This window comes from Prionailurus viverrinus, chromosome C2, assembly GCF_022837055.1.
Source record: "Prionailurus viverrinus isolate Anna chromosome C2, UM_Priviv_1.0, whole genome shotgun sequence".
In the NCBI taxonomy this organism is placed as follows: domain Eukaryota; kingdom Metazoa; phylum Chordata; class Mammalia; order Carnivora; family Felidae; genus Prionailurus; species Prionailurus viverrinus.
The window spans coordinates 101,539,428-101,792,026 of NC_062569.1; the positions used below are offsets into that span (position 1 = coordinate 101,539,428).

At 40.4% G+C, this 252,599-nt stretch overlaps 1 long non-coding RNA gene across 1 annotated transcript; it reads right to left on the bottom strand.

The window, feature by feature from the left end:
* Nucleotides 1-38,031: 38,031 nt before the first annotated feature.
* LOC125175360 (uncharacterized) lies at nt 38,032-215,715 on the bottom strand. The gene is made up of 4 exons (XR_007155762.1): nt 215,607-215,715; nt 56,398-56,465; nt 38,541-38,759; nt 38,032-38,191 (listed from the first exon to the last, which is right to left on the bottom strand). It is a non-coding gene; the product is annotated as an uncharacterized LOC125175360 (long non-coding RNA).
* Between the last annotated feature and the right edge of the window lie 36,884 nt (nt 215,716-252,599).

Here is a 252,599-nt window from a genome sequence, read left to right on the forward strand (position 1 = left end):
TCATCTATTCTGATACATGAACAACCCTGAAAATTCAAGGTAGTTAGCGCACCACGGGGCAACATGTGACCAATGAGGAGCCGGATCCTGCTGGTGCCTAAATCCCTCCTCTTCTCATGTTCAGGTGAGTGATTCTAGGGTGTGTTATGCATGGCCCCTCAGAGGGTGCCCAGAGGGACCCAGACACATCTGTCCACAATATAAGCTGCTTAATAATGTGCTCTTGGACTGGCTTGCCTTCCTTTCCTGCTTTACTCATTCCAGTCCCTCATTTCTGTTCCAGAGAATAATACCCCAAAGTAGCTGTAAACAGGCTCTTACCTCAGGCTGTGCCCTTGAGGGGGAATGCATGCGAAGGCTCTCTTCTTATTTACTGCTCTATCTCCAGCCCCCAGAATGGTTCTGGCCACAAAATAGATACTATCTGAGTATTTTTTGGTCAGATTCTCTTTACTGAGTAATACCATTTCCCATCAGTGGGAACAATATAGCATACTTATCTCACAGTGTCCATGAAATTGAAATAAGCTAGTCAGATAGTCTTAAAAATAATATATATCCTTTATTCTGATGCGTTTCTTAACAAATATTGGGCTCCAACTACATGTTAGGCACTAGGACTGATCTACAGAGGTAAAGATAAAGAACCTTTCCTCTTCTCTGACATCATTTCAGCATTATCAAGGAGAGGGGTGACCACTGTAAGGGCGAACAGTTAAGGGACTCCCATTGGGTCCCCCACAAATTATGACCTTTAGGTCCACTGTAAAGAATACAAGACTAGGGAAATTAGCAGCTCATAAAAGAGCAGACGGTATATACCCTGACAAAGTCAATATACATTTAAAGACATTTCGTGGCTGACTTGTCAAATGCTCAAATGAACTGTAGAAAATAGAGAAAGAAAGGCTTGTCCCATGAGCCATGGAATCCAATGGCAGTACTTCAGACAGAAGTGACAAACTTACCTCTTCCCATGGCAAGGTTCTTTTCTCTGATACCCACACAGCCAAAAGGTGTAACCATAACCATGAGGAGATGAGTATGATAAAATCTAGGCCTCTTATACAAAGGCAGGTAATCTTTAAAAATATCAGAGAAGACACAATGCAACTTCTGTCAGCACTAGAGGCCTAGCATTCGCTGAAGTTAGTGCTCTCTGGGAACTGCATTCCTCCAGAGCTGGTAAGCCAGTCTCATCCCAGCAGAAGACAAAAGGCATACCCCAAAGAGATAATTGAGTAGAGTTTAATATAGGGTTTATACATAAGGCATGGTAGGGTGTAGGGGAAACAAGAAGCGATGGCATAGTTCTCAGGGCTAGCAACACTGGGGATCCATTTCCTTTCCCGAGACTGAGGAGGATTGGAGAGGGGCACCAGAGAGAGTAACTGTAGGGAGAGGGCCTCTTGACAGGAATCGCGGCCTTCAGTATAGAAGTGCAAGCAAGCCGTGGACACCCTTCAGATAGGGAGCTGGGGACATAAACATCCCAAGCTCACCTCCCACAGAGGGAGGAAGGAGAGTGAGGTCGAGACATTCATGTGTACTCATTTGCAGAACCGAAGGTCAAGAGAACTCATTTACACAGTCCACACAGCCTAGCCTCCTGGACTGGTAAACATGGTGGATCTGGAGGGACAAAAAGGTAATTTCCAGCATACCAGCTATGTGGTCCTCAGTTATTGTAACAGAAAAGGCTGCAGGCTTTCTTTGCTGGTTCACCTGCACCATGGTCGAGTCCACTGTTGAGTACCCAGCCTCACAGGAGTCACCAATCAGAGAATTTGCAGCAGGGTGATAGAGGAGAACCAGTTGGAGGATCTTTTTCCTTCTGTAAGAAGGGCTTAAAAAGATGTCACTTCCTTCAGTCCTGTGCAATAGGAGGGAAGTCCTATCATGAGAAAGAGCTCCCCTATTGGCAATGCCTGCAAGAGGATCTCAGATCTCCTGGAAGGAAAACGGTTGAAATCAGAAGGATGTGCCATTATGTTCAACTTCAGTTCCATCACGTCTTGTCACTTCCTTGTATGTTAAAAGCATTCCAGGAGACCAAGTGTTGCTATAACAGACCTCCTCTTTTCATTTGGTCCCAACGTTCCAGGTAAGACCAAGGTTCCCTGACAGGAAGAGCATGGGCACAGGTGTCAACTTGAAATCTTTATCTAGGAAAACTCTTGGATGTTTCCAATGAATCTTCTACTTTTATAATGTGGAAAAGAAGCTTGATATAGGGCATGAAATACTGCAGATCAAGAAAATACCCCATGGTCTATTAGAAGGGGGAAATGAAGACTTGAGAATAAGCAAACCAGAAATGTAGAGTTCAAAGTGGGTAGCAGGACCCAGCCATAGACTATGAACTGAAACCCCTTTCTCATGAATATCTATCAAGACATTGTGCACCACCACCATGTGATGCCCATGGAGTCCTGGATCCTGACACGTTGTTGTCATGGTTTGCACTAAATCCACTGGACAGAGATATTAGAGATTATGGATTTTAAATATATAATTTCCTATGTAGGGATTAAATGGTGTAACATACCATATGTGTTCTCTAAGGGCTACTGTAACAAATTACCACAAACTTAGTGGTCAAAAACAACAGAAATTTATTCTCTCACAACTCTAGGAACAGGAAGTCCAGAATCAGGTGTCAGTAGGGTTACTCTCCCTACTGAAAGCGCTAGAAGACAATCTGTTCATTCCTTCTTCTGCTTCCAGGGACTGTTAGCATCACTCCAGTCTGTTTCAGTCTTCACATGGCCTTCTCCCCCTCACCCTGTGTCATCTACTCTTCTGTTTCTTATAAAGACATTAGTCATTGGATTTGGGGCCCACCCTGTTAATCCAGGATGATCTCATCTTGAGATTTTTAACTTAATTACGTCTGCCAGAGACTCTTTTTTTTTCAAATTAGGTCACATTTATAGGTTTAGAACCTGCACATTTCTTTTGGGAGGCCACCTTTCAAACCACTAAAGATACTGTGAAGCAAAATCATCTCAGATAATCAAGCATGCTCTGAGCACTGAGAAAACTGGCATCTTATAGATACTGTGGTGTACTGACAAACTCCCCCATTCAGGACTGAATCGTGCATTTCCCCTGCCTGCTCATGGCTCATAGCTGAGTCACTTTCCAAGAATTTTCATCATCTGAAGAGGGCTGCCTCTGCCAAGTGTATGCTTCCTTCCTGGGAAAAACCCAGACGTAATGAGAGGATAATGAGGGTCAGGTACAAAGGCCTGGTCTTTGCCTCAATTTTGGACACCTTAAAAGGGCCCCCTGTAGGATGGGCTGAGTTCTCTGCTACAACTTTATCACATCCAACTTCTCCTTCTGCCCCATCTTGCTTCCTCACTCCCTGGTAGATGTTGTTCCCAAGAGCAGCCCCCATTACACCTCCTGTGGGCAAAATCTCACTACAATATGTTTCCCAAAGACCTTGACCCAAGACGCACCCTGACATGAGATAAACCATAGATACTCTAAGTAGCTTAGAAGGAGTCTTTTTGGAGAACCATCTGCTTAATGGGCTGGGAGAGCCATTTGGATTATCAAAGGAGAGCCCGGGTAAAAGAAGTCCTTACCCTCCATTGTGTGAGCTCCCTGCTGTATTATCCCTGTGATCAAAAACATGAAGAAGTTAAACACACGAAGGCAAGGACACATTTTTTTTTAAATATAAGGAGCATTCTTCAAAAATTATAGGGCTAAGATGATTAGCAGGTACTGAATATTAGTAAGAGAAATCAAACCAAAAATCTTAACACATTAATAAAGATAATGTGTTATCTTGGCTAGATGGATAAAGACATCCAGGCATGGCCTCCAGAAACTTAATGTCTACACTCCCAGTGGAAGTATTTGGCAGAAATGTGTCAAGAACCTTTCAACTGCAGATTGCTTCACCATGTTAGAGTCCCACGCCATGTGTGAAAACCACACCCAAACCTGTACACAAATATAAAGAAAAAGATCTGTATTCATTTGGAGCATGAGCTGCATGGTTAGATCGGCTTCAGTTTTTGGCTTTGCCATTTACTGTCATTACCACCTTAAACAAATGCTTAACGTTTCTGAGCCGCTGTGTCCTGCCATCAGTAAAATAGGGTGAGTGTGAATATTTATGTAAAGCACCAGACACCAAAGGAAACCCACTACAAAATTAGCTATTATTAACATGAAATGCCGAGTACTATTTTATTGTTTTTATAATGACAATAACTTTTTCCAAAATGTTAGTTTGCATTTATTGCCTAATTCTTTCCTTGATGAAAACAATTTGAATTTATTTTTCTCAATGTGTGCCAGCTACAATTTCAAAGGAGCTAAAGAGGTACGCCTGGGAGGCTCAGTTGGTTGAGTATCTGACTTCATCTCGGGTCATGATTTCATGGTTTGTGGGTTCAAGCCCTGGGTCAGGCTCCGTGCTGACAGCTCAGAGCCTAAAGTCTGCTTTGGATTCTGTGTCTCCCTCTCTCTCTGCCCTTTCCCCAGTCATGCTCTCTCTGTCTCAAAAATAAATAAACATTAAAAAGGTTTTTTGTTTTTTTCAAAGGAGCTAGAGAAAATGATCTGTGCCCTGGTTAGTGCCATTCTTCATTAACTAAAGTTTCCAGCTATGTTTTGAATCCTTAACACAGACAGTAACATGTGAAGCAAAGATTGGGTCAAAAGGAATGATTTTCAGACAAGGATTTGAGCCCAGGGGATGAGAAAATTAGAAAATCACATTTTGCCTTAAGAGAGGCAGTATAGGGTATGGTGTGGAATTTAGGGTTTGCATTAAAATGAACTTTGGTTTTAAAATATTGGATTCACTAGCTATTAGTTCAACGACCTTGGTCAAGTAACAACTTCTTTGAGCCTTAGTTTTCTTACATAGGAGGATAGTGACAATACCTAGCCACCAGAGTTGCTGTGAGAAAGCAGTCAGTGAGACTGTATATGTCAAAGTACTTGGAACAGAGTCTGGCCAATAGTGTAGCTAATGAGGCCACAGTAATGATAATAAAAATAAGATGCAAAGGAAGGGAGTCAAGGAAGACTTTCTAACTATAGGTCTTCCTCAACTCAGTGATGTTAGACAGATAAGTCATTTAACTTTTCTGGGTTTGCGTTTCCTCATTACTAAAACAGTAAACTGCTAAAGATTATAGAAATGGAAATGGCCTTCTAGTTCACTGACTCAAGACGAGTCTAATGGTCATCATTAAATGACTTTTAGAGATCTCAACATTATAGCAGTCTGCTAGGCCTGCTATTAAGCTACAAAACATAAGATATCCATGAAATATACAAAAGATGATAGACCATATAAAACATAGAAAATTACGGTAAATTATATGGATGAATATCTTAGTTCTGGCAGATGCAGCCTATAATCTCTTAATGTTTTTTCCCCTCTGAGTAAGGGGCTTTTTCTCTAATTCTTAAAAATCAATGCTATAGTAAATTAATCATAACCTGCTGTAGTAATTGGATTAACGGAAAGATCTTGCTAGGGTTTGCATGAAAGCCTAAAGTAAACAGCCACCCAATATACAGATATACTGGTTAGGGTATAGAGACACTATAAAATCCAGTTAAAATTGAATAAACCTATCTACCTAAAAAAAAAAAAAACACCTTCGGGGAGCCTGGGTGGTTCACTTGGTTAAATGTCCGACTGTCGATTTCAGCACAGGTCATGATCTCACAGTCTGTGAGTTGGAGCCCTGTGTCTGGCTCTGCACTGACAGTGTGGAGCCTGCTTGGGATTCTTTCTTTCCCCCTCTCTCTGCCCCTCCCCCCACTTTCTCTCTCCCTCTCTCTCTCTCTCTCAAAATAAATACGTAAACATTTAAAAAAAAGAAAACTTCTAAAGTGGAAGAGATTGGGACCTCAGATTCTTAATCTTTTTGCCTCTCTAACTATTTTGCTCAAATAAAATTTAAGTTTTATTAAAATCATAGATTCCATGAAAGTCTCAGGCAAGTTAGTCAACACATCTGCCCCAGGTGCTTCCTGGTGTGGTCCTGGTTCTAGGCTATTTAATCTAGACCAGATGAATATCTTCATCTCCATCAAATTCATTTGTGAATTTAAGTTAGCCCCAGATCATTCAACAACTGAGTGTTTTTAAGCTGACCCTGAGAAAGTCTTTTAAGTTTCTTCAGCAGAAGACAGCTGTAACACTGTGGTAGGAGAAGATAGCTAGGATGTTCAGTCTCCACGAATCCACATGGCTCAAAATGTTTGGCATAAAGGTTCAGGGCATGCATGATGAGTCGATATGTACTCAGAAGTGGCCATAATGTTCTGATTTATCATGTTTCACTTTTCCCACAAAGCAGGTGACAAAATGGGAATAAAACAAAATGAATCTATTCTTATTAGATTGGGGCCACAATCTCATATTGAGTTTAGATATTGGATTTCCTGACAGCTTCCTGTGTTGTCGGCTTATTGCTTTCAAGGGAGCCAGCAATGGCCTGGGATAACAGAGTGTCTAGGATGTGAGACATCTTAAATGGATGACACATTTCCCTGGGCTCTGCTGCCAGCGGAGTTCCCTAAGCAAGTTAGAGTTTATGTGTTGGTGATGTTTGGGGGCTCAGTGGAAACCAGACAGGAACGATCCTTGTCTAGAGTAATGATACCATAAAAGAAAGTGGGAACACAAAGATGAATACTCTTACTGATGGTATTTACTCAGGTGCAGTATTGTCTGCGTGAGGAGTTTTGTTTCTTTGGGCCGACGAAGACTTGAGGGTTCTTTCTGCACTGGTCTCCGCTCCTTTCAGGGTGTTTCTGAGTACCCTTGCCTCTGACCCAGTCATGGCTGTTCCTCTCTTTCTCGTATCAAATGTGACACATGCCCCCAACTCCATATGTTGTCGTGTTGGTCCTTTAATATTTTCTGACATAAACTCGATCTGTCTGGCTCGGGGCCTCAGTGTGACAAAACAATAAAGCACTCTCTTCTCTTTGAGTTATACGGGAGCTTTAGCCTGGCTTTGCTTCTTATAAATGTAAGTTTGGTGATAGGTCCTGGTGTTTGCTGATAGGTCAAAGATCAAGAATATTTTCCATTAATTCAAAGAAAAAAAAAAGACATCACCTGAAATAAGCACCGAGAAAAGAGCAGACAAATTTAAATGAAAACGAAACTGGGAAATTTATAATGCTTTGTTAAAGCAGAAGTACTTGGGGCTAGAAGCTGCGGCTGGATGGGTGGGTGGGGAGAGATGAGGGGAGACCGCACCACCCAACTAGAAGATTCCTTCATCCTCTAGCAGCTCCATCTTGGATTGCGGGACTCCCTGGTATCAGCAGCTGACTGATCCCTCTGCCTAGCAGTGCGTAGCAGGAGGGCCAAGGTCAGCCCCATACCTGCTGCATTAGGACTCCACTGCTCTGTCCCAGCAACTTGCCCATGAATAGACCGTGTTACGAGTCCACCTGGATGGAATGGGACACTGGTTCTTTCCTATCATGATTCCCCTGGCTCAGAGAGTGGGACTGCTGGGAAACTTGTCTGGTTTCCGTAGGCAAGACCAGGGCAGTGCTCTTCCACTCCTACCCCCCCACCCCCCCACCCTATGCACTGTTCCGTGGCCAACCCTCCTCCATCTTTTTGAAGCCATTCAAACTTCCACTCCATAAGATGAGTCCTCCTATAATACGAGTCTGTTTTCCTTCTTCTTTTCCTCTCTGTCTACCCTCTCTGCTGTGTTTCTCACCAGGAGTTCAAGTAGGTGGTGGCAGAGTAATAGTGTATGCAGATGCTGAGGTTCGTGTTGGGAAAGCAGAAAGAATAGAGGATTCTTTTAGGGGAAAAAAAGGCGAGTGTGAAGTAGCAGGAGTGGGGAGCGGTTAAGTTAGCAGGAATTATCCTATTTTTAGGATAGGATTTTTGGGAGTACATTGATTTTAGGCTGAGGGGAAGTAGACAGTAAAGAGACTAATAATTTAAGAAAAAGGGGGAAAGTCACAGGAAAGTGTCTGGGAAAGGATGAGGAGGGCTGAGATCACAACACAGTTGGAGTGACCACACTGCAAAGGGAGAGCAAAGTGTTTCCATTCTTCTGGGGAGAAGGAAAAATATAGTGGACTCGGTATGTAGAGAGCAAGAAAATTGGACGAGTTCAGATCTGAGCCCTCAGCCTTGGATGTAAATAGAAGAGCAGGTGGACAGCTTGCAGAAAATCGGTGATCGGGGAGCCCTGAGGAAAGTGGAGTAGGGAGTTTTGGACTACAGACCTGGAGGATGGTGACAGGAGGGCAAGAGATATGAAGAAAAGGGTTTCTGAGCAGAGGTGAGACTGCGCTTGAGGATGATGGGCCGACTTTGGACTGAAATCAAACAATGCTTGATGTCAGGGAGCAGGACAGACAGTTGCGGCTCAGCAAGGCGGTAATGCCAGGTGCAACGATAAGACAGAGGACAACTAAATCTGCTGGCTATGGGGTATCTGAGGAGAGATGGAAACTGAAAAGGTGGCTGAAGAATGGGGAGAAGAGGAGCGTTGGAGGGGATAAAGGAGGTAACGAAGAGAGAGATCAACTCTCCCTCCATGCTTACAGATGGTTCTCTGTTCCTGCTGGTTTATAATTTTGACCCAATTTCACTAGCAAATTTTTTAAAGAAGGACTTGTGTGGCTAATATCCAATTTAAAATGTAACTACTCCTTATCCCAACAGCTCATTGTTGTACCAGCTCACACCAATATATGTGGAAAAACGGCCTTTGTTACAAGGAGACTATAGGCTATACCCTTTCTGAGTGAGCTAAAGAGAAAAAGGCTAGTGTCTGAAGCTGAAATTGGGAACCACAGACCTTGGACTTGGGAGTGGGGCAAGGGCGTGAGGCGTGATCCTGAGCACAATGCTGAAGAATAAGCTTTGCTTCCTCCATTCTTGCTGTGCTGTGTCTCAGGCATATCTGGCATTAAATGAGAGGAAGAAATGGTTATGAAATTCTGTCCAACTCTGACCCAGGATCATGCTAGTGCTCAATTAGGAACCAAACACCCGGATTGTGTGGAGATGTGGGAGGGAAATCACCTGATTAGATCAAGACAGTTCTCCACATCCAAATACAAATGGTGCCAGCCCTCGACTGTCTGATTATCTTTGGGCAGTTGCCAACTTTCATCCCAGGAGGTCTTTATTTTCTTTCAAGAGACCCAAAATCAATCACTTAATTCTTGGTGAGGTTAAGGTGGAAGATTAGAGTGGATTAGAGTCAATTATAAATACAGTCCCTTCTGCCATGCTTCCTGGGGACCAACAGAAGCTCGCCAGACCACTCATTAAAGCAATTACTCTCACAAGCCAGTGATACTGTATCTCTTTTACCTATTGGCTATACCTGGGTCTATATTGAAACCAGACGAGAAAAATTAAGGGAATTAATAGGAAATAAGTAGGAATAAAATAGGAAACAAGAAATAAAATACCTGAAAAACTGCACAGCCTCAGACTGGAAAGACCTGCCTTACAATCTAGATAGATAGATAGATAGATAGATAGATAGATAGATAGATAGTTTGGGGCGCCTGGGTGGCTCAGTCGGTTAAGCGTCCAACTTCGGCTCAGGTCATGATCTTGCGGTCTGTGAGTTCAAGCCCCGCGTCAGGCTCTGTGCTGACCGCTCAGAGCCTGGAGCCTGTTTCAGATTCTGTGTCTCCCTCTCTCTCTGACCCTCCCCCGTTCATGCTCTGTCTCTGTCTCAAAAATAAATAAACTTTAAAAAAAATTTAAAAAAAAAGATAGATAGATAGATAGATAGATAGATAGATAGATGTTTATCTCAGATCAAGACTGGTGAGGACCATTCACTTCTGGAATTGACCAATGTAGATATTAATATTAGTGCAACATTTTCTAAGCTAGAAGAAACTGAAATGGTGGTAGTGGTGGGAGATGAGAGGAAATTGAACACTAAGTAAATGAGAGAATGTTAGGGGCCAAGGAGACAGCTGAGCCCAGAAAACACTCCTGGTGCTCCCCCATACCACTTGGACTTGTTGTGGTAAAAGGCATGTCTGCTCAGCTGGCTTCTCTGCCAGAGTAGATTCCATATGAAGCATTTCTATTACGCAGAAGAATGGCTAAATGGCTCACAGATGTGCTGTTTAAAAATCTGCCAGCTGCCAAGTACGAACTGGGGTTTGACAACATAAAGTCTCTACTATGTGACCTCAGAGTCATTTCAAGCTGTTTCCTCATTTTTTATGAATATTAATTGAGGCAATAACACCTTTATGTATTTCTTTTTAATATATCACGTCTCTATAATAATGCTTCATTTTTCAAGAATGTTTACAAAATGGGAAAGAATTCTGGTTAAAATTAATGCAGTCTCAAAATCAGCACTTTAACCATACAGAAAGGCAGAAAATGTAAAGTTGCGACTCTCGGTTCTACTACAATCCAGTGTCCTAGCAGTACTTAAAACTTCTCATTAGCAGGTATGGTATTAATTCCTTCTTCTGCTAGTACAATGGGCTCAGCTATGTCTGCCTTGGGATTTTAAACTTGAGGTTTTTACTGGAATTTGCATGATTAAAAACACAGCATTAATTTTGCCTTAATACTTAACTATGCTTTATTTTTAGTTCTCCTTTTTGAGGAAGGAGAGTGAGTGAGAACAGAAAGGGGACAGAGACATTTATTCGGTTAGCCCAGAGACTGAGTGTACTGTAAGCCTTATGGGGGACCTTGAAGGGAAGCATGAAGTGAAGGCAAATAGCAGTGCTCTCACAGGTTATTATCCACAGTCATTCCCTACCCAAGTGAACCAGCCAGTTAATTTATACACAAGGACCTCTTCCACCTGCAGGATTATAACAGAATTTGAGCCATCAACAGCACTGGATTTAGGATCACAAAACCTTAACTTGAGCCCTGCTTCTGTCATTCACTAGCTCTGTGAACTTAGACAAGTTATTTTACCCTCTGAGTCTGCTTTGTTTTCTAACATGAGAATTTTCCAGGATCTTCCAACTAGAACAGGAATTCTCCTAGATTTTTAAAGGGATTAGATGAACTCACAAAAGAAGCACCCCAGACAATGCCTGGTGCATGATAGTTACCGGATAAATCCTAGGTTATTGTCCTCTTTCCCATTTTAATGAATAAAGGATGGGTTTTGAGAAATTGTTTCTAGGAATCACATTTCTACCTACTTAGAACATTAGCAGAGACAACATCTGTGTAAGTTATTTCATAGCCATTTTCAAAGGTTGTCAAACGTATACTACCGCAGTCAAAAGGGCCTGACCTTAACAATCTTCTAGTCCAATTCCCTCATTTTATAGACAAGGAAATTGACCCAGAGACCTTAAATGAAACACCCAAGGTCACACAGGTACATAGTGGCACAGTCGAGACTTGCAGCCGGCTCTCTTGCCTGGACTCCTGAGCTACCCATTACCATGTGGATACCACTGGAGCTAGGAAAAAGAAGTGCATGTGTCCATGAAGTCTGAAGGTTCAGGGATGCTTGCAAGTTGTCAGTCAACTCACTGGTCTCAGAAAGTGGCTGAACCTGGCACGTACTCAAATCACAACAGAAAAAGGAACATTCAATCTGGCTGACAGGTAAGTACTTCCAGAAATTTATGTAAGGGCTAAGACTAACCTTGAAAGTAACCACCTAGAGCTGGCCTCATACACATATCATCATAGCCCACAGTGGTCTGGCTATGTTCTAAGGAGTTCTACCCAATGGTGGCAAATGAGAGTCTAGACATAACGAATGGCATTGAAAAATACTTGGGGGACTTCCACATTTAACATATACCATATTTCCCCCAGGTACCTCTTCCGCAGATTGGGTTTATAGCCGAATCTTTCAAAGGAGGTAACGTCATGTGGCACACTTCAGGGAATACTCACCCAGCCCCACCACTAGACTGGGATTTTGGTTGAGGCCATTTGGGGAGAACTTTTAGAGCAATGGTTTTCAAGAACCGGTGTGAAAACTTGGGCCAAGCTGGCTAGCTCTACCACTAGGGAATCTTCTGGAGAGAAAGCTTGAAGAAATAGAGATCCTCCCCTGGAGATCCTCTTTCAGGTCAGTCTGTGGTGGGGCTTGGACATCTGTGTTTTTCAGAAGTTCCAGAAGTGTTCTGATATGCAGCCATCACACTAACTCAGGGTGGGGGCATTTGGGGGAAGATAGTAGGAACTTTTACAAATGACAGATATGACAGCTTCTAAGCCAAGTGTCTCCCCTCATGGCACAGATGTGGTAATGTGCAAGGTAGTGGCTAAGTGTCTCTCACTCTATTCTGCACTACCATTAGCTATTCCTCTCTCCATAGTCAAACTTGCCCATCTACCAGAATCCAGGCATATACTTTGAATACATCTTTCTGCCCTGTCTTAGTAATTCTCTCTGCCCTGTCTGCTCCCCCAGGAGTCAGTGACCTCCTTGAGATAAGAATGGAGACTACGTGTATCTTTCAATGATCTCTGTACCAAGTGCTGGGGCTGGCACATGACAGGAACACAATAAACATTGGAAACAAGAATTAAATACAGCCTCCTTGTTATCAGAGGATGTCATCATTTCTGCCGTGGCTTTAGAAGAAAAGCATATTGACATCCTTGGGAAAAATCTTATGTCATTCAGAATTCTGAGATTTACTTTTCCAGGGAACTGATAGACACAATCTTTGAGCTCAATTTCCATGAGAGAAATCCTAACCTGACAAATGATATAAACACCCATAGTGTCACTTCAAGAGATGAGCCATGTGGTCCCTGGGCCTTCCACATGGCTTCCGTGATTCTCAGAGTGATTCAGCCAATGGCTGTTAAACAAACACAGATGCTGATCTGGGAAGCAAAATGAGGTTAAAAGCTGGTGAGCCCACAAGTCTACAATAAATCAGCCCTTGAATCAACTGGGATACTTTGGGAAGCATGTAGTCTTCTGAAGCAGATTCATCTTCTGCTGCACTGAATTAATTTGGGGGTTATAAAACTGGAGTATAGGAATGAGGAAACAATGAAAGTGTCAGTTTGTGCTGGCACTCAAAGAACTCAACCGCATGAGCAAAGTTACTTATCATGACCCAAGGAGCAATTCTGTTTCTTATTTGAAAGAGAGGATAGTGGGGGTTCCAGCTGAGCCTAAACTCTTTTTAGTTGTGGTCAAGCCAAGGCTGGCCAACTCTGGCTAAGTCAAGAGTAAATCTACCAGAAGTTTATAGGACTAAGAGTAACCCTGATGAGAATTCATCTCATCAAGGGGAGGAGAGAGACAGGCTTCATTTTGTAGTAAAGCCTCAGCTTCAAGAGGCAGCAGGAACTCTGTATACATCTTGGTGTCTCTCCTTTGCATTTGTCTCCTGACCTCGTCCTTATGAACTCATATCTTAGTCTATGGAGGGGAGAGGCATAGGGAGTGGATAGGGAAGTGGGCAGCACATAACTACAGAAATAACTGCAATTTAAGACTTCTTTATCTTTCCAGGATCATGTGAGTAGAGAAACTTAGTCCACAGCCACTCTCATGAAAACCTCCTGTCCCCTCCAAATTCTTGAGCATCTCCAGATTCCTGGAAGCCTCTCATCGTTGCTTCCTAAAAGAATTCTCCCATCTGCATAGTCTTGTCCTCACCATCCTGATCTATCAAGCTCCCCATCCTTTGTACAGAGCATTCACAACACGCATATGACCTGGGCTCTCCCTCTACCGTATGCTCCCTTTCACTGGGCTTTTACTTCTTTTTCCTTGATTGCTTTTCTCAAACTTTGATTTTGTCCTTTCTCTATTCAGAAAGGAGGGAAGCAAAGAAGCTGTGAACATCTATGTGTTAGGTTCATCTCCTCACAGCTGTTTCGATAAAAACTCTGTCAAGTTTGGAACCGAACAGCCCTTTTTAATATGCCATTAAGAGAAACAACACAAGTAGAGAGAAGAGATCTTTACAGTTCTCCCCAGAGCCCCATATAGCCTTGGCCAGGGTTCCCTGAGGGTTCATATGCAAGAACAGCCCCGACGCAGGCAATGGTAGTCAGAGTAAGTGGCAGAGGTGCATCAAGACATTAGTGGTATAGAGGTACAGGGAGAGGCAGTGGCAATGCCCAGTGGCAACATCAGGGCCCTGTGGAGGTGATGGGGAGACCCATGAGAGCAGCTATACCCTGTAAGAGAGAACCACTATGGCTTCTACCAGCTGATGCAGGGCACCTTCACATGGGTCCCCATGCACTGGAGGCCTTGGAAGCAGGCATCCCTGAATGAGTCTGGAGCAGAAGAATAAGAAAAGGGCTCATGACTTTTGGTCACGAAAAGAATTATTTGAAGCGTATGTGGGGTACCATTTAAAAACTAAGGGGTTGATATGGGAGCTAGTGATACTATAATAGCGGGTGGCAGAAAGAGCCAGTGAAAAGTTAGCTAATGTCACTCTAATTCCTGTGTTTTATGCTCTTCTAGAGAGTATCACAAGTCCAGGAGTGAGGATGTTTGCCTTGAAGACACATAGATCACTTACGACAAAAATGATATCAGTATGTAATTCAACTTTGATACACTGATATCCGGGTTTTCATAGCAAAATATAAGTACAAAGTTCCTCTATTTAATATGAATTGTTTGGTGAAGTCCCCAGGAATCATTGATCAGAAGTCTTATATGTACGCCCACTATCTGATTCAGTGTTCTCTTAAATGTAGGGTCTGGAATATATGACCTTCATATACATCTTAAAGACATGCTTCTGGTCTTCAGACTTTGAGTGCTTGAGAATTGGGTGAACTTATTACACAATTGCTACCGTAAAAAATATAATCAGAAATAGGCTTCTAGGGGCACGTGGGTGGCTCAATTGGTTGAGCGTCTGACATTGGCTCAGGTCATGATCTCACAGTGTGTGGGTTTGAGCCCCACATCAGGTTCTGTACTGACAGCTGAGAGCCTGGATTCTGCTTCAGATTCTGTGTCTCCCGCTCTCTCTGCCCCTCCCCTGCTAGCACTCTGTGTCTCTCCACCAAAAATAAATAAACATTAAAAAAAAAAGAAAGAAAAAAGAAATAGGCTTCTACTATTAACCTACATTTCATTGGCTAAGGATGGGTAGATGGATGAAGAGCTGGATGGAAGGATGACTGAATGGGAACGAATCTGTTTTAATACTCCATAGGATATTTAAAGTAGTTAACAACATCCTCCAGTTTAGTTAGCCATTAGAAATATTTTTCCACACTCATCATTCTTTAAACATCACTGACATTATCAAACAAAAAAAGTTAGAATATTGGATTAGAAATCAATAGATCTATGTCTGCCAATCACCATGAGTCCTCAGACGTGTTTCTTTACTTCTCCCCAACTCAGTTTTCTCATCCATATCATCAGAGAATTGAACTAAATTGTCTCTGAGATCTCTTTTTGCTCTATATTTCTATGATTCTGCTTTTCTTTGGTTGTTCTAAATTGGGTAATGATTTTCCAACTTTTTAAACCAGTGGTGTCCTTAATCCATATGGTATATAAATTAGTCTTAACACATAAAACAAATAAAGGCAGAAGTTTTGTAGATGAATTATAGGTGGGAGATAGATTTTACAATTTCTTTGTACTCCTCTCAAACCTCCTCTGGCCCCGAGTGTTCCAAAGATACCAAATTATAAACCACTATGCTGTGGAGGCAGGGGCTAAAGCACTAGAAACTAAGTAGGTACATTTGAAGTGATGAAGTAGAAGCTAAATCTTGGAAACAGCTAGAAATTGGGTTGCCAGTGGTTCTAGTTAGTTCTGGAGTCAACTAGGAAAAGCATCAAAGTTTCAGAGAGATGCCTCATAAAACAGAGGACTGATTCCACAAAACACCAATTTTCTTTCCTCTATGACTTCAAGACCAAACTGCAGAAGTTTTGTGTCAACTTCACATTCCTTGAAAAATGAAGACACAAAGAGGGGGAGCATCCCTGGAGGAGTTTTGGGCAGACAACCTTAAATCAAGTTCAAGGAAAGAAAAATGCATTTTGAATTGTATCAAGTAGCATGATGCAATGACATATCAGTAACAAGTGCCTGTGGCCACATTTTTAAATGATGGCTTGAAATTTATCCCCATTGCCCTCCTACCTCCCTTTTAAACTAAATGGCAAATAAGGTTGAGTGAGAAATGTCATCTATGCTTTTCCCATTCTTCTTCCATCCAATTCAGAAATGAAAATGATGTTGATGGTTTATTTTGGTCATCTTTTGTTAGAATTCTCACTGCAATCCATCATGTTCTCTAAAAACATTAGCAATTCCTTTTGACCTAGTAGAAGACAGTGAGCTTCAAATTGACTTGTTGACGGGGGTAAGTGATAGACAATGGTACCTTTCAGCTATTTTAGGTAAAGCCCGTTCTTGCCATAACTCTGATGGATGGTAGTAAAACACACAATGGGCAAGAAGAAAAAGGAGGCAATGAAAAAAAGTGGCCAGGATATTTCCCCCACCTTTCTCTCTCATCTACCTCTCCCCAAGAGAATGGTATATCAGAGAGACCTTCACTATGAAATTTATAATTGTTCCTTTATTTAGCACAGCTCAAGGCTGTAACTTACTGTATCACTGGGGACTCTGCGGGAAAACTTGAAATAGTCATTGAAGGTGAAGGATAAAGAGTAGAAAAAAACAAAACTCCTGAGTGATGCCATTTCCTCAAACAAGAATTATCTTGCCTTTATTCCTTATCTACTCTTAATTTATCCCATCTCATCTTTGGCTTTGTTCAAATAGAATAAGACTGTACTGGTTTAGGTTTTAGGCATAAATTTCTTCTTAGTGAAAAATAAAAATCAAATATTTCCTTGTATAATTTGTCACAGTATTTTTTTCTTCCATTTACTTATCTAAACATTAAGAATTTATGGGGTTCCTATATGCTAACTGCTATTAATTGCTGGAAAGAAAAAAAAAATGAGTAAGACATGATTCTTCCCCTCAGGAAATTCACGGTTTGATTTTTCCACATTGAAATCATAGCCTTAATAGAGAAGTCTCTAAGCAGAATGTATTGCCCTTAATAGGAAGCTTAAAATGAGACCAGAATAAATTGGGATTACTAACAGGAATATAGGGAGAGAAAGATCGGTTAATTCTTCATTTTCTACTATAGCTTAGTTATTTATGATGATATTCTCTCCTTCTCTCCTATCTTATCCAGTTGGAGGTACAATGCTGTTGTACGAGGCCATAGCCTCCCATCTCATACAAAGGACAGACATAAGCAGCAACTTGAGTAGAAGCAGCCCTTTGGTCTTTCCTCTTTCAACCTAAAGGTGTGTAAGATCTAACTATTAAATTTGAAGGGAAAACAAATTCTAAAAAGAAGACAGGGACTTTTAAGTCCCTTAAGGGGTGCCTGGGTGGCTCAGTCGATTGGGCGGCTGACTTCAGCTCAGGTCATGGTCTCATGCTCCATGGGTTCGAGCCCTACGTCGGGCTCTGTGCTGACTGCTCAGAGCCTGGAGCCTGCTTCAGATTCTATCTCTCCCTCTCTCTGCCCCTCCCATGCTCATGCTCTGTCTCTGTCTGTCTCTCAATAATAAAAAAAAAATGTTAAGTACCTTGCAATTTTCTCTCTATTCCACTTTTACATAAGATTAGGTAGGGGGAATTATTTTTACATCTATCTCATTTAATCCTGTCAAGGTTACTGTGAGGGAGACATTATTAATATGGAAACTCAAAAATTTGGGTACTTAAACAATATTTGTAACTCTGAAAAATCCTTTTGTTTTGAACAGTGCTTTGAACTTTGTTTTATTTTACTGTGTCAAGAAGACATAACATGAGAGCTACCCTCTTCACAAATTTTTAACTGTACAATACAGTAGAGTTGACTACAGGTACCATGTTGTATGGGCAGATCTCTAGAAGTTGCTGCCTAATTGAACTTTTACATCTGTTGGTTAATAATTCCCTTTTCTCCTCTCCCCTTAGCCCTTGGCAATCACCATTCTACTCTTGATTCTATGAATTGCATCATTTTAGACACCTCAAATAAATTGAATCATGTAGTATTTTCTTTCTGTGACTGGCTTATTTCACCTAGCAAAATGTCCTCAAGATTCTACCATGTTGTCACACATTGCAGAATCTTCTTCTTTTTCTAAGGCTGAATAATATGCCATTGTATATATAGGCCACATTTTTATCCATTCATTTGTGAATGGACAATTAGGTTGTTTCCACACATTAGCTATTACTAATAAGTGCTGAAATGAACATAGGAATGCTAATATCACTTGGAGATAATGACTTCAATTCTTTTGGATAAACATCCAGAAGTGGGATAGCTGGATAATATGGTAGTCTATTTTTTATTTTTTGAGTAACCCTCATACTGTTTTCCATAGCAGCCGCACCATTTTGCATTCCCACCAACGGTGCACAAAGATTCTCTTTTTTCCACATCCTCACCAACCCTATCTCTTATCTTTGTGAGGACAGCCATCCTAACAGATACAAGAGGATATCTCATTGTAATTTTGATTTGCATTTTCCTGATGACTAGTCACACTGAATATTTTTCACATGTCTATTTGCCATTAATATGTGTTCTTTGGAAAAATGCCTATTCAAGTCTTTAGCACATATTAGTTTTCTTCTTTGGCCCTCTTAACTAATTTCTTTCATCCCCCACACCTCTCCTCTGGCAACTACCAATCTGTTTTCTGAAACTATGAACTTGTTTTTGTTTTTATTGTTGTTAGTTTTGTTTTATTTTAGATCCCACACATAAGAGAGATCATACGGTGTTTTTCTCTTTCTGACTTATTTCACTTAGAAAAATGCCCCCAAGTCCCCTCCATTTGTTGCAAATGGCTACATTTCATTCTTTTTTATGGCTGAGCAGTATTCCATTGTGTATACATATCACAACACATCTCTATAATATTCATCTGTTGATGGACACTTAAGTTGTTTCCATATCTTAATTGTAAATAATTCCACAATGAACATGGGAGTACAAATATCTTTTCAAGTTAGTGTTTTGATTTTTATTTAGACAAATACCCAGAAGTGGAATTGCTAGATCATATGGTAGTTACATTTTTTAATCTTCTGAGGATCTCCATACTGTTTTCCATAGCAGCCACACCAGTTTACATTCCCACAAATGGTGTGCAAGGGTTTTCTTTTCTTTTCTTTTCTTTTCTTTTCTTTTCTTTTCTTTTCTTTCTTTTCTTTACACGCTTACCAACACTTATTATTTCTTGTCTTTTTGTTAATAGCTATTCTAACAGGTGTGAAGTGACATCTCATTGTGGCTCTGATTTGCATATCTCTGATGATTAATGCTACTGAGAACCTTTTCATGTACCTGTTGGTCACCTGTACATATTCTTTGGAAAATGTGTACTTGGATCTTCTGTCCATGGTTTAATTGGACTTGTGGGGTTTTTGTTTTGTTTTGTTTTGTTTTGTTTTGTTCCTGTTTTGTTTTTGGTTTTGTTTTTGTTTTTGTCGTTGGGTTGTACAAGTTCTTTATATATTTTGAATATTAGTTCTTTACCAGGTATATGATTTGTAAATACTTTCTTCCATCTAATAAGTTGCCTTTTCATTTGTTTTCATTTCAAACAAATTTCATTTGTTTTGATGGTTTCCTTTGCTGTGAAGAAGCTTTTTGGTATGATGTAATCCCATTTATTCATTTTTGCTCTGGTTGCTTTTGCTTTTGGTGTCGTATTTTAAAAATTATCACCAAGACCTATGTTAAGGCATTTACCAGCTGTGTTCTCTTCTAGAAGTTTTATGGTTTCAAGTCTTAAGTCTTCATGTTAACTTAACTTTTGTGTATGGTATAAGACACCCGTCTAGTTTCATTCTTTTGCATGTGGCTATCCAGTTTTTCCAACACCATTTATTGAAGAGACTGTCCTTTCCCCCATTGTATCCTCTGGGCACCTTTGTCATAAATTAATTGCACATATATGCATTGGTTTCTTTCTGGGCTCTCTTATCTATTCCATTGACCCATGTGTCTATTTTTATGTCAATACTGTAGTGTTTTAATTAATATAGTTCTGTAGTTTGGCTTGAAATCAGGAAGTCACGAAGAAAATCACAAAGAAAAAGTCACAAAGAAAATCTACACTTTTACTGCAAAAAGACATGATCCAGCCTTGTTATTCTTTTTCAAAATTGCTTTGGCTATTCGAGGTTTTTTTGGTTCCATACAAATTTTAGGGTTATTTGTTCCATTTCTTTGAAAACAGCCATTGTAATTTTGATAGGGCTTGCACTGAATATGTAGATTTATCTGGGTAGTATTGACATTTTAACAACGTTGGCTGGTCCAATCCATGAGCATGGAATATCTATTTATGTGTGTCTTCTTCAATATCAAAATTTCTTCAGTTAATCAAGTTATTAGTTTTTATGCTATTGAGTTGTAGGAGTCCCTCTTATATTTTGGAGATTAACTCCTTATCAGATACGTGCTTTGTGAATATTTTCTCCCATTCTCTAGGTTGCCTTTCGCTCTATTAATTTTTTCCTTTGCTATGCAGAATCTTTTCAGCTTGATGTAGTCCCATTTGTTTATTTTTTGTTTCATTGCCTATGCTTTTGGTTGTCATATCTATGAAATCACTGCCATAACTAATAACCAATGTCAAAAAGGTTTTCCCTTGTTTTCTTCAAGGGGTTTTGCAGTTTCAAGTTTAATGTTTAAGTATTTGATCCATATTGAGTTGATTTTATGTATGGTGTAAGATAAGATTTCACTTTCGATCTTTTGCATGTAGATAATCAGTTTTCACAGAACCTTTTGGAAGAAATCATCCTTTCTCTATTGTGTATTCTTAACACCCTTATTGAAGGTTGATTTCCTGCATATGCTAGGGTTCATTTCTGGGCTTTCTATTATGTTCCATTGGTTTGCATGTCAGTCTTTATGCCAGTACCATTGTGCTTTCATTATTGTAGTTTTGAAATATATTTTGAAACCAGAAAGTTTAATGCCTCCAACTTCATTATTCTTCTCAAGACTTATTTGGCTATTCATGGTTCCATATGAATTTTGGAATTTTTCCCCCCATTTCTGTAAAAAGTGGCATTGGAATTTTTATAGGGATTGGAATTAATCTGTAGATAGCTTTGGGTAGTAGGAACATTTTACAATATTAACTCTTCCAATCCATGAACACTGGAAATCTTTCCATTTGCTTGTGTCTTCTTCAATTTCTTCATCAGTGTTTTTGTAGTTTTCAGTATACAAGTATTTCATCTTCTTTGATAAGCTGATTCCCAAGCATTTTATTCTTTTTGATGCTATGGTAAGTGAGATTATTTTCCTAATTTCATTTTCAGGTAGTTTATTTTTAGTGTATAGAAATGTGACTGATTTTTGTATGTTAAAAGGATCATACACCACCACCAAACGGGATTTATCCCTGGGATGCACAGATGATTCAACATACAAAAATCAATTAATGTGATGTACCACATTAACAAAATAAATGATAAAAAAAAAACATATGATCATCTCAATAGATACATAAAAAGACTTTGACAAGATTCCATACCTTTTAATGATAAAAAGTCTCAACAAATTAAGAATAAAAGGGAAGTGTCTCAACATAATAAAGAAGGCCATATATGAAAAGCCCACAGCTAGCATACTCAATGATGAAAAAATGAAAGCCTTTCCTCTAAGATTAGGAACAAGGCAAGAATGCTAACTTCTATTTAACTGAGAGTGTTAGCCAGAGCAATTAGGCAGAAAGAAAAAAAACTAAAAAACATCTAAACTGGAAGGGAAATAAAATTAGCCCTGTTTTCAGATGAAAAAAAAAAATCTTACGTATAGAAAACTTTAAAGACTCCATAAAAAAAACCCAAAAAACAAACAAAACAAAACAAAACAAAACACCCAAAACCAAACCTGTTAGAACTAACAAGCTAAGAGTTGTAAGGTATAACTGGGTAATTTACCCAAACATAGAGTTGAATGTGTGCCAATTCTAACAGGAAATCCAAAATTTTGTTTTTTGATAATCTTATCTGTGTTCATTTGTTAGAAATGTTTTAATCTTAAGATGTTTAAGAAAGGAATTTCCATTATATCAGTGTACCTCACAAAATATATTGTCCTAATCTATAGTCACAAATAACTATATATATTTAATTGTATAGGATGAGTGTTTAAGAGAGTCAAGAATGAATGGTAGGGTTAGTGGAGATGGAACAGAGTAAATTATTACAGAATTACTATAATTCATCCATATGACATCATGCAGATCAGAAACTGTTGATCATATTCCTCAGCAATATCTGAGGTGGATGATTGCAGAGAATCTTCCTCCTCTATTCAAGGAAGCTCAAATGTGTCAATTATTTATCATGGCTATATTCATCATATAGAATCCATTGCAACATCTGAATTAAAATTAGTTTTCATTACAGATGAACACAAACACAGTAGAAACACAAGGTCCCCTTTGCAATAACTATACTACTTCATGGGTAATGCAGTTACCTTATAACAGAATATTCCTGATTTCTCCCTCCTGTCCCCTGTTACATTACTGCCACTTATTTCATTTATCAATAAGTTCTACTCAGCCAGTATACTGTTGTTATTATATTTTTGACAAAACCGTTATTTGGTAAATCAATTACGACTAATAGAAATATAATAGTTTATTTTACCTTAATTTATTCTTTCTCTAAAGTCCTTTTGTTTATGCAGATCTGGGTTTCTGACCTATTTCATTTTCCTTCCCTCTGAAGAATTTCTTTTAACATTTCCTCTAAGGCAGGTCTACTAATGACAAGTTCTCTCAGTTTTCAGTTGCCTGACAAAGTCTTCATGTATCCTTAAATTTGAAAGACGTATTCATTGAATACGAGATCACTGACTGTTACTGCAGCCTTGTCTGGTCTACTGATAAGGCCATCAAAGGTATTCTTCATTTCTGTAACAGTATGATTCTAGCATTTCCTTTTGATTCTTTCTTAGTCCTTTCCCCAGATTAGACTCCGGTAGAACCCAAGTAAACTAAGCTCCAGTAAAATAGTTTCCCTTGAGGGCAGGCCATTGTTAAGGAGAACAGAGAACCCTGGACTTATTCCAAAATGGCTGCTTACTCCATCCTCCTGCCAAAAACATGTGGGGATTTTTCTTTGATCTTCAACCTGAGAACCTAGTGGTTCTCGGCATCCAGAAGTTTTTATTTCTCATGTTAGTCCATGCTCAGTCTCCAGCTATTAGTCAATTATCCTTTGATTGTTCTTAACAAGCTCCAGCCGTGGCTGCTGATGCCACTAAGCTGTGATTTCCTGTATTCTGACTCCAGTTTTCAGGGCACTAGTTTGCCTTGTGAAGTCAGTTCTGATGAATCTAAGAAGAGTAATTGTTTTTCAGTTTGTTTAGCTTTTTCCTTATTGTAGCACAGGATGACAACTTCCAAACTGTACACGTCAGACCAGAGATCGGAAGTCTACAAATTTTCAATCCATATAGTTGGTACTTTTTTTTCTGGTATGACTTCTGTCACATAATTTTGAGATTCACCCATGTTGTTGCATGTATCAATAGTCTTGTTATTTTTTATTACAGGGCAGCAGTCCATTGTTCAGATATACCATAATTTGTTTACTCATCTGCTGATCAAAATTTGGGCTGTTCCATTGTTTAGATATACCATAATTTGTTTACTCATCTGCTGATCAAAACTTGGGATGCTTACAGTTATTGACTATTGCAAATAAAGCTGCTATAAACAAAAGCATGTAAGACTTTGAATGAACAGATTTTTTTTTTCCTTTGAGCGAATTCCTAGGAGAGGAATGGCCAGGTATTTTGCTACGTGTGTATTTAATTCTTCTTAAACTGCCAAAAAAATTCCCTAAATTGTTTTACTATTTTACACTGTCACCAGCAGTGTATGAGAGTTCTACTTCACATCCTCACCAACTCTTGATCTGGTTAAGTTTTGTTAATTTTAGTCATTCTAAAGGGTGTTTAGTAGAATCTCATGCTTTTAATTTACATTTTCATGACTAATGATGATCATCTTTTCATGTCCTTATCTACTTTTGGTATATCATTTGTGGTGTTCATTCAAATCTTTTGCCCATTTGGTTCTGGTGGTAGGGGGTGATGATGAAGGTCTTTTTTGTTTCTGTTATTAACTTGTATTTTTTTTTATGTATTTTAGATACAAGTCCTTTGTCTGATATATGTATTCTAAGTATGTCTTCTCATAATATGGCTTGTCTTTTTCCCCCCTCTTAATTATAATTTTCAAAGTGCAAAGGCTTTTAACTGTGGAGCTGTCCCAATTATTTTTTTATGGTTTTGCTGAATTGTAAGCAATTTCTCTTGTGTTTTCTTATAAAGCTTTTTTGTTTGTTGTTTTCTATTTTTTAAATATTTATTTTGAGAGAGAGAGAGTGCACGCAAGTAGGGGAGGGGCAGAGAGAGAGAGGGAGAGAGAGAATCCCAAGAAGGCTCTGCACTATCAGTAGAGAGTCCAACGCAGGGCTTGAACTCATGAACCACAGGATCATGATATGAACTGAGATCAAGAGTCAGATGCCTAACTGACTGATCCCCCCAGGTGCCCCTCTTCTAAAGTTTTATAATTTTAATTTTTATGTTTAGGTCTATAATCCCTTTTTAGTTATTTTTACATGTGGCAAGAAGTAAAAGTCAATAGAATGCATCATTTTTTAGCTGCTTTCAAAACTGCTTATATGTCTTTATATTCCTTGTTTTTTTCAGTACTTTGATTATGCTGTGTCTAGGCATGCTATTTTTCCTTTTGTTTTTATATCCCATTGGGGGTTAAATGAGCTTCTTTCCATTGTTTTCAAGTGCATTTTCCATGGTCTTATGGAGAAGAGTTATAATAGCTGCTTTAAAATCTTTTTTTCATATTTTAAACTCCAAGTCACTTTATGATTAGCATTTGTTGTCTTCTCTCCCGAAAATTGCTCACATTTACTAGGCAATTTATGATTGTATTTTATAAATTATGGCATGTTACTTGTGTAGACCCTGAAACATGTTATAATCTTCAGGCGAATGTAATGATTTTTATCCATATACGTACAGACCCAAGTACTGTTTCACTTTCCCAAGGTTATGGCTCACATGTAAGTTGGGTTCTTTAAGGCACTGCTATGCTGGTTTGGGTTTGTCCCACACATGCATAATTCAGGAGTGAGCCTAAGATCTGCAGCTTTTTATGCATAATTTGGGATTCCTTTCTGATCTGGGATTTTCCTTCCTCATACTCCAGCTTCCAGGGTGTCTTTTCCCTGTTTCCTCTGGCCAGAAAAATAGGGCTACTATTGGTGGTTTGGTGCTCTGCCCTCATCACCCCACAGCTCTGCAACAGAGGTCTGCACTCAGAGCAAAGCCCATTAGGAGACAGAAAGCAAACTGAGAAACTCACGTATGTGGTCCCTTAAATTTTGATTTTCCCCCACAATCAGCTTGCTGTTGTTTAATTTTAGAGGCCAGACGTGGTGTGTTTTTGTGTTTTATCTAGGGGTTTTAATTGTAATTAGCTGGAAAGGTAGACCCAGTGAACTTAGGCCACCATGATAGATCTGGAACCAAGTTGCATATTTCTTTTAAAGGTTACTCTTAAGTATTTCATCTTTTAATAGTGAATACAAAATGTCTTCTCTTCCATTATAAAATTATATCTTTTAACTGGTTATTGCTTATATACGTGAAGGCCATGTATTTGCATATATTAACTTTTTATCTTTCTACATTATTGTTATTATTTGTGTTTTATCATTTATTCCTTTGAGTTATTTAATCATAGTCTCTCAAAAAAAGATATAGATTTGCTTCTTTTTCCAATTTCATGTTGGTAATCATTTTCTCTTCTCTAAATATATAGGCTAATACCTGGAATATGTTGTTAGTGAAAGAGAGTGGACATCTTTAACTCTATTCTGACCCTAGTGGAACTACCTCTAAAGTTGTACTGTTAAGTCAAATATGGCTTTAGAAATGAGTTCTACATATTTAGTGTTAAAGCAGAAGCAATACTTTTTCATTGAGTTTATTATTTTCTTTTAATCGGCAACGGGTGCTGAATTTTGTCAAAGGTCTTTTTAGGATCTATAAGAAATCAGCATTTATTATTTCTCCTTAGCTAGTAAAGGTAATGAACTGTCTTAACAGATTTCCTCATATTAAATCACTTGGGAATAAATCACCTGATCATGGGTATTTTTATAAATATACCATTGGAATTTGTTTGCTGGTGTTTAACTTTGAATTTTGGCATTATTATTAAAAAATGAGACTGGTTCTTAAGTTTTCTTTGTATATTTTATTGATTTGGCCATCAATGTCATACTTGCTTCATTAAAGAAATTTGGAAGTTTCCCTTCTTTTTCTGTGCTCAGGAGCAAGGATGATGGAGTATCTTTGAGAAAAATATCTGAATCTGGTGCTTCTTGTGGGATAATTCTTTCACATCTCACTGGTTTTTCCTGTCAAAAATTATTTGCTTGAAACTTTTATCTCTGTTGAGGTCAATTTTGGCACATTGTATTTTTGTAGGAAGCTATCCGTTTCATTTTAATTTTCATATATTTGCATTGAGCTGTGCAAAACAATCTGTTATGACTTTTATAATTTTCTCTTTTTCAAAAGTTATTTCCCTCACACCATTTATTTTATGAATATACCCTTTCTCCTCTTTTTCTGGGTTCGATTAGCTAGTAGTTTGTCTATTTTGGTGATTTTTCACCAAAATTCAATGTTTTGATTTATTTAGTTAGTTTTACCATTTTTCTACTTCCTATTCCATTCATTTGTACTTCTTTATTTTAAAATTTTCTTTTAAGAGAAACCCTTTTGCACTGCTAGTGGGAATATAAACTGGTATAGCCACTCTCGAAAACAGTATGAAGGGTACTCAAAAAATTAAAAATAGAATTACCCTATGACCCAACAATTGTACTACTAGGTATTTATCCAAAGGATACAAAAATGCTGGTTCGAAGGGGCTCACCCCCAGTGTTTTTAACAGCACTATCAACAATAGCCAAAGTATGGAAAGAGTCTAAATGTCCATTGACTGATGAATGGATAAAGATGTGGTGTGTATACACACACACACACACACACACACACACACACACACAATGGAACATTACTTGGCAATCAAAAAGAATGAAATCTCACCATTTGCAACAACTTGGATGGAACTAGAGTATATTATGTGAATAACTGAAATAAGTGAAATAAGTCCGTCAGAGGAAGACAAATATATGATTTAACTCATATGTTAAGACAAATATATGATTTAACTCATAAGTGTTAAGTTAAGAACCAAAACAGATGAACATAGGGGAAAGGAAGCAAAAATAAGATAAAAACAGAGAGGGAGGCAAACCATAAGAGACTCTTAAATACACAGAACAAACTGAGGGTTGCTGGTGGGGTGTTGGGTGGAGGGATGGGCTAAATGGGTGATGGGCATTAAGGAGGGCACTTGTTGGGATGAGAACTGGGTGTTAAAATGATGAATCACTCAGTTCTACTCCTGAAATCATTATTACACTATATGTTAACTAACTTGGATATAAATTTTTTAAAAATTAAAAAAAATAAAATAAAATTTTTTCTTCTTTTTCCCTCCTATCCTTCTGAGTTGGGGATTTAATTGGTTTCTGTTTTTAATTTTTATCTACCTAAGTATCACAAGTGTGTAGTGCTATGCATTTTCCTCTAATCACAACTTTAATTGTATCTCACAAATTTTTTAGGAAGGGTTCATGTGTAGAGTATTTACTGAGTTTTGTCTGCATCAGACTTTTTCTATAGGACTTATATTTAAAAGACAGCTTGCCCATATAAAATCATTGGTTTACAGTTTCTTCAGTTTTTGAAAGTTGTTATTCCATTATTTTCTTAATTTATGATCTTATTTTCTTTGTGACTTGGCTTTTTCGTGTGGATGCACAGAAGATTGCTTTTATATATTTGATGTCTAATAGGTTTATTAGATTATGTTGTAGAGTTGACCATTCTAGGCCATTTTTTCCCAAGTACACAATGGGTTCTTTTAATTCATGGACCCAAGTTTTCTCTTATTTATGAAATTTTTCTTGGATTACAGTTTAAATATTAGTTCTCTTGTCCACGGTTCTGTTTTTCTTTTTTAGAAATTTGATTATGTATACAGTTGACCCTTGGACCACATGAGGGTTAGGGGTACTGACCCTCCTTGCAGCTGAAAGTCCATGTATAAGCTTAGACTGCCCCAAATTTCACTATTAATAGCCTACTATTGACTGAAAGCCTTTCTGGGAACATAAATAGTCAATTATCACATATTTTGTATGTTATATGAATTATATACTATATTCTTACAATAAAGTAAGCTAGAAAAAAAGTTAAGAAAATCAAAAGGAAGAGAATATACATTTATAGAACTGTACTGTATGTATAAAAAAAAAAATCTGTGTATAAGTGGCTTCTTTCTTTCCTTTTATCTTCAAGCATCCAAAGAATGCCTCTCCTTTCCAAGTTGGCTCTTCTCCCATAGAAATTATATCTCTCCAAGACTGCCAAAATTTCTTCTTCATCCTTCAAGCTATTTCCTTTTGATCCTTTAGTAGTTATGTTCTGATCCATTTGGCCTTAGACCTGTTCTAAGTATTGTCCACATTTGGAATGGACTCTCTTTTATGGGAGTGATTTTATCTGTGTACTGCCATGTTGGTTTCTCACTTGGATAATGGTTTCCTGTGTACTGTCTGTTATGGCATGGCTCTAGAGCTGGCTTTGGAATATTTTGGAATATTTGTTCCTCATATACACATGTAATTTCACATATTACATCCTGCCTTCTAGTTTTGCTATAAAAACCAGTGGTGAATCGTTCTTGTTTAATTTTCTTTCACGTTTATTTTATTTTTGAGAGACAGAAGGAATGGGGTAGGGTCAGAGAGAGAAGGAGACACAGAATCCAAAGCAGGCTCCAGGTTCCACACTGTCAGCACAGAGCCCGACATGGGGCTTGAACTCACGAACCGTGAGATCGTGACTGAGCTGAAGTCAGATACTTAACTGACTGAGCCACCCAGGAGCCCCAAGTGGTGAGTGGTTTTATTTACTCTTCATATGGATCTGCATGCTTTTTTTGACAATGTATGGAGAGATTTGAATTAGAAAACTGCAATTGACCTACAGGAACCCAAAAATCTATAATTGTACTCTTGGTGTCCTCCTCAATCCAGTGGTTTTACAGATTTTTTTTTCCATTTCCACTTGGAAGGAAGTGTCTCTTTAAATTTTTATTTCTTGTCATAAGATATTTATTAAATAAATTAATAGATGAACATTTGGTATCAAATTTACATATATACACACATTTATACATATTTTATATATTTATATACATTTTATATATAAAATTGTATATATGTACATTTTACACACACACACACACATATATACATATATATTTATAAATTGGTTTCAGTGTTAATGACAATCTTCTTATATGATTTTTTCCCCTATTCCTTAATTCTTTATTTCATTTACCTCAGTTGGCTAAAATATCTTGAAACAGATTGTTCAAATGTAATAGGTAGATGGTATACTTTCTGAGCCACTGAATATCTAAAAGATTGTTTTTCTCTTGCCTTCACACCTAAGTGACCACATTTTGTGACTCACATTCTTGGGTCATGACATTTTCCACTATTTTGTGGTTGCCTGGTGTTCAATGTCAAAAAAGTTTAAGGTTCATCTGGTTGTCTTCCTTTATAAATAACTTTCTTGTTTTCATTTTGTTGCCTGGGGTTTAGCTATCAATGTTATACTCACTTGGTAAAAGAATTTAGTAGATGTCTATTTTATTCTACCTCAGTGAACATTTTAAACAATTCTGAAGTTATCCTCTCCTTAGTAGAATTCCCTTGTGATACCATTTGGGGACTGATGCTTTTTTATTTATATATATATATATATATATATATATATATATTTATTTATTTATTTAATCTCTTTGACATCTTTCTCTGTTTCCTGCATGGTATTTGATCTGTTCATATTTTGTCTTTGGTCAATGTTTGGTATTTATAATTTCCTAGAAAATCAACCATTTCATCTAAATCCTAGAACATATTCTCTTAAGCTGATAAAATCATCCTTGTAATTATTATAATTAGTTTGTAAATTTGTGCTATCCTCATTTCTAATTTAGTTTTTTATCAATTTATCTGTCTCTATTTTATTATCATTGTTTTCATTTTTATCAAAGAATCACCTCTCAGATTTATGATATCCATTTGTGATTTTTAACTAATTAATTCCTAGTCATTTACTTAGGGTTATTATTATTTGCAATTACCTTTTTCTGATTTATTAATTAGGTTCTTAATTTCTACATAATCTGGGCTTATAAACTCCATCTTCTGCTCTGTGATTGTTATCCTCATATTTGCATTAGTTTCAGATTTATAGCTAAATGAATCAAATGTTCATGCCAGACCTTTTTCTAGAAGGTCTGCATTTAAATCTCAGTCGAGTAAAGTTTTCTTTAGTGTCTTCAAGTGTCTTTAAGACAAGCTCAAGGAAACTTAGACTTGGCATGTTTCACACTATTTATCTGTCAGCTCTATACCTTAATCGTGGATTAGCTAGGTATAAAATATTTGGATCACATTTTCTTCCCTTGAGAATTTTATAACACTTTTAGATTGGAAGTTGCTATGGAAAAGTCTGAAATTAATCTTATTTTTTTTTCCCCATAACAGATGACTAGCTTTCACTGGTCAGTCTTATTTTCTTATCTTTGAAACTGATCATTTTGCCAGAATATTATTTCTTTTTTTTCCCTACAGTTTTTTTATTTTTAGACAGGCAGAGAGGGTGCCAGCCGGGAGGGGCAGAGACAGAGGGAAAATCTCAAGCAGGCTCCCTGCTGGCAGCACAGAGCCCATGTGGGGCTTGAACTCACAAAAACCGTAAGAGATCATGACCTGAACAGAATCAGGAGTCCGATGCTTAACAGACTGAGCCACGCAGGTGCCCCCAGAATATTATTTCTTAGTGCTGATGATTATGTAAACATTTTTCCATGGCATGGTGTGCCCTTACAGTCTACAGATGAAAGGGCTTTTTAAAAACATTTTTGGCAACATTACAAATATCTTTATATGTTTTCTGTCACATTATGTCAGATCTCTTTTTTATGGTAGGTACAGAGGGAGATACATATTATACTTATGCTGCATTTCCCATATCTGTTTTCCACATGGATAATCTTCTTTCTAGTACCTTTCATTTTACTAATTTTAATTTCATTTTGATCCTTTTCCTCAAGCCTATCATTTGCCTCATTTATTTGAAAATGTTTTGTGCAGTTTTCTGCTTTTGATGTATCTTTTACTTCTGTTATGGTTTTAAACATTTTTTGTTTACTTCTTACCTGGTAAAAGATCAGATTTTATCTCCTTCTGTTGCCTTGTCATATCTTCCCTCTTATTTTATTTATTTGTTTTATTTTATAGAGTGAGAGAGAGAGAGACCATGAGTGGGAAGAGGGGCAGAGGAAGAGAGAGAGAGAGAGAGAGAGTAAGAGAGTAAGAGAGAATAAGAGAGAGAGAATCTTAAGCAGGCTACATGCTCAGGGAGGAGCCCAATGTGGGGCTTGATCCCAAGACCCTGAGATCACAACTTGGGCTGAAATCAAGAGCCTGCCACTCAACCTACTCAGACACCCAGGCACCCCTCTTTCCTTTTATTTTAGAGACAACTTCTTTAAAAGCAATTTAGAGACAATTAAGCTTCTGATTTTTAATTTTTATGGGGGTCCACTTGCCCACAATTGGTATTTGCTCCAACAAAACTTTTTAGAATGAGTGTATTTTATCTGTAAGTTCTTTCCAAATTCCTCTCCTCTGTTTATCTGTAATATCTTTGTAACGATCTTGTGTTACTTCTTTTGATTTTATTACTTCTTTTGAATTCATATAATTCATATTATAAATTCCTAGACTTTGAAGTTTCCTATGGATTAAGGACTAAGACTATGTTTCAAGTTTGTAGAAATTCTCTTTATGACATGTGTATGTGTAACTTCTTTTTGCCTCTACTTTCCTTAACCTACTGGAATCAACCTGCTGGGTAACTTACCATATGCAAATTCTCTCATCCCCTGCCTTACCAGTAGCCATCTTCCAGCAAATATGGCTTTTCTGTGTGATCTCTTATTTACCCTTGATTTCCTTGCTGCTTAAAATACTGTGGTGAAATAATCCAGAGAAGTGATGGCTACCAGACAACATTCTCATCCTTCTTATTCCAAATGAGAGCTCATTGGTTAGGGTGCCAATTACTTTGGAGATTTGTGCTTTGACAGCTTTGTGTGATATTTACAGATATGAGTACATGTCCTCGGTTTCTTCCATAATGCTATTAGACCTTAACTATGTTCTTTCTTAGAAATTTGTTGAAAATGAAGATGAGTACTTTTGTTTCTCATTCTCTGAGTTTTGTGTGATATCTAAAAGTGGAAAGGAGAAACCACTTTTTTTTACAGCCATTTTAAAACTGAAAATACTCTTCTATCACAGCATTCTGAGAATACAAAGTAGAGGCTTCTGAAACTTTCATTGGCTTATTATAGAAAATCATATTAAGAGTTTTCTCCTTGTGAATCTTCACAACAATGTTCTCTTTAGTGTGACTTTTTTTTTTTTATGGGCTCAGTGTGGGTCTTTTTAAGCTTTTCTGTCAGGGGAGACACAAATGAAGTGTTAGGATTTGCTATCAGAAAGGATTGGTAGTATGTTCTAGGTCCATCACTATCTCCTGGGGGTCTGGAGAATTGTTTCCTTAAAATATAACCGTTAAAGGGCACCTGGATGGCTCAGTCACTTAAGCGCCCAACTTCAGTTCAGGTCATGATCTCGCGGTTTGTGGATTCGAGCCCCACATCGGGGTCTGTGCTGACAGCTTGCTCAGAGCCCGGACCCTGCTTCAGATTCTGTGTTTCCCTCTCTCTCTGTCCCTCCCCCATTCATGCTCTGTCTCTGTCTCTCTCAAAAATAAATACACATTAAAAATTTTAAACATAAACGTTAAGTTTTGTCTTACTCATTTTATTATTGTTAGAAGGCAGGAATCCAGTCCAAGTTTCCTGGATCTTCTCTTGTTCTGTCAGATTCTCTCACTAAACTAGGGGGTATGATGTAATTTGTATTTTGAAGAGTGGAATTACATGAAAGACCGTCGCTCCCAGCCTGCAGTTCTAACATTCTTCTTATCTCTGCCCAGGTTCAGGGGACAGACCATATTCTGTTTTATCAAGTTTCTTCTCATCCCTATGTCCTTCCTTCTGTGCTGTGTTCTGGGAATTGCCATTTTGAAATGATGGCAATAAAAAGAATGTCATAGGGAATACATGTGGAGGGGATAAGACCTTGGCTCTATGTGGCTACAAAATTAACTCCTCTGGAGTTGGAGAATGGCCACCTGTTTTTCTGAGTCAGTCCATCTTCACTGTTGCAGAATTAACTTCTTACAGAGAAGGTGAATCAAAGCCTTTTCTAACCTTACTAGGTCCATCTGGCCTGTTTTGGTTCAGAGATTAAAGCATGTGTTGTGCAGTTCAAAAATGTACTTCTTGAATTTATCCCCACAGCTGATGCAATTAGTTGAAATTCCACCCGGATCTGGCATATGGTCTTCTCTTGTCTTGAGTTTACAGTGATTTTGCCAGCTTTTAACAAAACTTTTCATATTTTCATGGATATTTTAATGGTAAGTGGGAGAGCTGACATAAACAGCTCAAGCCTCCACCATCTTAACTTCCATATTTTCACAATGAAGCCACACCTTAAATGCCTCGAGAGCAGGGACTCCTGTGTCATCTGCAGGGCTCTTTATTTAATTAGTGCCCAGTAAACATGATTGATTTAGAACTGAATAAAATAAAAATTAAGTTGTCCTTGGTTCTTACTTTACTATGCTAATTTTGAACTTTATATTATCCTAGTTCTGAATATTATGAGTACATTAAAGTGATAAAATTCTCATGTAAAAAATACATCTAAACTTCAGATTTTTGTTTACCTGTACAAATCTTACTCTAGTTGAAATTCTCTATTACTTTTTAAAAAAATTTTTTAACGTTTATTTATTGTTGAAAGACAGAGAGACACAGAGCATGAGCAGGGGAGGGGCTGAGAGACGGAGAGACACAGAATCTCTCCACAGAGAGCCGAAGTCGGTCGCTCAACCGACTGAGCCACTCAGGCGCCCCTCTATTATTTTTTTTAAAGAAAGCTCAACGTGTAAATAAATGGAATTTTGAAAAGTCTTGGAAATTGTGCACTTGTAAAGTACAAATCATTATTTTCTTTAGTTCACTCTACCAAATTGCTCACAATATATAGTGAAGCATTCAGCTTGGTCATATTAGAGGCAGCAATTTACAAAATTTCCATTATTGTCAAGAGACATATGGGAGTTAATGAGCTCTCAAATCATGGCTTACTCCAGGTGTTATTTACTTTACCCATCAGTATCTTTTCTTTTTAGAGTCACAAAGACAACTAGTATCAGAAGATCTCTTTTAGACCATCACACACATTCTGCCATATCATGAAAGATGCCATAGCTACTGACCTAGATTTTAAGTCCCCCTTCACTTGTATCATAACCACCTAAGGCAGCGGCTGTCTTTTAATTTTTCCTTTTGCAATGACCTCTAGGCACGGAGAATGGTTGTAAGGCCCAATCTAGAACCATACTTTAAAGGATAAATTATAGAATTTAGAGTCAAAGGACTTGAGTTTCTAGCTCTGCCATTTATGATCTATATGACTTCGGACATGCCATTTATTCTCTCTCAAATGTTCAGAGGGCTGTGTAAATAAATATATTTGAATAAGTTTGATAAACTATAAATATGCTATAGAACACTGCACTTACTGTGGATTGCTCTTCAGATGGATGATATTCAGTGGTGATCAGAGCCAGGTCAACTGGCAACCGACTAGAGCAGTAACACGTTACACAGAATGTAAAAGGAGGAAGAAAACCTTATTTATCAGAACACTTCAATGGGATGAAATGCGGAATGGGTGTGCATGTGTTTGGGAGGACGATTTTGATAACTTAGGCTGAAGGAGAAGACTCTCAAGGGATATGTATCAACAGATGATGCCTAAACTGCTTTCCAGGAAGGACCAGACAAATTAACTACAGCCTTCTGTTTTGATAAGCAAAATACAGAATCTGGGTTTACCAATGGGATCCTCTTCCCCTTTCCTTCCCTCACATACCTGAGCAATCGTTCTCAATAAGTTCTAAACCACGAGTTAGAAAAATATCTGTTATAATGGCTACCACCTTAACAGCCTGTTTGGGACATGCATGGGAAGCAATTGAGTCTTCAATTGTATACTTAATGGAATATTCAAATTGTACTATAAATTGTACTATAATGGATATTCAAATTGTACTATATAGTAATATGCAATTGTACAGTAACATCGATGTGGTGTTAAACAAGAGGCATGTCTTTTCAAGATTAAGTTCTCTAAATTCTCCGACTCTTGGCATTATTTGCTCTGACTTAGGTCTTTGTGGTTCAGCTTTTAACATACTGATTAAACTCTGCTTTTCGGGTTTCTTATGAAGTTATAGCTCTTGAAATGACCGATGGTGGCTTCCTGCTTTATTCATGATTAATGAGGTTTTTCACAACCTCTCTGTGTCTATGCTTGTTGTCCTGGCTAATCTCCTAGAAATTAGCCATCTTTCTGCTTTTCAGGGATTGGTTGTCTAGGATGCTGATTATTTTGCCTTATGGGTCACCCCTGGTACTTGTAAGTAGAAGCGAAGGACACAGTAGATGCCACTGTTTGGGTCTAAGCATTGCTTTTTTATTATTACAATCCAAGAGATAATTTATAAAGGCTGACAGCCTTATTTTAGTTTCCCTGAAAGTTGTTTTGATTCTCTGGGCCCCAGAGCAAGCCCTTTTTAGAACAGAAACTATTTGTTTATACAGTCAGACTTTGAGGATGATTTATTATATATTCATATGAGAAAACTACAACTCAGGCAATTCAGGACTTTCAACTTATTTTAAAAAAAAACTTTCAACAGCAATGGGATGTTTCCAGATAAAAGCAATGTCACTTGATGAACAGCCTACTTGTTATCTATCTTTCTGATTTTGGGAAACCAAGAGAGGTCAGCCAAGGACATCTCCAAAAAGGTACTATTATTAATGGAAATTAAATTCATTAAATGGTATACAATACACAATATGTTTTCTGCAATTGTATTCTAAAATGAAATGGAAAATAGTTCCATAACTCTGGAGCTGATATCTGATTTAAAATATGTTTTTGCACATAATTTAATTTAATCTTTGTTTTGTATGAAATTTATAAATCATCAAGAAGATATAAACAGGGATGCTGGAATTAATTTGCTTGATGAAAGATGATCCTGTTGGCTGTGCTTATGGTTTGAGAATCCCCTCAGGACTTTGACCATTTTGTTTATGTCTTTAAGTCTGTTGGGAGTATATACATGGTACATACAAGTGTGAAGGCATAAAATGTAATATAAACACCATAAATGTGATTCTATTACTCTTTTGCTGAAAATCACTTTAAGTCTCATTCAAGTCTTCACGTCTTTAAGATGTAAATTTCTTTTCTTTTTTTTTTTTTATATTTATTTTTGGGACAGAGAGAGACAGAGCAATGAACGGGGGAGGGGCAGAGAGAGAGGGAGACACAGAATCGGAAACAGGCTCCAGGCTCCGAGCCATCAGCCCAGAGCCCGACGCGGGGCTCAAACTCACCGACCGCGAGATCGTGACCTGGCTGAAGTCGGACGCTTAACGGACTGTGCCACCCAGGCGCCCCTAAGATGTAAATTTCTTAATATTACATACAGACCCTCCATGACGAGACAGACCCTCGACCATGTTCTTCACTGGATCCCTGACCACTGCTTCTGAACTTCCCCTCCAAGCTACACATACATGCACACATGTGAGCATACAAACCTCCCTAACTGTGGCTGTAGGTTTACTACATAATTCTGTCTGGATTTGTCTGATGTTATCCCTATCTGATATAACTTACACTAAGCCAAAGCAACCCAGCCCGTGCATGGTCCTGCCACTAAACTTGCAAAATTAAGAGATACGAGGCAGCCCCTGTCTTGACATTTTTAGAGGAAAGACAGTTAATTTACGTTGAAAAAGCATTTGCTGTTGAGTGATATATGATTGGAGAGTATAAAAAGGGTGGCTAATGTATAGCCTATTGATAATTAGAGGTAGCTTGAATTTGGGTTATAATTCAAGCATTTATGAGACATGTGATCTTCTTAGTCAAGGAAACTTCTCTCAGCTTCAGTTTCCTTGTCTAAAAAGTGGGCCCAGCTAGAATACTAGGCAATCAGGAAATCGGGTTTATTTCTCACCCACTGGATGGGTAAAGAAGAGAATTACCTGGGTGAGGGATAGGAAGAATGGGGGCACTTGGCTGGTGGTAAAAAGTGGAAAGTACTGGATGAGTCGCCTCAAGTATTTGGAGGACTTGGAGTCCGGCTGTGCACCCATGAGCATTTTGAAAAGTTCAAAGAGCAAAGGCAGACCAGAAAATGGGAGTCAGAGGCAAGGGTCAGAGACAAGTCAGGCCTTAATGGAGGGAACAATAGGGTCAGGATCACATGAAGTGGTGATGGCTAGGAACAAAGTGGAGGGGACTGTGACTTGTCCCAGATCAGCCCAGACAATAAAAATGCATTAACTCCCAGGGTGATTGTGAGCATAGGCTATTAAAAGTCATGTAATTTGAAGCATTTAAAAAACTGTAAAGCTTTAACAGAGATTACTATTTTTATCTTATGGTATCATAAAGATGAAACAACTGCCAAAAAGCTTGTCAAGATTAACTCCATCAGGGAGCAACCTAACAGCTGTCCTCCCTTCTACCCAGGGGAACGTGCACTTGGCATTCACAGAAAACTTGCCTTTGCTTCTCCTCATGCGTCCGACGCTCTCTCAGACTCGGGGCATTCACCTTCTGCTTTGATCCCTCGGTGCTTCTGGTGAATCGTCCAATTCCCAACCATAAAGGCTAATGCAATAGCAGGACTTCAGGCATTTTGCATCAGGAAATCTCTCCACTCTTGCTACCTAAAGTTAAAAAATGTATTTCTGAAGGGCAAAGTTATTTTTTCCCCTACTTTGTTATTTGTTGAGTCCTCTGTCCTAGTGAGCCGATGTGCTTACATTCCATTACCATAAATTCAATTGTTGGAGAATTTGTTTTCAATCTTTTTTTCCCCCCCTCTGGATATACAGCTACATTTAGGATAGGTTGTCATTAGAAAGTTGCTTGCTTTCCTTTCGTTGAAGAGTTCTCTGAACTTCTCACTGCCTGTTTGATTCTATTATTCCTTTTCAATAGCTTTTCATTTTCTCAAATAGTACTGGTCACTCTACTGTCCAGTGAATATTTTCCTACCAACAGATAGACATTTACCTGCCAGTCATAAAGGAACTGGTATACTGGAGATCTTTCCTTTGTGCATCAATTCACAAAATCAGTTTGTCATGGTCTTTCTTATTCAATGATCTATCCTCATTGGTCCTTGTTTCTTTCCCCTCATTCTTCAAAGCTGCACAGATTCCTGAGCAGGCAGATTATGCTGCCCCTTTCTGATAATATTAATCTGACATTCAGGGTGCTCCATTAATGTGCCTGTGGTCAGAAACACAAAGTGAAATGCTCATCTCAACCTCCTTTTTAAGAGAAGTTACTGGGGCGCCTGGGTGGCTCAGTCGGTTAAGCGGCCGACTTCGGCTCAGGTCATGATCTCGCGGTCCGTGAGTTCGAGCCCCGCGTCAGGCTCTGTGCAGATAGCTCAGAGCCTGGAGCCTGTTTCAGATTCTGTGTCTCCCTCTCTCTGACCCTCCCCCGTTCATGCTCTGTCTCTCTCTGTTTCAAAAATAAATAAACATTAAGAGAAGTTACTGCCCTGCACACTGTAATCACAGAACAGTGACGAGGCAGTCAGCCAAATGCATCTCCTCTGTCGAGAATGTTAAATTCTAGAATTTAATGTGGCTACAACCTACATGTTGAAGAGACCCTGGATTAGAAATGAGGCAACTTAAGTCATAATTTCTGTTCTGTATCGAAAAGTCTTTATTCATTGATCTTCTTACCACTCCTATATTTCCCTGATCTTTTACCCTGTAAAATTAGAAGCTTGATTAATTGACCTTTAAGGTTCCTGACAACTTTAGAACTCCATTTTCACAATTTCTTTTCTTCCTATACAAATACAGTCTCCCCACAGTAGGGGAAAAAAAAAAAAAAAACCCAGAGTGATTGGGGAAGTCAACAGAACAGACGTTTTAGCTGAGCTTGAAAGACAGAGTTCAACACTTCCAGATAGATGAAGGAAGAAAAGTGTTCTAAATAGCAAGTGCCAAGTCACAGAGGTAAATTAGCATGGAGTATGTGAACTTTGGGTAAATAACCAGTTTGGCAGCTCTAGCCTAGTGAGGTTTGTACTATCATATTACATGACTAACTTTGAATTAACATGGAATTTCTCAGTTGAAAAAAAAAATGACATTAAATCACATTTACACAGAGGATAACAAGGGCCAGTGGGTTTTCCCGGCTCTCAGGAAGGAGCTTCGCAGTAGACGCTCTAATTCTAGGGCCAGTAATTACCTTCAGGAGGCCAGACCAGTGAAGGGTTTCTGCAGCCTGCATGGAGTCAAGTATTAGGGGAGATGCCTCCTTAGTCTGACTGTCCATAGTGCAGCCAGAATGAAGAGCCCAAACTCAGTCCAGTTGCTGCACAAAGAGACAGAATCTAGATATGAAGCTCTGGAAAGGCAGATGGAAGGTTGGAAGTACAGCCCGAGGATAACAAAGATGATACCTTCTGCATGCCCAGAAATTTATGGTAATTAAATTGTCTAAGGCAGTTAAAGGGTTTAACATACTTTCTGACCCGTATCATTGAATAAATGGAAGGGTGTTTATTGTTGTTGCTTAAGGCACTGAAATTTAAACACTGAAGGCCTTAGTTGAGGTTTGGTTGGCTTCTAATGTAAAGGGGTGAGACTACACAACAATAAAAACAACAAAGAAATAAAACAAGCAAAGAACAAAAAATAGTAGAATGTTCCTCAAGCCCCAGGCATTTTCCTATTCTTCCCCTGCCCTCCTCTCCAAGGGACCTCCCAGGGAGCCCTCACTAGTGCTTTTGCACTCATTCATTATGAGATCCAGATCCTACTCCACCCCCTGCCCTACAGTGTTTCTGGTTACAATACACTGAGTTTTACATGGTGCTGCCATGACTTTGAACTAGAAGTTCTTCTCTTCTCACCTCTCACTTAGAGGATCAAGAGGTAGTTTGGTGAACTACAGTTGGATAGCACCAGCATGAAATCAGGATACCTGAGTTGTTTTTTGGGGTTTGTTGGTGTTGGTGGTGGTGGTTTTGTGTTTTTTGTTTTTTTGTTTTTTCTGAAGCTCTGTCATTAATGAGCTGGGTGTCCTGAGCAAGTAACTCAATCTGCCTATGCCAGAGTTTCTTATCTGAAAAAAGAGATGAGTTAGATGACATACAAGGACTTCTCCAAATACAGAAGTATGAAACAGTGGCAGCACCTAGGGAATCTGCCCTCATTACTAAAGTTGCCAAAACGTCTCATCCCATCATCTTGGGCCTCAAACTAGCATCAGCTGCATAATACCAGATAATGAGCTCTAGCTGGAAGGAAAATGACAAAGAGGGAAGTAATACCCACAATGTTCCAAAGTCATTATTTTAGCCAACAGGAAGCTGTTCCCAATAGCCATGAGTTTGGATAAAGGACATCCAAGGAGCTAATGGCCATTTTTGGATATTCAGTAATCGGTAACTGTAGGCTATTTAATTCTCCTTGTTACAAGTCAACTTGAGCACCACACCTTTACTGGATGCCTCCCTCCTGCATGTAGGTGTCCTAGGCATGTCTTCTCTGTACTAGATATGCTAATGCTTACAACTAGATGTGCTAATGCTTACCAAATATCCACTTTCTTTAAAACATATTCTATAACTTGGCCGATTCTAAAGTGAAAAAAATCTCCTTATTTCCACGCTAAATTTGGATTAACATGTAAATTAACATCAGGATCTATTAGTTTACACATTCCTGGTGAGAGAAATTTAACTTAGGTTAAGGTTAGATTTTCATGACAATTGCATTCTATCATTATCCACAGATACTAAGTCTTTGCCAAGAACTCCTTATGCTGATGTGGTTTCAAGAAGAACTTTGCAATGGTGCTTTTCCCCGGTAGAGTCTTAATTGTCATTGTTCCATGAAGTTAATGTTGCCATGCGGCAGAGCAATAATCTGCAAAGCTATGAAAAATAAAAATCTAGGTATTTTTGCTACATTTCATGTAAGTTTTATTGACAGAAGTCTGTCTAAATGAAGTGGCATTCATGCTTAACATTTTAAGACAAAAGTATTAGCATAAGAGAAGAGTCTCTTGTGAAAAACAAAGCTCCAGTGAAGAAGGGAAAAGAGGACTTGCTTGAAAAAGATGGGTTAATGAGGTAGGTATGAATCAGATTTTTTTTTTTTGTCAGTCTTAAAAAGAAGATTCTCCCCAATCATATCTACAATTGAAGAATGTTCCATTGAGATAAGAAGATTCACAAAAAAGAGTATATCTATTTTATTTTATCCTTTTTCTCAAGGGAAAGAGCATAAAATGCAGCCTGAGAGATTCAAGCTAAACCTTGGGAGAAATATCATGATAGTTAACAATGATGAACACGGAAAGGGGTATGGAGGAGAGGGTTCCACTACACTTTTGTGGAGGTTTTCAAAGTAGGAGAAACCATCTGTCTGAGTGGAGTTGGACAAGTTCTCAACTTTGTTTCACATTTATAAAATAAGGGAATGTCTGAGGCTCTTCCTAACTTTGGAACCTGGTACTTCAGTCATACCAAGTGTATCTTTGGCTGCAGTTGGTGCTATTGGAATGGGGGAATTTCGGTGTTCTTGGCTACTTCAAAGGATCTCTGTCACCATAGCCCCTTTCATGGCCTATCTACCATATCTCTCCTTGGGCTGTTCACCAAGTCAATAAAACTGGAAACAGTAACGGCAAATATGATCTTTTATATCCTTATGATTAGGCCATTCGTATTTTCCAGTTCTCCAATGAAGTTGATGCCATCCCACTAATCCCTTCACTGTATTTGTGTACCTTTTATTTTCTGGTGTCTCTGGCTAAATGCACTTTCTAAAGGCATTGTGGGTTAAGGGAGAGCTATATTCTCTGGAAATCCTTAGGCTACTTGGGTGTGTAAAGAAGACCCTGAGATCCATCCATCCTTACTTGGAGCTCTGGTCCTGCCATTAGTAAATAGCACTTCAGTATTTGAAATGACACCCAAGGAGCTCTGAATCAGAGCTTCAGTGATTTACCTGAATCAATGTCTAGGTAAAACTTATTAAGAGAATCAAAAGAGATGGCACATAAGAAGGCATTTTGTGATAGCATAAAACCTGGTTATATAATTAACATTATTGTGAGGACCTACCTTTCTTTCTTCTTCTCTCTGTTTTGCTGGTTTCCATGGAGCTAAAGATATTGTGAATGATGAGGCAGAATGGAAACTTGACCAGTGTGGCCCATTCAGACTATTCAGGAAATGAGATTATCAGAAATTTCTTTCAATAATGTAAAAGCAGGAGTGTTGAAACAAAGGTTTTGATAAATTCATTTTATAAGGCCAGACTGGTTCTCCATGTCCAAACATAAGCATGAATTAGTTCTGTGCCCAACATTTTTTTACTGTAGTATATGTCTTCTTTCTGTCTCCTAGTAATATATAGGCCATTAAAATTAAGGAACATGACAATAAAACTACTGATTTTTGACCATTACCAAAGCAACTTGTCATTAAAGAGAATATATTGAAGCAGTAAATCAAATGAACATTGCATCATGGAGACTATAAGGTTATTAAGAAAGAGGTTTTTTTCCTAACTTTTCAATATTAGGATATTGTGCTGTGAGGTATTTCAATGTGGGGGTTAGCGAAGGAAATTGAACTTATCTAGGAAGGTTGCAATAATATTTTTTGAAAAGAAATGAATTAAACAATGAAACATTTTTAAAAATGTAATCTCCTGAAAATGCAATCTCTACTGTAGTCTTTTTCCACATTGACAATCTACTTTCTGTCCCTTCTGCATTCATAAGACCAGAGAAGTGGCAATAAATTGTGTCTGCCCCTGGTCGTGCCTGGATTCTGTGTAGAGTATTTTAGACACACCTACTTTCTTCCTGATCACAGCAAAGGGTTTAAATCCATCAGCAATGTGATTCCCAGAACATATGGCTCATAGGGGAGAATAGCTTGCATTTAGCTCTGGCCAGCTGTCCAGAGCTCAACAATGTTGGTAACATATTTCAGGCCATATAAACTAGGAAATATATTTAGAAAGTGCAAGCTAAGAAATGTACACTAATCTCTACTATATTCGAAAACACAAATTGCCATTGCATTATTGCTTAGAGCAGAATTTAATTAAATTATTCCTGGTCACTAAAGATCTGACTGAACAGGAATAATATTCACCTTTTCAGACCTTGTGTAGATGGCATTCATCTGGCTAAAACCATAAAAATAAGCTTTCTGATAACTGGCAAGTTCTTCAATTGCATGTCAGATATGATTTCTGACACTGTAAAAGTTAAATGATCAAGGGAAGATCCATATGCATAAGATGGACCATCTGCATATTTGCCTCAGCTTTCAGACACTTAAGTGAAAATAAGGCTTATTTTAAGTTTCTGAGTTCATGAATAAAAAATAAGTCCGTTAACAAGGCTCCTTGGAGATGTGGCTAATTCTTGGGCTGGGGCAGGGAAAAGAAAGATGAACCTGGAGTATCTTGTAGTGCCAGAAAGAACGGGATTTAAAAATAAAAGAACAAAAGAAAAAGGAAAGGAAAAAAGATGGACATATGTCAAAAGGACACAGGAACCAACCCAACAGAGCTCCCAATGGCCAAAACTGCAACAATCTGAGCAACAAAATAAAGAACTATAGCATTGGATTAACACTCGAAGAATTAAACAAATATCCATGTGCCCATACTAAGGGAAATAAATGACTGAATAAGAAATAAATACCGGAGAAGAGACAAATCTTCCATAGACAAGAATTCTAAGAGATATATATATATATATATATATATATATATATATATATATAGTTCTTCCCTTCTTCAGGAGGCAGAGCATAATTCTCCCCTGCTTGAGTGTTCATTGAACTTAGTGACTCACTTCCAAAGAATAGAATATGAAAGGAAAAATAATAACTTCAGAGTAGAGAGCCATGACAAATACCACCTTAACCAAGAGATCAATGGTACCATCATCAGTGATAAATCATGTTAATAATATGTATCCAACATGGTATGATATAATGAAACGGTCCCTCACCTCCTCAGCATGTCTCCCCCAAGTCCATAATTCCAGTCTAATCATAAGGAAACATCAAACCAAACCAGAATCAAGGGGCCTTCTACAAAATATCTGACCACTATTCTTCAAAATTCTCAATAAATAAGGAACAAGGAAAGACTGAGGAACTGTCACAGATTAGAGGACAGTAAGGTAGCATTTTGGCTACATGTAATACAGTTGAAACAGAAAAAGAACATAAGTGGAAAAAACAGGTGAAATACAAATCAAGTCTGTAGTTTAATTAACAGTATTGTAACAAGATTAATTTTTTAGCTTTGACAAATGTACTCAAGTTATATAAGATGCTAACATTAGGGGAAGCTGGATGAAGGTAACATATCAAGTTTAGATTTTTAAAAATAACATATTTAAACTCAGTTTTTAACTTCACACATTTAAAAGAGAGTTAAACCCGCATTTAATGGTGTTAAAATAAATCTAACTTCACTTTCTAAGGAGAGCATTGGTTCTTTCCACAGTATTTTTTTGCTGACAGCCTCTGAGAGAGATGGGATCTCCATCTATCCATGCATTTGTCCTTGTTAAAACCTTAAATTTTTATAAAAGGGTATTCATTTTCCCACTACTTTATTAAAGGAAACATGTCTATGTATTAACTAATATCATCAGATTATTCCATTCTCAAGGCTTTCCAGGAGAGATAATAACAAATTAATTATTGCTTATTTAAAATTTTGAATGGGGGGGAGGGGCCAAGATGGTGGAAAAGCATGAAAGTTTTTTTTTGCGTCTCTCATTGCTGAAATACAGCCAAATCAACACTAAACCATCTTGCACATCTAGAAAACTGATTTGAGGATTAACACAACAATCTTCACAACCTGAACCAGAGAACTTGGCAGGTATGCAGCATGAACTGGGGGAGAGAGAAGACATGGAGGGCAGGGAGCTGTTTTTGCTTGTGGAAAGAGGACAGAGACATGGGGGGAGAGTACAGGAAAAGCACCTCCCCCAAAAGCAGCTGGAGAGAAGGTGAAAAAGTGGAATCAGCTGCAGGGACTGAACAAAAAAGGGAGAAAGGATAAAGGAGAGTGTTTAAATTCCATTAAGACTCTATAAATAGGGGGAACACAGAGTCTGAGGCTCCGTAGCTTGGTACCTGGTGGTGCTCTGGTGGGAAGGGCGAATCCCCAGGAGCAGAGAGTGAGGTCCAAGGGGTCCTCGGGCCACATGGGGAGAGGCGGTTCTCCTGCTGGGAGGACATCTGGTAGAGGCTGTGCAGCCACCACACAGGCAAAGGTCCCAATGGACTCTGGAGAACAACCATATTCGCTGGTGTTGGAACAAGGATGTTAAGGGTGAAGCCTGGTGCCAGATGTGTGTTGTGATTTTCCATAAACCCTGAAACACTGCTGCTACAAGATCACGTGAACTTTTCCTGGGGTGGGCTACCACCCAGCCCATTGGCATCAGTGTGGGAATTGGCATCAGTGTGGTCTTGTAAACGTTCCTGGGGGTGGGCGGGCACCCGGCCATTGCTCAATGAGACTCTCCCCTAGAGGACCTGAGCAGATCAAAACCACAGTCCTTCAGAAGTGAGGGGGTGAGAAACGCAGCCCCATTTGAGATAAAACTCAGGAGGGAGGTGCCACCTGGCACCTGATGGCTTGGTCACAGACAAGAAGCAGGGGTGGAAAGAAGCCAGAGACAAAGGAGGGATGCCTGATTGCTGGTTGTGGAAAGCACAGAGTTCCCATACTTGAGACTGGGTAGCTGGGTGACACCATTTTCACCCCTCCCACGCATGCACATACATGCCTAGACACGCCACAGCAATCCACCCCAGTAAGCTAAGCAGTGCCTCTAAGTGGAGAACGGAGCCGTTACACTAAACCCCACCCAACTGGGCAAATTGCACTCTTGACAAACACAAGTCTCTCCACCTGCTTAGTTTACAGACTATAAAGTGCTTTATAGCTTGACTTCTATGGGAAACCAGATGTAATTTCAATCATACTTCATTCTGTTCGCTGGTCCTTTTATTCATTTTTTTCCATTTTCTTTTCTTATTCTTGAATACAAAAGAGAAAAAAATATTTTTATTTTCCATTTTTATTAAAAAGATTTTTGGGGCGCCTGGGTGGTGCAGTTGGTTAAGCGTCCGACTTCAGCCAGGTCACGATCTCGTGGTCCGTGAGTTCAAGCCCCGCGTCAGGCTCTGGGCTGATGGCTCAGAGCCTGGAGCCTGTTTGCGATTCTGTGTCTCCCTCTCTCTCTGCCCCTCCCCCGTTCATGCTCTGTCTCTCTCTGTCCCAAAAATAAATAAACGTTGAAAAAAAAATTAAAAAAAAATAATAAAAAAGATTTTCAATTTTTTTCTACTGTATTTTTTACTTTTTTGTAGATATTTTCAATTCTATTTTACTTTTATCATTTCATTTTATTCTATTTTATTGTATCCATTTTTTCAAATTTTCGAATGTTTTCCTTTCCCCACTTTTTTTCTTTTGTCTATTTTTTCTCTTCTTATCTTTCCCTTTTTTATCTAATCTATCAAACTTCTTTCAACAACCAGACCAAAAAACACCTAGGCTCTAGCATCCTTAATTTGATTTCTTTATGTTATTTTTAACTTTTTAATTTTAAGGGTTTTTTTTTACTTTATTAATTCTGTTTCTTCCTTCAAAATGACGAAACTAAGGAATTCACCAAAAAAGAGCTGGAAGAAATGGCAACCAGAGAATTAATCAACACAGATACAAGCAAGATGTCTGAACCAGAATTTAGAATCACGATAATAAGAATACTAGCTGGGGTTGAAAAAAGATTAGAATCCCTTTCTGCAGAGATAAAAGAAGTAAAAGCTAGTCACGATGAAATAAAAAATGTTGTAACTGAGCTGCAATCTCTAATAGATGCCATGACAGCAAGGATGGATGAGGCAGAGCAGCAAATCAGCGATATAGAGGACAAACCTATGGGGAATAATAAAGCAGAAAAAAAAGAGGGAGACTAAGGCAAAAGATCCTGAAATAAAAATAAGAGAAACTTAGTGATGCATTAAAAAGGAATAACATCAGAATAACAGGGGTCCCAGAAAATGAAGAGAGAGAAATAGGGGTAGAAGGGTTATGTGAGCAAATCATAGCAGAAAACTTTCCTAACCTGGGGAAAGACACAGACATCAAAATCCAGGAAGCACAGAGGACCCCCATTAGATTCAACAAAAACTGACCATCAACAAGGCATATCATAGTCAAATTCACAAAATACTCAGGCAAGGAGAGAATCATGAAAGCAGCAAGGAGGAAAAAGTCCCTAACCTACAAGGGAAGACAGATCAGGTTTGCAGCAGACATATCCACAGAAACTTGGCAGGCCAGAAAGGAGTGGCAGGATATATTCAATGTGCTGAATCAGAAAAATATGCAGCCAAGAATTCTTCATCCAGCAAGGCTGTCATTCAAAATAGAAGGAGAGATAAAAAGTTTCCCAGAAAAACAAAAATTAAAGGAGTTTGGGACCACTAAACCAGCCCTACAAGAAATTTTAAGGGGGACTCTCTGAGGGGAGAAAAGATGAATATATATACATACATATATCAAAAGCAACAAAGATTAGAAAGGACCAGAGAACACCACCAGAAACTCCAACTCTACAAGCATCATAATGGCAATAAATTCATATCTTTCAGTATTCACTCTAAACATCAGTGGACTCAATGTTCCAATCAAAAGACATAGGGTAACAGAATGGATAAGAAAACAAGATCCATCTATATGCTGTTTACAAGAGACCCACTTTAGACCTAAAGACACCTTCAGATTGAGAATAAGGGGATGGAAAACCCTCTATCATTCTAATGGTCAACAAAAGAAAGCCAGAGTAGCCATACTTATATCAGACAATCTAGACTTTAAAATAAAGACTGTATCAAGAGATGCAGAAGGGCATTACATCATAATTGAGGGGTCTATCCACCAAGAAGACCTAACAATTGTAAACATTTATGTGCCAAATGTGGCAGAACCCAAATATGTAAATAAATTCATCATAAACATAAAGAAACTCATTGATAGTAATACCATAATAGTAGGAGACTTCAACACCCCACTCATAGCAATGGACAGATCATCTAATCAAAACATCAACAAGGAAACAATGGCTTTGAATGACACACTGGACCAGATGGACTTACGAGATATATTTAGAACATTTCATCCTAAAGCAGTGGAATATACATTCTTCTCTAGTGCACATGGAACGTTCTCCAGAATAGAACATATACTGGGACACAAATCAGTTCTAAGTAAGTACAAAAAGATCGAGATCATACCGTGCATATTTTCAGACCACAATGCTATGAAACTCAAAATTAACCACAAGAAAAAATTTGGAAAGGTAACAAATATTTGGAGACTGAAGAACATCCTAGTAAAGAATGAATGGGCTAACCAAGAAGTCAAAGAGGAAATTAAAAAGTATATTGAAGCCAATGAAAATGATAACACCACAGCCCAAAACCTCTGGTATGCAGCAAAGGCAGTCATAAGAGGAAAGTATATAGCAATCCAGGCCTTCCTAAAAAAGTAAGAAAGATCTCAGATATACGGCCTAACCTTACGCCTTAAGGAGCTGGAAAAAGAATAGCAAATAAAACCCCAAACCAGCCAAAGACAGGAAATAATAAAGATTAGAGCAGAAATTAATGCTATCGAAACCGAAAAAACAGTTGAACATATCAATGAAACCAGAAGCTGGTTCTTTGAAAATATTAACAAAATTGATAAACCACTAGCCAGTTTGATCAAAAAGAAAAAGGAAAGGATCCAAATAAACTCAAGAATGAAAGAGGAGAGATCACAATCAACACAGCAGAAATAAAAACAAGAATAAGAGAATATTATGAGCAATTATGCCATAATTATGCCAATAAAATGCCAATATTATGCCAGTAAAATGGGCAATCTGGAAGAAATGGACAAATTCCTAGAAACATATACACTACCAAAACTGAAACAGGAAGAAATAGAAAATTTGAACCGACCCATAACCAGTAAGGAAATCGAATTAGTAATCAAAAATTTCCCAAAAAATAAGAGTCTAGGGCAAGAAAGCTTTCCAGGGGAATTCTACCAAACATTTAAGGGAGAGTTAACACCTATTCTCTTCAAGGTGTTCCAAAATATAGAAATGGAAGGAAAACTTCCAAACTCTTTCTAGGAAAGCATTACCTTGATTCCAATACCAGACAGAGACCCCACTAAAAAGGAGAACTATAGACCAATTTCCCCTAAAGGCTAAAGACTCCACCAAAAAAACAACAACAAACTATTAGAACACATAAATGAATTTAGTAAGGTTGCAGGATATAAAAATCAGTATACAAAATTGTTGCAGTTCTTTTTTTTAAGAGAGAGAGAGAGAGAGAGGAGAGGGGCAGAAGGAGAGAAAGAGATTGTGGAGCCTGATTTGGAGTTTCATCCCATGATCCTGGGATCATGACCTGAGCCAAGAGTCTGATGCTCAACCAACTGAGCCATCCAGGCACCTCCAAAATTGTTGCATTTCTATATATTAACAATGAACTACCAGAAACCAAAATCAAGAGAATAATACCATTCAAAACCTCATCAAAAAGAGTAAAACACCTAGGAATAAATTTAACCAAGGAGATGAAAACTGTAAGACACTTATGAAAGAAATTAAAGGATATGGACAAATAAATGGAAAGGAATTCTGTGCTTGTGGATTGAGAATATTAATACTGTTAAAATGTCCATATCACCTAAAGTAATCTACAGGTCCAATGCAATCCCTATCAAAATTTCAATGGCATTTTTCACAGAACTGGAACAAATAATTCTAAAATTCACATGGAACCGCAAAAGACCCTACTTATGTCAACCAAAGAAATCTTGAGGAAGAATTAGAAAGCTGGAAGGATCATAACCCCTGTTTTCAAACTTAAAAAGTTATATGATATGGCACAAAAACAGCCACTCAGACCAATGGAACAGAACAGAGAACCCCAAAATGGACCTACAAACGAATGGCCAACTAATCTTTGACAAAGCAGGAAAGAATATCCAATGAAATAAAGACAGTCTCTTCAGCAGGTGGTACTGGGAAAACTGGACAGTGACATGCAGAAAAATGAACCTGGACCACTTTCTTACACCATACACAAAAATAAACCCAAAATGGATGAAAGAACTAAATGTAAGACAGGAAGCCATCTAAATCCTCAAGGAGAAAGCAGGCAAAAACCTCTTTGACCTCGGCTGCAGCAACTTCTTACTCAACACGTCTCCAGAGGCAAGGGAAATAAAAGCAAAAATAAACTATTGGGACCTCATCAAGATAAAAAGCTTCTGCACAGCAAAGGAAACAATCAGCAAAACTAAAAGGCAACTGACAGAATGGGAGAAGATCTTTACAAATGACGTTATCAGATAAAGGGTTAACATCCAAAATCTGTAAAGAACTTATCAAACTCAACACACAGAAAACAAATAATCCAGTGAAGAAATGAGCAAAAGACATGAATAGACACTTCTCCAAAGAAGATATCCAGATGGCCAACTGATACATGAACTAATGCTCAACATCACTCATCATCAAGGAAATACAAATCAAAACGACAATAGGATAACACTCACATCTGTAGAATGGCTAACGTTAACAACTCAGGCAACAACAGATGTTGGTGAGGATGCAGAGAAAGTGGATCTCTTTTGCACTTCTGGTGGGAATGAAAACTGGTGCAGCCACTCTGGAAAACACTATGGAGGTTCCTCAAAAAATTAAGAACAGAACTACCCTTCGACCCCGCAATTGCACTACTAGGTATTTATCCAAGGGATACAGGTGTGCTGTTTCAAAGGGGCACACAGACCCCAATGTTTATAGCAGAGCTATTGACAATAGCCAAAGTATGGAAAGAGCCCAAATGTCCATCGATGGATGAATGGATAAAGAAGATGTGGTATATATATACAATGGAGTATTACTCGGCAATCAAAAAGAATGAAATCTTGCCATTTGGAGGGTATTATGCTAAGTGAAATTAGTCAGAGAAAGACAAATATCATATGACTTCACTCATTTGAAGACTGTAAGACACAAAACAGATGAACATAAGGGAAGGGAAGCAAAAATAATATAAAAACAGGGAGGGGGACAAAACATAAAAGACTCTTAAATATAGAGAACAAACAGAGGGTTGCTGGAGGGGTTGTGGGAGGGGGGATGGTCTAAATGCATAAGGGGGATTAAGGAATCTACTCCTGAAATCATTATTGTACCATATTCTAACTAACTTGGATATAAAGTAAACAATAAATAAATTAAAATGTTTCAAAAAATAAATTAAAAATAAAAGTTTGAATGAGACAATATTTATGTATAATTGCTGGAGGATATTCAGTATATCCATTTCTCTAGGTGCTCAAAAATCTCGGTATGGAATGAACATGTTATCAGATATGCCCAATACATTTTGGGCATCATGCTGACCTCCTAGGCAATTGCCTTACATCAAATTATTCTTTGGTAAAATGTCATTAGTCTGAATTGAGACCTACACGGACCATTCCATTAAACTCATCACTGTGGTTTCTAGAATACTGTTTGAGTTACGATTTCTCACACTACATAGTATAATCCAGGTATAAGATATTTCTTAAGTATCAACAGCAGTATTATATGCTCCTCTCTTGAGAAATAGATGGCTTTTAAACTCAGACACCTTTGGGGCACCTGGGTGGCTCAGTCGGTTAAGTGTCTGACTTCAGCTCAGGTCACGATCTCGCAGTCCAAGGGTTCGAGCCCCGCGTGGAGCCCCGACGTCGGGGCCCGCGTGGAGCCCCGCCGTCGGGCCCCGCCGCCGGGCCCCGCCACTGAGCCCCGCGTTGGGATCTGGGCTGACAGCTCAGAGCCTGGAGCCTGTTTCAGATTCTGTGTCTCCCTCTCTCTCTCTGCCCCTCCACCGTTCATGCTCTGTCTCTCTCTGTCTCAAAAATAAATAAACGTTAAAAAAAATTAAGCTCAGAAACCCTTTAGATTACAGAATTGGTTCTGTTTTCATTTTTGCATTGGATGCTAGAAAACTCAGTTAAATTCATGACTGGCATCAAACAAGCATATTTAAAGTCAGAGCATGCATTCCAAGCACTAATCTTACTTTTGACTTTATTTTGATTTTTGATTTTATTATTTTATTTTATTTTATAAATTATTTTTAGAGAGAGTATGTGTGAGTGGGGAAAGGAGCAGAGAGAGAGAGAGAGAGAGAGAGAGAGAGAGAGAGAGAGAGAATCTTAAGCATTTAAGCAGGCTCCATGCTCAGCACAGAGCCCGACATGGGGCTTGATCTTACAACTCTGCGGTCATGACCTGAGCCAAAATCAAGAGTCAGATGCTCAACTGACTAAGGTACTCCTGACTTCATTTTAAATTACTGTACCTTTATTTTAGCATTACTTGTATTATTTTTATATTGTTGATATGTGTTCACTGTTGAGAAATGTAGGGAATACAGATAGACAATATGTAAGAAAATTAAAGATTATCCCATCACTTGGATAATGATTGTTAACATATTGCAGTATAGCATATGAACATTTAGATTTATTTTATCATGCTGTATTTTATTACCTTTATTAGGCTGCTTTGAGTTTGGTGGAGTGGTCTTTTTTTTTTTTTTTTTTTTTTTTTTGCAGAAGGGGGAGGATATGACATAGGATATAAATTAATTAAAGCAAAATTAAAGAAACACTTTGAAGTCCTTGATCTTGTTTTGATTGGGTTTGAGCTAATCACTTTTAGGGGGACTAAATTCTGTGTCTGTGTCTTCATACATGCTTTGAGAATCTTTCCATTTAGAAACACTGAGGAAAATACCTGTAGTCATCAATTTATTTATTAAGTAACACTGACAATAAAAATATTTGCCTGATGTATTATAATAAAGTCAACAAGCAATCATTGGTTCCTTAATAAACATTCTGGTACAAGAGCATTACATGTTTTTAATTAAAACTTGGAACCAATTCACCTCTTTCCTGTTAATTAAAGAATGGCAACATTCATTGGCTGACTCTTGAAATAAAAGCTTAACTTTGAGGTTTCCATAGAGTTCTGCTAGTCTCTCTAACAGGAACCTTGCTACCTGATTTATTGGAAGTAAAAATAATTTTCATATAAGGCATTGTGGCAGCATCAATGCCATAATCATGATAATGGTAATAAAAATGATACCTTTATCTTTTAAAAATAGTCAAAAGATACCCTAATAAGAAGAGGAAACAAAGGAAGAAAAAAAGGAAATAGATTGCATAAATAATTTTATTAGAGAAATCATGACCTTAATGTTTCTTAGCCTATGTTGTTGAAGGAGGGTGGGGAGGAGAGGAAGAGGTGAACATAAATAAAGAGGAAAATGGAGACAAGCTGGACAATTTTCATGAAGAGTTAATGAGGAAGAAAAGGATCTCATTCAAAAAGAATGTTAAAGGTATTCTAAGTCCACAGAAAATACTCATTGGTTTATGATTATGAACTGTTGGAACCAGGAGGACATCTTTAAAACACATCTACCTTAATCTCTCTCTCTCTCTCTCTCTCTCTCTCTCTCTCTCTCTCGCCCTTTCTGTCTCCCTCCTTCTCACCCTGCCTTCCTCCCTCTTTCTCCCCCATCCTCCCTCTCTCTCCCCATCCCCTCCCTTTAATAGATAGAGAAATTGAGATTCAAAACAATAATACGGTCTACCCTAATTACACAGCTGTGTGGCTAAGATAAGGGTAAAAATCTACACTTATTGATTACTAGCTCAATTTTCCTTTTACTTTACTGGGCAGGGACAAGATATATATTTTATATATATATTTATTTATATATATTATATATATTTATCTATATTTATTATTTATATATATAAATATATATAAATAATAATATATAATATATATACATTTATATTATATTTATATATATAAAAAATATATATATGGCAATGTCATGACATAGTCAACTCAAACATAAACCGTGGTTAATAAAAGCTCTACTGCTGAAATTAGGTAGCTCAAGGGCCAACCTTATTGATGTGTGTCTACAGTGGGGCTGTGCAGTTAAAGATTTAAGTAATTATGTCTATTTCTGTCTTGTTAACTTGTACATACAAAGGCTGAATACATATCATCTATAATAATCTACTAGATTATGGTTGAATTTCTACCCTGGCTTGAGGCTTTGGTCAGCCCTTTGATGTTAGAGAAACTATGACTCCTGATCCCTTTGCCTCTTTGGACCTCTTTCCTATTCCTCACACCAGCCCTCAACCCTAGATCACCCCTGCCCTAGAAAACAGCTAGAGAAAGTCACACACTGAGTAAACTTCATCTTCTAGCCTCTTAGCCCTTAATAGATTCAGACAGTGGCTCCTAATTAATGCTCAAAAATTCTTTTTACCCTTCATTAACACTATGGAAAATTCCACATTGTAGTTGTTGCCCAGTTTTCCTTTTGTCCTATGTCTAGTTCCATCTTCAGAGCAGAGAACCCCACTTATTATGTCACTGTGAAGCTTGAGGCCATTTTTTTCTTTTTCTCTTCCAGAAAATATCTATGTATATATTTTGGGCACATTCCTATGTACTTTTACACACTCATCCTCCTTCCTAAATTAACTCCTACATCTGCGTCCTCCTGGTCCTATTCCCTCTCTTCATTTCCAAACCTCCCACTAGCCCACCTCTGCAGATTTTTCTCCGCCAGTAATTCCTTATATCTGGTTTGCTCAAAATTTTTCTTTGTTGGCTTCTTATCCTCAAAAATGTTCAGGTTTCCACCCTCTTGAGGAACGCATCCTTGCGCTTTCTGCTCACTTCGGTGGCTCTGGCCCTTGGCAAGTGCATTAACTCTCAATGGTTGAGGTACTACTGTTGTTCAAATCGTCTGCTGACCTTTTTCTCCAACCTATACCTTTCTCATAAACCACAGCTAATGTTTATTGAATTCTATTCAAGGTCGTTCCAATTTACTTTGGTCAGTTTAAGAAAAGTTGATTTCACATTTGTTACCACCTTTCCTTTTTCTTTTTCTGACTTGTTACAGCTTGATTTCATTTTTTTTGGCTCACCGACCTCCTTTTTATTCAAAACTACAGTACTCCTATAATACTTTCCTCATATACATGTGGCTCAAACTGGCATCTCCAATATAGTAGATACCATTCTTATATTTTTCTTCGGCACCACATACCAAGTATATAACCCTCCGTGCCTATGGAATTAATGGACTTGTTTCCTACTCAGATTCTTCTCCAGCAGCTGGTGGTCAGGTAACTGCCTGGCTAGGCCCTTATTTCCTTTCATCCCAATGATCACAATGGCCTTCACACAAGATTCGCAGCTAGTGGGTTCAGAACAAAGATTAAGTGTTACCTTCGTAAGTTATATCTTACACAGCTGATGCCAAAACATTTTTGATAAAATTCAACACCCACTACTGCTTAAAACCTTTAGTTTCCTGGGACCAGGTGGATAATTCTCTAACTTGATGAAGGACTTTCACTGTAAACAGTCAATATTACTTTTAATTGTGAAATTCTAAAGTATTTCTATTAAAATACAGAATAAGCAGAGAATGTTGGCCATTACCGATATTATTACCTAATGCTATGATGGAATTTAAGAGATACGTATTTTGGAAAAAAGGAGCCAAATATATCTTAATCTGAAGAAGATATGATTGTTGCCTACTTAGGCAACTTAAGGGAATCAGATAAAAAAAAGTATTAGAACTAATAAGAGAGCTCACCAAGGTTACAGGTTATAAAATAAATACCCAAAAGAACATTGCACTTACCCTGGTAGGAAGATGAATGTATTCAGAGGGGTGATGGGTTGAATTTGCTGACATTCTAAGCATTAATCCTGCAGAAAGAGTCAAGATAGCTTTCAATTAATAGAAAGGTGAGGGTGGGGGCAGCAGCCAAACTATGTGCAATCAAAACCTCATACTTCAGCCTATAGTAGATGCACAATAAATATGCTTTGAATAAATGCCGTGTACTTTCACGATAATCAAGATCATTTAGAGTGACAGATTTATAGTATTATGAAACAGTTGCTTATTACCAACGGGTTCAAAAGCCAAGTCCCAATTAGAGAATATTTATTCCACATGAACTACAAAAAGCCAAAGGATATTCTGAATCGGGCTTATGTTAGTTTGACTTCAAGAGAAATTAATTTTTTTAATTATTACTTACTCATGTTACTTCAAAAAGCATTTAAGGCAGCAGAAATCTGTATTTTCATTCTAATCCAGGTGTTACCAAACCCCCTTGTAAGAACATACAGGGGCCCTCATATAATGTATGTTGTATAACATTTTTTTATATTACTAAGTGTGTTACAATCACTAGTAAGTTTTCAGACACATTTGTACTGTTATTTTAGCAAAGATCTTTTTAATGTTAACACAGTCTCTACAAGGGGACCTTCTGGACATGTTAAATTAGGATTCAGGAGAACCTTTACAATGTTTAGATCTCATCTGCCAATCTATTTCCTCCTTCTGCCTCTCTGTTGCATAGGGCTCAAGAAAGCATATATAACTTGCTCTCATATGGCATAAGGGCTTCTTTTGTTGCACAAGCCTAATATTTTAAAAACAAGTCAAACGGAAATGAAAGAAGACCACCATATTTATCACACTGTTAAGTTCACCCAAGAATTTTGTTATATGACCACATTAAAAACATAAACAATTTTCAGCATACATTTCAGTCTTTTCCACAGATAATCATAAGCATAACTGCCATCCAAGAAGTCCTCGACTTTGATGGGCCAAAGGAAGGTGCTGTGACGAGCTATAGTGAGGGAGTTTGGGGAATGGAAAATAGAGAATAATCCAACTGGCTAAAGGGGCTAGCTAGGACTTCTCAGTGTTGTGTCAATAATTATGCATAAGGGGTCTATGAATGCGCAATAGAGATAAATGAGATGAAAAGGTTTTAAAAGTCAGGTAAAAATGTGAGCACCAGTTCAAAGCAACACTAACTAATGTGATGTCGCCATAGCATTAAGAAAGGACAAATGGACTCTTCTGCTGAAGAACGGGGTTAAAATCCCAAACCTGCCACTTGCTGGCTCTGTCAGTTGAGTGAATTATTTACCCCGAAAACCTCATTTTCCTCATTTATACACTGACAGTAATCTCTACCTCCTGAGCTGTTTTGAGGGTTAAATGAGAGAGATTGTATGGAAAGGCTTAATAAATTTTACTAATCAACACTATGAAAATAATATCAATTGTTAAGAAAGAAAAAAAGTCCAAAATGGAGCCATTTGGCCCCCAAAACAGCAAGCCAAGACTTAGTTACAGTTTCAACCTATTCCGAGAATGTGACATTTTAACAGTAAATCTGAAATTTCCTTATCAGCATGAGTGATGTTATCAGTATAATTAAAAACCCTGCCTACTCCCTTCCCCAAAAACGATGACGTCCTGGCCTGAAATAATCCTTCCTTTTCTTTTGTTAATAACCTCTTGCCCCATCCTCCTTCCTATAAAAACCTTCCATTTTGTACAATTCTTCAGAGCTCCCCTCTGCTTGCTAGCTGGGATGCTGCCCAATTCATGAATTGCTTAACAAACCCAATTCGATGTTTACATTTACTCAGTTGAAATTTTATTCTTTAACACTATAAAATGTCCATGTTTCTTTTTCTTTCTTTTCTTTTTTTTTTTTTTTTAGTTTATTTATTTATTTTGAGAGAGAGAGACTGCGCACAAGCATGAGTGGGGGAGAGGCAGAGGGGGAGAGAATCTCAAGCAGGCTCTGTGCCACCAGCGCAGAGCCCCACGCGGGTCTCAAACTCACGAACCATGAGATCCTGATCTGAGCTGCAACCAAGCATTGGTACTCAACTGACTGAGCCACCCACGCACCCGGAGCTGTAAGTTTTATGAAGGTGAAAACCATATCTGTGTTTTTAGCTCGGGTCTACCCCGGTGCCCAGGACTCTATAGGGTATTTGTGGACTTAAAAAAAAAATGAATAACTGAATGAACTGCAACCAATAACTGTAAATAGGAGCTCAAGAAGAGGCGAGTTTTCAGAAAGAAAGCTTAGAAGGAAATTGGGTTATGCAGTTGGCCTTGTTGCCTTGTCTTTTTTTACAAGGATAATAAAAATCCAAAGAATGCAGAGACAAGACATTAACATCTGTATAGCAGAAAGCAAATGCACTGCCATTCAGCTGATGAATGTTTAGAAAGAAGGGTAAACAAGATCCTATGGATCAGAGCCTGGTGTACTTCCACTCAGAGAAACTCCACTTCATCTGTGTTTCTCAGTAATTCATTGCCCTCAGGGATAGTCATGTAAATCAATGCACATTTACCAGGAAGATACAAAAGTGGACTGATAAACTACACACCCAGTGAAGATCTAATCACACATCTTTCAAGATTTATGAGATTCCTCCATAGGTGAGGGTTTGTCCACAAGAATCAGCAGGACAAAACAAATGTGGCTACTGGCATTTTTTTTCAGGTCATAAATGCGCCTCCCTTCCCCCCTTTGTCTCTTAGGAGTCACTCAGAACCCCTGCCGTGTAGACCACTTTGAAATGCACTCTGTAGGAAAGTGAAAGGAAATGGAAAGAAAAAGTGAGGTTTCAAGATACTTAGTATCTAATGAAGATAAAAGTGAATGAGAAATGAAAATTCCTTCCAAAAACTGAAGACAACGTGGTATAGACGTTAAGAGCACAAACTTCAGAATCAGATTTACCAGGGCTGGATTCCTGGCTCCACCGCTTGCTGACCAAGTGACCACATTAAAGTAATTCAAAATGTCTATGCGTCGGCTCCATGGGGGTGACGACATCTCACGGGATGACCTGTGTGTTCCAGGCAACAATATGTGTCATGCACTTGGTGCAAGCATTCAGTACTGACGGGTATTATGTTTACGTTGAGGGAAATGATCTCAGTCTCAGAAATGTAAGCACTTGTCCCCCCCTCCCCCCCCCCCCCCCCCCCCGCTGCAAAATCAATTAATGATAATTTTGCCTTTCTTTGATTTCTCAAATGCCTGATCATTGACAGTTGAATTGTTGCTAATTGAGAAAATGGATGAACGGAGAAAAAAGAGATGGGGGGTGGGGGGCATTGCTGGATTAGGAAGAGCTCTGCTTTTCATTTCCTGATTAAGCCTTGACTGAAAGGAACTGAACGGCTACGGGTCCACGAATGTTCACTGTGGGTCTGGAGTCCAACAACCAGGGTTTGAGCGTCACCCCTGCCACTCACTAGCTTTGCTACCCTGCCAAGCTCTTTACCTGTGGACCTTGGTGTCCGCCTCTGCAAAAGGAGAATGGCATTAGTACCTAAGACACAGAGTTGTTGGTGTTTAAATGAAATCTGTGTGTGAAAAGGTTAACCTAACGCCTAGCCATCTAAGCAGTCAAGAGAATTCAGAAGCTAATAATAGCAGTTAAGTAGGTCGCCTTGCAATTTGAATCTGCAAGTCTAATACTACTACAGAATTCCTTATAAGGAGTTAATACAGTGAATTCAAACTGAAACGATGTATTATTATTGGCACTACATGTTTTATATCTAGGGTAAAAATTGATACTAATTTCTGCGAAGGTTTTTACAAACCCAGGAGAGACAAGACGCTCCTACTTGATGTCTGATTCCCCCGAACTTCTCCATTATATTGCTCAAACCTTCCTGGCTCTTGGTGAATTTTTTTCCTCCTGATCTTTTATGATGAGACATTTGTCAAATATTTTATACTTTAGTAAATGCCATCATATTAAATATGTTTTACCTCCAAATAACTTCAAATTCCAACTGAAACTAAATATGAAACTCCTGGGAACTCTGGAATGTCTAGTGAAGTTACATCAAGCACCACGGACACGCTGGCAGCACAAGCCTTAAGCTGCAACTCAAAGGAAGCTCACCGAGCGTCTTCTAATACCAGGCACTGTGCTAGGCTCTTTACATATTTAATTGAATCTCATAACAACCCTGAAAGGTGAATGCTCTTATGCTTACACTTGAAAAGCAGACCTTGAGACATGAGACAGTTTGCTTAAGATCAAAGAATTAAGAAATGGCAGAGTCAGGGCTAGACTCTTAAGTCTGTCTGACTTCAAAGCCTTTCCTCTTTCTTAAGCCTTACTGCCTCTCCCCAGGAAACTGGGCACCCACTCAAGCCTGTCCGTGGGGGCCACAGCAACCTGCTAGTGACAGCAGGGCCCAGGCACCATTGCAGGCAGCACCATGGAATCTAAGGCATACCAGAGGGTGGTGCTGAGGCAGTTGAGAACCTTCCTGTCCCAGACAGGATTGGCTATGGCACCAGCAGGTCTGCAGGGGAGGCCCACAGAAAGTTCCAGGAAGCTGGACAGACAAGGCAGAAGGGCAGGTGGAGCCTGACACAGAGAGCTTTACAATGAACCTATTTGGTCCAGAGACTTTCAAGTTGTTACTGCTCACAGTGGTGTTTTGTTTTCCTGTTAACAGTGGCACTCTTTTTTCAGATGAACTCTTATGTGCTACCCCTTTATAAATGACTATATACATAAAAGCTCAGATGCTCTGATGTGGGATCAAGAAGGTACAAAGAACCTTTAGATTCTTTAGATTCTTTGCTGGGTTCTGGTAGGTGGTTCAAGAGACACCTCTGTGGATTCATAAGACTCAGGAGTAGTTTGAAAATTACTACAGTACTTACTAAGTAAAAAAAAGAGGTAACTGAAAATTGAAGAACCATTTCGCATAATGACATTTTTCTGGAGTGTTTCTGAAAGTGTGCACAAGGATCAAATAATAAATGATGTGTACAAATGCAGATTCCTGCTCCCTAGTCCAAACCTGCTATTTGGGGGAATTCTTGGCCAAAGACTCTGGTTCTTGCCATACCCCAAGTAATTCAGTTTCTCTTTATAAAGCTGTGGCTTGAAAGCTTTAGAACTCAAACAGTTACATCCCTCAGAAAGTTTTTTTATTCGTGTTTTGTTTTTTGGTTTGTTTTTTTTTTTTCAATAAAGCCCACAACTTAGTAACAACCTGCCCTTGCTGAGGCCACCAGCTTCCTGCACTTGATCCAGATGATTGACAATGATGTCATCCAATGACAACTTTTCCCTGCTTATGTGAGGGACAGGCTTACTCCAAGATCCAATAAAAATGTGTAAAAGTACAAGCATGCAAAAACTGTCATAATAGAAAGGAGAACGCTTTTGAAAACTCCAACGTATATTTTTTTCTTCCCTTAATGACAGCTTTCATGCAAATGAAAAAAATCTCAAGCTTTGCATTTCCAGTCTCTCCTGGAAAGAGTTTCTTGTACTCTCTGGTGATAGAATTTAGGAATCTGCATTTGGTTCATCCCCTAAGTAATTCTTAGGCACACTGAAACTTAAGAATTAGCGGTCTAAGATAAAAACCATTTTTTAATTGCCTGTGCATCCCAGGCAGGGGAAGGAAGACATTATCTCCACCCTTCGGGCCTCACCCATACCCACATCAATAGGCCTGGCCTGTACCCTTACCCGCCTCTGCCTCCTACTCCTGTGCCCCAAGCCCATTTTGAATGTGGATAATGGACTTAAATGTGGCCACTTTGGTGAAGCTGTTCCTCATTAGTTGGAGCTTGGCTGTGCCACATCCCACATCGTCCTCCAGGACGGATCACCGGTTGGTCTTCTACATTTCTCTTCACCTGGCATTAGGGCTCACTCAACAGCAGCTTCCTGTGTGTGACCTGCAGCTTCCGTGGTGAAGAAGCAAGAGGACCTGATCCCAGGCCCCCTCACTGCTCACGCCCGTGTCCCCCACCACAGACCATCTGAACCATTCTGACCCCTGCAACCTTCAGAAGACTGCTTGTGGGCTCTGCCTTGCCCAGGGGTTAAACGGGAGGGTGGGTCCCCCAGATTCTCCGTGGATTTTCAACAATCCTGATCAGAAAGGGTTTCAGTTCCTCCCCATATTTGTAATGTTGTGGTGCTGTCATCCAGTCTTCACACTGCTCTGCCTCCTTCGGGAAATGTTCTATTTAGGATTCAGTTAGGTGGAGAAGCATATGTCTCCCTCCTGCTACACGTGTCCTTTCACGGTGTGATGGAGTAAAGGTGTCTGGGCAGCACTGGGCATTTTCACAGCCATCTTGTGAAACTCCAACACGGCCAGCAGGATCTCCTCCAGAGAGCTTTCCATCACTATGGTGTTGAAATGATCACACTCAGCCACGCTCTGGGTTACACATGCAATTTAACTTCCTTCACAGAGGCAAGGAAAGTTAGGGTTTCTCTTCTTCATGGTGTTGTTGTTGTTGCTGATACAGGAGAGAACTGGAACCACCCTATGTGACTCTTACATCTCTACACCTTTCTCCACACTCACCCCCCACACCGTCCCTTAGTATTGCATCACATCTGTGGGAAACTCCCCCTGTGGACAGACATGGTGATTCATTCCACTCATATCCGTCATTTTCAAAGAAGTTTCAAAAAGTTCGAGTTTCCATCTTTCGGCTAACAGGGAACTGCCCAACTGTACTCTGAAAAGAGTCTAAATTGGTTTGTTTCTGAAACAGACTGAAGCCATTTCCTGTAGATAACCATGACTTTGAACTTCATAAAAGTCAACAAACCCCTATGGATGACACATCTATAAATGCAAAAATTCCTGCAAAAGGTGGGAGGCTGTACAAGGTGGTCTTCTCAAGTACTTTCTAGCACCAAGACCGATGCATCCGTGAACTTCTCTCCTTTTGTCTCATCTCACCCCCTTTCCAGCAAGGCCTTCACAAAGATTTCCCTATTCCCTATTCTCAGAGCAGCATGGGGATTGTAGCCTCTACCGCAGGTTTAGTGTGAGGTAGTGCTCACTCGGGTTAAGAGAGTAGACACAAGGGGTCCCGTGGGTAGAATGTGTACTCTTTCTCAATGAAAGGGATTTCTTTATCTCACTGCGTATGTGTTCTGCTTCCTGTCCTCCCCATCTTTTATCAAATGGATGTTCTCAGTTCATCTCCTTAAATGTGATTTTATACCCTTTTCGTTCTTTTAGTTGTTTATTCATCCTTTCTTTAAACGAGTGTTCACAGAATACCTTCATATGTGTGGCACAGTGCTAGGTGTTGCAGATTCAAAGATGAGTTAGTTTCTTTTTTTTTTTTAATGTTTATTTATTTTTGAGAGAGAGAGAGAGAGAGAGAGAGAGAGAGAGAAAATCTGAAGCAGGCTCCAGGCTCTGAGCTGTCAGCACACAGCCCAATGTGGGGCTCGAACTCACGGACCATGAGATCATGACCTGAGCCAAAGTCGGATGCTTAACCAACTGAGCCACCCAGGCGCCCCAAGATGAGTTAGTTTCATGTAGCTAATGGCATAGATAGGTAGGTAAGCCTTCATCAAGAAACATACAACACATAACCGCAGATTAGAGCAAGAGCCCTAAAAGAAAGGGTCACCATTCCAGATGAGTCTGTAACCACAGCACATGACTGCACCGGCTCTGAGTGATATTAAGCAATATGAGAAAAGTTGAACTCTAAGAGATTCACTGGCACAATTGGACAAGCCAGACAAAACTCCTCATCAAAAGCTTGTCTGAAGACCCTTGTAATCTGCCACATTGTGAAGCATTCTCCAAACAGAATAGTTAATTAGTGCTTGGTGGAGACAGGTGAACTCATGTGCTAGGAAGAAGCCAGCATCTTCTTCCCAGCCTCTTAATTGATTGTATTGTCACTGTATCAAGTCTTGCCTGACAGCTGTCAAGATTCAGTGAACTACAGGAACAAAGTAATGTGACAGCTCTGAAGACTACAGAAGAAAGTCCTAAGATAGAATGATCTCATACAAATGCAATTCCTGCATCACTCCCATTTCAGGTAGTCTGGGCAGATCCCAAACTTCTTCAAGCAGTGGTAGCTCAGGTATAGGGCAGATTGCCAAGAGAGACTTTGCCAAACTAAATTCCCCATTGGCACCTTAGTAAAGATGCTAAAGGGAAGGAAGGATGTTAGAGGGAAATGCTATAAATGACAAGGACAGAAGTAGATGAGAAGAGGAAGGATTGTATACAATAAGGGTGGTGCTGTCTCTTCCTTCCCACTGATGCATTTGTCCAGATAGATCTGTGTATTTATCATGTGGCTATCAGTTATAAGCACTGAAATCCGATTTGATTCAGTATTTCAAAATGGTAATTAATTGGCTCATGTATTAGAAAAGTTCAAGAGTAGGTCTAGTTCCAGTCAAAGGCTGAAATGATGAAAGCTAGACCTAGTGTCTAATTTTCTTCTCTCCTTCCTTATCTCTACCTTCCTCTGGATTGACCTCACTCACAGATAGGCCTCATCCACAGAGTAGCACCCGGCAGTTGCAGACTGAGATCTTCTAAGATGAAAGAGAGTTTCTCCCCCTCGATAATACCAGAAAATTCTGGGGAAGGGTTCTCATTGACCCAGTCGGTTGCCTTCCCATCCCTAAACAAATCCAGATGAACAAGGTTTTAACCAGTTTTGCTTAGGTTTCATGGCCTTTGCTGGAGCCTGAGATTATTGCTAGACTCATTATGCACCATGGCTGAGAGTGATGTGGGGAGATTCTGGAAAAGGAAACCAGAGAGCTATTAATAGAATAGGGAATGGAGCTACTTACTCTGCTATGTGCTAATGTTAGTGCTTACAACAGAATGGAGGGTTTTCCTGGTAAGAACCAGAGGGTTTTCCAAGTGGGTAAAGACAGAATCGACTGCTCAACTGCTCATCTGGAAAAATAAAGTCCTCTGGCAAAATTTGTGACTTAGGATAAGATAGTCAAAATCACATCAGATAAGGTCCCGGAAGAAATATTGGAGAAGACAAATAGCATTATTCTTAAATGGAGGACAAATGTGATGAACTCACAGATTTTTCCAATTCTCATTTCATGATGACTTACACTCAGAAGACACTCAATAAATATTTTTATTTGGTTTCTGTGATTTGATACTCAGAGTGAAAATTAATCTCCATGCAATTATAAGAGAACTAATTAAGGCAACCGAGTTATTGCTAAGATGCCTAATCAATAAAACCTGCAGGTGTCCTTTCAATTAGATTAGGAAATTAATGAATACACATTTTTCCCTCAATTTTCTGTGCCAACTTAAAATTTCTCCCAAGCTTTAAATGATTTCATTTTGTTTTCATAGAAAGGAAAAGATTACAGACACTTTAACGTGTTATCGGGACTAATCTCATGTTTCTAAATAGGCTCATATCTAACACCATCCCAGAAACATGCTTATGACAAGGACTGAATGACACGACCAAATACTCCACTGTTAAGTTCTCCCCCCCATCCAAAAAAAATTACCTAAGCATATACCCAAAATTAGCTGGTTCAGCCACACTGGATTCTATCATATTTCCTAGCATCCATAGGCACAAATAAATGTTTACTGAATTAAGAGATGAAATGATAATGGCTGAAAATGCCAAACTGACCATTCCAAAGCCCAGGACTAGTCAGTTTTTAAAGATGGGCCCTGTAGCCGCATCATGGTTGAAGAGTAAAAAAACCAAGGTCTTTGGGGTCAAGGAGTTTTGGATTAAAATCTCTAACCTCTATCTCTTTGGGTTAATCACTTTGTCTTCTGAGCTTCAAATTCTTCATATGTAAAATATAACAACACCAACAATAGCTTTAGAGCTTTTACAAAGATTTGATGAGATGTTATATACAAAGTGGTTGGGACAAACTACAACCTCAAAGATGGTTGCTATATTTATATTTTTCAAGGTCTTCATAAAGTTCCATATTTATACATGTTTGCAATGTCTCCAAAATCACCCCTGAGTCAAGATATTACATCTTTAATCCACTAAGTCACAAATGTTTTGAGTATCTCTCTGTATGTAGAAAAAATCCAAAACTTGATTAAATGAAATTTCATTCTCAGAATTATTTAGCCATTGATGACCTCTAACCATTTTTTTAAAATAAGATACTATTTTTGTGTATATATATGAACATGCACACACTTATAACAAATATATATGTGTGTATATAAAACCATACTGCTTTACTAGTATTGAATGCAAATTTATTTCACTCACTCTTATCTGTGTGTAATGGGAAGGGAAAAAATAAACTGAAATACACACACAACTGAGACTTTATGAATCAGGATTAGGCTTTATATTTAAAGATGGAGCCAGTTTTTTTATTACATGGAGCCAAATTGTGCAAAAATGTTGTTAGAGTGTGTTTGTTTTTTAACGTCGTTTTATCAAGTCATTGCTAAGTAGAAGAAAGGCATAGTAGACTGATATAACCTAAATATATCAGGAGAAGCTTAACTCACTGTTCAAGATAAATTACTTTATAAGGTGTTTTTTTCCTATCTGTATCTACAGCGACATCCTGGAAGTTACATACTTGTCCAAAGATTTTATTGACCGATATATCAAATCAGCAGAATGTAAACAAATTCTTGAATTTATTTAAAATTGTGTAGGGACATCTGAACATGAGTATTGTTTGTGGTATTTATTTAAGAAATGGAATTGGATTATCATTATGTGATGTCAATGGATTGTAATATAATTTAGGCCAATAAAATGTAATTTAACGGCCCCAGATATTATTGTTGAATACTCAACAAGAAAAGCTTTCATTTCACTGAAGTTTTATGCTTTGATTTTTTTTCTTTTTGTTTGTTTTCTAGGTGCAAACTTTAATTTTTATTTAGGAAGGAGCAGTGTAAATCTTACCTGTATTCAGGAGTGTGTCTCATAGATACAGACAAGGCAAAAAGATAAGCTGTTTAAATACTGTTTAATATTAATGGAGGGAGTGTATTAAAGATATAATACTAGGGGCGCCTGGGTGGCTCAGTAGGTTAAGTGTCCGACTTCGGCTCAGGTCATGATCTCACAGTCCGTGAGTTCGAGCCCCACGTCGGGCTCTGTGCTGACAGCTCAGAGCCTGGAGCCTGCTTTAGATTCTGTGTCTCCCTTTCTCTCTGCCCCTCCCCTGCTCATGCTCTGTCTCTTTCTGTCTCAAAAATAAATAAAACATTTTTAAAAAATTAAAAAAAAAAGATACAATACTATATGCATTTTGTATATCATTAAATCTTGAAAATAAATTTAATCTTTTTTTTTTTTTAAAGAAATACACATACACAAAAGTTATTCACATTTGCTCTGGAAAGGGGAAGAATAACTTTACCAGCCCCAAACTATCATTTGCACTTAAAATTCAGTACAGATAAATGAAAGAAGCAGTGAATTTGATCTTGGTCACCCCACCTAAGAATTTAATATGGAACATATAGATTCATTAAGGAAAATCTGTGATTTCAAAGCTTCTGGTTGTTCTCTGTGGTCCCAAAGGGAAGTTATTCTGTTAAGGAGAGCAACGTTCATAGAAACTTTCATTATAAAAGGTAAGACACAGTACTTAGCCTAGAGAGGACTCAGAAAAGAGAGGATGATGGAAAAGGGGGCTAAGTACACAGAAAGTGGGATCTGGCCACATGGGTGTAGCCATGTGCATGGAGAGAGATAGCCAGTCAAAGCCTCCTGCAGTCGACACTGTAATGCCCCTTCAGATCCCCTTTTAGAAAACACTTATTCTAGCTGGTAGGAGGACTACTGACAGAAAGCACTCAGCTGTCAGCTGTCTTTGAAAACAGGTTAGACTGAAGAGCATTACCTCACCCAGTGGTATCCTTCTGAAGCAACTCAGCTCCAATGAAACAGTGGTATAAAGGACTGTCCATTTTTCCCCAACTTGAGGTAACTTAGAAGGGCCATTCCAGGTTCAGAGTTCTCCACGGAGTCTTCTGAAGCCTTCACTGAGATGCATCACAGCTGAACCTGTCTGCCTAATACCGCTTCTCTACCTCTCCTTCCACAGCCCTTCCAAGAGGACTCCCATCCTGCACACTGAATTTTGTCTAAGATTCTGCTTTCTAAAGAACTCCTCCTGCAACATACCTCTGTGGTGGGGCTGGAAGAAGGATTTAAAGAATGTTGAAATGAACAGTTGATCTTAAATGATTTCTTCACTATAATTTCAATCCATTATTTCTAATTCTTGAGTAAAAGCATGATACACAGGACCTTCGTGATTGTCTCATGCCTTGAAGAATAAAGGAAAGAGGTGTCTCTCCCTACTTGGGCCACAAAAATGTAACAATTAATACACCAGTGGTAATCTGGGACTTTGGTTGGGAGGTGAGTTCAGAGAAAAAGCTGACAGACCATCGACCACGGTAGAAGATAAGTACCATCCCACATTGCCCTTCTGGGGGAAATCATGACTTTCCAAGGTTAGGCGGGTTGGAGGGCTGAATCTTTCTATGTGGACATTAAAGAAAATGGTGGTTCCAGGGGCGTGAAGAGACGCTATCCTTTGTAAATGAAGGTGATTAGTGATCCTTAGTAGATAGGTCTACACCAAGTTGATTTTCCAGCCATTTTTTTTTTTTTTTTATAAATTCATATTGTCATTCCCACCTTGCTCAGGAACACAGCCTGGGGGCATTCTATGAGAGTCTTCCAGGGTAACCACACCCACAGCTAGGGTTCCATTAACATAAACTGCTAACCACATTGAGTAATACAATTCTGCAGGTTTCTAGACCACTGAAAAAATAATTTCCCAAAATGCAGATTTAGTGCAATAAAGTCTTCCTGTGTTTCTCCTGCTCTTCTCCCTGCATCTCACAAAAGTGCTTGCGGACTCAAGATATTTGGAAAATTAGCTCCAGAGAAGCCTCAAGGCCTCAGGTATGTTTTCATCAGCCTCCTCTCCTTTTGACAGAAGTTGTAGATTGATTTACCTCAAATTGTATCTACCAGGATTCACATCTTGGAGGCTTAAAATCATTGGAAAAATGGTACTGGTATCAGGAATTTTAATAAATGGTGCTGGTAATGTATTCTAAGCTCTATTTTTAAGACGAATTCATAATAAAATTGTTCATATTTATTTCCTCAGAATTGGCAAAAGGTAAATTTTCAATGGTACAATTAACTTCTTCCTTTAAAAAAAAATTTTTTTAAGTTTATTTTTTGAGTGAGTGAGAGAGAGAGGGAAGGGCCAGAGAGAGAGGGAGAGAGAGAATCCCAAGTACACCCCGCAAAGTCAGCCCAGAGCTGGATGCGGGTCTTGAACTCACAAACCGTGAGATCAAGACCTAAGCAGAAATCAAGAGTCTGGACGCTTAACCCACTGAGCCACCCAGGTGCCCCTCTGCCTTTTTAACTGACATATCTTGGACTCTCACCCAGTAAATGTCTGCATGGGATCACAGTCAAAACTGACATCAGGTTTATCAGAGAATAACAAAAGCATTTTCTATAAATTTCTTGTAAGAGCTAGTTCAGGGGTTTTACACAGAAAGGTTCCCAGAAATGAATTTTAAGTTACATAATCCCAGCCACTGCTAAAAGTTCCTTCTATTCTATTATCCATGTTTTCTCTCTTTTCTGTTCATCCTTCCGTGTCTGTTCCTGAGCTAATGCGCTCAGGGTGTAATTTCTCCAGTTAGGGCATCCCATGTGACTGCCACATCCAGTTATCAGGAAAACCCCTCCTTCTCTGGTCTTCTCTCTTTTCTCCTCCAACCGCATGGCCCATTATTTGCTTAACCCCTTTGCTTCCCTGCCCTCCTTAATATCCTACCTGCCCTTACACTCAGCCTTCACCCAGGTTGTAAGTGAGGGGCAGTGTAAAGTACCAAGTAAAGGTCTCGCTGTGGTGTCGTCTAACTTCAGGGTGGAGTGCCACCTTGGCCCCACTGCCAAGATGGGCCTTGACTGTGTACTAACCCAAGTTCTTTTATTAAATAGTGTCTCTTTCCCTGACTTGAGTTACATTACCAAAAGCCTACTTCAGTTAACCTAGCTAAATATATGGCAGGCTCAGGAGAAGAAAAAGGATTCATCTCACCACATGAAGAGAGCACGTTTTAAAGAGTTTTTAGGCCACAGATTTATGAAGTCTGCTACACAATTTATAATACAGTTTCAAAGGCAAAAATGCAAGCACACTATGAAACAATTGATTTACACACAGACTTTTGAAATTTAAGCCTGCGAAGTGCTTGTGGCTCTAATGGAATCTTTGTCATTGCTCTCGAAAACTACCCCGGTGACCGTGTTGTGTTGATGAAGGAGGAAAAACGTTTAGGCGGGGGAAGGGGCAGAGTGTTATCAATGAAATGAAGGGAGGGATGTGGCAAATAATTAGAGAAACGTCACAAAAGCGGAAGTGGGTTTGGCTGAGTGACATAGATTGCCTAGTGCTTGAGACCCATTCCATGACTCAAATCAGAAATCGAACTGGTTCTTTCAGTACAAATAAATCATGGGTTGATGGGTTAATAGGTTAATATTCAGTGCTCTAAGGTCCTTATATTTAAAATCCATGTAAATAGCAGAAAAATGCTATTCTAGTTCAGTTTTTATATTTCTGCGCACTCTTGATCTAGATCGATAGACAGACAGACAGACAGACAACTATCTTGGCACTGGTAGACCCAGGTTACATCTGAGCTCCCTAAGGCAGCCTGTGGTTTCACTCTTCTGTCCCGAGGCTGCTCCCAGCCTTTGCTGCAAACTGACTCCCAAGGCCCTTCTTCCCCCAAACCTACAAATCCAATCCTGTGAAAGCAAAGTCAAAGGAGATTTCACTGAAGCTTCCGCAGGAAGTAGAAGGAAAGGTTTCCTTTTCTATTTTTCTTCCCACTCTGGCTGCTCTCTCCCAGTCCCCTCCAACTCGACATAGCACTGCCTGTCCCACTTTGCTCCAGTTAACTTCACTCCTGGAGGTCCCCACGCACAACCACTGCTGGGGCCAGTACTGCATTTCCACCCAATTTGAGGAATTACACTCTTGGGCTTCTTCAAATTGCATTCTCACACACTACCACGTGTGGCAAACAGCCTGAGCGAATTAGCTCAGGGACAGACATGGAAGCAGCATTCTAGGGTAGAATCTGTTTGCCACAGAAGCTCACAGGTCACAGAAGGCACATGGGTTGTAAATAAGAGTCTTTGTTAAGGGGCGCCTGGGTGGCTCAGTCGGTTAAGTGTCCATTCTTGATTTTGGCTCAGGGCATGATCTCAGAGTTCGAGAGTTTGAGCCCTGAGTGGGACTCTGTGCTGGCAGTGCAATGTCTGCTTGGGATTCTCTCTCTCCCTCTCTCTCTGACCTTCCCCTGCTCATGCTAACTCTTTCTAAATAAATAAACAAATAAATAAATAAATAAATATATTTTTATATATAGACATTTATATATATATGAGTTCTTATGGGGAGCTTGGGGAGCTCAGTCTTTTAAGCATCCAACTTCGGCTCAGGCCATGATCTCACAGTCCGTGAGTTCGAGCCTGGTGTCGGGCTCCGTGCTGATAGCTCGGAGCCTGGAGCCTGCTTCGGATTCTGTGTCTCCCTCTCTCTCAGCCCCTCCCCTGCTCGCATTCTGTCTCTTTCTCTCTCTCTCTTAAAAATAAATAAAACGTTAAAAGAAAGAGAGAGAGTTCCTGTTAAAATCCAAGTAAAACCCACATGGAAGGACGAATACTAGGAAGTAAGGTGACTCCCATAATAATTCACCTGGCCAGGCAGGATATTTTTAGACAGGTACAAATTTAAGATAGGAAGCTCCTGCTGCTGGGGCACCAAAAGTGTTAGAACAGGCTTTCCTGGCGCTGCCCTCCAAATGCACCAGGGACAGATAATAACTAGAACTCTTCTGAAGTCTTAAGAAGTGTGTACAGCCTCATTTCTCAAATTCTAAGACAAATATTAACACTGTAAAGCAGACACAGATAAGGGTTACTAAGCCCTATCGTGATTTATTAAAACAAAACAATCCAGGCAAGGGATAACCTTCTATTTTGACCTCCAGGCTACATTAAGGATGTAAAAATGTTGTCATTATTAGCCTGCACAAATATCATGGCTGAATGATAATCATGCCAACATTTATCTCACTCGAAGAAATCATCTCATTATTTGAGCTGTTCTTCAAATTATCTGGACTGGTCTCCCACACATATGTCTACTCACGTTTTCCCTTCGCCCATGATATTGCCAGTGCTGATATGTCTGAGATAAATAGGTATGGAGATCAGCAGATAGATACAGACAAATTTCCCAGAAATTAAAAAGCAGCTTTTACTTATAGGATTATTTCCCCCTTGTGGGTCTCTGAAAAGATTTAGCATGCTTTGGCCCAGGAGAGGAAGGATAGTCAGCACTTCAGCTCTGACTGGTGCCCCAATGTCTTTGGGCAAGGTTGGAAGTGACTTTTCTCCTTACCATCATGGAGCTTCACAGCTCAATAGCCAAGGTGGAAGAAAGGAGAAAAAAATAAATGAGGAAAAATACAACTGAACAGGAATAGAAAAGTGAATTCTGGTTCTCCCTCCTTTCAACACAGCCAGAGGCTAACAAAGTATTCTGCTTTATGTTAAGAAGTGCTCCCCAAAGAAAGTGTTTTGCCTCCAACTGTGAAACTGATTGATGTTCTTAAAACCCTAGAGTAATCTCTCCTGGTTCTGAACTTGCTGTGATAGAGGAGGGGCAGGAAAGGGAGGAGGGGGTATATGTAGAAAGGGACATTTTCAAAGGAAACATTTTTCGTGATTTATTCTCTGCAAAGCGCAGGTGAGTCAGAACATGTAAGGACAGAAACATAAGTAAACATGCTAACCGCACATTCCATTTACAAAGAGTGTGTATATGTGGTGGGGGAGGAATCCAACTCTTCAAAAGGATCCGCGGACAATCTGAAAAATGTTGATCCAAATCTATTTCATGTCTCAGGTCACAGCATCGTTAAAGCTGGATTCAGCAGATCCAGTGGATGACTCCGCTCTCTATTCCCTCTTCCCCCCAATGTCTCAAACTGTGGGAACAGATAATCATTCAGGAGCCTGGACAAATACTGTGTATCTCATAAAAGTAAACACAGAGCATTAAATGTCAACTCATAAATGCTTTTCTGTGAAGATGGGATGTCATGCTAATATAGTGCATCTAGATAGTTCTGGTGGCTTTCCATGGTACAAGCGTGATGAGACAAAAACATTACGGAGGTGTAGAGGCTCCCAATTTTCCCCCAACCTCCCCACCCCACTCCTGCCATTTCCCCACACATACTCCCCAAACAGAATGATCTGGTATGCCTGCTTAGCCTGCAGAGTCCTCTGTACTCCAGGTGAACAAAGAACAAAATCCGTAAACAATCCAGAAAAAAAGATGAGCCACCTCTGTGGGGCTCTGCATGGCAGGGAGATGTGATGTGTCAGTGGCATTTTTTTGAAGGACACAGTGATAAGAGAGGGAGCATGTAGGATATGATGCTGTCAAAGAGAAAGTTCTGGGCTCAGAGAGAGGAAGGCTTCTGCCAAGTAAAAATGCAAAAGAGGTTGAGGTGCCTGGGTGGCCCAGTCGGTTAAGACTTCAGCTCAGGTCATGATCTCTCGGTTCCTGAGTTTGAGTCCGTGTTGGGCTCTGTGCTGACAGCTCAGAGCCTGGGGCCTGCTTCACATTCTTTGTCTCCCTCTCTCTCTGCCCCTCCCCAGTTTGCTCTCTGTCTCTGTCTCAAAACATAAATAAAAAAATAAAAATAAGAAATGCTAGAGGGGGGAAAGGACAAGAGAAGTTAAGAAGAGGTTACATAGACCATATATATGAAACCCCTTTAAATGGTTCAAGAGAAGTGAATAAAGATTGGGGTTTCTTTGGGGACTGCTGTGCTTCTATAAAAACACAAGCTCCGGACTGGTCAGGGAGAACTTGGCTCTATAAGCCTAACACAAATATAAATTGAGGACGCTCTGTACATAAATTTCTTTCTCTTACACTGCCATAAATTCATCGCTGTGCTTTTGGTGCCTTGGTTTAAACTGCTTAGTGTTAGCACAGAATCATTCACAGTTACCCACAGTTTAGAGCTTTTTTTCCTGGTATGGTTTAGAAGGGCAAATTGCTCTTTTTCATTCAGGCTCCCGTTAATTTATACTTTTCTTCATTAGCGGAAAATTTTGTGGGAAAACAAGTATACATGACCATGTAAATGGATAGAAACTGACTTATAGAAAGATTCATGCAAAGGGAGACATGTAAATGAGTTAGTAAGCCAAGCACTGGGGTCCGAGAGGTAGGGATCAATAAATAACACTCCCCCTTTCCCCCTCAAGTTCAAAAACATTGAGATGAAACAGGAGTCATTTATGCAGATTAAAAAATATATCACCTTTATTGCTTATAAGTTACTGGGATGATATGGCTTAGTGGGAGGGCTCGATAGACTTACAAGCACTTTTTCTTCTCCCACTCCCAGTCCAGTCCTGGCATTCAAGGGAAAAGTGAATCTCTCTCCTAGTCACACGTACCCAAGTTTCTGTTTCACGCTTGGGAACAGGGGAGGAAGAGAGGCTAACTCCCCACTACATATGGATTTTAGTACACTATCTTCCTCCAACTGAGACACAGAACCTCATGTCACCTGTTAACCAGATACTACAGTCTGCCTCCTTGGGAAGGAGTTGGGGCGAGCGACACTTCTAGCAGGAGCTTACTACATGGAACCCAGAAACGTGGGGGAAATGCATTTTTCCACAGATTTAAGCGTTAAAAAGAAACTTGAACTTTTCTTATTTCTTACTGCAGCATCTTTTGTCCTGTTCCTTTCATTCTGTGTCATAGAATGAAGTGCCAGACATTTTACATTCAACGGACCCGTGGACAGGAAGTATGTAATGTCAGGGAGAAGAGAAAGAAGGATGTTTACTAATTAAAATATCAAGGTGTGAGTGTATGCACCTGTCTTATATTTGTTTGGGCTTTTTTTTTCCCAAAAGAAAACAGTTGGGTTTTGAGTAAAGGTAATATAGCGTGGGGCTCCTGGGTGGCTCGGTTGGTTAAGCGTCCAACTTCGGCTCAGGTCATGATCTCACGGTCCGTGAGTTTGAGCCCCGCGTCGGGCTCTGTGCTGACAGCTCAGAGCCTGGAGCCTGTTTCAGATTCTGTGTCTCCCTCTCTCTCTGCCCCTCCCCTGTTCATGCTCTGTCTCTCTCTGTCCCAAAAATAAATAAACATTAAAAAAAATTAAAAAAAAAAGGTAATATAGAGCAGTGAGGAAAGTTTGGAAAACCAAATCTACTGCAGTCTTTCTATAGTCCACCTTTATCAGAGTCACTTGAACTGCTTATTAAAAATGCACCTCACACCTATGGGAATCAGAATCTCTTGAGACAGGAAGAGAAATTTGTATTAAGCAACTTTTTGACTAATTCAAATGCACAGTGAAGACAGGAGAGCTGGCCTTAAGACAGCACACACTAATATTCACTACAGGTGTATTTGAACCATGGTCACAACACGAAATTAGCCTTAGTTCTCCTGAGGAGCTAAACTCTCTCCTCTCCTACCAGGGAACAGGTCTTATTTGTAAAGAAAAATTGGAAACTATAAAACACAAATCAGGTTATAGTACAAAATATATACTAGTATAGTAAAGCAGGAGAAAGTAAGCAGATGGCAACAGGAGTTTGGGTTAGACTACAAAGCTGGTCTGGTGCCAGGTCATACTTCAACAATTCTTTTCATTCATATCCAGAAACTGTGTATAAATCCACAAGTCTCTGGTTATGCCCATATGATTTTGATTAAGTTCCTGTGCCACTTAGCTACATAGTCATCAGTGTGTACAGATTGGCAGAAATGCTGCATATCCCACTTGGAAATCCTTTAACCAGATTAGAAACCCCTGGGTCTACACATTGAAAATGATTTTCCAGAAAGGATCTACAGTAATTAGTGATTAGTGGGGTTTCTGGAACAACTGTTTCAAAGTCTAAGACGGCTAATCCATAAATGCATTAATTGTATTAGACTCTGTAGGTAAGAAATAAAAAAGTCTACTAAGAGGGAAAATTACTGAACTATTCTAGTTCATTGGGTAAAATGGCACGTGTTTAACTGTCTCCAACACATAATACAGATAAATTAGTTCCTATAGTTGAGTCAATGAATTATAGATAAATAGCATTGATGGTGAATTTCTCCCAAAGAGGTGTATGAATCTTCTTGATATATTTATAATAGTTTGAGATTTAGAATTATTTTGAAAATAAATTTGTAAAATATAAAAGTGCAAAAAAACTATATTTATTTTCCATAGATTAGATTGTTTATCAGATCCCAGAGTCCTATAGAACTCTTCCAGATTTTAATTGGCAATGCAAAGTGCCATATCATGTACCCCCTGCATTTGTGTGCTTTTTAAAATCTGAGATCCAAGATGGGGCGCCTGGGTGGCTCAGTTGGTTAAGCATCGGACTTTGGCTCATGTCATGATCTCACGGTGCGTGAGTTCGAGCCCCACGTCAGGCTCTGTGCTGACAGCTCGGAGCCTGGAGCCTGCTTTGGATTCTGTCTCCCTCTCTCTCTGACCCTTCCCTACTTGCGTATGCTCTCTCTCTAAAAAATACACATTAAAAAAAATTTTTTTTTAAATCTGAGATCCAAGAAAGAAATGTTATTAATGCAATGTGTTCTAATATTCTAACACCAGTTACACATTATCCCAACTGATATAATACTTTTAGATAATTTTAGTGATAGAACTGGATGTTGTCACTATATATTCTATATTATTTAGGGATATGAAACTAGTTTTACAAATATTTGTCCCTCTCTCAGAACTACACATGATTCTATATATATTCAAGTTGCTAAACAGATGTTCCTAGAACTGAGTCATCTACTCCAGAGAGTGTCAGTTGAAAGAATGGAACATCCAACTAAAGACCCATTTTCAAGGTACACAACTCCTTTTATCTCATCCCCTAAAGGGAATGAACACCCACCTCATCCTAACCTACTGAGAATCACTCCCAGAGAGAATTTCTGTAATTTTACTCAGATCTGCTGAAGAAGATAAAAAATTTAGCATCACTGACCTGGTCCAATCATATCATTTATAAGGAAACAAAGTCATTTAGACTAGGAATATTAGGTAACTTATTAAAGTTGTAGAACTGAGATGAGTCTCAAAATCATGTCACAATCAGATACATCCTAAAATGTGTCAGGGGCGCCTGGGTGGCTCAGTCAGTTAAGCGTCCGACTCTGGCTCAGGTTATGGTCTCACAGTTTGTGAGTTTGAGCCCCTCATTGGCCTCTGTGCTGACACTCAGAGCCTGGAGCCTGCTTCGAATTTTGTGTCTCCCTCTCTCTCTGCCCCTTCCCCACTCGTGCTCTCTGTCTGTCTGTCTCTCTCTCTCTCTCTCAAAAAAATAAATAAAACATTAAAAAAAAATAAAAGAAAACCAAAATGTGTTAAAACGGCTTGGACTAAGTTATGGGGATGTAACACAGAACATGGTGATTATAGTTAATAATACTGGATTGCATATTTGAAAGTTGCTTAGAGAATGGATCTTCAAAGTACTTATTATCACAAGAAAAAAATTTATAACCATGTACAATGTTAACTAGACATATTGTGGTGAACACTTTAATATATATACAAATATTGAATAATTAAGTTGTACTTCTAAAACTAATACCATGTTGGGGTGCCTGGGTGGCTCAGTTGTTTAAGCATCTGGCTTCAGCTGAGATCATTATCTCATGGGTCTGTGAGTTTGACCCTGCATCAGGCTCTGTGCTGACAGCTCAGAGCCTGGAGCCTGCTTCAGATTCTGTGCCTCCCACACTCTGCTCCTCCCCTGCTCCCACTCTGCCTGTCTCTCATTCTCTCTCAAAAATAAATAAACATTAAAAAAATTTTAAACTAATACAATGGCATATGTCAATTACACCTCAATAAAAACAAAAATCTTGGAAGTAACATCTAGGAGTAGGAAAAACAGTGAAACCTCCATATCTAAGCGAGGTGGAGTAATGAGTGCTGGACTTACTCCCTTATCCAAAAACAACTAAAACTCCAGGCAAAATACATGAAGTATCAGTTGTCAGACATTAGACATCAGATGGCACAGAACAGTGATCACTGAGAAAGGGGAGGAAAAACAGATAAACTTTGTAAGTTCCCTAACTTTACTTCCTGGAGTTTCTGGACTGAATTACAAGGAGGGTAAAGCCAAGAAGGTGCCAGAAAATTCATTGAGTGAAGGAGATGGAGGTGGAATCTGGACATGTCAGATTGGCTACAGTGAACAGACAAAACACTAGACAAGAGAGATCTGCATAGAGAAAAAGCTCTGAAGATATGCAAAGTGTCCCGAGTACTGAGCAGCAAATATGTATGAGGAGAGTACCCAAGGATTGAGAAACAATCAACCAAAAGGATAAAAATAAATAATTCTTGGAGTCCACATAAGGCTGAGAATAACATGTTCTTATAGTCAGAATAGAAAAACTCTTAATTCATACGGAACTGGGAAGAAGGTATTGCCTCAGTCACAGGGCAAAGTTAGCCCTATACTAAATATTTTCCAGATCCCACCTAACAAAGCTTAGAAGGTGGCTTCAAAAACAAAAACAACAGGGGTGCCTGTGTGGCTCGGTCGGTTGAGTGACCAACTTCTGCTCAGGTCATGATCTCACGGTTTGTGAGTTCAAGCCCCACGTCAGGCTCTGTGCTGATGGCTCAGAGCCTGGAGCCTGCTTCTGGTTCTGTGTCTCCCTCTCTCTCTGCCCCTCCCCCACTCATTCTCTGTCTCTCTGTCTCAGAAATAAATAAACATTAAAAAAATTAAAAAAAAAACAAAAACAACAAAAAACAAACAAACAAAAAAACCTGCCTTCAACAAGCTTAATGAAATTCCAGAAGTAGTTTGAGTCCATTTGTAGAAACATTAAAATCTCCAGCATCCCCAAATTCACAATGTCTGTATCCCATCAAAAATTACCAGGCTTGAAAAGAAGCAAAAAAGTACAATCAATAATGAAGGATAAAATAAGTCAATAAAATCAATCAAGAAAGGACATAGATCATAAAATTAAAAAAAACAAGGGTATTAAAAGTTATTAACATTATATATTTTGAACATTCCATATGTTCAAAAAAATAAAAGCTGAGCATGTTAAACAGAGACATGAAAGATGCAAAAGAGACCTACAGTGAAAATCTAGACAGGAAAATACGTCTAAAATGAAAAATACAGTGTGATGGGATTGACAACAGAAAAAATACTGAGGAAAAAATATAGTGAACTTGAAGACATACTAAATACACAAGAATGAAGATAGAAATGATAGAAGACTTCTCACCAGCAATGATGCAAGCTAGAAGAAAAAAAATGGAGTAATAACTTTAAAGTACTAAAAGAAAAAAAAAACTATCAACTTAGAAATCTATAACCAATGACTATATCCTTCAAAAACAAAGGTAAAATACATATCTTTTTAGACATATTAGGGTTGAAATATTTCAGTAAAACTGTAATACAAGAAATGTTAAAATAAGTCCTTCAGGTAGGAGAACATTACCAGATGAAAAATCTAAATATACACAAAGGAATGAAGAGCACTAGAACTGGTAAATAAGTGTATTAATATAAATTGATGTTACTCTTATTTTTAAATATCTTTAAAAAATAATTGATTTTTTTGAAATAAAACTTAAAATCATATATCGTGAGGTTTGTGATAGATACAGAATTTAAGTGTAGAACAACAAAAATACAAAGGCTGGGAATAGAAAATAGAAAGTTATTGTTTGAAGCTTCTTGTACTGTACATGAAGCAACATCGTATTATTTGAAGGTACACTATTTATTGTAGTTAAACAGTATAAACTCTAAAGCAGCCATTACAGTAAAACAACCAAAAGTCTTAGATGATAATCCAACCAAAGAGATAAAATGGAACCATAAAGGAAATGCTCAACTGCAAAAGAAGGCAAAAACAGAGAACACAGGAATAAACAACCAATGATATACATGGAAAAAATAAGCAGCAAAATGATAGACTGAATCCTAACCATATCAATAATCGCATTAAATGTAAATCATATAACTATGCTCCGAAAAGAGAAAGGTGTCATATTGGATCAAAAAGCAAGACCCGATTTTATCTTGTGTACAAAAATATATGAAGACATATATAGGCTACATGTAAAAGAATAAAAAAATAAATAAAAAAAACATTTATATAGCCATGTAAATACTAATCAAAGAATGCTAGAATGGCTATATTAATAGTAGACAAAATATTTTCAGTGCAGAAAAATTTTGCCAAGACCAATTCGCAAGAGAAGCTAACAATCCTATCAAATAGACCTAACTGACATTTATAGAACTCAATACCAGCAGAGTACAAATTCGTCAAGAACCCATGAAGCATTTCCCAAGAAAGACTACATTCTGAGCCATAAAAAAGACTTAATAAATTTAAAATCATTCAAATAGTTCAAAGTGTGTCTATTAGCACAATGAAATTAAATTAGAAATTGATAACAAAAAGATATTTGGAAAATTGATAGAACAAGGAAGGCTGAAGAACTTGAAGACTATGAGTCAACCAGACACAGTTGACATTTCACGTGTTCTATCAGTTATTGAGAGAAGAGTGTTGAATACTTTTGTGGGTTTTTCTATTTCTCCTTGCAATTCTATCAGTTTGGATTTTGAAGCTCTTTTATCAGGTACATAAACATTTAGGATGAAGAACTTTATGCCAATATATTTAAAAGCTTAGATGAAAGGGACAATTCCTTAAAAGACACAATGAACTACCTGGGTTACTCATTCAGTTAAGCATCTGACTCTTGATTTTGGCTCAGGTCATGATCTCACGGTAGGTAAGATCACTCCCCACATCAAGCTCCTGGGTGTCAGTGTGGATTTTCTGTCAGCTGTCAGTGCGTGGGATTCTCTCTCTCTCCATCTCTCTGCCCCTCCTCCACTCACACTCTCTCTGTCTCTCTGTCTCAAAATAAATAATCTTAAAAAAAGAGAAAAGCTGCTAAAGCTCATTTAAGAAGAAATAGATAACCTGAATATAGCTGTACAGATCAAAGCAATTGAATTTACAGTTTAAAAAAAAATGATTACCCAAACAACTGGACTCTGGGCTCAGATGACTTTTACTGATGAATTTACCAAATGTTTAAGGGAAAAAGAATACCAATTCCACACATATTCTTCCAGAAAATCAGAGGAAGGAATAATTCCCAACTTAATTTAATATGAGGCCAGTACATCCAAATCCAAAAAAGAAAACTGCATTCCTCATCCACAGACTCTAAAATTCTTAATGTAATTTTAACAAATTGAATCCACTAATATATAAAAGTATAATACATCATAAACAAATGAGATTTATTCTAGGAATACAAAAATCAAAATTTAATGATTGTAATATACCATGTTAATAGATCCAAAAAGAAAAAAAGTCTCTATTACACTCTTGATAGACACAGATACAGCGTTTTATAAAGAAATACTCTATTCCTTGGGGCGCCTGGTGGCTCAGTTGGTAAAACTAGCTTAGTCATGATCTCACAGTTCGTTGGTTAGCCCCACATTGGGCCCTGTGCTGACAGCTCAGAACCGGGAGCCTCCTTCAGATTCTGTGTCTCCCTCTCTGTGCCCCTCCTCCACTTGTTCTCTCTCTCTCTCTCTCTCTCTCTCTCTCTCTCAAGAAGTAAATAAACATTAAAAAAAAAGAAACACTCTATTCCTGATTAAAGAAAACTTCTCTCCGCAAACTAGGAATAGAAGGGAACTGAACCTGATAAAGGGCATATAAGAAAATACTATAGCTAATATCATACCTAAAAAGTGAAAGACTGAAGGCTTTCCCTTCAACATCAGCAAACAATGAAAGATATTTATCGCTTCTATCCAACATCATATTGAAGGCTCTTTTCAGGAAAATTCAAGAATAGTAAATAAAAGGCATCCAGATTGGAAAAGAAAGGGGAAAATGGTCTTTCTTTATAGACAATATAATCATCTATCCAGAAAATGCTAAGATTGTTTCCTGTTCCTCAAGAGCTGATGCCCTATTTTACCTACTAATATTCTACCCTTCCTTCTAGACCTAGTTCAAATGTTAATTTATGCCCATTTGGGCTTACTTCTCCATGTCCTGAACTCCCTTATTACCTGGTAAAACTAAGACCTCTGCTGAACAGAGAAAGGTCACCTCGTGACTTGATCCTAAGGTTAGGTATATGTCTCACCTCCTGTTAGACCGTTAAGTCCTCAAGAGTAGGGAATGCGTTTCGGTCATCTTTTCCCCCTGTCACAGAAACTAGTCTAGTGCCTGGACGATAGAAAGGCTCAGGAAACACTCACTGTTGTATCACTGTGGTTAATCATACAGGTCAAGTGCTCATGTTCCTCCCCTCACACTTATGGAGCTCTCCTAGTTTACATATGTGGAATATACAGACTTCCATTTCAGCTAACTCGCCCTTTCCTCCACTACCTGTAAAAGCACTTGAGTGCATCTCCGTCACCACAATATAAAAGATACATATGTTTTTAATGATTACAATTACAATTTTCTACAGAGGCGATTTTACATTCCAGGATATATCTCACAGTCTCCAGACACAGAAGAAAAGCGGTGGAAAACTCCTGTATATTTTGTCTGTAAGAAGCAGCAGCTGGGAAATATTTCTGAACCACTCAGGTAACCTCAGCCACTTTGACGGCGCTGGCCAAGGAGCAGCACAAGCTTTTCACTTCCTGTTGCAAACTGATAGCTATAAACAGTGGTTTGTGCTCAGCTTTGCTCCTCTCAGGTTCTCATGCATCGAGCTGCTGTGGTCAGGGTATGTCTGACTCTGCAGGCCAGGCTCATCTTCATGTACAGCTCTTGTTCAGGGAGACTGCACACTATTTTCTCAGTGATCCAATGCTCACCAGCGATATCATGCTCACCCTTCTGGCAGCCCAGACACCACAGCAAAATTCTCCTAGCCTTGGGTATAACAATACACTGCGGTGTTTTCTGGTTTGGGACTTTGGGGAACCAAATGCAGTTCCTTGACTACCAACCAAGAGATGGCTATAGCATTAACATCAATCATCTGGTTCCACTTAATTGTATTCAAATGCTTATTAACGCGATTTCTAAATGCTCGCAATAATTTTCTTGACCTGTCTTTGCTCTGATTAGCTGCCAGGAGGATCATGACCCTGGAGTCAGACACAGCTGAGTCCACATCCCAGTTCTCCCACTACACAGCTGCATGCCTTTGGGTAGTATCCTTTCGTGCCTACGCTCTTCAGTAGGACTTCCCAAAGGTCTGAGAGTAAACAGGATCCCAGTGCTGCGTTTGAGATGGAATCTGGCTGGGTCATACAGAAGAGACACAGTTGTGTAGTGGAAAGAACGTGTGACTAGAGGTGAGATTGCACTCTGGCTTTAGTTGATCCTCATCCTTGGCCCATCTTCCTATGTTTGTGCACACAGCACTAATGGTCAAGTATGCATTCTCAGGTGCTGCGAAGGTGTAGGCAAGGGCTACCACACAGACTGCTTGGGTTCAAATCCAACTCCACCCCTCACTAACTGGGTGATATCACGTAAATTGCTTAACCTTTCCAGACTTTGCCTGTACAATGAGGGAGCCTGGTTACGTGGTCTTAAGGACTCTTTCCATCTCCTACTTAAAAGACACAGGGACGATAGCACAGAGGTTTAAAAAGTGAGGGCTCTAGAGCCAGCCTGCCTAGATTTACACCCATTATGCTTGCTTTCTAAACTGTAAAATGGAAATTGTCATAGTTTCTATCTCATAGGATTTTTAATGAAAATTTAAAAAGCAAGTACATGTAAAATTCCTGCAACACTGCCTAGCACAGAATAAGCCTCCAAAAGATGTTAGTCTTTTATGACTACATGTTTTATATTCGGGGAGAAGCAGCAGAACCTCAAGCATAAAGTCTGAAGGTAGGAACAGAATCAGGACACTGTAGACTCCTTTTTTTAGAAATCTATGGTGTCACCCACCACCCTAAGAGGGATATTTTGTGCTCAAGACCCACCTCCATTATTTTCCTTCCCCTCCTCCCCATCCTAAGCCTTCTGGTGTCCTCAGCTCACTCCGAAGGTGCTCAGCTCCCTTTCGATCTGCCATCAGATTGTTTTCTCCCTAACATTATTCCTTGTTCCCACACTTGCCCATTTCAGTGTGTTGTAATAACGATCATAATAATGATGACGATCATATTCAGGCATGAATAAGGTAAGGTAATGAATGGGAGTATTCTGAAATGAAGCATCACCGCCCTCCAAGAATTTCACTCGGGGAATTACTTTTAATATATAGACTACAAGAAGATTTTCAATCCCAGAAGTTAAAGATACATTTTAACCCGTTCTTTGTTTTTGGTTGTTTTGTCCTTTCATTTTAAGCTTTACCCTATTAAATGTTTCCTTTATGAAGTATTATTACACAAAGGGGAAAAAACACAGGAGATTTGGGAAATGGTTCTTGTTGTTTTCAAAAAAAGCGAATAAATAAAGTACAAATAAAAATGTTCAAGGAAGGGTGCGTGGGTAGCTCAGTCGGTTGAGTGACTGACTTTTGATTTTGGCTCAGGTCATGATCTCAGAATCATGAGATCGAGCCTTGCATCAAGCTTGGTGCTGGGCATGGAGCCTGCTTAAGATTTTCTCTCTCTCCCTCTGTCCCTCCCCCACTGTCTCTCTCAAATATATATATAGTTAGTATGTGTGTATAAATGTTCAAGGACTCATTTTTCTACTCAAGAGGCCTTTGCTGAACAGTTATTCTGTGCTAGTCACTCAAACAGATAAAATACAAAGACAAGACATGAGTCTTCACAGGGAAATGGGATATATTTTTTAAAAAGAATTGAGGTTATCTGGAAAAACTCAGAACTTAAAAAAAAAATCTCCTTGTATCCATTTTGGGATTTAGTAATGTCTTATTTGCATTACCCATTGGGAAGCCTGCATCATTGTTTTCGTGGTTGGGCCTCAAGTCTTCACTGAACCCTGCCTGGTGGGCGTATCCAAGAAAAAGGGTCAGGATCCACTGAGGTTGCGATGAGGAAAGTCCTTATGAAGGAAGTGGCATTTCAGATGTCTTAAAAGACAAAAGTTTGTCCTCCCACTGATGGAAAAGGAGAAGGGGAGGGACTTCTAAGCAGGGAACGCAGATGTTGTTGCTCAGGAAGTCTGAAAGAGAGTGTGTAGCTTAGACAGTAATTGCAATAGTTCCTTGTTGCCGGACCACATGATCCCTGAGGTCGTGAGTAGGCCTTGGCCATGTCGCCAAGGGTCTCCTGAGTTCTGCTAAGATCCAGGCTGTTCTTTAAAGAGAATGCCGTATCTATGGTTGAGGAGAGACCAGCTTCAACTCCCAAGATATTCCAAGGAGATCTGGAGATTTGGACTCGATGTGAAGGCTCAGGACCAAGGGCCCCTCTGCATCATCTCACCTTCCCAGGCAATAGGCCTGGTCATTTGAAGGAGGGTATTACTGGGGCAAACAGCTGAGATCATAACTGGCCAAGGTGATTCACAAAGGACATCATTTTTTAGCCGTTGCTATGAACTCATCTTCCCACACAGAGAAACTCAGATTTGGTCCGAATCAAATTGGAAGCCGGTCTTCCCTGCCAAAGGGCAATCCCCCAAACACCCATACTTATTATTTTCAGATTCTTCTTTCTGTGAAATGCTTTTTGCTTATCTCAAGTGTCTACCCTATTCCAAACCTAAAATTAATAATAGCTAGAACATTTCTTGGGGCATTTTTTTCTCAGGATCCCACACTGTTAGCTCCCTAAGAAATTTTTAATTTGCTTCTCATTGAGATGTATTAGCAATTCCACTTCTCATTGTTTCACATCTTTGTGTTTTAGAGAGCACAGTCATTGAGTCACGGCCTTACTGTAGATAACCATATCATGCATGTCAACACAGCTCTTACTCTAAAGTGTTTGGGTAAAAGGCCAAGGCTAAATCCTGTTCAACTAAACTACATTTTTCAGAGGAAAAAAAAAAAGAGGAGACATTTGAATTTTAGAGAATCAGCCAAAAATTGAGTTGTGAAATATGAATCATTTCCTGGCCTTTATCCTACAGGCTATAGGAAATACTTACACTGACTGAATCTGTAGGAATAAGGACATAATTATTGTTACTCTTGTTTTATAACCAGGACATTGAAGAATAAAGTGGCAGTCGTTCTGGTAAGCCCATTAAATCATATATAACAACTAATACATGTCGATTTTAGAGAGATGGTTACAAATAAAATGTTCATTTCTCTTCTCACCCTATTATTCATGTTATATGTCTCTTTTGTTCCTCTTCCTTTATTGCCTCAAAGTTCCCATCATTTCTTTATATTTTTCTGTGCCTGTTTGGAGGTGGGATTTTCTGTTTGTTTATTGGGGTGGAGGTGGGGGGCCTTTGAATATGCTCTCCTATTTCATCCTCACCACCTCTTCCCAGCTCTCCTCTGTCCTAACTGTGTCCTCCTCAGTCCTTCTTGGACTGTTTGACCCATCTAATTATTAAGCCCCCTTTTGTCCCTCTCATTTTCCTCCCCAGTCACCACCTTATTCTCTGATTCATAATAGATTTTGTTTTACTTAAAATAATTTATTTCTTCTTTATTATATTGATCATGTCCCCATTCCTCTAATGGGCAAATTTATTCACTCAAATATTTATTAGGTGTCTATTCCACACAGATCCTCTGCTAGATACTGAGGAAATATAGCAACAAATAAGCCAGAGATCTTATAATCCACAGAGGGAGATAAAGCTGTTGTTATTGTTTGTTTGTTAAAATGAATGAGAAGAGTATGACCTGTTAGGAGGGTCTTATAATACCTAATTGCCAAAATGGAATAACAGGGACTGGATTTATTCTTTTGCTTGTAACAACTAAAAAGCTGCACTAAATATTTTTGAAATGGTTTTCAAGACAGTAGACAACAGACAATGAAGGAGAGTAGTCACTAAGAGGCCAAAAAAAAAAAAAAAAAAAAAACCAAACAAACCAAAAAAACACCAAATGAGTTGAGCTATAACTACGAACTTCCTGCCTAGAGAGAGTTTGGGAGTCATAGTGCAGGGAGAGAAACACATGTGGAGCCCAGCGGACCCCATCAGCTATGAGATAGAGCTAGGAGTCCAGGAAGACCAAGGCAGCAGAATTTACTAGAGCAAAGTCCCAGAGAAGAGAGACCTGCACAGAGAAAGAACTGCAGAGACAACCTTTTCATGCTTCTGATCAGCGCATCTGTGTGAGGAAACTACTCAGAGCAAGAGGAAGAAAAGCCAATCAATCAAAACTGACAAAATAAAATAAAATAAAATTGATAAAATTAGTAGACAAGGATATAAAAATAGTTTCCATAACTATATTTCATTATGTTCTGCAGGCTAAAGGAAATCATAAGCATGTTAAACAAAAACGTGGAAGATGTAAAAAAGATCAAAATTGAAATTACAGAGATGAAAAACACATTTGAGATGCCAACTTCACTGAATACAGTTAGTGACAGATTAGTGAACTTGAAGACATAGCAGAAGAAATTATCCCCAAATGAAAACAGAAGGGGAAAAAGATTGGAAAAGAAGAAAACTGCATCACTGAACTGTAGGATAACTCCAAGCTGTCTGCTATACATGTTTTTGGAATCATGGAAAAAGAGGAGAGGCAGCGGACAGAAAAAAATGATTGAAACAATCATGGCCAATTGTTTTTCAAATTTGCTTAAATCTAGTTATATAGAGACAGTGTTAAAAGTAGCCAGAGTACAGGTGATGTGCAGAGAGAGAAAGATAAGGATACCAGATTTCTCCTGCTGGAAAACAATACAGGCCAGAAGGCAGTAGAGGAGCATCATTAATGTAAGGGAAAAAGTGTGAGGGGTGGGGAGCAGGAGAAACTGTCTTCTAGAATTCTATACTCATTTAAAAATATCTTGCAAAATCCAAGGTGAAAGGAAGATTTTTCAGACATATAAAAGCTGAAAGACTTCATCACCAGCAGATCTGCACTAACAGAGATAATAAAGGAAACTCTTCAAGCATAAGAAAATGATAAGGAAATGATGCCAGAGGAAATCTGGATACAACAAAAAATTAGTAACTATGTGAGTAAGTATAAAGCGTGTTTTTCTAATTATCTCACAGCCTTCAAAAATTACTACATAAAATAAAAGTAATAACAATATGTTATGGAATTTATGATGTATGTAAGAGAGAAACAAATGACAATACAACAGAGGGCACCAGAGGAGAAAAAGAAGTACTACTCAGGTTCTGTGATTTATGGAAAGTGGTATAACATCACTCAAAGGTAGGATGGGATGTATTAAAGGTGAACACCATAAACCCTAAAGCAACTACAAAAATAACATTCCAATTTCTATAGCTAATAAAACAACAAAGGAAATAAAATGAAATTATAACACATCATCACTGAATCCAAAAACCAAGGCAGGATAAGGGGGGACAAATAAGAGATGGGACAAATAGAAACAAATAACAGCTTGGTAGATTTAAACCAAAACATGTCAGTAATTACATTGTATGTTGCTGATTGGGTAAAAATACAAGAATCAACTAAATACTGTCTATGAACAACATACTTAAAATATGAATACACAACTAGCTTAGAAGTGGAAAAATTAAAAAGATATGCCATGCTACTAAGAATCAAAGGAAAGCTGCAATGGAATGTTTTTATTAATATCAAAGTATCTATCAGAGTAAAGAAAATTACTGGGATAAAGATGATTATTTCCTAATAATATATAGTTTTTTCATGAAGATGACATAACGAGCCTGAACTTTTATGCACCTAATAACAGAAGTTCAGAATACATAAAACCAAAACTGAGAGAGTGCAAGGAAAACAAACATATCAACAATTATAGTAAAAAAGTTCAACACCTCTCTCTTATTAAGTTATAGAGTATCAGGAAGGATATAGAAAACTTGATGAATGCAATCTATCAACATAAACTAAGTGCTATTTACTGAGCATACCACAGAAAACCAGCAAGCATTCACACTCTTTTCAAGTACACACAGAACATTTACCAACCTAGATCATATTTGGAGACATAAACAGATACCAATAAATTTGAAGGGATTTAATTTATATAATGTATGTTCTCTGACCAGAATGGAATTAAACTAGAAATCAACAACTGGCAGATATATGGAAAATCCACCCAATTATTTGGAAAATAACTGGTGTGCTTCTAAATAACTCATGAGACAAAGATGACATCAAAAGGGAAATCAGAAAGTACATTTAACCAAAAGGAAATGAAAACAACATAGACATTTGTGGGATCCAACTAAAGCAGTATGGAGAAGGAACTTACAGCACAAAATAAATAAAACCAAAAGCTGATTGTTTAACATCAACCTTTAACCAGAGTGATCAGGAAAAAAGCAAGAAGACACAAATTAACAATATCAGGAATGTGGAGTGACATCAATAGTCCACAGGATATTAAAAATAATAAAAGAATATAATGAACAACTTTAAGTCAATACATTTAACAACTTAAATGCATAAATTTCTTAAAATATACAAGTTACCCGTGGTTATTCAGAAGAAACAGATAACCTGAATAGCCTTTTATCTATTAAAACAACTAAAGTTACAGTGAAAAATCTTACTACAAAGAAGACTCTGGACTAAGAGAACTTTGAATTCTACTATGGATTTAGGAGAGAAGTGATATTAATTTTACACAAACTCTTACAGAATATTCAAGAGGAGGGAATATTTCCAAACTTATTCCATGAAGCCAACATTACTGGAATACCAAAGCTAGACAAAGCCATAACAAGAAAAATAATATCCCTTACTAGCATAGATGCAAATTTCTTTAAAAATGTTTATAACATGACCAAGTGAGGTTTATCCCTGAAATGCCAGGTTACTTTAACATTTGAATATCAATCAATGTAGTTCATCATATTAACAGACTAAAAAGGAAAAATCTACTAATCATGTCAATAGACGTAGGAAAAGTATTTGACAAAATTCCAAGTCCATCCCTGATTTTAAAAAACAAAAACAAAAACCTCTCAGCAAACAGAAATAGATGGAACATTCCTCAACCAGATCAAGGGCATCTACAAAAAGCCTACAACTAACATTATACTTAATGATAAAAGACTAAATGATTTTCTCCTAAGATTGGAAAAATGCTGCTCATGCAATTTGTTTGAATTATAACTGAAGAACTCTGAGTTTAGAGAACTTCAATCTTTTGAGCTGGAAAGTCAGCTTCATACCTCAGGAGAGCTGCCTCTACTTCCCAAGGCTGATCACCATCCAAACATCCTTAAATAGGTAGTTCAGAATAAAAGGGCAGTCAGTGCCTCTGCTTGCAAAATGTTCAGAAACATGAGAAATCCATGCATAATTGTCCTCCAAAATAAAGGAAAAATTGAGGTACTGTATTGGCTGAATTGTGCCCCCCCATTCATATGTTGAAACCCTAACCTCCACTACCACAGGATATGGCTTTGTTTGAAGACAGGGCCTTTAAAAATGATTAAGTTGAGTTGTTAGGGTGAGCCGTACTCCCATCTTACTGGTGTCTTAATAAGGAGATTAGGACATACAGAGAGACACAAGGGATGTGTGTACAGAGAGGGACAACCATATGAAGAGGCAGCAGGAGGTGTCCATCTCCAAGGAAAGGAGAGAGACTTCAGAAGAACCCAAGCCTACTAATACCTTCATCTTAAATGGCTAGGCTCCAGGAATATAAGAAAATAAATTTCTGTTGTTCAAAACACCCAGTCTATGTTATTTTCTTACGGCAGCCTTAGTAAACTCACACAGGTACCATTACAAACCAACTTGAATGGCCAAAATTAAGGAATGCAGTTTGGAGTAAAGTTGGTTACTTACAAAGAACAGGAGGAGATTAGAAGAGCTGTAGGACTGATGTAAGGAGTTAGCCAGCAAGGAGAGAATGAAAGAACTGCCAGGCAACTTTTAGAATTCTATGGCGGCAGCTAAGAATAATTTTGGGGTCAGAAGTATGGTCGATGGATTTTATGCGAGAAGATAAAGTTCCACTATGAAACACTTGACAAACTGTAAAACTCCATCTTTCCTGTGCCTTCTACATCCATTTCTAGTCCAACTGGATGTCAACTGTGTCATACTAACAAATGATTCCAGAAGGGAATGGTAGTCTACTTCAGCCAAAGTGTGTCAAGGATCACCTGCAATAAAAGAGGCTGTTATGATACAATATTCTCTGAAATCACCACTAAAACTCAGTATGAAGTACCACTATGTGACTTAGGCCATCAATACTCAATAACCCAGAGTGAATGGATGTTCGGATTTATTCAGAGCAAAGGATTATCAAAGTATGGCAGATATTCAAGAGACATGATCTTGAGATCTAGTGAGTGCAGAGTTGGAATGTGAACCATAGAGTCCAGGGCTGAGAGAACACCAAGGCAGAAATGACTAAGAATCAAAGGGAAACATCAGGGAGCTCTGAGCTTTTGTGAGGAAGATACAAGGAAAGGGAATGGAAAGGGAGGGGAGTGGGGGTTGGGAAAAGCAGGGGAAAGTTCCTCTTTATTGTATAATTATTCTTTTTTTTAATGTTTTACGTATTTCTGAGAGAGCACAGTCGGGGAGAGGCAGAGAGAGGGGGAAAGAGGATCAGAAGCGGGCTCTGCACTGACAGCAGTGAGCCTGATGTGGGGCTTGAACTCACCAACCGCGAGATCATGACCTGAGCCAAAGTTGGACGTTCAACTGACTGAGCCACCCAGGTGTCCCTTATTCTTTTTTATAATTAAATTAAATTAAGCTAAATTAATTTTTTTTGAGAGAGAGAGAGAAAGCATGAGTGGGTGAGAGGGGCAGAGAGAGTATCTTAAGCAGACTCCATGTTCAGCTCCGAGCCCAACGTGGGGCTGGATGCCACGACCCTTGGATCATGACCTGAGCTAAAATGAAGAGTTGGATGCTCAACCCAATGAGCCATTCAGGTGCCTCAGGTGTACACTTATTCTGACATGGGTAACATTATTACTCTTTTACAGTGGAGAAAACGGAGGTGTGGAGGGGTTGGATAGTTTGCGCACCATTATAGAAGTACGGGGCCGGCTTTCAATCTTGGGTCTGATAGTGCAACCCACGCCCTTTCCCCAACTTTCCAGTGGCTGGTAAGTCAAAGAGGAATAGGAGGGAGAAAAGAGGAGAAACAGAAGTCCATTAAAAAGACGAAATTTCAAGTCTGAGATACTGGAGTCGACACACTTAGGCCTGAAGAGAAGTTTCAAGGTATGGCTGCTCATGCATCTGCCAGCGCGAAATGAAGGTGAGCTACCTGGAGGAGAGATGACAAAGACCCAGAACTCTGTACATGTGACACAGAATAAGCCATCCATGTGGAGATTTCAGGTCAGAGTAGAGGAGTGGGGGGAGTGGGGAGAGAAAGAGACAGAGACTGCAAAAGATTTATTCCTCACCACTGCTGCTTCAAACTAGACAAAACAATCCATACCAAGATTATATGTTCTTTCTTCCCATCTGATGTTAGGGAAGACAAAAATTTTTTAAAAGCCTGAAGGCTTTTTGATTCTGAAATGTTTCTTCTCTAACTAAATCCATAACACATAAGGCAAATATTTCACTGCAGTTTGTATGAGAAGGTGATAGGACTAAATAGTGTAAAGAAGGTATATTCCCAGTCTATTCGCTAATTTGACCTATCCTGAGTCATTTGTTATTGGATTCTCACCTTTGGTCTTGACCATAGTCATGTGTTAACTCACCGGTAAGAAATACTAACTATAAAACATCAACTTAGTGGAAGTCCATTTGCTCGGTATCTAGGAAGGAACCGTCCCATCTGATAAACTTGCTGTTTCGTGTACCATGCAGAATGGGGAAATGTGTCTCATCTCCATGAAACTCTGTGGGTGGAAAGAGTCTACCTCAGGGCACATCTGAGTATCTGAGGTAAAAACACTCTGTGCGATACATGTTTTCAGATCTCCTGGATCCTTTACAAGGGCCCCATTTTTACTGGTTTCCTGAAATATGGCTGTCATAGAACTCAAGGCATTTGAGAAAAAAATGAAAATACTAGGACTCACACTGTCTGTGCTGCTTGAGTTACTTAAATTTCACAGCCTATTTATGCTAATAAAAAAAATTCCTGAAAATCCATTTGCATAGCATGCACCCACAAGTCTTTAAAATAGATAGTGAAAAACTGTCTAATAGTTGCTATACATAGATACCCTATTGTTTAATTATTTAGATGACTGCTATTTAATTGCAATTCAAATGGATCATCTTCTAAAAGTTCAATTTGTAAGATGGAAAGGGACTTTTAGTTTAATGAGGTCCAAAAATAAAATTTATTCAATTATCCTGATAAGTGTCTTATCTAATTAGCTGAATATGTGGAGCTGACATAGGACGAATATTAGCTATTGCTGTATGCTTTGATTTTTTTATAATATTTAAGTGCTCATTTGTGTGCCAGGTAATTTATATATGTTATCTCATTTTATTCTTACTTTATGGAGTAGGTATTATTATCACCACTTCAAAGCTGGGGAAGCTAAAGTCCAGGGGGCTAAGTAACTTGTGCTTGTCATGTTTCAAGAACTGATTATAAACTAATCTAATCTTTACAACAGGTTTATGACACGCATGCCACATTTGACAAATGAGGAAACTGAGGCAGAGGAGTCTACTGGTGGTCAGTGATGGAGGTGGATCTGAACTCAGGTCTGATTCACTTCTCTTAACCACTACTCTACCTTTTTAGTTTCAGCTTGACTATTATTGAACCCATCCATGTAGATGTGGCTTCCCTGGGCCTTAATTAGAATAAACCAGAGATGGAGTTATTTGAAATATTCCTCTAGTCAGTTTTTATTGGATTTTGGCTCAGCATAGCCAGGGGATTAGGTTATATCTCATTAAGAATCCAGCTTGTTAGTATACTATACTTCCCATAGTGTCTCTTGTTTCTCCCCTGTAACCACGATCCTAACCAAATCTCATAACGTATTCTAAGGTAGCCTGTCTAGACCAGCTGGACAAGTCAGTGGTTACGGCCACAGGCTCTGAAACGTCTCTTGTACTCATGTACAAATGATTTAATACATATAGAGGGTTAAATCCAAGGCCTGAAATATAGTAAGTGCACAATGAATATTAGCTATTATTATTCCATAGTATTCCCAAAGAGGAGAGACATCAGAGAGAACGGAAATCTGGACAGGAAGTCCTGATGCAGCAATCAGGACGCTGCCCATAACTCAATGGTATGTTCCATGATCTGAGACATGGGGTTAGCATATAATCCATTTCTACAGATAGGGATGTGGGGGGACTGTTTGATCATTGACCTCTTTTGGACCCCTTTTAGTCTAAATGGCTTTGCTTTCAAATCTCACATTCTTACCTCACCCAATGTTGCCTCCCTTTCTGTTTTACTATTTCAGTTTATTTTTCATTACAACCCAAACCTCAGTATAGATTACTAAAATAGAGACATTGATGAATACCAAACAGATATCAAAATCCTATTTTTTAGCAATGTTGCTAGTCATTCTGTAGTCATTCAGAACCAGGTAGAAACCTTTATTCTGGTAGCTTCTCTGGCAGAGAGCAGGTCGGGTGACTCTGTCCTTCCTGTCTATTTTACTTTATGTTTCCTAAAGGTTGGCAAAACCTTAATAGGTGGAAATAGGGCTAGAGAGGGCCAAGCCCAGATACCCTACGCGTCCCCTTTCCTGGTCTGGTGCACAGGGTCTCAGTAGCGCCAGGTTTTAAGCATGGAGTTTTCATTTCTCTGGGATAAATGCCCAGGAGTGTAATTTATCATGACTGATATGAGAAGCATATGTTTAGTTTTTAAGAAATTTCCAAACAGTTTTCCAGAGTGGCTATACCATTTAACATTCTCATCATCCACATCTTGGTCAGCATTTAGTGTTGTTATCTTTTTTTTTCTTTTTAATTTTAGCCATTCTGATAGGTGTATTGTAGTGTTGTGATATTTCACGTTGTTTTCTTTTTTCTCTTCTTTTCATTGTTTTAATTTATATTTCCCTAATGGCTAATGATGTGGAAACCGTTTTATTTGCCTGCTTTCCATCTGTATATCCTCTTCAGTGAAATGCGTGTTCATATCTTTTTGCCCATTTCTTTTTTTTTATTTTTATAATGTTTTATTTATTTTTGAGAGAGAGAAAGAGAGAAAGAGAGAGAGTATAAGTGGGGTATAGGCAGAAAGAGACAGAGGCAGAGAATCCGAAGGAGGCTCCAGCCTCTGAGCTGTCAGCACAGAGCCTGACGTGGTGCTTGAACTCACAGTGAGATCAAGACCTGAGTTGAAGTCGGCCGCTCAACTGACTGAGCCACCCAGGCATCCCTCTTTTGCCCATTTTCTAATTGAATTGTTTGCTTTCTTTAGCTTTTTGCCTAACCCTCTGAAACATCATGCTGAAGGTTCAATGTGCAAAGCCATCTTACAGAAAGATTTCCGTAACACAATAATATGTATGTAATTTATTTTAGCAGAGTCTAAGACAGACCCACATCTGACCTTTGGCAAACATGGAATCAGGTGTTCCTCACATGACATTTCCCTGTGATGCTTATCAAGTCTCATTTAAAATAGAAGTTTCCATGGGGCGCCTGGGTGGCTCAGTCGGTTGAGTGTCTGACTTCACCTCAGGTCATGACCTCGCGGTCTGTGAGTTGGAGCCCCACATCAGGCTCTGTACTGACAGCTCAGAGCCTGGAGCCTGCTTCGAATTCTGTGTCTCCCTCTCCCTCTGCCCCTACCCCACTCATGCTCTGTCTCTCTCTCTCTCTGTCAAAAGTAAATAAACATTAAAAAAAATTTAAAAAATAAAATAAAATAAAACAGAAGTTTCCTTCTGGAGGATGGAAAGATGGGTGTTCATTCCTTCCTACCTTTTCTCCTCTCCCTGATTTTCTAATGGGTCCTAGTCTACATGTCATGATGAGGAAACCGCAAGGCAAAGTGTACTGTTCAAAATCGTTCTTGTTCATTCTCATTTTGTTTTCAGTTAAGGGTTTGTATATCATTCCATCATGAATCCTCGCAGGCCCTATAGATTGCTTTCTTAACAGATTGCATTTCCAGGATCCACGGAGTCAAATATTTTGCACAAAAAAGATTGGAAGCCCATCTTTCCAAGACAGAAGGGAACACAGGTGTGTAATTGTACCTCAAACTTGAGTCTTCTCATCTCTCATTTGAAGAGAACTGCCTTTCAGTGGCCAGCTGCCAAAACTGAACTGAACATAATCATGAGAACTGAAACTCTGCTGGCTGAGTTGTAGGAAAAGTAAAGAAAACAAGGATGGTGCAATTATATCTGAAGGATGTTGACATGGCCATTAACATAGGTGACCATAAGTTGTGGCCTTCTTAGTACTTCTGTTGTACTATAAACACCATGGAAACAGTCTTAGTTTGAAATGACATCATCAATATACAAAGCAGTCCAATATGGAGATGGTCATGGAGCAGAAGGACAGAAAGTTGGAGCTAGTGGAAATCAGGTCAGTGGTACTCGTATTTCTGGTCACCTGGCTATTGAAATCAGGGACCAGGAGCCAGGATCCAGCCTTCTCCTACCACACCCACCACTGGAGATGGTCGTAGGAACTAAACAGGTCAGATCCTAGCCAAAGAGTCTGGGCTTCTGGATAGGGCTCTGGATCCAACAGAAAGTTTAGATCCAGAACAGAAATCCAGGGTGCAAAGACTAGGCCAATAAACAATGGCATATCCCATGTGTACCTGACTCAGCCTATTGGGGGTGTGGTGCAGCAAGACCAAAACTAAATCACACTGGTTGGTAAACTGAATCCCTTAATTATTTCTAACAAACTCCCAGATGATGCTGATACAGATGGCCTGGAGACCACACTTGGAGGAGCAAGGTACTGCTCGCTTCTTCGGGATTCACCAATGAATAAGGGTGAGGGGGTGGGGTGGGGAAATTGAGTGCAGATTGAAGAAATTAGTACTTAGGGTTCAGAGAAGCTGGGGAAGACAAAGAAGTGACTCAAAGTCAATGTCTATTCAGTCAGCAGCAGCTAAGGGCTTACAGTCCCAGGAGGCCTATGGCATGATGCCATCCTACGATAGGCATTCTCTGATCCCTTTGGAAAATCGTGGTTTCTAGAAGCCTACCTTCCTGGGACTCCTTAGGTAGTGTATTTGCTCTGAGATGATAGGCTCTCCATCGTGGCGGAAGCAGTGACAGAGGACAAGTATTAGTTGTGCCCTTCTGGTCCAGTGTTCTGGCCCGTTCCCATCTCAATTATGCTATTCTCTCTTTCCTGATGGCCTGGCCAAGTACATGGCTGGAGGCAGACTGTGTCCTTTTATCACAGCAGCTATCTTGAACTCAAGGAAGAGCAAATGTTCTCCCACACATTAAAAACCAGTGAGCCATCTCACTGCTGCCGGAGAAAAACACTGAGCTCAGAGCGGTGCAGAGTAACTTCAGTGATGGTCTTTCTTTTCTTTTTTTCCTAAAAATATCAGTTTCTGCCACATCAGCCGACTCTCCCCATTCTGTTTAAACATGTCAGAAGGGGCGCCTGGGTGGCGCAGTCGGTTAAGCGTCCGACTTCAGCCAGGTCACGATCTCGCGGTCCGTGAGTTCGAGCCCCGCGTCAGGCTCTGGGCTGATGGCTCGGAGCCTGTTTCGGATTCTGTGTCTCCCTCTCTCTCTGCCCCTCCCCCGTTCATGCTCTGTCTCTCTCTGTCCCAAAAATAAATAAATGTTGAAAAAAAAAATTTAAAAAAATAAATAAATAAACATGTCAGAAGGATCCCAGTGTCAAGTTCCTATCAACCTAAATAAAAGAACGACCTAAGAATAAAGACAAGTTTAACACAATGATAAAATGAAGATTCAGGCTCTGAAACTAGGCACAACCCAAGTGGTTTTAGTGTAGCCACACTGAGGTCTAAGCCAGAGCACAGGAATTCTGATCCTAGCCTTTAGTCCTCCGAGGGTTAGCAGCCATTACTTTCAGAGACTAAATGTTTGGTCACTCCCAGAAAATTTCCAGTTACAAAGTCTGATATTATGCACTAGGAATCTTTGTGGTCCCAGTCACCGTGGAGAATATTTGAAAGAACGATCTATACACTTTACATGTCAGTTTATAGCACGCTTCATCTTCTACTATCTCCAAAAATGACAGCTTGATTATAATGTAATTATCTTTTGTCGTGAAGCTAGTGCATAATTTTATTTCCAGATGGGTTTATGTTGCCTATATTTAAACTCATTACTGGAAAAGCGGTCAAGGAGCAAAATACAAATAAATAATCTAAAGGCAGACCATCATAAATTCCTCTAAAAAGGAGAGTCTTACAAGGTGAGGCCTGCAGGGAAAGCAGTCCCGTCCATCTTATGTCACATATATCTCACTGTTTGAAAGACAAATATCTCTGTCTTAAGAGGACAGAGGCGGTTCTGAGTCAGTGGAGATGTTTCTATGGAAATGAAAAAAAAATGCAAATGCTGCCATTGAGAGCATGAGAGCCTCCCTACAGCAGATAAACTAACCTGGGGGGAGACAGTACATATAGAGGAAACACCGAGAAGCCAGCGTCAAGGCCCATTGGAAAGCATGCGGCTAAGACACCATATTATGTAGATGAATGGAAAAAATAATCATAGCCATCCCACAAATAATATTCTTCATGCTTACGAAGGAATTTCTTTTTTCTTATTCTGCTCCTATAAAGTCTTTGGTAGATTCCGTCCTGTTGATTCCCGCCCGCTTTTGATGAAAGTGATAGTGTGTCTGTTTAAAATTTAAGCTTGGAAGTATTCTATAATTTGATTTATCATATGACAGTGTTAAGTGATTCGAAAGTCAGGTGTCCCCTGCCACCACCCGTCCAATCACATGGCCTTCACGGGTACTTGATAAGCTTGGCTTGTTCATTTCCCACACAACTCTCAAGCCATGTGCAGGCACCATAATAAAAACAGTGCAATCAAGGTTACTGGAAAGATGCATGCAGGATCTAACGGGAACTCTGCTGGAAAAACAAGTTTGCAGAATGCCTCATGGTGAGGGTGATGTTTGACGGGAGTCTTAAGGGAATTAGCCACGTGGATGCTGCTGGCTCTGGAAGGAAGAAGTAGGATGCACCAAGAGAGATGATAGTGTGTATGTATGTAAATAGTTGCCAATTTAGGAATGGCATCTCTTTCTGAGTTAGACTTAATTTTTGTTTTGTTTTGTTTTTCTAAACAGGCATTTTCGAAATGCCGTAAGGCAGATATTTAAAGTTACCAAGAGAATGAGAGCCTAGTATAGTGTTTTTCTATTCCCTTCTGTCTTAACATTAAAAAATATTTATCTATAGGGGTGCCTGGGGGGCTCAGTCGGTTAAGCATCTGACTCTTAATTTTGGCTCAGGTCATGGTCTCCTGGTTTGTGAGTTCAAGCCCCACATCTCTGCTTTGGATTCTCTCTCTCCCTCTCTCTGCCCTTCCCTCACTCTCTCTCTGTCTCTAAAATAAATAAATAAACTTACAACTTTTTCAAAATATTACTCTGCATTCAGTTATTAGCACTTTTATTCCAGCCTTCTACTCACTATACATTTCCCTTTTTTATATATCAGAGCAGATGTGAGGTGGTTCTCCAAACTTTTCTCAAAATCAGACATGTGTTTCAAAGGGAGAAAGTTTATTGGCCGTTGGTATAACTTCTCTAAGGGCAGGTACAATTGACAGTGATAACATTCACACTAAGTCCATCATCTCATTTTAGATAAAACGAATAGTTAGATCTCCCTCTCTCTCTCTCTCTCTCCCTATTCTCTAATAAAACATTAATTTACAAATTTTCATTAAAAAAATTTTTTTTAATCTTTATTTATTTTTGAGAGAGAGGCAGAGTGTGAGCAGGGGAGGAGCAGAGAGAGAGGGAGACACAGAATCCGAAGCAGGCTCCAGGCCCTGAGCTGTCAGCACAGAGACTGATGCGGGGCTGGAACCCATGAACCATGAGATCATGACCTGAGCCGAAGTCGGACGCTCAACCAACTGAGCCACCCAGGCACCCCGCAAATTTTCATTTTTAATAAACAATTATCATAGAAGCTTAAATATTACACATTCTATCAGCTGCAATTCTCTGAAATGCATCTTTTTGAGAAATGTTCATAGAGATCTTGATGGGGCTTGCTTAAGTCATAATTTATTACTCCAACATTCCCAAAATTGGTTAAATAATTAAGTGTATGGTATTAATGGGGCTATCCAGCCTATAAAGAGAAATTTGACCCAGAGTCTCTTGGAATAGGTACACATCTTCCCATGTCACAATGTCGTGTGAATGGAGACCAGCCAGGGGGCTCTGATGTACAAAATTACAAAAACAAATACTTGAAGAACATCTATGGAAAGAGGCTAGGCTATGTGAGGACATATCCAACTACAGAAAAGACCAAACTGTCCTAGTATAGTAATCAGAGGATGTGATCAATATATTAAAACAAATGCTAAAAATAATATGTGTGTAACTCTCTTAAGTCAGTGTGAAAGACTGTTGTATAGACATAATTTGTCCACATTAGATATAGACTGTGTTGTATAGACAAAGTATAATGTCTTTATATTATACTTTATAAATATATAATATATTTCCATTATATATTATAATAAATAACAACAAAATAGAGTATAAAATAAATCTTTAAATAGTATTCAGGCAGTCATTTCATTTCACTGCCACCTTGGGTAATACAGGTCTCAAAGAAACTCCTTCTCATACTTCAAATTCAGAACAATGAATCTAATATAATTGTAGGACTCCATGGACCAGGGTATGGCCCTTTGAGCCTTTTTAGCAGAAGGGCTTTGAAAGTATAAAGTGAAAAGATGGGTTGCATTAGGTTTCTGCTAAAATCTTGACTTTTGGGTAGTCAAAGCACAGTGCTGTGAGATCATACAATATTTAATTATATTTCTGAAGCCAGGGCACAAAGTAAATAAGAATGAGCCACTGTAGGAAGCAAACTTCCACTGTGCTGCAACTGCTCAAAAAGCCGAAGTTGAGGATTGAGTAGAAATTATCGTTGAAATTTTAAAATTTGCTTAGGGAAGTAGAATGCACATTAATGAGTTATTAACATAATTTTAGAGTCTATATAGGAAGAATTGCTGCTACAGAGGTAGTAAGAGACAGATTACATCTGTGAACTCAGATATAACAAAATGGAGAAATAGGACCCAGGCGCCAGGCCCACCCCAGCACCAAGTCAGGGCCTGACATAAAAAAGGATACACAGACCCACAACACAGAAGGGAGATCCCAGATATAAACCCATGTGTGTATGTCACCTAATCTTCGATAAAGGTGCCAAGAATACAAAGTGGGTAAGAGTATTCTCTCCAGTAAACATCACTGTGAGAACTGGACATCCACATGTAAAAGAACTGAACTAGACCCTTATCTTAACACAAGTACACACAAGTATACACAAGTATCAACTCAACTTAAGCATAAGACCTGACTATAAAATTCCCAGAAAAAAACATGGAAGAAAAGCTTCAGGTCATTGGTCTTGGCAAAGATTTCTGGAATCTGACACCAAAAGAATAGGCCAAAATAGTAAAAATAACTAAGTGAGATTACACCAAACTAAAAAGCTTCTGCACAGCAATAGAAACAATCAAGAAAATAAAAAGGCAACCTACGGAATGGGAGAAAATATTGCAAATCGTGTATGTGATAAAGGGTTACTATCCAAAATACAACTCAAAAAAAAAAATAACCCAATTAAAAAGCAGGCAAAGGATGTGAACAGACATTTCTCCAAAGAATTAATAATACCAATGGCCAAAAGATGCTCAACATGACTCATCATCAGGGAAATACAAATCAAAACCACAATGAGATCTCACTTTACACCTGTCAGGATGACTACTATAAAAAAAATAGATAAGAAGTGTTGGCAAATATATGAAGAAAAGAGATCCAGGTATACTGCTGATGGGAATGAAAATTGGTGCAGCCACTATGGAAAACAGTATGGAGGTTCCTCAAAAACTCAAAAGTAGAACTACAATGTGATCCAGCAATACTACCTCTGGATATTTATCCAAAGGAAATGAAAGCAGACTCTTGAAGAGATACCTCGCATATTCACTGCAGTATTATTCACAATAGCTAAGATGTGGAAACAATCTGTCAAGGTACAAATAAATGGATTAAAAAATGGGGTATATACATACAATGGAATATTGTTCAGCCTTAAAAAAGGAATTCTGCTATTGGCAACAACCTAGATGGATCTGGAGGCCATTATGTTAAGTGAAATAGGCCAAACACAAAAAGACAACCACTATACAATCCCACTTACACGTGGAACCTAAAACAGTCAAACTCATAAAAGCAGAGAGTAGAAAGGTGACTGCCAGGGAGATGAAGGAGGAGGCAAATGAGGACGTCATGGTCACAGGGAACAAAGTTTCCATTATGTGAAATTAGTTCTGGAGATATACTTCTATACAGTAGAGTGCCTATAGCTAACACTACTTTATTGTACATTTAAAATTTTCTAAGAGGGCAGATATTATATTAAGTGTTCTTACCACTAAAATTATTAATTAATAATAAGGGGGCAAGAGGACACTTTGGGAGATGATGGATATGTCTATGGCCTTGATAACGATGATGGTTTCACGAATGTGTATTTATGCCCAAGCTCAACATTATATGCGTTAAATATGTACAACTTTTTACATGTCAATCATATCTCAATAAAATGATTTTAAAAATAAAATGATGAAATAAAATAAAATTATAAATAGAAAACATTTTGTGTTCAACTGCATGGTATAATTTTGTGTTAAGAATTGTATTAAGAATTGAGACTGGAAATTATTCAATGCAATGTCAGAAGTGTTGGTTCACTTGTGTTTTTCAATCAATTGTATTACACTTGTAATTGTCCCATTTTTAGCTACAACTACACCAGGAGTGTTCTTTTTTTCTGGCTCAACCGTGGTGTTTGTTTATTATAGGTTTTTTAAAATGTTCTCGGACACTTGAAAAAAAAATACCTAGACATATCTAATGCTGATTGATAAATTACAAGTGTCAGTTTAAAGTTAAACTAACTAATGTTACTGTTAATACTCACGTGGGTACTCTGGCCTCCAAGGCAAGGTGAAAGAAAATATTCCATTCAGTATTCATTCCATTTCATTCAGTATTTCAGTTAAAACTCATGAAGGCCAGGATTATCATCCTTAGATCCAATGGGATGAGATGAAACGGAAGTAGTTACTTTGATATAGATCACACTGAAAGGAAGCAATCTTACCTGACACTACAGAAAAAACTAACATGAGATAAAGATGAAATATAAATATAAATTAGAAACCCATTAAACCTTTGGATGGTTGGTTCCCAACTCTCAGAGTGAAAACATCCTTGACTACAAGCTATGGACACTAGTCTATGTCACCCTGAATATCATCATTTTATCAATTCCAGGCTGTTCTAGGTCAGATAAATGCCAGCCCCCTTCCTTAACATTGTTGCCTTGGACAACGTCTAATACAAGATTTTTAGGGTATTACACCCATTGCTCCCCAAGAACTAGAAGGAATTGGAGGGTAGAATGTTTAAGAGTTCCCTGGAATATCCTGTATTATGACTTCTCAGCTATTTCTCAAGTGATCATCTCTCCTACACACGGTATATCAGTTTCTTAGGGCTGCCATAACAGAGTGCCACGAACTGAGCGGCTTACAAAACCACAATCTGGCAGATAGAAGTCCAAAAGCAAGATATCAAAGAGGGCCATGATCCCTTCCTGAGACTCTGCCTTGCATCTTCCTGGTTTCTGGTGGGTGGCCATTGATTTCTGGCATTCCTTAGCCTATGTCACACCACTCCAACCTCTGCCTCTGTCACCAGTGGCGTTCCCTCTATGTGTGTCTGTCTTCACATGGCACTTTCCTCTTTTTGTAAGGACAGCAATCATATTAGTGTTTAATTACTTTATCTTAACTTGAGTACATCTGCAAAGGCCCTATGTCCCAATAAGGTCACATGCACAGATACCAGGAGTTAGGATTTCAATATGCCTTTTGTGGGGACACAATTCAACCATGACACCTGGGTAATAGATAAACTAGGAGAACTTGGGCTATTCCATTCTGAGGATAGTTACAATATGAGACAGCAAAATAGGAGATGCCTGGCAGTTTTTATTTTGTATATTGTGAACATTTTTGCGTGGTTGATACTTTGTAATATTTCCACCTAGGACTAGATAAAGCCCACTCCCCCATGCCATAAGTGAAAGAGAAAAAGTTGCAACTCACTATTATCACTGTTAACCATTTTGAGTATAAAAGGAAGTCACCTACCTCAGGTCTGTTATAATAAGCAGGTGGGTTCCAAAGGGCTAGATCATGGGAGATCGTTTTACTCTTAAAGTAGGGAAGGTCTCCACCACTCAGATTATTGAAGCAAAAGATGCCTCAATAGCAAAGGGCTGAGAAACTAGTGTAGATAATGCCTACTTTTTTTTTTTACTTAATGGTGTCTTGTATAGAAAATAAATAGGAGTTTATTAAATATTTTTCCACTGATCATTCTTGAAGTACTGACTCCTTTATTCACTATTATCTATAAAAAATTAATTAATCTAGGACAGAGGAAGAAGAGGGTCTTTCCTGATTTTTAGCTAAGAATTTCCCTAAATGGAATGAAAAAGGCATAGAATACATTATGTGAGAGGACATATTCAAGGAACTACCACTTATATCTGTCTGATTATAGCTTAGGGTGCATGTAAGGAAGCAGTAACCAACAATATTTCCTAAGCTTTTGCAAAGTAGGAATGTAGGAAATCAACCAATTGCCATGCTCACAGAGCTACTGATAAATTTGAATCTCAAAATATTTTAGGGGTGAAAGAATATGACAGTGAGCACCACCACAAGCAGATGTCACAAAGTGGCATCATATGAAGCAACTTCACTCTCTCCATCTAACTCATCAGTAGTCTTAAAGGGACCAGTGTCAGTTCCTTTATTTCAGACTATTGACTTCTCATTCCGTTTGATGCTAGTTTCTACATTTTTGTTTACAAATACATTTTCCTTAGATGCTATAGTGGTGAAGGATCCATAGACATAGCAAGTCTAAGAAAGGGCTTTCAAATTCACCTAAACTGTCCTTCAAAGGGCACGAATGCTTCAGAGACAAGGATGCATCATGTCCCCTGTTGCTATGCTTCACGGTATCCTGAAGTTTCAGACATTAGAAGAAGGACTACCAGGCTGCAGGATATTAGGAGTTTTTATAGGCAACATGGTATCTGCCATGCTGGGAGAGTAAATAAAAATAAATAAATAAAATAAAATAAAATAAAAAGACCCAATCGAAGCTAATCTGAGAGGGGCTGAAACAACAGCTAATGAACTCCAAAATTTACAATAGCTTCTTAAGTCTTCTCTCAGAAATCCCATCTCATTTTCTAGTCTATCACCACATTTACCCTAATTCCTGTGGCTAAAGTGCAGAGGGTGTAGAGGGGATCTAATAAAGAGTGGAGGGGAGCACTTCCAAACTCTCCTTTCATCCTGATGGGTCAACCTTACCTCTAATATTTACCTATTCTATAATTAAAGTCCTTGGCATCCTATGTCACTATAGTTTATATACTAGATAGAAGAAAACATCTTTATATTGACATTTAATTAGACGTGACTAAAAGAGGGATCAAGATCTGGATGTGGAAGGATCTAATCCAGTTGACATAACTTCATAGCTGGATATAAGGAAAAAAGAAAGTCAGCATGCAGGTATATGATGATTCAAAACCATCCTGTCTTGAAGAGTTTAGGCAGGGATTTGTGGATGGTAGATTTGATGTTTTCTGCTTGAGTTCATTTCCAATTCTACTTAGTTAGATTATACAGCAATGGTAGTTTCTTACAAATGCACCTAGACCCACTGAGCCTTGTTTGTGTACCTCACCAGAATATGAAGAGGGTTCATTAGCAGAAGAATATGAATTTGCTCTCTTCTTCTTTTAGCTCATTCTCCTTCAGCCCAGCTCAGAATACCCCCACCCCTGAATAAGCCAAATGCTAAAACTGCAAAACCCACAGGATGAATAGCTTTTTTGGTACTGTTTTTAGAAAATAACTCAGATACGTTGTGTGAATAAACCTCTCCCAATCAAGTTTCAACAAATCTACTTGAGGCTGAACTTCTTACTACAGACTATCCTTCTACCATGAGACCCCATGCCTCTTCATGGTGAAAAGAGGGTCCACGCTGGCTTTTTTGTAATGGAGTTAGTATGAAAATTTCTCTCCCAACAGAAGGTATTTAACTAAGCCCTGTACTGCTGCCTTAATTCCTTTTTTAAAGGAAGCAGGAAATCAATCAATCATTCATTTCATTTCAACTATCTGATATCTGCTTTGGGACAACAAAAGAAAAAATAAGTGGGAAGGGAAAGTGAATACAAATCCACATTTCTTTTTAATTTATATCTCCTGAGTGCCAGAACCACATCCAAAATCCTGGATATATGTCCAGTATAGGCATTTCAAATTTAACATCCCTAAATCTAAATTCATTACATGTAATCCACAAAGAGCTTTCCCCATATAGTGTCTATCTCACTGCATTGCATAACCACATAGCCAGTCACTAAGCCATAAACCTAGTTACAATTCTTGTCTTCTCTTTTTCCTTTCATTCTCACAGTCAGTTGGTCACCAAATTCTATAAATTCTAAATCGTAATTAGTCCTCAGGTATGTTTCCTCTCTCCCCTTTCACAGATGCTCTCTTAGTATTACTTACTTGGGTTATAACAATACTTTCTAACTCCCTCCAGTCTGTCTTTTATCTACTCTGTATATCACAGCCAGTGTTTTATCTCAAATGCAAATCTGACCTAGTTGAGATGCCTCAGTGGTTCTTCTTGACTAGGATAAAAGTTCCATTCATTCATTTGTTTAACCAGTATTTGATGCATGTGTACATGAAGCCAAACATCCCAGGAAATGGTGAGTAAAATCAAATCTGCTTTCCTGGGTTACAGTCTCTCATGAGAGATATAGGATGGAGACATTAATCATCACAGATTTTGCACAAAATAACCAACTGGGGTGTTATGATGAAAAAAATTTGGTGTTGTGAAAGCAGATAGCAGAAGAGCCTGATCTAGTCTGCAGAATAAGTGAATAAAGTAAGAAAGAAGAGGAACCTAAGACTGAGCTTTGGGGAGGTTCAACATTTAAGGGTTAGTGAAGGGAGGAGTATGGACTATAAGGAAGTCTGACAAGGAGCAGTCAGAGGCATCATACGGTATCGCTGATGTGAGAAGGAAGGGAACATTTCAAGAGGAAGAGTGGTTCTTATGTCACATTCTTCTTAGAGGTCAAATAGGATGAGCTCCGGAAAACACCCCTCAGATGGAGGTCATCAGTGGAAGAGATGATGAGGTGAACTAATGCAAGGAAAGCACAGACTGGAATGAGTTAAGAAGCGTGTGATCTAAGGAAAAGGAGACAGTGGGAAGGGGAGCTTTCAAGGATCTCTGTGACCTCTGGTTCCTAACCTCCCTTCTAGCTTCTTCTCGCATCACCCCCTACCTACCTACCCTCTCTCCCCACCAAATGCAGTACTTACTGCCACAACAAGTGACTCATAATTTGCTCAGGGCTCCACAGTCTCCATTACCCCAAGGGCCTTAGAGTGTGTGCTATTCTTTCTACCCAGAAGGCCTTGAAGACCTCATACCTAGACAAGTCCTATATCTCCTTCAAGGCTTAACTCAATGTCACTGCCTCTGGAAGACTTTTCTATTACCCACCCCATCTTACTACTGGTAGAATCACTACCATAAGCATAGGCCTAATGTTATCCTTATGAAAGACTCAAGTTTGAATCTACTTCTCTGTTTTTCCCACAAAAATTGTGAGTTGCAAGATGATAGGGACTCTATGTCATCTGTATGACAGTACTCAGAATATGTTTGAAGAAGGAATGGATGATCATTTTTTTAAGTTTATTTATTTATTTTTGAGAGAGACAGAGACAACATGAGTGGGAGAAGGGCAGAGGCAGAGAATCCCAAGCAGGTTCCACACTATCAGCACAGAGCCCGATGTGGGGCTCAAACTCATGAACCGTGAAATCACGACCCGTGCTGAAACCAAGAGCTGGAGGCTTAACCGACTGAGCCATCCAGGTGCTCCAGAATGGATGATCATTTTAATCTGCTCTTACAGACATCAGGAGCTTTGTCCCAGCATGACAGAGTTCTAACAGTACAGCCACCTCTGGGGACAGCAATGGTTTCCTCCTGGAATATTAACACTGTTGGGGGGCACAACTTCCCTATACAGATTCAGAGAAGTGGTTTTGGGGTCAGACAGATATGGGTTTAATACCAGCTCTTCTCTAAGACTCAGTTTCCTCATCTGTAAAGTGAGAATAATTTTCATACCCATCTTACGTCGATTTGTGAGTATAAAATTCTAAAAACCCATGTAGAATATTTAGCAAAGTTATTGCTTAGCAAGTAAAACAGCAAATGGTCAACATGGTACCACCTGTATTTGTTTCCTTTGGCTGCCATAACAAATTGCCATAAAACTGGTGGTTAAAAACAACACACACTTATACAGTTTTGGAGACTAGCAGTCCAAAATGGGTTTCACCGGGCTGAAATCAATGTGTGGGTAGGGCCATACAGTCTCTGGATGCTCTAGTGGAGAATCTATTTCCTTATCTTTTCTACCTTCCAGTGACTGGCTGTGTTTCTAGGTTCACTGCTCCATCCTCCATCTTTAAAGCCAGAGGTGTGGCATCCCTCTCCACTCTGCTTCTCTGCTTCCTTCACATGGTCTCCTCCTCTGGGTCTGTTCTCCTTCTGCCTGTTCCCTATAAACACACTTGCAGGGCACCTGGGTGGCTCAGTCAGTTAAGCGTATGACATCGGCTCAGGTCATGATCTCGTGGCTCGTGAGTTTGAGCCCCACGTCAGGCTCTGTGCTGACAGCTCGGAGCCTGGAGCCTGCTTTGGATTCTGTTTCTCCCTCTCTCTTTCTGTCCTTCCTCCGCTCATACTCTGACTCTCTCTCTCTCAAAAATAAATAAACATTAAAAAAAAAGACACTTGTTTTTGTTTTTTTTATTTTTTTTTCAACGTTTATTTATTTTTGGGACAGAGAGAGACAGAGCATGAACGGGGGAGGGGCAGAGAGAGAGGGAGACACAGAATCGGAAACAGGCTCCAGGCTCTGAGCCATCAGCCCAGAGCCCGACGCGGGGCTCGAACTCACGGACCGCGAAATCGTAACCTGGCTGAAGTCGGACGCTTAACCAACTGCGCCACCCAGGCGCCCCTAAAAAAAAAGACACTTGTGAGTACATGTAGGGTCCACCTGGAGTATCTATGGTAACCTTCCAATCCAAAGACCCTAATTTAATCACATCTGCATAGTCTCTTTGGCCCTATAAGGTAACATTCACAATTCCAGGGATTGGGACCTGGGTAATTTGGAGACCCGTTATTCAGCCTACCATACCATTGTTAATATCACTGGAATGGAAAAACTTGATGGAGTGGTATGGGTAATTCTACACACACTAAATACCCAATCAAAGTATCTGGTATCTCTGCAAAATGCACAGTACTTAAGATCTATCGCAGCAGACCAAGAAATCCTTATGTCTTAAGCTTCTACTAAAGTTACACATGTGAGGAAATAAAGGACTACAGGATTATAGCTTCCTCCACTTAACTCATAAGAGAAATAATCCATTATGCTTTCCCGGAAACAACATTAATCAGATACATTTTCTGAAGATCGGTAGAAGTACAGGAAGGTCAGGAGGTAGCTCACAGAAGTTGGCTGTTTATAATTGATTCTTTGTTTTTAAGTTTATTTATTTTTGAGAGAGAGAGGAAGAGAGAGGAAGAGAGAGGGAGAGAGAGAGAGAGCGCGCGCGCAAGCAGGGGAGGGGCAGAGAGAGAGGGAGAGAGAATCTCAAGCAGGCTCTTCGCTGTCAGAGCGGAGCCCGATATAGGGCTCGAATCCAAGAACCGTGAGATCATGACCTGAGCTGAAGTCAAATGCTAAACTGACTGAGCCCTGAGCCACCCAGGCACCCCAATGTGCCTTTATTTGACATCACCCCAATGATTCTTTATTTGACATAGACATACAGGGTTGCATCCTGTCTCTCTTCCTCCTTGCAAAATCACAGCAAGATCTATCTGTGCCTGAAGCTGCCACAGAACAGAAGATAGGAAAGATTAGTTTTTTTTCAGACCTAGGTGTCTCTTTTCAACTTGTCAACATGCTCTACTGAAATAGAAAAGGCTTGCTGTCATATTAGGGATTGTTGCCAGGTCTCTGTGTATGGCATTTGTTTGCAACTTTAGCAATTTGTTCATCAGCCAACATGCTTCCTTGATACAGGTGTAGTTGGACTGGGAAAGGATTCTTGAGCTAACAAAAATCAATAAAAGAAATTACAATTATGGGGCACCTGGGTGGCTCAGTCAGTTAGGCATCCAACTTTGGCTCGGGTCATGATCTCATGGCTCGGCTTATGAGTTCGGGCCCCGCATCGGGCTATGTGCTGACAGCTCAAAGCCTGGAGCTTGCAGCCTGCTTCGGATTCTGTGTCTTCCTCTCTCTCTGCTCCCCATCCCCTACCCCCGGCTGACTCAAGCTCTATGCCTCTCTCAAAAATTAATAAACATTAAAAAAATTAACATAAATAAATTACAATTGCAAAAAATTCTACAAAATTAATTTCTTCTAAGCATAAGACAATAGAGAGGATTTTACATAAAGGTTCTTATATTCCAATAGTTTTTTTTAAAGTTTATTTATTTATTTTGAGACAGAGAGAGAGCACAGGAGAGGAACAGAGAGAGAAGAAGAGAGAAAATCCCAGGCAGGCTCTGCACTGGCTGCACCAGTGTGGGGCTTGAACCCATGAACTGTGAGACCATGACTTGAGCCGAAATCAAGAGTTAGACACATTACCGACTGAGCCACCCAGGCGCCCCTTCCAATAGTTTTCTGACACCTCAATGGTAAAAAAATAAAATAAAATAAAATAAAATAAGGACAGGAACTGTATAGTTATGAATGTCAAATCAAGTCCTGATAGTTTATCTCCTCATGGTGTATAGATTATCATTTGTCCACATTATAAGTTCCAAAATCCAGGATATTAACATGAGAGATAACAGGAATAAGTAGTGAAGTCAGTGGTGTGTGTGTGTGTGTGTGTGTGTGTGTGTGTGTGTGTGAGAGAGAGAGAGAGAGACAGAGACAGAGAGAGAGAGAGAGAGAAACAGAGACAGAGACTGAGAGGGAGAAGGAGAAGGAAGGGAAAGAACTATAGGTTATTAAACAGCAAATGCTTTTTGAAAACTGTTTTGTTCCCAACCGATTTAGTAGATGCCAAAATTGTGATTAAGGTAGAAAACAAAGTAGGAAATCAGAATTAGCTTCCAAAGTGTTTTGCTTCCAATCTAGGCAATACTGATAAAGCAGACTATTAATACAACTTAACAGTAAACAATGCTCTTTTATGAGAATCTCAAGGATCTTCACCAACAAGCGTGGCTGTCTACATGATGTGGGAAGAAAAACACTGAGTGAATGACTTAGTACGTGGTTGATGTGCAGCTGAAGTAGGACTGGGAGCCCATCTTGAGATGTGAAACAGATCAATCCAGAGCAGTCTCGGGCATGTGTTATGGTCTGTCTTCCCAGGGAGGTGGACAGGGCAAGTTCCGTATAGGGTTGCCAGGGTGATAGGGAGACTTCGCCCAACTCAGTGTAACAAGGCAATGGAAGGAGAAAGGATGCTTCACCGCACAACGATAAATCACTGTACTTATTTCTCCAGATGACCCTGCTTCACTTCTTCTGGTTTCAGAGAAAAAAAAAAAAAGAACCTTGGAGAAGGAGCTTTACAGGCTCATCAAAAAATATCATGAGCCACAATTAACAAAGAACAACATTACGCTCTTCCCGCGTAGCATCTACGTAATCTCAAGGCTTGGGGATGACGCCACTCAAGGAAGTTATGCCCATAGGGGTCCCCTGAGCTAGCGAGTGCCTGTTCCAGGTTGGGCATTTGGGGCTATAACTGTCTGGAAGAAGGAAAGTTCAAGCACCTCTTAAAAGGTCACCAGTGGGAACCAGACCTTTCCCCTGCCCAGGAGCCCACAGGTTCCCCAGAAGTGCCCCTGCAGTAATGACCGAGTTGTCACCTCCAAATGTGGTATTAAATTATTAAACTCGACTACAATTACTACAGCTGATAAAGTGTTGGTGCAGAGCACAACAGCAGCAGTAATTGTGTGGTGGAATGATTAAACAGCAGGCTGCAATAATTATTCCAATCCATCTTCAGAGATGGAGTCAAAGCTCGAACAATCAAATCAATCAATTAGTGAAGAAGAGCACTGAAGGGAAAAAAATCAATGAAAAACAAGTTTTCACAACAAAGCAATAAATCAATCCCAAATAATTGTGCCGCTTCATTGTACAAAAAAAAAAAAAGTGATACCAGCTACTGCAATGAAATACCAAAGCAAGGGTTTCCTTATCTATTACTCCGGCTGAAGCTAGAGGGGGATCTAATATTTGTCAGACTTTGTGGGCTCTAAATAAGTAAATGGGACTCAATTTATATTTTTAAGAGTAATGTCATAGCGTGGTATCTCTTTTGGCAAGAAGTCCCAGGCTCCTGTCACTTTCCTCTGCCAAATACCCAAACAACCAGGGATGATGGCTTCCACAACCACCCTATAAAAAACCCAGAGCAGGCCCTGAGTGGTCCTCTGTGTAGTATTTTACAACTCCAAAGCACTTTTACCAACATTTTCAGAAGGTTTCTTTCTCAATAAGTGTCAAGGGAGATGACAGAGAGTTGATATTATGGATTTATTTATTTAAAATTTTTTTAACTTTATTTTTTTTGAGAGAGAGAGAGAGAGAGAGAGCACGCAGAGGAAGGAAAGAGAAAGAGAGGGAGAGAGAATCCCAAGCAGGCTCCACACTGCCAGCGCAGAGCCCATTGCGGGGTTTGGGCCCACAAACCGTGAGATCATGACCTGAGCTGAAATCAAGAATCAGAAGCCTTACCAACTGAGCCACCCAGGTGCCCCCAGAAAATTTATATTTTTAATTAATCTATTTTACAGCGAGGCATACTGAGGTTCAGAGAGGTGCTTTCCCAAGGTCGTATGGGGTGAAACAAACAGAGAGAGGCCCACGTGTCTTTCTACCTTGATCGCTCAACATTTCTAGCATCATGGCATTATGGAAGCTTAGGGAAAGGACTTAAGGAAACCCCAAAGGTCTCCCTTGCCCCTGCAGGTAGCTTCAAGAGCCTGAGATCATGCAAGAAAGACTGGGAATGGACACGGGGAACACTTAGTTAGAGGACGGTGAGGTGTAGGCTCACCCCTGAGTAGCCTAGAATGGTCTTAAAACAACACCTCCAGGGGCTGCTCTAGACATGAATGGAGCCTCCCAGGTCCAGTCAATCAGGTATCAGTTTCTCCTTCTCAGATTGTGCCAGAAGTGAACTTGACAGCATCTTTGCATCAAGCTCATTGTTCATTGACAATATATATTTATGCTGCTGATTAAGTGCTTAGAATGTGCCAGGCACTATGTAAAGTGTATTACATAAGCATTCAAGTTAATTCCCCAAAACAAATGGGTACTGCTAGTCCCTTTTTACAGATTTAAAAACGAAAGCTCCAGCTCAGAAAAGTTAACATTTATAAAGTCATAGAGTAATTAGATTTAGATAGTAGAGCCAAGCCTCACACACAAATTTATGATTCTGCTCTGACCTGTTTTTCACTTGGATCTCTATAACATTTTGATTGTGAATTAATTCGTTGTATATAATCCAAAGAACATTAGCATTCCCCATCGGTCTCACCTTCTAAACATTTCAAAAGACTATTCATTTTGACCACATTCTTCAAACAAACTTGAAATTCGTGAGTACAGAAAAGATGAATCAAAATTTCTCGTGGGCCGTTTATAAAGTTACCACATAGTTTTTTAAAATTGAATGAATTAAATGATGGCAGAACGGCGATGTGTCAGGGGTCCCCAAAGACCAGTGCCAGGTTCCATAATTTTCTAGGACTCACAGGACTCAGCATAGAGTTGTACTTGGAGCTACGATTAATTACAACAAGAGGATACAAAACAAAATCAGGAAAGAGAAAAGGTGCATGGTGGCAAGTCCAGAGAAAACAAAGCTCAAGTTTCTAAAATCCTCTGCCAGTGTGTTGTGACACGATTCCTCCTGCCAGGAACTGTGACGGCACACGTGAAATGCTGCCTCTCAGGAAAGCCCATTAGAGACTCAGAGCTCAAGGTCACAGAAGCTCCCTCTACTGAGCGTGTATCAAAATCCAGACTCCCAGAAAGCACACAGGGATTCAACACAGACCACATCATTTTCACAAACAGTTTAGGCAGGTGAGGCTTTCTTATCGGCAAATTGTGAGACTCTTCCAAAATTCCAAATTCGCAGACTCCTGCCAAGGGCCAACCTTTGACAGGATAGCAGTCTCAGGTCTCCTAATGCTAACTCTTTTCTGCCCATGGTGGGTTTGTCACATCTTGCCATTTTATTTACTTTCTCTCCTCCCCCCCTCCCCCCTCCCTCCCTCCCTACTTTCCTTCCTTCCTTCCTTCCTTCCTTCCTTCCTTCCCTCCTTCCTTCCTTCCCCCATCCCTCCCTCCTTCCCTCTCTCTTTTCCTTCCTTCCTTCCTCCCCTCCTCCCTTTCTCCCTCTTTTCCTCCCTTTCTTCCCTCCTCTTCACAGAACTGGAAATCTAGACTCTAGGGACTCATTTTATCTCATGCCCTAAGGGTAGGTAGTAATGCATTTCCATCTTGCATCTCTTGATTAACCTGCCCTTCTTACAAAGGTCTGGTTACGCTTGGTTCTGAAAATCAAACTCTCTGGGGTCTCAACCTTATGGTTTCTCTTATACTGGTAGCTTCCAGGATTTGATGAACCCTGTTTTTGAGCTTCTAACCCAGGAATTTCTCTGCGAGAGAAGAACTATTTTGTATCTTCCCTTGATGGCTCACAGGACTCCCTCTTCATTCCACCACGAGTTCGGAGAACTTTGGCACTGCTCATGGAGGGAGTCTAGACTCACCTTTTCTCCTGCAAAACTGTTAGGCCCCTCTCAGGCTCTAGGTAGGAGCACTAGGTGGCAGCTGTGGATTGGTTGTTTAAAATGCATTCAAGAAAGGCAAGAAACGTTGCCTCCAGGGAGGAGCAGAGGATGTGAAGGGAAAGCTGGGAGGGCAAGGTAGAACACAAGAAAGCCATTTAAAGAAAGAGAAGAAAAACAGAGGCAAAGAATGGCCTCAGTTTAGCATGACTCCAGGTCAGAGAAGTGTCTGAGTAGAAATGGTGACAAAACCCAAGTTACCAGAGAGGGAGGTGAGGGAGGAAGACAGAGAGAGAGAGAATCCTAATGGAGAATTCTACTTTGTGGAGGCATTAAAAAAAGAAAAAAAAGATTAACACTACTTCACAACTTTGCCATCGTTAAATATTTCCCGTGTTTGATTATTCTGTGGATGAAGAATAAATGATCACTTAAGGTGGTATCTACATAGAAACGTGTTAACACCACCACTGCCCCACACAGATACCAACCAATTATTAACCAGTTGTTTGAATTAAGACATATTTTTATTTACCTTCCATCCAATTTGCTTTGTGTATATCTACCCTTTGGGTACTGAAAAACAAATCACTGGTTGTTTTTTTGTTTTGTTTTATGGTTTGTTTCCATGAGAAGGATTTGCTTCCTAATCAGTACAAGATACTACCCCTGCTTTCAACATTGCTCCCTTTCTCTGTCTCCTCACGATCTATTCCTTGCCACCTGCTACATTCCACCCCTTTTCTTCCCCCTCCTCCTTCTCCCCTCAAGTCCAGAAATGTGGTGACTTCTGCTTCCTCCTCATCCCCGGCCCTGTTTCGCGTCCCAAAGTCCTTGAAACAAATGACACACCTTCATTAGATTCCATAGTTTGTGTTCGTGTTGGAAATACTCTATTCTAAACAAGGCTCGAAGCTTCCATGAAATCAGGCAAATGCCTACTCAGCTGTGCCCCCCCATCTTGGATGACTGTTTTTGATGTGTCATGCTATTAAAAAATGAGGGGTTGGGGCGCCTGTGTGGCGCAGTCGGTTAAGCCTCCGACTTCAGCCAGGTCACGATCTCGCGGTCCGTGAGTTCGAGCCCCGCGTCAGGCTCTGGGCTGATGGCTCAGAGCCTGGAGCCTGTTTCCGATTCTGTGTCTCCCTGTCTCTCTGCCCCTCCCCCGTTCATGCTCTGTCTCCCTCTGTCCCAAACATAAATAAAAAACGTTGAAAAAAAATTTTAAAAAAATGAGGGGTTTCTGTCATCTAAAACTGGTCTTGTCATGAGAAAACAGCTATGCAAAACCTTGTTTAAAGATTTTTCTGTGGTGTTACATGCTTGCAGAGCATGTACAGACAGAAGGCTGGGAGCCAAGACGAGATATAAAGGGATCTGAAGCCTGCTGAGCTAGTTTTAGGAGACAGAGAGGATGTTTTTGAAATGATTTGCAAATAACCATCATCCCAGTGAGAAACTTAAAAAGAGGGACTCTAACTGGCTGTTTCATGAAGCAGCCAGGCTCTTCCCAGTTCTTTGGTGAGTTTACTGGATTACAATGCTTCCTTTCTAATGCAGTTTTGATCTGCAAGGAAGAAGGGCAGAAATAAAGAAGGGAAAAGCCAGTATTTTGATGTTTGCACACAAATGGAAATGGAGCTGTCTCATTCTGATAAGGAAGCTGCTCAATGGAGAGAGCTGCGGGGTCTTTTTAAACTCAAAAACACGTTTAGCTCAGGAAGGGCTGAAGCAAGCCACTTAGTTGGAAAAGGTAGTTCCAAGACAGGCCACGCATGCTGCACCCTCCCCACTGCTGAACTGCTCTGTTTCCAGCGTTTCCAGGGCTAAGTAAGAAAAGAGAGGAGTCATTTTGCATCTCAAGATCAGAAAGCAAGTGACAAAAATGATGAATTGCATCAACTCTACAGATAAGTTCTAGGGCCTCCTCATAGATTATTTACTAAACTCTGAAGAGTTCTAGAATTCGTAAGTATTATGAAATAGCAAAAATTAGCCTAATGATATGAGTTTATCTATATTCCCAATTAAAACTGTCAAAATTCTGGGCGCCTGGGTGGTTCAGTCAGTTCAGTGGCCAGCTCAGGTCAAGATCTCGCAGTTATTGAGTTCGAGCCCCACATCAGTCTCTGTGCTGATAGCTCAGAGCCTGGAACCTGCTTCAGATTCTGTCTCCCTCTCTCTCTCTGCCCCTCCCCCGCTCACACTTTGTCTCTCTCCCAAAAATAAATAAACGTTAAAAAATTAAAAAAAAAAACTGACAAAATTCTAAGGCTAGCTAATTATCAGAATCACTGGGAAGTTTTAATAAATAAGGTTTTGTGTGGGATCACCTCTAGAGATTCATATCCAGTAGGTCTCATATCTCCGTGTTTTTAAAAATCTATGCTATTGACTTTGGTGTTAAAGCAGGTTTGGAATTCCCAGACCTGAAGAGTACTAGGTCCAAATGACCAGAATTTCTGGTAAAGTTTATAACAGAGCTTCTCAAATTAATATGTAGATCAGTCACCCAGGGATCTTGTTAAAAGATAGATTCTGGTTAGTATCACTGAGGTAGAGAAAGAGCTACTAAATTTCTCTTTTCTTTTCTTTTCTCTTTTCTTTCTTTCTTTCTTTCTTTCTTTTCTTTCTTTCTTTCTTTCTTTCCTTCTTTCTTTCATTAATTTACTTAAATTTACATCCAAGTTAGTTAGCATATAGTGCAATGATGATTTCAGGAGTAGAATCCAGAGATTCATCCCCTACATATAACACCTAGGGCTCATCACAAGTATCCTCCTTAATGCCCCTTGCCCATTTAGCCCATTTCCCACCCAACACCCTTCCAGCAACCCTCAATTTGTTCTCTGTATTTAAGAGTCTCTTAGTTTTGTCCCCCTCCCTGTTTTTATATAATTTTTGCTTCCTTACCCTATGCCCATCAGTTTTGTATCTTAAATTCCACATGAGTGAAGTCATGTGTTTGTCTTTCTCTGACTTATTTTGCTTAGTACAATACACTCTAATTCCATCCACGTTGTTGTAAATGGCAAGATTTCATTTTTTTTAATGTTTATTTATTTTTGAGAGAGAGAGAGAGAGAGAGAGAGAGAGAGAGAGAGAGAGAGTCAAAGCATGAGCAGGGGAGGAGCAGGAAGAGGGAGACACAGAATCCAAAGCAGGCTCCAGTCTCTGAGCTGTCAGCACAGAGCCTGACATGGGGCTTGAACCCATGAATTGCAAAATCATGACCTGAGCCAAAGTCGGTCGCTCAACTGACTGAGCCACCCAGGAACCCCAAGATTTCATCCTTTTTGATTGGCGAGTAATATTCCATTATATCCATATACCACATCTTCTTTACCCATTCATCAGTCAATGGACATTTGAGCTCTTTCCATACTTTAACTGTTGTCGATAGTGCTATTATAAACATTGGGGTGCACATGCCCCTTTGAATCAGCACACCTGGAGATACTACATTTCTAATAAGCTTTCAGGGGAGGCTGATACTGCTTGTCTGTAACTATACTCTGAGGGCAGCTGTGATAGGCCAACTCCCCAAATCTCAGAGACCAGACACATCAAATGTATACTTCTCACTCATGGAGAGCCCAGTGTGGATTGGATCGGATTGGATGGCCCTCTTCCATCTCATAGTTATGTCATTTGGAACTTTTGGCTTCCCAAGTTGCCAGAGTAGGAGATGAAAAGGATGGTGGTGGCACTATGGCTTTTAAACGCCTCCATCTGGAAGCAGTGCATGGCATAAGCCGGGCATGTGGCCTCAGTTTAACTGCGAGGGAGGCCAGAAAATGCAGAAGAGCACATGGAAACTGGTATTAGTGGCCTTTGCACAAGGACCTAATGTTGAACCAGAAGTTAACAAATTTCAATACCTATTGGATAAATGCCTGATCTCATCTTTATTTGCTAGTTTTGTTTTAATCTAAATTATATCATTCAACCAGAATAAAATCACTACCTCTTTGATTCACTTGGCTCCATAGAGTGATTATCTTGTCAAATATCTGAAGTCCAGGAAACACCACGATAATGTGTTCCATTAGTCCATTGTACACAAAATTATACTGTTTTTGATTACAACATTTGCATTCAGTAACATATAAAATGAAAAGCACTAAAAACAGTAATTTCCAATCAGTGTATCATGGGATAATGGTAGACGGGTCAGGAGACCTACCAATACAGACAGCATCAAGGTAAGTGTCCTCATCAAATGGAACGTGATTCTCTTCAACTCCTCTGTTCAGCCTGGACCCGTCCACTTCATTGCATACTCACCTGGTCCCATTCCCTTTGGCATCCTTCACTCAGAAACCCTTCCTAGCTCTCCTGACACAGGTAAGTAACTTAATATTGTTGAGTCTCAATATCTTCATGTGTAAAATGGGAATTAAAAAATCTAATGTTTGGGGCGCCTGGGTGGCTCAGTCGGTTAAGCATCTGACTCTTGATTTCAACTCAGGTCAGGATCTCATGGTTTGTGATATCAAGCCCCATATTGGGCTCTGTGCTGACAGTGCAGAGCCTGCTTGGGATTCTCTCCCCTTCTCCCTGTGCCCCTTCCCTCCTGCTCCCCTTCTCTGCTCCCCCTGTTCACATGTGCACTCTCTCTCTCTCTCTTAAAATGAATAAACATTTTTTTAAAAAATCTAATGCTTCACAGAGTTGTTGTAAAGACAAATAGTTACTGAATAAATATTCTCTTACAAATAGACTATGAACAAAATGTGAAAGAATAAAAGTAGGAGAAAAGGTAGATATGAGTATATTTAGGGGGTCTAGTCCAAATTTTATTAAGCCGTGGTTTGAAGAGTCTGTCTATATGAGTATTATAAATGTTGAAGATGTTGAGACAGTTATGGAAGGTTCTACCTGGAGATGCATGGAGCCAAGGAGATCCTCACTGGTGAGCTTAAGTTTAGTTTCAATGGAATAGAAAAACCTTTTGGTGTCCCTCCTGTAGTATGATTCTAAATAAACACTTTGGTCACATGTTCTCAGTTTTCTCCCCAAAGCTTGAGATTACGTTTACACAAGCACAATGCCTCTTCTTATTTTCCCTTCGGAGCTTCTAATAACAGCTATGGGGGAAGTTGCTTCTCAAAGTAGATTTATGCTTATAGTGAGCTGTGTTATTTTGGAAGAACATTCTATTGATTTCTTTGTGACAAATATTGTTAACTTTTGGGAGGTCATAGGACATTTAGAGAATCTTGACAAACTATAAACCCCACTTCCCTAGAAAAATTTATATTATCAATACATATAAATGTTTATAGATAATTTCTGGAGGTTCATAAACTTTCAGTGCCTGGATTCCCTGCACCACAGTTACAAATTTATGTTAACTTTCTAAAATTTGGCAATAAACCCTACTAACATGCAGGAAATACGGTAGTGTTTCCCATAGAATGAAGTAAATGACACCACAGGTACATAGAGGAGGACTCACAAGGCCAGAGAAATCCCGTAACAGGTTTCCTATTCTACTTTCCCAGAATTTCTGGTCCCTGATACACTCTTCCCAAGAGGCAGAATTGCTGTTTCCGTCACTTCTGTCAATCCTCCCCTGATGCTACCAGATAAAGGCATCTTTCCCTCATTATGTACCTCTTCCAAGACTGTCGGCATGTTAGGGCAAAGGCCTATCCATTTCCACCCCTTCAGCATCTAGCCCAGCAGATGGTACACGGTGAGCACTGAGTGTTTACTTAACAAAGCCAAGTGGCAGGCCACACTGATCTATTCTTTTTTATATTGAGCGTAATTCCATAGTTCATCAGAACCAGAATAAGCAGAACATTCCTGACAGACTACCTCACCAGCCCTTCTCCTTCCAGATCATGCCTGACCCAGCATGAGACAAATATTAGTCAAATTAAATAAAATTTGATTTAATACACTTGTCAGCTCTTTGGACAAAGCTGTTGTTTCTAAGGTATTGTAAAACAAATGATTCCTTAAACTTGTATTAAAATTGGGGTGGGCAGAAAGAGGGGAGCAGCATTAGACAGAGTCAAAGCCTCTCAACTGCAGTTATGTAGTTCCCCACTTCTCTTGAAAGCTTGGGAAACAGTTGCATTTCGGCTTGGTGGCACCACTATTGGTCTTAGGAGGAGAATAATCAGGAATCAGGAAGGGAAATAGATTGTCCATTGGACTCCAAATCCAGGAAAAAAATAACACAAAACACCCAGTCACGTTTGCATTTCAGGTTCACGACAAATAACTCCTGGGTACAAGAATGTCCCAGATACTGCCTGAAACATATTTATACAACATTTTTCATTGTTCACCTGAAATCACAATTTAATGGGCACTCTATTGTACTTGCAATTAATCTGGCAATTTAATTTACTTGGCAAATAATCTGGCAATTTTAATTTGAGGGCCAACGCCTCAAAGTCAAAATAGTAATAATAATAATAATAATAATAATACTACAGCATCACCATCCTCTGTCCCTCCCTACAAAAACAGCTTTAATTTGAACAACTTTGATTTGCATTTTTATTTACCATGTTCCAAAGACTACTTTTACCTGTATGTAATTGTTTTTGTTTTTGTTTTTTTTCCTGATGGCAACCTGTAACTTTCCAAATCTTTGACATCTGTGGTAATTGCATTCACAGAAAACAGGATTCTCAGCAGTTCTGTTGGTTTTTTTCCTTCCCTATTGGGTGGTTTATAAGGAGAAGCGGCTGGTGCCGTGTATCCTCGGCTGTCTCTTCTGAGCTTTTCTCCTTGCTGGCATGTGTGGTGAGAGGAGACCAGCTGTCATCCTGTGGTGTCAGGTTGTGGGGCTATTCCTTTTGGAAAGCGTAGACAGTCCCTTCCCTGAAAGGGGAAAGGCCCCCAGAGGTCAGCAAAGGCTGACACCTGTTGGGATTTGATAGTGTTCCAAAGCAAAGTCAAAAGGCCCTGCCTTGCTATTTATATTGGGAAAGGACAAAAGGGCCTTAAAATCTTGAGACAGCTGATTGAGCCAGAGCACAGTTACATCTTGGTGAAAGAGAACAGATGTGGCTTCTGCTGAACTATGTATAGAATCGACCTGGGGGTTCTCCCCAAAATGATGGCTGCAGAGAATCACCATGTGTCAACTCTCCATGGATCACTGCATGGATTTGCCTCTGGTTCTTTGGTTTCCATATGAACCAAATGTTCTGGGTATATTTTGTCCCGGTGTATAGGACAATATGACACTCTAGTAGTATGCCGTTTTAAACTTGAATCTTATTGCTAGACTATGAGATCACTGACTGATCTTAGTGGTGTTCTGAGGAGACAAAGGTCCACAGGGTCATGAGGATCTGTGGCCGAAATTATATTTTAGTAAAACATTCAAAATCTGTTTAATTCTTTGTCAATGCCTGCTTGGTGTCCCAAATAGTCTTAATACCACCAATGGGTATTAAGACCAATGGGTCTTGTAGACAGTCTAGGTCTTCAAGGTCAATGAAGACCAATGGGTCTTGTAGACAGTCTAGGGACATTTTTAGGCTTGGAAGTCAGAAGGGCTTTCCCAATCTTGGGACTCCTCAGGACATAAAGTCAGGAACACATCTGCTTCAAAGCAGAATCTAATGCCAGTAAGATCAGGGGTTTATTCTGCACAGAGCTTCACCACAAAGCTGGATTGGATGCAGAGGTCTCAAAACATAGAGAAGGACAATGGGTATAGTTCTAGAGTAGAAGGATCACATCATGGCCCTTTCTGAACAGCTTGTCAGTATTATTTCCCACTATTCCCTGGCATATAGCTGATATTATCACCTGTCGTCAAAACATATTCCTTACCATCGTCACTGCTTAAAAACCACACTTACCACCACCATAAACTCTCTCTCCAATATTTTACTTCACAAACTCTTCTCTTCAAGGCACAACTCAAATATTGCTTTTATTTAGTGTACCCATGACCTTGGGTCTAGCTTGTAGGAGCCCCTACCATGAGATGGGCTGGTCTTCAGGGACAAGGTGTCAGTCAAGGTGGCCTGAGGCAGCACAGGTGGGTGGAGAACCAAAAGAGTTGAAAGGAGCCCAGATTAACCTAAAGCTGGGATTGGGGAGATCAGTCACAACCAGGTCAAATAGCAAAGGAAGAACAGAATGAATTTATAAAATTGATAGCTGAGGAGGAATGAGTTTGGAGGAGCAAGAGGTTCATGTCTGAAATCGTGAATCAGTGCCAAATGTCCTGTTTCTTTTGTATGGTGTAGAGTGTAGAACCTTGAGACAACAACGTCCTCCCTGACCAATCACAATTTACTATTACTTCACAATTTATTATTGCTTCACGTGTTGACTTTCCCTCTGACGCTGTCATCTTCTAGATCTCTGGCATCTCCTATGCCATAATGCAAGGCATAGAGTGCATGCTCAGTGAGTGTTGGTTGGCTGATTCACTGCCAATGGACCTGCAGCCCCTTTAAATCCTTTACCCACAGTTTTCACTGTTTGCCTGGGCCAGCATGCCTGTGCCATGGTGACGACTGACTTCCAAGGATTTTATGTCCAGGGGGATGCTGAGTGATGCCATCTTATAGATTGCCATTATGCCTGCTGCTCAGAGGGATAGAAATAAATTTAAAAATTAGTAGAATTAAATTGACCTCTTCCCCTGCATCACATAGACTATGTACAATGAGAAGCCACTTTCAAGGAAGTATGAACACAAACCCAATTAGAACTGTGATTCATGTTTCAACATCTATAATATGGTGAAACTAAATTCATTTAGAGATTGAAGGGATTGTTGTTAGGGTAAATACGTCAAAGGGCTATGGAGCTAATGGTAAGGGGTAAAACAATATCATTTTTTAATATAAAGTTGAAAATAAAATATCTGAAATAAAAAGAATAAATTCTATAGCTTTGTCCTGGGGATTAAAGAAGGAGAATGAGTTAGGCACTACAAGAAACTCATGATAGTTTATTGCCTCTATGAGCCATCCTCTCCTCCGTTCACGGATCTTCTCTAATTTACCACCCATTTTGTAAAACCAAAGACAGAAACATTCCAATTTCAGTGGAATCAGGATTGCTCTAGATTTTCTTTACCTTAGGACCTTGCTACCTAACGTGTGTTCTTATAGCCTGTAGCCTCACTACGGCTGGGAAGCTTGCTAAAGATGTAAAATCTCAGGTCCTACTCCAGACCTACTGAATGAGAAGATATATCTTAACAAGATCCCCAGGCAATTTATAGGCAGTTACTAAAACTGGAGATGCTCTGACCGAGGGTAAGCAACACATAGAGTATCAGCTTTCAAGAGAACTCTTGCTAATTTATGATAGACATGATATAGAAACAGTCCAAGTGTCCGTGTTCAGATGAATAAATAAAATGTGATATATACATACAATGGAAATTATTCATCCTGAACCAAAGAAGGAAATCCTGCCATTTATGACAACATAGAGGACATCATATATAAGTTTTATAAGCTGTGAAATAAGCTAGTCACAGGATAAGCTAGTCACATGATTCCACTTATATAAGATATATAAACTAGTCAAACTCATAGAAGCAGAGAATACAACAGTGTTTGCCACAAGGTGGGGAGTGGAGCTAGAGAGTGGGGTGGTGGGTTTAAAGCTTCAGTTATGCTAGATGAGTAAGTTCTAGATATCTGATGAACAACACACTGCTTACAGTTAACAATATGGCATTGTACACTTCAAAATTTATTAAGTGAGTAAATCTCATATTAAGTGTTTCTATTTTTTTTTTTCAACGTTTATTTATTTTTGGGACAGAGAGAGACAGAGCATGAACGGGGGAGGGGCAGAGAGAGAGGGAGACACAGAATCGGAAACAGGCTCCAGGCTCTGAGCCATCAGCCCAGAGCCCGACGCGGGGCTCGAACTCACGGACCGCGAGATCGTGACCTGGCTGAAGTCGGACGCTTAACCGACTGCGCCACCCAGGCGCCCCTCATATTAAGTGTTTCTAAAATGCACACACAACACACACACACACACACACACACACACACACAAAACATAAAAGGAAATTTAGGGAGGTGTTAGGTATTTCTACTGCCTTCATTGTGGTGATGGTATCATGGGTGTTTGCATGTGTTTAGACTCATCAAAGTGCACACATTAAATGTGTAGTTCTTTTTGTGTCAATTATATACCTCAATAAAACTGTTAACAAATAAAGAGAATCCACACGAAGACACTTCTAATTATCCAACAGAATAATTTACCCATTCACTCTCATTCTCATATTGGGTTCTGACTTGAACTCTTGATCATTTATGCTTGCCCCAACAGAGCCCCCTGCCCCCACCAGCCTTTGCACATGCCCTGGAGTCACTGATACAATCAGATGCCTATTTATTTTACCACTGCAGGGCCTCAACCTACCACATGAGCTCTGCAGACAAATATGATCAGCAAGTTGACCCTCTGGTCACTAATTTATCATTACATGTTGCTTTATACCCCTTTTCCTTTGGTAGAAGTCATTAGAGTGTTCTCAGGTTACAGGTGGAAGGGGAATATTTGGGTTTTCTGTGTCAAGATAATTGACACTTTCCCCACATAACTTCTTGGAGAAAAATAAATGGGGGCTATAGCTACCAGCCTGACTTACCTGACTAGTACATGAACAATATATGATTCTTTTAAGGAGGGTCCCTCCACCCCTCTGTACTTTTCTCTGTGTCCCCGGGAGGCTGACTTCTAGGGACTGTATGGGCTAGGCATCCTTGCCTTCTAATTTCTAGGTGGATTTGGCCTGTGAAGGACACATGGAGGATCCTAAAGAATGAAAAGGTATGGATATTTATCTGTCCTCTACCCCCTACAGCTCTTCCACTTGCCCCTTTGGGGCTAAGGGTGGTAACAGCTTTTGGCTTTTATTAATACCTAAATGTATCACCATCTATTAAACGTTAGCTTGATCCTGCCCACACCATTGCAAATAGCATCTTCAGTAAAGTTTCTTCAATTTCCTCTTTGAGTAGTCCAGATAGGACTCTCCAGATAGTCCAGATAGGGCTCTGCTGGGACTTTGACTGATTTAATCACCTTGTTTCTCTGCTCTCTTGCCTTAGTTCAAAGATACACAATCAAGCACACTGTAGCTTCCTGATACTTTTCATCAGAACATCTTTCTCTTAACATTTCTCTGGCCTGCTCTGCCAGTGACCGCTCTCAGTGCTCTAAGTCAGTGTTTCTCTAACTTTAATGACTACAAAGTCATCACCTGAGCTATTGTGCTACAGTGTAGATTCTGACTCAGAGGTCATGGGTGATACCTGAGATCCCTGATTTCTAAAAATCTCTGGCAGATTACTGTCAGTGCTGTGGCCCACAGACCACACTTTGGGGCTCCAACTCAAGCACTGAAGACCAAGAAGTAGAAATAAATAGATCAGTGGTTCTCAAAGTATAGTTAATCCTACACGAGCAGCATTAGCATCACCTGAGAACAAGCCGATCAGAAATGATGATTCTAGGCCCCCATCCCAGACCTACTGAAGAAGCTCTAACACAGAGATTGCTAGGCCCCAAACCCTACAGAAGCTCTGATGTTGGGGCCTAGCAATCTGTGTATTCCTGTGCTGTGTATTAGCAAGCTCTCTTGGTGATACTGATTGACAACTAGGTTTGAGGACTACTGAAATGGGACATACTACACTTGCAATAACTCTTTTTGAGATATCATTATGTGAGTAACTTCACATTATTGGAGTAACTTTAGAATAAATATACTCAATATACCGATAGAGTTGTTATATAATTTCAGAAACCGACTTTAGCCACATGTACAGAATTTTAAACTTCTTCTACTGGCATACACAACACTGGGAAGGGAAAGAAAATTACCAATCAATATGTTCTGAAGATAGTAAATGATCTCAAGTTATGGTTCATTTCAATCATACTTATACAAAGTCTAGGGTAGATGCTGTAAAAGATACAAAGATGAGTTATGCAATCTTTGCCTTATGAAACTTACAGTTTCATGGAGAAAAAAAAAGAGCATTGACTAGGGGTTCAGCAAAACTGCTCTCTAGGATTTAAACTACACAATCGGTACATAAAGAACGGTCAGAAGCCTGCAAAAAGGCAACTTAGAGATGAAATGATTTCTGGCTTGAAGATGGCAAGATGAACAAGAATCAGGTGATTCTTGGGTAAAGGAGAGCCACAGAGATAAACACTCTCCAGTTCTGTTGTCTGGTTTAGCCCTGCTGGGAAGCTGCTTTTGACTAGAGGCCTTTTGTACCAAGCTTTTGAATCACAGCATCGCTCTGATTACGTGCCAACCAAGCAAATTTCTGGCTTTTGCTACCCCCATTGGTATATACTCAGAGGAAGGACAGGCACCAGTATGACCACTCCACCAGACAGTCGATCTCAATCAAAATTAACATAATGGCATTCTGATCTCACGTTCATACTCTTAGGCATTTACAAACTGTATAAGTATGATTGGCTCTGGAACACTGACAAGACAGAATTTTTTGCTAGTGAGACTGGAATCACTGCTTGGACCACAGCAAATTCTCTGTGGTCATACAATTTGCTACCTGTACAATCGCTGTGTGGATAACCTCCCAGCCTCTCCTGGTGATGTTCATTTCAGTACGCACTCCCTTTCAACCTTCAAAACCACACAAACAATTGTATGACAAGGTCACCGGAGTTACCAGAAAAGATTTCTGCCTAAAATATAAAAGTTCAAAGGAAGAATGGAACACATTAGATTGAGGTGGATGCTGAAGAAGATTAATGTAGCTTAAAGAATGGGCAGAATTCTCTTGGTGAAATATACTTCACAAACCATAAAACCCACCCTTTTAAAGCAGACAACTCCATGATTTTTATTATATCACAAAGTTGTGCAACCATCACCACTATTTAATTCTAGAACTTTTCCTGACCCCCAAAAGAAACGCCATGGCCATTAATAGGCATTCCCTATTGCCCCTCCCCCAGACCCTGGCAACCATTAATCTGTTTCTCTCTCTCTTTATATGCCTACTCTGGATATTTAATATGAAAAGAATTATGCACTATGTGGTCATTGGTGTCAGGCACTACGTTTTCAGGATTCATCCATGTTGTAGCATATATCAGTACGTTATAGTTTTTTACTACCGAATAATATTCCATTGGATGGATATACCAGATTTTCTTAATCCATTTATCAGCTGATGGCCATTAAGATTATTTCCACTTTTGGGGCGCCTGGGTGGCGCAGTCGGTTAAGCGTCCGACTTCAGCCAGGTCACGATCTCGCGGTCCGTGAGTTCGAGCCCCGCGTCAGGCTCTGGGCTGATGGCTCAGAGCCTGGAGCCTGTTTCCGATTCTGTGTCTCCCTCTCTCTCTGCCCCTCCCCCGTTCATGCTCTGTCTCTCTCTGTCCCAAAAATAAATAAACGTTGAAAAAAGAAATTAAAAAAAAAGATTATTTCCACTTTTGACTATAATGAATCATGTTGCTATGAATATTACAAGCTTTTGCATGAACATGTTTTCAATTGCCTTGAATTTATACCTAAGAGTGGAATTTCAGAGTCCTATGGTAATTCTCTGCTTAACTTAAAAAAAAAAATTCTAGTGTTTATTTTATTTGTGAGCAAGAGACAGAGCATGAATGAGGGAAGGTCACAGAGAGAGGGAGACACAGAATCCAAAGTAGACTCCAGGATCTGAGCTGTCAGCATAGAGTCTGACAATGAGGCTCAAACTCACAAACTGGGAGATCATGACCTGAGCCAAAGTCAGATGCTTAAATGACTGAGCCGCCCAGGTGCTCCTGTGTTTGACTTTTTAGGGAACCATCAGGCTGTTTCCCAAAGTGGCTGCACCATTTAATATTCCCTCTGGCAACATACAAGTGTTGGCAAAATCCAACACCATTTCCTGATTAAAGACAACAAAAACAACAAGAAAACTGGGAATAGAAGGAAACTTCCTTAACCTAACAAAGAGCATCTGCAAAAATCCACAGCCAATGTCATGCTTAATGGACAAAGATTGAAAGTTGTAGCCCCTGATTTTAGAAACAAGACAGAGCTCTATTCTTACAACTTTTATTCAACATAAAGGGTTATAACCAGATCATTTTGGGCTAGAATAAAAGAAAGAATAAAAGAACAAAAGAAAGAAAGAAAATCCAGAAAAATGAAAGTAAAGCTATCACTAATTCTTCGTGACATCATCTTCCATTTAGAAAATCCTAAAGAATCTACCAAAAAAAGAACAAAAATTATTGCAACTAACTAATGAGTTTGGCATATTTCAAGATACAAGTTGGTATATAAAAATCAACTATATTTTTATGTGCTGGCAATAAACAATCAGAAATTAAAATTAAGAAAAGAAACCCATTTCAATGGCATCAAAAAGAATTTGGGGCACCTGGGTGGCTCAGTCGGTTAAGTGTCCGACTTTGGCTCAGGTCATGATCTCGCGGTTTGTGGGTTCGAGCTCCATGTCAGGCTCTGTGCTCGGAGCCTGGAGCCAGGCTCCAGCTCAGAGCCTGGAGCCTGCTTCGGATTCTGTGCCTCCTTCTCTCTCTGCCCCTCCCCTACTTGTGCTCTGTCTCTCTCTGTCTATCAAAAATAAATAAACGTAAAAAAACAAAAAAAATAAAATACAACAAATGGAACACAATAGTCAGTAAAGTTAATGGTAGAAAAGCGATTATAATTATGTACAGGAGCCCCACAAAGATATGAGACTCCAAAATGACAGCAAGCAATTGAACCTTATATACCATCCTGAGCTAAGGAAAGGGAGAGGGGGTCTGGGCGCTTCAAAAGGTAAAAAGGCAGATCACAGGAAGATGAGACAAGGAAATATTTGGTAAAGAAAATTTGCCATGCCACACAGGGCTATCCAAGGAACAAATCTAAGCACACCTGGTGGAGGCTCCAAAATATCACTATAAGCAGGGTAATAAAATTACCAAAGTCACAACAACAGAGAGCAAGTAACAATCTCTAGAAAAACACCTCCTGAATGGCCAGGCTCTGGACAGTGTATGACCCTCCTTTAATATAGCAGTGCTCACAGGTGCAGAGCACACAACAAGCTCTTGAAAGGTATAAGGGACTGAAAGCTAGCCAAAATGATGAAACAGAAGACTTCTCCTCAAAAGAAACTCCAGGAAGTAGCGACAGCTAACAAATTGATCAAAAACGATTTAAGCACTATAACGGAACAAGAATTTAGAATAATAGTCATAAAATTAATCACTGGGCTTGAAAAAAGTATAGAGGACAGCAGAGAATCTATTGCTACAGAGATCAAGGGACTAAGAAATAGTATGAGGAGCTAAAAAATGCTATAAGTGAGATGCAAAATAAAATGGAGGTGACCACAGTTTGGATTGAAGAGGCAGAGGAGAGAATAGGTGAATTAGAAGATAAAATTATGGAAAAAGAGGAAGCTGAGAAAAAGAGAGATAAAAAAAATCCAGGAGTATGAGGGGAGAATTAGAGACCTAAGTGATGCAATCAAATGGAACAATATCCATATAATAGGAATTCCAGAAGAGGAAGAGAGAGAGAAAGCATTGAAGGTGTACTTGAACAAATCATAGCTGAGAACTTCCCTGATCTGGGGAGGGAAACAGGCATTGAAATCCAAGAAGCACAGAGTACTCCCTTCAGACATAACTTGAATCGATCTTCTGCATGACATATCATAGTGAAACTGGAAATATACAAAGATAAAGAGAGAATTCTGAAAGCAGCTAGGGTAAACAGGCCTTAACATACAAAGGTAGACACAAAAGGTTAGTAGCAGGCCTATCTACTGAAACTTGGCAGGCCAGAAAGGACTGGCAGGAAATCTTCAATGTGATGAAGAGGAAAAATATGCAGCCAAGAATCCTTTACCCAGCAAGTCTGTCATTCAGAATAGAAGGAGATATAAAGGTTTTCCCAAACAAATAAAAACTAAAGGAATTCATCACCACTAAACTAGCCCTACAAGAGATCTTAAGGGGGATTCTGTGAGTGAAATGTTGCAAGGACCACAAAGTACCAGAGACATCGCTACAAGCATGAAACCTACAGACATCACAATGACTCTAAACCCATATCTTTCAATACTAACACTGAATGTAAATAGACTAAATGCTCCAACCAAAAGCATAGGGTATCAGAATGGATAAAAAAACAAGACCCATCTACCTGCTGTCTACAAGAGACTCATTTTAGACCTGAGGACACCTTCAGATTGAAAGTGAGGGGATGGAGAACTATCATGCTACTGGAACTCAAAAGAAAGCTGGAGTAGCCATACTTATATCAGACAAACTAGACTTTAAATTAAAGGCTGTAACAAGAGATGAAGAAGGGCATTATATAATAATTACAGGGTCTATCCATCAGGAAGAGCTAACAATTATAAATGTCTATGCACTGAATTTGGAAGAACCCAAATATATAAAACAATTAATCACAAACGTAAGCAACCTTATTGATAAGAATGTGGTAATTTTAGGGGACTTTACTACTCCACTCACAACAATGGATAGATCATCTAAACAGAGAATAAATAAATAAACAAGGGCCCTGAATGATCCATTGGATCAGATGGACTTGAAAGATATATTTAGAACTCTGTATCCCAAAGCAGTGGAATATACTTTCTTCTCGAGTGCACTTGGAACATTCTCCAGATAGATTACATACTGGGCCACAAAACAGCCCTTTATAAGTATAAAAGAAGTGAGATCATACCATGCACACTTTCAGACCACAACACTATAAAGCTTGAAATCAACCACAGGAAAAAGTCTGGAAAACCTCCAAAAGCATGGAGGCTAAAGAACATCCTACTAAAGAGTGAATGCATCAACCAGGCAATTAAAGAAGAAATTAAAAATATATGGAAACAGATGAAAATGAAAATACAACAATCCAAACTATTTGGGATGCAGCAAAGGCAGTCCTGAGAGGAAAATACATTACAATCCAGGCCTATCTCAAGAAACAAGAAAAATCCCAAATACAAAACCTAACAGCACACCTAAGAAAATAGAAGCAGAACAGCAAAGACAGCCTAAACCCATCAGAAGAAGAGAAATAATAAAGATCAGAGCAGAAATAAACAATATAGAATCTAAAAAAAACTGTAGAGCAGATCAATGAAACCAAGAGTTGGTTTTTTGAAAAAATAAACAAAATTGATACACCTCTAGCTAGGCTTCTCAAAAAGAAAAGGGAGAGGACCCAAATAGATAAAATCATGAATGAAAATGGAATTATTGCAACCAACCCCTCAGAAATACAAGAAATTATCAGGGAATACTATGAAAAAATTATATGCCAACAAACTGGACACCCGGGAAGAAATGGACAAATTCCTAAGCACCCACACACTTCCAAAACTCAAACAGGAAGAAATAGAAAATTTGAACAGACCCATGACCAGTGAAGAAATGGAATCAGTTATCAAAAATCTCCCAACAAATAAGAGTCCAAGACCAGATGGCTTCCCTGAGGAATTCTACCAGACATTTAAAGCAGAGATAATACCTATCCTTCTCAAGCTGTTCCAAAAAAATAGGGAAGAAAAACTTCCAGACTCATTCTATGAACCCAGCATTACTTTGATTCCTAAACCAGACAGAGAACCAGCAAAAAAAGAGAACTACAGGCCAATATCCCTGATGAATATGGATGCAAAAATTCTCAACAAGATACTAGCAAATTGAATTCAACAGCATATAAAAAGAATTATTCACCATAATCAAGCAGGATTCATTCCTGGGCTGCAGGGCTGATTCAATATTCGCAAATCAATCAACGTGATAAATCACATTAATAAAAGAAAAGATAAGAACCATATGATCCTGTCAATCGATGCAGAAAAGGCCTTTGACAAAATCCAGCATCCTTTCTTAATAAAAACCCTCGAGAAAGTCGGGATAGAAGGAACATAAAGATCATAAAAGCCATTTATGAAAAGCCCACAGCTAACATCATCCTCAACGGGGAAAAACTGAGAGCTTTTTCCCTGAGATCAGGAACACGACAGGGATGTCCACTCTCACCACTGTTGTTTAATACCATAGTGTTGGAAGTCCTAGCATCAGCAATCAGACAACAAAATGAAATCAAAGGCATTGAAATTGGCAATGATGAAGTCAAGTTTTCACTTTTTGCAGACGACATGATATTATACATGGAAAACCCGACAGACTCCACCAATCTGCTAGAACTGATACATGAATTCAGCAAAGTAGCAGGATACAAAATCAATGTACAGAAATCAGTTGCATTCTTATACACTAATAATGAAGTAACAGAAAGACAAATAAAGAAACTGATCCCATTCACAATTGCACAAGAATCATAAAATATCTAGGAATAAACCTAACCAAAGATGTAAAAGATCTGTATGCTGAAAACTATAGAAAGCTTATGAAGGAAATTGAAGAGGATATAGAGAAATGGAAAAACATTCCGTGCTCATGAATTGGAAGAATAAATATTGTTAAAATGTCAATACTACCCAAAGCTATCTACACATTCAATGCAATCCCAATCAAAATTGCACCCGCATTCTTCTCGGAGCTAGAACAAGCAATCCTAAAATTCATATGGAACCACAGCAGGCCCCAAATAGCCAAAGTAATTTTGAAGAAGACCAAAGCAGGAGGCATCACAATGCCAGACTTTAGCCTCTACTACAAAGCTGTCATCATCAAGACAGCATGGTATTGGCACAAAAACAGACTCACACATAGACCAATGGAATAGAATAGAAACCCCAGAACTAGACCCACAAACGTATGGCCAACTCATCTTTGACAAAGCAGGAAAGAACATCCAATGGAAAAAAGACAGCCTCTTTAACAAATGGTGCTGGGAGAACTGGACAGCAACATGCAGACAGATAAGACTAGACCACTTTCTTAGACCATTCACAAAAATAAACTCAAAATGGATAAAGGACCTGAATGTGAGACAGGAAACCATCAAAACCCTAGAGGAGAAAGCAGGAAAAAATCTCTCTGACATCAGCTGCAGCAATTTCTTACTTAACACATCCCCAAGGCAAGGGAATTAAAAGCAAAAATGAACTATTGGGACCTCATGAAGATAAAAAGATTCTGCACTGCAAAGGAAACAGTCAACACTACTAAAAGGCAACAGACGGAATGGGAAAAGATATTTGCAAATGACATAGCAGATAAAGGGTTAGTATCCAAAATCTATAAAGAGCTCACCAAATTCCACACCCGAAAAACAAATAATCCAGTGAAGAAATGGGCAGAAAATATGAATAGATACTTCTCTAAAGAAGACATCTAGATGGCCAACAGGCACATGAAAAGATGCTCAACATCACTCCTCATCAGGGAAATACAAATCAAAACCACACTCAGGTATCACCTCACGCCAGTCACAGTGGCTAAAATGAACAAATGAGGAGACTATAGATGCTGGTGAAGATCTGGAGAAACGGGAATCCTCTTGCACTGTTGGTGGGAATGCAAACTGGTGCAGCCGATCTGGAAAGTTCCCTGGAAAGTGTGGAAGTTCCTCAAAAAATTAAAAATAGACCTACCCTATGACCCAGCAATAGCACTGCTAGGAATTTACCCAAGGGATACAGGAGTGCTGATGCGTGGGGCACTTGTACCCCAATGTTTATAGCAAAACTCTCAATAATAGCCAAATTATGGAAGGAGCCTAAATGTCCATCAACTGATGAATGGATAAAGAAATTATGGTTTATATACACAATGGCATACTACTTGGCAATGAGAAAGAATGAAATATGGCCTTTTGTAGCACCGTGGATGGAACTGGAGAGTGTCATGCTAAGTGAAATAACGCATACAGAGAAAGAGAGATACCGTATGTTTTCACTCTTATGTGGATCCTGAGAAACGTAACAGAAGACCATGGGGGAGGGGAAGGAACAACAACAAAAAAAGAGGTTAGAGAGGGAGGGAGCCAAAGCATAAGAGACTCTTAAAAACTGAGAACAGGGGCGTCTGGGTGGCTCAGTCGGTTGGGCGTCTGACTTCAGCTCAGGTCACGATCTCACGGTCCATGAGTTCGAGCCCCGCGTCAGGCTCTGGGCTGATGGCTCAGAGCCTGGAGCCTGCTTCTGATTCTGTGTCTCCCTCTCTCTCTGCCACTCCCCTGTTCATGCTCTGTCTCTCTCTGTCTCAAAAATAAGTAAACGTTAAAAAAAATTAAAAAAAAAACTGAGAACAAAATAAGGGTTGATGGGGAGTGGGTGATGGGTATTGAGGAGGGCACCTGTTGGGATGAGCAATGGATGTTGTATGGAAACCAATTTGACAATAAATTTCATATTTAAAAAAAATTAAAGAATAAAAATAAAAAATAAAAATAAAAAAAGAAAGAAGATTATACAAATGGCAAACAAGCCATGAAAAATGCTCACATCATTAGCCATTACAGAGTGCAAATCAAAACCATGATGAAATGCCAGTTCATACCCACTAAGATGGCTACAACAGAGACAAACAATAATTGTTGGTGAGGATGTGGAGAAATGGAAACCCTTTTACTCTACTAGTGGGAATATAAAATGATGTGGCTACTTCAGAAACAATCTGACATTTCCTCAAATAGTTATACATATAGTTACCATATGACCCAGTAATTCCACTCCAAGTATATACCCAAGAATATTGAAAACATATGATCACACAAAAACATACATAACTTTTCATTTCATAGCAGCATTATTCATAACAGCCAAAAGATATAAACAACCCAAATGTCTATCAGGTAACTAATGGATGAACAAAATGTGGTATATCCATCCAATGGAATATTTTTCAGTCATAAAAAAAAATGAAGTTTTTTTATGCTATATGCTATATAACTATATGTATGCTATATGCTATAACACAGATGAATCTTTAAAAGATTCTAAGTAAAAGAAACCAGCCATAAGAAATCACATATTATATGATTCTAGTTATATGAAATGACCAGAATAGGCAAATTTAGAGATACAGAAAATAATTAGTGGTTGCTTAGGGATGTAAGGGAGGGGGCATGGAGAACTAAGGATAACAGCCAAAGAGTATATAGAGTTTTGTTTGTTTGTTGGTGATGAAAAATCCTCTGAAAGTGATTGTGGAGATGGCAGCTAGATTCTGTGACTGTACTAAAAAGCACTTAAATGTATATTTTCAACAGGCAAATTTTATGGTATGTGGATAATACCTCAATAAAGATTTTTTTAAGGAAAAAGAAAAAGTCAGGATTAAAAGATACAGAGAAACCAAGTCCTTGGTGTTGTTTAAGTCACTGGAACATGCTTTCCCTGAGTCATTCCTACCTCAACAATTTTAGTTACATGTATTACATAAATAATGTTTAGGTTAATTTGAGTTGATATTCTGATCAACTTGCAACATGGATTTATAATCAACACGTAAAGTGGCAATGGTTCATCAGGAAAAATCGGGTGCAGGAAGCAGTTAAGGGCCAGGAAACCAAACAGGGGTCGTTGCTATAGTTGAGAAAATGGCAAATAGTAAAAAGGGGTTGACAACATGGATGTTAAATCTAGAGGATGAACTGAATTTTATAAAAAGTGGGATGCAGTGAAAAAGGGAAGAATATGAAAATATCTGAAGAGATAAATCTTAGTGAGCTGGAGATATTTTACTGAATACTGAGCCGATGATGACAGGAACAGTATTTCATCATTAGTCTGTTAGTCAAGCTAGCTGCTATAAGAATTCCAAAGCACCACTTGCTTTGCACAATCACTGATTTCTTGCTCACATTCTAAGCGTACTGTGAGTCACCTGCAGCTCTGTTGAATAGGTCCCTCATTCAAGAACCTAGGCTGAAGAGGTAGGCCCTCTCTGAAAATATCATTCTCTGGAAGAAGTCAGGAGCTAGAGCGCTGGCAAATTTGTGACACTTTCTCTTTTTTTAATTTTTAATTTTTATTTTTGAGAGAGAGAGAGAGAGAGAGAGAGAGAGAGAGAGCATGAGTAGGGGAGGGGCAGAGGGAGAGAGGGAGACAGAATCTGAAGCAGGTTCCAGGCTCCGAGATGTCAGCACAGAGCCCGACATGGGGCTCGAACTCATGAACCATAAGATCATGACCTGAGCCTAAGTTGGACCCTTAACGACTGAACCACCAAGGTGCCCCAATTTGTGACACTTTCTAAAAAATTTGATCACTCATGGTATACATCACATCTCATATTCCTTTGGTTAAAATATTTTACATGGCCAGCCAAGCCCAAAGTTAATATAGCAGGGAACTATTATTCTTTATACAGAACAGACTGTAAATCATAGCAATGAGCAGCATGTATATAGCCTTCTCAAGGAGAAGGAAGGAAGGAATTCTTGTTGATAATATAATTCCCACAACTGCTTTACCAGGCCTATCATTGTGCCTGGTATATTGCAGATAGTTAATTGATATGTATGTAGAAGTTAAACAAATATATTCATAAATTAACAACCATGTGCATCAATAAATGGAACAAGAAACTTTTGTGGAGATGGTAAAGAAAGTCAAAGAGGAGGAGCCTGAGTGGCTCAGTCGGTTAAGCGTCTGACTTCAGCTCAGGTCATGATCTCATGGTCCGTGAGTTCGAGCCCTGCGTTGGGCTCTGTGCTGACAGCTCAGAGCCTGGAGCCTGCTTCACATTCTGTGCCTCCCTTTCTCTCTGCCCCTCCTCCCCCTCCCTCTCAAAAATAAATAAACATTAAAAAAAAAGAAAGTAAAAGTAGATGAATTCATGTTAATTTTGAAGAACTAAAGGAGGTAAAGATGAAGATTGTTCAACCAATAATAATAAAGTTAGATAGAGTGAGAATGAGATTAAGGGAAGGACATGAGACTGAAGCTTTTAGTAGGTGAGATCACCAATGTGGAATGCATGCAATGAGAAAAGAAACGGCTATTAGATCAGGAAGAGAAAGGGAAGCCAGGAAAGATCAGTCAGGACATGGTCAAAAACCAGAACAAGGCAATATCAGGAGTATTGAAAAGAAAAGGTAGTTAAGAATGTCAAAGATGTTTTTGTAATTACTAAATAATGCCTCTCAAAACTCCAAATAGTTGTGTCATTTTTTTCTTCTACAAAGGTCTATTTCACACAGGAAAATAAATTAATTGAAGGCTACATGTAACAACAGCCTAATTAAGTTTAGTTGAGGGTGAAAAGAGATAGTTTAAAGGGAAGAAAAAAAGATCTAAATGACCCGATTTAAAAATTAAGACTAAGCAGGAAACAAAAATCAATACATGTAACAAATATATAACAAATATTTAACAATAAACTATAAATCCGTATGATATCCAGTTAAGAAGGAATCAGAAAAGAGAATGGAAATAAGGAAAAGAAAAGGGGAAAAGAGACATACATGAAAAAATGTGAAGCTAAAACCAAAAACAAGGGAACAATCCCTTAGCCTAGTAGGTCTCAAAGCTAGATACACATTAGAATTAGTTGAGAAGTTAAAAAATATATATATGCCTAGGTCCATCCCCAGAGGTTCTGAATTAATAGCTAGAATGAGACCTCATATCATTATTTAAAAAAAAAATCTCCCAGTTGATTCCAATGTGCTTTTGAACTAAGAACTACTGTCTTAGAGATATGGAGCAAAAATAAAGAGGAAGCTGTAATGAGGTAAATTACTTTTGTCCAATCTCATGATCCATTTCAGCTACAGTCTGCAAGAAATCTTTAAGATGTAAATTAGCTAATTAACCAAGCATAGCTCAGTTGTATTTCACTTTTTAGACAATGAAATGCCTAAAGGCCTAGTTTTATTTTTTTCATTTTTTTTTTTAAATGAGAGACAGCATGAGCAGGCTAGGGGCAGAGAGAGAGAGAGGGAGACAGAGAATCTGAAGCAGGTTCCACGTTGTTGGTTCAGAGCCTGACATAGGGCTTAAACCCACAAACCGTGAGAGCATGACCTGAGCCAAAATCAGACACTTAATTGAGCCACCCAGGAGCCCCCAGACCTAGTTTTAATACTAACTGTATTAGTATTAAATAAGTATTAAATAAGTATTAGTATATACTTATTTATACTAACTTAATTATACTTATTTATACTTACTATACTTATTTATACTTATAATATACTTAATTATATTTATAATATACTTATAATTATACTTATAATATACTTAATTATACTTATTTATACTTAATATACTAACTGTATTAGTATTATATAAGTATTAAATAAGTATTAGTAACTTAGTATCTCTGGATCTATTTCCAGATTTGCAAAATGAAAAGGTTTAGGCAAGACCATTTCTTTTTTTTTTTATGAATATAATTTATTATCAAATTGGCTTATATAAAACACCCAGTGCTCATCCCAACAAGTGCCCTCCTCAATGCCCATCACCCATTTTCCCTCTTCCCCACCCCCATGCACCCTTAGTTTGCTCTCTGTATTTAATAGTCTTTTGTGGTTTTAGGCAAGATGATTTCTAAGGCTATGACCACAACTATGATTTGAAGAGTATTCGAATGAGAGAAGGTGAGGGTCCAGACAAAATCAGCTCTCTTCCAGATCTGTACTGAATGGTCGACTGGGCACACTTAGCATATATTTTTAAAACATAAAATAAAAAAAGGGAGTGGGGTGGAAAGGAGAAAGTCAGAAAATATGAGAAGATAGAAGAACAGGAGGTCCCAGCTGTCATCCCCCAACACCAACACTGCTATAACAACTATCCACAGACAAAAATAATTTGAGTTCTAGAACTCAAGTGAGGTAACAGTACCCTGATGGACCTCAGAAACAAGAAAAGACTCATTAAAAAGGTAAGAACAATTTCATTTACCTGCATCACTGCATTTTCAACCTGGTACAGTGCAGAGCTGAGAGAGATCCCATTGGCCCACAATCTCTCCTTTGGGGGAAAGAAAGAGCAAGCCTACTTACTGACCTTGACACCAGGTCCACCAATCTATGAATCCCAGCCATCAGGCCCACCAGTGGGCTCCACAAATCAGGCCTGTGTGGAGAAGAAGTGACTGCTTTTTCAAGTGTGCAGACACCAACACAAGGTTACAAAGATCACAAAGAATCAGGAAAACACGACACCACCAAAGGAGCAAAACAGAGTACTAGTAACTGACTGAAAAGAAATGGAGGTCTACCAACTGCCTGACCAATAATTCAAAATAATCATCTTAAACAAGCTCAGTGAACTACCAGAGAACACAGAATGAGAAATGACATCAGGAAAACATTACATGAGCAAATGAAAAGTTCAACAAAGAAAAACCATCAGAATGAATCAAACAGAAATTCTGGAGCTAAATAATACAATGACTGAACTGAAAAATTCATTAGGGAACTTCAAAACTAAACTCAATCAAGTAGAAGAATCAGTGAATCGAAAGACCAAGTAATTTGATAGTGTACAGAGAGAAAAGGAAAGAGAATGAAAAAATCAAAGAAAACTATAGGATTTATGGGACACTGTGCATTATGGGAGTCTCAGAAGGAGAAGTAAAAGAGAAAGGGTAAAAAGCTTATTTAAACAAATAATGGGTGCAAACTTCCAAAGTCTAAGGAGGACAAAAGAGCCATACTCATGAAGCTCATAAGACCTCAAATAGGTTGAACTTAAAGAGGTCTATACCTACACATATTATAATTAAGTTGTCAAAGTCAAAGATAAAGAGAAAATTTTGAAAGAAGCAAGATAAAAGCAACTCATGACATAGATGAGAACCCAGAAGATAATCAGCAGATTGCTCTGAAGAAACTTTGCAGGTGAGGAAAGACTGGGATGACATATTCCAAGTGTCAAAGAAAAAAACTACCAGCCAAGAATAGTATACCCAGCAAAACTGTCCTTTAAAAAATGAAGGGGAAATAGACTCTCTGAGATAAACACAAACCAAGGGAATTTGTCACTACTAGAACTGCCTTACAAGGAGTGATAAAAGAAGTTGTTCAAAATCCTCCCAAAAAACAAAATTCCAAGAGCAGATGGCTTCACAGGTGAATTCTACCAAACATTTAAAGAATGAACACCGCTCCTTCTTTAGCCATTTGAGAAAATAAAAGTATTAAACGCATAAAAGCCAAAGATATCACAAAAAGCAAAACTATAGGATAATATCCCTGATAAAAATGAATATAAAAATCCTTAAGAAATATTAGCAAACCAAATTCAACAGCACATTAAAGGGATTATACACCATGGCCAAGTGGGACTTATCACTAAAATGTAAGGATGGTTCAACATACATAAAGCAATGTGATATATCACGTTCACAGAATTAAGGATTAAAAAATCACATGATCATCTCAATAAATGCAGAGAAGTAGTTGATCAGTTAACATCCATTTGTGATAAAAACTGTCAAAAAATTAGGCATTGAAGAAACATATCAGCATAATAAAGGGCATAGATGACAAGCCCACAGCTAACATCATATTCAATAGTAAAAGCTGGAAGCTTTCCTCTAAGATTAGAAATAAGAGTGCCCACTCTCACCACTTCTATTCAACATAGTACTAGAAGTGCCAATTAGTAAAAAATAAAATAAAATAAAATAAAATAAAATAAAATAAAATAAAATAAAATAAAATAAAATAAATTAATTTAAAAAAGGGAAAAAAAAAGGGATCCAAATCATAAAGGAAGAAATTAAATAATTGTCTTTGTTGGCTGGAAACATGATCTCATGTATTTTTTTAAAACCTTGAAGACTCTACCCCAAAACTGTTAAAACAAACAAATTCAGTGAATTTGTAGGACACAATATCAATATGAATTAATAACATTTTCACACACTAATGGTGAATTAACAGAAAAATTAAAGCAATCTCATACACAATAGCATTAAAAATGATAAAATACTAAGGAATAATTTTAATCAAGGAAGTGAAAGATTATAAAGTAAAATCTGTAAGACACTGAAAAAGACACAAATAAATGAAAAAATGTCCCATGTTCTTGGATTGGAAGAATTAATTTTACGATTCTACACAACCAAAAATGATCCACAGACTCAATGCAATCCCTATCAAAGTTCCAATGGAACTTTTTCACAGAAATAGGAAAAAACATCCTAAAATTTCTACAGAACCACAAAAGACCCCAAGTAGTCAAAGCAATCTTGAAAAAGAATAGCAAAGCTGGAGGCAACTTCTTGATTTCAAACTGTATTACAAACTAATCAAATTAGTATGATATTGGCATAAAAATAAACACCTAGATCAATGGAATAGAATAGAGAGCCCAGAAACATACCCATATGTATATGGTCAACTAATCTCTCACAAAGTCACCAAAAACACACAATGGGGAAAGAACAGTCTCTTTAATAAGTGGTGTTGGGAAACTGGATATCCATACGCAAAAGAAATTGCACTCTTATTTTACACCATACATGAAAATCAACTCAAAATGTATTAAAGACCTAAATGGAAGACCTGAAACTGTAAAACTCCTAGAGGAAAATTTAGCTGAAAACTTGTTGACATTGGTCTTGGCAGTGTTTCTGGGATAGGACACTGAAAGTACAGCAACAAAAGGAAAAATAAACAAGTGGGACTACATCAAACTAAAAAACTTCTGTATCAAAGGTAAAAATCAGCAAAATAAAATGTCCACCTACAGAATTGGAGAAAATATTTGCAAACCATATCCGATAAAGGGTTACTATTCTGAATATATAATGAATTCCCACAACTCAATAGCAAAAAACATATATGCTGTCATTTAAAAATGTGCAAAGAACCTGAACAGACATTGCTCCAAAAAAATATACAAATTACCCACAGGTGTATGAAAAAATACTTAATACCATTAATCATCAGAGACATGCAAATCAAAACTACAATAAGATATCACCTCACATCCATTACAATGGTTGTTATTTCTTTTAAAGTTTATTTATTCTTTAGTAATCTCTACACCCACCATGGGGCCTGAACTCACAACCTTGAGATCAAGTTACACATTCCACCAAATGAGCCAGCCAGGCGTCCCTAGAATGGCTGTTATTAAAAGAAAAAAAGATGGGGCGCCTGGGTGGCTCAGCCAGTTGAGCATCTGACTTCGGCTCAGATCATGATCTCACAGTTTGTGAGTTTGAGCCCCACATGGGGCTCTGTGCTGACAGTTTGGAGCCTGGAGCCTGCCTCATATTCTGTGTCTCCCTCTCTCCCTGCCCCTCCCCCACTTGCACCCTGTGTCTCTCTCTCTGTCTCAAAAATAAGCCAAAAAAAAAAAAAAGAAAGAAAAAAGATAAGTACTGTAAAGGACACGGAGTAAAGGGAACCCTGGTTGCACTGCCGGTGAGAATGTAGACTGGTACAGCCATTAAAGAAAACGGTATGGAGTTTCCTCAAAAAACTAAAAATAGACTTACGATATGACCCAGCAATCCTACTTCTGAGTATATTCCCCCAAGAATTCAAACTGGTTTCTCAAAGAAACATTGGCACTCCCATGTTTTCTGCAGCATTATTCATAATAACCAAGACATGGAAGCAAGCTAAATGTCCACTGATTGATGAATGGATAAAGAAAATGTGGTGTGCACACGCAGTGGAATATCATTCAGCCTTAAAAAGGAAATCCTGCCATTGGTGACAATGAGGGTGAACGTGGAGGACATCATGCTAAGTGAAATCAGCCAGACACAGAGGAACAAGTGACACCTAACACCACTCCTGTGCAGAATCTAACAGAGTCAAACTCATAGAAGCAGGGAATGAAATGGTGGCTTCCAGGACGTAGAGGGAGATGGAAACAGAGGCATCAGTCAAAGGCTACAAAGCTGTAGTTATGCAAGAGGAATACATCATAGAGGTCCACTGTACTGCATAGCGCCTACAGTTCACAACACGCTGTTGTATACAAAAAAATTTGCCAAAGTGCACACAATGTTAAGAGTTTTAATCGCACGTGAAAATAATAATAAAAAGGATGGAGAAATGGTTTGGAGGTGAGGATGTTGATCAGTGCAGATTACGGTGATGGTTTCACGAGCGTATATGCAGCTCCAAATCCAGCAAGTTGCATACAGGAAATATGTATAGCTTTTTGGATGTCCATCGTATCTCAATAAAGTGGTTTTTTTTAAGAAAATGCCAAAAGTTCGAAAGTTCTTTTAATTTCAGTGTACCTGAGTTTTGCGTTACTTTGAAACATAATTTTTCAAAGCTTAGGGGGTTTTCAAAAATAAACAGCAGCTGGGCACTCTTACTCTTTTCCATGCTTATGGCCTCTAAATTATTAACATGGCTCTGCTTTTCCCATTATCCACAAATAACCTGAAGTACCTTGAGGCTCAGAAAAACTTAGAATGAAAGAGTAAGGCTTATGTGGAAAATGTATGAGAACTATTTGCCTATTTGAAGCTTCAAATTCTGAACCCTGTTGCCACTTCTAGATACACATATGGAAGGAAGGAAGAAGGGCAGCATGAAGGCAGAAATAGGACTGAGGAGAGACCACCCCCCCCCCACCACCACCAGCTCACAGCCTCATTACCCTACCTCTTATGTACGTACCTAGTACATCCTGCCTTTGCAACCTCTAGGCCAATCCCCATGCCAAGTGTAGGAAAGACTAATGAATGGCCTGCCTGCACCAGAGGCTGGAGTTCACACTGTTACGACGTTTTAAGGATGTTCACCTAGCTTGTCCCACTGCAGAGGCCCAAGGCCAAGAGGACACAGGGAGAATTAGACCTTTTAGTTGCATTGCTTTAGACCCATGGACCTTCCCACGTGAGCATAGCTGAGAAGCCACCCGGTTAATTTTTAAGATCAAGAAGATCCATACATTATGGGAATGTTTATATTAATGGATTTGGCTGGTTTCCAACTTTATTTTTAAAAAAATCCAATTCACAGTAGCACTGTATTTCAAGAAATATGAATGAAACAAGAGGCAGTTTAAATGTCACACCCTTTTGCTCTCGTAGTCAGGATTAGCTGTCCCTTATCTGTGCTCTCCAGGTATTGAAATAGTTACTTTCGTCAGATGTTAGACACAGCAGCAGGCTAAGTGTTTTACATGCGCTTAACGCTCACAAAGCCCTAGGCAGTAGGAATTACTATTTCTCCATTTTCCAGAACGAAACTCAGGCTAAAAGAGGTCAATCCACGTGACCAAAACTGCTCAGCTAGCAAGTGGCAAAAGCAAAATACAAACACAGAGTGTTTAACTCTGGAGTTTTGACACTACAAAAGACTGCCTCTAGTAAGTGTCTTCTTTAAAACAGTTTTTCAATTTGCTGATTATAAGTCACACATGACCATTGCAGGAAATTTCCACAAATCAAGAAGAGACTAAAATCAAAGTGTTAACTTTCTATAGTCTTTACCACCACTCACATTAAACCTCAATTTGTATTTTGATGTTTTTGTGGTATTTTTAAAACTTTCATAAGAATTGCTTCACTTATTATATCATTTGTATTTTTCTCACATCATTGAATTCGTCATGAACATAATTCTAACTGGCTTAAAAAGAGTTGATCTTAACTTACAGAAACATTCCCTTCCGACCAGACATTGAGGTTTCTCCTTCTCTGCCCCTGTAAATAATCCTAGGGTGAGCATCCTACAAATCTTTCTTCCTCTTTCTGATTACTCCCTTAGGACACATCTCTTCTCTGAGAACGATCTGCTGCACCCACAGGTGGCCCCTATATTTACACTTAAGCTGTGGAATCCTGACCTTCTGACCATAACTAATTGGTTGCAATGTTGTATACCAGACCCAAACTGATTTACTTATTTTTGGAATTCGGAATTTTAACCGGAGAGACGTAGAAACTTGAGTGTTATTCCTAGCCAAGCCACATGACCAGCAGCGTTCTCATCCCACAGACAAGATCCCCAAAGCTGTTCTGGTTCCTTTCTTCCCAAAGCCTGGCTTTCTAACCACTCCTTGTGTCCCCAGATTCACCCAGGATCCTTCCAATAAATACCCTTGCTTGACATGCTATCTCTGGTTTGTCTCGGTAACTTTCAAACAAAAGAAACTTAATTAGTAAAAACTGCACAGTAATATTTCCTAAAGAGGCATTACTTGGTCAAAGTAAATGTAGGGCCATTCATGCATGTTGCCTCACTGTCCCCCAGAAATCTCTAAAGTTTGCATTCTCATCAGTAAGCACACAGGAAGATACTGTTATATTTAATATTTTTTGCCAAAATTGAAGGCAAGTAACACCTTCTTATTATATTTACATGTAAATTTATTTTATTACCAATGTTTAACATTTTTATTTTTTTTTTAATTTTTTTTTTCAACGTTTATTTATTTTTGGGACAGAGAGAGACAGAGCATGAACGGGGGAGGGGCAGAGAGAGAGGGAGACACAGAATGGGAAACAGGCTCCAGGCTCTGAGCCATCAGCCCAGAGCCCGACGCGGGGCTCGAACTCACGGACCGCGAGATCGTGACCTGGCTGAAGTCGGACGCTTAACCGACTGCGCCACCCAGGCGCCCCAACATTTTTAAATGCTTATTATATTAATCAACACCTGTACCTATTCTTTGTTCTTATCTATTTTGGTCTAAGGGATTTATTGCTGATCTGTACAAGATCTTTCTATATTGAGATTAACCTGGATTAGAGGGCTTCTCACATTTTGCTGTGTTTATACAACTGTATAGCTGCCATTGCTCTCCCACCGCTGCCTTTCATGGATTCTAAGCCTCTGTCAGATTGAACCGCATACATTCCTTGTCTTAGTCAGGATGCGCTTGCTTATGCCACGGTAACAAATAGCCCAATATTTCAGTTGCTCAGTACACACACAAATTGAATAGTTTTTGTTCAGCTTTGTCAGAAGCGAGAGGGTTCTGTAAACACTAAGCGAGCCAGGGTGATGGAAATTCCATCTTGAGTCGTGCTTCCATGAGCACTGTGGCCAGATAGGGAATTAGAGGATTTGAGGGCTCTTTCTGCCAGGAAGTAATGCACATCCTTTCTGATGACATTTCAATGACCAACAAGCCATGTGGCCATGACACAATTCCAATTGGCTGGCATGTACACATGTGTCTAGCAGGAAGTGAGAAGCAGAATATGTGTAAAAATTCCTAAACGGCTCTACCCCTGTACGTTCTTGGCATTTCCCACTGCCCCACCTCCTGGAAACCTCCTCCTGCTCCTCCACACATGAGATTCTACCAATGCCTCAAAGACCATCTTAAAATCCATGTCACTCCTGAAGTCTTTTCTCATCTCCACCAGAGGGGATTGTTTTCATTCTCCTCTGAGCCACCTTAAAATCTCACGTCTCTTAAAAAGAGACTCATGTCTTTTTATCTTGAATTATAGTCATTTATGTACAATCTTCCTCCCTTTCACTGGATCCTGAGCTTGGTAAAGGAAAGTTCTGTATCTGGTCAGTGATCATATACTTCACAGGGTTCAGTCCAGCACCTGGTACATTAGGCTCCCAATAATGTTGGCTGAATGAAAAACTGTGTCATTCATAGCTTATAGACTTTAATTTTTGCATAATACTAAAGTCTACTTGTAGCTCATTAATTGTATTCATAAGAATTATATTTCTAAACCTGCTAAACTTAAAATTAGCATGTTCCTTAACTTTTCCTGAGGTCCCTCGGTTCAGTGATTTATTGAGAAATGAGGCAGATGTAAAGTGCTTGACAAAACTGTAAAGCTCTTCTTCTCTAGGGGCACAGGCAGATGACTGGACTTCTAGAACTTTTCAGGAAGAACTTTTTATTAGTAGGTATTTTACTACTATTTATTTAGGTATATTGCTACTAATATAGAGAAGTTGATACCTGATAGAACTTTTCAGAAAGAACTTCATTAGTAGGTATATTACTAGTATTCATTAGTGGGTATATTACTCCTAATACAGAAAAGTTTTGCTATTCTTACTTTTAAATATAAATCACTGATAGTTCATCTTTCCCCATTTATTTTGGTAATTTGTTTTCTTAACCCTATATAAGTTTACTTAACCCTTTTGAAATTTTATTCAGTCCTTTATGTAGATCAGATTAGAATTTATTCTAATTGGATTAGAATTTATTATATATATACACACATACATGTGTATGTATGTATACATGCAGAAAATGTATATATGCAATGTTATATATATTTATATATACATATACACATACACCCCTATATTCTCTGTGTATATTCACACAAACACACGTATGGGGTCTTTGCATTTAACCTTTATCCAGATCTTTGTATGGCAGCAGATTTCCATCATTGTCTGGAATGTCGGCTCCTCAACTTCCTTCTCTGATCACCCTGGCCAGAGAAGCATCTGACCACACCCCAAGTCCTCACTCCCCTACTTTATTCACTGCTCTTTTTAGGTCTTATTATTATCTGAAATTCTCTTATATATGTGCTTATTTTGTTTTATGTCTATTGTTATTCTTACCACACTGTGGTTAATCTCGTCCCACTAAAATGCACTGTCTTAAAGACAGGGATTTTGTTTTTGAATGACTATATTGACATCAAGCAAACATTGTCTGGTATGGAGTAAAATAAATATTTTTTTCAGATCAGTGAGTGAATGAATAAAAGATTCTTTCTGGGATGACTGGGTGGATTGCGATGTCATTCACTTGGAAAGGAAGTGCAAAGGCAGAAGTGATTTCAGAGGAATAGTGATTATGTCTTTGAACATGTTGAGTTTCAGCTTCCTGTGTGATACTCAGATGAAGATGTCAAGTAGGAATTTGGCTTCATAGGTCTGAAATGTAGATCAGGGGATGGAGATGTGGAGGTCACTGGCTCAGAAGTGATATTGCAACCACGGGAATAGCTGCAATTCCTGTGTAGGTACAGTAGGGTAAGAACAGAAAAGGACACATTTGGCCTCCCAGATCTTCCTCTCTCTGATGTCTGCTCCTCCCAACAGCCTCAATAGGCAGGAGTCCCAGAAACCTTCTCCTCTTGACAGTGCAAATGGCCTTGCTTCTTTAATCTCATTGGCCTCCCTATCAACAAAGACAGCTCAGGAGTGCTGGCCCTGCATAGTCTATTTATCCCAGTCTGTTAGACTCATGTTCATCCCTGATGTTACAGATGTAGGAGAATCAATACATCCCACGGGGCCTTACAGAAGCAGATAGCAGACCCCACTTGCTTACTCAAACACTTGCTCCCAGCCCTTCTGGCAAAATTCCCAGGAAGAAAAGACAGGGATGTGTGAAGAGTGTTTTATCGGTGATGCACAGCAGCAGCCAGCTGTCTCTCTAATGATTATTTGTATTCATACAGAGATCTGTTCAACAAAGGAATTCAAGCTCAGAAGGAACTCCTCCTTGGTAATACACACCACAGTCCCGCAAAGTGTTTTCATAATTTACTATATCTCTGCCCTGGGGCTGTTCGAAGCACAACATGTAATTCAAAGCTTCTAAGAATAAATAAGAGTTGAATCTTGTTCTAAAGTTAAGGACACTGAGTCATAGCAAACTGCCTGGTGACTCCTGAAGATCAACCCTGGCACCAAAAATCACACTCTGGCTTCCTAATTTTCATTCCAGAGCTCTTCCTGCGTCTTTACAATGGTTTCCTAAAAATCTTAATCCACCTTCTAAAAATTACATCAGCCCCAGCTCATGAACCAACATAATACCATTCAAGGATTGTCCAGGCAGTTGAAACCATGTGAAGGTGGATTTTCTCCAAAACTATAAGCTTCTCTGCAACTTTATACCCACCCTACCGATTAAACACTAAATGCCAAGGTTAGACATTAGGCATCATCTATCCATATGTTGCATAAATTCCCTTCTGTAGTTTGTTCATGGAGTATTCATCCATTTCTGCTTGGACATCCCAGGGATGCGAAATTCACTATCTCCTAAGCTAGTGCATTTAATTTTTAGATAGATCAGGCAATTCCATGTGTTGGGTTGAAATCTGCTGCAGTGTATTTTGTCCTTATTAGCTTTAGTCCTGCACGCTAGAGCCACCCAAAACAAGTCTGAAAGTGCTCTTCCATAGAAGAGTGCTACAGATTGATGAGGGAATGATCCACCCTCATGTCCTCTCCTAATCCAATGTGAATTCCCTCCATTCCTTCAGCATGTCCACATGTACTGTCAGTTTGCCAGCTTCTGCTCCTCAGTCCAGGGCCCTAAAGAGCCTGCTCTCCTTCAAGTACACTTCTTCCAGCACAGAGCTCAGGTTCTGCTAATGGTGTCCAGAACCTCATCAGCCTTTTGGGCAGGCGTATCCCACTATTGATTCAGACGGAGCTTACGGCCAACTGTAACAGGATGTAAATGAGTTTCACATTCTGCTGTTAAAATATGCCTCCTTTATGCTGTTCTTAGGAAGCTAATATCCTGATGCCAGGTGAGGGGCTTTGCATTTACTTGTGCTACATTTCACTTCACCGAAGTGGACTTATGTTTTCAGTTTGCCATTCAATATTCTCACTCAAGTCCGTAATACAAGTTACACACGGGACAGGGTCAAGAAGAAATCCTATGACAAGAATTTCAATCAACACTGATCCATTCATTAATCTTTCTGGTCTCACTCAACCAGTTACTAAGCCATCCACCTGTACTTTCACTAGCTCACAGCCCTGCATTTTGCATCCTGGGCAACACAGAAGAACTTGTCAAACGCGGGCTGAAACCCAGACCCACTCCATTCAACGTCATCCTCAAACAGTTGGTTGAGTAACTTTATCAACTTACTCTCCATGAAACAGCTTAAAACCCACATTAAAATATCATTTTTTTACATTTAAAAAAATTGTAATCTTTATTTTTTGAGAGAGAGAGAGAGAGAGAGAGAGAGACATGCAGAGAGAGAGAGAGTGAGTGCGAGTGGGGAAGGAACAGAGAGGGAGACACAGAATCTGAAGCAGGCTCCAGGCTGTCAGCACAGAGCCCAAGATGGGGCTCGAACTCAGGAACTGTGAGATCATGAGCTGAGCCGAAGTCAGACACTTACCCGACTGAGCCACCCAGGCGCCCCTAAAACATCATTTTTAAATACTGAAATGAATCATAGAAATTTGGCCTTTGCCACCCCGGGTTCCTATCAGAACCCACTCTGTACCATTCTGCCTCTGGGTTCTGAGTGCATTCCTCCTTTAAGTCAGCATCAGAAACCTAAGGGCTACTAGACATTTCCTTAGTTCTCCTTGAAAAGTATTTATTTGGTGGGGGGAAAAAAAGATAGCCTGGGGTTTTAACACTTTTGAAGGCAGAGGATGAAGGACTACATAGCTGTCGCTGCTGCTCTGGAAGAAATCTCACCACCTCACGTCACAGGAATTGCCCCCCAACTGCCTTCCTCAGGTGCCCTGGAACATGAGTAAGGAGCTGTGTCATCAGGAAAGTTCTCAATCATCTCTGACATACATTTATTGATGACATAACTCTTTAGCTTTTTGGTTGAGGAAGTCAAGACACTCATGCCTTTGCTTCCACAAAATACTCATGGTCAACCTAGAACCATTTCTTCCAAACTATCATCTTTAAGCATGTGGTAAAACATCACCCAAGCAATGGTTCCCCACAGGATAGCCCATGGTTCCAGAACCAATCATAACTTCCTGAAGGTCCCCCTTCGTAGAGGAGAGGTCACAGTCAGCCTCTACAACAACAGTAGAATTACCAAGGATCCCAGCAATTCCCAGATTCCTCCTTCTTTATTTTACATGTGAAAAAATTCCCAGAGATGTTGAGTAAGTTTCCAAAGGCCACAAAGCTGGCTAAATACAGAGCCAGAACAAGATTTCAGCTCTTTGACTCAGAGTCCAATGTTCTTTTTACTGTTACAAAGAGGAGAGATGGGACAAAAGAGTGGAAGAGGCAGCAGCGTCCTCTGACCACACAAGAAATCTCCAGAGCCATTATTTCCTGTCCATCATTTCCATGCCTGAGAAACAAAGAACGGGAGGACATCTCTGATCAACTTCTTCTTCTCCTGGAACTAGGGGGCAATGGTCATGTGCATCCCTGTTCCACCATTTCTGGATTACTGGTTATTAAATATCAACATCCTTGACTCAGGGTGGGCCTTTGCATAGCACTGGATGAGAAAGGAGCAGAGTGCTTGCAAACTCAGCCATTTCACTCTTTCACATGGTGTATGCCACCAGAATTCCCCAAGTTTGTAGCTTGTCTCCAGTGTGTTAGTTGCTTGTACTTCTTTACTTTGTGCTCTCATATAAAGACAAATTCCAAATCTGAGAAGTCTGTTTTATTTTTCAAAATCAGGCCAGCACCACAATGAGCCTTTTTTTTTTCTTTTTTAGGAAACTAGAAAGATGCCTTTAATCATTTAGCTATAAGAAAACTCACAAGCCTAGGTAATAGATAAGGGAACAAGGAACCATTCAGCAATTCAACCAGATAAAAGGAGGAAGAGGGTCCTTCAGCCTGGCTCCAGGAAGAAGTGTCAGAGACAAAAACCCTAAACTCCCACAGAATGAGGAGCCTGAAAGTCTCCTGTGATAGTCAACCCGAAGGTACTAACTCAAAATGTAGACAGATGAGGGCAACCTTGTCTTCTTGAACAACGATTCCCAAATCAGACCAATCATCAAGGTCGTCCTGGATTTTTTTTTACAAGTTTCATCTCCAGAAGTGGATCCCAGCATGTGTATTTTATCAAAGTACATAACTGGATTCCTATGTTGCCGGCTTGGAATCATCTAGAGACGATGAGCTATAATCTTGCTGATTTTACTTTATTTAGAATCTTATGTCTCCTACAATGTAAGTACCTATAATAACAAGGAGACAATAATGACTTTTATGTAAAACATTCTGGCATGGAAAAAACAGGGAGGAATTTGTATATGCCAAGGGTATTTTCTAGGAAAAAAAAAAAAGCTTTAGAAGGGAGTACTGTGGAAGAGTCAGTTCTCTAGAAAGCCAAACCAATCCTGTCTATTTCTGCAGAGTAAGACCTGAACAATTATTGAATACTGAAAATATGACAGTATACCTTGTGTTTATCGGCCCTCCCATATTCAAGGATTTTACTCAATATAAAATGTGGGGGGAAATGAATTTGTTATCTCAAGGGACTGACTTGTGTCCATCAAGAGAGGGGCTTTCCTTCCATCACATTATACTCCATCTCATATGTTCTCAGATGATACAACTGAGGGTATCTCAGCATCTAAGGGCAAGGGCAGTAGAGTGGAGACAGATTATTTATTACACTTGTATCCAGTTATCTGTGGGTGTAAAGCTAGACAACATTTTCTACCTTGCCTTGCAATTAGATGTGGCCTTTGATAAGTTCTGGCCCACCAAATGTGGGTGATAGGAGTCACTTCTGGGCACTATAAAACTTGATAAAGAAAACTGAACAGTGAAATCAAGGCCTAGGAGATGACAAAACCAGAGTGGGGGAGCCTGGGTTCCCGAGTGCATGTGTAGCCCTGCTCTACACCTGCAGCCAATTAGACTTTACGTAAGGAAGAAATAAACCTCTAATGTGTTAGCCACTGATATTTTGGGGTTATTGGTTCTAGCTGTTAGCCTTCCGTGTCTAATACAGAAATCAGGACAGAAAGTGGGGTGCTGGCTTAGGGAAAGCCTAAATGTGTGGTATTGTGTTAGTGGTCAGATAGCAGACAGGGCAGAAATAAATACAGCAAGTTAGAGTATTAGCCTTGATATTCTCTAGCCATACATTATATGAGTGTCATCTGCAGTAGCTTAAGAGAAGGACCACATGCTTCTGAGCCTCAAGTTATGAGGAAAACGGTTGGGAAAACACGGAAAAGCATGCTGATTACTCTTAAATGCCTTCAATACAGGAGTTTAGACAAAAAAAGGAGTGCTTTTCACACAGAGATTGAAGGGAATGGAAAAAGTACAAAGATCAAGAGCTATTCAAGAACAAATTTGGAAGAGCTGATTGGACTGTGCTCCAAATAGTAAGAGATAAGACTGGACAGGATCCCGAGCTACAGAGACCCACCAAGACTTCTTGCTCACAAGTTGAATTTGTAGCAAAGATCAGCCTAAAGGAATATCTTGGTAACCAAGGCTATTGTTTCAGTGAGCTTCAAGTTAGCTGCCAGGAAGTTGAGAGAAGGAATGCAGGGATGAAGGAAAAGAAAGAAATCAAACTGGAGAATTATGTTTCGTAAAGAACTTGAATGCGATTACTTATTAGAAGCAAATAGGTCAGAAGCCTACTGAGTCCTTGAGTCAATTACAGTGCCAAACTAATCACAAGTTGGAGCTAATGAGAATTCTGATTGTTTAAGGCTTAACACCATACTTGAGCTCTCGAACTTATGTGAGCAGGAGAGCAGGCTGTGAAAGCTGGAAAGCTTCCAGGGAGAATGTATTTCTTTGTGCACACTTCAGATGTAACCATGGAGAAAACAGGGAAGGAAGAAAGTGTCCATCGCCAACTGAGGGAAAATGCAGTGCCATGGAGGGGTGAGGAGTGGGAAATGATACTTATTTTTTCACGTTAGAGCTCACCTGACTTTCCACATCCAAGCCTGATAGGGACTTTGGGTTTGCCCAGAGATCCTGGACTTTGAACTGAATGTAGAAACTGGCTGTGACTTAGGGTTTTCTCCCTCGGGTAGGGGAACAGTGGGTTCTATATATGGAAAGAAGAGTGAAATTAATATTTAGTGACCACAAGACAGACTGTGGCATAGACTATCTAGCCATAAAATCTATTTTCCTGCTTGTCTCACCCAAAATGCTTCTCCAGTCTCTTTTTCATGTGGTCAAGTTCTGGCAGTTAGGAATATGAGCAGAAGTGACGTGTCCACTTCCAGGCCTGGATCGTGAGCAGTTCCAATGTGCCAAACTCACCTTTTCCCCTCATTTACTAGCTGTAGGCAGAGGATTCAACAGAATATTCCAGCAGGACTGGCAAGAAGGAAGGAGCCTAAGTTCCTAAATGTAGAAGCCCCATCTCCACCCATCCACCAACACTGATCAGCTTTGACGTGAGCAGAATACACTTCTGTGTAAAGCCACTGAAATCTGCAGTTGTCTCTTCCAGCAACAAGGCTTCCCTTACTCATACAGGTGGGCAGGACCCAAACACTCCTACTTAGAGCATCTTTAATTGAAGGAGGATCCAGAGACTTCTGAAATAAACATCTATTCTTTTTCTTCCTGTGATTCAAACGCTGAATCAGAGGACAAGAACTATCCTATTGTGTAATAAAGTAGACCTGATTTTTAAATCCAAGATCTGTCACAGATTAGCTGCTTGTTTGGGGGTAAGTCATCAAAGCTCTCTGAACTAGTCGCCTTCTAGAGTTGGTATGAAGAGGAAATGAGGAAATGTGAACGTACTTAGCACAATTCCTGGCACAGGGTAGGTGCTCAGTAGGTGTTAGTTTCCTTTCTTCTTTCTATCATAATAAGCAATGCTTATTAAGCTCTTACTCGCATAAGCACTAAGCACCTTTAATAGCTTTCTGCATCTACATCTGGAACCACATAGAAAAAACAAGTGTAGTCGGGTGTCTGGTCCTGCCTGATGAGTACACTGAAGGGAAAGTTCAATAGAAGCAGGTCCCTGAGGTCTCTATTTTCTCCTCTGTGATATTCACCGAAACGGCCTACCCACCCCACTCAACAGATACATACTCAGGAGGGACAGTAATGATTTCCATGTCTCCTTTCGGGTGACCTGGGAACAGTGGTTCAGGAATCCAAGTATAAACCACTCAACAGAGCATTAAAACTACAAGTTCTCATCACTGGTCATGCCTTTAGCAAACGTCAAAGTAGAGTACACCTTTTGGACTATGGGATCCCCACAGCAGGAGAAGATTCATCCAGGAGCTGAAAGTTTGCACTGAGCTTTCAGGGACATAGCTTCTGCTGGGCCAATGGCCCAGAGCCTACATGTCTAATTGATAGGTTGCCAGCTTATTTAGGAGACATGAATTCTCTCCTCTGTTGCTGCTTCTATTCTTTTAGTGGTCATCTTACTGTGGTACCATTGTCAACATCAAGAGAAGGCTTATTGAGTCTTGACCTTTGGTATTTTATATTCTATCTTGGTTTTCTCATCCTTTCCTAATCCAAAATCATCTTTCAGCTAAACGTTTTTTGCAGTATGAAAGTCTGTAGCAGCAGAGGCAAAGCTTAGCTGAATATAACAGATACAATTAAATTGATGTCCAACCTTCAGGATATATTCTTATTGACCTCTATACACACACACACACACACACACACACACACACACACACACACACTTTACATCTATTGTATCGCCCACAGTGATTTTCAGTTTACAAGTGATCCAATTCAATTTTTCAAATGATTTAAACTGTCCCTCTTCACTTGCCATAAGAAAGTTCTTATTCAAGTTTCTCAAAAGCAGTTGTAACACAAGGTGATTATTAGATTTGTTTGCGCATTTCGTAGATGAGTGCTTAATTTGCAATGCTCACTAGTGCCTCCTAGAAATGAATCCAAGAGGAGTAGTCTGTTCTTTTAACTCCCAGAGAGTTGCAAGTTAGTTTTCCAGGGGAAATTTGTCTCGTGTTCTTCAAAGGAAGGTGGGAGAAACACCTTAACTGGACAGAGGAGAGGCCACCCCGCTTGCGTATGGAATCAGTGTCCAAGATCTTCCAATCATTATTAGCAAAGAAAAGTATTTTCTTGCTATTGCGTGGCTTTGGGGAAAGTCACTCAAGACAGGGGCCATGGTTTATTTTTGCCCCTACAACAATGACAATAAGATATTAGATGGTAACCAGTGGGCCGAACTTTAAAAAGAAACACTTGGCCTGGGAGTTAGAAAAATAATATATATTCAAAAGCCAACACTAAATAAGCAGAACTTAGCTGAAAAAATTATAAAGGATTTCTTCTTCTCCAACTCTCTCCTTAAAATATTTTCATACATAAGGTGGGAGGATGCTTTTTTCCATGCCCATGAATGAAAATTCAAATAGTTCCATGACTTTTTCAGTCACTCTCAGGTAATAATTCCACGTTCACCCTAAATCCCCAAACCTAATCCTGATGCTATATTAAAAGTGTCTAATCCTACATTATCAAAATTCCAAATGTGACTGAAAGTTAAATCCTCTCCCAGCTGCAAGCAGGAACCTGGGAAACAGAAGCATCGTCCTTCTTTTCTCTTTTCCTGTCCTAAGCTTTCATCCCTCCTTCCTCTTACTAACTCTGGTTTCTGACCGCCCTCTCCCCACCAGGGTTGCATCTGAGAGAGGAAGGAGGGAATTGCGGATGTCCTGTTTGGACTGGTACTGTTATAAGAGGCCTACATGGTTTGAGACTGACCCGTTCTCTAGCAGGCATTTTCTTGGCTTCCCTAGGGACCACGCCATCGCCAGCGTTGGGGGTTTCTAAGATGTAGTTTCCACAACGTGGGTGATTCATTATTCCTGATCACATCGCCTACCCCTCCAATAGTCCCCAGGAGTCCAGAAATATGTTGAACTATTTTTTTTTTTTGTTCTTTCAGCTCTCTACTGAACAGGGCCTCATGGGAGCCCATGCTGGTTCTCTTATGAGGTGGCCCACTGTGAGCCACAGGAAGTAATTATCTGCTTTGTCCTCACAGCTCTGAGAATGTAGGCAGATCCTAAAGCAGCACCCCCCCCCCCCCACCACCTTCACTTGAGCTCATCTGTCAGGATCTACACTGTCCATCTCTCTCTCTCTTTCAATTTTTCAGGTAGAAGTCAGACACAAGTCTATTCTCCTTCAAAGAAGATACATATCAAATTCTTCCAGCCATCCTCTTGAAACCTTTTTTCTTGGCTAGAGAGGAAAGAGCAGTATCCCTCTACCTCTCCTCCTTGATGGAGACAGGAATCAACAGTACAAATCTTTTCAAAGAAATCCCTCTGGAAGTCCCATCCTACTAATCTTCAACAACCTGGCACTTTACACTCTCACTGTGGATGAGGGGTTCCAAACTTGTAAAACTGTGTTTTGAAGTTACTTTTACAATTGTATAATTTGGTCTAGAATCTCACTTTGGAATGTCATACCCATTATAGCTTGGTGCGTACATGGGAAACTTCCAATGTAACACCCTAACATACTTATTATTGAAAATTGGAACCTACGGGTCACATGATGAAGAACGAGAGTCTTCGATAATTTGACTTCCCACACAAATATAACCACTGAGCATTTGGGGGAATACTTGTTCAGTCCTTTTCCTTTGCTTAGAAACACACTTAAAAATATATACTTTGAGAAAATAGGATTATACTGTACATACAATTAGTAAAATGTTATTTTTTTTCTAATATATTTTAAACAACTTTCTAAGACAATAAATGTGTTTTTACATATTTTTAGATGGCTGTTCTAGATATCATCTGTGGACGTATCACTGTTGATTCAACAAATTGTTTACTGTTAAGCTACTGTTCAATGATTCCTTTACATAAAAAATACTCTTGGGGCACCTGGGTGGCGCAGTCGGTTAAGCGTCCGACTTCAGCCAGGTCACGATCTCGCGGTCCATGAGTTTGAGCCCCGCGTTGGGCTCTGGGCTGATGGCCTGTTTCCGATTCTGTGTCTCCGTCTCTCTCTGCCCCTCCCCCGTTCATGCTCTGTCTCTCTCGGTCCCAAAAATAAAATAAACGTTGAAAAAAAAAAATACTCTTATGAACATCTTTGTGAACACAAAGATAAATAGTAAAATATACATGACAAATGTATTTATAGTAAATAAATATATTGATATATATTTGTGATATATCATAAATAAATATAGATTTATATTTATATACTATGAAGTATATTTCATAGTAAAATATAAATGATAAAATTACAATTACAAATCATAGTAAAAACAAGAAGTAAAATATAAATCCTACCATTCAGGAGTAGTATTTATGTCAAGCCATAATCAGTAATCATTAAATTCACATTCCCATAAATGATGTAAGAGCAGATTTTGATGAAAGGTCCTATAGAGAAGCCAAAGCCCACAAAGTGGATTCCAGAAGACTGAAAACAAATTTTACCCATTTTCACATTTTTCCCTAAAGTCAACTCTTACTTAATTCCCACCTAAAAATATCACTAAATACTATAAACTCCATTCTAGAAACATGTCCTGGTTGTGGTCTTTCTCCCTCTTCTCCACTATCACTTCTTTAATTCATGCCATCACTACTTCTCACCCAAACTCAATAATCACCGGTGCACCCCTCCTTACCCTTCATTCACACAGATACCCTTAAAACACATCAATTCTTGCATTGTGTCTTGACTTAACTTCTTTTCTAGCTTTCGGATGCTAAGGAATAAGTCTAAATGCATTTCACAGCAGTGCCTGGTATTCCCCACGGATCTCATTCTTGTTTGCAGGGTTATCCTGGACTCTCTCATTGTCCCTGCGCATTAGCCATGTTCAGTTTCTCACTGGTTCCCAGACACACTGAGTTTTTGCCGTAGACTCTGGGTCTGGAGTTCTCTCTTGTCCAGCAAGAGAGCAGACCCAGGATTGAAATGCGAGAGAGGCTAATGTCCGGGAGGAGACAAGAACCGCGAGTAAGGGTCCTTGCTCCATTTTTATTGGGATCAGAAGGCTTACAAGTGTGATGGATGTGCACGAAGAGGCAATGAAATCGTGAACATTAACTCATGGGTGTGAGGGAAAGGGGGTTTTGAAGATATGTGGCGTTAGGGGTTTGGGTCAATCCAAAACAAAATCCTGGCGCTGGGGGAAGGTTATTTACAACAGACATGAGGCTTCACCTCTGTTTACCTAAACTAGCCTAGGGGACATGAAAGGCAGAGCATTCCACCTCAGGGTCAACAAGGCACCTTTCTTTTGCTAATTAGCTCCACTCTGGGCAACTTCACCCTGCTGAGGTCCATAGCCCTTTTTACCTGTTAACCTATTTTGGTTCTTTCTTCCCGTGAAAGCAGCTTTCTGCTATTGTACTAAGTTGGGGGGCATTTCTGCCCTGATTACCTAATCTTGTTTACCTCATTTTTGATGTTTTCATCCTGAGGCTTTTCTATTCCTATGTCTTTGTCCTATACTGGGCACTTTTGCTCTGTTTCCCTGATCTGTTTTACCTAATCTTGGATGCATACATCCTGTGGCTTTCTATTTCTTTATGCCTTGTCAACCCATTGGTACAAGCTCAGGGAATTCCTAAGCTTATTCCCCACAAGTTTTTTCTGATGGTTTCTATACATATGTTCCTTCCTTTGTCTGGACGGTTCCAGCATTCTCCTTTATTCATCTTTCAAACTGGACCCTACTATCTCCTGTCCCTTCTCCTGAAATGTCTAGGTGGCATTCACTGCTCTCTCCGCTAATTCCTAGAACAGTGTTCTCAGTTTCATTCTTGCCTTTACTGCACTGTGTTGTTTTCCTTCAGTCCACCTGCGCCGTTGGGTTGAGAGCTGCCGGAGGGCAGGGACTTGGTCTCTTTGGCACACGCACCATTAGACATGTAGTATATGCTCAATACATCAGAATGATCACTTAGCAATCTATTATTAATAAAATACTTCTTCACTCACAACATAATACAGAAACCAGGAGTCCTTTCCCCCCACTTTTATAGCTAAAAGAATAAAGCCAAGGGAGGGGGAAGTCACAGCCTTGAGATAAAGCACAGGGGTGTCTGACTCGGGAGTGTGGGCATGCCATCCCGTTTGCTATTATATTAGACAGTAGCAGGTCCAACTTGACCTACATGGATTCCGTTACAGAAAACCCTCAGGTTTCCAGGTTAAAACTGAGGCCTAAAGGTTTGAAAATATATTTCTCCTCCCACTGCACTGATGGTATGCAATGACAGCATACCTGGTGTGTCTAAAATACAAGCCCAGATAAGCATTTCTGGGCTGCACAAAATAGCACTCCAACTCCGTAAACATCGTTTTTAAAGCACACACTAAATGATAGATTTAAATTACGATAAAAAGACAGAAAACAGTATGTGGAACACTTCATTACCTTTTGCAGTTCTGTGAAGCCTAGGGTGGAGGCAAGCACTAAAATGACAAGATTGAAAAGTGGCTGGTGGAAAGGTCTTTAGCCTTTCCCAACTGACATTTTTAAGCGGGCTTATGAATGCAAACACCCTGAGGCTTTCAGCGTCCGCACACACAGACATGACTCTCTGAGGCACAGACACACAGGAAAGGAGGACTGCCCCATTTGAGGTGCTCCGTAGAAGAGGGAAAAAGGAGCTTTTACTCTTTCGATGTCCCTTTGTTCACCCTCTTCCATCACCACCTCCCCCAAAAGGCAGGGTGACAAATAGGGTTTCAGTCCTTCTTCCTAATGCTAGCCTCGTCGAACTCTGCAGGTTGCGATTCCCCACTGCCTGGCACCATTACAGGCTGCTGGGTAGTGCTGCCCAGCCCAATGCAAAAGGAGTTACATAACGATAGTCTTTCACTGCTCCTAGGGCCAAGTGGGTGGTCAACCTGGCCCTCTGGTATTTTTTGACAGCACAGGAGAAATCCCTTTTACAGAGACCACTCTCCTTCTTTCAGAGCCAGTGGGTGGCTCAGTTGGTTAAGTGTCCAACTTCAGCTCAGGTCATGGTCTCATGGTTCATGGGTTCGAGCCCCACGGCAGGCTCTGTACTGACAGTCTGGAGCCTCCTTCAGATTCTGTGTCTCCCCCTCTCTCTCTCTGCCCCTCCTCTGCTTGTGTTCTCTCTCTCTCTCTCTCTCTCTCTCTCTCTCTCTCTCTCTCTTAATAATAAAGTAAAAACATTAAAAAAATTTTTTAAGTCAGTGGAACCCAAGAGTCTTTGCTATCTGAGAGAATTCTACCCAGGACCTTGAGTAAGACATAGGGGCTGTTATCCAGCATTATTCCTGCTGGCCCATATTCTAGAATCCTGTTCCCTGTTTTATCGTGCCCTATCTCAATACACTGTCACACCATGCGATGTACCCATGGTAGCTGAAATGCACATTTGAAGCCCTATCTCATTCTGTTCCTCGTACCCTTGGACATTCAGGCAACCAGAGATTGGACACGAGTTTCATTTTTGAAAAGTGTTTCTTCAACTGTCCCTGAGACTTTTATCCTCTTATTTTTCCTGGGAAACTATTAAAAATTCCCTCCGTCATCCTAATCCATCCTAACCTCACCCTGTCTCAGCGTTTGAATTCCTCCTAATGCTGGCACAGAACAGGCCCTGGAGAATCTCGTAGAAAGATCACAAGCCCTTCCCATCACCACCCACACCAACCCAAACTAAGCCTCACCTCACTGAGTTGATGACAAAGAGCGAACTGAGTAGAAGTAATCTCTACATTTCAGATTATTGATTCATAGGGTAGAAAAACATTTCAACAATAGTTAAAATTCCAGCTGATACTGGAATATTTGCCCACAGAGGCAAATCAAGAATATGACTATTCATTTGGAAGAGTTTCTATCCCTTTCATACAACACTGGGACTCATTTTCCATGCTTGTGCCCTTGAAAGTACCTCTGAGTCTTTGTCGCTCAGTAAAACAAACATTGCTGTGGCTAAAACCATCCTGATCTCCCCTGCACTCCTGACCATATGAGTAGAGCCAAGGAGTCATAGAGCTCAATGGTGATCTGGAGACCATCTCATAAAAAGTCACCATTCCCACTATTTTACAAAAGGAAAAACAGAGGGAAAAAGAAAGAGACTTGTCTAAGTTGGAAGTGGATGTAACATTTTTTAGCATTTAGGGCCCATGACTACAAAGCTACTGCTCTTTTCACCATTCCACACAAATGTCAACCTACTAAAGATCTCCTCTTATTCTCCCCCATCAGGGAAGAATTTGGATGCCTGACACAGGACTTTGCACCTAGCAGTCATTCATAAGTGACACGCTGAACAACACAAGTTTCTTGTAGAAAAGTGGCCCAAGGCAATGTTTTTTTTTTTGTTTTTGCTTTGTTTTCTTGTCTCTCTCTCTTTTTTTTAATCTAACCAAGAACGGATTCTCTTCTGCCTCAAGAGCTTGCAGGATCCTTCACTTCTAACATCAGAGCAGAGAAGTCTTTAAGAGCAGTAGTGTAACAGCAATGTTCGAACTTGGAACCTTGAAACTCGAGGACCCACTTGACAGAGCAGCTAGAAAGACTTTAACCTCCCAGGCCATGATCAATAATCAACTTTTGAGGGTCTTCAGAGCTGAAAAGGTGACTGTAACATAAAACACCTCATTTTTTAACCCAAGTAGTTGCTCTGTGAGAAAATACAGTTTATCCTAATATAAATATTCACAAAGTGTTTTCAAACTTCTCTTTGGAAATTGCTACCAAAACCTGTGCAGAATTCTTTTTAATATCTTTGGTGTTGGCAGACAGTTTTTCTTCAAGGTGGATTTGGTTATTAGAAATAGACAAAAGTCACTCTTAACTAATTGGAAGGAATGAGATATGTAAATTATATTTTTGTTTTAAAAATTGAATATTGAGGGGCACCTGGGTGGCTCAGTTGGTTGAGCATCTGACTCTTGATTTTGGCTCAGGTCATGATCCCAGGGTCATGGGATCGAGCCCCATGTTGGGCTCTGCACTGACCTCGGGATTCTCTCTCTCTCTCTCTCTCTCTCTCTCTCTCTCTCTCTCTTTCTCTCCCTTTGCTCCTCTCCCCAGCTTGTGCTCACTCTAAAATAAATTAAATAAACAAATAAAATTTTAAAAATTATATATTAAGAACAACACCAATATTCTGAGTTGTTTTGAAGGTGTTTCCAAAACCTCATTTCAAAAATAATCTAAGAATGGTAAAGTCATTGGAATAAGAATACAGTCTTCCTAGTTAATTAAAACAGAGTCACCATTCATTAATTCAAGTAAGTTTTTGTATTGTGATCCAAAGACTGGCTACAGTGAAATACATGCTGTCCTTTCGATGGATGTTTGAAAAGATGTTTAATAGCTTAGAAAATGCTTTTGTTAAAATGCTAAATTAGAAAAAGCACAGTATGTAATCATACATCAAGTGTTACTGCAACCACAGAAAAATACATAAAGACTGGAGGAACAGACACTACAAGGTTAAAAGTGAAGGTGTTGGGGGGCGCCTGGATGGCTCAGTTGGTTAAGCGTCTGACTTTGGCTCAGGCCATGATCTCGTGGTCATGGGTTTGAGCTCCGTGTTGGGCTCTGTGCTGACGGCTCAGAGCCTGGAGCCTATTTCAGATTCTATGTCTGTCTCTCTCTCTCTCTCTCTCTCTCTCTCTCTGCCCCTCCCCTGCTCTCAGTCTGTCTCTCTGTCTCAAAAATAAATAGACATGAAAAAAAAGTTTTTTTAAAGTGAGGGTGTTGGGGCAGTGAAATAGCAGATGACTATCTTTCTACTTTTTAGTCGTTTCTAATTTTTTCTTGTAAACAGGCATAATCTGTATAAAGGGAAAAGCTTTCTTTTCATTTTTTAAAAAACTCAATCACATGTAAGCATTTTCTCACAACTAATGAAACGCTTGTTGATATTGGCCTCTAACTGCTATCACTTCCCAGCGTGGTGCCTCATCTGTAACATGAAGTGGCTGGGTAGTTACCATCGCTCTGAAAACTGTAGAAAAGACTGATATGTGGCAATAACAAATGCTAAGATTAAACACCTAGAAAAGTCACAGATAAAATAGTACGATTTGATTCTACTAAATGAGTATTTTGTTTACTTGACTATCTTATACTATAATTAAACTAAGTTCTGTAACCATATATTTATTTTAGAACAGTGTGACCATGCGTTAAGAAGTTTAGACATAACCACACAGAGGGGAGCAAGACTTAAAAAGACACAGTAGGCTTTCCCTAAATAACCCGGTGGCCTACTACTCAGTTCATGCCTTCACTACTCAGTTCATGGTATACATATGTCAGGGGCCAGAACGCACCCAGCACCCAGAAGCTCTATGAGCAACTGCATCTTACATATTTATGGGACAGTATTTTCCACGTTCACAAAATATGTTCACTTACATCATTTGATTTTGTACATACTTCTGTATTCATCTTACAGCTACGATTAGTGTTCATCCCACAGAATTAGAAATGGTTCCAGGGCTGGTTGTTAATAGCTCTAAATTGAAGGCATGGAGCATACCTTATTTGTCCTAATGACCAACAAATTTGCCAAATTAAATTCTCATTGTGCAGATTAGGAAACAGGTTTGGGGTTGTCATGTGGTTTGTTCACGGTCATAAAGCCAAGAAGTGGCTCAAGACAGCCAACTTTTTTATTCTATGGCTTTTCTATAATAATGCCTGTTTTTTTTATTCCTGCGATTACCTGTTAGCTGTGGCTAACAAAAAATTAACTTAATACTCAAGTATCTAAATTCCTGAAAGAGACAAAACTTACAACTAACAGAGCTATTCTTTACAAAAATACCTGTAACTACCAGTATTATATCCACTAAAGTGTAACATCCACTAAGGATGACTACGTCTATTTACAGCTAGGCGATTACAAATGAAAAGGGTTATTAGAACATAAATAATAATGAAGCATGCAAGTTGAGTTTAGCCTCAGTAGGAAAGATAAGATCTTGAGCTGTGACCCAATAGAAGTTCTCAAAATCCTAAAAGAAATCAATGGAGGTTGAGAGAGATAAATCCTCCATATGGGTAAAGTACTAACAAAACTGTCCAGAGACCATCATTCGAGAATAAGAAATGAGAATACAAAGGATTTGGACAGCATTTTTTTTTATAAACAGTAATAAACACAGGTTCCCTGAATTTGATCAGGTATCAGCTCAAATGTTATACACCTCTTCCGTAATATTCCTGACATGAAGTTTCCCTACCCCGTGATGTGCTGGTAAATGTTAACAACCAGATCTCTGGGGTGGGATGGGTGGGATGTACGTATGTATATATGCATATGTGTTTACTATAATTTTACTGAAATAAGAGATGCATATCAAAGTATTTAGAAATGAAAGTAACACTAAGCATTATTGTTTATCATAAATTCTTCAGAGTCGATTGATCTGCATAGAATGCTTTTGCTGATTTTTTACATACTCTTGTATCCATAGCCAATCTATGACTGCAATTGAACACGTACAGTTCAGATTCATTGATGTCATCGAATGTATAATTAGGAAGGGATGTGCAGTAAGGCACCATTATACAGTATTTCCACCACACAGATATAATAATGTAAATAACCACAAGAACGTACATTATCACAAAATGTAGTAAAATGAGAAAGTGATGAGTTTTGAGTATGTATTACGCCAGTTCCCAATATGATTTATTTGATTTTAAGTTCATAGAATCGATTTCTTAATAAGAGTTCTGTTTAACAACCGGCTTGTAAAATCCCTCTGGATTTCACAGTAGGTTCTCACAAGCCAGCAGGAGCCAGCTCTAGCACACCACGGCCCCTACTCTGCCATCATTCTCTGTTCTCTTACCCTGTTTTTATTGTTGTAAACAGCTTTCATCACTCAGATTTATGTCTGTTGCTTGTGTCTCCCACTATAATGTAAGCTTAATGAGGGAGGGGATTTTGTCTGTCCTGATCAGGCGAACAGGGGTGTGAGGGGCCTGGGCTCAATCTGAGGGGGCACGGGCAGCATTTCGTGCCATTGTCTTTGTGTCCTCAGTAGCCTGACTCTGACATGGAGATTAGGGTGAAGGAGTTCATCAGGAAGTATTCCTACCAACACTTGCAGAGGAAGGCAAAGGAGGAGGGGCTGGCACAGGAAGAAGTCAATTCAGCCCAACCATGGCGTCAGTTTACCCACGGGAGCTTGGGAGCTGAGACAGTCCAGTGGAGTTGCCCTGAGATGGAGCAAAGCACGAGCCTTTATAGCCTCACGTCAGTCATTAGATACGGGCTACCCGCACCAAGGGGCGTGACTGTGGATGAGGCAACTCTCTTACTGATGGCTGGTTGATAGCTAAGGAGGGTCTGTGGGCGTCACCCCCAGTGGCTGGGGAGCATGTTTTATAGAAGGTTGGATCCCGGGCAAGGTGCTAGTGCCAGCAGGAAACTGTAGTGAAATGAGAAAGTGAAGAGGAATCGCAGGAGTCATAGGAAGAGAGCATATCTGGTGGGGATTGAGGGAAACATTGCAGCTTAGAAGGCATTCGGGTTCCTAGAACTGGCTCTAAGACTGTCTTCTGGAGTTGGGAAGCAACGGTAAAATTGGGGTAGGAATACTGCCACACTCTCTAATTTGCCCTAACACTCACAAAGGCCCTAGGCAGTGTGCCTCTACCCGGGAGTATTACGAAGCACGTCACTCAAAAATATTTATTGAGGGGCGCCTGGGTGGCTCAGCTGGTTAAGGTCATGATCTCAGGGGTCGTGAGTTCAAGCCCCACCTGGGCTCTGCACTGACAGGGCAAAGCCTGCTTGGGATGCTCTCTCTCTCTCTCTCTCTCTCTCTGCTCCTCCCCCACTCTATTTCTCTCAAGTAAATAAATAAAAACTTTAAAAATATATTTATTGGATATTTATAACATGTCAGGACCTGTGCTACATTCTACAAATGCAAGGGTGAATCAAATAGACATAGTCCTTGCCCTAATGGGACTTACATCGGTTCTTAACCCTGACTTCCCATTAGTATCACCTGCACAGCTACTTTAAAATGCCAGTAACTTGGGGCGCCTGGGTGGCTCAGTGGGTTAAGCATCTGACTCTTGATTCTGGCTCAGGTCATGATCCCAAGGTTGTGAGATGGAGCCCCATGGCAAGCCCCAGGTCAGGCTCCAAGTTGAGCAGGCAGTCTACTTGGGGTTCTCCCTCTCTGCCTCTCCCCTGCTTGCGGTCAGCTCTCTCTCTCTCAAAATAAATAAACATTTAAACATTTAAAATGCCAGCACCTGCCTCATCACCAGAGATCAGCCCTAGCATCAGCGTTTTCTAATTCATGTTGGTGTGTAGTCAGGGTTGAGAAGAACTGCTTTAAGCCATTGAATGAAAAGAAAGTAAACAGATTACATACCCAATACTCCCAAATTCTAACTGAAAAATTTGCATGCTGGACACAAAGAGACAAATAAAAATCTTAACAATTGGCCTGATCCAAAAATATGATTCCACCTGCTTCTCTGTACCTCAATCTGAATCAACACTCAAGACTAAAGTCACTGATACCACATCTCCAGGATGGATGGTAAATATCTTTGCTGATCATTTGGGATTACACGCTGTATGTATCCCCTGTGTTGTGTCTGATAGCACGGTAGACACAGTGCCCTGCAGGCATCAATAGACATCAGGGCAACCCAAACAGGATCCAAACTGCTCCTGCGGAAAACTGGCGGCACCTGGGGCTTTAGGTTGCTGATACTGTCGACTGTAAGTCAAAGTCAGCCTTTCTCTCTGAATTCCCAACTCTAGTGCCCAGACGCAGTATTTAATTAGTGTTTCAATTATCATTTAAATGTTTGCACATCAAGTTCAATAAAGATCAGGCAGATGAATTCTGAGACAAGTGGGTGTATCGTCAATGATTTCCACAGAGATAGCTTATGTGAAGGTTAACAATCCAAGCAGAGGGCCTTAGAAAGTTGTTAATTGGTGTAACTACTTTTTCAGCTGCAGAAATCAGCACTGCGAATAAGTGACTAGCTCCTTTGATCTTAATGAAGTCAGATGTTTTTCATGCATCACAGCAGCTGGTTGGGTCCTAAACTGCAGTTACCAAGAGCACAGAGGTCATCTCTTTCTAAACAATCGTTCATATTGGCTAAATTGTAATTACCCTGTACGCAATTAGCCATCAGCTCACTAGAACAACTTTATTGCCTGGAATGTTTTTTTTTAATCATGCAAATAATAAAATAAAATTTGAATGGAAATGTTTGGAGTGGAGAAGCCAGCTTTCTATCACTAGCAGAAGATGAAAAAGAAATGGAGGATGCCTGGACTCAGATTGGCTGTTAATATTACTTTATTGTTGTGCTTCAAGGGCAATAACATTGCTTATGATCAGAAAAAAAAATGTGTAGGAGGTAGAGGGAAAGGAGGAAAAAGGAAACTTAAATGACATATCTATCCACAGCACTACATTTGGACTAAAATGACTCTCAATGCTCTAAAGATTAACTGAGAACATGCTGAGACCCCTACCCACATTTAGGGAGGTACAGCTGGATTTCCATTTAATTCTGAGTTTTCCTGCCTACAGGCCTTACTGGTCTTTGGTTCGTTTTCAACTCAGGTTCAGTATGAAGAAGGGAATGCTTAATCCACCTCAAAATGAGATGAAAGGTTTCCAGAAAGCTGAAGATCCCAAGAACTAAGGCAGATTACCTGGCAATCCCTCGAAATGGAATCTCTTGTATTTTTGCAGAACTTCAGGCTCTGTCTTCTGAGCATCCAATTAATAAAGCGGGAAACGAGACCACATAATGTGTTTGAATCCCCCATGAGTCCTTTCTCCAAAATTAAGATTCACCTTTCTTTGTCTGAGACATATCAACATACAATATTTCAGAAATCTTTCCAGGATTCTCCTAGGACTTAACTACTCAGTTGTTGTTGTTGTTGTTATTGTTATTGGTTTCCTCCCCTCCCAAAGGAATTTACTTGGTCTCTTAAGTTGTCAAGGCCAGGGACATAATACTCTTAATCTTTTATGTCATGTCACCATTTTTATACTGTATCCTTCAGAAGACAGAGTTGGACAGGATTTTGAGGCTGGAAGCAACCTTATGAATCATCAAGGCCAATGTCCTTGCTTTAAATGCTACTGATATTCAGAGTGGTTGGTTGGTCTTCCAAGGCCCAGTACCCTTTGGACAAACAATGATTGAGAGCACCAGTCCAAAGCCCTCCACACTGGTTGTGACACCAGCACCAGCAACATTTGCTTTTGGGACCTTGGGCAAGCCACTTAACCTTCCTGAGCCTCAGTTTTTGCATCTGTTAAAACAGGACTAAGAATAGTACTCTCCTCTAGGAAATGTGAAAAGGATCAAATGAAAGCATTCATGAAAAACACTCAGCCCAGCATCTGACACAGTAAGCACATGGTAAGAGGTGGCTGTTATAATTAGGGACAGAACCCAGACTAGAACCAAAGATCCTGATTTTCAGTACTACAAGATTCATTCCTTTTTGTCACGATGAGCAACCTTTTTAGTTGTTAGGGCCCTACCATTCAAATTTTAGGCCTTCTTGCCCTGGAAAGAAACATGTTTCCTTTCCTCTGTATTTGAAGATGGATGCAAACTCCCATGAAGAAGTGAGTTAGGAAATGATTGTTCCTTCAAGGTGGCCCTTTGGAAACGTCTCAGCAGAAGCAAAATGGAGTGTGGGGCCACTTCCCTGGAGGAGGAGAGAAGTGCTCATGTTATTTCTAGCTGCACTGCCGTACGGCCACGTTGGGCGTAACATTCTGCCTCTGAGCTTGACTATTTTCCTCCTAACTACACAGTTAGCCAAGTGTGTGCCTCACCTCCAAGACCATCTATTTCATAAATTAATTAGGCTCTTTTAAAAGGCAACGGACACACACGGCACAGAAAGGTACCATAACATAAAGTGGGAAGTCCATTCTGCCTCCTTCTGAAAAATGGCTTTGCCATTCCAAAAGGTTACTCTTGGCATCGGTGGCTTCGAAACTGCAACAGCATCTTCATAACAAAGAAGGCAAAAACAAACATTAAGCCCCACGCTAACCTTGATTATGTTGTCAGAAAGAATAGCTTCTGAAGTGTGTCAAGCATGAAAAGCAGTTAAGGTGGAACATTTTCAATTTTCGACCCTGGTTCATACAAGATGAGTTTTCCTCATCTGATCTGTGTCACTGTGAGGAAGTGTCACCTCTGACTCACCGATCAGAGCACTGGAGGGAAGGCAGCGCACAGACCAGCAGCCGTCTCAGCTGTCACAAAGGTTTTCAAGGAAGCTCGGTGGTCCTGTTGCTAGGGAAAACATCAAGGGAGCCTGCTCACACCATTATGAGGCTCAGATATAAAGATAGGAATGTTCTGAGAAAATCATACTCCCAGCTCCGTCAACTGGAAGGGGAAAAAAATAACATAAAACTCAAATCGAAACCTTTGAGATCCTTGTGTCTTGGAACATACCTGATTCTCCACTGAGTGAGCTTTGAAATTATACCTTTAGAGGTTGACTCAGAACTAAAAGAAACTTTAGAAGCCACATGAGAATCTGTGAGCTCTCTCCCACCTTGGACTTTGCTCCCCTCAGCTCCCTCTTCTAGTCGGTTAGCACATTCTGCTGACTTTCCTCTTCCACGTTTCTGGAAGAAATGTCCGTTCCTCTCGCTTCCACCACGGGCAAAATTCTTCAATGCTCACATCTCAATTACTGCAATAGTTACTTAGTTGGTCTCCTTTGTCATCAATGGCTTTCTGGCCCAAACCATCTTCATGTGCTACAGGATTCATCTTCCCTAAGTCATAATTTTCATCTTGTCTCTTGCCTGTTTGCAAAGACAAAATGGTTCTTATTTCATGCAGGTACTTCTATCCCCCCATCTCTGGAAACATGTAGCTCCACTTCCACTGCAAGTTTACCTTACCATGTCTTGAATTTGCCTCCTTCCTTCTTATCTCCAGGCTACTTATTGCTCTGTTTTCTGGTGCAAAGTTACCTTCCCTCCTCTTCCATCCAAATATGACACACTTCCTTTACTTCCGAAGGCTCCTTCCCTGGGAAAGTAACTCGAGCCCCTTCAGTATTCCTCACTGTATCTTTGCCCTCAGCTGCCTCTCGGAAATTTTTTTCTTCTCTAAAAGTCTCTCACTTCCTTACCACTCTACCCCTTGGTGACCCCATCCCTCCTTACCCTCTAGAATGCACATGGTCTTCAAAACTTCCCTGTCCCCCACAACTTTGTTCCTAAATGTAACCAATCTCCTGGATTAGCATGAAACACCCACCTGAGTGAAATACTAGAAAAGAGCACGGGACATAGATTCCAAAGTGACTTTTGTTTTCAGCAATATTTTTACGTATACAGAATGCCTAAAAATTCTGGGAGACATGTAAAAACCTTTTTTTTTCTTTTTTTTTTTTTTTTTAATGCATGGCTGAACTGGCTGGAAAATAAGAGATGTCTTTAGAGGTCAGAATAAATGGAAATCTCAACTCCAGAAATGGGCTATCAGAATTTGTTACAGAGGGGCGCCTGGGTGGCTCAGTCGGTTGGGTGTCTGACTCTTGATTTTGGTTCAGGTCATGATCTTGCTGTTTGTGGGTTCAAGCCCTGCACTGGGTTCTGCACTGACATGGCAAAGCCTGCTTGGGATTTTCTCTCCCTCTCTCTCTCTCTGCCCCTCCCCGATGTGTGCACTTTCTCTCTCTCTGTCTCAAAATAAATAAATAAACATTTTTAAAAAAGAATTTGTCCTAGAGAAATGAAAAGTCAGTATCTGTCCTCTTGCAATCCTAATGGCCTTGAACCATACTTGAGCAAACCATGAGGAGACAACCAGGGTATGGACATCATAGACATTCAGATCAGGGATCTCTGTATCAAGCTGGGCTCCTGGAATCTTCTGTGGGTAAAATCGGGAAAAAACTGCCTCACACAGAGAGGATAAATATGTTTTGGCCTTGGCTTTGGGAAAAGGGGTGAAAAAGAAAATGATTCCTCTGAAATCTTAACCACAATTTTACCCTCACGCAAATTGACGCCTGGAATCTACATTGATCATAAGACCCATAAAAAAACCACACACTAAAATTTTAGTTTAAATCAGAAGGTGGCAAACTATGGTTCATGGCCAAATCTAGGCTGCCATCTGCTTTAGGATAGTCCATGAGCCAAAATGGTTTTTATGTGTTTAAATGGTTGAAAGAAAATAAAAAGAGAAAAATACTTCATGACACATGTAAATTATGTGAAATTCAAATTTCAGTGTCCAAAAAAGTTTTATGGGAACATAGTTATGCTCATTTATTTACATATTGTCTACAGATCATTTTGCATTACGATAGTGGAGTTGAGTAGTTGTGACAGAGACCATATAGACCATGATGCCCAAAATATTTAATACCTGGCCTTTCACAGAAAGCATTTGCTGACCTCTGGTTTAAAGTGATCCCTAGCTGGCAGAAGCAAACACTCATGGCCTCTGATAAGCAAACTTCAAACACAAACCTCAAGGAATTCCACAAATAAAGTTCTAAGCACTACAGGCATACAATAAAACTAAAAAGAAAGAGAGAAAGAAAGAAAGAAAGAAAGAAAGAAAGAAAGAAAGAAAGAAAGAGAGAGAGAGAAAGATGGAGGGAGGGAGGGATGAAAGCAGGAAGGATGGGAGGGAGGAAGGGAGGAAGCAATGGGAGAAAGAGAGCAAAGAAAAAGAAAGGGCATTAACACTCCAGGAATAAGACAGCACGGGTGACACAGAAATAACTAATTAGGGAATCAGACCTGCAGAGAATGCAGACACCCAAAATATCAGAGATCGAATATAAAATATGTTTTATCACATTTATTCATCTGGGAATCTCTATCCAGTCATATTTATGTATGTATTCGTTTGCTCACTCATCAATTTTTCACTTGCAGTCTGCTTCCTTTATAGAAAGTGATTGATGGTAGTTTGTTTGGGGTTTTGTTTTTCCCTACATGCATTATAAATGCCATCCCTTTTATAGAGCAAGATATTTTAGGGACTAATCTCAAAACTGTGTTTAAAATAGATCCTGGGGGCACTTTAGCTCCTAGGCACAATACCAACACTGGCATTTCACTCACTCAGAATTTAAATGTCCCCAGTGGAATTGGAAAATTCTAGTCTCCTGGTATACTTACTACTAACAGGTATTACAATCAGCCATGATTCATAACTTGTGTCCTACAAGTACTCATGAAATTGGGAAATCTTATATCTACTTGATCTTCAAATAGGTCAGCCACCTGCAGAAACCAAGCCATCTAGCTGATGCTACGGGTCATGTTCTTCCTCTAGATCACGGAGGACGCAACTCAAATGTTACTTTACAAGAGAGGACTTCTAAGCACTCTTGTTTAAGAACCCCTTCATACATACATTGCCTTTCACATTACCCTATTTAATTGCCTTCAAGACATTTCACATTATCCAAATATTATTTATTTATATATTCATTGTCCATCTCTCCCCCACCCCCAGAAGGTAGGTTGCAATAACAAAAGAATGCTGTCTTTGTCACACATATACATTACTCCTGTATACAGAGTACTTGTATTCCTAGGACCTAGAAAAGTACCTGGCCCCCAGGTACTCTTCACATTTGACTAATCAATGGGAGGCTGCCTGAAAAGGTGAATGTGGACCGACTCAGCCTTTGAGACAAGTTAGAAGGTACAGATTTTTTTTTACGTGTCTCTGTAAAAGCCAGTGAGTGACCTCTGGTTTTACTTTCATTTCTGCCTAAGAATTCAGGGTGGTTGTGGCATATCAGACTCCAGATTTCATTTGTTTTAAGCACTGAAAACCCAGAGAGAAGAGGTTATAAGTTTTCAGGTTCAGTTTCTCTTGAATACTGAACTCAATCCTTCCAGTATGCATTCTTTCCAGTTGGGTGGTCGGAAAGACAACAAATATTTGGCCATTCCCAGGACCACGAAACATCCTCAGTGAAGTTTACAAATGTCAACGAACAAACCACCCTGCCTCTCCCACGAGCAGTGTGGTGAGCTCCTCTCTCATCAGAGTGCACCCTTAGAGATTCTATTTTTGTTGGAATTAAGATAAGTCTAAATCTTGGTGCTTATTTCTCTGCCTAGCAGAACAGAGATGAGTATGTATTATCCATCACAAAGGTGACTTTTCCCAGTTACTATTACTTTGTAACAATCTATCCCCAAATGTATGGCTTAATACAACAGTCATTTTATCATATATGTTGAGTGAGAAGTACAGCAGCAGTCAGCACAGCAGGGATGGCTTGTCTCTACCCCATGATGCTTAGCACCTCATCTGAGAAGACTCAATGACTGGGAATGACTTCCTGGCTGGGGCTGGAATTATCTGGAGGTTCTACATATCTGGTGCCTGGACTGCCAACCAGAGCTCTGTCTGAGATGAGGTCTGTCCCTGTAACTTGACTCCCTCACCGCATGGTGGTCTCAGGCTTGTGAGACTGCTTCCATGGTGGTCCAGGCCTCCAAATTAGAGTGTTACAGTGAACGAGACAGTGCTGCCTCCCCATCTAGAACTCAGCTCAGGTCTCACACAGCATCACCACCACCGTCTCTAATGATCAAAGCAGTCAAGTCCCTCTATACTCAGTAGGAGGAGTGTCAAAGAATTTGCAGCCAATTTTATAAACTGCCACATTCTCTTTCCTCTCAAATTTATTCCTCTCTCAACATAGTTGAGTGTATCTAGCACTAAGGTTAAAAAAAATTCCTATCACTTATAACTCGGGTGAAGCTGCACAACTCATCTGCATAATAAAGACCTTGATGATCTTAGGTTCCTTCCTTCCAGCTTTTACATTCCATGCTTCTACTATTGTAGTGTGTTAAATAACATCACCCAAAAATTCTTATCTGCCTGGTTCCTTGGGGTGTGACCTTATTTAGAAATCGTGTCTTTGTAGATGCAGTTAGTTAAGGACCTCAAGATTAAATCATTCTAGGTTTATTTATTTATTTATTTATTTATTTATTTATTTTAATGTTTATTTATTTTTGAGACAGAGAGAAACAGAGCATGAACGGGGGAGGGTCAGAGAGAGAGGGAGACACAGAATATGAAATAGGCTCCAGGCTCTGAGCGGTCAGCACAGAGCCCGACGCGGGGCTCGAACTCACGGACCGCGAGATCATGACCTGAGCCGAAGTGGGCCGCTTAACCGACTGAGCCACCCAGGCACCCCTAAATCATTCTAGGTTTAAAATGGCCATAAAGAGGGGTACCTGGGTGGCTCAGTCAGTTAAGCATCCAACTTCAGCTCAGGTCATGATGTTGCAGTTCATGAGTTTGAGCCCCACATCGGGCTCTCTGCTGTCAGCACAGAGCCCACTTCGGATCTTCTGTCCCCTCCTCTGTCTGCCCTTCCCCCACTGGTTCTCTCTTTCTCTCAAAATAAATAAACCTAAAAAAAATGGGCCCTAAACATATTGGAAGGTGTCCTTATAAGAAGAGGAGAGAACACAGGGACACAGAGGAGGCCATGTGAAGACAGAGGCAGAGGCTGGAGTGATGCTACCACAAGCCAAGGAATCCCTGGAGCCACCAGAAACTAAGAGGCAAGGCAAGATTCTCCCTTAGAGCCTTAAGAGGGAGCAGACAGAGCACAGCCCTGCTGCCACCTTGACCTCAGATGTCTAGCTCCTGGCACTGAGAATAAATTTGCATCGTTGTAAGCCACCAGGTTTGGGGTGGGTTATTATGACATCCTAGGAAACAAACACAATTACCTGCTCCATCTCTCCCTTTCCCAAATCAGGACTCAGGTACTAAAGGTAAAAAGCTCTCCCTGACTCCCCACTCCTGAGCTGCTCCACAGTGTTGAGTTCCTTCCTGAGCACAGCAGTGAGAAAGTAAAGAACGAAGACACTGGGGGAGTATGCTCACCATGCTGGGTCTGATGAGGAGTCCTACTGTGTGGAAGACACAGACCTGCTCTGATGTAGGTTCTCCAGGAGCCTTCCCTCGGAAGGGACGATGGGAACGTGTGCATCATGCCTACCACTGATGCCTGCTCCTTGAGAAGACAAACCCAGCGCGACATGACTGCGAGGCCCAAGTGCAATTATCTGTATTCTCAAGACATGGAAACCAGAACAGCTAGACTTGATACAAGGTCTTGGAAGCAGGAAAAACAAGAAATAAACTTAATTTCATCAGGTCATAGTCTACAAGTCATAAAAGGGCAAATTATTCAACAGTTCACATCTTGACTCCTAAAGACTTTGTGTGTGGCCAAAGGCTGGCTGCACTTTTGCAGCTTGAGGGACATTCCTTTCTCTTGACTCTCAGGTGGCTCTCTCCCCACCCCCTAGACTGCTGAGTCCAGAAACACAAAGCTTTCTCACAGGAGAGCACCCCCTCCCTCTCCCACACCTCATTTAAATTTCTAATTCCCCAGGGGTACCTGGGTGGTTCAGTCAGTTAAGCATCTGACTTCAGCTCAGGTCATGATCTCATGGTTTGTGAGTTCGAGCCCCGCATCAGGCTCTGTGCTGACAACTTGGAACGTGGAGCCTGCTTCAGATTCTGCGTCTCCCTCTCTCTCTGCCCTGACCCCACTCATGCTTTGTCTCTCTCTCAAAAATAAATAAATGTTAAAAAAATTTTTTTAGGGGCGCCTGGATGGCTCAGTCGGTTGAGCATCCGACTTCAGCTCAGGTCATGATCTCACACTCTGTGAGTTCAAGCCCCGCGTCGGGCTCTGTGCTGACAGCTCGGGGCCTGGAGCCTGCTTCGGAATGTGTCTCCCTCTCTCTCTGCCCCTCCCCTGCTCATGCTCTGTCTCTATCTGTCTCAAAAATAAATAGAAACATTTAAAATAATAATAATAATAATAATAATAATAATAATAATTTTTTTAATAAATAAATTTCTAATTCCCCAAAGCTTAAAAAAAAAAAAGATGCCTCAAGACAAGTCAAATTGAGAAAGTCAAAGTGAATGGTAATAAGGGATTCAGTTACAGACCACACAATCTCCTTATCTGGGTGATAAGCACACTCAAACAATTTGAGATCTTGTCCTCATTTTGAACTATGTCCCCCAATAGTTCAAAGAAAGCCTCTTGCCCACCATATTCTACATAGATCACATGCAAGCTATCCCGAAAGGAGACATTTTACTTTGAAGATAAAAAAGTTGTCTTTTCTAAGGCTCTCAAAGCTGATTCCAAGATGCAAAAGGTAGAGCTAATCAGATATTTAGAATATAGAGCTTGACACCAGTAAGAGTATATTTTGTTGATTTGTGCAAATAGTTTTGAATAGATGGTGGAGAAAAAGAACATATGTAATAAGGACCTTAATTTTTACTTTACAAGGCAGAAGATCACAGGGGACAGCAAAGGAACTGAACTATTTATGGAGAGGCTTCAACTAAAGAAGAGCAAAACCAGCTGGCTAACAAAGCAGCAGATCAGTGAATACTGAGGCACTGCTTGGAGCCCTTCTGGAAGCTGCAGAAATCAAGCCTTTTTGTTCTTGTATCGTGGCCTGGTTGACTTTGCACCAGGTCGAAGCAATGATCTGTATAATTGCAAACCCTCCCTAATACCAGGGGCCTGTCACTTCAGAAAGTGATATCTGGGCTCCCAGCCAGATTTTGGTTTCACCTTAGCTTTCAGGATACTCCATACTGATGAAATTAAGTATATTATGGTGCATAAAGGAGGGAGAGATGGAGTGGGCAGTGGGAGGGAGAGAGAAGGGAGAGAGGGGAGGAGACAGAAAAGAATGAGAACCACCAGGAGAGGAGGTTGGGCCAGAAGGTGGTCTGCAAGATAGTGAAATTGTTTGAAAGACCAGCTTGTCCATATTTGTCTGTTTGAGGGAAAGCAGTGTGAGGACATACAGATTTCCTTCTAACCAAGAGTTTTCTTCCCTACGTGTTTTGCACCACAACTTGGGCTCCAGAACCCCCAGCTTGGGAAACGACTCTAATCTCATTGCAAATGAAGTTCCCTGAGAAATCATGGAATTCTGGCTCTAATGCAGATCCTGATGAATGTCAAGAGAGCAGAGATGTCCAATGTCCAGAGGTGTCCAATGTCCAGAGGCCAGAGCCTGCCTGACCTGGGTCCTTTAGAAATTTGTGAAAGAAAGAAGGGTCCTGCAGGGAGCAGACCTGGGCACCTGGCAGTATTCAACAAATATCTGGTGAATGAACTGAATTTATTTATTTTATATTTTTATTTTTTTACGTTTATTTACCTATTTTGAGAGAGAGCATGTGCGAGAGTAGGCGAGGGACAGAGAGAGAGGGAGAGAGAGAGAATCCAAGCAGATTCTGCACTGTCAGCATGGATCCCAATAAGGGGCTCTAACTCTTGAACCGCAAGATCATAACCTAAGCCGAAACCAAGAGTCAGAAGCTTAACTAACTGGGCCACCCAGGCACCCAGAGCTGAATTTAAATAAATAAAATATATTCTATATGCAATAAGAATACATGGTTTAATTTTTTAAAAATCATTAAGGTAATGGTATAGCATAGGAAATATAGTCAATTATACTGTAATCGTGTTGTATGGGGTTGAATGGTAGCTATGCTTGTGGTGAGCATAGCATGACGTATAGAGATGTCAAATCGCCATGTTGTACACCTGAAACTAATGTCACATTGGGTGTCAACTACACTCAAATTAAAAAAAAATTAATCATTAAAGTAAGGCCTAATCTTGAAATGAACTTACAGTCAATAGAGGGTTGTGTGTGCGTGTGTGTGTGTGTGTGTGTGTGTGTGTGTGTGTGTGTGTGTTCACCCCAGAAACTCATCTTAAAGCTGAATTTCCTAACCCATTTTTCTCCTGGATCCACAGAGAAAAACCTCATCTAGATCACCTAGATCCTCATGGGTCTTCAGAGCTTCCATGGTTGTTAGTGGATTTCCAAAATCACGACTTACAATTCAGACAAAATATAAAATACAAAAGAAAAGCAGTGAGAGGGATAATGGCATGAATAGATTGCCACTGTCTTTCTATGTTTTGCTATGCCTGTCTTTTTGGATAATTATCACCCTTATTCTTAAGATTTTCACTCAAATGATTGTCATCTTAAATCATGCATCACTCATTGTTTAAGTTGCAAAGTGCACAGAGAACATTGTAGCATGGGAAGGTACAATTCAATTTGGTGGAGGCAGGGGACATGAAAGAATAACGTGTTGGGGTATAACCTCAACTCTACTAAGGCATTTTGTAGAATTCATTTTTTCTGAGATGTATTTGCAAACCATGAAAATCTCTAGTAGAAAAAAAACAGTGCATCCTTCCCAGAAACTCAGACCTTCTCATAGGTTGCTGTCATCTTCTTCCTTTGAGATACATTGATCCATCTTCCTCTTAATTTATTTTTGGCCCAGGCTGTTAGTCCACAGTGAATGGAAGGAATAATCAGGTGATCGATACTGGTTAGTCTGCAGTAATTGGGAATTCTCTCACATTCACAGGACTGGGGAAAAAGCAATAATACAATCGCCTTCCTCACTGGCAGGTGAGCAACTCAAGTAATGGTGCACGTAACTCCATTACATTCTACCTCTTTATCGTAGGGGAAAGCAACACTGCACCCTCACAAAGCCTTGAGGGAACAAAATCTCTTCTCTGCGTCCTTCAAATCTCCACAGTGACTGGGTACATGGCTTGCACCCTTTAATTACTACAACTCTCTGTAATATCTCCTTTTGGTTCTCAAAGTGCATTCACATAGAGTAGCTTACTTGGTCTTCTAACCATTTTGCTTTCACTAGGTGAGGAAAGTCTCAGAGATAGTGAGTGATTCTCAAGACTGCATGCCTAGTGAAGAGGGGCCAGAAAACCAAGTTTCTTCACATTATAGAAGAACTAGACCCACTCAGCTGCTTGGAAAACAGCATTTGGGACTGGACAATGGGCTAATAATAATAATAAAAATATCTAGAAAAGATAGGTAGGAAATGTGGTGAAGTCCCCTGGCCCTGGGTAATAAGCCCAAAAAAAGAATGGGGGGTTGAAAATTATTAGCAGCAGAAGCTTTGTTTTTGTTTTTGTTTTTTAATGATGTCCTTGTTTTTAAATTGATGGAGGGAATAAAAGAAGGAGTCATGAGAGATCTAGACTCACAGACGAAGTTCATAGGTGCACATTTGAGTGGCTGAAATTTCCAGAAATCTCTGGAAAATAGTGTTTATTTTTAAGTAATGCCCACCATAATTAAAGATATGACGTGTGGTTACTCTTGATAATTGGGGAAGAAATCAAGTACAGCTTTATGTCACCATTCCTGTGGTATATGAAAATTAAGTCATTAATAGCTTTCTACAAGAAAGCACCTACCTCTAGTTGGCGCTTCTCCCTGTTCATCTACGCAAACCCCTTTGCACTACTCCTTAACTTTCTCTCCATCTATCTGAAACCACTGTTGCACGTTATTGTGATTCTGCTGTTGCAAGCAGAAATAAGCTTTTTCGTTTGTACGTCAGCCAACATGCCTACTGCAGTATTTATTGAGAGTACACCGTCTTAGGCACCAAGGGTAGAATAGTGATCAAGGCATCAAAAGAAATCACTCCTGCTATGAGTATGGAGAAAATATACCTGATTTACATAGAGTCACTACTATTATTGAAAATTGTGTGGGGCTTGTTTGTTTGTTTTTGTTTTTCATATCCATCTGGGGATGGCTACGCTCCAGCATCAACAGGAGTGGCTATGGTGACTCTGTCCGAGGTACCACCATAAACACATTTCTACCCCTCATCCCCCAAGAAGAGGAGTCAATGCTTAGATTGAAGTGCAAAATGTGGCAAGACTAAACACGTAGAAACCCTAATTATAAGTACATAAATATAATATGTGATGCAGAATAAAATCTCAAACTAACAAAGTACTAACGTAGGTATTTACTTCAGTTTGGCAACTTCAGCCTTCTTGGCAATGCACCACAGATTGCATTTTAAGGTTTTCATTTTGTCAGTAGGATATTTTTTTTCTGGATGACAAATAAATACATTGATCTGTTATCCAAAATAACCCTAGAGATTATTAGAACATTTTCCTCCAAGTTACATTCCTTTTGAAGTTTATTGCTGGTAATTTATTGCAGCACATTTAGCAGAGCAAGGGAAAATGGAGTTAGGTCAGACTCACAAAAACACCCATATTTCAAATATCAAGGATTCTCTGGAATTTCTTATTATATTAACCGACTTGATAGTCTACGTGGTTGAGGAGCTGTCTCCTTTATTCTCCCACTTCTACCCGTTTAAATTGTGTCTGCTTCTAAAAAGAACGTAGCATGATTTAAATACATACACTTAAAATGAAGATTAAAGAAACAAATTAGGGGAGAAAGAATAATTTTACCCATTACTAGTATGAGATCATTACTGCAAGTAAACATTTATTTTATCTCCCAGCTTCCTAGCAGTCAAGGCTAACATTAAACGTAACATTATATAGCTATATTAAAAGCAGCCCACCATTTTATCTGGGAAGACATTTTTATGGCACTAAATTCCTGAACAATGGTTTTCCATTCCACATTGTGTAAGAAACAGTAAGCAATAGAGTAGGCACAATAAAAAATAAAATTTTGGAGGTGATCATGAGATATTCTTCAAAGAGTCCCTCCCTATATCAAAATTTAATGAAAATCCAACAACATAAAGAAAAGTTTGCATGGGGGCGCCTGGGTGGCTCAGCCCATTGAGCATTCGACTTGGGCTCAGGTCATGGTCTTGTGGTCTGTGAGTTCGAGCCCTGCGACGGGTTCTGTGCTGACGGCTCAGAGCCTGGAGCCTGCTTCAGATTCTGTGTCTCCCTCTCTCTCTGCCTTCCCCTCGCTTGTGCTATGTCTCTCTCTCTCTATCAAAAATAAATAAACATTAAAAAATCCTTTTGAAAGTTTGCATGAAGGTAGCTCTGTGGGAAGTTAAGAGAACAGCCCTGGTATATAACATCCTGATGATCTTATTTTACACAAGGATAGAGTTTGAAGAACCTAGAGCACTGAATAGATAGCCTGCCTCTTTTAATCACAATTTGTCAGCTGTACTTAAGTGAATGCTTTATAGGGGCCACCGCAAGACTGAGATCTTTTAAACGTGTCTAAAATGCTGATCTGTGTTGTCGATTGACGATAGCCTTGGTTTTTGCTGTGGACATGAGATGGATTTTGGCTAAGCAGAATATCGGTCAGATTCCTTAATGTTTATTACAGGATACTAACCTTGACACCCCCACTCCTGCTCCTCTGGTACCACAACCTGTTTGAGACAGTGATTTAGCTGAACCACTACACTGAAAACCATCAAGAAAAAAAGATAACAATTTGAGTTTTAACAGCCTATGTGTTAAGCATCAAGTCTTCGTCAATAATTCATTTGTGTTTTAAAAGACCAATCAACTCAAAGTTACAGTCAGAGAATTGGAATCTGAAAATTGGAAGGTAGTCCTTCAATGTTGGACTATGAACAGCAACAGTGACAGGGGACTTGCTATTAAATGAGACGGCTGTGTAGCTTTTAAAACACTCTAAAACACTCTAAATGTGAGAATGTTTTTTGTGGGTTTTCTTTATACAATGCTCTGAAACTTACTTCTGCCTAACTTCCAGCTACAATCCTTTCTTTTGCCCTCTGATGCATGCAGGGTGTACATAATAAATAAAGACACCCACTACCAACCACAGCTATACCGAAATCTTAATTATGCCACGAGGACAGTTTATCTTTGCCCATAGAGATATGGAGTGCACCTGTATCCTTTCAACCCAGAAAGCTCACAGCACAACTGCTTTTTGTGGTGTTAACAGCATGATTCTGGTATTTTTCTCTATGGACTTAACACTTCTCTACCCTCCCCTGTGGTGGGGACTCAATCTCTATGTTTTGTGCACCTGTCCTTCCTAAAGTTCCTAAAGGGTCGGTGCTATGCACTACACGCTTCCACCCCAAGCTAGGCTAGGACGGGTTGGAATATGGACAAATATCCCAACCAGAGGCTACCAGTCCACAGCCCGAGTGCTCTGGCTTACACGAAGGTACTGGCCCCATAACATTCTCTCAATATTTCCACTAAAGTACAAGCTATGCTGTTAGCTGGGGGCAAATGTTGGGAGTATAAAGATCGTGAAGATTGTAGGATGTCTTAGCAGTTTGAGGGGTCACTGGGAAACTGACAAATAGGAGAAAATAAATATTTCAAGAAAGGATGGAGAGTATGTGCATCGAAGGACTGAGCTGGTAGTTCATCAGGCCCTGAGTGACCAAGGAAGATATTTTGACTCCTGGTGACCATTGTTTCCTAGTTACGCTGGCTCAGCTCCAATCCTCAGATCCCTATATGAGCTCTGCGTCCTAACAGAGCTCTCCCGCCTTTACTCGATCTGATCTCACTGGGTCTCTGTTCCTTACAAATGAGATAGTCCTGACTGGAGGGGACTGAGAGAGAAACATCCCAGGTATACGGATGGAGAATCTAAGCTACTGAATGAGATCGGAGGTAACAGGAACACTGATAACCGCACGCCGCCCTGGCAATTGAAATCCTTCCATCCAGAATTCCATTTTGTACGGGCTAATTTCAGTAACACGGATTGTTTTATACACTTTTATGCACAATAAGAAGGCAGAATGCTGATTAAAAGAGACGAGCCGTGACTCCAGTCAGCTTATGTGGCTCAGAGTGCAAGTATACTCACATAAAGAATTAAGTACACTTAGTACAACAGATGGTCACCAGGAACTTGGCTCTGTTTAATGGGAAGACGCGGGTCCAATGAGCGGGTCCTCCCAGGGACCCATAGTCATGATAAGCAGGTCCATAGTCATGATAAGCGGGTCCATAGTCACGATAAGCAGGAGTTCAGACTGACATTAGAAAGCCCCACTTGGCATGAACAGAGCAGATCACAGAATTTATGGAAACCTACTTGGAGACTCCTCCTCACACACCTCTCCTCTTCAGATGTCCTACAATTCCAGGAGGATAGGATTCTGTGTGACCGAGGGACAGTGAGGGCAAATGAAGGACACAGCAGGTCATGACTGCTGTGAAGAAAAGATATGCGTGACATCGGAGAGCCACTGGTCTGGAACATGATTCACGGCATTTTCCAAAAGGGAGTTAGTACCTCAGAGCACACTATTTTATACCATGCAGTATGTATTCATTTTCCAGCTCCTTCTCCAGTCTGTTACAGGGTTTCTTCAGTAAGTCATTCTTCACACATGTATTATCCTGGACACCAGTTATTTTGAAAAACAATATGGAATAAAATGCTCTCTCATCACTTTATATTCCTAGGAGCTACTGGTAATTTCATTTGGTTTGTAATATTCTTTTCTTCCTCCCTTCCTTTCTTCCTACCCCTCTTCCTTCCTTCCTCCCTTCCTTTCTTACTATCTTTCCTTCTTCTTGGTTCATAATATGTACCCATCACTGAAGCTTTAAGGTAATCATGCATGAAAACAAAAACATTAGGAAGCAAAATTTACCCCACAAAATTCCCATTTTCCCCCAGGCCCAAGGGAGTTTTCCATTGGGAGAGTGGAAAGCAAGAGGGAGAGAACAAAGACTGGGACTTCATAGTTAAAGTAATTGCTAGCAGGCACAGGAAAAAAAAAAAAAAAAAAAAAGGTAGAAATTACATTCAGTAAGACCAGAGCAAAAAGGCAGAGCAAAATGAATCACAGAAATAATGTCTGCTCAGAATCTAAAAATTAAAATACTGCTCTGAATAGAACAGATATGATTCCCAATTGAACAATGAGCTGAAATCCAGGAAGCTTTCAAAAATAAATAAAAGGTAATCACAGTGAAGAATAAAGATAAGTGTACCTCCTCATTTACATGAGCGGACAGTAGTTCCCCAACTACTTGCTTATTGAAATGGATTGTTAACCAGACCGCAAGGAGCGAAACGAAATGGATCATAACGTTGCTCATTTTAATGCTACATTCTCTCAATGAAAATGTATTTTTAAATGCAGATATAATATGCAAGAGGAAATCTTAACATCTGAGCGATCACAGAACAAAGAGGTATTTTGAATTAGGCAACAATCTACTGTTTGGGGCAAAGTGAGTTTTTCTTTAAGTGACCCATCATGCTAATAGAAGGGCTCATTAGGAGATCTCTGTGTATCTTTCCCAGGGGCAATCCCTGACTCTATGTCAGTGTTGCTACTTTTTCCAGGTAACTATAGCTTTGCACTCATTGCTGCAGGGTGACTGATTCAATCGTGAGATTACTTATGTAGGCACACAGGAGGTAAGTCCTACCCTCAAAGAATTTTCTTATCGGTGAGAAAGTTATTCACTGCTGGTTAACAAACATTTCTCAAACTTGAAAACAAAACAACTTACTGGCTCATGAATCTGCAATTTGGGCCGGGCTCTGCTGGGCAGTTTTTCCACTGATCTTGTCTGGCATCACTCATGGCAGGCTGACTTGGGGTGATGGTCCAAGGTGGCCTTATTCAACTAGATCTGAGGCACCTCAGCTCTCTTCCATGTGATTTTGCATGAAGGCAGCCCCCTTCTTCCAAGAAGGCAAACCCCAATTCTCAAGTGTATATTAAGCCTCTGCTTGCATCATTTTTTTGATGGCCAAAGCCACTGGCCAAAGTCACATAGCCAATCACATAGCCCAGAATCAACATGAGAGAGAAATCACATCAAGGCGTGAAATTCCAGAAGTCATGATTCACTCTGGGCTATCAAAGTAACAATCTACTAAAACTCCCATTCCATGTTTTTTACATAGCTTTTGGAACCATATATTCTGAAGTATGCTTCAAATAACAAATGTTCTTGTTAAAAAAGAAAAGCAAAAACAAAACTTTAACTGATGGTACTCATTTAAAATAAAGCATATCAGAGGGGAGGTGGGGGGATGGGCAAAATAGGTGAAGGGGATTAAAGGTATACTCATCACTATGAACACAGAGTAATGTATAAAATTGTTGAGTCACTATATTGTACACCTGAAACTAATATAACACTGTATGTTAACTATACTGGAATTAAAATTAAAAACTTAATGAAAAATAAATTTTAAAAAATTTTAATTAAAAAAAAGTAACTCCTTACTCTCAAATTTCCAAACCATTTGTGTAGACATTGTTTATTTAACCTAGAAGATATTTTTAAATGTTTAAACACTAACATAATAAACATTTACATTACAATATAATCAAGGAAGACATTCCTTTTTCTTTTTGAGGAAGACATTCCAAATAATTGAGGGGTTAAACTAATAGGGAGTGATTTAAATGTAATAGTGAGCATTTTATTTCATTCATAATCATCATAGATTTAGCCACAAATCAAATTTTTGGAAATATTTAAGGTTTAGCTTAACCAAAATGCTAAAAGAAGACTCTTTAGCAATTTTTAAAAATCCATGTGTATATAAAGCCTTACCGGTCACAACTGAAGTGAACTTTATTTATTTATTTATTTATTTATTTATTTATTTATATAATTATTATTTTTTTAATATAATTTATTATCAAGTTGGCTAACATACAGCATATAACAGTGTGCTCTTGGTTTTGGGGGTAGATGCCTGTGATTCATCGCTTACATATAACACTCAGTGCTATCCCAACAAGTGCCTTCCTCAATGCCCATCAGCCATTTTCCCCTCTCCCCCACACACCGCCATCAACCCTCGGTTTCTCAGAAGAAACTATGAATGGTAATCTGTAACGTAACCCTCTTGTTTCACTTTCTCAGGTTCTAAGCAGTCTTGATTTCCTCCTCCAATCACTCAAATGTCCCAGTCTCTTACATATCTTTCAGCCAACCCTATCTGTGTTATGGCAACAGGTATAAGAGAGTCTGTAACCTCAGAAATAAATAAAAGTAAAACTCCCATTACCAGGTGAGCATTGAACAAGGTATAAAGTTCTTGGCCTGGCAATCATAGCTCAACGTCTTCTCCCAAATTTCCTTTCCTTTTATTGCTCCACTGAGTCCCACTAGAAATATTACAATAGCAAAAACAATCATATGCTTCAACCTGCAGGCAGATTTGCATGCCATATCCTGAATTCTATCTTTCTTTATTGCTCAAATTTACTCTTATGGCCTCCACTCCCTCTGTCTAGCTCCTTCCAACTGCCAAGAATTCTGGCCATCCCTCAGGGCCCAGGTCATAGGTTACACACTCCACAAACACTTCCATGAATGTCCCAACAGATGGGTATTTCTCCCTTCTCTGAACTTAGTATCCAGGTGGCACAGTGTAGTAGAAATGACCCAGGCTTTGGAATGAGACAGATCTGGTTTCAAACCCCAGCTCTTCCAATTATGTGACTATAGCCACCCGAAGTTAGGTTTCTTAGCTGTAAAGTAGGTCTACTTTGTAGGTTGGTCACCAGGAGATTAAGAGAAATAACATGGTAAACATCTAGTAGATTATGTAGCATATGATGGTCCTGCAGATGTAAGGAGTATTAGGAGACACATCCATAACTTTTGTAACACTGAGGTTTTGCTTTTTATCCTCTTACCTTATGAACAAATGTCTCCATCACAGAATGTGAATCCTTAAAAAAATAAATAAATATTGAGCCCCATTTTATCACTCAAGCCTTCCTCTCCATCACTCCAGTGTCTAGTGCTTACTCAATGTTAGTGGAAGGCAAAAAGAGAGGAAAAAAGGAAGCAGGGAGGGAAGGACGGTTGACATTCACTTTACTTTTTAAAGCAAATGACACTGAATACGGTGCCTCTATTTATGAAGAAGCAGGTTAAGGATCACTGCCTGGTAAATGTTGTAACTGCTAAGCTGCTAAGACATACTGTCATTGTAGGAAAACTTTTTTTTGTTGTTTTTTTAACCGTAGTATGTTTCTATTTGATGAGTAAAAATATGGATTTATAGACCCGGAATGGATGCTAAGAAGTTGTTTACCTAAGGTTCTCCCTTCAGACAGAACTGCACCTGTTTCATAAAGACAAGCACAGGAGGAAAGTAAAGCTCCCGCTGAGAAGGCACAGGCTGGGCTGGCCCAGCACCTGTGCAGACACCTGCTGCTGAGACATGGCGGAAAATGCTGATGGTGGACATGTGATCTCCAGCAGGCCACTGTTAAAACTACTTCTTGTCTGGGGTGCCTGGGCCACTCAGTCAGTTAATATCCGACTCTTGATTTCAGTTGAAGTCATGATCTCAAGGTTCCTGAGTTTGAGCCCCACTGATAATGAAGAGCCTGCTTGGGATTCATTCTCTCTCTCTCTCTCTCTCTCTCTCCCTCCCTCCCTCCCTCCCTCCCTCCCTCCCTCCCTCTCTGCCCCTCACTCCCCAGCCACACCCCCTTCACCCCAGGTACACACACCCCTTCTCTCTCAAAAAAATAAACAAATACACTTGAAAAGAAAAACTAGGGGCGCCTGGGTGGCTCAGTCAGTTAAGCGTCCGACTTTGGCTCAGGTCACTATCTCGCGGTCCGTGAGTTCAAGCCCCTCGAGTTGGAGCCCCGAGTCAGGATTTGGGCTGATGGCTCGGAGCCTGGAGCCTGTTTCCAATTCTGTGTCTCCCTCTCTCTCTGCCCCTCCCCCTTCATGCTCTGTCTCTCTCTCTCAAAAATAAATAAACGTTAAAAAAATTAAAAAAAAACAGAAAAGAAAAACTACTTCTTGTTGGCACATTCACAGAAATTTGTCTACCCTCATTTGGAATAGCGCCAGAAAGTTCTTGGGGGAGATAATGGAAGGCAATGAAGCTAACAGGCAAGGAAACAGGACAATAGGATTCAAGTTGTCAAAATCAAATTTCCATTTGTATACAAACATCCAAATATCCTGACCTGGTATAGAACTATTTGAAAATTTCTAAGGATATATCAATAGATGCAGAAAGACAGATACTGCCTAGCATCTAGCACCTGTGAAATCTAAAAAAGAAAAAAAGAAAAAAAAGCCAAATTCCTGGAAACAAAGTAGAAAAGTGGCTGCCAGCAGTTGTGGAGGGAGAATAGGCTGAGGTTGGTAAAACAGTACAAACTTTTAGTTTTAAGATGAATGTGGTCTGAAGATACGCTGTACAATTTTAGTTAATAACACTGTACTGTATAATTGAAATTGACTAAAAGAGTAGAATTTAAATGTTCCCCTCTGCCCAAAAAAAGGTAATATGTGAGGAAATTAATGTGTTAATTAACTCAATGATGGGAATCTTTTCACAATATCTTACAATTTTATTTGTCAATTATACTTCAATGAAGCTAAACACACACACACACACACACACACACACACACACACACACACACTCTCTCTCTCTCTCTCTCTCTCTCTCTAAAACACTGAACTATTCCACATTCAAAGGTCCTAAGATGAGATAAAGAAAATTAACTTTAAGAAAGCCTCTTTGGGGCACCTGGATGGCTCAGTTGGTTAAGCATCTGAGTCAGGCTCAGGTCACAGTCTCACAGTTGGTGGGTTTGAGCCCTGCATTCAGCTCTGAGTTCGACTCTGTGCTGACAACTCAGAGCCTGGAGCCTGCTTCGGATTCTGTGTCTCCCTCTCTCTGCCCCTCTTCTGCTTATCCTCTCTCTCTCTCTCTCTCTCTCTCTCTCTCTCAAAAATAAAATAAAACACGGGGCGCCTGGGTGGCGCAGTCGGTTAAGCGTCCGACTTCAGCCAGGTCACGATCTCGCGGTCCGTGAGTTCAAGCCCCGCGTCAGGCTCTGGGCTGATGGCTCAGAGCCTGGAGCCTGTTTCCGATTCTGTGTCTCCCTCTCTCTCTGCCCCTCCCCCGTTCATGCTCTGTCTCTCTCTGTCCCAAAAGTAAATAAACGTTGAAAAAAAAAAATTTAAAAAAAAAAATAATAAAATAAAATAAAATAAAATAAAACATTAATAATATTTAAAAAGAAAAAAGCCTCTTTGAGCTTTAAAATTCAAATTAACTATTCAATCAGACATTAGAATTGATAATTTTGTTAATTATACCTCAATAAGGCTGAAAAAAGAAAGAAATCACTGTTAAAGCCAATGCCATGATTACTCTCTGTTTTCTTCTAATTATTGCACAGTTTTTGGTCTTACATTTAAGTTTGTCATTTATTTTGAGTTAATTTTTATATATGATGTAACATAAGGGTCTAATATCATTATTTTTTTATGTGGATATCAACACCATTTGTTGAAGGGACTGTCCTTTCTCCGCTGTATAGTCTTAGAACTCTTCTTGAAGTTCATTTGAGCATATGCATGGGGTTTGATTTCTGGGATCTCTATTCTGTTCCATTGGTCTATATGTGTGTCTTTATGCTGATACCATACTGTTTTGATTACTGTAGCTTTGTAATATGTTTTAAAATCAGGATATGTGAGGTCTCCAATTTTGTTCCTTTTAAAGGTTGTCTTGGCTATTGGGATCACTTGAAATTCCATATTAATTTAAAAATTTTTTCTATTTCTGCAAAACATGCCATTGTGGTTTTGATAGATATTGCATTGAATTTACCGAGTACTTAGGGTAGTATGAACAGTTTAACGATATTATGTCATCTAATCCATGAGCATGGGATACATTTTTATTTATTTGTGCCTTCTTTAATTTCTTTCAGTAATGTTTTGCAGTTTTCAGTGTCTTTTAACTTGGTTAAATTTATTTATAAGCATTTTATTCATTTTGATGCTATTATAAATGGGATTGCTTTCTTAATTTCCTTTTTAGATTGTTCATTGTTAGTGTATAGAAATGCATCTGATTTTTGTGCATTGATTTTGTATCCTGTAAGTTTGCTAAATTTATTTATTAATTCTAACAATTTTATGTATATGTATGTGTGGAATCTTTAGTATTTTCTCCATATAAAGTCATGTAATCTAGAAACAAAAATTTTACTTCTTCCTTTCCAATTTGGATGTCTTTTATTTCCTTTTCTTGTCCCTTTGCTCTGCCTAGGACTTCCAGACTGTGTTGAACACAAATGGCGAGAGTGGGCATCCTTGCCTTCTTCCTGATTATAAAGGAAAAGCTTTCAGTTTTCCCCATTGAATAGGACTTTAGGTATGGACTTGTCTTACATGGCCATTATTATATTGAGTTATTTCCTTCTACTCTAGCTTATTGAGTGTTTTTTTTATCATGTAAGGTATTGAGTTTTGTCATTTTGTTTTTTCTGTGTCAAGTGAAATGATCATGTGGTTTTTGTCCTTCATTCTGTTAACGTGGTATAGTACCTTTGATTTTTGTATGTTGCAGCCTTCTTGAATTCCAAGAATAAGTCTCAGTTGGTCATGGCGTATTATGCTTTTAATATGCTGTTGAATTCAGTTTGCGATTATTTTGCTGAGGATTTTTACATTAATATTCATCAAAGATATTGGTCTGTAGCTTTCTTTTCTTATAATATTTTTGGGTATCAGGGTAAGGGTAATACTAGCCTCATAAAATGAGTATGGAAGTGTTCCTTCCTTTCCAACTTTTTGGAAGAGTTGGAGGAAAATTAGCATTAATCCTTCTTGAAAGTTTGGTAGAGTTCTCCAGTGAAGCCATCTGATGCTATGTTTTTCTTTGTTGGAAGGTTTTTGATTACTTATTCAGAATCCTTATTGGTGATAGATCTGCTCAGATTTTTTATTTCTTCATGATTCAGTCTTGGTATGTTGTAGATTTCTGGGAATTTATCCATTTTTTCTAGGTTATCTAATTTGTTGGCATAGTCTCATAATCTTTGTTTTCCCTGTGAGGTGAGTTGCAATATCTCCTCTTTCAATGAATTTTTAAAAATATTTTTTATGTTTTATTTTTTATATTTGAGAGAGAGACAGAGAGAGAGAGAGACAGAGCACGAGCAGGGGAGGGGCAGAGAGAGGGAGACACAGAATCTGAAGCAGGCTCCAGGCTCCCAGCTGTCAGCACAGAGCCCAACGAGGGGCTCAAACTCATGAATAGTGAGATCATGACCTGAGCCGAAGTCAGATGCCCAACCTACTGAGCCATCCAGGCACCCCTCATTTCAGAGATAGACAGAGAGCAAGCCGGGGAGGGGTAGAGAGAGAGGGAGAAACAGAATCTGAGGCAAACTCCAGGCTCTGAGCTGTCAGCACCCAGGCGCCCCTCCTCTTTCCTTTCTGTATTACTTATTTGAATCTTCTCCCTTTTTGTCATAGATAATTTAGTCGCTTGTCAATTTTAGTGATCTTTTAAAAAAAACAACTCTTAGTTTTGTTATTTTTTTCCTATTGTTTTTCTATTCTCAGTTATACTTGTTTCTACTCCAACCTTTCTTTCGTTCTTTCTTTCTTTCTTTCTTTCTTTCTTTCTTTCTTTCTCTCTTTCCTCAAGGTGTAAAATTAGGTTGTTCATTTGAAATTCTTCCTCTTTTTTAATGGATTTATTTACCATTATAAACTTCCCTCTTTGTAGTGCTTTCACTATATCCCATATGTTTTGATATATTGTGTTTCATTTTCATGCGTCTCAAGATATTTTCTGATTTTCCTTGTGATTTTTTTCTTTGATTGATTTATTGTCTAAGAGGGTGTTGTTTAATTTCCACACAGTTGTAAATTTTCCAGTTTTCCTTCGGCTATTGATTTCTAGTTTCATTCTATTGTGATAAAAAAAATACTTGGTATGAATAGTAATAAGTTTAAAAAGCCAGTCCCCCAAAGTGGCATAGTGCATGATTCCATTTATATAGCATTCTTGAAAGGACAAAATTATACAAATGAAGAACAGGATAGTAGCCGCCAGGAGTTAGGGACAAGAGGGAAGGGAGTGTGGCTGTAAAAGGCAGCAAGAGGGATCCTTGTAATGGAACCGTTCTGTAGCTTGACTGTAGCAATGCCGATATCCTGGCTGTGATCTGGTACCACAGTTCGTAAGATATTATTGGAGAAACAGGGTAAAAGTATCTTCTCTGTATTTTTTTTACAATTGCATGTGAATCTATCGTTATTTCAAAATTAAAAGTTTAATTTTAAAAAATCCTTAAAGAGGCAAGTAAAGCAGTTGAGAGTTGAGTTTGTGGTCAGACAGAACAAGTTTCCATTCCCAGTTTCATCATTAATAGCTGTTTGACTTTGGCCACTGCCTTAACCTCTCTGAACCTGAAGTCCTTTGTCTGTCAAATGGGGTTAATAGCACCCATCCCACAGAGGTGTGGTAAGGATTCAGTGAAGGTACAAGAAGCCTAATTCCAAAGCCAGGCACACAGTAAGTACTCCAAGAACACCGTTTCTAGTTATTATTGTACATTTCCCCTCTCTCAATACAGTCCCTGGTTGGTGAGCATGATTTTAGGGACACAGGAGAAATGACAAGGTAGAAAAACAGGAAGACTTGCTTCTTATACTAAAGCTGGAGATACGTTGAAGATTTAGGGCAAATATCTCAGATGCATAAATCATGAGACACAAATGCATTTATAATTAAACTAAACAATTTTATGAACTGGAAACAAAATCACTGCCCAGGTTTATGCATCTCTTTTTTTTGTAATGAAATGGAGAACCAATTAGACAGCCTGAGTAGAAGCCTGAATAAGCGTTAAACAGAGGCACAAAAGTGACAAAGATAATTCCTTCCTAGCTTCCCAATTTGCTAGCAATAATAAGCAAAATCAATTAAAGTTTTCCGAAGATGACTTTCTTCTTCCTTGGAATGAAATTTCTGAGATGTTTGCACTCATATGAAATGAATTCCCCAGGGTTTTGCATGGCCTTCCTTTATGGTTTTCTTTTTCTTTTCCCAAAATCAGGGGAGGCTATAAGGTAGTCAGGCCATGACCATCTCCTCCCAAGAATGGTGGTGGATGCGGATAACACAGGCAACTGATGTCCCTTGGAAAAATAAAACCATAAATTTGTTTTAGCAATCCAAATGGACTGATTAGCATTTGCATGTTTTGTCTGTCCTGATCACCAGTTTCTAAAAAAGGAAGAAAACACTCTGGGTCAGGATAAATTTAAATAGTCGTAGAGGATATCATGACAGCCTTTATACTTTAAGCCATCATGGATTCAAGAATTCATAGAACATGAAACTTAAACTACGAGAAAACAAAAGAACCCTGCACAACATGAAGAACATGATTTTCTTAATGAGACTTTACTATTTGTGAAGATGAATCTATTACTCTGGGGAAACAGAAAGAACACGAACTTTGAAATCAAAATGTAGTCACAACCCAAGCTCCATCAAGTACTTGCTGTGTGACTTGAGACCAGTGATTAACCTGTTTGAGCTGTAGGTTCTTCCACCTGTGAAACTGGGATTAAAGTTTCACAGCCTGAAACTTTAATCCTACCCATAGTTGTCCTACCCATAGTTCTGGAGCAAAGTGAGAGCTTGTGGACTACGTGCCTACCTCAGTGCCTAGATCAAAACAGGAGTTCAGGATAGAGTTAGATCTTTTCTTTCTTTGCCCTTGCATCTTTTGTTTCTCTTGTCATCGTGGCTTCTTATTGGGCCAAGTTACTCCCAGCTTTTGATTATGAAATTGTTCGCCAAGGACTGAACCCCAGCTTTTCAGGACGATGCTGAAGGAAGATGTGATGGCTGTCAAGTCTGAATATTCCCTTTTCAGGGCATCGTTGATAAGTAAATCCTTTTGAATCAACTGCAATCCACACATACCGTAACTCACGTAACATTCATTCTTTGGAATATTAAGAAGAAAGAGATGGGTAAAGGGAATGGAGACTAGAGAGGAGCTCAAATCCAGTGACTGGAGGCCCTTCGTAGATCAATGGGTTCATTCCCATTGATCTTGCAAAGTGCATGGTCTCCCCTGTAACCTTAAGTGAGGTCTCTGGCTGATGCAGCGAAGTGCAAAAGTCTGCTTCTAACCCAGTCTCAGCCACCAAAGATTCAGAAAATTGCTAGTAGTAAAGTGGTTGTCTCCTTGAACAAGAAAAGGAAGATAGTACCTATGGGTCAGGAAGCAAGAATCTGGGTTTAAGCCAAGGTCAGAGTTCTTTTGATTACTTATCCATTATGTGTTCACTTCACTTATGAATTAACCTTTTTTTTTAAGTTTATTTAAAGAGACAGCAGGGAAGGGGCAGAGACAGAGGGAGAGGGAGAATCTGAAGCAGGCTCCATGCTGTCAGCACAGAGCCCAACATGATGCTCACACTCAAAAACCCTGAGATCATGACCTGAGCCAAAATCAAGAATCAGATGCTTAACCGACCGAGCCACCCAGGTGCTCTCATTAACTTTTTCTTAATAGAATAGAAGCAACATGCCGCTGTAGGACATAGTCAGACATGTGAACACATGTTAATAATAATGTGCATGAGGGCACCTGGATGGCTCAGCCAGTTGAGTGCCTGACTCTTGATTTCGGCTTAGGTCATGATCTCAGGGTCACGGGATCAAGCCCCATGTCGGGCTCCATGCTGAGTGTGGAGCATAGAGCCTGCTTCAGATTCTCTCTCCCTCCTTCTCCCCCTCTCCTCCTGCTCATGCTGTGTGTCTAAAATAATAATAATAATAATAATAATAATAATAATGTGCATGAAATGGCAGAGTCAGAAAACTGATCCTTTCAAAAGTTTCTGGTTGTGCTATACCAGAAAGTGAGAGGACCAGCCAAGAGGCAATACCAACCATCCCAACATGGGAATGAAGGCATCTAGGACCAGCCAGTCCGAAGCTGATCAACCAACTATCTGAGAACACGAATGAGCCCAGCCAACACTAAAAAAAGTAGAAGAATTTCCTAGGTGAGTCCAGCACTGTGATACTGTGATTTATAACAAGAAATATTTATCTGGTCTTGACCCCACTTCTGGTGCCTTTTAAAAGCCTTGGAATTTCCGAAGTGATGTGAGAAATAAAGGTGTCTCTTGTTATTAATGAGGTGATCTTTGGATGCATCTAAGGACTGGGACTAGGTGCTCCAAGGATGAACCATGTGATTAGAGAGTTGAAACTCTCAGTCCCACCCTGCCAATCTCCAGGGAAGGGAGAGGGACTAGAGGTTGAATCAATCACCAGCGGCTAATGATTTAATCAATACTGCCTCTGTAATAAAGCCTCCAAGAACCCTAAAATGATGGTGTCCAAAGGCTCCCAGCTTGATGAACATGTTGGGGGTCCTGGGGGAAAGCCATGCTCTGAAAAATGACATGGAAGCTCTACACCCCTTTCCCCACACCTTGCCCCCCACGAATCTTCCATCTGGCTCTTCCTGTTATGTCCTCTTATAATTAACCCGTAATCTGGTAAATACAATGTTCTGTGAGCCACTCTAGCACATTAATCAGGCCCAAGAAGGGGGTACTTGGAACCTCCAGTCTATGATAGCAAGTCTATCAAAAGCACAGGTGACAGCCTAAACTTGTAACTGACATCTGCAGATGGGGGCACGGGCAGTCTTGTAAGACTGAGCCCTTACCCTGTGGGATCTGACACTACCTCCGTGTAGATAGTACCAGAATTGAGTAGAATAGTAGGACACCTGCTGGTGTCAAAGAGTTGTTTGGTGGTGTCAGTGGGGGTGGGGAACTCACACATTTTAACTGGGTACAGAATCATAAGTCTAAATTGCCAATGCACAGAATTAAAACCAAATACACGGTTTGGGTTTTAAGCCACTAATTTCTGGCTTGGTTTCTTACCCAGCAGTGGATAACTAACACACAAATAAAGGGACTTTGGTATGCTTCTGACACAAAATAACAGTCAGACACAGGAAACATGTCACTCCCATCTCTTATTTTTCTCATATCTAACTGCCTTTCCTCTTCTTTTTTCCTTGATATTTCTGCACGCTTTGAGATTACTGATCACCCTATCTTTGAAATGCTTCCCTTGATTTTCTTCACTGCTCTTTCCTGGCATCCCCAAGCTCACCACGTCTCCCCCTTCCAGTCACTTGTGCTGGTCCCTCACCCTCCAGAATTTCAGCACACCAGTGCTCTTCTGTTTCTGGCTCACTCCTTTGGTGAACTCGCTCTGTTGGCTTTATCCTGAGAATCATCCTCTCTATCCTGAAGACACACAAGTGTTTACTATAACCTTGATCTCTGTATGTTATTGGTTTTCAAGAATTAGCTGGGAGTTGCTTTTTGTATAGAAAACAAAACACAGGCAAAGCTCGTGCAGGTATTTCATTTTTTACAAATAGGAGGTTGATGGCAATGTTTCCAACAGCACTTTCTCACTTTGTATCTCGGTGTCACACTTTGGTAATTCTCATAACATCTCAAACTTTTTCATTACTATTATATTTGTTATGGTGATCCGTGATCAGTGATCGTTGATGTGACTATAGTAATTATCTTGGAGTGCCCATATAAGACGGCAAACTTAATCGGTAAATTTGTGTGTGTTTTGACTACTCTACCCACCAGTCATTCCCCATCTCTCCCTCTCCTTGGGCCTCTCTATTCCCCCAAACACAAAAATACTGAAACTGGGCCAACTGATAACCCTACGGTGGCCTCTAAGTGTTCAAGTAAAAGTCACACATCTCTCACTTTAAATCAAAAGCTAGAGATGATTAAGCTTAATGAGCGAAGTATGCCAAAGGCAAGATAGGCCAAAAGCTAGGCCTCCTGTGCCAAATGGTTTGCCAAGTTGTGAATGAAAAGGACAAGTTCTTGAAGGAAATTAAAAGTGCTACTCCAGTGAACACACAAAAGATAAGAAAGCAAAACAGCCTTACTGCTGATACAGAGAAAGTTTTAATAGTGTGCCTAGAAGATCAAACCAACAGCAACATTTCCCTAAACCAAAGCCTAATCCAGAGCAAGGCCTTAACTCTCTTCAATTCAACGAAGGCTTAGAGAGGTGAGGAAGCTGCAGAAGAAAGGTTTGAGGCCAGCAGACCTTGGTTCATGAGGGTTAAGGAAAGAAGCTGACTCGGTAACATACAAGTGCAAGGTGAAACACCAAGTGCTGATGTGGACCTTGTAGCAATTATCCGGAAGATCTAGTTAAGATAACTCACGAAGGTGGCTACGCTAAACAATAGATTTTCAGTGTAGACAAAGACCCTTCTATTGAAAAAAATTTGTTATCTAGGACTTTCATAGCTAGAGAAAAGAAGTTAATGCTTGGTTTGAAAGCTTCAAAAAACAGCTCAACTCTCGTGTTAGGAGCTGGTAACTTGAAGTGGAAGCCAATGTTCACTTAGCATTCTGCAAAGCCCAAGGCCATTATAAATTCTGCTAGAGCTATTCTGCCTGTGCTCTAGAAGTGGAATAAGAAAGCCTAGATGGCAGCACACCTGTTGACAACATGGTTTACTGAATTTAATGTTTTAAACACATTGTTGAGACCTACTGCTCAGAAAAAAGATTTCTTTCAAAATACCACTGCTCACTGACAATGGACCGGGACGCCCAAAAGTTCAAATGGAGATGGACAATGAAATTAATGTTGTTTTCATGCCCGCTAACACAATATTCACTCTGCAGCCCACGGATCAAAGAGTCACTTCAGCTTAAGAAACCTATTTCTTAAGGCAGTGGCTGCCATAGATAGCGATTCTTCTGATGGATCTGGGCAAAGTCAACTGAAAACCTTCTGGAAAGGATTCACTATTCTAGATGCTATTAAGAACATTCACGAGGGGCGCCTGGGTGGCGCAGTTGGTTAAGCGTCCGACTTCAGCCAGGTCACGATCTCGCGGTCCGTGAGTTCGAGCCCCGCGTCGGGCTCTGGGCTGATGGCTCAGAGCCTGGAGCCTGTTTCCGATTCTGTGTCTCCCTCTCTCTCTGCCCCTCGCCCGTTCATGCTCTGTCTCTCTCTGTCCCAAAAATAAAATAAAAACGTTGAAAAAAATTAAAAAAAAAAAGAACATTCATGAATCATGGGAAGAAGTCAAAATATCAACATTCACAGAGGTTTGGAAGAAGTTGATTCCAACCCTCACGGCTGACTTTGTGGGGTTCAAGACTTGAGTAGAGGAAGTAACTATAGATGGGGTAGAAATAACAAGAGAATTAGAATCAGAAATGGAACCTGAAGATGTGACTGAATGGCTGTGATCTCTTGATACAACTTGAATGGGTGAGGAGTTGCTTCACAGATGAGCAAAGAAAGTGGTCTCCTGAGATAGGATCTACTCCTGAAGATGCTGTGAAGGTTGTTGAAATGACAACAAAGGATTTAGAATATGACATAAACTTAACCCATAAAGCAGCATCAGGGTTTGAGAGGATTATCTTCTATCTTGAAGGAAGTTCCACAGTGGGTAAAATGCTATCTAATAGCATCACGTGCCACAGAGAAACTTTTTGTGAAAGGAAGAACCAACCCATGCAACAAACTTCACTGTTGTCTTATTTTATGAAATTGCCACAGCCACCCCAGCCTTCAGCAACCACTCCCCTGATCGGTCAGTAGCCATCAACATCGAGGCAAGACCCTCCACCAGCAAAAAGATCACGACTCACTGAAAGCTCAGGTGATGGTTAGCCCTTTTTAGCAAGCAAGTATTTTTAAAGTGAAGTGTGCACATTGGTTTTTTTGTACATAATTCTATGTCACACTTAGGAGACTACAGTACAGTGTAAGCATTAAGGTATATGCACTGGGAAACCGAAAAATTCACTTGACTCACTCTATTGTGATATTCACTTTATTGTGGTGGTCTAGAACCAAACCTGCAATATCTCCAAGGTATGCCTGTCTGCACATTGACTGTGATTCTCAGAATTATGACTGACAAAACTGCAAGTATCTGGAAATCTCTTAAGGGGTCTTGATTTCAGCTTTCTCCCACGGGAATTGTGCATATTAAATTCAGGTCAAACTAGTTCCCATCCTCAGGAAGAAGCCAACAAGGAACAAACAAAAAACAACCAGTGAGAGTTCAACTCTGATGGGAAACCCAAAGACACAAAATACATGAAAGATTCAAGCATTACACAGTCACATGTAGCTGCTGCTTAAATACAGTTTTGCAATCCTCACTTAAGCATTCAGAGATGCTTCTGCCAGCTCCAAATAGGAATCCACACGTAGCTCTGGGCTTCAAAGAATGAAACAAAACAATAATTTCAATTTTACAAGTCCTCAGAGTGAAAACAACTGAGACGTAGCCTTTTTCTGGCTGTTGTGTGTTCCAGTCCCTGCAGGCCAATTAAGTTCTTTCAAAGCCCCAGCAAGGGCTTGAAGGTTAATTAAAATGTGTGATTTAGGAAAAGCTGAGGATAGTATATAGTGCACATACTCCACCAGCTGCCTTCGAAGCAACATTTAATTAACCAGCAGTGAGGCTCAGCACCTGCTTTTTTCCCCATTTCTGCACAGACACCATGGATGCAGAGCGCCAAGGTCTCAGTAGGTGATGTGCATAAAGAGAGTGAATGGAACATCTCTCCATTCCCCACTCCCACTCTCTCCCATCTCAGAGACGGATCCTGCTTTTTTGGTGTCTCTATTATCATACTGCCTTAACACTTCCTCCCACAAAAATCCTTCCCCACTGCCCCTCCTTCCCAGCCCCACCTCCTGCCTCCTGCCCCCCACCCCCCAACACACACAGTACTCCCTATTTTCCGCTTTTCACAGTGGCAGCTACTCGGCTAATTAGCTAATGGCCTGTTGAGATACTAACCCTCTCTGTAAATGCCTGCGTTTTTTTGAATTTTTTTTTTTACATTTATTTATTTTTGAGAGACAGAGAGAGATAGAGCATGAACAGGGGAGGGGCAGAGAGAAAAGGAGACACAGAATCTGAAGCAGGCTCCAGGCTCTGAGCAAGCGGTCAGCACAGAGCCCGACGCAGGGCTCGAAACCACGAACCGCAAGATCGTGACCTGAGCTGAAGTTGGATGCTCAACCGACTGAGCCCCCCAAGTGCCCCGTAAACACCTGCATTTTAACTGAAGGGTCTATATGACTTAAAAGCCCATCAGTGGAAAGTGGTAGCCCGCCTCAAAGACAGCCCCCAATGACCCCGGTCTCCTGGTATTCATACCCTCGTGTAATCCACTCCACATATTTTACTGGGGTTGGTCTGGGTGATCAGTAGCATGTAACAGAAGGAATGGTATGTCATTTCCAAGATTAGGTTATGAATAAAACCTCCTCTTAGGAGAGGCCTTTGTAGTCACGTCGCCTGGAGACTCACATGAGTGAACTTGGAGGTGGTCCCTGTAGCCCCAGTTAAGCCTTCAGAGACTACAGATTTAGTCGATTGCTTGGCTGCCACTTCGAGAGAGATCCTGATCTAGTACTACCAGCTAAGCTGCTCCCAGATTCATAACGTACAGAAACTGTGAGATAAGCATTTTGTTGTCTTAAACTACTAAGTTGGGAGTAATTTGTCATGCAGCAGTAGACGGTTAATACTGAAAGCTGGGTCTTTCCCACAGGATGGAACCATTTAGAAGCACACAGAGGCAACTTGCTACAGAGTGAGCTGGGCACCCTTTCCTGGGAGTTTCTAGGAAAAAAGAACAAGGAGAGCAGACACTTCAGGAAAAGTGTCATGTCAGGGAGGGGACCAATAGGACAGTGTTGCTGGGCAGAATGAGCTGCACTGGAGAAGGAAAGAGGTAACTGCTCAGGAGACCAGAGTTTTCCCTTGTCAGGTCAGGCTTTGAAGCCTCCTCTATTCCTCCCTTTCTCTTTTCCTCAAGCCTCAGCCACCCTGAGACTATAGACCAGCTACATTTTGCTCTGTACGATGCCTATCTCCCATGATCTCTGTCAAGGTACGTATCTCCTTTCTTTCTCTTAAAGTTTCCTTTGAGGTGACGATACACATTGCTGTTCCTTATGCATGAAATGAGCTTTTGTGTAATGATTCCCAAATGGTTAGTCAGGAGGAACGATCCACGGCGCATGAGAGGGGAAGGTGCGAGTCTTATTTGATGGACTAATAGAGTCACATGGGAAGCTTTAGTAAAGTGTGGATGGCTCATTCCTATTCATGCCTTCATTCATTTAACGTAAAGTTGCCCAAAGGTGTCAGGCATTGGTACAGGTGCAGGGATGCAGAAGTAAATGAATCAAATATCCCTGCCTGAATGAAGCTTGTATCAGAAATTTTTATTCAGGAGATCTGACTCTTCCTTCTGTGGTCCTGTGGTGCAGCCAGGCTGATCGACAACTGGCCTGATCTAATCTTAGACTCAACAATGTGACCTCCTTGTTGATATACTCAGTCTTTTTTATTATGCAACATCTGATATTTACTAAGGAATATAACAGCTATATGGGTTATAGCTGGATATAACCTGGATGTCTGTGAACCCATTACTAACTTGTGTCCTAGAACATCACTGGAGCTGCCCCATCCAGCTTTGCCTTTACCTCTTCCTTTCTCCTGCTTTCACCAGAGGCTTTCACCTCCTTGGTTAAGCTTATTCCTAAGTATTTTATTCTTTTTATGTTACTGTAAATGGGATTGTGTTCTTTATTTTCTTTTTTGGAGAGAACGAACTCATTATTAGTGTATAGAAATGCAACTGATTTTTAAATGTTGATTTTTGTATCACCTGTTATTTCCACCAGTTTAGGACCATATACCATGAGCAAGTGGGATTTATCCCTGGGATGCAACGATGGTTCAACATATGCCAATCAATTGATGCAATACAGCACATCAACGGAAAGAAGGATAAAAACCACAGGATCATCTCAATAGATACAGAAAATGCACTGGAAAAAATTAAACATCGTTTCATGATTAAAAACTCTCAACAAACTAGGTACAGAAGGAACTCACATCAACACAATAAAGGCCACATATGAAAAGGCCACAGCTAATGTCATACTAAAACTGAAAGTTTTTCCACTAACATCAGGATAAGGTAAGAATAAGGATGTCCACTCTTGCTAGTTCTATTTAGCATCATACAGGAAGTCCTAGCCAGAGTAATCAGTCAAGAAAAAGAAATAAAAGGGTTCGAGTCAAGAAAGAAGAAGTTTGTTTGCAGACATGACCTTATGTAGAGAGAACTCTAAAGACCACACCCACACACATAAATATTAGAACTAATAAACAAATCCAGTAAAATTTTAGGATACAAAATTAACATGCATAGATCAATTAGATTTCCATGACTGCCAAGTATGATAGATTAGTGGTAGAAAGCTACCTTTTTTTTTAGTTTATTTATTTATTTATTTATTGAGAGAGAGAGAGAGAGAGAGAGAGAGCACATGCACACGAAGGGCAGAGAGAGAGGGAGAGAGAGAATCCCAAGAAGGCCCCACACTGTAAGTGCAGAGCCCGATGCAGAACTCCAACTCAGGAACCATGAGATCATGGCCTGAGCCAAAGTCAGACACTTAACCAACCAAGCCACCTAGGCGCCCCCAATAGACTGCTCTGATCAGTGGAAGAGGGCTGGGACTGAACCTCAGATAAAGGGCTGCCTGCCCCCCTATTATGCTCTGCAATGGGTCTTGGGTACAGATATTTTCTTTTCTTTTCTCTCTCTCTTTTTTTTTTTTTTTTTGGCATGCAGACATTCTAAATAAAGCATTTGAGAGTGGAAATAACATGAACTTTGGAGTCAGTTAGACCTGAGCTCAAGTTTTCTTCCCACCACTCCATATTTTCTGACTTTGAGAAAGCTGTTTTCTCTCACTGCACCTTTGTTTCTCATCTGTAAAATGAGGCTATTAATATTAACTTCACAGCTTTGTTGTCAGAATGAGGTATGGCATGGCATATATGAATACAGAATGCTTCCAATTTAGTAGAGAGTTCCATATAAAGTGGCTGCCAGTGGGAGCCATAGTAGAATAAGGAGTAACAGTAAACGCAAAAACCTTTATGAAGGTTGTATAAAGTTATATGCCTCGGGTGCCAAACTTTATGAAAAAATTCTACCCTCTGAATACTCAGATTTTCAGGACTCTCCTCCTTCCCCAAGTTTCTTAGAAACTCTGGACAGAGAAACGGTGAGCATGTTAGCATAGAGAGTGGCTAATAAAGGAACTAGTATTTCTACTCCTCACGAGTTCTTGAACTTAGCCAAACCCAAGGTAGATTCTACATGTTTGTGACTAAGAAGCAATATAGGAGAACTGGAAAAGCACATTTTGGCATCAGAGGCCTCTGGGTGCTAACGTATTTTCTGCAGCTTACTTACTAACAGTGTTAGGAGGGTAGTTGCTCTCAGAGCTGGTTTACTCATGTATAAAATGGGAATAATGTCTAACCCACTGTAAGCATTAAGTGAGGTAATACACTAAATCTCTAAACGCAGTTCCTGGCATCGAGGAAATCCTCATCATATGTAAATATCTTTTCTTTCTATTCTCCCATCTGAATCACTCTGGGCAACTCTAATAACTCACAGACATTAAGAAACTCCAGGGCTTATTTACGATTGAAAAGGGAGGGGAGGTATATTATAACCCTTTTGGATGTGTAATCACTTGCCAAGAAAAAGGAAATCATTTGTATGCCTGCTTTTTTTGTGTTATTTGTGCTTTACCTCCAGATAAACTACTTAAGATACACAGGATTCAAATCAATCTACAAAATCATTTAAAGCATAGATGAAGCTTAGGTGGATTTTTAACTCTTACTTATGTCAGAAGGACCATCTTTCTGGAAGACCTAGCGATGAAGGAGAACTTAGAGCACCTCCATGCTAAATGCACGTCCCGTATGGAAAGCCCATCTAGAAACTTTTACAGACAGAATGATACTAGAATGCCTGGATTGAAATCCCAGCCCTGCCCTTAATTGGTTGTGTGACCTTGGGCAATGAACTCTGAGCCTCAGTCTTCTCATCTCTAAAATGGGAATAATCATGTGAGAATATGAATTGAATAATTATGTGACAATTATTATGAGAATTTATTTTAAAAAAGAGACAATATATATGTAAAGTGCTTATCTATACCACTGCCTGGTAATGAGTAAATGTAAGTGGACGCTGTCATTTTCAAGGGGCAACTGAGCTCCTGCTTGAAATTTCAGGAAAACTTAGGACACTCATCCATTATTGGATAGCGCTGGCCCTGTCTTCTAGTACAGAATAAACAAAGTACTCTATCCACAGAGGCGGACCTCCTGATGCTCTGTCTCTCCTGTGGCTCCCGTCATGAAGGGTTTCTAGACCCTTCTTTCCCTCCCACCTCTTCCCTGGCTGCCCTCCTCTAACGCTCCCAGTCTGTCAGCCACCTTTCTGGAGTGCATCACGCATTAACCCAGTCCTCCAGATGTGGCCAAGTAAAATGGGACTAGAGTTTCCACGAGCAAAGAGTGACTCTGCACCTTTGCCAGCATAGAATCCCAATGTGTCAGGTTCTGGGTTTTTTTGTTGTGTGTAATACTGTAAGATCAAGCTTATTTGGTGCTACATATAGGCCTTTATCTCTTGGGTTTTACCTTATCAGTTGACTCCAGCGTTCCATCCGTTCTGTCCTACTTTGAATTCTATTTTTCCCACTTTTCTGTCAGTGACAAAGCTACAAACCAGACAGGAAGCTTCATCCAAATCATGAAGGAAAGAGTATTTTCTTAAATTGATGACAGTGAGAGAGGAACAGGGCTACACCTAAGCGTGTGCAGAGAACGAAGGGGTAAGGCATCGTTTGGGCCCAGCTTACCAAGGATAAGCGGTCTGGCGTAATCTCTGCAAGCTGAGAAAAGCCACTAATCAACAGCAAAATGAAGTAATTCATTAATCAATCAATCATTCAATCGATCATTGGGGAGATGCCTGAAAGAAGAAATACCCAGGCTAAAATTCATACTGGGTGAGAAATGACCAGTATCAGATACTCTCTGAGAAAATGTTTTATTAAGGAACAGTGACTGAATTCCTGAACAAGGTAGAAGAAAGTTATGCAAAACAGGATAACTGGAAACATCTCATAGAAACTGCAGTTAGTCCATAATTCACTGGGCTCTGCTAATACAAGCAGGGCTTCTTTTCTAGAAATGTTGGAGGGAAAAGACTGTTGTGTTTTATAATAGATACAGACTCTCGGGCTACACGATTTACACCTTCCATATATGCAGATAACTAAGAGATATAAAAGACAAATTCCTTTCCTTGAAGAATCTGCTTTAGAATTAGAGAGAGAACAGCGTGCCTGGGTGGATCAGTCGGCTGAGCGTCCAACTTCAGCTCAGGTCATGATCTCACAGTTTGTGGGTTCGAACCCTGCATTGGGCTCTGTGCTGACAGCTCAGAGCCTGGAGCCTGCTTCAGATTCTGTGTCTCCCTCTCTCTCTCTGCCCCTCCCATGCTCAAGCTCTGTCTCTCTCTGTCTCCCAATAATAAATAAATGTTAAAAAAATTTTTTTTAAATAATTAGAGAATGAAAACACATAAATAGAACATAGTCATATTAAATAGCAATGAGAACCCAAGGGATACAAAAAAAGAGGGAGGGAATGGGGAAGAAAGCAAAATATTATTGAAAGCCTACTGTGTGCCAAGTGATTTCCATACATGATCTCTCTTATTCCTTACGAAGATTCTTTAGCATAAATAACCCACTTTTTATAGATGAAAGAACCAATGCTTAATGAGTTTAAGTAATTTTCTCAAGGTTCACAGGTAATAAGTCAAATAAGACTCAAACTAGATTTATCTGCCTCTAAATCCTACACTCAACGCAACACATTGCCTCCTTGGGTTACAGTCCATTTGGGGAGAGTAGATATATACCAATTGCACAAAACAAATTATGCCAGAAAGAACTGAATTGATAAATTGATAATTGATAATATGGATACTTTTGTAGCACAGATTAGAAATAGTTTTGGATGGGGCGCCTGGGTGGCTCAGCTGGTTAGGTGTCTGACTTCGGCTCAGGTCATGATCTCACAGTTGGTGAGATCAAGCCCCATGTCGGGCTCTGTGCTGACAGCTTGGAGCCTGGAGCTTGCTTCAGATTCTCTGTCTTCCTCTCTCTCCACCCCTCCCCTGCTCGTGATCTGTCTCTCAAAAGTAAATAAACACTAAAAAAAAAAATTTTGTTTTAAATAAAAAAAAAAAGAAATAGTTTTGGAATTCAAAAGCAAAGAAAAGAAAAGCAATCTGGAAATGTCAGAGAAGCTGGCTCTGCAGAAAAGTTGGGGGGTCATGTGTTGAATTATGAAGGATGCATACAGAGCACGACTAGTGGAGTTGGGGAGTCAGGAAAACAGAAGCCATGTTAGGAAGGAAAGAAGAGTCATTGCTCAAGAAAATTTGTTAAGCGTGGCTCATTCGGTTAGACGTCTGACTCTAGATTTCGGCTCAAGTCATGATCGCGCAGATCGTGAATTTGACCCCTACACTGGGCTCTATGTTGACAGTGCAGATACCCCTCTCCTCCTCCCCCATGCACTCTCTCTCCTTCTCTTTCTCTATCAGAATAAATAAACCTAAAAAAAAGAAAAAAGAAAATTTGTTAAGACCTAATATGGTGCATGATATGGAGTGTGAAGGATTGAGGAAAAAAATGACAACTCCAAAGTGTAATGGTGATACCACTGCTGAGGGTCAAAGAACATAAGAGGAAAAGATGCTTTTAGGTGAAAGATACTGAATTATTTTTGGAATTATTGAATCTAGGGTTATATTGATTTATAAAGCCAAAAATTTTAGTAGAGGAAACAAACTAAAGCTGGTAAGAAAATAGGGCTTAGCGTAAAGTCCTGAGAGGTAATTCAACATGGAGGAACTCAAGGATCTTATTGACGAAGAGAAGAGTGTAAGACAAGAGAATACTGCTGAAAATCCATAAGTATGTAAGGAGAGGATCCAGTGAAAGGTCACCAGAAACCTTTTAAGATCTCAGAATGGTGCAGAGTCACAAAAGCACCTGAAAGGCTTCAGTTGTTTCCCACTCCCTACATCCACACCCCTACCATGGTCTCATCAGTGGTGAAGGTCCCTCTCTGCCTGAGACTTCGGGTTTATCATTGTGACTTGTGTTGACCAATGAGTGGTAGGTGGGAAGAAGTGACAGTGTGCCAGCTCCAAGCATAGGCTTTAAGGAGCTTCATGTGTTTCTGCTTGGCTTCTTGTATCTCTGCCCTTACCAGGAAAAGAACACGTCTCAGCTTTCTCGCTGATCATAGGAAGAGAACGCTCAATAGAAGAGCCTCCATGGCTGAATTTAGTACAGCAGAGAAACTGCAGCAGCCACAGCCTGAAGAAAGGGCCACCAGCCAAATCCGTCCTATATCAGACGAACCCCTGACAATCGGCAAAATGTGTGAGCAGTAATATCTAATTATTGTTTGACATCACGGAGCTTGGGGTTGGTTTGTCATGCAGCTGCAGCTAAGCATCAGGTAAGTTGACTTTGGCAAATATGTCAGACATAATATAGAGAAAAGATTATTGAACTTGGAAGCAGGTAGTCACTAGAGCTCTTTAAGAATGAATGATGATGCTTCAGGAAAATTGCAAGTGCCAAAATTAGATTTTAAGGTATTAAGCACCTCAGAAGAGGATCGGAAAGGCAGTCATAAATAGAGAATACATAGTTGAGAAGCCTTGAGGTTAAAATGAACAGGATAATTGTTAGCAGGATAATCAAACGTCGTATCCCAATAGAAGTGGCTTGTACAGGAAAGGAGTCTGTGGGGTGGGGATGGGGGCACAGGGAGGTTGATGACTGTGGACAATGAGAGCCTAAGTGTGGGGGAAAGGGTCCCCAGAAAACAGCACAGAGCACAAAATTAGTGATTCTATAATTGCCAAGGGGACATAATGAAGGAACTAAAATCAGTTTGAGTCAATAGGCCACACTTCATGGGAGAGATATTTTTTTGCAGTGAAATCCCAAGAATGTGAACATAGCAATCATGTGAGTATGAAAGGGCATCACATAGTAGTGTCTGAAATTTGTTTCCCTTACATTGAATAGGCCTCTGAAGAGTGAAATATCTAATCAAGAGATGTACCCAATAAGTTATAATAAATACAGTTTTCATGGTGAGAGAAGGAATTTGACAGTCTCCATAATATCCAAGTCCATGGCTTTGAGTATTTCCAAGTGTTTGTAAGTGACCAATCATGATATCAGACGGGGACGTGAGTTTGTGGGGTCACCAGGAGAGGGGAGGAGCCCGTGTATGGGGTCCCTAAGGAAGGGGAGGGGCCTGTGGAGGAGCCTGTGTGTGGGGTCCCTAAGGAAGGGGAGGAGCCTGTGGGGGGTCCCTAAGAGAGGGGAGGAGCATGTGGCACTGGGGTGTCGGCAGACATGCTGCCTTGGGTGAGCTGCCACTAGACCACCCTGAGCTAGAAGGAGTGGCACTGTCTCGGGATTTCTAGTACCCAGGAGTTCGTGATGTTTCCTTTTTTTGGCCTGACTTCAACCTCCAGCCAACTGTATGAGTGTGTCTATCTGGAGGTCTTTTAAAGTGACATAACAGGACTATGGAAAACACCTACCAGCAATTCATAGATGAGGCTAGTTCTAATTTTGAGCACTGGTTTGCAGTGATGCGCCCCGAACTGGCTGAGGCCAACGTGTCAGAGCCATCTGAGCAAAATGGAATGGGAGCCATCTTCTAAAGATCTCTTCCTGGCAGGACTACTGCTGACTCACCAGGAGAGACGGTCTGCACCACAGCCACTGGGCCATCACCCACAAGTTGTTCTGCCTCATTTCGGCTCTCATGGGGGGGTCAGGACAATATTTACTTTGCCTGCTCTGACCCCAGTGGAGTGTTATGAAGCCTTCTCTACGGCACAGCCCTCCGTTTCCTGCTTCCCGCCCTGGGTCCCAGCCTGGGTCAGGATTGTCAGTGAAAAATCGAGCCCTGGATGCTTGGTGCCACTGGCCCATTGGCTGCGATCATACCCACAAGTGACTGAAGCCAAAGCGATTCCCAGAGCACCCATCAGGTGAGCAGAGCATACTTGTTAGGGAATGGGTTAGTGCAAGAGGGTGGAGGGAAACATCTTTTGGGTTTTCTTTTTTTTTTTTTTTTTTTAACATTTATTTATTTTTGAGACAGAGAGAGACAGAGCATGAATGGGGGAGGGGCAGAGAGAGAGGGAGACACAGAATCGGAAACAGGCTCCAGGCTCTGAGCCATCAGCCCAGAGCCCGACGCGGGGCTCGAACTCACGGTCCGTGAGATCGTGACCTGGCTGAAGTCGGACGCTCAACCGACTGAGCCACCCAGGCGCCCCTCTTTTGGGTTTTCTAGTGAAGGGAAAGCAAACAGACCACAATGTGAGGAGATGAAAATTCAGTAGTCTGGCATGCTTCTGACAGTTATTTCCAGAGACACACTGGAAATGCCAGTGGAGGGCAGGGAAGAAGCTTGCCAGGTAGATCTAGTCTTAGCTAGGAAACCCCTAGGCAACCTGAGTTCTGATTTTACAACATGCTGTTGCAGTGTGCTGGGTGGCTTATGATTGACTGTAGCCACCACAAAACTAGAGTAGTTGCCTAATCAACAAATGAACCATCTGTGCTGGATATTGTTTGTTGGAAATCAGAAGCTTCCTACCTTTCTAAGCTCTCCTCTGTACTGAAGGGATGAGAAGCTCAAAAACCGTAGTTCGCAGACCTCCTCGCCAGTCAGCCCAGTTAGATTTGGCCAATGAGAAGCACTTGTTGGATACACACACACACACACACACACACACACACACACACACACATATGGCAGGGTAAACAGAACAGTGTGCCTGTGGGGAGGGAGTTCCTTAATAAATGGCAGTCAGGAAAAACCTCCTAGATAAGGTAGTATTTGAGCAGGGATCCAAAAGAAATGAGATAGTGAGTCACGGACCTGTGGAGAGGAAGAGCTTCCTCCTGGTACAATCTTGGAAGCCTGAGTACACTGAGCCTGAATGAGAGAACAATATGGCTGAGGTGAAGTGAGTGACAGGGAGAACAGATTCTATCAGAAAAGTGACAGGGGCCCACGTTGTAGTGGGTCTTCCAGATCACGGGAAGGTTTCTGGCTTTTACACTAAGCGAGATGAGAAACGGCTGGATAGTTTTGAGCAATACTTATAATTTTGCTTTTTTACTGAGAAAACTTTGTCAGACACCTCAGTAAAGAGGCTATATACAGATGGCGAGCAGGCATATGAAAAGCTGCTCCCACATCCTATGTCACCAGGGAAACACAAATTAAAACAACAAAGTGATGCCACCATACTTCTATCAGAATGGCCCAAATCCAGAATACTTACAACACCAAGTGCTGGCTAGTACGTGGAGCAACAGACACTCCTTCAAGGCTGGTGGGAACACAAAATGGTACGGGCACTCGGGGAGCCAGTCTGGTGGTTTTTTATGAAACTAGACATACTCTGATCATACGATCCAGCATTTGCTCAAAGGAGTTGAAAACCTATGTTCCCACAAAACTCTTCATACAGACGTATGCAGTTTTACTCATAATTACCAAAACTCAGAAGCCACCAATACGTTCTTTGGTAGGTGAATGGAAAAATAAACTACGACACAGCCAGACAATGGAATATTATTCAGCAATAAAAAATAATGAACTACCAAACAACAAAAAGACATGGAGGAAGCTTAGATGCCTATTACTGAGTGAAAGAAGCTTACTGAGAGGGCTACATACTGTATGATTCCAACTACCTGACATTGTGGAAAAGGCAAAACTGTAGAGACAGTAAAAAATCAGCAGGTTGCCAGGGACTGGGGGAGTGAGAGAGGTGGAGAAGTGAAGCAGAGATTTTTTTAGGGCGGTGAAAATACTCTTTATGATACTGTGCTGGTGGATACATGTCATTACACATTTTGTGCAAGACCACGGAATGTACAACAGCCAAGAGTAAGACCTACTAAAAACTATGGACTCCGGGTGATAATGGTGTGTTAATACAGGTTCATCAGTTATAACAAGGTACCAGTCTCGTGGGGGATGTTGGTAATGGGGGAGGGGACGCATGTGTGGGGGAAGGAGTAAAAGGAAATCTCAGAACCTTCTGCTCAATATTGCTGTGAACCTAAAACTGCTCTTAAAAAAAATAGAGCATGAGAAAACACAGACACAGCATCCTATCCTCAAAAGCCACACCACACTATACTTCCCACCTGCCCACTACTCCTCAAATATAACCTATTGGGTTCTTGAGTTTTATTTGAAAACTTCTTTTCTTGCCATCCTAACAAGCTGGCTTATAAAGTGATTATGAATTCTAACATCAAGCTCTTACCAGAATTTCCTGCAGATTGCAAAATAAAGGTTTGGTCTCCAGATGGCTACAAGATATAGAGCGGCAAGAGACTGAAGAGTAATAATAACTTCATGCTACGCGAGAAGATGCCTGTGATTTGGCTGAAGACGATTTCCCTGGGAAGAATGCCCACTTGATATTAGAAAATGTCTCACTGGAGGGGGCTCCAGCTCAAGAATCGTGAGAGTCCTACAGCAGCCCTCCAGCCCACTGTGCTGAAGGCCTCAACGCGAAGAGGTGCTTTCTCCTGAGGACTCACTTCCGTCCTTAGGGGCTGCACACAAATACTGTGCACTGGGCCTTGTATGGAAACCAATTTAACAATAAATTTCATATTAAAAAAAAATACTGTGCTAAGTAACACGGGTGCAAACCTGGGGCCCCGGGCGCAAAAGCAACTCCTGAAACAAGCAGCTGAAAGCCCAAGAAGATTGCAAGAAAAGTGTGAAAAAGAAGAGAGGAGAAGAAAGGGGAGAGCCGGAGGGCGGGGGGGGGGGGGGGGGGGGGGAGGAGAGAAGAGAAAAGGAAAAAGAGAAAAAAGAATTCAGACTATCCCAGGTAGCACTGGGATTGTAGATTGCATGAGAAAAAAAAAAAATCCCCAACGAAACAGAAGAGAGAAAGCTCTCTGAGTTTCATTAACTGACCTTAGCCAGAAATAACACAAGGAAGAATTGCAGGGTGACTTTACAAACAGCCTCAACTGAAAAGATGAGAGGTTATTAGAGCTTTTATTTGTTGCTTGGTTCAATCAAACCCCTTCCCCAGTAAGCTTCTCACCTAAAGCCCCATTTGAGAAAATACCATCTAGTCATTAAAAAAAAAATCTTCCAGTTCTATGTAGACAGGAAAATAGTTTAAGACATCAACTGTAGAGTCAAAATTCAGGGAGCTATTAACACACAAGTAACCTAGTTTTAAAAGGGGCGCACTCCTGGCTCGAATGACTCACTTTGTCAAGCCCCTCCGCCCTCCTCCCCCTACAGTACACAACACACATCACATCCCTGCCGCTCCTCCCATGGACTTTAGGTGTCACGCTCCAGCCCATCCACACGCATGAGCCCGTTCCCCTCACCTACTTCAGTGCCTGGCACATGCCGAATGGGTGTGTCAACATCTGGGGCAGCCTTCTCCCTCAGTTATTGTGCTCACGGTGTGGCCTGAGAAGCCTGCAAAGCCCCCCTGCTCAAAAGTGCGGTTTCTGTCCCTCTTCTAGGGATTCCTGCTCTTCCAAGTAGGTAGGTGGGCGCCCCAGCATCAGCACCACCGAGCTGCTCGTAACAAAGAACCTCAGGTCGCACTCTCAGACCTACCACCGAACGAGAGCGCGCATTTAACAAGACCTGCGAGTGTTCTGTACACAACTGAAATTTGAGAAGTACCATTCCACGGAGCCCCGCTTCTATGCCACACAGAGTCCACCACTGGAGAAAGGGACGGTTTTCTTAAGTCCTCACTGGAATGAGTCCTGGGGACCTTCTTTAACATCTTCACCCTGATATCAACGTGCTGTGGACTTTAGGCAAGTCTGAGAGACGCAAAGGCAAGCGTATGTGCTGTACACTTCCTAGTAGCCGCATCCAAAGGTGAAAAGAAATAGCTGAAAATTATTTTACCAATACATTTTAACCCAACATATACAAAATATAATTATTTCAACATGCAACTGGTACAAAAATTTATTGACATATTTTACATTTTCGTTCATACTATGTCCTCGAAACTCTGCATTTTATAGTCACAGCACAACTCAACCTGGGCGTGCCACATTTCCTTTTTTTTTTTAGGTTTATTTTATTTATTTTGAGAGAGAGAGAGAGAGCATGCAGGAGGGGTAGAGAAAGAGGGAGAGAGGATCCCAAGCAGGATCCCCATTGTCAGTGCAGAACCGGACGTGGGGCTCCATCTCATGAACTGTGAGATCATGTCCTGAGCCCAGACCAAGTCGGATGCTTAACCGACTGAGCCATCCAGGCGCCCACGGGCTTGCCACGTTTCACATGCCCAGAAGCCACCCGTGTCTAGTGGCTTCAGTACTGCCCTAAGTATCTCACATACATACAAACAGTACATGTATTTTCTGTGTATTAGATGATTTATGTGGACATACCTTATGATCACTAAATGCTGCCATTTGTAGAGAATTCATCACTCGGGTCTGTCATGAGTTATGCCAACTATCATGGACCCTAGTTTACTTTCCTCCCTGACGATGAGCCGTGAACTGAACTCACCGCCACGCGCGGCTATACTGTGGTGTCACAGAAAGAACACAGAACGTGCAGTCAGAATGCAGGCGGTTGTGCTTGTGACCACATCCTAGCTGTATGACTTCGGCGAAGCCCAGTTTCACTTTTCAGCCTCAGTTTCCTTTGTCCTATAAAGGAAAACAATACCTCTTCCATGAACACCACAAAGCGGTTGCAAAGATAAACGAATATAATAAGTGTAAGCAAACCCTTATATATTATAAATTGCTTATTGTCATCCTGGTATTTGTTAAACCTAGCATGCCCTCACATAATTCAAAACATAGATAATTATAGGTGTTTCAAAAATTTTAACACGTTTCTTATTCATTGTTTCCTCTAACAGAAAACAACTTTGGGGGTTCGGTGCGCTGGGCTATGCTGTCAGATGTGATGCCTCCAGATGTCCCCTCTGCTGGAGGATGTGTCCTGTGTACGTTGTTTCTGCAGTGGGGAGAGGATGGCCAAGATAAAGTCAGAGGAGAGCCATGCTGAGAATGTAGATTTGGAGTCAGAAAGAGCCAGGGAAGACTACTGGGACTGCGACTTGCTCTCCGAGTGGTTTTCCTTCCTGAACCCTAGGTTCCCCGTCTGTGAAATACGCTCCTGCCCTAGAGTGGGTGTGAGGCTTACGGGAGAAAATACTGGATAACACTTCCTCAGTTCCCAGCCGTGGTCCACCCTCATTCATTTGTAACTGTTTTTATAACATCCCAACATACCAGATGTCTGGCCTGTCATCCAGGAGAGGGGGGCAAGCTGTGGTGAGGTTCCAAAGTGGGCTGGCCATTCATCTTGTTGGGCGGTTCTGTGTGGAGGCTGTTGGCAGCTCTGTTTAGCGGGGACAGGCCCTTGGTTGGCACTCAGCTATAACTTCAAGCCATTTAGTCACATCCCGCTGGACAGACCCATTATTTCTGAAGAGTTAGAGCAGCAGCTCACAAGATGGATGGCTCCTTCCCATCTGGCCGGTTCCCAGGGGACATCCCTCACAGTGTTCGGCTTCTCAGGGACAACCTTTCTGCTTGATCGACTTGGGCAGATTGAGTCCTGTCTCCTGAGTTCTCACGTCTGACATGCCCTCCATGAGTTTGCGATGGCAATGGTAGCACTCTGGGTGGAGATCTGTAAGAAGTCTTTTCATCCCAGAGGGTCTTACGTTCCTGTCTCCAGCCCACCTGTTGTGAGAAGCCACTGTAGGAATGATATAATCCTGGGGTGACAGTGGAGCTCTGGAGGGAATGGCACAGGGCCACAGAGGTGCCATCGAGCAGGTATTTATAATCGTAACACTGTGCCTTGGATGATAGAAGCCTGGGTGACCAACCGTCCTGGTTTACCAGGGATTTCCCCGAGTACAAAACTTTTGTCAGATGATTAAGGAGCCTAGACAATAGGTTTCCTCCTTAGGAGCAGCTGGGTAGAGCAATGCTTCTCAGACTTTAATGCAGGTATGAGTCACCTGGGAATCCTGTTAAAATGCAGATTCTGGTTCTGGAGGTCTGAGGTGGGACCCGAGATTCTTCATGTCTAACAAGCACCAGCTAGTACTGATGCTGGGATTTGCAGGCCACACTCTGAGTAACACTGGGGTGGTAGGCCTACATGGGGCTATGGAAAGGCCTAGGCTGGCATCCTGGCATACCTCTTCCCAGATGGTATTCTTAGAACTTCACTTTCCTGATTGGCTCTACTTCTCCTGGCCCTGAGGATGAAACCCACCATTCAGCTACTCATAATTCTGTGTCCCGCACCCCCTGACCGTCCATCTTCCTCTGAAGAAGTTTTCCCCTTACTGTTTTTACCCTCCTTATTCATACCAATGCTCACACTTTCCAATCCAACAATCCAATCCACAATCCAAATCCAAATCCAATCCACAATCGTATCCAACAAATGCAAGTTTCCTCCTCTCATTTCTCACACCTCCACCAGTGGTGATTCAAAGTTACCACTCGGAGGCACCTGAATGGCTCAGTCAGTTAAGCATCTGAATCTTGATTTCTGCTCAGGTCATGGTCCCAGGGTCGTGAGATCAAGCCCTGAGTCGGACTCTGCACTGAGCATGGAGCCTGCTTGAGATTCTCTCTCTCCCTCTTTGCTCCTCTCCCCCACTCTTTCTCTAAAAAACAAACAAATAAATAAATATACTAAAAACAAAAACACCCCAAAAACCCCCACAAAGCTACCACTGTTAAAACTCCCCACCTTTTCAACTTACCCTCTTCACCCATTTCCAATGTACATTTGGATTTAGGTCTAAGTTTGTCATACACATTCCCTTCCTACATACAGTGCACTCTAGCTATAGGTTTTCCCGCTATGGTAGGCAGAAATCTAAGCGGACCCCCAGGATTCCTGACTCCCAGTGTATATACACCTTCTGCCAGTAATTCAGTCAAACATCAATCTAGGTGCTGCTATGAAGAGATTTTGCAGACGTAATTAATTTCCCTAATCAGTTGACTCCAAGTAGAGAGATCACCCTTGGTGGGCCTGACCTAATCAGATGAACCCTTAAACAGAACTGGGCCCTTCTTGGCATAAGAGACTGGAACTGCGAAAAGGAGGTTCTCTTTCGCAGGCTTTGAAGACAGAGGGCGCCTTGTGACTGGGAACTGCAGGGAACTATAAACACTGAGAGTAGGTCTTGATTGACAGCAAGGAAACAAAGACAGTCCTCCAACTAACTGTAAGGAACTAAATTTGGCCAACCACCCGCACCAGCTTGGATGCAGATTTCTCTCCAGAGCCTCCAGACAAGAATATAGACCAGTCCATCCCTTGATTTTGGTTTGTGAGACCCTGAGGAGAGGATCCAACTTCTGACCCACAGAAATTATAGATGATAAATGGGCATTGTTTCAAGCCACCAAATGTGTGGTGATTTGTTATGCAGCAATGGAAACGTCATCCACTAATATACCCACCCAGATTACCAAAACAAGAGAACAAATAATCACCAGTCCATTTGGCTGGAATTTCTCTTGTACAATTTCTTCCCAAAGTCAAAGTATACTGGGTCAAAGTATGAGTGAGATGATACGCACACGGCATCTAGAAGAGATGTTAGAGAAGTTGTGGACCATGGTTTAACAAACCCCCTGACTCATCTCTGATCTCACTTGTTACCATTTCCCCCTCACTTCTCCTGGACTAGCCATACTAGCCTCCTTGCTCTTCCTCGAGTACATCTGGGGTGTATCACCCTTGGGGACTTGCACGTGTGGATCCCTCTGCCTCTGTCACTCTTCCTCCAGGAAGCTGCATGACTTCCTTCCTCACAGGCTGTAGGCCCCCATTCACAAGCCTCCTTATCACTCACATCTGTGGTGAACATGATTTGTCATACATGTGGTCACTATTTAAAATACCCACCCTCTGGGGCACCAGGGTGGCTCAGTTGTTTAAGCGTCTGACTCTTGATTTTAGCTCAGATCATAATCTCATGGTTTGTGAGATCAAGCCCCACGTCAGGCTCCACACTGACAGCACAGAGCCTGCTTGAGATTCTCTCCCTCTCTCTCTCTGCCCCTCCCCTGTGCTCGCTCTCTCAAAATAAATAAACCTTAAAAAAATTAAATTAAAAAAAAAAAAAAACAGCCTGGGCACACCTGGGTGGCTCAGTTGGTTAAATCCCCGACTTCAGCTCAGGTCATGATCTCACGGTTCATGAGTTTGAGCCCCACATCAGGCCCTATGTTGACAGCTCAGAGCCTGGAGCCTGCTTCGGATCCTGTGTCTCCCTTGCTCTCTGCCCCTCCCTTGCTCATGCTCTCTCTCTGTCTCTCAAAAATAAATGTTAAAAAAAAAACAACCCACCCTCAAACCCTTCCCCACCAACACCTACCAGCATTCATATGCATGTCCTATCCCCCTGCCTTGTCTCTCCCCAGCAGTAATCAATATCTTTTTTTTTTTTTTTTTTTTTACTTTTCTCCACTAGAGCATCGATTCTGGGAGAGCAGCGTTTGTCTGTTTCTTCCCTGCTGTAGCCCCAAAGCCTAGCAGAGTGTCTGACACATGGTGGGCCCTCAATACATCTTAGTAGATAGGGGGTTATTGTAAATTGTGTGATACAGGAAAACCTTCTATATAAGACGATAACCACAGTTAACAAGATTGCTGCACATATCAGCTACAAAAAGAAAATGCATTCTGACTTCAAATCCATATATATATATATATATATATGTATATATATATATATATAAATTCTTTCTATACTATTTATAACTTGTAATAATAGGCTGATGTACTTAAAAATGTCTGTGAACTTTCACGTGCAAACACAGGCACACACTCGAGTACACCCATTCAGGCACACATGCACGTGGACACACACAGCTTAATAACAGATAGTGAGCATCACACACGTGGGGATTTTTTAGGGGGAGAATTGTCTACGAACCCTGAACAGCACGGCTGACACCCAGTGCCAAAGTAACTTAGCACAAAGTAACAGAAAATTCTCTTGGAAGGAAAGGTAGTCCTGGTGCAGATGTCTGTTCAAATATCTCCCAGACCAACTCAGCTTAACTTGGATGAATTCACCAAATCTCTATGTCAAGCACAAAGACAGAGAATAAAGCACATTGGTGTCTAAAAGGCGCCTGGACAGTTACACAGTGGCCTTAATTTAGTGCTAATGGCTTCATTTCTAGGTTGCACGTCCTCCTTCCTTAAACAGCATTTAGTATAATTGATGTCAGGTTAATCACCGCGCCAGCCATGGGAAGTGTCCACAGGGCAGGAACCACATACTGTTTTACCTGTGCTTAAAGAGGAGAATGTCACGCCTGTCTGAAGAAACAATGCTGCCTGAAAACAGTGCTGAGTCTCAAATGAGATCTTTGAGAAGAATCAAGGATGAAGCACAAGGTGGGAAAGAGACCAAACACTTCCCAGTATCTAAGAATTAGATGTTTAATTTTTGTATTATTTTTGTAATGTTTATTCATTTTTGAGAGACAGAGTGTGAGTGGGGGAGGGGCAGAGTGACACAGAATCCAAAGCAGGCTCCAGGCTCTAAGTTGTCAGTACAGAGCCCGACACTGGGCTCAAACTCCTGAACCATGAGATCACGACCTGAGCCAAAGTTGGATGCTTAACTGACTGAGCCATGCAGGTGCCCCAATTTTTTTTTTTTTATTTTAGAGAGAGAGAGAGCAGGGGAGGGGGCAGAGGCAGAGAGAGAGAGAATCTTAAGCAGGCTCCACACTCAGCACAGAGCCTGCCATGGGGGTCGATCTCACGACCCTGGGATCACGACCTGAGCTGAAACCAAGAGTCGGATGCTCACCCAACTGATCCACGCAGGAGCCACACATCAGAGTCTAAGAATTAATGTGAAGATTAAGGTAACTGTTTTTTTCTTCTTTATATTATTAGTTTCCAAAATTACATATCATTTTATAATTATTGACAATACACTATTATGGGGGAAAAACATACAGAAAGTATTCCCAATTTTAGTTGGGACTTAACTTACTCCATTAGGTTTGCTGTAATGGAATACCACAGACTGGGTGGCTTATAAGCAATAGAAATTTATTTCTCACAGTTCAGACTAGGAAGTTCAAGATTCAGGTACCAGTAGATTCAGAATCTGGTCGTAACTGTCTCCTTGTATGGTGGAAGGGGTGGGGGAGCTCTCTGGGTGTCTTTTTTAAGGGCACTAATCCCATTCATGAGGGCTCCACCTTCATGACTTAATCACCTCCAAAGACATCACCTCTTAATAGCATCACACTGGGGTTAGGCTTCAACATATAAATTGCAGGGGGATATATATGGAACTATAAGACTCTAAGGAAGCACACTAAAATGTTAACAGTGGATATCTCTGAACACTGGGATTACTGCTGAATGTTATCCCTCTGCCTTTGCTTTTTATTTTCTAAATTTTTGACAGTGAGTATGTGTTACATTTTCAATTTTTAAAAAAGTTGGTTAATTTTCTAAACATTGCTACCATACTCTTTTTACGTAACAGATTTCATCTCTGATTCCTGAAATACACTGAGAGGGGAAAGTTTTTTATCTTGTAGACATAAAGGGCATATTTCCCATAAAGCGTACACCCTTTAGAAGCAATCTTTCTATCCCATCTTTCCTAAGATTTTTCCATCACTTGTTGAAACAGGGCAGGCCTGGAGAGCTACATGTCTGGACTTATGCTCATTTGAACCCAGGGCTGGAGTGACCTTGGAGATCAGCCAGTGCCAGTCTCTTTCCCAGTGGCAGAACAGAGTTCCTGAGACAGGACGGGATTTGCTCAAGGTCACACTCTGTTGGTGACATCATAATAAACCCAGGCCTAGAATCTCAGATGGAAATATGTTCTCTCTTTTCTGTGTGTTCATGCTGCTTATTCTTTGGACTCAGATGTAGAATCCTTACGAATATGTATATATATATCCTTTATATATAGTAGATCCTCAATAAACGAAGATTGGAAGAATAGAAAAACTAAACTAGAAGAGTCTTGACTAGTAATGATTAACACTTTACATTGGGAAAAAGAGCCTCTGGAAATAAACACCCATTCCTTTTTGTTACCTTGACAGGAGAAAAGAAAAAGCAAAGACAAAACTACCTTAAGAGTAGAACATCTCCCACTGTCTGCGAAACACGTTGGCATCAGGTGCCGGGACTTGTCGCCAGAGAGGAAGTCAAAATGACTCTGATGAGGAAAACACACAGGAAAACCTGCACAGATCCTTCTTCAGGGGTCCAAAGAACTTGGAAGAGATGTTAAAATGTCTTTGGGGCGCCTGGGTGGCGCAGTCGGTTGAGCGTCTGACTTCAGCCAGGTCACGATCTCGCGGTCCGTGAGTTCGAGCCCCGCGTCAGGCTCTGGGCTGATGGCTCAGAGCCTGGAGCCTGTTTCCGATTCTGTGTCTCCCTCTCTCTCTCTCTGCCCCTCCCCCGTTCATGCTCTGTCTCTCTCTGTCCCAAAAATAAATAAACGTTGAAAAAAAAAATGTCTCTATCTCTTCCTGGTGGGTAAAGAGAAAACCTAATTCAGTGGCCACAAGGGAGCTCCAGTAAGCAATTGATGGAGGGGCCTCCAGAACCCAGTGGGGTATCACTGAGCTCAGCAAAAACCAAAGCAGCCAACACATGACAAACTTCAGGTAGTAAAAGAAAGTTTAAATGTACCCTAGAGGCAGTCAAAGGAACAGAAAGAACATTTAGTCTCCAAAGTAGGGACAGTTTTAGAAGCAAAGAGAACATTTTCAGGATTTAGTAAGGCTTACTAATGACGATGCACAGGCCTCTCCAATGACAGGCTGTACATAAAATGCAGGTCTTGCCTTTCTTCTTCTGTCCTCTATCATTCAAATCAACTAGATTCTCCTCAGTACCTGGGCTTACTCTGAGGCACGGCCATTTCACACAACTCAGGAGACCACACTGCTCACAAACATGGCAGCTAGCAGAGTTGATGGAAATTTCTCCATTATCCCCACTATGAGGGCCTCCAAAGCTAGTTTTCATATTTTCCCATCCAGAGATGCCTTTTCTGAGGATTTCAAATGGTCTGTTTAACCACAGTCTCTGACCCAGTTGAAACATAATGCAAATGTAAGCATGGTATATCAGATGTGCTTTCTTTAAATGTTTTTCTCTCCTGATTCTGAAATGGGGGATTTGAATTTTCTTTATAGGATGAGAAAACAAAAGGTCACTGAAGACTGTATTGTGGCATCGCTATCCTATGTGTCATGGAATCAGGCGGGGGGGTGGGGGGGAGGGCGGCGCAGGGTTGCAATGGACAAAGATATGCATCTAGTTCTTATACAGAGCCAACTTTCTTAGATGCTTCCCTTATTGGAAGACAGGCTTCTCTTCCCAAGATAATCTCTATTTCTTCTCATTTACTAACAGCAGTACTGAGACTTATTTGGTAAAAAGATGGCTTTTCTCCCAGAGCTGTCCAGGCTGAGAGGAAATCTATCAAGGGTTTTCACATTTATAAAAGGGTCTTAAACACAGAAGTGGCTTAATATGCATTCAGTAAGTACTCTGTAGAAGGCAGAATAATGTCCCTCCCAAAGATGTCCATGTCCTAATCCCTGGAACCTGTGAAAATGTAACCTTATAAGGCTGAAGGGACTTTGCAGATGTGATCAAGTTAAGGATCTTGCAATCGGGGGGGGTGGGGGGGTGTCCCTGGGTGGCTTAATCAGTTAAGCTTCCAGATCTTGGTTTCAGCTCAGGTCATGAACTCGGGGTCTGTGGGTTTGAGCCCCACATTAGGCTCTGTGCTGATGGCACAGAGCCTGCTTGGGAGTCTCTCTCTCTCCCTCTCTCTCTCTGCCTGCTCTCTCTTAAAATAAATAAATAAGTGTTTTTTAAAAAAGGATGTTGCAATGGGGAAATTATTCTGTATTTTCTTAGTGGGTTCAATGTAATCACATGGGTTCTTAGAGGTTAAAGATGGAGACAGGAAGGTGACAGTAAAAGACAGTTTCCAGATGCCACACTGCTGCCTTTGAAGATGGAGGAAGGGCCCCAAGCAAAAGAATGCAGGCAGCCTTTAGCAACTGAAAAAGGCAAGGAAGCAGATTCTTCCCTAAAGCCTCCAGAGGGACCACACCCCTTCTGACACGATAATTGTAGCCTTGTAAGACCCATTTCAGACTTTGACCTCCAGAACCGTAAAATATTAAATTTGTATTGTTTTAAGCCACTAAGTTTGTGATCACTCATTTCAACAGTAGTAACAGGAAGTTCCCCAACTGATAAGGAATTTTGGAGAATTACCCAAATTATCCTTCACCCCTTTCTTTAAAGAGATGACTGGTAAACAGGAAAAGCAATGCCAGAGACTTCTAGTGTGCACTCTTCCACTAGCCTCTCCCAATAAAACTGTGCTAGAGTGACATGCAAGAATGAGCACACAGAGCCATGACCACCCCCATTTGGGCCAAATGGCATTTCACGAAGCCATATGCAATCAGAACAATCAATTCTAAATTATAGAGCTTTTCACTCTGCAAATCAGCTTTCCGAAGGCTTCCTCTTTACTCCAGATTATAACAAATTCAAATACCTCAGTAGCACATGAAACAAAGACATTGCCTAATGTGTAATTTGGGAGGGAATTTAATGATACATCTGTCTGTTTTGACAAAGCACAGTCTTGAAGTATCTATTTAAAATAAAATCAGCAGATTGGCAACGATTAAAAATGAAAGGCTATAAAAAGTTTAGGGAAAAAAGCATTAAAGTCTAATAGCTCTTGGTTTATGTGCCAGTACTATAGTAAATATTTGCAGCACCGAATTTCTTCTCCTGGAATTTCGGCATTAGTTACTGCAAAAAATACCACCATTAAACACATACCAAAGCATCCATCTTTATAAATATTAGGCAATGCATCCATCTGGGATGCAGTAAGACTGGGGGTGCATAATATTTCAAAAGATTTTATTGGATGTTGCTGAGCATTATCTTTCAAACCATTAAGGTAGGAACAATACACGACTCTTCCGTATAAAGACTGCCTTGAAATCTTTTTGAAACTACACTAATGTTAGTTTGCCTGAGCAATTTATTAAGGAATGGTGAAAGTTTGTGAGTTTAGAATGTTCTGAATGATCACTGGGAAATACACTGAACAGTAACGTAATGTATTGATATCTTTTCTCAAAAGCTTTAATATAGTTTAGACCTTAAGGCAATAACGTAATGACAATCAGAATGGCTACTACCAAAATGAACGTTTAAGTTAGTCATGAAGTCACAGGAATTACCAGTGACTGAATGCACCTGTAAGAACTCTAGGGGTAAAAGCTACATAGGCAACAGTCCCAGACCCATAACGCCATCCTAAATCACCTTCCCATGCAGACCTCAGTGCTCTCTTGAGATTAATCTTGCTTTACCTTCCAGTTCTGGTCATACTCAGTGTCTCCTTAGGTCCCCTGCTTCCTTTCCCCAGCTTAGCTGATTGGAATTGTTGGAGGCTGGTAACAATCCAGTCCTTGCTTCGTGTATCTTTTACCTGGTATCAATCTGCTGATATAAATTCTCTTGCATGAGTTCCTTATGCTATGATGAAGCCTTACATTCAGTGACTCTCCCAAGAATTACAATGGCAACTTCAGAATAATTCTATTAACTAGTTATTTGTGTAAATGGTTAGTTAACTGTATAAATTTACTTGTGTAACTTTTAAACTCGTTATTTGTGGAAATTTATAAAACTAGTTAATTGTATAAATGGCTAGAGATGGTTTAGGGCTTGGCATAGGACTCTGCAAACGTGAAATGTTAATACCTTTACTATTATAACTACTTTCTTAGAATATAGTTGTCCAAAGCTTCTCCAAGAAGAAAACAAGGGAAGAGAATATGATCAAAGAAATCATATTTATTCATTTATTCAATATATATTTATTGTATATCTACTATATACGATGTCTCGTGCTAAGTGTTGAAAACACACTGAGGGAGAAGATGGACATGGTTGCGGCTTTTTTCCTCATAGTCTAAAATGATTGCTAAAGCTCCAGCCATCACAAATGCACTGCAGTCATTAGGATGTAGGGAGGGATAAAGAAGAGCATGTCTTCCCTCTTTAAGGGAGGAACTATCTACCTCATCACTTAAAACTTGTTGCAAGGGGCGCCTGGGTGGCTCAGTCGGTTAAGTGTCCGACTTCGGCTCGGGTCATGATCTCACGGTCCGTGAGTTCGAGCCCCGTGTCGGGCTCTGTGCTGACCACTCAGAGCCTGGAGCCTGTTTCAGATTCTGTGTCTCCCTCTCTCTCTGATCCTTCCCTGTTCATGCTCTGTCTCTCTCTGTCTCAAAAATAAATAAACGTTAAAAAAAATTTTTTTTAATAAATAAAAAATACAAAAAATAAATAAAACTTGTTGCAAAAACTTAGTCTCATTCACACTGAGCTGCAAGTTTCCTGAGGAAAATAGATTCTTAGCTGTGTGCCCAGCTCAAAATTAGTGCCCTTTATTTCTAAGAAAGGAGGAGAAATGGATCTTGGAAGTTAACTAACATATCTGACATAGTATCTTTATTCCTTTTATATTCAGTAGCACATAGCCTGACTTTAAGCACAGGAAATTCTCCAGTTAGTTTGAATAATAATCAACTGTGACAACGTAAGACACAGCTAGCGTCACATGAATGTAAAATAGTTATCATTAAAGTAAATATCTACTAGCTTTTAATTCAGGAAATTGGCACTTTCAACACTCATAGTCTGAAAGATGTTTTAGGACAGAAACAAGATCGATCTCATAATATACGGACTTATCTTCTGTTAACACTTATTTCAACTTCAGATTTGGTTGCTAATTTTTACAGTTATTTCTATTAACAGATTGTTTTTCTTTTCAAAATAGCTAAGTATCATTCTTGTATAAAACATCTGTCCTCAGGGTTTCTTTCTAGAATGGACTGCATACTCTCCTTATTAATGAAAATGATTCAGAAATAAATTCACTCATTCAGTATATGCCTACGGAGTACCTACTGTGTAGCAGGCACTGTTCTAGGTCCCAGATAATAATAGAGCATGCAGTATTTTTTTAAATGCTTTCAGGGAGTGTCTTATTCAAGTGTAGGAAGAGAGAAAACAAAGAACAAAGAAAATCTTTCTTTCCAGTTTTGCAACTTCTGTGAGTGATGCAAAAAGAAACAAACACCAGTTAATGTTCCTTTACTTCTATAATGCTAAAACAAGCATAGCCTGATTGTTAAATAAAGATGAGCGGCGGGGGCCTCATTTGCAGAGCCGAACAGAACAGACCCGCTGAACAGGAGGTGACTTTATGGTAAGGACAGGAAAAACAACAGAGGAGAAGGAAAAAGTTGGCAAATGTTAATTAAAGAACAACATTTCATTATAAGATGGAATGAAACGTGAATGAAAGAACCTGCCCCACCCCAACCAATGGTGATTGCGAAGAGCGTTTTGTCGGTGTTGGTTCTGGAACTCCGGAGCTTCCCGTGGTGAAATGCGAAACTGACCCTGTGCATGGGGGAGGAAAGGAGAGACAAGAACGACGCAGCCACTCCACGCTGGCAGGTGGCGGGTTTAATAAGCCAGGGAACTTACACGCGAAGCTTGTCTCGAGAAGCCGCAGGAGAGGTAGGTGTCCACACCCGCCGCCTGCCAGAAACTTAAAAGTTTGCATCGAGGCCTTACCTGGCTGAAGTCAAGCGTCTCGCTCGTCCAGGTTGTCTCAGCAGCGCTTTGCTCTCTCACGTCTGTATCCCTGAAAATGGCTCCGGCTTTGGAACTGGGGGGCAGAATCTGCAGAACGAGGACTCCACGGAGGGGCCGGGGGAGGAGCCTCCGATTGCCCCAGACCAGCTCTGGAGTTGAGGGTCAACCTGCGGTCACGTCCATTCAATGACCTCCTTCAACAGATGCAAATGGCTGGAAACACAATAGCTTCTTTTGCTCTGTTACATCTTAACCACTGAAGAGTTATGGGCCTAGAGCCGAGGAGGGGCCACCCCAGGGCAGAAGGAGGTGAAACCTGTGAGGTATTGCTGAGCAGGAATTCTCAGTCAAGGCAACGGACCCACCCATTCATTCATGGTGCTGCTGGGGCCACGGATAAACAAAAGGGACACAGTCCCAGCCTTCCTGTGGTATCTAGTTTAGTGAGGGTTTCAGACATTATAGAAACAAAAATATATATCCATAAATCGTGCATGGTACCCTGAAGGCAAAGTAAAACCGTGATGAGAAATTATGATATGTGGTCGGGTGTTAAACTGGTTGTGTGAGGGAGAGGGAGTGGTCAGTGGGAACTAAGAAAAAGGCCTCTGAGCACAGACAAAAGGGATGAGTAGAAATCAGCTGGGGGGTGGGGGCGGGTAGAGTAGGCTACTTCTGGGAAAGCATTAAACACTAGCGGTTGCTGGTGAGCAAAGAGATTTTGGAGACTGAAACCATTTAAAAAGTCCCATTGTTTGAGTGCATGTGACTCATTTGAATGTTGATATATATTGTAGAACATTTTCCATTAGTTGCATTTAATATACCCCTAGCACTGGAATGCTGGGGCTAGCTCATACTGGCTCACTGGATCTTCCTGTAGGCATCTCTCCCTAAATCGTGTTCAGTGATATCAAAATGGTAGCTTGAAATTGGCCTCGGTCAGAGTATTTACTCAGTGGCAAAAGCTACACCCGAGGGCATTTTCTTTTTCCTTCCGGAGAGCTGGTCTTTAAACATTTACCAACACATCATTGCTCTTCTGTGAACTAATGCTAGGATGACGAGGTAAGAAACACCTGGAGAAAAGACGTAATTTAAACCACTTTAAGCAAAAATTGATATAATATTTTGCTATTTCACTAATGGTGTAACATCTTCCTAGAGAAAGTATCAAGATTATTTGGGGAACAAAATAGAATAGTCACACATTTAAGTGTGCTGTATCTGTAGCAATTTGCTTAATAACCATCCTTCTAGAATTTAGCTAAGTCTGATAAAGAGAAAGTTGGTAATTTTTTGAAACCTACAACACATTTAATTGACTCCTATTACTTCTTATGTATTCAACTTTAATCATTCAAAACCTATTTTCTGATTACTAATTATTGTGTCAGACTCAGCAGGGGAAATAGCAAGGGAAAATAATGATCCTAGGGCTTGGCGAGTTTACAGCATAGTTAGAATGGGGAGGCTTTAAAATAAGAAATATTTAAATATTGAAAGTCTACCAATATTAGTGAATGGTTCAAAATATTACAAGATGTAAGAGAGGGGTAAGCATAGCCGGAAATGATGAGGGAGAGATGTCACGGAGAACTTGAATTGGCCTGGGCTCTCAAAGGTGTGTGGAACGTGATTTTATTGTTACGGAACAATCTAATGTGTTGCGGCTGGGAATATAAAATAGTGTAGCCAATCTAGAAAAGAGTAGCGAAGTTTCTTATAAAACTAAATAAGCATTTACCATAAAATTCAACAATTGCACTCCTGGGCATTTATCCCAGAGAAATGAAACTTACGTTCCCCCCAAAACCTATACACAGATGTTCATATTTGTAATAGGCCAAAATTGGGGGGAGAAAAAGCACAGGTTTTTTGACCATTTAGCCTTGAATGGAGTGAATGACTAAATAAACCGTGGTACATTTATGTTATGAACTACAACTTGGATAGATCTCAGGGGGATTATTCTGAGTTAAAAAGCCAATCTCAAAAGGTTACATACTGTATGATTCCATTTATATAGAATTCTTGACATGACATGTGTAGAAGGATGGAGAACAGATTAGTGGTTAGAAGGGGTTAGGGAGAGGACAACGGAGGGAGGTGGCTATGGCCACAAAAGAATAGTACAAGGGATCCTCATGACAGAATTGTTTTGTATCTTGACTGTGGTGGCGGTCACATGAATCTACACGTGTGACAAAACTGCATAGAATTAAATGCATAAACACAGGTGCATGCACAAAAATGAGTACATTCAGAACTGGAATCTGAATAAGGCCCGAATTATATCAGTGTTAATTTCTTGTTTGTGACATTGTACTATAGTTGTTTCAAGATTTTACTGCTAGGAGAAACTAGGTGAAGGGTACACAGAAAACCCTCTATATTGTTTCTTTCAACTGCATGTGAATTTATAATTACCTCAAAATAAATGTTATTAAAAATTATAATAGTAAAGAGAGAAGGGAACATAATCTCCATAATACCAATTCACTATTCTAACAATAATGGCAATTTCTTTTATTCTTGGGGGTAGCGGCTGGATAAACACAAAGAATAGGATGAGGTTTATTAGACTATCTCAAATAATAATTCATGATTTTAACAAAGCAAAAATGTCAGTCTTATTTATTCTTTGTACATCTGAGCTATGAGAAGAAAATGGTACCGAACTGCTTTGCTGTTTCCTCTCTCAATTCATGCTATGTCACCATTGAGAAGGGGAAGTATCCACACCACCAACATCATCCTTGGCTCTCCTGTGAGGACTGATGTTAAGAGTCATAGATACCACAGCAGATTACCATTTGGAGCAGAATGCTATAGAAACAGAGTGCTTCTTTCCCTACTTTTTTTAAGATACAGAGACAATCAGTCACTATATTATAGCAGAGTGGATCCCAGAGTCTTGGCAGGCTATTGTGTCAGAATGTAAAGCTTCAGGTTCAGAATGGCAGTGAAGCATATTTTTCATTTGATAAGGCAAAACGAAACAAAACAAAAACCCTACGCAGTAACTGGTTTTGTCGAAAATCCGAATTGTAGGGCTTGGATCTGTAGGTACAATATCCCCCAACACACACACACTCGAAAGATACACGTTTTAAGTTCTTCTTACAAATGAATGTAGAAAATTATGTAGAACTTACTGATGAAACCAAGCCATAAATTTGACATTTGAATCTGCTTTCTGTTGAGTAGCCCCAGGTAAGATCCAAAAGCCACAATTTAATTTTAGACCCAGAGTGAAAGGCTTATGACCATGTTATTCAAACAAACACATGTTGCTGTGAAATACCACCGTGGCCAGGCCATCTGTTTATCTGGGCCATTTCATTTAGTACACAGATCTCACGGATAAATCAGCTGCTTTTTGGCATAACGGGAGCCTGCAGAAAAGGCCAAAGTCTGTAATTCAGTTTCTACTCATTACTGGTCAAGCAAGAAGCCCTAATCAGAGTAGAATGGCAAATAGCTGATTTCACACAGCAGCTCTGGTCTCTATTTCTGACACCTACCTCTCTTTCTAGAAGGTCCTTCAAGTTAGATTGGACATACAATTATATGCACATCTCCGGTGCACCGGGTTGAATGACTCAAACAGGTATTGTCCTGAAAATGCTAATTACATCATTTCTCCTTTCAGCTCTTTTTCATGCTTTTGCTTTCAAAGCAAAGGTGTTTTAAGATATTAGGTCAAAATAGAGTCATTAGTGTTAACTGGCCATTGTAATATTGTTCAATAAAGATCTCGTGTGGAAAATTTAATAACTGTATATATTTTTAAACTAAAACTCTATGGGGTGCCTGGGTGGCTCCGTCGGTTGGTCATCTGACTTCGGCTCAGGTCATGATCTCACGGGTTCGTGAGTTCGAGCCCCACGAGGGCTCTGTGCTGACAGCTCAGAACCTGGAGCCTGCTTCTGATTCTGTCTCCCTCTCTCTCTGCTCCTCCCCTGCTCGTGCTCTGTCTCTCTCTCTGTCTCAAAAATAAATAAACACTGAAAAAAAAACAAAACTAAAATTCTAGACCACAGAACAAGTTCAAGTATCAGATTACTTATTTGCCTGTACTTCTTAGTGCAGGATGGTGGGATAAATACACATTTGAGATCAAACAAATACATGTCCAGATACCTGCTCTCTTTCTCGACCGGCTGTGACTTGAGCAAATTAACTACACCTCTCTGAACCTCACTCTCTGAATCTAGTCCTTCATTTGACATCAGGAAAACTACCTGAGAGTTTTCTGAGAGTTGATCCAATAACTAGCACACAGTTTCAGGATAAATGCTCGTTCAGATCTGTTTCTTTTCTTTCCCTAATGTCCATTTATTTTTGAGAAAGAGTGCATGGGGCAGGGGCAGAGAGAGGGGGACAGAGGATCCGAAGTGGGCTCTGAGCCCACTGTGCAGACGCCAATGCGGGGCTCGAACTCACGAACCGTGAGGTCATGACCTGAGCCAAAGTCAGACGCTTAACCAACCGAGCCACCCAGGTGCCCCTCACTCAGATCTTTGATTGAGATTTTCTCGGATAACAGATCTCCTTGGGGTGTTGTGAGAATTGGCCCAATAATTGGCATGCAGTAGGCACACCATAAATGCTTGTTCTAGTCCCTCACTGAGATTTTCTCAGTAACAGAGTGGAACCGTTGAACGGGAACAACCGTTGATTCAAGGCACAGTGTGTTTAGTGGTTCAGAGTGTAGGTCCTCAGGCCAAACTGCCAACCTACAAATACCAGCTCTGGCACTTTCTATTCATGTGACTTGGGGCAAGTTATTTCATCTCTTTCAGCAGTATTCTCATCTGTGCAGTGTGAATACTGATAGCATACCTACCTCGTAAGGATTAAATGAGTTCATAGAAGTATGAACCACTCAGAGCAACACCTGGCATGCAGCAAGTGATGGATAAGGGTCGGTTCTGACTGGTATTATTACCATGTGTTGTTTGGAAACTCACATTTCATGGGTTGTATCCATTATTTCCAATAACCTTTTTTTTATCAGTCATTTAATAAAACTATTTCTTTTCCCATTGTTTTATATTAAAAATACCTGAGTAAATCTGGCTCCTTCCCCCCCCCCCCAAATCAAGTGAAATTATGCTTCAAATGAGGGAATCGATGACCTTTGCGAGCTTCTCTCGGGAGAGGAAGCTGGCTCTAAGGTTCTTTTGAATATCTGAAAAAAAGGTGGGATTTTTCTGCTAAATCTACCCTCAGGCTTGACATTCTCTAGGGTTCCTTCCTGCTTTAAAATTCTGTGAGGAAATCCTTTTCCACTCTTGGAGATGATTAGGGACAAAGACAAGTTTATCTAAATCTCTATGGGAAAGAAATGAATAATAAAAATGGAACTAAGACATCCTTACTCCCTTCTCTTCCTCAATGATGAGTCCATTAATACATTTCAAGGCCATTCTATCACAATAGCTTTTAAAAAGCTTCCCGTTTTGCTTTCCATTTTTAGGAAACAGCAGATTTAATTATATTAAAGAAAAACTTCTACAACCCAGAGTAATAGCAGGGGTGTCCTTTGCAGAGAGAAAGGTGGCATTGTTGGGCATGTATCGTTGAGTGAATTTATGGATTTGCACTCTTCCTGAATACTCTTAGGCTCTGTTTCTCTTTGAACAAGGTCACGTGTTTTGGAGATGGCTACCTCAGGCTAGACACGTGGGTGTTCTCTGTAGCCATGTCACAAAGCACAGGTGTTGGTCCCCGACCATCAAGCTCCTGAGGTGGTGGTTACAGTTCCGTGTTGTACTGACCAGCCACAGATTCAAAGGGGGCATGAGCCGCCAATGGGGGGAGGGGCGGGGTAGGAGCTCATCTCATTCAGCTCCGCCATCTTCTGAAGTAAGGGGACCAAGACGGGGAACCGCCTTTAAAAGAACATCTGGATTGGGGTGCCTGGGTGGCTCGGTCGGTTCCGGTCATGATCGCAGGGATCTTGAGTTCGAGCCCCGTGTCAGGCTCTGTGCTGACAGCTCAGAGCCTGGAGCCTGCTTCGGATTCTGTGTCTTCCTCTCTCTCTGCGCCTAACCCACTCACATTCTGTCTCTGTCTCTCTCAAAAACAAATAAACATTAAAAAATATTTTTTTTAAAGAACATCCGGAGACTTTTCTCTTTCTTCCCTAAGAAAAATTCCTGTGCTTTTATCCTATTTCCTGTCCTGGGTCACATACAACATTTATGAGGCATTGAACCCTCCTGGAACTCATGAAACAGAGTTTGAAAAAAAAAGTGTTTTTTTAATGTTTATTTATTTCAGAGAGAGAGAGAGAGAGAGAGTGACCAGAGGAGGGGCAGAGAGAGAAAGAGAGAGAGAGAGAGAGAGAGAGAGAGAGACAACAGAATCTGAAGCAGGCTCTGAGCTGTCAGCACAGAGCCCGATGCGGGGCTTGAACCCACAAGACCGCGAGATCATGACCTGGGCTGAAGTCAGATGCTTAACCAACTGAGCCCCTCGGGGCTCCTCATGAAGCACTGTTTAAAGAGCAAGTTCTTGGTGGTAAAGCTAACCTTCCACAGAGGCGGAGCTTACCTACCCCGTGTGGCTCTAGAGACTGTGAGAAGCTCCCTGAAGTTTCTGGCTCCCCACCTATGCCCCCATCAGAGCTGACTGTTCAGGTATTCACTGCAAATAACTTGCAATTTGAGATAAATTGTTTCTGTCTTTAGTTGACCTTTGAAGAAAATGAAGACTATCATTGAAAAATAGGAGAGGACAGATGTAATTTTTCCTTTCTTTTCTTTTCTTTTTTTTACTGTTTATCAAATACATAGACTGTGCCAAAAGTTTAGCAGTGTAAACACTAAAGCTCCTTTAGGAATAAGCTTGGAGTGGCTGAAAACTGCTAGCCTATTAGTTCATAGGTGACTAAGTAATTCTGCCCAAAGTTCTCCCAGGAGCAGCAGCATTAGAGAGAAGAAGCCATGGCTGCCCATTTAGGTTGGAGTCACCTGACCTGGGTGGGGAGGGGGCCCGAGGGCAGACCCCACTGATGCTCCAGGGTTTCCTCAGGATAGTCAGCCAGAAGTACAGTGACCACAAGAACCGGATATGCTGGGACAGTTCTGTTTCGTGCATTTGTTTTTCCTCAAAAGAAGCATTTTGCTAAATATAACTACGTATGACCTAATTTCTATATTGAAAAGACTTTTCCAAGGCAAATTGGGAAAAAGTGTCCTGTCCCCACATGTTCGGGTTTGAGGTTAGGAAAATATAGCCTTCATAGTAAGGAATGCATAAGTCAGAGCCGGGAAACTTTGTGCCACCAAGGGAAGAGAAGCTGCTGACAGCTACGGAGCTCAGACGAGGGCAGGAGTCGGGGCAGAGCCGTCCTTCACCTGCCCAGAACCTGTGGGGGAAAAAAGGCAAGGAGTTCAAAAAGTCCACCAGCAAGGCCTTCCCACCGGAACCAGTCCGTGGCACCAGGAGAAAAGGGGTGTCCTGAAGCATTGGCTTACACCACAGCTGCCTGTGCCTCGAAAAACCAAAACCACATGTGGGCCCAGCCCAGGAAGGCGTCTGAGGTTTCCTCCCCTGGCTCCCCGGCTGGCTCCACTGTCCGTTTGCCTCCTCCTCTAACAGAAGACAGAAGGGCAGTTTCTCCAGGAAGTCACTCAAAGAAAGTTCGTTTCAGGGACAGGGTTCCAGCAGCGTGAGCCCGGTCAGCACTCTCTGCCGGGGATGTCCGGCAAGAGTCACAGGGACACGGTGGTCAAAGGTGGCCGATCAGTTAGAGTTCCAGCATCTTCCTTGTGTGGAGTTTATCTCAACAAACACAATTTTAAAACTGTTTGTTTGTTTGTTTGTTTAATGTTTAGAGGGCACGTGGGGAAGGGACACAGAGAGAAGGGAACAGAAGATCTGAAGCAGGCTCTGCGCTGACAGCAGTGAGCCTGCTGTGGGGCTCAAACTCACTAACTGTGAGATCATGACCTGAGCCAAGTCAGATACTCAATCCACTGAGCCCCCCAGGTGCCCCTCAACAAACACAATTTTACACCATCATGATTGTTATGCTCAACCCATTGAATGTTCCTCTTGAACGTGAGAACATATGTTATACTCGTAAGCCAAGAAGCTGAAAGTGTGTGATTTCTCCAGCGATGAAGCAGGAAAACTCACGGATAGAAGCACTATTTTGTGTGGACGTCCCTCCTGTCCACACGGAGGTGCTCCCTGCATCCACAGCTCCAGCCGCTAAAAATGTTTACCTTGGGGCGCCCGGGTGGCTCAGCATCCGATTTCAGCTCAGGTCACGGTCTCTCCATTTGTGAGTCTCGGTTCATGAGTTTGAGCCCCACGTCGGGCTCTGTGCTGACAGCTCAGAGCCTGGAGCCTGCTTCTGATTCTGTGTCTCCCTCTCTCTGCACTTCTCCTGCTCACGCTCTCTCTCTCTCTCAAAAATAAGTAAACGTTAAAAAAATTTTTTGTTAACGTTTACCTTGAACTCAAGCCTAACCCCCTTTGTGTGCTTAATTCTGTTTTTGAGACTATAAAAGCAATACATTTTGTTTATTATAGATAATTTGAGAAAAGACACAAACATAAATATAAAATAAAAATCATTTGTGATCCTATAAAGGAACGCTGTTAACATTTAGTGTATTTACCCAGCCTTATTTATACAATACACACATACACAATTTGTGATATGTCTGTATCACACCACACACGCCATACCACAGCATTTGTGACATAATGGAGATCACAGGATACAATATTTTCAATCTTACTGCTTCACTTAACAACATATCATTAGCATTTTCCTCTCATTTAAAATATTCTTGGGTCACCTGGGTGGCTTAGTCAGTTAGGCATCAGACTCTCGATCTTGGCTCAGGTCACCACCTCATGCTTTATCAGATGGAGCCCGCTTCGGAGTCTTTCCTTTTCCCCCTCTCTCTGCCCCTCCCCCACTCATACTCTCGCTCTCTTTCTCCCGTTCTGTCTTTCAAAGTAAATAAATAAGCTTTATTTTATTTTTTTTTTTAATTTTTAAATCTTTGTTTTAACGTTTATTTATTTTTGAGACAGAGAGAGACAGAGCATGAACGGGGGAGGGGCAGAGAGAGAGGGAGACACAGAATCTGAAACAGGCTCCAGGCTCTGAGCGGTCAGCACAGAGCCCGATACAGGGCTCGAACTCACGGACCGCGAGATCATGACCTGAGCCGAAGTCGGACACCCAACCGACTGAGCCACCCAGGCGCCCCTCAAAGTAAATAAATAAGCTTTAAAAAAAATAAATAAAATATTCTTTGAAAACATTTCAGTGAACGCGCAATGTTCCATAGTATAAATGTATGATTATATATTACCTTTTTCCAATTAATGTGTTTTTGTATTGTTTACAAATACTTGGTCTTTTAAATAATAATATAATAAAAATCTCAGTACATAAATCTTTGTCTGATTGTTTTACTATATCCACAGGGCGGAGTGCTAAATGGGAAAGTCTCACGTCAGAGAGTGTGGGTTTCTTTTTATAAAGATGCATTAGTTTGTGTTGCTAGAAGCAGTGTATGAAAAAAGCATTACTTTCTTTTTTTTTTTTTTTCAACGTTTTTTATTTATTTTTGGGACAGAGAGAGACAGAGCATGAACGGGGGAGGGGCAGAGAGAGAGGGAGACACAGAATCAGAAACAGGCTCCAGGCTCTGAGCCATCAGCCCAGAGCCCGACTTGGGGCTCGAACTCACGGACCGCGAGATCGTGACCTGGCTGAAGTCGGACGCTTAACCGACTGTGCCACCCAGGCGCCCCAAAAGCATTACTTTCTTATCCTGCTTTCAATACTAAATATTATAATTTTAAAATTCCTCATTACTCTAAGGAGTGAAAAACGGCCACTTCATTGTTGTTTCAAGTCTCATCGTTTCTAAGAGGTTTCCTTTTCTGTTAGGAAAAAGGAGTGATTGCGTATATGGTTTATTTTCTTCAAGACTTCTATAGTAGGTCTACCTAAAGAGCCTTCCTTAACTATCATAAAGAGAACCATCTGGTGGGAACTATAATGTTTTCAGGGTAGAGTTTCAAGAGACACCCCCTGGTCTGTGAGGCTCTGTGTTGACAGTGCGGTGTCTGCTTGGGATTCTCTCTCTCTCTCTCTCCCTCTCTCTCTCTCTGCCCCTCCCCCACTCATGCTCTCCCTCTTTCTCTTTCTTTCTCTCAAAAATAAATAACTAAACATTAGAAAAATTTTAAAGTTTTAAAGAAGGGAAGGGCGAAGGGGGCAGGTTTGAGGAAGGGGACAGCTCTCAAGCTGGGAGCAGGGGGACCTATCCGAGCTGCCAGCAAGAGGGCTTTGGACACTGGGGAGGGAGGTGCTGGAGGATGGAAAAGAGTTTTTGAGGATTGACAGTGTTGAAACACACACTGTTTAATAGTTTGTCGTCCGGAGGATATTTCTATTGGGAGGAAAGCCTAGGGTGGAGCCGGGGATGGACAGAAATCATTCAACCCTCTTATGGCAGTGAGCGTCAGATCAAGATGCATGCTAGAAACGAAGCAGGTCAGACCTACCCATGTGGGGGCAGATAGTGGAGAGGTGTTCACACAGGAAGGCAGCGCACGCTTCTGGAGGATGAGGTGCTGGCAGTCGCCCAAGCAGACAGCACTTGGCATTGAGCAATTCCTTGAGTGATGCTTGGTGGGTGTCCCTGATCTCGATAAGGCATGAAGAACTAAATATGTTGTCTACCCAAATGTGAGGCTATATCAGGGTGTTGCAGCAAGCAAAGGCAGACCCCTGGGCCCTTGCCTGTGGCTCAGGGGACAGACTGGCAAGGCTAAGGGGGACCCACCTGATGATCTGAGGATCTGGACAAGCTAGGTCAGATCCTTGGGCCCCAACATCCAAATAGGAGGCCGGTTACTAGAGTTTACATGCAAGGCGAGGGCTGGCTGGATGAGAATATCCTCAACGCCTAGGTACCAACTCCAAACATTCTCCAGGCAAGGCCTGGGAGCAAGCCCAGATCCTGCCACCAGTTGGGATTTGAGAGGTCTCAGCTGTGGGGACTGGCAGATGGAGGTGGCAAGGGGCTACGAACAAACGTCATCAGAGAAAACAAGGAGAGAGCTCTTGAGGAGACCCTAAATGGAACTCAAGATAATGTATTTTCTTCTCACCATTCAAGTTCTTGAACAACTAGAAACTTCAAAGAAGAAATTACAAGAGATTTATGGGTGAGGAAAAAGGTATGCATTAGAAAAGGCCCAATGGGGGAGGAAGAAAAACCGTAACTGGTCAAGCTGGCTAAAGGGAGTGGAAAGAGCAGTCAAATGGAGTTTGTTTTGATGCCAGCAGGGGGTGGGGGAGGGGACTGAAAAGCCAGAGACGGATTTGTAGGGACGTCTTTTTTTTTTAAAGCCAGATTGGAAATCAAGAGCAAGAGATTAATGATGACTTTAAAATGGCTAAGGTATTGAACTGATTTTCTTAATCTGTCTTTAATAAGAAGAATGGAACCAAGCAGCCATTTCAATTAGGTGGTAATGTAGAGTTTGCAAAAAACGTCCACAGCTGGTAAGAAAAATGTGGAGACTGTGTAGATATGCGGCTCCACAGGTCTTGATGAAATTCATCCTTGAAGTAATGCCTGTGAATAATCCACACGACGTGGGGGAAAGGGTAGACAGGGTGGGGAGGGGCGGAAACAGGGGGGAAGCGGGAGAAGGCAGCCAGCTCTTGAATCCCTAGAAGAGCACCAGGCAGCAGTCTGCAGGGGGTAGGTGTTAGACAAGAGCCGTAGGAGAGATCTCAGCATGGTCCTGGAGAGGAGGCATTGAAGCGTGCTACCACTCCAGGGAGAGTCCTAGGGAAAAGCAGTTTGGAGCACGAGCAAGGAATTGCGGGTGGTGGGAACGTCGTCCTGTTTTCTCATGTGTCTTTAACTCGTTCAAGACAGTCTGCCAGATCACTCTGCAGGGCATTTTTGGAAAGAGCTATCTTAGTTTTGAAGAGCATGTATTGCATTTTGTTCAACCCAGCAAATGTTTCTCAAATATACATGACATGCCTCAGCTGTTCTGGAGGAGTGATGGAAGAGGCAAAAATATATTGTAACCAGTCCCTGACATTTTGGAGCTTATGAACTCATGGAGGCACCGAATACCAAGTGAGAAAACAGTGCAAAACGGTGTGAGCTAAACTGTCAGCACGGGACAGGGCCAGGCCAGAGCACACAGGCACAAGGACTTTTGACTGCGGGAGACATCAGGGGGAGGGCACTTGGAATGGGCTTTAAGGATGAGAAGGAGGGCGCCGGGGTGGCTCAGTCATTAAGCATCTGATTTCAGCTCAGGTTATGGTCTCACGGTTCCTTAGTTCGAATCCCACATCAGGTGAGCTCCACTTTTCTCTCTCTTCCTCTCTCTTTCTCTCTCTCTCTCTCTCTCTCTGTCTGCCCCCTCACTCCCTTGCGGCCTCTGTTTCTCTCTCCCTCTCTCAAGAAGAAAGAAAGAAAGAAAGAAAGAAAGAAAGAAAGAAAGAAAAAAAAAGGTGGAAAGGATCCCGGCAAGAAGAGAGTGTGGGCTCTCCTGGCAAAGGTTAGAACAGCAGGCATTCTATGTGGGGGGAACAGCACATTAGCTGGTGGGAATGGAAAACATGTGCTGGGAAGTGGGAAGGGATAAAGTAGAGAGGTAGAATGCCAAGTTGCAAAAGGTTAGAGAACTAGAAAACAGAACATGATTTGGTCAGCAAGGGGTTATTGTCACATTCTTGAGCAAGAGAGCGACATGAGGAGAGGACTCTTCGAAAGGGGTTCAGTCCTAGAGAACGTGGGCAGAATCAGAGCATGGACAGATGGTTAGGAGGGTATGCCCTCAGTATAAACACCAGCTTTCCTGTCACTGCCCTGATCTAAGCCACCACACCTCTCCATTAAATGCTTTAACCGGTCTCTAAACTAGACTCCCAATGCTGTCCTTGGTTCTCTTCGGTTGGTCTCAACACGGCAGCCAGAGTGATCCTGTTAAAGCATAAGCAGACTATATCTCTCCCCTGTTGGGGACCCCTCCCAATGGCTCCTACCTCATGTAAGGGGAAGTCCAAGTCCTTCCAACGTCCCACAAAGTAGTGCCTGATCCAGTGCCTACTTTCCATTCCCTCTCAGACCTCATTTACCTCTTTTGCCCTCACTCATTCATTGCTATTCCTTAAATGTGGTGGACATCGTGCTGCCACAGGACCTTTGCACTTGCTGCTCCTACTGCCTGCAAGGATCTTTTCCCAGGCGCATGGCCCTCCTGGGGGGATACCTTTACTTGAATATCACCTTATCAGTGAGGCCTTCCCTGGCCGCTCTATCTAAATTGTAAACACTAAGCCCCCAAAACTTTCTAACTCCCTCCCCTACTTTGTTTTTCATTTATATTTATCTCTCTTTTACAACTGTTTTAAAAATTAAGTTGTTTACTGTCTCTCCCCTCCTCTGTCTCTATTTGTTCTGTTCATTACCCTGGTCTTAGCACCTAGAGCAGAACTTGGCAGGTGTGCAATCATATGTACTGGACCAGTGAATGAATGAATGAGTAAATGAATGAGTGGGTGAATGAACAAATGAATATCACAGGAAGCTGAGAAATGTTGAGACTGCACAATGGATGAGAGCTGTAAGAATGGAGGGAAAGAGGATAACTATAGAGAAGCTGTACAAAGATGTCAGAGTCTGAATTCCTGAAGGAAGAGTTAGGAAAACGCATATACTTTCAGTGGAAGCCTAGCTCACTGAAACATGGGCTGACAAGGCCGGGGGTTATAAAGGGGAATCATCTTTGAAGCATGATAAGCATCTGGATGAGACCCATTAAATGACCTTCTATGTGAACACATCTCAACTTTTTCTTTCCAGTATATCCCTTTTAAAACTTTTTTTTTTCAACGTTTATTTATTTTTGGGACAGAGAGAGACAGAGCATGAACGGGCGAGGGGCAGAGAGAGAGGGAGACACAGATTCGGAAACAGGCTCCAGGCTCTGAGCCATCTGCCCAGAGCCCGACGCGGGGCTCGAACTCACGGACCGCGAGATCGTAACCTGGCTGAAGTCGGACGCTTAACCGACTGCGCCACCCAGGCGCCCCCAGTATATCCCTTTTAAATAATTTCATTTATTTATTTTAAGGGAGACAGCAAGAGGGAGAGAGAAGAACCCTCAGCAGGCTCTGCACCGTCAGCACGGAGCCTGATGCGGGGCTCAAACCCGCAGACTGCGAGATCACGTAAGCTGCAATCAAGAGTCAGATGCTTAACCGCCTGAACCACCCAGCTGCCCCTTTTCCAGGATATTCCTAATGGGATTTTGACACATGTACCACCCTCCTTCGGTCTTTGATTCTGCTTGAGATTACTACCAAAAATTCTATTTTAATACTCCAAAGAATTCTAAAACCAGTATTCGCATGTTCTACGCGTTTTAAGAGTTCATTTTTAAAATAGCATTTCAGGATTTCTTATGACAAATGCTACAATCCATTGTTTCACAGAACTCTCAGAGACCCTCGCATATGTGGAAATGGAAACGAAACAAGAAAAGAGATACAAGATGAGTGATACGAAGGAAAGGAACATGACTGTGCGGCTGAAAAAAAACTGAGGATAAAAACAAGACATGGATGGAGTCAAGATTTTTCCAGACCTGCTATAAATAAATATTTGTGGGACTAGAGTCAAGGTGCAGTCAATGCAAGAACCAGCATGTGGGCGGGAGGGGGGGGGGTGTGGAGGTGGCAAGAGAGGATCTGGAGTGAGGCTTTGCATGGAGTGCTCCCCAGCCTCTCAGCATCTGGCTGGCAGTGTGCCTAAGCACACAGTAGGTACAGGTGGAAGAGGTGGGGGGCTGGGGACCTGAGCGATTATGAGGGCAGAGGAGGACTGATGTGATGGGGTCCCTTCTTTATGTGAAGCAGGTCTGAATCAGTCCAGACACATAGGTGTGCAGGAAATATGACGTCTATTTTCTTCTAGTCCACTTCTTTTTTTTTTATAGATTTTTTTTAAGTTTATTTCTTTTGAGAGAGAGAGAGAGACCACAAGCTGGGGAGGAACAGAGACAGAGACAGAGACAGAGAGAATCCCGAGCAGGCTCCACACTGACAGTGCAGATCTCGACGCAGGGCTCAAACCCATGAACCATGAGGTAATGACCCGAGCCCAAGTCAAGAGTCAGACGCTTAACTGACTGAGCCACCTAGGCGCCCCTCTTCTAGTCAACTTCTTCCAAAGCCATGCTTCCATCCCAACAGGTGAGTTGGAAATTCAAAGCTATTCTGGCAACACTCTTCCACTTACCTTTTCTATTTCAAGGTTGTTTCAAAGTCCTGGGGTCCTACACAGTGCCGAGGTGGTGGTGGCAAAAGCGATGGGAAATTTCTGCTCAGTCCCTTGCTGTGTCAGCCCACGTGTCTCTCTGGGTCCACCACTGTGCTCTCGTTGGCCAGGACTGGGACACAGGACAGTCCAACCTCCCCACTGACTGGGTAACCATTCTCTCTAAGTCTTTATCGCTAATGCACAGAAATACCAAAAACAACGTGCAAATGGATATTTCTTGTGGGACCTACCATCCTAGAGCATCTTTTTTTTTTAAAAATTTTTAGTGTTTATTTATTTTCAAGAGACAGAGAGACACAGTGTGAACGGGGAGGGGAGAGAGAGAGGGAGAGACAGAATCTGAAGCAGGCTCCAGGCTCCGAGCTGTCAGCACGGAGCCCGACGTGGAGCTCGAACTCACGAACTGTGAGATCATGACCTGAGCCAAAGTCAGACACCCAACCGACTGAGCCACCCAGGCACCCCGAGCATCTTTTTTTAGTTTGAGAGAAATTGCCTTCTCTTCAAACTCTATTCTCAGAATAATAGTTTTCGGCTGCTAGGGAAAAATTCAGAAAAGAACAGAACAAACCTCCCCTCACATGAGGAAACTATCCCCTTGAATGGGGAAAGAGAGAAGGGGGGAAAAATACAGGCAGAAAACATCATAATTTACACATTATCTTACCATTTTCAGAGCTTTTGTAGTCAGTAAAGAAATAGCGACCATTCTAATGAAAGTAACTAGCTTCCTTCAAGTTCTCTCCTGGTGTGAGCAGTGGACATGGAGGAAGAACCCGTTGCCCTCGCTCTCAGCCTCTAAGGTCGACCCTGCTGCAGAGGGGCTTCCTCACCGAAGAGGCAGGACAGCCCACATCCGGTGACTGAGGGAGGGAGGGGTACGGAGACCTGGCTGTTTTACCCAATGTGGGGTAACTCTGATGGGCCAGCTGTACATACTCCAGAGATCCCTGTGGGGGTGGGCCGAGGCTTTTGGACACTGCGTCACAGTTTTTCCATCTCTCTGCCCGATCTTGCCTCCACTCCCTCCCTCCATGGGCCGTCATCTCTAAAAAAGTCCCTGATAGTTTCAAACAGAGAGGGAGGCAAACCATAAGAAACTCTTAAAATACAGAGAACAAACTGAGGTTTGATGGGGGGGGGGGGTGCAAGGCGGGGGGAATGGGTGATGGGCATTGAGGAGGGCACTTGTTGGGATGAGCCCTGGGTGTTGTATGTAAGCGATGAATCATGGCAATCTACTCCTGAAGCCAAGAGCACACTGTATACACTGTATGTTAGCTAACTTGACAATAAATTAAATTAAAAGAAATAAATAAATTGCATGTAAGATAGAGCATTTAAAAAAAAGTAAAAAAGTCCCTGCACAGGGCACCTAGGTGGCTCAGTCGGTTGAGCCTCGACTTTGGCTCAGGTCATGACCTCATGGTTCATGAGTTTGAGCCCCACATGGGGCTCTTAGCTGTCAGCACAGAGCCAGCATTGGATCCTCTGTCTCCCTGTCTGTCTCTCTCTGTCCCTCCCCTGCTTGGACTCTCTCTCTCTCTCTCTCTGTCTCTCTCTCTCTCTCTCAAAAAAAAAAAAAAAAAATTCCCTGCACACCAAAATCCATCTTAGCATCTGCTTCCAGAGATCCCAACGTGCAAGAGTTCTAGAAGTGGTCCTAGGATGTAGTCAATAAGATGGGATTTGGGGGCCGAATCACTAGCCACCCAGCAGGCAATGAGGATCCAGTTGGTGGGAAATAGAACATGGCATCCCCTGGCCCATGGTGATAGTCCAACAGGTGGTTAAATTAAGAAATATATCTGTGGAAAAGAAATGAACTAGCAGGTGAGGTTTATCGGGTGCTGAGAAGGGAGAAACAGTGACTTTAATGACAATGGACTTGGATGAGTATTGCTAATAGCCATGAATACGCAAAAGATAATGAAAAGCTGCAGGCAATTAACAGGCAAATAGAAGCCAAATATGAAAGCCAGAAGATCTCCCTGATATTTACAAAGATCCTCTCACATCCTGCCGCTGAGACCCAAGCCCGGAATTAAATCTAGTGCTGTTCTCCGGAGACCGTTAAATACCCAACCAAGGTAGACCTGTAGGAGTTATGTGCCTCCTTCAAGATCTACCCCCACCTCTCCTGCTGGCTACTAGGCTAGTGGTAGGGTTAAGTCACAGCGTGATCACCCAGGGACGGGCTGGGCCCAGGAAGGGAGAAAAGGGACTCTAGTCCAAAGGAGCTGCGAGCCCTCGCCAACATATACTCGCTGACGCCGGGGCAGCACGAGTGGGACTGGATTCGGAGGCTGCTTGAGCAAGAGGAGCTGGGACATAGGACTGGTTAGGGGACTTCGCCGACTTGGGAGCCCTCTCTGGAGACACAGGATGCAGGCCTTGGCAAGACCCCCAGGAGATGGTGTCACCTTGCACTAGGATGGTTCCTAGGAGCATGGAGAAAGCAATGGCCTAAACGAAGCTGAGATGCAAGAATTTCCTTGGCAGACTGAGGAAGGAAGGGTTAAAAGGCTCAGGGACATGGACTTACTAGAATGTCTACACATGTATTATATACTAGGTGAGGCCCAATAACCGGCCGAGGGATTACATTCTACAGAAAGGCCTGGAGGCCATACCATTTCCCAATGTTACCATACCATGTTCCATGAGGAACATCCTGATGAGAAGGGCTCCAGCATCACTAAAGTGTTCAGCGATGATGAAAGGACCACAAATGGTAATAGGAGAGAACCCCAAATGATAAGACCCCCAACTAACAGAGATCAAGCGTGAAACTGCCTGAAGCCAGCCAGGTGGATGCTATTGTCCCAGTGAGCAGCTGGGTGACAGTGGCAGCCAAGGGGGCCAGACCTGCAGAGTGTGTGTGTGTGTGTGTGTGTGTGTGTGTAGATTACGGGATCCTTGGGCCAGCAGCAGTACCTAGAAACTTCTTAGAAATGCAGTTTCTCCACAACTCCACTTACTGAATCAGAAACTCTGGGATAAAAACCTGAGGTTCATCGATCTCTGCAGGTGATGCTAACACAAGCTAAAGTTTGAGAACCTCAGGACAGAACACGGGTTTAACAGGACTGACTTTGGAAGGCAGGGCTATGCCAGGAAACCCAGGAAGTTGGCATGAATTACAGCAGGGGACACCTGTGCTGGAATGTCCTTTGCGTCTTAGAAAAGGCTTTGCTTTCTCTTCAGCTTTAGCCAACAGAAGCACAGGAGTTTACAAAAAGTCATAGATTCTTCAAGTCCCTTTGCCCCCACATTTCTACTTAGGAAATCTCATATCTGGGTAATCAACAATTGTGAGTTCTAATGAATAGCTCTACCCTTTGCTATACTGAGCAAGATAACATAACAACACTGCTGCTTTTCTTTGATTTGAGCTGACAAATCTAGGTCAAAAGCACCAATCCCACACTGTAACTTCGGGTTTTACCATCAGTAGGAAAGAAAGTGTTTAGAAAAGGCAAAGGAAGACCCAGGAGATTGTGGACAAGGCTGGGCTATTCTTATACACAGTTCATGAACTGATGTCCATGTGGAAATGTGTTCAAAGCCTATTTAAAGTCTGACATATGAACTAATAAATGTCTGGATGATTCGCCATCTAATTCCTCTAGCTCTTTCTTAAAGTAATTTCAGAGCGTTTAGATGGAACTCATTTTCCCCTTATATTGTGCTTTTTGGTAAAAGGATAAATCTAAAGTTGAGGCTTTTCCCAGAACCTCTGGGAAGAAGAAACATGCAGGGAAAATATCTGATCACAGGAGTTCACAACTGCATTATCTAACCACCAAGACAAAGCTTCTCCAAGTGTTTGTCCTACTCCCACGTTTGCACGCTTGCACAAACCAGCTATATGTGTGGAATATGTCTGCTCTTTTATTTACCAGGCCATTCCTTGTCTATTCAACAGCATTTTCTGGGAAGACTTCTGGATGGATCAGAAGGTGTTCCCCTTTCTTGCTTTGTCGTTTCTTGCACACTGAGGAGTGTGCATGTGTATGCACTTATCTGCCTTGTGGAAATGTGGCTGTGATCCCAGAGCAACGAAGGCGGGCATGAAGGCTATTTGGGAATCCAGTAACACAATGGGAGGGTAGAAATTCTCCCTCCTATGGGCTGGCTATAGGACTAGGAGTAGGAGACCAATGACAGCCTCGAATGTCCAGTTAGAAATGGTTTAGGTCAGTGATATGTTTGCAGGTGCCAATCCTGCATGTCCCTTCCAAACTTCAGTGATGTTTTGTCAGTAGCTTAAAATTGACCATGATGGGATGTTTACACCGTGGGAATCAGCAAATGTTGTAAACCAAGTTGTTGTTGTTTTAATCCACCCTTTTATCAGCGCCCTTACCACTTGTATTCTTTTTAACATTCCACATCTCCTTTTAAGAGGCTCATGCTTTCCTCTATGTTCTTGAACATAAAGGATGTATTCATAATACCTATTTTTATGTGTGTATCTACTAATTCTATCTTCTAGATCAGAAAGATTGGCAAACTATGGGTCAAATCCAGCCTGCAGCCTGTTTCTATATGACCCATGAGCTAAGAATGTTTTCATATTTTTAAAGGGCTGTAGAAAACAGACAACATGAGCCATCAGGGAAATTCAAATAAAAAACACAATGAGGTAGCACTTCACACTGACTAGGAAAACTATAACCAAAAGACAGATAACAAGTGTTGGCAAGGTTGTGGAAAAAGCAGAACCTGTACCTATGGTTGATGGGAATGTAAAACACGCAGCGGCTTCGGAAAAGCAGTCTGGCAATTCCTCCAAAGGTTAAGCCGCAGTGTTGCCATATAACCCAGCAATTCCACTCTTAAGTATACATGTAAGAAAAATAAACACTTGTTAAAAAAATGGCACATGAATGTTCCTAGCAGCATTGTTCATATTTCGTAATTACTTCCTCAAAGTGGAAACAACCCAAATGTCTATCAACCAATGAATGTACAATGTGGTATATCCATAGAATGGAGTATTATCCAGCAATAAAAAGAAATGAGTGACAAATGCTACAGCATGATGAACCCTGAAAACATGCCAAGTGAAAGAAGCCAGACACAAACGGTCACATATTATATGACTCTATTTATATGAAATGCACAGAATAGGCAATCCCACAGAGACAGAACATAGCCTGGTGGTTGCTAGGGGCAAGAGGGGTGTGGGGGGTGTTGAGAGAAGGATGGGAGTGGGTTTCTTTTGGGGATCATGAAAATATTCTTTTTTTAAATTTTTATTTGTTTAAAGTTTTTTTTTTTAACGTTTATTCATTTTTGAGACAGAGAGAGACAGAGCATGAACAGGGGAGGATCAGAGAGAGGGAGACACAGAATCTGAAGCAGGCTCCAGGCTCTGAGCTGTCAGCACAGAGCCCAACGCGGGGCTCGAACTCACGGACCGTGAGATCATGACCTGAGCCGAAGTCGGACGCTTAACCGACCGAGCCACCCAGGCGCCCCTGATGAAAATATTCTAAAATTGATTGATATATTCCCACAACTCTGGAAGTATATGAAAAAAAACCATTGAGTTTCATACTTTAAAAGGATAAATTTTATGGTATCTCAATTAAAAAAAAATTTAAGTGGTTCCTAGACTTTGACATTTTAGAGCCTCTAGTCCCAAAACAAAATTCAGGGATCTATCATAGATACCAACTTCTTTTTGGTAAATAATAATATTTTCAAGGTTACTAGCTAGTACTAATATCATTTCATAAAAGAAAGTAAATGTTAATACCTCAGGATTAATCAGGAATGAAGAATAATTGTTTAAGTGGAATACATTTAGCTTCACTAAAAAAAAGTATTAAGTAATCTTTACAAGTGTAACCTGTCACAGGTTCTAAAAAACATCCAATACTGCTTGAAGTATGAAAGTACTTCTGTTGCTATTTTTAAATTTTTAAAAAAATTTTATTAAATTTTTATTTATTTTTTATTTTAGAGAGAGAGAGCACACGAGTGGGGGAGAGGGGGAGAGGAGGTGAGAGAGAGAATCTTACGCAGGTTCCATGCTCAGCATGGAGCCTGAAGTGGGGCTTGATCCCATAACCCTGGGATCATGACCTGAGCCAAAAACAGACAGTCAGACACTCAATGGACAGAGCCACTCAGGCGCCCCTTCTGTTGCTATTTTTAAAATCTTTTTTTTTAAATGGATTCCAGTACAGAAATTCACTATTTCTACAAAAGATTTCTTCAAATCTTGAATTTTACAGTCATGTAATTAGGTTATCCATTTTTACATGCATTTCAGACATAACTGATTTGCCGATAATAAAGTAAATGAAAAACTTTAGTTGATAAAAACTTTATTCAAAACATGTCAAGAACCATAGAGTTCAAAAATAAAAGATAATTTCGGGTAACTTAAAAATAAAGAATATCTATAACAACCACATTAACCCTACTACTTATAATACAATCTTGAAAATCAAAGCTAATCTTTGTATTTCGGTATTTTGCCACATTTCAGCTAAAATCCTCCTCCTTACATCACTACACTGTTATGTAACCCTTTTAGTTTTAACACTTAAAAGACAATTTGAGCATTTTCTGACAAGCAAGAATATATACTATTGGTTCCTTCCTATACATAGTTCAAACGACTAGAAAACTAATTTTTACTAAAAATATTTTTAAAAAGAAAAAAAAGGGAAGAAACAGGTTAGTAAAATATTTTGAGAACAATGGGTGGATTAGTATTTTGAATTGAGCTGCACAAGAATACATTTCGACTTGAACTCTCCAGACTATTTGCTACACGTTTATATAGCACAGGACATTTGCAAAATGCTTTCCACCATTTATTAGTCAGAATTCACAACACCCAGGTGCTGTGAAATAGAAGAATTAACCTCAGCTTAAGTGGGGAAGCCAAGGCACAAGGTCAAATCTTCTCAGGGCCAGAGTGAGTCTCATTAGCTTCTGATTTCTTGTGTGCAAGGCCAAGTGCTTGTTTATGGAGTAATTTGTTCAGTGATGGGAGGAAAAGTAGGTAGGATTTGCTGTGGGAAAATTAGCTTTGGCTCTAGAAGTAAAATGTTCAGAGCACGGATAAGGTAGAGAGGACAATTTCAGTGTGAAAAGGGTTAATGGGAAGAAAGTTAAAACCAGAGTAAAGACTATTCAGACAGAGATCACTTTTCAGAAATAAAAATAGCAAAACAAGAATAGGAAAAGAATTAGAGCTCTAGAGTTTCTCATCTCTAAGCCAAGGGGCTTTTATAAAATCACTTTAAAAGTAGGACCTCTCTTGAAGACAACCCTTAAGCATCTTATTTTTGCCTCCACAAAGCCCCACGAGGTACAGAGTACTAATGTACAGAGCGAGACTGAGTACAGAAGTTAAGAGGTTAAGGCCACATGGAGACAGAATAGGCCGGAACAGATGTTATGTCTTAAAGCATTGGCTTAGAAATAGAAACAGAAGGTAGAGGATAAACAGGAACTTTTCTGGATGGACAAATGGAATAATCCAGGGATCCAGTAGCAACACCAGCTACTTAACATTTTTTTACAAAAGACTTGGAACTTCAAGTACACAACGAAACCTAAGAAGACAAATGCTCTTCTGGGTATTGAAATACGCAACGTCTCATAAGACCATGCGAGAAAGCAGAGGCATAAACCAGCCACAGTATGGGGAAGTGCAAACTAATGCATTTAGGACAAAATACTGCTGCCTCTAGTTAAAATATGATAAACACCGAGCCATCAACATGACTTGCGAGGGGAATGTAATTTAGCCTCATCAGTGTTAGGGTGGATTAAGAAAAAATACTGGTCATAATCGGCAGCAGTATTAAAGACCAAAACAGTGGTGCCCATTTGCTTGGAAAAGCATGTGGAACCCTGGGCTTCATAGACCCACTGTGAGTTATTATGGGACATTAGGAACGTTTGAAGTATATTCCTAACCTTTGGGGGAGACACATGAAACATCTCTTCATGGCTGTCAGACAGATTTGTAGCAGAATGGGTCACAGTTCTAAGCTGCTGTAGCAAATCTGATGTTCTGGAAGCCTCCCAGGGAGGCTTTCCCTCTGGGTGTCCCTCTAACCCGCTGTCACAGTCCAATCCCATGTCATGATGATAAATACAACCGGTTTAGGTCATGATACCAAGGATCCTCTGGGCCACAGGGGCCCTGATAGTGAAAACTGGAAATGACAAGTGCTGGAAAAGACCTCAAGAGGGCAACTTTTCGTAAAGAATCTCGGGGCGCCTGGGTGGCGCAGTCGGTTAAGCGTCCGACTTCAGCCAGGTCACGATCTCGCGGTCCGGGAGTTCGAGCCCCGCGTCAGGCTCTGGGCTGATGGCTCGGAGCCTGGAGCCTGTTTCTGATTCTGTGTCTCCCTCTCTCTCTGCCCCTCCCCCGTTCATGCTCTGTCTCTCTCTGTCCCAAAAATAAATAAACGTTGAAAAAAAAAAAATTAAAAAAAGAATCTAGAATATAGCCAGTTCTTTTTTGTGCAGGGAGGTATGTAACTTGATACATATATATCATGGCCATAGCCCCCAAACACTGATTAGGATATTCTTGGGAAGGGACCGAGGGAAGAGATTTATTCCCAAGCATTGGCATGAAGAGTCCTTTTATTTATCGGTGGTGGTTTCCCTCCTCCCTGAGATACAGAAAGAACTTCCACATCAGGGTCTCAGTGGATAATGTATGATAAAAAGATATTTAGTGTCATCTGAATTTTTGATATGCTCTTTTATCCTAGTGCACTCAGCTCCAAACTTCCAAAATCAAACTGAAACTTGAGAATAACTTAGCAATGAAAATGCAGTAGAAATCAACCTGATATTTTATGTATTTTGACTGTCAAGGTAAGTATGGCCTTTCTTTTCCCACCTCTAACCTTTTTGCAGAGATGATTTTAAAGTAAATATAACATAGGCCTGAAATAGTGAAATGTTTGCAGATGTGAGGGTTCTTTTTGCATTTGTGAATGGAAAAATTTTTTTCAGCTGCAAATTTTAAGCGGACCCCTCTCCCCTCTGCCCATTTGTCTCTCCACCTCCCCAGAATCCCCCCCACACCCCCCTACAAGAAAGGAAAGATTGCCACTAAGGAGAAATGCCAACAGGTACGATAACGTGAGGAATCCTTAACAAATCCCGTTACACTCTATGTGATTTACATTATTTAGGCATATGTTTATTAGCCTTACTATACACGCTAGGAATGGTTAGTTAACATTTGAAGAATTTTACTTGAGGAACAACATCCTCCAACGGTTTGTTAGC